Here is a 222429-nt window from a genome sequence, read left to right as displayed (position 1 = left end):
GAGACCGCCAACACCACTGCTGCAGGGCTGGAGCTTTTATCTTACCCTGGAGACCCTCACTTGTTAGTCCAAAAATCAAACACATCACCTTGATGATATTAAGAGGGAGGGAATTCAGAGATTTGAACAATCTTGTGCTTAAATGCAGTGACACAGCAATAAGACAAGGTGCATACTTCAGGGAAAACTACATTTTAGTTTGGGCTTCCCCATTAGGATTCTGTGGAAAGAAACAGTGCAGAAGATGTAGCAGAATTTCTACGCTGTATAGGATCTCCTTCCCTCTTTAGAGAGTATCCACTGACTGTGAATTTTTATGGAATGATTTGCTAGGCACAATACATTAGAAATTTTGAAAAACTCTGCTTTCTCCACCTCAAAAAATACATGTATTTGGGGCTCTTCAGATTTCAGAAATTCCTGCAATATAGATTTAAAGACAAGTTAAAAATAACACTGCATTTCCAGCAGCAAGATTTTAAGAATCAGATGTCACCCTACCTGACCTCAATTAAGTCTGGCTGAATCAGCTGGATGGGATCAAGCAGGGTGTGAAAATCTGTATTCTACCAGTGGGGAGAGAAAAGAAGACCAGTTGGAAATTTCAGTGTGAAGCTGGTTCAGTATGAAGAGGAGAATTTCAAGTGTGAATGCGTGTATGTGTTCGTGCATGTGCTGGGGAAAGTAGGGTTGGCAAGGGAGACAGAGGAGAGCTTTGTGTTCAGTGCTTCCTCTGACACAGCTCAGCTTGTTCCCTATCTCCCAGTTTCACTTCTGAATGTGCAGGAACATGCGGTGGCTCCTTGTTCCCACCATCTTCATCATCCCTTACACTCAACAGGTAAGTTCATTAAAAAGAAAAAAAAGATTTTCCCCTTCCTCACCTTGTTCCAGTTAAAAGTTTTTATTTCCTTTATGACGAATTAACTTTCAGAGAAGTAAATTCTTCATAAAGAATAAAGAGCCATTCCCTACTCCTGAGTAAATTTCATTTGCAGCTTATTTACTGCATCAGTCATGTTTTGGTAATTTTTTTTCTCTTCGTACATTAATATGACTTAGTGGGAAGAAAAAAGTGTTAGGGAAGCTTAAATTGTCACTGACTTCGCTTATTTATTTTTTTAATTTTTAATATAAGCACAAATGACTATCCTATGCAGTAAGGAAGTAAACATCTTATCTATGCTCATATTCCATAATATATATGTATACATGTGTTTGCAAATATATATATATATATATATATATACAGCAGTCTGACTTCAGGCTAGTTTTACAAATGAGAAAGGTACCTGGGCTGTGTTATATTTTGTCTCTTATGAGAAAATTTTAAGTGATAGTTTTTTCTAAAGGTATTTGTGTCAAGGGCCAATTTCATTATTTATTTACCTGATTTTGAAAATCCACTCTATGTGTACACAGTGTATTTTTCCTTTACAATCAAGATGAATGTCAACAGAATTTTTAAATGGCTGTCTCCCTCTGCTTTCTGCATATTTAAAGCCAGACTAAGATAACCAAACATTAGTCATAATACATTGCCTATTTTGCTATTTGCTTATTTATGCCATACTAACCTTGTTCAATCTTTAAAACACAGGAAAACAAACAACACATGAAGGGCTCTTACACAATGGTCTCATTTTCTGATCTGCCCATAGGATCAGGAAAAGTATGCAATGGATTTGTGTGATGTGAATAGCTTTGGTATAGAAACTTGGGGAAGCACAAATTAGGAAAACATTTGACCTGTAAACTGTAAAAGCAAACTTTACATTTTCATTGTAACTTAACAGATATGTGAAGATTTTTCATGTAAACCTAAGTTCTCAGTAATTCCATGGGTAAAACTGTCAGATATTCGCCTCATGGTGTTTTTCTTTGTAAGAACTTTTTAGTCTCACACCTTTTAGCTGGCACCTTTTCCGGAAAAAAGGAAACTCACTGAAGTAGAAGGCTGTAGGTTTAAAGCATGTTTCAATTTGTAATACAAATGAAACATATTGGTTGAAGCACATAAGGTTACTTCCCACAACACATACCTGTGTTGAAACATGGTATCTGATTCAAACCACAAAAAAAACCCCAAAACAACAAAAACCCACAAACAACAAAAAACCACAAACAACAAATTCCTGATGACGATGATAATAATAATAATTAATAATACTCTGCTTCTAAAGAAAGAAGCAGCAAGGAACTGTGTCCTAAAGCAACCATGTTGTCTTAAACACTGCTAAATGTATAGAACACTTGCTTGTCTTTTTTCCAGAACAGTCCTTTAAGAACATTTATATGCCAATGCACACATCCATCAAATTAACATTATGGTTTATAGGAAAAGGCTTAGCTGCCTTAAAAAGTATACTTGAGTTAGTTGTTTCTGTATTATTGTTGCATTTAGATAAAAAGGATTAGAAGAAATCCTTTAATAAATGAAACATTTATGCAACTATCCTCTTCATACTGCATGGAATACCATATGACATTGTTTAACATACATTTACTGTATGAATTGCTTATGTAAATTAATATCTAGCTTAAAAATCATTCAGCTTGACAGCTACTTCTTTGTAGCTTCATTAGTAGCTGCAGATTAAGATATCGTAAGTATAGTTGTAAATGACCATGAAAAATGGAAATTAGGGGTAGAAAAAAGGCTTTTAAAAGGTCATTTAGTATTGCACTCAATTAAGCCAGCTCAATTATGCTGCAAGAGCTTTCCTGGGCTATGACATATGAAATGCTGAATTCTGCAGATACTTCCAGTTAGAAATTGAGCAGCAAGGAACCCCAGCTGAATGACCCCTTTCCCTCAGCATCTCTGCTGGTGGTGATGTCTACACCAGCAGAGCCTTGCAGTTTGGAGGAACAGAGAAATTGATAGGCTGGGCTTCACATGCCCAGAAAAAAAATAAATATATAGGATACATGTTTTGGCTTTTTTTATTGCAAGCCTGATGGTGATTCTGGCATCTGATGAGGGGCTGGGTCTTCTTTCCCTTTTGCTCTTTGGGCAGTCAAAGCTGTGTGATGAGAGTGGCTCCCAGGCGCTACATTGTAGAGTAGCCAAGTGCTGTGCATGCCCCTCCCTTAACTACAGAACCACTCATCCATGGAGAATAACCATACCATGATCTGCATTTCTGCTGAAATCAGCAGCATGAAAAGATTTAATGCTAAGATCTAAACCACTATGTTTTAGTTGTAGTTTTTAAAAAATGGAGATAGACTATAGCTATCTCAAATAGATCCTTTCACACTGTGCTAACTTAATCTGCCCCCATGTTTCAGAAAAATAAGCTCATTAAGAATTAGTTCGGTCTTCCTTTACTTAAAAAAAAAAAAAAAAAAAAAAAAAAAGAAGAAAAAAACACATTAATTCTGAGACAGAATGTGTAAACCAGTAAATTCTGGCTAGATCTTGACTTCCTACTGCTGATACAAATCTCATTAATGAGATGTGTCTTTGCTCCATAAGCCCGGATTCAATGAAGGTTTAGTCATGCAAATAAATGCACTCTTAGAAAGTGACCTATTAAACTCAGTGCAGCTTATAGCCTCCCTTATTAGGATTAATTTTTTGCATCTAGCACAAGAGCATTTGTAAATATTATAATGCTCCTTCGTAAGCATCTACTCAAATTTTGGAGCAAAAGCAACACTCAAAAGAGGTTCCCTATTTTAAAAGGGTCTTGCCATCAGAACTGGCACACAGGACTATGGCTGGCTATAAAACAGTGTGAGGAATCAAAAGCTAATTAATTTGATAGAAGGTTTCTAGGAAGGAATATTTACAATAAAACCACCATTAACTTTAAAACACTTTTTTAAAAACTTCTGTTCAGTTTTGTTCTAAAGAAGGCAAAGGAAAGACCAGTCAATTGTGTTTTGTACAAGCAGTAGGCCAGGCTCACTGGTGGAACATCTCAGTGTATGACACTGACTGATGAAAATGGTCCTCTGTCTTCTACCTAATCCTCACCTCCTCCCTCATGTTTTGATCTTGTGAAATTAGAAATGTTGGTTATCTTCATGCAACTTCTCAGTTTTTTCCATGTTGACTTCATTTTATGTTATTACAGCTATACATATGCATTCAGTGCTCAAAATAGCCCACTGTGTGTAAGTTTTTCCACAGCCCACCAGAGCAGCCTGGAGATAAACCTTCAGAAACTGGCGAAGTCCAGCGCAAAGAGGTTTGCCACTGGCCATGCCGATGCCCGCCGGTGCCAGCCTGCACCCCTGGGGTCAGCCTGGTGAAGGACGGCTGTGGCTGCTGTAAGGTCTGTGCCAAGCAGGCAGGAGAGCCCTGCAATGAAGCAGATGTCTGTGATCCCCACAAAGGGCTCTACTGCGACTACTCGGAAGACAAGCCTAGGTATGAAACAGGCGTGTGTGCATGTAAGTTGTTCTTTCACGTTCCCTTATTGAAATCCAAGTGGGTGGGGACCACCGGGTGAATGGTTTTGGAGGAACACTCTGCTTGCAGGTGCTGCACAGCTCTGTGCTAAAGAATTTATCCTAATTTAGTCCTCCAACTGCTCAGTCAAGAATCTGAGAGTAGGGCTGTGACTGTATTTAAACTAAGCTGCGTTAGTGAAACCAGTTGTGCACATTGTGCACAAGCCTATTACAGGCAGACATGTTGATGTCTAATTTATAAAGCTGTATAATTTACAAAGATGTCACAAAGACTGACCACATTTTAGCACTCTGGTTAGCAAGAACCACGTGCTCCTCCCGTGTTAGTAACTGTTGTTCACCATTTTCAGATGTGGTAGCTGTAGGATGTGAGCTCAATGGAGTTTATTATGCCAACGGGCAGACCTTTCAGCCTAACAGACTTTATAAGTGCCTGTGTGTCAGTGGTACAATTGGATGTACCCCTGTATTCACACCGAGATTAGCAGGAAGTCCCTGCGCCAGGGTCCCAGGCAGAAAGAAGCCAGGACAATCCATCTGTGGCCTGGGACAGCACAAACAACTTCAATCAACCAACTACAGACTGATGTCAGGTGAGCCTGGCTATGCTGGTAAACTTTTCTGTACGTGAGTCTTTCTGCATTTAGCATCCCTGGCTCCAGCAGCCAGGCAGGCAGCGCACTGGCACTTGCCCAATTCTTGCTGAAGGCCTTTGCCAGAGTGACTGTTGTGTCCCATTTACCCCTGTTACTCTCAGGTCACAGACTCATTTCTCTAAACCTAATGAATGTGAAAAGCAAAAAGGCTTTTGGCTTCTGTCACCAGGGAACTGGCCAAAGCATCTTTCTGCAGAAGTTTGCTACCCATCAGATCAGCCCAATTAGGGATACTGCTGGGCAGCCATTTTACAGCCTGGGAACTGCCCCACTTTTTCCTGCTTTGTGGTGTTAGGCAGTCTTCGTTTTCACATACTTATATTAACATTATGCAGGTCTCCTCTTTCAATAGAAAGCAGAAAACTACAAAAATTGCCTTAGTGGCTTTTCCGCATTCACAAATTTTAGGTCACTGCAAGAACAATAGTTGCCTCAAGTTTCTTTATTCAGTCTGATGAAAAGCATTCATAAGCTTGTCCATGCAACTCTGCCAGGGTCCATGGATGTTCCCTTTAACTCCATTCTTGCTCTGCTGCTAACACGAGTTCTCTTTTTCACTCTAAGGAAGCACCATTGACAGAAGCAGCTATGCCAGCCCTTCCTTGGCCATAGCTGCTACGCTTGTGCAATCTCCTTCCCTGTGCATGTGCAACTTTCTGTGGTGAAAATCATCTTCGTTACAGCCAATGCAGGTACCAGAAAGCAGAGTCATTTATTTGGTGGCAGATGGAATCACCATCATGGATCAATAAAATAAAACTATTTATTTTATTGATTGCGATGCTTATCAGAAAAAACTTAATCAAAGGCTGCTGAGTAGACACACATTGATCAGTCTGCAAGCAAACAGACCTGCTTACAAAATCTGAAGTCCAGTTAGGACAAGTTCTCACATGTAAGCAGTGGTCACGCAAGTAAGCCAAAATAAAAAAAAAAAAAATTCTTTACTTCAGAATTATGATACAATATCTATATCTAACATCAAAGCCTTTTACCAGAAGTACACTTAATGTCTTGTATAAACACATACTTGGTAAAGCAACTGACTTCGACTGAAGAGAGATTTAACTTCTAGAGAACAGTGCTAATCTAATTGAAGAGAGACCATAATGCATTGAAAACATTGTCAACCAAACCATATGAACCTCTGAAATACATCTCACCGCAAACCAAATTAATGTATTTCAGTATCTGAAGAACATCATTAAGCCATTTACCTTGTAGTCCTTCAGCAGATCCAAAAGCTGAAGTCCAACCTTCAGTAACTCCTTCACTGACTGCAACACGACATCATTTATTCCGGAATTTGGATCAGCTGCACAGCATAGCCTTGAGAGCAGACACACAGCTGAGAAAGCACACTTTCTATTGGGCTCAGTTCAAGGACCCAACACCTGTCCCTGTGGTGGCTGTACATGCTGTAGGATGCTGCTCTTTGGGAATCTTCTGAAGAAAAACACCTTGAATTCTCTTTTTTTCCAAGTAAAATCTTCCTCCTCCCATTTCCCAGTCCAGCAGAAGTATCTTGTCAACTTGTCCATGAATTCCACAGATGGCTCAATGGGCTAATATGTGTTTTGAAAAGTCCCTTTGATGTTAGAGTGGATAGTAAGTTTCATTTTACTCCTCTTACCTTGTTTTCTGGCTTTCCATTTCAATTTGATTTACCTAATTCAGATACACAGAGATGTAACTAGGTCATACTTTAATGTACCAAGTATAATCAACCATTTAACTTTTATTTATAGCAGATTTGTGTCAGGCTTTTAAACTGCTGGCTTCAATGAGATCTTTAAGTTGCTGTCTACTTTCCAAGTAGATAGCAGTTCTGGTAATTCCAGGTAATTCTGCCCATGCTTTTACATAAATGCACAGATTCTACATAGTTTTTTTGTAGAACCCTTTGACTGCAATGTTGTTTTTTTAAAGTATACTCCACCTAATCCAGTCCTCGGGCTTTTTAGTGATATCTGAAAGTGATTGGGTAATTTTATTCCTCAATACAAAATCTAAACTCTTATCAATCTACAAAGACACAAATATTAATGTTCTCAGCAGCCTTTACAAACTATGCTTGGCCTAAAATAAAAGAAAAATCTGAACATTTCATAAAAATTCCACAATTAACTCTTTTCACACAGTATTTCCATCTCATTAAACTGGAAGGTCATATAATACATGCAATTTCATTGTCCTGGCTAGGATCTGAGTATCCAGTATCAGCAAAATTTACCTGCAGCTCAGCTGAATTTTGTATAAATTTTATTTCTCATTTTTAGGTTTGCCAACAGAAATACCTTCATAAACAGAAAGCAAATTCTTATCCTTGTATTTTCAATTCAACCTTTTGGGGCTGCATAAATAAAATATTGCTGTCTTAGCTTACAGAAGCTTACCACTAGTTTTGAAGAAAAATTGCCTCATACAGGCAACTCCCTGGACACCCTGTTCCAGGACCTGTGGCATGGGCATATCCAGCAGAGTGACCAATGACAACAGAAAATGTGAAATGAAAAAAGAAAAGAGATTATGCTTCATTCAGCCTTGTCTGACCAATATGCTGAAGAAAATAAAGGTATTTTCTTGCATAAAATATGTTCCTATTAAAAAATTAAAATATTGGAAATAATGGAAAAATGGATGTATTAGCAAGTACTAATAAAATAGTTATTTCTTTTTTATGGGTTTTAAAGTTAGTCTTCTATGTCTTCTACTATCAGTGTTCATGTTTCAATAGCAGACCACAGATGTGGGATTTCAAACAAAAGAATATAGTGCCCTGAAATATAAGTGCTGCTAATGCTGTCCTGATGCACAGTCACTCCCAAAATATTTTCTGTTTGTTGACTGACAAAGGAAAAATCAGGCAGCTTTCAGATTGAGTAACTTTCAAGATATTTCTACGTAAATGTTGCAAGTTTTTTTTTACATGATCGCTTTTAATGTTCAGAGTTTTCTTTGTTTTAATATTACAGATTCCAAAGGGAAAAACATGTCAACCAACATTCCAGCTTCCAACAGCAGAGAAGCTAGTTTTTTCTGGATGCTCAACTACTCAAAGATACAAACTAACTTTCTGTGGAGTGTGCTTGGACAAGCGGTGCTGCATTCCTAATAAGTCCAAAATGATCACTGTGCAGTTTGAGTGTCCCAACGAAGGCTTCTTCAGGTGGAAGATGATGTGGATAACATCCTGTGTGTGTCAGAGGATTTGCAGTGCTCCGGGAGATATGTTTTCCCAACTCAAACTCCTATGACAAAATACACCATTGACTATAACACATGGAGTGCAACAGCACAGTTACACCTTGAAGAGTCAGCATAACCCCCTGCCACTGCAGTGTTTATAATGAAACTACACACATGACTATTCATTCACTAATTAACTAGCACCTGTAAAACGCCAGATGGCATCTTTTTAAATGTAACTGTTTTTACATGAGGAGATACATCCTCCTCAAGAATGTATCTAACACCAGCAGTACTCCAACAAGAACTTTTGGTAACTAAGAAAGGCACAGCAAGAGAGCTTCATATCCCTCTGTAACAAGTTTTTGCCCACAAAGACAAATAGATGCTCTAACCTATTACGAAAAAAGTTGCCCTGTAATACTTCATCTATCATTCTTCATTCTTAAATTAACCTTTTCTGCTATACATCTTCAATAGTAAAACACATCAATGCTGTTTGGAAACAGAAGTCATCAGCTTTAAACTAAGACTGCTTTTTGCAACAGATAGTCTTTCTCTAGTGTTATGGATATAAACACTGGATGTGCAAAGGAACAAATAAGTGGGCAACTGCAGATAATAGAAGCAAGACTTAAGAAAATCGCTATTTTTAGAACATTTTCTTCAAAAATGCTCTCAACAAATGTTATCACAATACTTTATTGAATACTTACAGGCTTATACATTCAAAACTGTGCTTACTTACATATCCACTCCAACTGTGTTAGGACTTCAAATTTCAAGAAATCATTATATCAATCCATTCTGATCTGTAACAGTTCACTGGAAAGCAACTGGAAATAGCTGTACATTCTATTTTGTAAAAGTTCTTACTGTAATATAAAAAGCTGCTTACCCTGATAACTATAAATATTAAAACATTTATTTTACTTGCATTCTTTCAAGGCTATAAGCATTTTTCTCCAAATGGTCATTTCAACAATAAGTGCGTGTTTCGCTCAGAGGTATTCTGTATCATCCCATTATCAAGTGCAACTCATCATTCATGAATATGAATCATGAAACAATTAATATTCCAAGTATAATACTTGAAACAAAATTTATTTTTTTGAATTTTCTGTTATTTCCAATTTTGGTATCAACTGAGAATGCTCTAATATAGCTAAGTACAACATAGAAGCAGAAATACTAGAACGTGGAACATAGCTTAGAGCATTCTGAAATGTCTACTGCAAAAGTATAAGCAAGCAGTTTCATTAAAGACTTGCTTTCATCTTTGAGAAGACTACATGGGCTTTTCTTCTCTTTGTAGTCACTTGTTAAAAACTAAATCTAGCAATGGTGATCCTTCTTTGAAGCAAGACCTACCTTTAGTTTACTCTAAGTTGAAAAATCTGAGAGAAGAATTGTTTTTGGCTGCTACATACAATCTCTCCTCCTTTTCTTCACAGCATATTGTGTGTCAATTTATTCCACAGTTAGGATTACTGCCCTTACTGATACCAGCCACAATTAGGTGCCTTCAAATCTTTCTTACAGGCATGGCCCACCACTTAATGACAACTCTTGAGGTAAGGAAGCTGTTGTGCTGGTCCCACTTTGAAATTACAATAGCATGCTGCAAGTCACTCTGGTTAACTGATGCAGCTGGATGCTTAGGGAAAGTGTTTTCTGTTTTTGTTGTTTTTAAAATCAGTTCTTCCTTCTTTAAACAGCAATCTTCAGTCTTGAAGGATCTATTCTAGGCCCATCTTTTGTAGCATCCAGTTCACTGTACTCTTCTATTAGGTCAGACAAAGAGGATATAGCTTCCGAAAAACAGCTTTGCTCCATCCCATCTATTTGCAGATAATGGTGAAGGTGAGCCTAAGAGAATAAAAAAAAATAAAAATCAGTGTTATCCTTTTCTTGGTATTTGATTTCTTTGGCTCCGTAAATACCATTTAAACTATACTGAATGGGGGAGTGCAAGCACTTTTGAAACAGCTCTTAGAGGCTTATACCACGACATCCCTTGTTTACACACTTGGTAACTTTGGTAACAATTCCCTAGTCAATCACAGTCGATATTACTGACTTCTCAAACACCCATCTTTTCATACCCAGGCATTCTTGGGTATGCCTGACCAGCTGTGGATTGCGTTTACATGGCAGGGTTTTGGTAGCAAGGGGAGCACAGGGCTGCAGGGGGGGCTTTTGTGAGGAGCTGCCCCCATGTTGAACAGAACCATCCCAGCCAGCTCCAGTATGGACCTACCACTGGCCACAGCTGAGCCCATTAGTGATGCTGGTAATGCCTCTGTGACAATGTATTTATCAAGGGGTAAAAATGCTGCATAATAGCTTTGAGTGAGAAGACTCAAGAAAATGTGAGAGGAACAGCCCTGCAGACACTAAGATCAGCTAAGAAGGAACAGAAGCAGAATTCTGAGGCTGAGAAGAAGGCAGCAGGAATGGAGGTGAAGGTGTTTTCAGTTTCATTTTTATTTCTTGACATCTACTCTGCTATTATTGGCAATAAATTAAATTAATTTCCCAAATGCCAGGTCTGTTTAGCCCATGACAATAACTGGGTGCTCTCCCTGTCTTTATCTTGACCCACAAGTTTTTCACTGTACTTTTCTCCTGTCCTGCTGAGGAAGCAAAGTGAGAGAAAGCTTGGTGGACTCCAAGGTTTAGACTAGATATTAGGAAGAAATTCTTTACTGGAACAAGTTTCCCAGAGAACCTGTGGATGCTTCATCCCTGGAAGTGCTCTTGGTCAGGTTGGATGGGGCTTTGAACTACTTGGTCAGACAAATATAGCCCTTGGGCTGTTAATTATAGACAGTCCCTTCATGACACTAAGGTCTGTGTTTTAATAATGCAATATGCTAATGTTTTGTGACTATGGATGTTAATAATGATAACAGTTGCACCTTTTTCTTGTAGAGCTTCATAAATCTGTCTTTGAGTTCAATGAAAGTTGGTTTTATGCATGTGTTGTTTGCTAAAGCCAGAAGGGAATGGGAATGGCCCACAGGAGGTACTGAACACAAACCAGTTTTCCAGCCCTCTTGATTCCAGGAGACAAAGTGAAGAGAAGGCTTCAACCTGTGATACAAAAATTTAGTTATCTAAGGAATATAAAGAACACAAAGGCTAACTACTAACGGTTTCAACTAACAGTCTGAAAAAGTTAACATTTAAGCACTCAAGATTAAGGAGGACAGTTATAACTATCACTGTGAATAAGATATTTTAGACTTCAGACTAAACCACTGTATCTCTGTGTTAAATTTAAATTGCAAACATCAATTGTGTTTTGTTAATTCAATGCATTGGGATTTGAAAAGTGAAGTTATGAGTACCTGTTTCTATAAAAGGGACTGCAAGCACTCTGAGATTTAGTAAAGGGGCAGATTAATACTGTGTGGGGGCAATCAGTACACCTGTAGTTTTGAAATAAGTAAAATACTTTAGATTCCCAGAGATTTTCCCCATGCACCTGTCTGCCTATAAATTCCATTCTGCCTGCCTTTCCTGTTATATCTATGCAGCTCAGTAGTGTTCAAGGTAGAAAATGGGTGCTAGCAGCACAGAGCTGTTAAAATAAAGATGATGTCCTACCTACATGAAAGTAACCATTGAAAGAGAAGGGCCTTCTGTCCAGCAAAAACAAACTACTACTACAGAACTCATTACTCCAAGATCCTTTGCTGTTGGGAGACCCCCTGGAAGGCTGGGCTTTGATTTTTTTTTGCAATTTGGAGAAAGAGAGGAGTAGCACCTCCCTTTACTTGGAAATCCAGGAATAATATGACTTATTTTCACTCATTACATAAGTTAATTATGTTTTCTTCTCCTCAAAATTTAGAAAAGGGTGTTGAAGTAAACCGATTTGGTATTCAAACTGTTCAAATTAAAAGCTGGAATGCTCTGAACAACTGCCGGTTTCTGTACAAATGCCATGACTACTCTGTGTGGTATTACAAACCTTTCAATATTTCTGCGAAGGTCTGAAACCTGCACGTTTCCTCGAACAAGAAGTGCACAGGCAAGGTAGAGGCTGTGCTTTGGATCTGCTTGAATTAGTTGATGATCTCTGCTAAATGCATCTGAGAACATCTGATCCAGCCTGGGAGAAAAGAAAAGTTATCTACTCTTAGTAAAGTAGGATACGAAAGTTCTACAGAATGCCACCTTCAGGATTTAAAAGTTCATAAAATTCTGGATAAAGGTACATTTAACCCAGGACCATAAATTATAGGAAAGATTCAAACCTTTATATGTACATAGGTTGGCATTAGAAGTTTTTATAAACATACTGGATGCATTTTTTCCTCACCCTCAAGTTACAAGCCACTGTTTAGTCAGAGAAGTTGTCTTTATAAAGGCAATTTGAGGCCAAGGGTTACAAAGTCTTAAAAATCTGTAAAAGGATTTAACTACTTGGGGTTCTGGTTATGTGGCAATTTGAGTGGACAATCTAACTGGGAAGGATCTGACAAGAAATATCAAAGTGCTGAAGATCTTTACAGAACTGATTATCTGCCTGTTACACTTCATTATTTAAAAGGATCAATGAGTCATAGAACTGTGTTAATTCTGATTAATGATTTGGGAAAAGACAGGCTATACATACTTGCCTAGTCTACTTATTCTAATTTTATCACACATGACTGCTTTAAAAGATGACACTGCAGATCATATTCTTTCTCTCTTCACTTCCTTAATCAAGTTTCCCTGTACTATGGATACTAAAGATGGTGTTCCATGCACCCACAACATCTCAGCTATTCTTTCCATGTTTCAAATGCTGTAGATTTATAATCTCTATTTCTTTTTTCTTGTATCACCTCTGCCACATGCCTATTACAAAAAAATAAAGGAGACAAATATATTAGAGTTCCCACTTCGTTCTGAAACATCTTTGAGACCATCTCCTCATAGTCTGCTACCTTCCCTCCAACCCTGCACTGTCTCCTCAAGGTATGTTTTCAACAGATCTGTCACAACTTGCTACTGGAAAATAAGTGTGGTCCTGTCCTCTTCTCTACTTTGCATCACTTGCCCTTAGCTGTCTCTAACACTGTTTGGGCCTCTTGCTGACAGAACACACTCCATTAAACCCAGTAATCTATTTTAACTGGTATTTTTTCCGCTATGTCAGAGGGATAAATATTTCACAAAATTTGACACATCAGCTTATTAAAATAAGATGTTAAATAGGCTCACTGCACTCACTGCATCTCCAGACTGAAGAAAGATGCTGTTATTTCCCCAAAGAGCCTAGTTAATCCCTTGTTAGTCTTTAGAGTATTTTGTCAGTCAAGTGCAAACTGTTACTCAAAAGAACTTTTGGTGTGGGTTCTAAGTAACACATTTTCCCAATAGAAACACTTCCAGCAGAGATTAAAAGGATGTCAAGTTTACTGGATCAACCATTACAGAGAAAAGGGACAACAGATATTCCATAAATCAGCAGGATGAATTTGAAAATATGGCAGACATACAAGTTTTAAAACTTCCATCCTTAGTTTTGCTACAGAATGCAATTTTTAAATGAAAACTATGGAAAAATCAGAAATTAAGCTTTAAATGTGAAACACTAATAATATTTTTTTTTTTTTACCTTCTAGAAGGAACATTAACATCTGCCAGTGTATACAGAGGAGTCAAACTTGAAACCAAATAATGAAGTCGAGGAAATGGAACCAAATTCATGCTGATTTCATTGAGATCCATGTTTAGGGAACCTTCAAATCTAGCAGAGCTGAAAAATTAACAACTTTTATGATACTACTACAAACTAAGTAAATCACTTCTATATGGTAAACTTCTATGAAATCTATTTTTCAGCTGTTCTGCACAATAAAATTATAAAACAACACAGCATTTAAGCAAGTGTTCAAGTATAATTAGAAAACTTTCACATCTGGCAGTAACAGTGCTATGTCTTATTTACTTGCATGCCCCATTAAAGAACAATAAATTACCAAGAAAAATTCCTTGTTTCCCAGTTGTAGTCCTTAGCACTGATTCAGTACTATTAATATTGTTTAATACAATTTAATACTGGTTAATTAATACCAGCTGGTTATTACCAGTTAATTGGGTTCATAAATCTGTCTTTGAGTTCTCTATCACTTTTACTAAACAGGCTATAATAAAACACATGTGACTCAGCATTCCTGACAAGCTGCTTAAAAGAAAAACAGGCCAATAGTCCAGAAGTATATTTCTTGCAGCAATAGACAGTTTACATGCAGAAATGATCTGACAACATTTATAAAATAGTGCAACTGGCCTAGAAAGGCAAACCTCCATGGGCTCCATTAGGCACTAGTGGAAGGCAATATCCTTCTGCCTATAAAATTACTTCAGTTTTAAGACTATCATGGCTAAAGCAACACCATTACAATCTGAGTACTTCCAAATTTAGCATTTAGTAACAAATTCTTAAAAAGAGAAGACATATTGAATGAAAACAAGTTAATATTACTCAAGTTGATGCAGGCCTGTATATTTACTGCACACACCACCTCCAACAATCCCACTTTGTTACAGAGGAATAACCAGTAGCTTTACCTTGTCAGGTTCAGCAGCAAGTTGGCAATGATGTTATTCATTGCATCAAATGGCTTCTCTTGTAGCGTTTTTGCACTCCCTGCACTTGATGTTACCAAGCTGTTTTGCTTCACAGTTGATCCTAACTTCCCAGAATTGATCATTTGATGAATTTTATTAACTATCTCAAACAGGGACTTGGAGAGAGAGAGGGGAAAAAAAAGCACAGAAGTAGTCTTGAGTATAGAACTTCGAAATTCAGTACTGCACTTTTTAATTTCTAATAATCTTTAAAGCTCAGACATTGTACTATTAGTTTAAAGATTGTACCTTTGATACGTCTAACTTTCGAGCAATTCCAGTTGACCGAAATGCTTCTAAAAGCCTGTGCCTTACATATCACAAATATATACACAGCTTGACTCAGAAGTTTGAATTTTATTCAACTATTCAAAATCCTTATGAAAATTTAAAATGCAGTTTTAGAAGATAACACCTGAAGCAAAAAAATATGGTCTCTCACTAAATTTCACTTTCTCTTGCTTTTTTTCATAAGTAAACAGCAAGACAGTCACCGAAGCTCGATTCAAATGAGTCTAGCACTTTGCAAGGTCAGGTATATCTATGATTCCTATATCACTAATCAGCACAGTTAAGTTTGCTGGAATCTGGAGAAGTCAGAGGTCCTTGCAGGACCCTACTAATACTATGCAAAAATTGATTGCTAAAAGAATAGAAGACACTCTACCTCAGTAAATAAGAAGCTTTTCACTGTTTACCTTGAAATACCCATGAAAAATTTCACTCTACCTTACTCTGAAGGAGCAGAGCAACTTTTTAGCAATACCCATGTTCATTTCAAAAGCTTGCAAGTGACTTAGAAGTTCAATTATAGTGAAATGATGCTTTTGGAGATTTGGTACGTAAATCAGTACTGAAAAGGAAGAGACACTTCCACTGTCTAATAAAAAAATTACAGAAATAGAATATTATTTCCTACCTCATTCTCTATTGGTAGTACACAGTCTGCATGTTCATTAAGCTCCTTCATAGCCAGAACACTGTTATATGGAGAAGTAATAACATCATCTTCACCAGATGGATAAACTGAAGTAACAAATCTGTATACTTCTGGGAATTCCTCCTCAAGCAAATTTAGTACAAAAGTTCCAAGACCAGATCCTGTCCCTTATTATGAATGAAGACAGAATGAGAGAAGACAGGTTCCCCACATTATCTTAGGTTCTAACACTCACGTAGGAGACATACAACTTTTCAATTATGTATGTTAACGAATATTTTCTGAAGCATTTGGCTGACAGTAGAGGCTACTCAAAGGTAATTAAGGCAGGAAGGTTTTTCCCAGACAGGAAAATAATTAAATAATAAAATTATTTCCCACAGTATGACAATCATGATGAAGTATACACTCTCAAAAATTTCTGTAAACCATGAAGTCCCATTACATAACAAACATTTTCTGACCTAATATTTCTGCTTCTTGTTTTCAATTCTTTAATTTGAATTATGAAACACAACATTTGCTTAAAAGCATTGAACTTTCCCAAACAACACTATTTTCCTTTTAGGGTTTCTTTATGAAATTTTCTCATACTTCAGTAAAAAAAATTAACTGCCCCTGCCCCCCAGCACACAGGCTTTTTTCCTCATTAACACTAAGCATGCAGCCCTGAGTTCAAAACAGAGAATTGAACTGTGGTCTTTTTCTGAATATCCAGCTACATTCTCAGTGGCAGACAATTTAGTCTATGAACAAGACAGCAGTTTTCACAATAACAGAAACAGTACCTGCAGGGTCTCTGAAATTAAGCAAATGGCCACAAAAAAGGCCCTTGACAAAATCCTTGCTTCATAGTTAAGAGCTATTTTCTGTGTCTTTTTCCACATCATAACCAGTTATAATGCATTCTATTCTCAGATTTCTGCAGTAGGAAGGCTTGATGGCAATGTAAAAATGACAAAATTGTCACTGCAAAGGATTCTCCTTTTTGGCTTATTAACAAAGTAACTAGATCAGATTCAAGTGAATTATGTGGAAGGAAAACAGAAAAACAAAGTTTTTCTGAAGTTAAACGACATTAGAAGTCTCCTTCAAAGCTTTTTAGAAAACTCCCCACAATTAAAACCAACTTGATTATGACAATGCTGTCAGTGTTCAGAGGTCACTGATACTTCTTCTGATCGGTAATACCTCAGTGTATGTCTTTGGTATCTGTCTTGATCTCATTGCCTCATCTTTAGAATTTTAGATTCATTTTGGTTCTGGGTAGCACATTAGAGCTCCTCGGTGCTCTAACAAAACAAGTGATAAATAACTACAGGTCCACTCAATTATACTATATTAATTTTATAAAAATCTGCATTCTGAATGATATAGATTATTATATTGTTTTTCTTTTCAAGATCCATGTGTTTTCTTTTTTTCATCTGTGGCTACTTCAATCACACTCCCCATAAAAAGATTACTTACCACCTCCCATGGAATGAATTATAAAGAAACACTGTAGACAGTCACAATGTTCAGCAGTTTTTCTCAGCTTTTCCACTATGTTTTCTCGGTATTGACAGCCATATATCTTATGACCTACAGCCCTGAAGATAAGAAAAGTACTTTAAAACACACCCCCAAAAATCAAACTTTAAAGTTTTAATTTTAACTCCTTCTATGTGACATGTTAGAGTTCAGAGTCCAAAGCTGGGTGCAACACCTCATCTGTGAGTTTTTAAGTTGTGACTACATAAGAGCATATGGAAGTCAGGACATGGTTTTAACTTGGAGGATGCAAACAGCTCTAAGTTCACAACTTTAGAGTATGCACTTATTATTCTGTACTGAAAAGGAAATAAACTTCCACATTGCATGATCCAATTGTAGTAATGAAATGAAATCTACATAGTCCTTAACAATAAAGATATCCCTACGTAATAAGTGTATAGATCATCTTTTGAGTACTCTACAAGTCAGTTGCTACTAGTAACAAAAACCCCCCTAACAGCTAATTTTCTACACACTTGTCTAGTAATAGATAGTAAAGACTCTTTTACTCCCCATATTGCACTCTCTTTTGGTACATTGGCTGGGTGATTTGCTTTCCAGTCTGTAGTGCACTGAATTAGAGTACCTTAAGGTCTCTGTGAAAATTTGGAATTCATTATGTTAATCAATCTTCTTCTGAATATCTCTTTTGGTAATTTGTAGTTTATATGCACAAAGCCAGACTCTGCAGTGCTTAAAAACCAGAAGCACATTTGTTCATATATCTCATTTCCACAGTAGCTGCAGTCTCAAACTAGATTATGGTTTCGACTAAGCAATGAAAGCAGCTGAATGCCAAAGAAACAAAAATAAAAAGCATGTTCTTTTGTAAAGAAAATCAAAAACTAAGGAGAAAAAAAAGAGATAAAATGATATATCAGCAGAATTATTCTTCTGTAAGAGCCTTTTCAAAGCCCTCCTCCAGGCAACAGTGACTCCAAGTTTGCTAGCAGCTCTCCAGGTGCAGAAGACTCAAAGCTATGTTATCATTTCCCCTTTCAAATACCATCTAATTAGCTGCTAAGAAATGTGTTCTAAAGAGGTTCTCACCAGTTGTTTCCTGAACCAGAAACATCTGTGATAAGTTGCTTGCTATCAAACACATCCCTCAATGGTCCCTGTAGAATTTCATTTACCACACCCTCCTCCATGTCAATCAACAGAGCCTTTGAGAATGGAAAGAATTTAAATCAGTCAGTAAGCAAACCACCCTTGAAATAATCACACAAAGAAATATGAAATTATTTACAATACAAAAGGAATTCTGTTTCTGCTCTGCTCCAGAGAAACTTTTTCCCTCCCCAGTTTTTAACCAGGAGACCAACTAGATTCACCTTAGCTGATTTGCTAGAAGTTGTTTGATAGGACTGCATTTCAGATGATGAAATTTTGTTAAAATTTTATGCTTTGCCCTACTACTTAGGAATAAAAAAATTAAAACATTTTTATGTTTCTTTGCTTCTTAATCATTTAAAGTGGCTCAAAGAAACCAAATCCTCAGTTGATAGTAGCTACAATAATTTTAATAGAATTCCAATAAAATTACTCAACAAGACTGTCAGCAAACTGTATTACTGCATTAATAAAAGTTAATATTAGAAATTTTACTGTTCAAAGCAGTATTTAAACCTGTGTGCAATTTTAAGAACTTCATGACAATTCCCACACAGCTGGACATAAATATTTAATGTAAAAAGAGTGACCTTTATAGATAGCCTTACTCGTGCTTTTAAAGAGCAGATTTTTCCTTTGTAAATATCAGGACCATTATCACCACTTCTGAAAAAAAAAAATAGTAACAGAAAAATCTAAGATCAGATTCGTAGCATAAAATTTATACTACAATAAAATTTTATCTATTTTGTGTTTGGAGGACTATGACAATGCAAACAAACAGAAACACCCTGAACATGATGCTAAGACCTCATAATTCCTGAAAATAATACAATTACAGGACATGATCTCAATCAGAATTATCCTAAACATTACCTCAAGAAGATGAAAGATAAGCATGAGAGTTTACTCCCAGATACAGCCTCTGCTTTGAAGCAATTCTACAAGCATTGCCAAAATTGGGAAGGATTATCTTTTATCAGCACATGATATGTGTATCCACATCAAACAATGGAAAAAAGCTCCCCAGGAGCATTTCAGTGGGGGTAGTACAACACTGTGCTTGTGCTCGAGGTGTGAAAGCTCTGTAACTGCACCAGCACAGTGCTGTGCTTGATTTATTCTGCTTATTATGATTTACCAGTTCAAAAATCCTGCTGGGCTGACATAGCTAAATCCTCTTTCTTTCCCAGGACTGGTTGCACTGAGCCAACAGACTATAAGTTATGTTAGAATCACATTTTTTCCCACTCAAAGGATGAGATACTATGGTCTAGCCAAACTATATTTAGCACAAGGGGAAAAAAAAGGCAGGGAAGATTGATCTTATTTTCTTTTCCATTATTTACCTAATCTGGGAGATGGCCAAACCAAAATTTAAAGTATGTCTTAGACCATTCTACATTTAACTGCCACTATATTCACAAAACATCAGCTAAAATGCACTACCGAATCCCATCAAGAATAAGGGGCAAAGAGTCCAGGGCTGCACTGGATTACTCAAGAATTTTCCAGCTTCTCAAGCAAAGATGGTCTCTGGACACTTCTCATTAGGTGAGCAGCTCACAGCAGCCTCCAATGCTCTTGTGACTCCTCTAGCCTACACAATACCTGCAGGAGTACGCTACAGCACCAGTAAATCCACCTAGAGAATTTCTCTTCAGGGCCTAATAAAATTCAAAGAGGAAATAGAACCAACACCAGAACATTTATTTTTCTTACTGTTGGCTTTGTTGTCTTTCATGCCAGATCATACTTTCAATCACTTGGATTCAATTGCTGAAAAAAAATCCCAACATTCCTATATCCATGGGATGGCTTGGGTTGGAAGGGACGTTAAAGATCATCCAGTTCCAACCCCCCTGCCATGGGCAGGGACACCTTCCACTCGACCAGGTTGCTGAGACAGAAAACAGATGCTTCTATTGCAGCCAACCTGTCAATTACAAAATAGGAGGCTTTGTCTAGCACATACAGAAGCAGACATATTTTATGATCGAATTTTCTTGCTTTAAAAAATGAAAAGGTGTCAGAAATATTGATATGAAATGATGATAATGAACTTCAATACATTTGCAATGTTCTTTCTAAGAGGTAAAATTTCAGACAAAGTAATTTGGATTTCAGTGCTGTTCTAGTTAAAATCACACTGCTGTACAACAACCTTTTCATATAATGGAAGGAAACAGAGGTTGATCAAACTTTTTTTATTGATTAAAATGCAACAGGCCAAGAACACATTTCTTTCTTGCAAACTGCAAGGATTTTTGTAACTGGATAGATAAGAGATGACTGAATAGTTTTAAGGTATGAATTCGTTAACTTATAAAAAAACAACTATAGACACCACTCTGGATAACAAAATAGTCAGATAAATAAGACAAATTTTTTTTTCTAAAAATTTCTAAACGAGAAAAAGTTTTTTCTGACTATCTTGTATACAATTCCTCTTACAACTCTTAAAGAAATGCTGCTGAGTTGGTATTCAGAGGGCACACAATCTGAATTTTATCTGCAGTGGCTAAAGCTATCAGATCTCGACTGTCGAGGACTTGGTACACGAGGAGAAGAAAACAAACCGACACACTTTCAACACATTTAACTACTGAAGTATATAATGGAAATGCAAAGATAAGGAAAATGATTTTTTTGTTTTTGTTTTGAGGAGAACATAAGAGAGCAAAATCTTTTTCTTGCACAAGCTGAATATGACTTAAAGAAAACTATAACTTAGGTTAAAAGAAGATACCATAAGCGCTGATCTACCATGTAAACTCATGAACTACTGGATCAAAACTTACCTTGTATCTACATTCCTGAAGAAACTGCTTAAGGCTTCATCATAAATTCCTTTCTAAAAGGGAACAACACAAAATGATGTGTAACGTCAAAAATTCTCAATGCTTTTTCATGGAATAAATTAAGTTGGAAGGGACCTCTGAAGGACACCTGCCAAACCTCATCATTTGAAACTGAGTGAACATCTCCATTGAATCCAGCTAGTTCTAGTCAGCTCTAAAAAGAACATTTCACTGAAACATCAGCTTGTTATTAAAAACTGAGAAGAGAATGTAACTAGGAAATTAATTTTTCAGCACAGGATTAAGCAACTGTAGCAGTTTACTGAAGATCCCAATGCAATTATTAAAAATTGAAGAGCTGCTCTTCCGCTGACTCAGTTCATCACTGATACAACTCTCAGCTCATCATGGGTTCCATGCTTGTGATACCAATGGCAATGGAGTTCTGCAAAAACTGATCACACTGATTCTTGAACTCCCTGCCAAGGGATAGCAAGGGAAATTACTTACCCCAACATAAATCTAAAGAGATCTGACAATTTTAAATACCTTAAGTGCTTTATAGTCACAGCAAGAAAAGTGTGTTTTTGTTCAATCCTATGCCCTCATGTTGCTATTTTGGTCAGTAAAACTGTACAGGAAGTCATGGCATGAGCTAACATAGAAAACAATGGTGGGCCTTGGGGGTATCCTCTTTCGCTTTACTGCCAGTGGCAAAGTATGAGCACTGAACAGCCCTTACCATATTGTTAACTGCCTCAGACCTGCTAATGCCTGGCCATAGGGAGACACACTGAGCTTTTCAGTGTGGAAATGCTGGAGGAAGCTGACCAGAATTAGTGATCACAGAATATTCTGAGTTGGAAGTGACACAGAAGAAACACAGAGTCCAGCCTTTCAAAGGACATCCCAAAAGTCACACCAGGAGCCCGAGAGTGCTGTCCAAATGCTTCTTGAACTCTGACGGGCTTGGTGCTGGGGAGTCTGCTCCAGTGCCCAACCACCCTCTGGGTGAACAACCTTTTTCTAATATGTAACTCAAATGTTCCCTGACACAGCTTCAGGCCATTCCTTTGGATCCTGTCACTGGTCACGACAGAGAAGAGATCAGTGTCTGTATCTCCTCTTCCCCTCATGAGAATGCTGCAGACTGCAATGAGACCCTAAGTTTCCTCTCCCTCCAGGCTGAACAGACCAAGTGACCTCAGCTGCTCCTCGTATGGTTTTACCCCAAGACTCTTCACTTTCCTCGTGGCCTTTCTTTGGATGTTCTCTAACAGCTTAATGTGGGTTTTTTTATATTGTGGCGCCCAAAATTGCCCCCAGCACTGGAGGTGAGGCTGCCCCAGCTCAGAGCAGAGCGGAACAATCCCCTCCCTTGCCCAGCTGGCCATGCTGTCCTCCATGCAGCCCGATGTCCTCCAGGGCAGGGTTGGCTCTCCTGGCCGCCAGGGCACTGCTGGCTCATGTCCCACTTACCATTGACCAGGACCCCCAGGTCTCTTTCCATGGCGCCGCTTTCCAGCCTCTCATTTATGTCCCCAGCCTGTCCGTACATCCAGCGTTGTCCCATCCCAGGTGCAGGACGCGCCGATCCCCGTTAAACTTCACACGGCTGGTGGCTGCCCACCCTCTAACTTAACAAGGACTCTTAATAGTTCACCCTAGCCTTTTTTTTTCACTATTAGACGTACGGCACGAGAAGCTGGGGTTGGTTGTGCTCACAGTGAAGCGCCCTCAGTTTAACCAAACAAACGCAGCGCTCCGCAGTCACAGCGACGAACGCGGAAGGCAGCGAGGGCGGCTCACCCCGGGCCAGCGGCGCCCCTACCTTGTTGACAGCGGCGTGTTCCCGCAGCGCCAGGTCCCAGAAACGGCATCCCACCTGGTTCCCGCACTGTCCCACTGCAAAGGGGAGAGACACGGCTCAGGCACGGGGAGGGCACGGCGGGAGGTCTGGGCGCCACGACCCCCTTACCCTGCACCACCACCGACTGGGTCATGGCAGAACCGGAGGCGCAGCACTGTTTCGAAGCCGGCGCCCGGAAGCCGCGCCCCCTGAGTTCCTGCGGTGGAACGTCCCAACCGTTGCCTCAGCTGCGGGCGCTCGCCGCCTGCCCGCCGCGAGTGGAACGTGCCATTAGGGAGCGGGGGGGGGTGTTAGGGGGGACAGCGCGGGGGAGTAGTGAGGTTTCCAGAAATTCGGTGAGTGTGAGGGAGACCTGAGAGGGGTTGCAGGGTCTCGGCTGAGGCCCAGATGCAGGGGGCCTGACAAAGACTTAAAATAAAGTCTCTCTACGGGAGAACAGAAGGATTTCCATCCACTACAGTTCATTATCCTTTATGGCTAAAAATGCTGCGATAAGGAAGCGCTTTATTTTCCCCAAATACAAAATTCAGGGAGGTGGTGTGAAATGTGCGAAACGGTATGAAAATACAAATTAAAAATTAAATGTAAAAACGGCCATTTGGTAATGCTGTAAATGTACCCTCCCAGCAGGCTTGCACATTAAGCTCAGTTTCATATTGTGCTTATTATAATTGTCCACAGTGGAAAAACGAGGAGTGTAGGGATGCTGTTGTCTCAGCACGGCACGACTGGTCCACAACACAGCTCAGCTGCAAAATCATAGAATCGTTTAAATTGGAAAAGGCCTTTAAGACAAACAAGTCCAACTGTTAATCCAGCACTGTGAAGTCCAGGACTAAAACAGTAAAGAATGTGGGACATACAAAGCTTGCAGAAGGCTGTCTTGTGCCACAGATGACATTTCTGCTTCCTGTGGGAGGAAAAAAGCACTTCCAAGCAACCCAGTCCATTAGGTTTTATGGCTAAAATCTTCCAACAAAACACTCTTTTTCCAATTTGATTATTTTTAATGGTGGTGTACAAAAAAAAAATTTGTTAAATAACATTTTTAATCCTTTATTTGCTCCTAGACATGACCTGTAGAGATTAATTGTAGGTCTACAGGAAAATAAAGTTACAGTAAATGGCTATTTAAAAAGAACTTTCCTGGAAAGATTATGTATGTATTGCAGCAAATATTTTACAGTACAATATAAGAATGCATTATATAGAAGAAATAGATACACAGGCAAATTTTGTAAAACTTAATTGGAATCATATTATTCTTAAGAAAAAGTACTGAGTGGCCCAAGCTTACTCAAGTGTCATGTATGAAATGTGTGAAAAGGACCAATGGCTTTAGTGTTATAGGCATGTTTAGCATGAATAAAGTAATTCTGCCTCAAACATATCTTTTCTATAAACTAATCATTAGTGTAAAACTACATGAATGTTAATCAGGAAAGTAGGTAGCCATTTCTCTCTGGACAGACTAGATGTAATCTATAACTTAGTTTTGTTCCCTATGTTTTTTTGAAGTGGTCCAAACTTGTAGGCTGTGCTCTGTTCTTGCTATTAGATGTCAAACTGCATCTATACTTCCTGCCTACTGTCATGTCCTTAAAGTCTTCTCTTCATGTCTTCTCAGCCTTAATTAAGGTTAAAAGCTGTACAACATTGCTTATAAGCATTCTAATGCTTAATTTAAATTCTACAGAATCTCTTAATATTACTGTATCTGACTTTCTTCTTGTGTGATTAGGTCCACTTTCTACTTGTTTTTAAGGTTAGTTGTCATTTTTATGTTCCATGTCCCATGAAGATTCAGCTTAGTGAGATTCACTCTACTGAACATGATGTTGCAACAAGACACTCTGAGCTTTGGCTTCCACTGTTCTTGAAGTGGTCTGTGAAGGCAAAGGTGAAGTGATTAGTCTCTCTGAGCTTGGAAACACTGTGAACTGGAGATGCAATGGAGATTCATGCTCATGTGGGGATGTTTTTTAGCTGCCAAAGGAGGTCCAAGGGCAGGAAGTTGATGTGCAGTAGCCAGTTTGGCTTGATGCATATGCTCAGATGTTTAACGAAACACCTCAACTCTGTCGAAGAAATAATCACACACTTGACTTCCTATTTTGTTGTAGCTGAAGTTCCACTTCATCAACATAGTATAAAATGCATGAATCGATACAGGTCCCCTTGGAAATAATTTTGTCTATGTTAATCATTTAACCAACAGACTTATGGTAATACATGTTTCTTACCCTTAATTTCTCCATAACATTCTGCTGATGTGTTATACAGGAATGGTGTTCCACAGCTTTGGAACACAAATAGAATAATTGTATAAATAACTTACTATGTTATTTAGTGGAAATTAATTGCCATGGACCACAGTGAATCTGTGAATAACCCTTAAATCTCATGCTGTAACAAGAGCCAAAAGTACATCACAAGTTAAATATGTGTGCTATGCTTTCCGCATCTTTTTAATAACAGTCATTTGACTATTTAGGCCACGTGCTGCTGTAGGGAGAATACACTGGAATTTGAACTGATGTTATCCTTTGATTTATATCAGGTCTTAGTTCACATATGAAGGTTTGTTGGCTTGTAATTTTAATTTATTTTATTACATTTTTTTGTTTCTTAGAGTTTTTTTTTAAATTAAGAATTGTATTTTGAGAAATTACTGTTAAGCTTGTAACACTTCCATCTTTCATTTTTCTACTCAGGCTGTTGTCCATACTCTGGATTCTTGAGGAGAAGGGTGTTCTCTACACATCTTGAGATGCAAGAGATAGAGGGGTCCATGATCCCATTTAAATCCTCTATTTTGAAGCAGTTTCCTGAGCATTTGATCTTGAAAACGGTTTCTTTCTTATATAGTCATGCAAATGTCCAATTTCAGAATATTTTGGGATACAGTAACAGTGTAGTTGTGGCCCTGATTTAGGTAATGGCTATAACAACACTTATTAAAACCTTGACGGTGGCAGGGAAAAGTTATAATCTTGGGTCAGTGCTCATTTTTTGTAGGCTTTCTGCAGAATTTAGATACTTATATTCATGTTAGAAATGGAAATGGAAATGGAAATGGTGAATCTGACAATGTAGTTCAGAACTTTAAGGTTTTTCCCAAATCTTTGTAGATGAAGGGTTTTGTACTTTGAAGCTATAATTTTAAAGATAGATACAGGAGACGAATTCTGGGAAGATTTCTGCTTAGGCAGTTCCCTTCTCTTAGACACCAGCAGCCTTGAAATGAATGCAGAGGTATGTGCAATGTAATGCATCACATACTGGCTTTCTTTGGCGCATATGAAATGGTAATTTTAAGGTCTATGTGGATGTTGGGGGCAGGGAAATTTGCATTATTTTCTGCTCTCTCCTGAGTCTGCAATATCCTCTGGTTTATAGTGTTTTTCTTTGGAATCCCTATTCTGCAGAGGGAAAACCCACACCTCTGGAGCCTAGAAGGGAAAATTGAGGAAGACACTCTCCAGAATAGTGGTGTGTTTGATTAGCTGGTGATAAAGAGAAGTAAATTGAATAGTAGCAGTTTATGATTTTTAATTGGTTTTTATTCACATACTGTTTTAATGTATTTTTAGTTTTCCATATATAAAGTATGCAAAGGACTGATTAAATCAAAAAAAGTCATTCTTAAATGTAAATCCACAGAACGAAACCAAATCATATTGCAGCAAATATGGCTAAGAGAAATACTGTTTATTCACAGAACTTGGATGTGGATGTGAGAAAATACGCTTTGGTTTGAAGTAGGTGTGAGACAGAAAAACATTCCGAGCGTGTATGTACCAGTTAACATACAATGCCCCACTTAATACCAGCATTCACTAAACTCTGATGCTCTTAGAGGGCACAAGCATTTGCTATTCCTGGCTATCTCTGCTGAGCAGCTGCAGGCAACTCAAAAGGAATTTCAGTAATCCTTGTAACCAACCTATCTAAGCAGGGAATCTGCTGTTCTTTTCTCTCCAGCAACAGGGTCCTGGAGACCAGGGCCTGAGGAAGCTTAGCTCAGGTTGTGGTGTCATAAGCTTTTTTGAGCCAATCACTCACTGGCACTAGGATGAAAGAGACTTCCTTTTTTACCCCTGCTCTCAGCTGCACTACCCTGACACCATCCATGGCCTCTGTAACTACTGGGAACCCAGCTCACTGATCTGAGGATATTTGTCCTCAACACCACTAGTAAAAAAAATTCCAGAAGCAAAAGCCCTACATTTTCTGTTCCATTTCTGCGTAGTAGCTAGGAGCAGGAAAAAGCTGAGCCAGCATACTGGTTTTGGTGACTGAGACAAAGATGGCATTTGAAGGCAACTGGATTTAGGGATCCACGCCTGATCCAGAGAGACTGCAGAGGGATACTTTTACTGCTTGCTTCTCAAGTATGAACAGTGGGCTTTGGAGTGATGAAAAGAAGGGTCTATATATCACTCCCGTGTGAAGGGGGCATCTGTAAGCTTAGAGTTGGAAAGGGAATCAGTCTTTGGAGCATATTGCCTGAGAGCTGCAGGGAGGAGAAAAGGGGATGTGTTCAGGAGAAGGCAAACAGAACAGGAATGGGGCTGAAAGTATAAGCAGAGCTGACAAGGCTGGTGAAAGGAGAGGCAGTGGCTACTGGAGCCACACAGTGTTCACTTACCATCCATCACTGGACTCCAGAGACAAGTGGAGAGTCTGTGATGGGGTCCCAGCTGCTGGAGAGTTCCTGTGCCTGTGTACCCAGAGGTTGCAGTTCTTTATCTGGAGAAAGCTAAGTCTGCTGCAGTGTGTCAAACCCCCTTTTTCACCCTACTGAGAGTAGTAGGGAAGCTGCTGATTAGCGCTTACATATGCGTCTTATTCTGGTGGTTCTTCCATCTGTCCATGTTTTCAAGATCTTTGGATTCCAGTTTTCATTTGTGTGTTTTCCAGATGAATTCTCATTCATTTTGAGTCTCTAGAGTGTTGTCCTTTATTTTTGCATTTCATAGTTTCCTGCTTTGCAGCTGGTCATGGTTTGAGTTGGTTCCAACAATAATTTGCTCAGCAACCATAAAACTTTCTATAACATTATTTTATTCTTTTAAGAAAAGAAAGCTAAATGGATTTTATTCCTTGTAGGTGATGACTGAAGGGACTAAGTTTTGCAAGTGACTTGTGTCTATTTGGTGTGCAAGCCTACTGTGAGTTGAACCCTACTATTGACTTCTATGATTGTAACAGAGCTTGGATTTGCAGCCCTTTGCTTTCTTTTTACATCTTCCCGTTTCACTCTTGGTTCCTCTGCAGCAGCATATCTTCCAAAGGAACATGTTCCTTGTTTGAGGATTACTGCTGTAAACTGAAGTCCTACAGGAGTTGCGCAGGGAAGTGATATTTTTGTATGGTAAGGGAGTCACCTGAAACTGTGACTGATTCTGCTTTCTACACTTCATGTTTACTTGTGTAACATTAGTGCAAATGAGATCACAATGAAATTGTGAATTTGGTGCTGTGTTTGTATGTAAGTGCATTAAAAATTCAGAAAAAAACTTGAAATTTGGAATTGTCTCTAAGGCAAGCATTACTCTAAAATTACCTAGTTTAGGTAAATGAGCATATATATAAAGCATCTGTCTTAAAAGATATACATCCTTTCTTCATATTGTGGTAGAACATATCCATGAAGTCTAGAAGTGAAATAAAAATTTTAATTTTTCATTGCTTGTAAGCTAACATAATTAGTATACTCTCTTCCCCCCATTTTATTTGAGGACAATATAAATGAGTTGAATGGAAAATTAAAAATATACTGTATTTGCAATGTAAATCTATTATCTAGCTTTATTCTTTAATGTGCATTATCAGATCTTTTCCTGTGGAACAAAGGGTGACTAAGATATGAAATGAAATTATGTAGAGGATCTATTTTGAAAGTAACATATTTAATATAATTTTAATTATTTTTATAATCTTATATTTTCATGTAACAGACTGGCCACACATACACTATAAGAAATGGTAAAGCTCACTCTTGTGGTATATTAAGAGAAGTGCAGGAGCAACAGCTTTTATTCTTCAGTGATTTTTGTTTTCATGTAAGTATGTGACCCCTCCCCTTCCAGCTTTCTGTAGGCGTAGCTGTGATATTTTCATTCTTCTTGTCTTGCTGAACACGGTTTCTTTAGTTCTATTTTTCTTTCTGTGGTCTAAGGAGCTTTTCAGAATAGATGCAGTGCACTCTCAGGCTGCTGGACAGGTGTTAATGCTTACAGCACCACTAACCAAAGCTGCCTTACTAAAACTCACTGGCTTTTCATCAATCATGAAGTTACGAATGCAGCCAATGAAGGAATTGCGTGTAGTCAGGCTTGATGTTAGCAGAGACTCTGGAAGAAGGAGATTAAAATAAATAAATAAATAAAAAATTTAGAGCTCATTATGGGCAAAATAATCAGTTTGGTGGCAGGATCTTTTAACTTTGCTACTAAGTGCAGGTCTTCTGAATCTTCTTTTAAAACTATTGGCCAACTGCCAGTGTCCTAGAGGCCATTAAAGTATGGTTAGTTGTCTACAGTTATGTAAAACTCTCGATACTGTATTATCAATAGAGACACAATTTTGCATGTTTTGACAACTACATTTTCTTTTAAGTAACAGAGTAGATGAGTCCCAGTGTCTGTTTTTGTAATTTAACATCACATGTATTGTCATCTGTGTGTGATTTGTTAGTTTGCATTCAGTTGGCTGTATCTACATAGCATTATTTAGTATTGTATCTTATTTGTTGTTGTGAAGTTCTGTGTAAGAGTTTCCTGTGCCAGGCTGATAATAGCATTATAGAGCCAATGTATGGCATTGGTTTATTATTCTATAATTAATGTAGAAATAGAAAGCTCTATTATGAAGCAGAACAGCATTTGCAATTACCCCTTTATATTGCCTCTCTGGGAAGAGTTCTGTCCTAATAAAATTCCAGTTTGGATTTAAAGAGTGAGCAGGCATCTGTGCACAGATTTTATTATTCCCTTTTGGCTGATTTTACCTCCTGGTACTGTGGGATGGATGTGAACACCACACACTCAAGCCTCTAATCCAAGACAAGCATTATAATGAATTTTGTAGTTAGAGCTGTTAATGATTGACATGCAAGGCTCAGAGAAATAATGCTACATGTTCTCAATGAGAAATGTACTGGAATTGACTTAAAAATTGAATCACGTAGTGTTGATTACAGTTTGCATATGAACCCCAACGGAGTACCTCTGTCTGTTGAATAAGGGAAGGAAATGTAGTAATCTTGGCCCATGCTACACAGATGGTCTGTGAGTCACAAATACACAGGAGAAGAATTCTGTCTAACAGTAACCCCTAGTAAGAAAAATAATCTCCATGTTCTGTCTTGTGTTCAAAGATGCTGTTGCTTGAAGAAGAGGAAAGAAGCCTACAGCAACTAAGCCTTGGGACTCCAGTTACAGTGACAGTGAGTTTCCAATCCCATAAATAAATAAATCACTTCTTAAAAAACCAGTAAGCCCATATGGGAAAGAAAGATAGAAAAAAGAAATCTTTTTTGTAGTTGGATAACTTTTCTACAGAATCCATACCTTACCCTCCAGCAGCTGTGAATGTTTTAATTTCAATGAAACAGCACATCTTGTTCTTTGAGAACTTGAGGCAGAATATTTCTGTTCAGCTCTTGAGCCTTTGAATTTTACCAGGTTGTTTACATATTTTGTTCTTTTTTGAGATGAAAACTTAGTCTTTATACTTTCTCTGGAAACTGGGTTGAAATCTGAGAACAATGTACCACAAAGATATCAAAAGCATACCTGGTACACCTCCAATAAACACTGGCTCCCTGTGGTCAGTTGCCTTTGGATTTAGTGGCCCTACCACATGGTTGACTTCAGAGTCTACGTCCAGCTGCACCACATTTGCGTCTCTAATAACTGAAAGGAGAAGGAACAGGGATCAGCAAGAAGTAGCACATGAGTTTTTTATGACAGACAGGAATTATCAGTTTGGTGTGAGTAGCTGTTTTAGTGTTTGCTAGATTGGGTGTGAGCCATTAGTAACAGTTTGTGAGCAGATTCTGCTATAGAGCAGGGCCAACGGAATATACAGTGGTAGCAAGGATGCTTTTGAGTGGGGCTCTTGATCACTGCTGGCAGTGTTCAGGCTCCAGGTTATGAGCATACAGTAGCTTGTGGCTTAGAAAAACTGACCAATCACTCCCAATCAGGGATGTATTAGAATACAGTGAGGCTTCTTCCTTTCTTGTTCCTGGATTTCCTTCAGATGGAAACCAGAATGCTTGTGGAAAGGGTGCAGATGTCTTCTGCAATGATAGTGGAAGACATCCTTAGTCAGCATTTAGACAGGAAGATGAGGGAGTTTAAAATCCAGGGTTTAGAAGTTCTTTCTGACTTTCAAAACCAGGAAAGAAGGATGTCTGGCACAGAGGCAAAGTCCAGCTGTAGATATCTCTCTATTGTGAGCAAAAGGTTCCCCACATCTGTCTTTTTATTTGACTTTTAAGAGTAGCATTATACTTGTGCTTACTGCATTCTATCAACTTAGTTCATCTCTCATTGGGAAGGGAAGAATATAATCTGCTATGTGAATTAGGAAAGGTAGCCAGCATTTCAGCTAGGCTGCTTTCTGTTCTTTGAACAAGGAGCTTCTGTCTTTGTTTGTTTTTCCTGTCTTTGTAGGAACTTGTGCTTGCACTCCCAGGAAGCTCTACAGTTTTGTGTCTGAGGGATAAGTAAGACTGTGTCTTTCACACAAACTTGGATCTTGGAAGGTGAAAAGAAGTAAAAATACTTCTGCATTGCCAGTGTTCTAGCCCATGGAGATGGATATCTGGGGAGCAAGAAATGGGCTCTGTTACTTAGGGGATGATCACCTTTTACTGACCTGCAATTCGATGCCACCTGCCATCGCAGAGACTCTGTTTCAGCGTCACTGAAGTTGAAAAATCCCTGATTCCATTATTCAGTTTCACAGTAACCTGAGGAAAAATAAGGTATTTATCACTGTAATCCCCCTAATTTTATCTTTTTATCTGTCTTCAACCTATCTGTTGTAATAATGTTGTATTCCCCACTCAAAACATGTGAACTATCCAAGAGAAAGGAAAACATAACTTTATTAAATTCTTCAAAATAAAGTACCTTTTAAATCCAAATTTGGGTTTTTGTTTTCTTTTTTTTTAATTGTTTAGATTCAATAGTTCTGAGACATTCCTAATTATTTCAAAGAAGAGTTAAAAAAAAAAAAAAAAAAGAGATAATTTTAGTCATTTACTAGTACCTCTACTCTGTAATTTCCTGTGTGGTAAATTAGTGTTTAGAGGCATCAGATGATGTTTTTGGCATCTTGCTAGCCACTTAATAAGGAAAACAGTCATGAAAAATCCAAGTAAATCCAAGTATAAACAAGCAGAAAAGATATGAGAAAGGAATATATGGCAAATTCAAGAATGACTTTTAAGTTACTTATTCAGAAGTAAGTCTCTGGCAGAGCTAGAAAGTGAACCTAATTCTGAATTTTGCACCTCTGCTTTAGTTAATGGATTAATAATCTCTTTGCATGGAAATGTTCCAGCAACAGCAAAACAGTGTTGTGCCCCTGCTGTGGGACATGAGATTCCTGGTAGTGATTGGCAGAGAACTCCACACTCAGAGTCCAACCATTCAGGCTTTTTAAATGTTGAAGTAGTCCCTGATTATGCTGACACTGTGTTGACCGAAAATCATAGAATCATAGAACGGTTTGGATTGGAAGGGACAGTAAAAATTGTCTTGTTCCAACCCCTCTGCCATGGATGGGAACACCTTTCATGAGATCAGGTTGCTCAGAGTCACATCCAACCCAGTCTTCAACATTTAATGGGATGGAGCATCCACAGCTTTCCTGGGTAACTTGTTCCAGTGCCTCACCACCCTCACAGTAAAGAATTTCCTCCTAATATCTAATCTAAATCTACTATCAGTTTGAAGCCAATCCTCCTTATTCTTTCACTACATGCCCTTGTAAATAGTCTCTCACAGTGAAAAAACTTATATTTAAATCTAGAGGGTCTCTGTTTGGATACAGTTATAACAAAGATATATTAAATCTTTTTTTCCAGAAGGGCATCAACCAACACAATTAAAATGATCCTCATGTTCTCTTTTATTCATGTTTGGACAAAATGTATAGATTTAAGCAAATAAAGAATCATGGGAGAAAGTGACTCCTTAATAAATCACCCAGACAATCTGTACTGATAGAGATGTGTACATTTAAAAAATAAATTAAAGTTGCTGATCTTACTTGTCCAGCAAAACGGTTTTCACAAAACAGGTCTTTTGTAATGCATTCAAAGAGAGCAGATAGTTAATGCTAAAGAAACACAGATCTTTACTAAGAAGGTTCTGAACTACTGCAGTGACCAGCAGGGATGAGCTGCTTTTCCAGGGTGAATTTTGTTTATGAATTGCATATACAGGAAGTGAGATGTGAAGCAGTACCTTTTGTTAGACTAGTAGGTACAGTTGGGGAAACCAGACAGATTATTGGACATCCAGACCTTTGGTTAGAACTTTACATAAGAAGTGCTATACTGGATCAGTTCTGCACAAACACAAATTTTAAGTGTGGCATGATACAAATAAGTGCAATGTACTTAAGAAATTCTCTGTTAGTTCACCAAGGACTAGATACAGGGGTAAGAATGGGCTTCATCTTACCTAATCTGTCAAAAGTTAGGTGCCTAACTGAAGCACCTGTTCTCTCTAGCCAATATAAAAAAAAAAAAAAAATTATCTGAAAAACATCTCATTTAGTCACCTAATTAGAGATACAGTTTAGGACAGGACGAATCATGATGTTAAACTGTTTACTCAGTCACTCTGCTGTAGGTGCCTGCTCTTGCAGAAGAGGTGAGAGTGTTTCCTCAGGTGTTGCATTTCTAACTGAGGTACAGCCAGCCTCACTTAAATACCCTTCCACTTTGATTGACAGGAGCATTGCAGTGATTGAAGGATATTCACACTGCTTAGTCTCTTGACTGTGCCCTGAGTTTCTCCTCTGCAGGAAAGACCAAAAAAACTGCCAAGATTTCCTTTGCTCTAAAGATTTGCTTGTGTTGTTCACTTAAGACTGAGATTTATTACTGTATGTGTGCAATGAGTAGCATGAAGAGATCCAGATTTTATCAATGAACACAATAAAAGAATAGCAATAGCAGCAACTATCTGGTGAGTTGATTTCAAACCTCTCTCCTTCATTTGAAATCCAGAGCCTGTAGAAATCAGGCCAACAATGAGAACTTTTCCTTTCCCTCACTCTTTCAATGATATATATATGTGATAAAGAAAGAAGAGACTGAGTGTAACTCAGACTTACCTCTTAAGAAATAAGAAATAATAATTTATTGATAGTTACCTTACTTGTAACTGTGATACATTTTTAATGTGTGGGTGAAAGAACAGTGCCAAAGAATCACTGCTTTTGCTTCTTTTCAGCTGATAACAAAATACATGAGGCTTGTATTAGTAAAGATCTGATCTTGTTTCAAGTATTATTTTTAGTATTTTAAAATAAATATTTGGTTTGCCTAATCTGAGCAGTTATTGTATTTAAGAGAGAAATGAGAATCAGTTAATAGCAGATTTGTAAGACAAAATCTGCCAGTAGAAAAGCCCAAGTAGGTGGAAGAGAAACGAGTCAAGGCAGTGGAGGAGATGTGACCTTCTTCATACCTGTCCATTTCTCATGTGCATATTCAGGTACTCTCCATTCACACTATGACCATGCAGTAGGATTCCTGAGCTGCTTCGGGGACGTATTTCAAAAACAACTTCAAATTTCAGGCCTAAACTGAAGGACTCATCTGTGAAGTAAAAAGAAAAACATTCTTTTTGTAGTGATTTAGTGATGATACTGGACATTTATTCAAAGTCAAAGTAGAACACCAAAATCAGGGTGGATTTTATTTGTCTTTAAAACTATTGAAATGTGAGATATGGAAATGTGAGATACACATAGCATGGTGTACTGTCAATGACCTGTTTCAACTTTTGTTTTGATTGTGTTTGTTTGGAGTACTAATAAAGGTTTATTTACTTTTCTCATTATTTAAAAAATATATTTTGCTTAAAAATATTTCTTAGCAATGAAATGGACAGCAGAAAGTAAATGATCTGTATTTTTGGCAGTTTCTTATTGTGCAATTTCCTAGACGCTCAGCAGTCATTATTGAGTGAGTCAGAGTTCACTTGAGCTTTGATGATTCAATAGGAGAAACTCCCTTTTTCAAACTGGTGACAGGCTAGGGATCAAATTAGAAACACTTGTCTGATTCTTCTTGGTGCTGCCAGTGAACAGGGTTGTGCAGTTTCCTTTCTTGTTCAAATCAGAGCCTATGTGACCAAAACAACCTCATAAAACTCTTCCTGGAACACAACAGGCCTAAATGACAGAAAAGATGTATTCTGTCATGCTGTTCTGCATCAAGACATGCAGAAAGCCTTTCTGCAGGATTTTTTAATCACATGTTGTTTATTAATTAAAAAAATAAGGGATGGCCATTTGATGATGTATTTGGTTTTGGACATGTTGACTTCCATAATAATTTTTAGCATATTGGTCTGTTCCCTTATTAAAATTATTCCCTTATTAAAATTATTCTTATTATTTGAAATACACACATACAGATGTGTTTATGTAACAACTTGATAAGTTTAACGGTGACATTGTGACCTGTCAATATCATCTGCTTACCACAAGAGTGATCTGTTTCTGATAATCCTTACAGCTCACAGCCTCAGAAATTACCACACCCTTTAATGAAAAATGCCATTCTGAAGCACAGTGAATACTACAGTCCTATTTTGGGATACATTTGTATAGGAGTAAATTACCAAGGACAACATATCCTCCTTGTGATGAAAAGTATGTTCCTGCTTCTGATGGGCCTTCATAGCAAGGTGTTACACTAAATGTCTGTGAAGCTGAAGTAAGTGATCTTCCATTGAGCTGTAAGTTGCTGAGACAACCACTAAAGCTGTAGACAGAGTTAATCTGAGGGGTAAAAAAAAAAAGCCTTGATTAGTAAATAAACTGCTTGTCAAGGAAATAGATTCTTCTGTCCTTATTTTTACTTGTTTATAAGCTATAAGGCTGTGATTGTCTGGGGCATCAGTTTTGAACTAAAAAACAATTTCCAGACAAGGGAAGAAGCAAAATGATTCTCATAGCCTCTCATGTCTTTTTGATGACTTCAGGGTCTCAAACAGTCCTTACTGAACTGTGAGAAACAAAGCACAACTAGGACAAAGCAGTGCTATACTTATGCCTCATAGCCTCAAGGCAAGACAGGGGTCTACTTTTTCAGAATAGTTTATCAATCTTGTTAGGCACATAACACTAAAGATTACCTTGAAAGAGACTGTTATATTCATTTTTGGCTTAACACTCCTTTCTGTATACTTCTGTACCTAGCTGTAGAACAGAATCCTGACCTCTAGGTATTGTCTTAAAACAGAGGTAGGTACTAGAAGAACATAAAAATATCTCCAAAACTCATTCTCAGACCTCAGGGTGAAATTGATCTTGCCTAACGTTCCTTATCTCATCTAATTTTGGATGTCACTAGGATTTTTTCGTTCCTTATAGACCATTGTTTCCCCAGCTGCTGCTGCAAGGCTATGGAAACCTAACCCATACCACCAGCCCAGCCCTGTGGGAGATTTGCTCTATACACAAACTGAGCTGCCTGCTCCTCAGCAGGATGAGGGTCAAGATCTTAATAAGCTTTTGTCTGCTCTCATCCCTACAGCCAGCTTTTGTATTCTTTACAGAGAGGTGTGGGGTCTGTACATAGAGGTCTGCTTTACCTGGATGTTTTTTACAGCTTTTCCGGGAGCTACACCTCCAATATAGAGTGGTTCAGTGACTTGCCAAGTATTCGCATTCCCATCAAAAGATTCTTCTAGTACTCGGAGACCATCAATTATCAAGCGACCAATATTTTTGCCTCTAATAAATATCACCTAGGAAGGGAAGAAAAAAATGTGGAAGATTACTTTCCTCTGTTAAGGTATCACTGCTGTGCAGTGGAAGATGAGATATTTGGGAAGAGAATGTGTGAGTGATACTGTACAAGCCTGTTTTGCTAACTGCCCGTATTCTTTGCTGGACAACTCTCTTTTTTCATATTCATATAAAGGTTAGATAGTAAAACTGCTGCCTTCCTTAAATTTTAGTGTACAAGACAGAGGTAATTAAGGTGTCATAAAGTCTTCTGAGATCTACTTATCACTGTTAGCATTTTCACAGTCCTCATTAGTTTTATGGTATGGATTCATCCAACCTGCTTTCAACACTTAAATACCCAAGTCAGTAGTTTAGTAACTGCAGACTTCCTCTGTAGTTAATGAGGAGAGAGACATAACTAAAGAGGGAAATTCACCTTGACTCCTAAAATTGTCTTTTCATTTTCATTTAACTCTTAATTGCCTTACTGTTCTGCTTATTTCCTTTATTTCTGTTCAGCTGTTAATGTTGGGGATTGCTGAATTTTTATAACTGACTCACTTTCCTGTCCCTAGTTAATGACTTAATAAAATGCTTCATGGAAGATCTAAAAATACTGATGGAAGTTTCTCAACACATAGGTGTGTTTATGAATACATGAATGAAAAATCCCTGAGCTGTCACATGAGCAGTGTCTTTACTTGACAGCATGTGCCACCATAATGATTGCTTTCTTTTACTTACGTTGTGCCACAGACCATCATTGTATTTCTCTTGGCTCTTAATCCTTATCTTCTGGTGACCAGCATTAAACATAAAAATGAGTCGTCCATGAGCAACGAAAAGGGCCATGAAGTTGGTCTCTTTTTCATCCGAAATGTAGAAAATCATTCCATGAGATGAGTGAGTTTTCAGACTGATAGAGAACTGAGCTCTGGCACATAAAAACACAATATTAACATCAAACCAGATACGTTTGATTTAAATCAAGCATCAGGCAGAGGAAGATGAGATTTTCTTTTCATCGAAAGAAATATTCATCTCCTTTATGGAAGAGGTGCTTCTGAGAAGCATTCTGTGATGGTTTTTTGAGCAGAAGTCAAAGTTGGAGAAGAAGCTGCCTGGCAAGGAATTTGGTTTCAAAAATTAAAATCTCTGGAGTGAGTAAGTTCAATGCAGACCACCAAAATCTGACTCTACATTTCCTTTCATGTTAAACAGCAGTGTTGGGGGAATTTTTAAGTGTGATGTCACGGAGGTGTAATGTTTAATGTTATTCCAGACTTGATTGAAGCTTCCCCTTCCTTGTAGTTCCTTGTGAAGTCCAAGACAACATGGAAATTATACCATTGTTGGTTTGACATTGCCACAGTGAAAATTTCTTGAGTGATTTCTATTACTACTTACAGTTTAAAACACGGCAAAGCTGTATTGCTGTAGGACAGTGCCAGAACTGATTCCTGCTTCTTCTGATGTCAGGTCTAACCTAGTTTCTGTTCTTCATGTTTTCTCAAGAATCTACATATTCCTGATGATATGTGTGTGTGCGTTCCACAGACACTCAGCCCCTTGCCAATATCAGTTGTTTTTAAAAGACACAACTCATTGGTTTTTAAAAATGAACATTACAATAACAAAGCTTTAATAACATTTGGCAAATAAATATGTATTGTAGGAATGAAGGTGGGATGAAGATATTAGAATCTGTGTTTTCCCTTCATATGGGTACCATCAGAATTGCACTAAGTAAAACACTGTTGAATTAAAATGAACATAATGATTTTTTAATTTAAATCAGAAAAGAACATTCTTTTTTCTGAGTTAGTGGTCTGGTATGCTTCCAGGAAGTGCTGTGTTGCTGAATTTATAGTCTGTAATGGAAAGTATTAAATCAAAATCCTTGTTGGATTTTGAACATTGTATGACATATTCTGTGGGAGCATGAATATCAAATGCCAACAGTATCTGGACTCATTATTACTTAGATTTTCATTATGGCTTGAATTGGACAAGGTTTTCATAGCTTTATATCCTACTGCACTGTGAAGACTCCTAAACATTAAACTACTGACAAGGTCCACTCAGCATGTTACTGCTTCCTTTCTGCTTTAATGCCTTTACCTCTTGTGTAAAGAGATTGATTATTGTGCATTGCTTGTATAGAACTAACATCCTCAAAAACTTCACACAAATAGGCAAGGAGACACATTTTGTTAATATGAAATGCAGATGAAGATTCCACAAGAGGGATGAAACTGGGAACAGTCTATGTTTTGTTCTTACTCAACTGAAGCACCTTTTAATATAACCTAACAACATGCTCTACACAAAATTTAGCCTAAGATATAAAGGAAAAAAACCAGATAATAGCAGAAATGTGTTCCTTTAAAAAAAAAAAAAAATTAAAATACATCTTTCTCCTACCCAGCACATTTAATTTTTATTTCTAAAGTAACTTTACCTTTGACTGAAATCCTTTGGTATGTGATCAAATTCTTGCCGGCTGTTTGCTGTTCCTCCAAATTGATAGGCATGTTCAGTTGCCTTGGGATTCATTGGCAAGTGGCACTGCGGCTCTCTTTGAAAATTCACTTGATACAGTTTTTTCAGGCCAGATGAAGGCTGTGAAATCTTGTCTTTATCTCTTCCCACCTTCACAGAAAAAGAACTATTAACCAGAATTTTTAGCTAAGATTGGACATAATAAAACAGTATCATTTATATATGAACTAATAATATATTGTTTCCCTACATAAATACAATAGGATTGTTTCTAAGTCAAATTTTCCTTGAACAGATCTACTATAAATGCTGATATAGGACAGAAGAAGGGATCAACAAAATGCCTGTGTAGCTAACATAATTACAATTAAATTTTTTTTGCAGTTTTCCTAATTAAATCTTTTTCTCTTTGCTTTTGGTGATATCAGCTATATTATAAGCTTGAGAGGATATGCTTGGACTAAAAATTCTGCATGCTGGAGGAAGGTTTTTTCCCCATTTATATTAATGTGTGCTAATTGTACCCAGTAAAGAGCCATACAGAAGTAGAAGAGAGCAGAAGCAAGCCTGTTGCCTTTAGAATACAGAAGAAATCAAAAAGGCTTGTTTCTGAAGTACTGCTTTGAAGAAGTCAGGTATTTTATTTCAGAGTTTTAGCAAAAGAGAATGATCTAAGTGTAGGCCAGATAGATAGTGTCAGTACTATAATTTCCAGTGATGGAATATATAAAGGAACAAGATCCTGTTCATATATGTGACATTGTCTTTATGCATTTTAGATCCATAATTCGGAGAATTTTGAAAAATTCTAGGGTGGTACTTGAGCAATTTGTAGCAGACCTTTTTGTTACGGTTTCCTTTGGCTTTTGATGAGTTTTTTCCTTTCTTATGGAGAAGAGCAACTGGAGGAGATTCAACAGGGCATCCATACAAAGATGCCTGAACCTTCTCAGAGTACTTCTGGAAATCTTCCACTTCAACCTCTTGATCCAGCCTGTGTTTCAAAGAGGAGATGACAAGAACAGGTTTTTTTCCCAAGTATTAGAATTGTCTGCATAAAAATCTCAGAATTGTAAATTTATAGTTTATATTATATTTGAATAGGCTGTTTTTCATTCTTGGATCATGGATAAAGTACAGATTGATCAGCCAATGTATGGGTAATGAGGACAGCCTATACTACATCTGCCTGTTTTATATATGCTGGCATAAACAGAGAGAGTCAATCTGCAGCATCAAATTCAACTTTAAAATCTATGTAAGAACATTTCATAAAGCAATTAAAATAAACACATTATGGCCATTTTTGCATGGAAGTCCTAACTTCCCTAGCTTCCATGAAATGCCTTTATATAATTTAGTTTCAAAAGGCAGACCTGAAAGCTATATAATATAAACGTAAATTACAGCTATGCAAATTATTCATTGCACCAGCAGCATTAGCAGGTGCAGTGCTGAGAGCTTGTTTCATCAAGTTATTCCCACCTTAACAACATCTTAACCTAGCAGATCTGTGCCAACAGATTCCACGGCAAATAAGGTAAGAATCTTATTCACACATGCTGTCTAGCCTCACGAAATGAGACAGGAATTTTTATTGTGACAATAAATCACTTCTCATGAGCTACTATCCAAGCTGTCAGGCAGAGCAGTGACTGCCTGTTAATGTGTTTGGGAGGATGTTACTCACCTAGTGAAGTAGGCGTTGCTTATGCAGCCAGTGAAGTTGGCTTGCTGTGTTCTGAGGGGAGAGCCACCAAAATAAAACTTTTTGATGCTGTCTGGGCTTTTCCCTGCTCTGTCCTTTGCTGGGTTCTTCTTGCTCTGTTTCTTGTCATCAACAGTCAGCTCATACCTGCAAAGGCAAAGCATCCATTTTGCAGGCTAGCTTTGGAAATGTTAGTGCCCATGGTCAGACAGCACATTACATGCACCCAAAATGTTCCACTCAGTGCATACATCACTCAATGGTAGTGCTCAAAGGCATGAGAGGACCTTTTTCTTTCAACTGTGCAATAAGTAGCAGTGCATTGGCAAAGTTGTGAACAGAGGCCTATGGATTTAATATTACCCTGCAGTTAATCGTGATGTCCAAAATAGTACAGTGAAGAAAGATAAACTAGGGGATTGCTGATGAAGGGATGGAGCCAACATTTGGGTAAAATAAGATCCAAGCACATTTAATCCAAGCTAATTATTTATGCCTCTATCCCTTTTTCCTTCTCTTTCCTTGCAGTGCATTGGTTTTTGAGTTTATACAATGCTTTTTACCTAATCTGATTTTGCAACCTACTAATTGTTGCAGAAGTCAGGAATGATTCTCTGGCTTTAATAAGAAACTGAGTATCAGACATTGATTTGTTTTGCAAACGCAGGGAAACATGACAATCCCCAAGGTTGTTCCAAGGCACCTTTTCACGTCTTCAGCTTTTCAAACTATGATTCTTGGATGTCAGAAGTCACAAGTACAAACCTTTATTTCCATTAGGAAAGTAAGAATTCTTGTTTCTCATAGGCAAGATTCTTAAAGAAAGTTGCTTTGATTATGTGACCTTCTAAAAAAAATTTAAACATAGAAACAATAGAAAAACATATCAATAAACTGAAGCTTTCAAGTCTTTCAAGGAGCACAGAGAAAGGCTTATTCTCTACTGCTGTATTTAGTGACATTTGTGGCTGCCAGTGCTAAAAATATTTTTAACATGTTTCACTGTGTATATCCCACATGAATGCTTTATGTGAAGATGCCTCAATTACTTTAGGGTAAGCTGGGAATTGTTTTAACAAATTAGAATAATCAAACCTGTTAAAAAATTAAACTCATGCTAGCTTTAAATGTTATTAAACTGTTTTCTTACCTGAGAACAAAAAAAGTCTAAGCTTTCAGAAAAACTGTTATTTTCATTTTAATAAAAGTTCCCATCATCTTGAGCTCAGGCCCAAGCTGGCCAGTTTTCAATCACATTTAAAAATCAGTCACTTAAAAAAAGCCCCACTCAAGTGTCACTTTAAAAGGGGGTGTTAAAAGATAATGTGCTTTACAAGAAATATTTATGTTCTCAAGGTAGGGAATAAAGGATTCTATACAGCTTTACCTTTCTGGGGTGACAGAAGTAATGATGAAATGCGTTTTTCCATCATTGTAATTTCGTTCTGGCGACTGAATTTTGGTTCCACTCGCATTTAAAACCACAGCACCTCTCTCCATAGAGATGGATAATACATCTGACTGAAATACAGACAAAAGCACCTTCATAAGCAAGTATTACACAGAAAAAATAATAGTTCTGTGAATTTGCCTGTTGTATTTATTTTTCTTCTGGCTGATTTCCTCATTTGCGCTTTATTTGCGAAATTATATACTCTGAGAAGCAAAATAAGAGATTATATCATTAGAATTTATATTGACAGTTTTAAAGCCTGGATTCTGGGAATTCTGCTGCCGATTACGTCTCATGTACCTGTCCCATGAGCTCCTTCCATGTAGCACAAATGTATGATGTTTACATTTTATTTGTGTTTCTGGTACCCTGGTACTGTACTGAGCAGCTGTTACTGCGAGATTCCTGCTCTAAAAAAAAAAGACTTTTATTTTTCTAATTCCTTCTGATTGGGCCCGTTCAATCACACAAAATTATCTCAGAGATAAGATGCGCTATGTGGGTCAGGCATACGGGATCACTGTGCCACTAGCAGGAATATCCTCAGCTCCATCAGAGCAAGCACTGCCACTGTGCGCTGGTAGGAATCGCTCTGTCTCATTGTGCCAAGCGCTAAATAGCTGAACTTCTGTTTGCTAAGTAGGGCACTTGGAACCTCACAGGATTAGAGCTGTTTAGTTGAAAACCTGAAGTGGCGTGTGCGAGGCCTCATTCATGCAGACGATGTGGGGAACTGACACGGTTACTGATTTCAATTTAAGGTAATACTCTAGGCTGCAACACGTGAAAGTTCAGAAGTGGTTATCGGTGTCGCACAGCCCTCCCTGCTGCACTGCTGATGATATTCTGCAGGCATAGCAGAACAGACATTTGGGGGTGGTTGCAAATGTTCTGTCATCTGAGATCATGCTCGCTGCAGATGTCAGTCTGAGCCTGAAGGATCTTGGGATGGCTTTGTCTCACACAACATTTTGTGAGTGCAAGTCCATATTTGTGCCCATGTCACACTTCTGAGGGGGTATTTTGAGCAGCCTGGCTTCCCATAGCTGCAAAGAGCCATTCTCAAGTGCAGCTTTCCCAGTCACACATGGAGGTCTGTCTGAGTGCCATCTGGGAATATAGGCAGCTTTCTGACTGATTTCTGTCAGCTCAGCAGTGCTCAAAATGCCGTGCTACTAATTCAAACAAACTTTGCTTCTAGGGGATTGGATGGCAAATGTCAGGTCCTTAATATTATCTGTACTTTGGTAGCACCTGCAGGTCCAAGTGGGGATTGCAGTGCTGCTGAGCACAGCGAGCTGCTCTGTGCATTTCTGCCCTGAGGGCTTTATCGAGCACAGATGTTAATGCATGTTAATTCTAGGCATATAAGCCTGTTCTCTTCTCAGCATCAAAATGACGTCGAAGCATTACTGGTTTTCATCTGTAGATCAAATGCAAACTGCAAAAATGAGGTCACCAGTGAATGCTTCTGTATTGCAGACTACTTTCTCTATCATGAAGCCATAATATATTATATTATACACAAATATATAAAATACACATATATATAAGTATACACAGTATATGTAATAATACAAGGAATTGTGCTATTCCCCTAGTATTCTCCTGGGAAAAAAATTGAGAAGGTAAAATAAACAGTAAAAAAATAGATACTTACTCCTTCAGAATAGTAAAACAACAGCCCGCTGGGCTGCAATGTCCGGAAATTAAAGCCTCCTTCGAACTCAGTAAAGAGGGACACTTTTTGGCTTGATGCAATGAAGCTCTCACCATTGAAATATGCATTGCGGGACATCTGTGTATTAAATAAAACAAAATTACAAGTAGTGCTCAGAAAACATTCCATTAATACAAAGAATGAGTCTATTTATTTATTTATTTTAACAGTTGCAGCCAGTTCAGTTATAGAAAACAATTTTTTCCTGCATATCTTAAAGCCTAATTTATACAGGCTTTCCTTCACATCATGGGAAAATATTGAGAAAGAGTAGCAATTTTAGACTAAGTCAAATTATTCCCAGCTTCTCAGGATCTTGGGCCCATCTTAAGTCTGCTGATGTTAAGAGCATGAAAAGTAGAAGCAGAGGGGCTCATGCCCCTGTCTGAGCTGTGTGGCACTGAGCCACAGTTCCAACATGTGATATATTACTTTGTGTGCTGTTCTGGGTACTGGGGTAGGGTGGAGGGTGTTGGGTATGGTGGTCTATAACCCTCTGAGTTCCATGAGCAAAGCTAGGTCCAAGGTAGGACAAATTGCAGATAACTTCTGTGTTGACAGAGGGTGAAGCTGTGTGATGAGTTCTACAAGCGATCCTTCCTCTTCACAGGTTTGCAGCGTGGCTTTTGATAGACACAGCCATAGGATGAAGACCCCAAACACTGTCTGGATTTGCCAGCCCTGTGTTGTAATGGACAAATGATGATTGACAGAAGGGACCAGAAGCCAAATGGCAATTTTCTCAGAGCTAATGCTGGTGCAGTTGGTGTGTGTGTCACAGGGGAAGAGCTGATCTGACTTTCAACAGAGAACTCATTTGAAGGGTGAATATTTTGCTGTCTTTTCCATTTCACACATCTGTATTAGGATGCATGTAAGGATGATTCTTCTTGTATCTCTAAGAAAAAATTAACTACATTGGAATATTCCCATTCAGAATACAGTACATAATTTATTTCAGATTGAGTTTTCACACTGCAATTTCACATATGAGAAAAATTTTAAGTGAAACGCCTTGTGCTATAGCTCAGAGTGAAAATTGGGTATTATGTCAGCAGACTTAAGAGACACACACAAAACCCCCACGTCTGCCAGTCAATGAGTGCACGGTCATTTCCTTGGTGGAAGACTGTCTTTTCATTGTTTGGAGTAAAACCTCAAGCTCCCAGCTATATTCATTGTCAAAATTTGTTGTTATGTCTCAAATGGTGTTACGCTTACCAGTGAATCCTCTGGGCACCCATAGCTGATTCCCAGGGTTCCTGGTTCTTCCAACAAGTTGAAATCCTTCTTTTGGAACTGGAAACCCTTCATGCAGCCTTTAAAGCCGATACTTCCTGCCAGGTGTGAACTAATGCTGCTGGACAACAATGCCAAACAAGCTGCAGTTAGACAGCCCTTGCATATCTGAACAGGATTTTATTGCCAAGATGTTCTAAAAGGCCTGGAAGAATGTTAGTCATGTGCCTCACTAGTGCCCAATTCTTGCATCTTTATGTAAAACAACTAATGAGCCACACTTGATGTTTTGAAAAGTCAAAATGCACCTTGTAGTAGTTGTAGTAAATATTATGTATTTATAACTGCTTACAGTAAAAGTAAGTGGATTTTTATCTCAACATTTTGGCTTTGAAGAGAAGTTCTGATTTAGGTTTCCTGTCTTGCTTTTGCTATCAAGCTTCATTCTTGCCTTTGCAAGCAATTGGGTTCTACTTCTTAAGAAAAATACTAACAGAGGTCAGGGAAATAAGAGTAAATTCTACTTGCTGATGTGTGGGTTCACATACTTTTAAATGAGAGCAGCAGGTGGGCTTCCAGGATTCTTTTTATGTCAGATTTGAAGTAGACAGCACAGCAGTGTATCCCAACTGCTCCTACTCATTACTCTCAGTTTTTCAACTCCACATCTTACCAAGAAACTACAACATCACAGCACAGGGTGAGTATAATTGAATTTATCCCCACAATTCTCAAGGTGCATGAAGAAGTAATTTGCCTAAAATCACAGTGAGTCTGTGACAGGGTCCAGGAAGGAAATTACGTGGGAGCTACTACGTACCAGTCCAGGAGATAACTAGGGAACATATACACAGGAGGAGTGAAAGTGAAATCCTGAGTTTGATCTGGCTGCCTGTAAACAATCTTTGTCCTTTAAGCAAGATGTACCTCAGCAGTGGGACTCTCTTCACCTCCTGAGACATGATACTGTTGCCATCTGCTACTTGGAATTGTTGTCTATGAGTTATCTCATTGTAAGGCAGATATTTGGAACATGGCAGAAGAATCAAGATCTGGAAATGCCTATTTTTTTGCATTGGCAAAAACCAGACCATCAGGTGAAGTACAGATCTACATGTACATGTCTGAAATATGGTGAGAGGAGGAGTGATGTAGGGGCTTAATTTACTCCTCAGTGAAACCAGCAGGAAGGCAATATCAACAGGAAGGCTCCTGTCATTCTTACTGGGCTTTGGACCAAAGTGTGGAGTATCAATTGACCATTATAATCTTTACTCTGATTGACCATGAGGCTAGCTGGATGTGACAAATATGCCTTTCTGTTAAATGCCACAACATTTTCTGGAAACAGGCTTAAAGAAAGGCTTCTGAGTTAATTTATTAACTCAGTTAAGAATTATGTTCCCAGTGCTCCTACCTACCCTTAGCTTTCTGCTGTATGCAGTGACTGAGGTGGGAGCAAAATAACGTATAGGGGTACTTACAGATTCATTTATTTGGGGAAAAAAGGCAGTTGACAGAGAAAAGTGCATTTGAAGTGAGTGAAAATTACGCTGCCTTAGAAGAATATTAGACTAAGACTAGAGCTAGTTTCCCCAAGCTGTTGCTGCCCTGCAAAGTATTTAAATGTGTGTCTGTCTGCATAGAGGAAGCATAAATATCAGTAGCAGATAGTAGTAGCAGTAGAGAGAGTACATCATCAGTAGGATACTAATTTTGGCTCCTGATGAAAATAGAATGGTGCCACCACATTTGGCCCATACTTTTTGATATCTACCCTTGTCAAGAGAATGAAGGCTGAGTACAATATCAGAGACAAAGTTGCAGCTCTGCTTAAATAATTTCTGTATATATTCTTTAACATTATAATTGATAATATTTTTACAATGCCTATGGTCTTTTTTTCTTTTTTTCTGATACAGCTTGTTAATTGAGATGTTATTTTTCCTGCTTTGACAGTACCTTCCAGGTGTTTTTCAGAATAACCACAATCTGCTCAGAAAACTGCAGGCATAATTCATGTGATCTATCTTTTATCCTATATTTCTGAACAAGTCTCATCTGCCATTGAGCTGCTCAGTTGCCTAGATTTCTAGGTCCTTCTGGGCTTTTTCAGTGTTCTTTAGGCTTGATTAATGAAAGTAATTTTCACCATCCTTCTGTATCTTTCTAGATCATTAATGTATTTAATATCAACCCCGAGAGAGATCCTTTAAGCATATGCTGTAGACTTTTTATAGTGTGAAAATTTAGAAGTTACTACTATGTCCTATTTTCTTTTTCCCAGCTGCTTTCTAATTCACTGCAGCCTTTTCTCTCTCCACTCCACTAGTTTTCTTAATAGCCCCTTATGAAAGACATTTGTAAAGAACTGTTTGAATGGACAGGTAAGTTATACTCTGTCCCTTGCCCACCACTTTGCTTGCATGTTCAAATAATTACATGGGATTGAAAGGCATAATTTTTCTTTACATGAAGTTTTTCACTATCTTAAGAGTTTAAAGATTAAGTATTTTATATCTCAGATGTAATTTTTCAAGTCAACAGAATAAAGAATGAAATTTTACCACTAAGTCCTAGAAACTGTTGTTCAACATTGCGCTTTTCTTTTTTTTAACACGGAGGGTATCCCTGCTAGCAGTTGTGACACTTGAAACAGCAGCTGGATCCTTCTGAAAATTTTGGCCTTGCTGTCTGAGCCTGGGAATGAATATTGGCTATCAGAAGAGAATACTCTTCTTCAAGTAGCCAGTCTGGTCTCAGAGCATGACCCTGGGGTCCGGCAGATTCCTATGGCAGGGAATGAGAGTTACACAGTCTCCTGAGGTTAAACTGCATTTCTGTCAAATGGTACAATGGGAAAATGAGACCTCTTCTTTTCTTCCCACACTACACTACTAAGTCAGAGCCAGCTGACTTAGATCCAAAGAGAACCTGAGATGAATCAGAACTGAAATGCTGAGTGGGAAAAATATCATCTTTGGATTTGAAAGTGCAATTGGTAGAGGTAGAGGTAGAGGGTCTTGGTTAATTTTTTCAGAGCAAGGAGCAATAGCAATTTTATATGCTGGTCTTTGAAAATGCCTTTTGTTTAAAGAACACAACTGTTTCTGTAACTCTTACTAAAACTGGCCCAGTTTCAGTAGAATTTAACTGTGCTGGATCAAGCCTAATCTTCAGTACTTAAGAGCTCTGAGACACTTAGAAGAGTGTCTGAAGGGTTGTTTTATATAAGGTTGATGCCAAAGAAATTGTTTTATTATTACCCCTTAAGGACAGGCCATACAACTTAATTTACATGTGGTGATTAATTGAAAATATTCACTGTATCCCATTTGTAAACCAACCTGGAATGCAAGATCTCATTAGGTGCTCCTCCAATGTAAATATCTGTGAATGGCATTGCTGTTCTTTCATTGTCCACACTTTTTATATGTCTTCTGTCTACTACCAAGATCATCTTCTTGGAATTGTGATATATAATGGAAATCTGAAAAGAAAAGCATGTGCTTAAAAATGTGATCTATTGTAAGCTGTTATGGTGATATTGCAAAATTGATTGCATCTTTATACCTTTTGTTTGAAAAGTTCCTACCATTTTACAGAGAAATTGTTTGTAAATTAGGAGAGGCTGACAGTGATTACTAGTAGGAAGTTTGTTTTGATGTCACTATTTTTCTGATGACTGAATCCTCAGGATATTTTAATTTTGAATAAAGCAAATGAAAGCACTCAGATTCTTCATTGTGTCAAACAGATAAGCTCTGGGAACTTCAGAATGCTTTCTTGATTTATCAAAGAAGTTAGGGCATACTTCTTAAAAAACTTCTTTCATTTTCAAAGCATAAAAAGCTTAATTGTTCTCTGCTTAAATGGGAATAGAATTATAGCTGTAGTTTTGGTCACTAATCAGACTTCAAATTTACATCAAATAAAAGGCAGGAGAAACAACTCACTAAGGGGAATTTACTACTGTCACAATTACACTGGCTTAAAGCAAATTCCCTGAAACCAAATACAAGTAGATATTTTACATCTCCCAAATTCCATAAAATGCTGTGCATATATAGAAGGTTGCTACCATATCAACTCTCTTTTCAAATGAAATGGGAAATGCCATAATTCTTGTAATACAACTAAGGTGGTCAAGTTAACATAATGACGTGGTTTTACTTGAGGAAAGTTTTATATTTGATATAGAGAATTGTCCTTGATACAATTTCATATAGAATTAATAAAACTTTCTCCCATATGAATGGTCCTGTCCTTGGCTAGTAATACACACAATCTGTCTACAAGCACTGATTTATGAGGAGGCAGGGACAGACTTCCCTTTCCTCTGCTGGGTACTAGTGGGACTTGCATGCAGTCTGCTCTTCTGCCTGTTCTACCATATCACCACCTACACCCTCATCCTTTTATGCCTTTTATGGGCTTTGAAGCAGTTATTTCTGCTTGGAGCTTCTGGGATAGTTGGTCAAATGGCTGTGATAGCAACCACATTGGTACCTCATGAAATTTAGCGTCGTTAATCCTAGCCTTCTTCATGGAGTCCTCGAGAAGCATAGGGCCGTTGCTGAAACCAAAGTCATAGCGGAGGTACAAGAAACCATTGTGCATCTCTAGGCTGAAGAACATGCTCTGTGTAAAACAAAAGAGCAGTCAGAAAAGGACTATGTGGCAGTAATTAAAAAAAGTTAATGAACAGCGTTATGAGACTGACATTGGGAAAAGGATGCCGGGAAAGAAATTTTTATTTGCAAAATTGTAACACAGTTTCTATATTTTTATACTTATAATATATGTGTATGTATGCACATGCACACAATTTTTTTAAAAGTGGCACTTTTTGGAAGACTTGGTGAACTGTTTCCTCATAGAAATAGTATTTGGTAACTCAGTGATGTCACTATTCTTTACCATGGAAGTATTCCTAATGCAAGCACATCTATTCATGGTTAAAATACCACATGCCCTAAATGAAAGATATTACATTGGTAAAAGCAATGTTGTGCTAAAATGGCTGTATCTGCATTAGCAGCTTTTATCACAATGTCTGCAATCACTCAGGGTTTTGTCTTTTCACAGCCCTGATCAGCAGTGATGTATTTACTGAAAGGTGAGCAATAGCTAGAGTGTATTTACTATGTATTTGGTTTCTAGAATTCCTGATTGTACTTAACGATTCCATTTCTGTTCTGTGGCTGGGTAACCTAAACTTCATAAGCAGGAGTTGCACTTTAGAAAATCTTTAGGGAGTGCTTGAAATGAAGATCTGCACCCTAGAATTAGCCTTGTTCCAAAACTGAACATAAAGAAATAGAAAGAATAGTTTACAGTAAATGTGCATCTGGGTTAATGCTTTCAATGCTAATGTTTTTCTTCTCTCCTAGTGTTCATGCCTAATGGAAACATGGGAACAATAATTCTCAAAATACTACTGCAGGCCAAGAACAGCTGTCTTTGACATAAATGAGCCCACCATTTATGTGGTCACATACATTTATATAGAAGTCACTACTTAAAGAAGTAAGAGTAGGTTTTAATCTAGCGCTTTTAAATGAAACTGCAGCTTGGGCTTGTTCTGAAGAGAATAAACTTGAAAATGAAACAAGGATTACATTCCATATTTATGAGCTGTCTTTGCAGAATTGAATAATGGACCAGCTTACACAGACTTTCTAAAAGTGCTTGTGAGTAGGTGTGATCTCCCACAGCTGATATCCAACTTGAATGCAGTTTCCACTGACAAACACAAAGTGCATACATCTCCAAGAAACCTCTAGGTGCTTTTGCTTGGAAGAAAAATAAGTGCTCTACAATAAAGGCTCTTAAACTTTTAACAGCAGCTGCTTAGTCAAAAACTCCAAAGAATGAAGGTGATTGGTAGCATGCTATTCTGCAGAGCAAATTGCTTCCCATGACCCTCTTCTGGAAGTAACTCTAAAGGCAAACACTAGAGAGTAGCTCTTCTAATAAGAGTGGATTTTTTTTCCTTCTAAATGCTTAAAGCAGTCCTACAGGTAGGTGTCTACACAAGTGTCTGTTTGTGGACTGGATAGAAAAATATTTGGTTTTGGTTTTTCTAGGTCGTAATTCACACAGAACTCATGAGCTTGATGTGGAAATACCCAAAGATCTAAAAAAATAAAAGGTCCACATTTGTCTTCAAACACTTAAAGAGATTGCATCACTCTCACACTTGAGGAAAGCTCCTGATATTTAGATCAAGCCTTTTTATTTGGACTGCTTTCTATTTTCAGAAACTTAAATGTTTAACTCTAGTACACCCTGAAACATAAAGTGGCAGCTACCACAAAGTGGCTGCTTCTTGGGAGTTACTTCACAGAAGTTTTCTGTAGCTTTGATTGTGCATTCACATTTAAATAAAGGTACAACAGCTCAACTGGAGTCTATCTTGAAGTATCATCACAGGGATATGACCAGTTTGAAGTCCTGACTGTCTCTGGATAAAAGCAGAGTCCAGCTCAGGGGTTTGGCTTCCCAAGGACTTTGCAGAGCAAGTTCCAGTTCCCACCTAATATATGCATGCACCAGACAAACACAAAGTATTTCCTCTTCCCAGAAGAGGAAATAAAAACATTTTGGATTTTCCAAGATATTCTAGGTACTGGGGAACTTGTGGTTCTAATGGATAAAGAGAACCAGCAGGACTTGGTACTCACCCCATTAATCATCAGCAGGATCAATCCACTGTCTGTAGGCGTTCGAACTTCGATGTCAAATCGAGTCACCTGGCTGAATTTTCCCCTTCTCTCAATGTTTCTGGCCAAGGCATAGCCAGAGCCATCAAAGAAATAGCTCACAGCCCGGCTCTGAGTGAAAGCCAACTTATCTCTATGGAAAAACAAGCAGAGAAGGGTGAATTGGCATATACCCATTTTACTTTAGGGGAACTTAAGTGCTTTTACATACTTTATTGAAATAATTGTTCTGAACTTCTGCTTCTGCCTAGCAATGCTGAGACTGATGACTTCCTTTCAATTTTTTTCAGAGAATTTTTTTTCCTGGGAAATAATGTGTAGCTTTGAAGGTGCATTTAACTCTTTCATAATAACATTGTGCTTTTATCCTGTGCTATATGTAGAGGAAAAATCTTTGCTTGTCCTTGTAAAGTGATAGGCCCAGAGAACTTCCACATTATAATGATACACAGCTATTTCTATTAAGAGCTTTCCTAGTTTGTACAGAAATCCACTTGAATTCTCCAAGAACTTTAGCTGAGCATGGACTCTGGTATGCTCTGTTCTGGAGAGCAGCAGCTTGCACTCCCTGTGGGAATGGTGTGAGAAACTAATTTTCTCTATCCCAACAGTTCCTGCATTTCTTCCCAGTGCAGGATGCAAATTACTCTCCTTTTCTTTCCAGAGAGAGGTTCCACTGTTGCTGCCTGTTGTGTGAGCAAAATGCCTGCTGTGTCTGTGCTAAACGAATGCTGCAGTTAATGTTCACTTCTACTTTAGGAACTGCATTTCCCAGTTTGTGAATGGCTTATCTAAGGAATATCTGTTGTGGCTTCAAGTGTATGGCAGGAATAAAGTTCTGTGTAAACTCTTCTAGCTGGGGGTGGGACTACACTCAAGGTTATCAGGCCCACTAGACCTGACTGGCTGTGGCTGTATCACTTGGAGCAAAGTGATTTGAGTCAGGAGCTCTGCCCAGGCAAACAGTGGGGTAAGAAGGGAGCCTGGAGCAAGCCCCAGATAATATATATATATATATATATATATATATGTAAATGAAACTCGTTGACACAATTAGTAGCTAAGAGCGACCAAGTTCCTTCCGGGACAACTCAATGCTACTTTCACTTTTTTAATCTAAAGCAGGAATGAGCCACCAGGACTGGCACCTGTAACAAACAGCAGTGGCAGGGTGAGGATGGGATTGTCCCCTACCTGGCACAAGGTGGCGATGTGGTGGTGTCGATGTTATAGATGTGCTTGAAGTTGTACAGGCTGATCACATCATCGTTCAGGGTAGCCAGCTCCAGGCAGCCGATGAAGCCAGGTAGGTTCAGGCTAGGAGGGAGCTGTGCAGAGGACAAGGAAGAGTTAAAAGGGGAAAGGTGGCACTCTTTAGTTGGGTGTTGTGAGAGCATTTGTGCCTGGGATCAGTTCTGTCCCCGTGCAATTCACATTTTCAAAACAAAAGGTTAATACTGCTGTGAATAGTCTTCATAGCCCTTACCATGACATGGCCTTTGGGCTGTAAATGAAAAAGGAGCACATAAATGGTCTCACAGTGACACAATTAGGCCAGGTAAGGCAACTGCAAACAAAAACTTATTTTGTAGTTTTGGTGTGAGTATGCTCAGAAACAGGGAAAAAGGCTAAGGCTTTATTAATAACAGAGCTTACTCAATGTGAGTAACTCAGTAGATATTTCATATCTAATGCATATATATCCTTCACAGCCAGAAAAAATAACTCCATACCATAATTAGAGAGAGAGAAATGAGAGAGCTCTTTAAACCCAGGAGGCTGGGATTCAAAATGTGTGCCAGTGGGTAATCCTCAGTAGGTATTATTTTGAACAGCTAGCAGGATGTAGAAACTTCTTCTTTTGACAAAGGCCGCTGCAAATGGAATTTAAACAGCCACACTTGTGAGGGGCAAAATGCAAAAGAATAAAGCTACCAGACCTAGGCCATTCTTCTTTATAATAAAATATTTTGCCTGTGGAACAGGTGTGATAATAATAATAGCTCTTGTACTTCAGTTTGATCACTGTTGGTAGCTTTTCTTAATATTTTCAGTATTTCCATTTTCTTATGATACAATAGTAATGATAATACAGCAATACAGAATATAAGTATCTGTAAAAGAAAATTATATTCTTATCTGCAGCACAGATACATTTGGTAAATGATCATGTTTTCTTTATTCTTTTGTTTCTTCTATTTTTTGAAATTATGTTAAACTTGGGAGTTCTATTGGTTAAGTGGTGCATTCCATATTTGCATAGTATGTAACAGGGAAGCAAAAAGCTTTTAACAAATCTATGTTAATAAATAAAAAAAAATGTGAGGTGTCCTTTTCTAAGGGGGAGGGGACCTATCAAATAATACCATGAATCCTTTCCTTCCTATTTCCCTTTCCTCTTTCCTTCACTCTTCTCTTTTCTTTTTCCTCTGCTCTGCTCTGGAGCAGACCTGGAGAGTTCATTTGCTGGGTTGCTTTTTGTATGTGCATGTGTGCATGAAACTGTTATTCAATCTTCAGTCCTATTTCCAGGCAGTTTGCACCCAGGGATCAATAATCCAAAATTCCTGCCATGGCATATATATAGTAGTCATAAAAATGCCAATCTCAGGAATGCATAAGTGTATTGAGCTACTCTTTCTTTGTTTTTATGTTTTCAGGAGAGCTGCTTGTGGATCAGTATTTGGATCTTTTTAACACCTGCTACAGTTAGCTTAAAGAATTTAGGATTCTCTAGGTGTGTTTTTATTCAGCCATGCAATTTTCACAGCCAAGATCATTCATAGGAAGTTTTAAATCCCAAAGTAGGAACTGGCATATTCACAGAAGCAGGTAAGTGAGGTGCTAATTGCTGCTGACTATTAGGAACTAGACTGAAGCTACTGTCTCACATGGGTCTTCAGACATATTCTCCACAGGCAACTTTCATGCTGTTTTAAGTCTGGATTTAAACCAGTGATAATTCAAATTCAAACAAATAGCTATATTGTTAGTTTACCACAAGATCTTAATATTAACAACACTTTTCATTTTTGTGACAGCTGTAAAAAACAAATTCTAAGTACAAATAATTCATTATCATTGAAAAATACTGGTAGCCTGCAAGTTAAGTTGAACTAATAGGCCTTTGTCTATGCATGCTATTTAACAGCTAGCAAGCCTTCCTTTTAGTACTTTTCAGGAAACACCTGATCATCTTACTTGTATGACAAAATATGTTAGGGAAAACTTCTTCACCATGGCTAAAAGTTTGAGTCCTAAGATGATAAATGACTAAATAAGGACTTTTTATTTATCAACCATTTCTGTGTTTAAATGGAAGTCCAGCAAGATTAGTTTGCACTATTTAATTTTGAATAGAGAATATTTATCTGACCAACCTTGAAGCCTGGAGGCACTCCACCAACATAGAAAACAGCATTTTCAGGTTCCAGGTTAAGAAGGGAGCCAGGACCAAGGACCTCTCCCTTTTTGATGAATTTTTCTTCAGCTGTGCTGCTAAGACTGGGCACAGTTAAAAACATTTTGCCATGTCTTCCGATCCTGCAGAAAAGAATTGTAAGAGAAGAGAATTTCAAGTTGTCCAGACTTACAGAAATAAAAACAAGCTCCAACTCCAGGAAGAGTTTTATTTCCTTAGAGAAGACTAGCAATTAGGAGGTAAAAAAATGGGAGGGACCACAGACACTATCTCTTCCTCTCTGTGGCCCCTTGGGTCTTGGCTTTTCAAAAGCAGGAAAAATTTCGATTTATTTCAGCAGGAGTAGAACCAAGCACAGAAATTCCTGATGGGCAGTTGTGACACAGCCTTTTCTGCTTGATTTTTCCTATTAATTATTTGATTTTGGGGAAATACACATTATCACTTTACCTCTCAATTTTGATGATACTGAAGTAAGAGGGCCAGGTGCTGACTGGCTTGGCATCCAGAGGTATTTCCACGTCTTGGCCCCCCAGATTATAAATGTACACAAGGTTGTCATTTTTAATTGCGAGGCCAATGTAATGTTTTGCCTAGAACACCAACAGAGAGGGATGTTAAAGATACAACATGGAAAGAGATTTAATGCAGGACCTAAGCAAGGGGTAAGCTTTGATAAACTGAATGACACCTTTAAATACTACCAAAAGCTATTTAAATAGAAACAAAACCTTTGTTCTCTAATTGGTTGCTTTCACCACATAAAACTGTACGGAAAAAAAAGTCTCTGATATTTTAATTTATATGCATTTTGACTGAGGTAAATTCAAAGTCATGAGATCTCTGCTGACCATGAATTAGTCATGTTCAATGGGAAGCTGTTCAGTATTATTTAATGTGCAGTGCCATGTGCAGGAAATAGTCTAAAGCCTAGATATTATGCTGCAATTAAATATTCTGCCAAGAGGTGTTTCAATTGATTTATATTCAGCAGACATTCTTTTTAGGAAAGCTTAAAAATGAAAACCTGCCTCTTTACCTTCCCAAGTAACAGATTGCCAGAATGATACCTGGCTAGTGAGTTGTGACTGTTTTTTTTCTCAGAACCACAGTTTAAAGAACAGCTATTTCAAAGTAGTGATGAGGAATGAACAGAGTGTACAACAGCAGCACAAGACACAGATAAAGAAGCCTACTTATCTTGTGGGCCTGTGACCTCAGAGATTTGGAACTGACACTGTCAGCAGCATGAACTGATTAAGGCATATCTCACAGAAGCCAGGCAGGTGACATTAACTGCTTCAGAGCACCTTGGTATTGGCAGAGGAGATAGCAAGTGTGGCTCACAGCAGTGAAAATCAAAGCAGTACACTGCCAGGCAGTCTAATTTGCTTTTTAGAGAGAATCCTTCATTATTTGGGGTGACAAGTCTCAAGGACAGGGGTCTCAGGAACCCTTGCTCTTTGCTTGTCACAAAATCAATTATGGTCATAGAGCAGACACCTCTAATTTTGAAACGTGAAGAAACAGTGAGAGGGAAAACTGAGGGCAAATAAATTTCGAACCGACTTATTTTTTTAAAAAAATTATATGCATAAAAATTAACCGGGTTATTCTCTTACATTTTTGTTTCCGAGGTACAAAATGAATCTGTCTGGAGAGGCTGCCAGCTGTGGGTTGTCTTTGTGAAGCTTTATGTACAAGCTCATGGAAGTGAAAGATTTCAGTTCTTCCACGTTGATCTTTGGATTGACTTCAACAGCTGATTGGCCTTCAAACATCATGGAAACTTGGACCTGCAGTTGCAAATGTGCAAAGTGAGACACATGTTGCTGCCTGGGGTCATTACCTAAGGTAAGTGTGTCACAATACTGAGCCAGCAGCCTTGCTTACTGCAAGAGTTGAGTTGGCATCTGTGTACTGGGCATGTAAAATTGTATGTTTGAAACAATGTTTTCTGGAAGACACTGTAAAGAATATGGAGGAAGTTATTTTAAAATTAATTAAATGTCCTAATGAACTCTGCTTAAGTATATTCATAAAGTAAATTACATTTCAGTGGGAGATAGATGTGTGCTTAGTTGGATCAGGGCTACATTACTGTGTATGGAACATAATGAAATTCTTACACGGCTATAAAACTTCTGCCCATAATTTGTTTCTTTGCTTTGGGAATTGTATGACCATTTTCTGTTCATGAGTAATCCTGTTATATTATTGAATCTACAGTGATATTTATGAGATGCTAATAGAATTGTAAAACTGTTCATTTTAGTTCAAAATGCTTTCAACATAACTAATGTTTTCAAGTTTAAACACAGTATACCAGAATCACAAAATACATTTTAAAGAACAGTCAAGCACTACACAAAAACTGATTTTTCCAAGTTATATTCTAGCACTGTGAACATACAATAGTGCACTGAATTTTTTATTTCTCTGAATGAATTCAAATATACTTGACCTTGGTTTTCTTGTACCCTCATTATTTATGTATGGTAATGTAAGTGTTTTTTTTTCTATCTATTAAATATGTGTGAGCCAAGGATTCTCTTACGCTGCAGAAAATGAATTCAAAAGAAAGAAAGAAAAAAAAAAGAAATGCTGTCATCTCAGCGAAGCTTACATTAATTGCTGTAATTATTACTCATAGTAATTAGCTTTGTAGGTAATTTGCCTGCAAATTGTAGGTAATTAGATTTTGTTGTTCTGGCCATCTTGTACAATCTTTATTGTCAAGTTGCTACTGCAGTAACAATAGTCTACCATGAATACTATGATAATGTCAAATGCTTGCAAATAGTTGCTGTAAAGATTTAATGACCTCCAATGTGCTTTGTTCATCCAGTTTTGGGGAGGTGACAATGTCCAGGTTTGGGCTTCTAGCATAGCCTGAGAAAATAGAGATTATAGTAAGATTTGATTATTAGCACTAGTAACCAAATGTCCCAAAAGTCCAAAAGTTTTACCTTGCTTGCTACACTCCTGGTCTGAGCAATTAACTCTCTGATCCGCTGAATGCTGGAAGAAATATTGTTTGCTGGTGCCTTCTGTTCTACTTTTCGCAGTTTGTCCAGGAGTTGAGGGAAAACTTCTGTAAGTTTCTGCACTGCAGTTAGAAAAGAAGAGAGAGCTTAGAGGTTTGTTTTTTTGTTTTTTTTTTTTCCTCTTTGAAAGGCTGGTTTTGCATCAGGAATATTCCACCCTATCCTCTTAGGTTAGCTCACCTGTCTCCTTCTGCTTTCTGACCAAGTCATAACTATGATGTGTGAGTCATGGTGATTTCAGAAAGGATAGTGACTTCTAAGAATCCAGTATTGCTAAAGTTTTTGGAAATAAGTTTGCACAAGGGACACTGTGTTTTCTTAAGACTCATAGGTAATACTGTGGTGTGTTACCTCTGTTATTTTTTCCTCATGGAACTGTGCAAACATTAATAGTTTTAACCTTTTAATCTTCCTTCAAGACAAATGAATGTTAAGCCTAATTTTACAGCTACAGCAATTGGAGTAGAAGGATTGCTTCTTCTGCATCTCACTGGATATCTGTGGCTGACCTGGGAACTACATCTAAGAGTTATGGTTCATGAGCTCTTCAAATTCACTGTAGGGGAGATGTATGAGCTGTTTTCCTCAACTTTCAGCTGAAAAAGATTTTCTCAGCATTTTTTTTTTTTTTTTAGCCAGCGGTCACCACCCAGATAGCAGCAGTGACTGCACAGGAGATGTGTTTGCTTGTGGCTCAGAGTCCACTCTCATGACAAAAACACTGCCAATTTCAAGCTGTGGTAACTGGCCTGTGGTGGACAATAGAAGGCCTTAGATGATGATGATGGTGTATGTGCACCTGAACTGTGCTTAGTGCCTGCCCCAGCCCTTGTGATTGGTAACCTTGTTAATTTTCCTGCCTGCATCTGCCAGGGGTTGTGAATTAGAGTCCTGGACCTTTGATCTTTTGCTGCTGTGTCTTCTGGTGGTACCTGTGCAAGTGTCATTGTTATCGAAGGGAAATGCAGGGGCTCTGTCGTGTTCAAAGTGAGAAAAGTCCTTTCCCAGGAAGATAAGCAGAAAAATTTTCAAGAAGAAAAAATAACTACCCCTAATTATAATCCAATTTCATCACATCAGATTCCAATGACATGCTGCCCTTTGAAGGATATTTACACATCACATCATTTTTCATCTTTAATTAAATGTAGGTACAAGTAGCTGAGTATAATGAAATTTTAGATTTCAGCTGCAAGGCTACATGCATATAAGAAAGATCCAGCATTCAGAGTTAATTTTAATGGCATGGATTCACTGTAAAGGTTAAGACCAGATTTTTAGGGTTTGAAGTAATATTTTAGGGGTTGTCAACTTACATCCATGTGCTCTTGTGTTCTTCCTGACATGTTTTTACCTTTGTCTGAGACTCACAGAAGGGCTTGTGCTGGAAGGGACCTTAAAGATCACCTAGTTCCAAGCCCCCTGCTGTGGGCAGGGACACCTTGCACTGGTCCCCATTTTGAGAGCCCTCCCCAACCTGGCCTTGAGTATTTCTGCATGAAGACTGCAGAGAGGCAGGTAAAGGAGGTAATCATCAGATATAGGAGACTGTATAAAAAATGGGATGAGGAGTAGACTCCAATCACTTTTCTGTGCTTCCAGTCTGGATTGAGTAAGCCTCAGCCTCATTCATATCAACCCAGAATATAAGAAGGCTCCATGGATTCCTACAAGTCTGCTTGGTTTTGGATAGACTGAAAAATCTGTATTTGCCAGTCCTGTCCTGTCTCTGCATGGCTGTTTTCATCTGTGTTTTACTTTCCAAGTTCAGTTGAGGAGTGGGCCATATAGAACTTTAGACCTTCCAGTTTTTCCCATTTAGTCCTGAAAGGCCTTGTGTAGTGGGAGTTACTAATCAGCTATTCTGCATGAAAACTTCACTTTACAGAAAGTAAAGTTTACTGTACATTAAAATATCATAATTTTAATGAATCCTCAAAGAATTACAGTAAATTTTGGATATAATGGTGAATTCCAAAATGTGTTAAATTTTCTACTTAAAAAAACCCAAGTCAGTTTATAGGAAGTTTTCTTTACCTTTCTCCATTTTTAAGGCAAAAATACTTCAATCTCAGAAAATGATTTAGCAAATTGCAGCCACTTTTTTTCTTTTTTTTTTTTTTTTTAATAATCTGCAACTGAATTGGAATTGTGTTTGATTCAATATTTTAAAACCTGGATTTTCTGTTTGAAATTTGATGTATTAAACTTGAAATGCTACTATAGCAAGAAAACACAAAACTAACATCTGTAACTACTAGAACTATTGTGAAATCTCAATATAAATCTCTTCGTCTTGGCCTTTATAATGGCATTCTTAAACAGAAGAACACTGATTTTGATTTATGTCTTTGAGATGAAAGTGAGAGTGGAAAAGAAAATTAGTCCTACCCAGTGATAAAATATGAAAAAGAGTAGAAGGGAAATTGTAAAGGAGGAAACACCCTGACTGTAACCTTCCAGACACTTTCCCCTTTCATGTTTTCCTTCCCAAACTGTCTGCCAGCCTCTCTGCTGAAGCTCACCAGTTCCCTGCACAATGGCAACATGGACTATTCCCAGACAAACTACACAGCCAAGACATGCTCTCACCCCCACAAGCACCAAGTTCAAGCTTTATTCAAGGGCAGTGCAGACATGCCAGCTTAGAGGTTTCAGCTGCTCTGGTAGTGTTATTGGCATGGAGATAAGGTGTTTTGGTGTTCCAGGCACCTGTCTGAACATTTGTTGTGACGTTCCTTTGGACTTTGATGGACATTCCTCCTGTCAGATCAACCTCTCCTGGCAGAATACACAGCTTATCTGGGAATGCTCCACCATGCCTGGCATGTCTACATCTGTCTTCCTGGGCTGTGAATCACAGTCACATCTGTCTGGAGCACTAACTGTGCCAGCCTCCTGTGTAGCACTGATGTCCCTTCTCAGCTATTTCCACCCGATCTTTCTGGCAAAAAACACCTCGTCATACCTTTAAGCAAACAAATCAAATGCCTTCAGAACAAAAATGCCATGGAAAAGCTTCCTCCACAAATGTACTAGGGCACACTTTGCTGTAGGCTGCATATTAGCATCTTTCCAGCAGTTAGTTTGTGCTCAGAAGGCCCTCCAGGAGCTCAAATATGTATTTGAACAAGTATTTTCAAGGTGACTCCCTACCTGCAAGCCCACCATCACAGGGAAGGCATTTTTTCCAGGCACATCACATAGAAGCTGTTCTTGTTCCTTTTTGGGAACATACCAAGGGAAAGCTGGGCCATTTTAACTCTTTTCACAGTGCACCTCAAATGCTGCTGGAAATATTTCCTCCAGTACAAGAGCTAATATGAGCAGATTTTTTTGAATCCTGAATGTCTGCTGGCATTTTGAGCATGAAGAGCCAAATGCAGTCTGTGTTGCTGCTCTACCTATTAAGCTGGCAAAGGTAAATGTTAAATGTAAATCAAGTGTAAAGGTGAATAAAAACAGAAAGCTTCATGTGTAAGCTACAGCACACTGTTTCTCTTGGATGTTTCTCATCATACCATTCTCATCATTCCCTCCTGGGAGGCCAAGCAAGCATATCCATGTTTGCATTATTTTACATGGTAATTAGAACCCATAGCCTAAACTGTGCTTTGTGGTGATCAAAAACATTTTATAGCAATGCAATCCAATCCAAGTGCTGCTATATTAACTACACTCTTATGGAGCTCTGTGCAGTGACTAGCAGTGAGCTTACCCATTCCCAGAGGGAGAGGTTCACTGCTCCCTTTTGATGAAAAGTTCAGAGAAATCTGAGTTTCCTCCAGTTCTGGAGCCAGAAATTGGGACATTGAATAGCACTGAGTTTATTCTTGTGAAGAGTATCACTTCTATGGCAGTTCTTGGGAGCACTCATTTAACCAAAAATACTAGGGGTAAGGGTCTTATGGATCTTGGAATTCTGAAAATAACATGACTCTTGGGATTCCCCGGCTAAGAGGGAAGACTGTGACTTTGGAACACTAGAAGCAATGATTGGGTTGGGCTCATAACTCCGCTTACAGTAAAATGACACTTGAGTTGCAAACTTCCTGACAGAAGGAGAAGGGATTTAGGGCAGTAGATCTGAGATTCAGACTTTCTGGAGACAGAGACAATGAAATTATGGACTTTCTCTGGGACACTTTTAGGAGGCAAGACATCACTGAACAGGTCTGCAGGTGATAGTATCATCAAATGTGTGAAGGAAATTACTTGTTCTGCATTTCCAACCTCCCTTGCAATAAATATCTTAGGATTAGTGAGCCTTCTGGGCAGAGTCAAGAATACATGGAGCAATAAATAGTGCTGCTGTAATCAATTTTTTATTCCAACTATTTTAATTTCTAGATTGATTATTTTCTACCCCAATTGTTCTTTTTCTTCCTTCTACAGTGACTTCATTTCAGCTTTATCTTCACAACTCTTTTTCTACTCTTGCCTATCATTTCCATTTCAATTTTGTAGTCTGCCTTAGCTTTTCTTTTATCTTTATATTTGCCTTAAAATTTTCATAATAACTTTTCCAACGTTTCCTGTGTTTCCAATAATAAAAGTGGAATTAATGTGATGTTTACAAGCTTCTCCAGAAATCACCCTACTTAAATATTTTATTTCCTCCTTTATCCTCTTTGACCCCTTTGTTTAGACTACGAGCTAAGTGAGGGACTATTTCTTCATGTTTGTACTCCTGAGGACAAAAGGGCTCTGTTTTCAAATGCTTCTCAATGTTAAAAAACAGACAAACATAAAACCCTAAATCACCAACCATAATAGCAAGAAGTGTTTAAACAAGCTGTTTACCATGTGATCTTGGTACCCTGAAAAAATGAATTAGAAGTCAGTAAGTCCTCAGCACTTAAGTGTTTAAACAGTTTTTGGAAGTCCACTGAATATCCAGTGTTTTTAAAATATAGTCAAGACCTAGACAACTGCTAATTTTTGAAAATTTTCATGGAGGTAAAATGCTACAAGATTATATGCAATGAATATGCAATGTAAACAATTCATACAGTGTGTTATTGCTATGATTCCCCGATTTTTTGACACTGAGGAACGGCAAACTTCAGGCCACCATACCTGCATCCCCAGCTGAATGCACAGCACTGTCATATGCCTCTGAATTGTGCTGGAAGTCTTGCAGGTTTTGGGACCACAACTTCACATTCTCATCCATGGGGGTTGTAGCCTGTGTTACTGTTGTGGTAGCACTTACAGCCTCTGCAGTCTTCAGCTGAGCTTGCTCCAAACGCTCTCTGGCCTCCTCTACAGAACAAATAGGGAATGATAGGAAATTAACTCTTTCAAATATTCAGGTGTGTTTTGTGTCCGACCCTTCTCCACTCTCTGTCTTCCCCCTCCCTTTTCTCTTCTTCTCTCCAGTTTATATACACTGAGCATGATGTCAAATGGAATGGAATATTCTTTTGGTCACTTGGGGTCAGCTGTCCTGGCTCTGCTCCTTCTTAGCTTCCCATGCATCCCCAGTCTCCTCATCAGCGTGGCAGTATGAAAAGCAGAAAAGGCCTTGCCTCTGTGTAAACCCTGCTCAATAGCAACAAAAACATCTCTTTTATTATCAAAATTATCAAATCTGTGTTCAACACAAATCCAAAATACAGCCCCACGCTAGCAACTGTGAAAAAAATAACTCTACTGCAGCCAAGACCTGCACAAGGCTCAAGAAGAATGTTGATCATTTCAGTGACAAAACATTTAATTTCATTATGAAAGTGTTAGAGCTGGATATTTGATATCTAGGTTTGGTAGTGTCCACAGTGCTGAACTCCTAGTAGCTACTTCATATCCATATTCAAAGAAAAAAATGTGCTCTTGAATGTATGAATATAAAGCATCATAAAGATGAAGTTCCCCTTCTAACCTGTCTCTGCTGATTGCATTTTTGCGATGGCTCTCATCAGTTGGCTCCGCAGGGAACTCATTCTGGCAAAAGTGCCATTGACTTGCCAGCTGGTGTCTGCAATGGTGTAACTGCTGCCTGTGGGGAGAAAAGGGGAGGTACAGCTGAGGGGCATCAGAGTGGCATCTAAAAGGGTAAATTCGGTCCTGGGGAGGTATGTAGTTAGGCATTTAATACACTATATACAGTATGACATGGCCTCTTTTAATTTAGGACATACTTGCACTCCTGACTTTACATAATCTAAAGGAAAAACCAGCCCTGCAGCACCCCTGCTTGCCACAGGGTGTCTTCCAAAAATCTGGAGAGCTGTGTTTCAGTCAGTACTCTTTCTCCTTGCTTTACCCGAAGTGCTGAGAATAGCTGGAACTGGTACACAGGAATAGTTTTAAGGCACTCAAAAGGCCCTGAAAAATTTAAAAGATAAATCTGTAATTCTAAATCTTTCTTTCATTTGCAGTGAAGAAAGGCCGAACTACTTTAACATTTATTATTACCCTCCCTGGCTGAAATCCGGCTTTCTGAACATTTAAGCTGCTGTGATTTGGTTTTAATCAAACTCTTTAATTGAGTATATTTACCAGTGAACAACAGCTTGCAGGGTTCATATATTAAAACAGTAGTTGTAACTGAAATGGACTTTCCATGAATGAAATAAATTATCAGTATCTAGTGGGATGACAAAATATGAGCTATTCAAACTGTGCCCATGGGCCATTTCAAGTACTTTGTGTGGTAAATTAAATCAATAAGCTATTATACTTATTGATTGTAAGCTATTATAATCAATAAGTAGTTCTGCTTAGTGGTGTGCCTCTGAAATTTATTTTAATGTGCATAGCTATAAGCTGATTGGGAAAACAGAAAGGATGTATATTTACTGTCATGTGCTGTCCGTTGTAGCTGCATGGCTCGGATGAGAAGTTCTTCACTTTTACCTTTATGGTAAATGACCTGAGTATCAATTCCAACTGCAGCCTACAAGCATGTTCCAAAAAAGAAAGTCAGAATAATCCTCATCAAATATTCCACTTTATGGTGTTTAGTTGTGGACAATATTTTACCTGCATATAAATTCAACTGCAAAGTCACTGCAGTTTCATTTGCTGTGTTAACATTTAAGATTGGCAGTTGGATTGGAAAAAGGTCTGAAAAGCATAATTTTCTGTTTTAAGAAAGATTAGAGAAATGTATGGTTTTCCAAAAACACTACTGAGCAACAAAGATGGAGAAAATCCTCTTAATTTATCAGCCCCAGTTTAGTCAATGTGACTGAGTGCTGCATGTTATTTAGGCACTGTGACTGTTCATTTCTACTGTCATCTCAGATGATAAATGCTTTCACTTGATGGAGAGCTGCCTTGCAGTCTGCAGCAAGTATGGTGGGTACAGAGGGCTGGACTTGGAACCCCTTAGCTCTCTGGGGTTCAGACTCCTTTAATCTACCCAAATTCTCTTGTTATCCCACTAATAAATTGCTGGTAAATAGCATGTGTACAGATTGGTAACTATAGGCTTACCAAAACTTCATGTAAAGTATTTTTGAACAGTAAGACCAGAGACAAAATTAGCATCCTACTCCTTACACTGAGTATATGAGTGGGCTTTGTCCCATTTCAGCCTGATCTTCTGTGAGATGCAGTGATGTCTTGACCACATCTCAAGCCACTTGCTACATTCCTACTTTACTACCGAGTGAAGTAGGAGGACTCAAGCACTAAATGCCAGCTCAGGCTCCTACAGGAGCAGGGAGTTGTCTGTAATTTTACAGAAATGTCACAATGTGAGTGACAACACAGAGCAGCATCACCCTATGGGATAGGGACAGAAGAACCTCTCGTGTCTTTTCAAATACCAGGAGACCAGACTGGAAGAATAATTAGCTACACGGGATTTAATTCAGGAAATAATGAAAAAAAAGTGCAGTGAGAAGTTCAATGCTGCCAGTTAAGCTAAATTTGTTTTTTCTTTACACTTAGGTGCCTGAAGTCCCTGAGCATTGTAAAATAAAAGCTGGTGTTACGAAAATTACTTACATCCTTGACCCGGTTTGTTGTATTCAGTGCCAATGATGCAACTTTATTGGCTTCTTCAATATAACCAGCAATGTTCTCATACACATTTGAAGCATTGATTGCCCTTTGCACCAAACCATTTGAATCAACACCATACAAATTCCTGTTCAAAAGAGAGTAAAAGGTGAAAGAAACCAAACTGAATCAAAGTAGTTTCTGACTACATAATCACACACATAACTACTAAATTGAGTATATTTACCAGTGAACAACAGCGTGCAGGGTCATATATTAAAACAGTAGTTGTATCTGAAATGGACTTTCCATGAATGAAATAAACTACCAAGTACACATAAATGTACTTGGCCTAACTGGAATCCTCTTCATTGTGTTTGACCAATCTGAAGCAGGTGAAAACTGTGTATAGAAGACTCTTCCCTGCCAATTAGCTCTGAGAATTTTGCCTTTAACATTTATGTGAGCAGCAACAAATGACTGCTCAGCTTTTACCTTTTTTAAAAATCTAGATTAGATATTCCATAAATTAACAGGTCTATCAGTAATCCTTCTTTAGGAATAATTCCTACCCATGAATGGAAAGACTATGTGTGCCAGTGACCAGGATAGCTGTGTCACTGTCCTGTCCATGTTTTCCAAAGGTGAGTGGGAAAAGGGGGAGAATCAAATGAACAACTACCCCTAGTCATGAAAATTTGCAGGCAGATTTAAAAACTGAAAAAACCCTTTGATGGCATGGTTTTGATCTGTGTGTTAGGTGATAACTGATGATAACTGGTCATCATCAGGGGAGATTCCAGACTGAAGATAGTTCAGGACTCTACGTTCATCTGTTAAAATTTTTGAATAAATACTGTTTTTTAATGTTCTGGTGATATTCAGATTTCAAAGTATGTGTCAGAAATAGATTCTAAAAATAGATGTATTTGCACATGTCTGCATTCACTTCAAAGTGTTTGCACTCTGAGGAATTATTAAATTTCCAGATTCAGCGTTATTGCAAGACTTTTCTGCTAAATTCCCTTAAGGCAAAAAAAAAAAAAAAAAAAAAAAATTCCATCAAATAAAAGCTTAACAAGCTAATAAAGCAAACCTATAAAACCAAGATGTTTTGAAGACAGGCTAAATGTTTTAAAGGATTAAAGTTTCACTGCAGAACGATCTTCTCAACAAATAATAGAGTTAGCATTGTTTGATCTGGGTATTTTGTAATTACTTTTTTTTGCTTTTTGTGAAATTCCTAGTGTGTTTGACTTGATAATAATTTCAAAATTATTTTGGTAAGGGAGGAAGGCTAGCCATATGGGGTATTTTCTTTCTAGTCTGCTGTCCCCAGTTAGCTGATCTCAGACTGAACATATTGTTTGGTTTTTATGTTTCTGTAGTTTGTGTGTCATTATAGAACAGTTTCAGATGTCAGCTTTATACAATTGCATAAAAGAAAACCATCTGTTTTGGTTTTTTTTTCCTCTATTTTAATCTCCTATCTAGGGCATATGGATATTAAGAAACAACTGGTATTTAGATAATACACTTGAAGAGTAGTTGTAAGCTTATATTCCAAAAAGCATATGCCCATGATATGACTTAAGGTAGAATTTGGTGACATATTTTATTTAAGGATTCATTTACAGCAGTGATTTTTCCATGGATAGTCCCAACTGCAAATAAAACAATTATATCTAAAAGTGATTTTTTAGTAAATTGGTGCAATATTGATGCATTTAGTATCTTCCTGCAAAACAGAAAGACTCATTTTAAGTTTTTTATGTTACTGTGAGCCAGTTTCATTGGGACACAACCTACTAAGCATCAGAACTACTCCATCTGTAAAACTGTTCTTGGAATAAAATTATCTCAAAGCTCATTTTGTGCCCTGTAATGTTAAACATTTTTTAATGTAAATGAACTTACTGACATGAACAGTTTCTGCAGACCCCATTTAATCTTGCCTGTATTATTTCACTTTTCACTAATCCACCTTTCCTATTCTTTTGCTATAGGAAGACGAGAACATGCCCAATTAGACTAGAGAGAATGTCATGCAAGATACATATTTATTCTTTAAAAATTTTCATAGATTTTCCCTAGCTAAACTTCAGCTGTTCTCTGTGCAGCATGACAAGTCCTTCTACACGACTTAACACTGATTTGTTTAGTGCCTATTTATTGTTGTTGTGTTTCTGCTTGTCTTTTCAGCTGTTCAGTAAGTGGCACTTATATGACTCAGATTCTGCTGAAGTTAAATTTTACCCATCCAGCTCATCAGCAAGTCTTCTTAGGTTGTGTGCATGATGCATAGCCTTTTCTACCAAATCATCATCAAACAGGGACAGGTTGGCTATTTTTTCTTGCAGTTCCTTTTTTGCTCCATCTATTTCTGCATAGAACCCTGATGCATTCTGAAAAAAACAGGGAAGGAAGGAAAGAAGATGAAAATTACAAAAAATCAAGTCCGTATTTTGATTGTTTTATTTTACCCTTTATGTTATTACAATGTTCCTTTATTTCTGTTATAGTTGTTTTATTTTACATTTTTAAGAGAAAAAGAGGAAAGATCTAATGGTGAATGCTAGTATGGAGACAAATGCAGGAAGATGAAAATCAATGAAAATTTTAAAAATCACTTAAGAAAGCATTGGAGAGAGATGCATAAAATATTAAAAAAAGATGGCAAAAGTCTCACTATATGTCTTGTATGTTTGCTCCAGAATTGTGTCAATGACAAGTTTTTCAGAGTGAAGTCTCCTTTCTGCCTCCTTGCTCAGAGAGATTACTCATGCTAAGAACTCTTGGATTAGTCTAATTTGTAAATCAGCCCACCTAAATGCTACCTATATATGTACAGGCAAGGAGAATACATTGCCTTAGCCATGTTTCTTTCTTTTACTAAATACTTGTGGCCTGCATTCACCTTCTCCCCAGTACACAAGCTTGCCAAAGTGTTTGAGGATTATAAATGTGGCAAAATGTGAATATAAATGTGTTTCAAAACACATGAAAAAGCATGAAATACAGAGAGGGAAAAGGGATGAATAAGTGAAAGGTGAAAATACTTGTTGGTGATGTACAATGTTCGCCTGGTACTTCCTTGCCTGAAGTGTGAACATCTTCTGTGTGTGAACTTATTCACAGCAGTGAGGAAGCCAAAATGATAAACTGCAACAATTAGTTTTGCACAAAGCACCAGAGAAAAACCCCAACATAATGCTTGATCACAGGGATGGTTACAAAGTAAACTGTCTTTCTGTTTTCTCAAATTATTTTTTCCAAGAAAAATTAATGACTTTTGATACATGCTTTCATGTCAAGAAGTCGAATGAATGCTTGTGGGAAATTTTATTTTTTCTTCAATTATTTCAAAATTTAAAAATAAGTCATGAAGAAAGAAACCAGCTTTGGTAAATATTTTAGTTAGCATATTCCCAGTTTTATTTTCTTCATCTTTTCATAGAAAAGCCAAACCCCTAAAATTTATAAAAATTTCCTTCAGCACCAAGTCTGATTCAAAACAGTAGATAGTAGTCTATGGTTCCAGATAAGGATTTCTGTATGACAATCTGTTTATATATGTTTGGCACGACGCCTGGTTTTAATGCTGATATTTGGGATTTTTAGTGTTCTTCCATGTTCACTCATAGGTACTCGGGAAGGAATTTAGCATAAAATGCCGTCTTTTACCAGAACATCTTTTTGGCAGCTGCTTGTAATAAAATAATTGAGAACTCTACAGCAAAATGTTTCATTAAGATTTGCCTACTGTAATGTGTCCTTTTTTCTAGAATTAATTTTTTTTTTAGGCAGTAAATTCTAATAACAGAGCTTTTTATCCAAGAAAACTATCAAATTTTTCAGGGAATATTAACCAGTATTTCACTAAAGCAATATGAATGAGTTTTTCCATTAGTGATCTAAACATATGACTTCCAAAAATTAGGATGCATCATTTAAACAAGCCACCAAGGCACCTACCTTTATTACTTCGCCTAACTCAGAGTTGACCTTTTGTGGTCCTTCCAAAATAGTTGTGGCACTAAGCAGAGTGCTGTTCACTTCATTTATTTGCTCTTTTATCTTCTTATGTTGTTTCTAAAAAGAAAGCTCAAAACATAAATCACCTCCAATGCCATTTGTGCTCTGATAAAATACAGTGTTAACCATTTTTGTTAAATGTGCTAGAGTTAATTAAAAGATAGTGGTGAACTAAATAGATTTTAGATATATCTGAAGTCTGATTTTCCAAGACATGTCTAATTGCTACATATTATGATGTGATTTTTTTTTTTGTGAAAGAAATGTTGGTTTATTAAAAATATTAATTTTATTTTATATTACAGCCTAAGAAGATATTGGAATAAAGCACTATTCAGTGCACAGCAGAGACAAATTAAACATGGATTTTTCATAGTCATCTGGATACTATATTTTTCTGGAGTTTTTTTAAATCTCCAGTACAGACATCTCTTTTCCTTGCCACTAGTAAAGCCAATGTGAACAGTCTCTTTTGTACAGCATCTGCCTCCATTGTGCGGAATAATGGAGATCCAAATGGTTAAAAACAATGAACAAATGCCTGAACACACTTCAGGCTTTGCTTCATAACTGTGAGACAAGCTGCAGCTTGGCACTGTAATTATGAAACAATGGAATAACAGAAGGGGCTTTGTACTTAAGGATCTCAAGCTCTTGTGAAATGACTCCCTAGAGGAGCATGCCTGATTTCTCTATTGAATTCTTAGACCTTCCATATCAACATGAACTTCTGGCACAATTCAAGAACTCAAAACTCAGCCACTGATGTTATGAAACCCAGAGGTTGGCCTGAATTTGTGGGGTCATTCTTCAAATCACAAAATTGCTTGCTAACGCCCTCTCCTCCAGAATATAAAAAATTTCATCCATTGAAATGAAAACAGTTTGCTTTGAATGGTCCCTAATTGTTCTCTTTGTAGTTTTTTTTCCTTGCTGAAATAAAAAAATAGAAGTTTTGGGAGGGATATTCTGGTTTTGTGTTCCTTAAAAGAAATTTACAAAAATAGGGAAAAAGTCACAGAACTGCTGTGAAGAGAAAATATAGTTTCTTTTGTTTTGCTGATGGGTTGGGTACTTTTCTGGGATACGAAACCTGAAAATTCAGTTTTCTCATCAGCCACATGGGATTTGAACCTATGCCACCCTTACAGGCAAAGGTGCACCACTTCCAGGCTACAGGGGACAGGTCACCTCTGAGCTCTCATCCAGAGTGGCTACTTCGTTCAAAATCCTGAACTGCTCATTTGGGCAGGACACAGGGGAAAACTGTTGCAGCCTTATGGCTAGGCTAGCAGGTTCACCTAGCAAGTAGGAAACCTGATTTCAAGGTATCTGCTGTGGAGCAATTAGACAATGGATTTGTGCTTGAAGATTCAAGGAAAACTGTCTACTCCCCCTGAAAAAGTGGGGATGCATTCTGTTCAGAGAAAGTTTGGATCAGACAGTATGAATGTACTCAGCCCAGGGCACAGATGCAGTGCAGAATCTTTATATGTAATTGTTTTTTTAGAATATAATTAGTTTTATGAACATGAGGCCCCTCCAGATTATAAATCAGTACATAATCAGATGAAAAAATCCCACCACAATATTTATAGTAGCCATGCTACATGAAATCTCAAACTTCTTGGATTTTACTGTAACATGTCTTTCTAGTCTAGACATAAGTATCCATCCTTTCCTTGGTCTGATGAGGCATGACATGCCAAAGCTTCTCATTTACTGTCACTCCACAAATGGATAATAGTACCTTGTACTTCCACAAGTTGTTTCTTAGAACTGAAGAGTCAAACTCATCCTGCTGAGTGGTCCAAGAAATTCTTTTTTTGGTGTGGTGATTCCTGAATCTAAATTGTGTACAATCTAATGTTTTAAGCAATGGCAGAGATGGAGTGCTCACAGCCAACACTTATGACATACGTAGTATACAGTACCTCCTGCCTTTGGAGCCTGGCTGTGTTTTCCCTATTTATATCCTCTGTTTGTATGACATAGTCAAGTGCCTGGTGTAATGCCTCCTCCAGGTCTGACAGCTTCACATCCTGTTCGCTGAGCTGCTCCAGCACATCAGTTACCAGGGATCTGGTGTCATTGTACTTCTCATGAAATGCTTCAATTTGCTGTAGCACTGGGAGAAAAATAAGAGGCAAATAAATCCAAAGCTTGGATTTCTGATAAAACTTACCTATACAGCAATTTCTTTGCTGTTACTCAGGCAACAGTAAAACACATTTTGTAAACCTCACTTGAGGGATCATATACCTAGGTTTTAATTGTCCCTCCTCTTTTTAGAAGGAAAGATGCCTCTCATTTTACTATTTCAATTTAATCCTATTAATTCCCCCTCTGAAATACATTTTATTAAAAGAAACTAGGTCTGCTTTTCATTTGTTTTTCATTGTTAAACCTAGGCAGCCTGGAGAAGACAGTCTTTGTGCCTCATGTTCTGATTCATGTTCACTAAGCTGTGAGAATTAGGCTGCCACTCTTTGTCGTGCCAGAAGATCTTCTCTCTCTGCTGGTGTTTGCTGTCCTCATAGCAGAGTTGGCAGGGGAAAGACATTCACATGAGCAATTCCAGCCCTGCCATCAACCTACCTAAGCAGCTATTGTTGAGGTGCTGCAGTGCACAGGCACACACAGGCACACAAACACATTGACATTTTTCTCCCCATTCTGCCATGAGGAGCACCAAGCACCAGCAGGGATTTGTGGGAGGAATTTGGGAGCAGCAGCATCTCCAGCACACCAGCTGCTGCCTACCAAATGCCTGCTGGTCCTCCCCAGGCGCTCAGCAGTACACCCAGAGCTGCCCAGCACCTGCCAGCTGAGCAGCAGCATGTGGATGAAAGGAAAACTGACTTAAAACTCACACTCCTTTGCTGCATTTTCCTCCTCATCTGCAAGTTGCCTTTGATTAGTGAAAGGCTTTCGACGTTTGATCTCTTTTAACATCTCCTCAGCCACACTCCGCTTCTGGGCAATTTCTTCAGGGCTCAGTTCTTGTTGAATTGCATAGTATTTTGACTTGCTGTTGATTTCTGGGGGGAAAGGGGAACAGATGGTCGATTCAGTATGACTACAGAGAAATAAATACCATGGACTGCTTTTCCTTTTGTGAATTGTGATGATACTGATGGTAAAAGAAAGTTTTAATTATCTTCAACTCCATAGTAGATAATTATTATGTTTAATCCAGTCTTAAAATTAAACCTGTAAATAAATCACACTTTCTGTCATGTGTGGAGGTCTCATCAGAAGAGGATGGGATTAGGCAGATGTGGGTTGTGTGCATTATTTGGCTTGACATTTCTTATAGGCTGGGATAATAATTTTATTTCGGGTTCTGTGGCATGCATCAGGCTGGGGCTTTTATCTAGGATCATGGTTTTTAAGTGCTGCTGTTTATAAAATAATAACAATGCAAGGAGACTGAAGTAACCTCATTTTCCATCTGCATAAGTTTGAGGCACCCTAAGGAGGTAACATATGGCTTCTGGCCTGATGCTGCCTAGCTGGTTTGGAGATAGATACTATTTCAAGGTTTTGGTCTCAGTTCAAAAAACATTGTTGTTTCCCTGCAGCTGAAATTGGGTTTACCCATTCCCAGTGAAATCATTACAAAGTTTACTCACTTCTCATTCCCTGGCCTTGAATACCAATCACCTCCTCCTTTATGCCCTGTGATGTGCATGCCTTTGGCTAGCACTTGTTACTAGCTTTGTGGATAACCAAAGTTGGAAAAACCAGCACTATTCTTCTGGAAGGTTTCTTTAAAAAATAGGTGTGTAGTTGTGGCACCACTGATTCTTTGGCAGAGTGTCTGTATGCCTGCTCTTGCTAGGCCCTGAGTTCATTAGTGATGCTTTAAAGGCTCATAATGAGCAGTATCTGATGACCAGGGCTACATGGATGTCTTTTTCCTTATGCTGGCACACGTGTGTATGCACACAGGGTGGTGCCTCTGTAGAGGAACAGTTTTGAGCGTGGTGGAAATAATTTTCACTTACTTGTTTCCAACTGTTTTAGTTCTATTCACAGCCACGGACATTGTTTCTTCTAGAACAGCTTAATGTGGTTGTGCTATTTGTGTGCCAGATCAGATGCATTTCTGCCTTATGTGGTTCCTGTCCTGCTCCAAACCAGTTAATGATACTAAAGGGTGATTCTTTTGACACAGATGTCAGCCGTGATTTTTAGTGGGGCTCATGATGACACTTTTACTCAATAATTGTAGAAATAAAATAATGGTGGATGGCCAGGCAGTCAATGGTTTTTTAGCACCAGAGGTGTAAAAAGACAGTACAAATATAACATACTACATGGTCTTAGCCTGCCTCTTTTGTGTGATGGGACATATTAACCGTGTTTCCTGAGAGAAAGTAATGGAGCACCCGTGGAATTAAGGATAGGAAGGATAAAAGTTGATACGTAACCACTCTTACTTACACAAGTTACCAGCTATTGGCTTGCAATAACTGCTGAGAAAGAACTGTTCAGGTCTATTAATCAAATATTTCCATTGGAAAAGGGCTGTTTAACCTCAACTACCAGTCAGCATTTCTATTCTGGTGCCATAGACAATTTTTGCATACTGTTGGCTTTGCTGAAGACTAGGGGAAACCAGTGTGTTCTGCAGTAGGGTGGAGGCTTTCACGTTGCAGGTGTACAGGGGACAGGGGTGTTTTTGGGTGCATTGATTTGGGGTTTCATTGTTTTCTGCAGGTACTGAAGAAGAGGCTGCAATTGGTTTAATCTCATTTTTATATTTCAGGATGATAATGGTATGTCATAGATATTACAGATGAAGATGATTATCTCTGACTAGGAAATAATTTTAAAGTGCAGTTGTGCTTGACACTGTTGCCACAAATTACATATTGTCCTATATATCAAAAGATTTTCCTTTGATATATAGGACAGCAAAAATTCTTGATGATCCATTAATACATGAAGGTTTCGTTAATACATTCTTGACACTGAGATGAACCAGAAATTAATCTATTTACCTTCAGTGTTATCTCTTATATTATTGAGCTGCTGCACAAGCTGAGAAGCACGGTTGTTGATCTCCGTGGTTTCCTTCTGTACCAGTCGGCCTTTGCTGGATGCTTCATTTCCCTATGAATAAACCATGAGAGGTAAACATTAGATTTCTTTTCAGATGTGAGGATGAGCAGTATAAACACACATTTTTGCTTTCTCCTGGTGAGCACATGGAAGTCCTTTTTATCATATAAAGTAGTATTTAAAGGTGTTCAAAGTGAAGATCTGTCTTGTCAGTGTTTTCAGAATTGCAGAGTGAGAGATTAAAACCTGCCCCATATTTATCCGTCATTTGCTGCAATGTGACTTTCATAAATTATGTACAGATGTAAAACTCTATCTGCTGAGTCTCCTAGGCATTCAGTGGGGCTGGCTCATTTTGCTGGGTAAGGCATTTCCTGAGTAAACAAATAGAATGAAGAAAAAGGTGTCAAGCTACCAAATGTTTTTAGAACTGTGTCTCCCTGCAGCTTGTTAAAAATAAGAAAAAGCCTGAGGATTGAAAATACTCTGAGAAGCACAGACATGGCCCTGTACTACATTGTGCTGGGGGCTGCACTCTGCATTGTTTTCCCTTACTTAGGGTTTGTGGAGGCCCCAGGTGGCATTTGAAAGCAGGGCCAGGGTAGTCAGCACCTCTGAAAGGGATAGGCATAATGATAAAACAAATTGTAAGGGTTACAAGACTGATAAAACAAGTGTAAGGGTTAGTAGAAATGTTTCTGGTTCCCATCTTCCAAATATTCAGAATCAAGCTATGTGTTGTTTTACTCAAAACTCATCTCATGCACAATTTAGGAGTTACAGGAGTTATATTTAATGGAAAGATTTGCCTACAGTTCGTCCATTCACACAGCCTTTGTGGTTTAGATCAGAATTTGCAGCAACCCCTGAGATGTGGAGACATGCTCCAAATAAATTTGGGGCATAAAATAATAAAATCCTCTGAATAGAAAATGCTCTGTGTCTCTGCAAAACCCACTCAAGGTCCTAGCACCCACTTTCCATAAATATACCCTGAAATAGCAAAGACCTCAATATATTCAGAGTTACTATTGTGGTCTTCCACTGTCAGAGTCTGGGGTCATTATTTCTCTTGCCTTTCAAGTAACCACAAGTATTGATGTGGAACCAACATTAGAAGTAACCAGGGAGAAAAGACTAGAGAAAACACGGAATTTATTTGTTCAGGGATGGTAAAATTGAGGAATGAGGAAAGAAATCCCCAGATAGTACTGCAAATGAAATGTTATTATTCAAACTCACAAAATATTCATAGAAAACCTAATGCCTTAATCAGTCTGCCCACCAGCTACAGAGAAGGACACTGAGGCGAGTGAGCTCTGACAGATATTCACAGGTACAGAGCTGTGAGTGTGAGTTGATTTAATCAAAGTTCTCTTGAACACAGGCATAGTCTGTATAAATCTTATGTGCCCTTTCTTCTAAGTAAGTGTTGATTAAAAACACACAAAACTAAATTTTCTCTTCCACTTTCCTTTGTGTTGCTTTTTTTGCCCCCTACTTGCTCCTATATTTAAGTTTTAGTTTAAGATATAAGTTTAATTTGTCTTGTGAAGGAATTGGTAAAATGAATGTAAGGTCTGGCACTTTAAAATAAGCATGAAATATAATCTAGTTCTATGGCAGCTGTGGCTATCTTTGATAATAACATAGAGTGATGAATTTTACTAACATATGTATATTGTAGCAACAGGAAGATGTTTAATATTATCTTTTTAAAACAGAGGATAAACAATTTTGAACTCTATGTCTTCTCTTAACATATATCATAGCAGTGTTCTTCTAGGATGTAATGAAAGTGTTGTGGGAGATGAGAGCAGATAATTTTATAGCCTGGCAGCTGGATGTGGATGCAACATTTATGCTTTTAATTGTATTAAAAATATCTTGAGGGCTGATCAAGCTCCCATTTCAGTGGGTACATGAAAAACCTTTTAAACTGGAAGTTTTGAAATGCATTTTGAAATGTCTAATCAGGATTGATTTACTTTTAAGAGAGCATACATGTAAAATAGATATAGTACTAATGCTCCCAAAGTCAATCTGCATTTGTTTCGTGCTGGTTACTTCACTTAATTACTAATCAAAATGTGAATGAGAAAGGCAGTGTGTCTAAACCAGATCAAACATGTTGTGTAGGGGGTAGGTGGGAACTCAGCTCTTGAGGTGAAGATTTTGTGACTGGTGACAAACCTCCAACCACACTCAACACACTTCTTACCTCCTTCCTTTTCTGTGAAGAAGACTTGAAAATTCATTTATGCTTTTAAGTCAGATTTAAAAGTAGAAAGTTATAAAACAGAAATAGAAAGAGAAGGTTCTTCCAGCTGTCAGGGCACACCCACTCTTGTTTGGTGAACCTAAAGTGTCAGACTAGATGTTAAATGTTTTCTTTATGAAGAGGGGTCAAACACTGGAGTGGGTTTCCCAGAGAAATGGTTGATGCCCCATGTCTGTCAGGATTTGAGAGGCATCTGAACAATGCCCTAATAACATGCTTTAACTTTTGTTTGGCCCTGTATTGCTCAGGCAGTTGGACCAGATGATTATTTTAGGTCCCTTCCAGCTGGGACTATTCTGTGCTCACCAGTTGCCAACAGTTGAATATGACAAAGTGCCAACCCTCAGAGCTTTGGCAGAAGGCTGCAAACAAACCTGTTCATCAAGTGTTTCTGCTTCTCTGAGGAGATCATTCATCTCATCTGCAGCATCATCAACCTGGATGGTCCAAAGCATAGCATGATTCTTTTTTTTGGACATTGCCTCCTGTGTGTGGGAAAAAAAAGTCAGTGCATCTGAAAACAAACTCCTTCTCTAGTGAGGGCAGGGATTGACATTTACAGGAACGGAGTGGAAATTCAAAGATTCAAACTACATGAAAAAAACGAAATATAATCAATTATATTAGATATCGTACCTGGAGATGAATAGTAGTGAGGTTCAGGTCATTCAAACGCCTTTGAGCTGCAACACCTGTAGAAATGCTCAGTAAAGTGGATTTGCTTTCATCGATAGTCAGAACTGACAACTGAATGTCATCTGTCAAATCCCAAATACATTTGTCGCAGCCTGATAAGAAAATAAGACAGTGTAATTTTTCCTTAGTCCTTGTGTTAGTTAACAGAAAATATCTTAAATTCATGTAATAGTGCTCTTGACCCAGGGTGTTCATTATCTTTGTCACTGATGCTTCCTGGTGGATACCCGTTTTTCTTTTGCTTTCATCCTCCCACTTCCAAGGTCCCACAGTACAGTTATGACATTTCCAGCTGAGCAGCACCAGATGGGACTGCTCAAAGAGGCTGCCACAAGGATTCTGTAATCAGTTGGTAGAGAGGGAGAGGTATTTCCTGGATATTCCCTGGGCTCTACATGTTTTATGGACTGAAGGACAGCAGATAAGGGTAAAAAAAACCAAAACAAAACCAACTGCACTTTGTCAGAACCTTGAACTCTCTATTTAAAATTTAGTGGTATGAGAAATAAAGATGTCCAGCACATGAACTCTTGGCCACCTACTTGATTACAATGGCAACTTCTAAAAATATGGTTAAAATGTGCTTGGAAAGTGCTTGTGTAGAAATATATCCTTGTTCCTTCAGAATGATTGCAATGCCACCTTGTTTATAGTGATACTGGCACAAACACTAAATGCAAGAGACTTAGATGAATGTGAAACACAGATTCCTACAGACACTTTTGCTTGATATTTTAGCAGGTCCCAAATTTTTCCTTCGGTTGCTCTTCAGGCCCATGACCCCTTCTCTTGCGAGGTGGTTCAGGAACCCATGTGTGCTACATGCTCTGCATTATATACAGGTATAAATACACTAACATTTAAAAAATACCTGTGCTACAACATACTACTCCTGGAAAATCCCCAGGCTTCCTATCCTTAGAGTATGGGAGATAGTGAGAAAAGAACTGACTGATGGATATATGCCAAGTTGTCAGCAGCAGCAATCTATATTAGATGTTGTACTGGCTTTGACTGGGGTAATTTTCAGCACAGTTAATTTCAGTGGCTAGTATGGGGCCATGTTTTGGATTTGTGCTGAACACAGGGTTGATAATATAGCAATGTTTTTGCAGTTGCTGAGCAGGGCTAACACAGAGCCAATACCCTTCCTGCTTTTTGTACTGCCATGCTGGTGCTGACACTAGGGGTGTGCTGGAAGCTGGGAGGAGACACAGCCAGGACAGGTGACCCCAGCTGACCAAAGGGATATTCCAGAGCATGTGACACCATGCTCAGCAAATACAGTGGGGGGAAGAAGGAGGAAGGGGAGGACATTTGGATTGATGGCATTTGTATTCCCAAGTAAATATTATGTGTGGTGGGGTCCTGCTCTCCTGGAGATGGGTGAATGCCTGCCTGCCCATGGGAAGCAGTGAGCCTTTTGCTTTGTTTGCAAAAGTGTGTGTGTGGCTTGTGTGCGCACAAGTTTTCTGGCTTTTACCCTTCTGATTCTCCCCCTGTTCCTGCTGGAGTGAGTGGCTGTGTTGTTGATGGGGTTAAACTACAAATAGAGAACCATAAATTATATGCAAGATGTCACAGGTAAAGTTGTGAGGACAGTTTTTAGGGCCAGAATAGTATTTTTCAGGCAGTGTGTCTCAAGGTCTACGGAAGTGGATTAGGCGATACTTCTCTACTACTCTCCAATTTAGACCTGAATGTGCAGTCTGTATCACATAGCTGGATATATGCCTGCACTCAGACAAGAGTGTAAGAACATGATGAAGTACTCAATCAACAGGACATTGTGTATATTGTCAAAATCCTGGGCCCACTGGAGTAGTAGGTTCTTAAGTTAGTATTTGTAAGCTTCTAAATATAAGAACAATATTAATTATTGGCGTTTTCATGATAATGTTCTTACTGATGGTTGGGCAGTCTGTGTCAGTAGAAACTTCAGGACTGTCTGCGAGGCATTCTCCAGTCTGGCTGTCACACATCCTCCCTCCACAGTTACATGCTGGAGGAAAAAGAAAGGACATTTGAAAGGAGAATCTTCAAAATGTACAGTTCCCACTCCCAAAACTAGTGAAATTACTATACTTAGGATTGTGTGTGGATATTCAAACCAATATCAAGAACTTCTTGGACTGATTTTCCTTTCAGTACTTGGAAAAGATGTTGCTTGCACTGGTCAAATTTGAATAAATGAAATATGAAGGGGAAAACACCTCTGCTGAAATTACTTGTTCAAAGCTTGATCACAAGTACAGCTCGAGTTGCCCAGAAGGGCCACTGTACATCAATGTCTAGAGAGGGTGACATTTAGGAGATGTATTAAGAAGAGCAGGGCAAGTAAAGTTAATTATTAGTTACAAATCTCTCCACAGCCCCGTGGAATTTATCAGCACTTTGTCAGGCCATCACTAAAAAGGCTTTGCAGCTATCAGGGATTGATAGTGGACTCCAGTTACATTGTTAGCTTGAACATATCAAAAAGTAAGTATCTCCTACCACTTACAATCAAGAATAAACGATGTTTTATATTTTTTCAAACTTGAGAAAGCAACATTTTTATTTCCAGCATGAGTGGCTTTTTAAAAAGTCCAATTTTTAATCTAAGATCTCTAAACCTCTTTCAAGGTTTAATTGGCCTTTTAAAAATATTATTTTAAAGATTAAAATATTCTTGGAACACTTTGATACATAACAAAAACTCAAGCAGAACATAAAAACAGCAGCAATCTATCTGGAATTTATTTTGGTCTTGTGATTCATGGTTTCACCAGAACCTCATATAAAAAAATATTTTACTGCCTTTTTATTGCAGCCCATTAATTGTTATCTATGAATTGCCCTTGTATTTACATTTCCCATTGCACATTCAAGGATTTGTCAAGTGAAAATTTGTAATACAACTTCAAAGACAACACCATGCACTAATGTGAGAATAATTTTGTGTAAGTGGACCAGTGTTAATAGAACTAATCAGTTTTTGGACTCATGTAAGAACAGAAATTGGTTATGATTTCTCTGATGTAGTCAGCATTTTGACCTTATCACAATCTGTGCCTCCCAGATTTTGGATCTGTGATTACTTTTAATTTGTTATTTCTTTTTTTAAGAAGTGAAAGTAAATTATTGGTTGAAAGTAGAGATTTTACCTATATTATGGGGATTAGGCTATCACCAGGTAGCAAGATTAAAGTTAAAAGGTTAAGATTTTGATGAGATTGGTGCACAAGAAAATAAAATTGTATCTTATTTAAATGAATACCTGTGAGTCTGCTACACAAAATCTTATAGCAAATTAATTCCCAAAGCAGTCTGGACCATTTTTCAACTACTGGTTCAAGACGTACCACATTTTTAGTAGGGAATTAAGACTTTCACTCTGATTGCTGGTGGGGAAAGCTTCTAAGATTTACCATTTGTGGAGAGCTTTGAAATATGGCTAAAGGATATGTGGTTAAAAAAAAATAAAATTTAAAGCAGCTGAAAACTACTGTTCACAGCTACCCAGGTTTTGTCTTCCACTCGAAAGAAAAATAAAAAAGATGATTTTAGATTGATAGAGTTGTTTGTTCATTTAGTTCTCTTGCCTTTTTTTGTTTTGTATACCCTTTGAGATGCTCTATGGAAACCATGTATATAGACTATTTTGATTTTTACAATGGTTTTGTTTCTCTATTTTTAGTTTAAAGAAGATATTTGACTTCTTTCAGAATCAATTCTAAGCAATAGTTCCTAATTGTCCCACAAAGACAAACAAAGGATAAGCTTTCCCTGTGAACTACACAAATAGTTTGAATATCTTGGATGTATGGATGTACTGCAATCTGCACAGTACTGTCAAGTACAGCACATTGTGGTGCTCAGCAGAAATGAAGATGAAACGAGAAGTGTGTAATTCTCTGAAACATAATACTGTGAAATCAGGATTTGCTAGAGTGAACGTCAAGATTAAATTCACTTCTGAAAGGAGAAAAGCTGTACCTCTCACAAGGTATTCAAGTGCCCAAGCACTTTCTATTTTTAGCAAAGATGGAAGAAAATCTACTAACGAAGAGAATTACCACACTGATTTGAAGTCTGTGTGAGCAGCCTGTACAGAGAACTCCTGTGCACCTCCTTAAGGGTGCAAACAAAGAAATTCTACTGAGGTGATGAAAAGTTTGATTTGAGTTTCGAAACTGTACGTTCAGAGGTGTCTTCCAAAATCCCTTCTTGCGTAGCCCACTCAGGCACTTGGAATGCCCTGTAACTCTCAGACTTCTGGCAAAGATACTCCTGGGTGCTTGAAGCTTTTGGCCATGGGCAGGACAAGATTGCTGCGGTTTGCAGGGTTGAAGTGCTGAGTGTGTTCCTCCTGCCTCATGGAGTTCAAGACCCACTGGGTCCTATCATTCCTTCCTGGACAGCTGCAGTTAAGTCATCTCAGGTGAAGTGAATTAGGCAGTGAAGTTTATAAACAATATTTTCGTTTGCCACCTCAAAATCACAGATATATTGCATTTCACTAACATTTTGGCTACCTAAATCCAGGCAGGAGGTGAGTTTTGGGCCATGCTGTTCCCCACAGCTGATGTCTTTTTAGCTGGTTGGAATACATGGCTTTGGCTTTTGGGATCACTGTGCATGAGCACCATCTCTTCCCGCTCAGCATAAATGGAATTCAACCACGTGACTTTGCAATGTGAGCTACATCCTGGAGATGGACACTCAAATTCTAGCTGTCACTGGAATATAAAACCAGAAAGGACCAGTAGTGGCATCATGGCATCATATGTGGTCCCCTGCAAGTGAAGATAGCAGCACAAAGGGCATTTGATTACACAGCATCCTCACAGCCTCCATCCTGTGTCCCAAAACACACATAATCGTTACAAAACAAACTTTATAATAAGGAAGTAAAAATAAAGTCCAAATACACAGCAAGTTGCAAGAAGGATCAAGACACTGCTAAGTCCCTGAGGCCTGTAACTCTGTACCTGGAGGCGCTGGAGCACTTCTGAGGTTCTAGCTGAGTGTGTGCTTCAACTGCCTTACCTTTGAGTCACACTGAGGTAGGAATAATCTGTCTTCCTCCTTTGTGTTCTGGTCCTTGAGGGACCCCTGTCAAAGAGTTTGGGAGGGAGCCCCAAGGTCTTTGCTCTGAAAACCTGCATTTTGCCTTTAGCAGTGGCTGTTCCTAAGTTTTTTGAAAGAGGATGTAAACTTCTCTTCCAGAGCCAGAGTGAGGATAAAAGGTATGAGATCAAAGCCCTGTTTCGATTGAACTCCATGTAAATTAGGACAATATTAGAGGAGACAAAATCTTGCAACCCCTCTGTGCAGGTATGTTTTGCTGAGGTACTCTGGGTAGCCATTTACCAGACTCTGAAAGTACAATCACCTCTTGTGTGAAAATATAGTAACCAGCAAGATTATACAGACTTGTAGGAAATGCAGAATATATTCCCAATGTGGAAAATAGCAGAAAGTGAGTGGGTGTTGGGTCAGGACAGGAAGGATGATCCTGTTCCCATAAAAAATACTTTCAAGTCTTTAAGCACCATCAGACTGAGTGGTCATGGTGTGGACAAGCACAAAGGTGAGGACTTTGCCCAAAGAACTCTTAGAGAACCTTATTTAAAACAAGATTCAGGAGAACACAACCCTGCCTCCATTAAACCTGCCCAGGCACTAGAGATGTTGGAGTCTGGGGTCTGAGACTTGCTCATGGGAAGATGGAAAAAGATATTTCTCTGGCACCTGGGATGATGCAACTGAACAGGCATCCAAATTATCCCATCACCTGCCTCCCAGAGACACAGGTATCTGGCAACTGGTTCAGGCATCTGTGATTTCTGTGAGATCATGCCCAGACCATGCTGTGCTGCCTGTTGCTCAGCTCTGCTGTACCAAACTACAGACAATACCTGTGCAGTTTTTAGCGAATCTGGCGTCCCCATAGTAGCCCGGAGCGCATCGTTCGCAGTTGAACCCGGTGGTGTGGTGCAGGCAATTGCGGCACTGGCCGGTCACTTCATCACAGTCTTCAAAAATCAGATTTGGGTCTGAGTTGCCGTTGCAGTCACATTTTTTACAAGTGCTTCCAATTAGCAAAGGGTTTCCATAGTAACCAGGGGCGCACCTGAAAGGAAGAGCAGCACTGGCAATGATGAAGAGTGACATTCCTTTCTGCGACACCTTTTTATCTCTGACCTTCTTTATGTTACCAGGAATTGATCACTGTCTGCAGCTTCTAATGGACAGAGAGCTAATTAGGAGCATTACTCCTACAGAGGCTATTTTGTACTCCAATCTCAATCTCTACTGTTATATATTTTCCCCTTGAATTCCCCTGGTATCTCAAATGTACCAGTCTGCATTAATTTATTTTTTGTGCATGTCTGTAGCAGTGAAATGATTTGCTCCCTATTGTTTTAAAATCTGTGACATAATAACTTTGGCAGCAAGGCAGCTCTACAGTGTTTGTTTTGGTCTCTTTCAGCTCTGTATCTCACCAACTATATTGTGTTATATAGGAAACTGAGGTAAGAGACTGCATTTCAGGATGCTGAAATTCTGAGGAAGTTCAGGCCTTATTTCTATTATAAATGTACATAAAAAGTACAGACCAGGAAAGGTTTATAGAAATGCTTCTATGGTGAGGTATTGGGGTGGTTTCTGGTTTTTGCAAAACAGAGTAAGTCCTGAACCAGAATCCATTTTTCAGATCTGTTTGATGTTATCCTGTTGAATGAGAGTAAAAGGCTGAAAGCAGTCACCAGGAAGGGAGGATTCCTCTCTTGGTTTGCAGAGGGAGAGAGGGAAGTGGGTAGCAGGCACCCCAGCAAAGGCCTGAAATAAGTCCAAATTTCTCATCATGTCTTGTCATGTTTGGGAAGCATTTCAGTTGAGAAATTTCTACATCTTAAAATGGGAGGCAAGTTGATATTGTGGTGGTTTTTCAGAGTAGAGACCCACGGGTGATGTATAACATTCCTGGATGATCAGTGGCCCTAAGCAAAGAGTAGTAATAGAGTTGCTACCTGGAAAGAAAGTGTTTCAGGTAAAGGTGTTTCTGCTGATATCAGGGAATGTGCTTAATCCTACAAGTAAGGGGAGCTTTTGCAAAGCAGCCATTGACACAAGATCTAGTACTGGGGTGGGAATGCAGCACTAATGAGAGTGAATCCTTGAGCAAGGGATTCTCTGGGGGAGCTGGCATGTGGAGAAGGATGGAGCAGTGTCTGGAAGGATGGGGCAACCCACACTGTTAATGGTGTCACCACGTGGTGGCAGGATGGCCCGTGATGCAGAAGTCTGGAGCTCAGAGATCAGGGACTTATACCCCAGACTGGAAATGAGGAATTCCTGCCAGGAGGGGAATAACTGGCTGGTGTAACAATTGCTGGCTGAAGGAACTGGAGGATTGAATAGTTGCTGCAATGATTTTGGTAAGGAGTATTTATCGTAGTTGATTCTGTTTTATCACCATGTTGTCCTTGTCTCCCATCCAAAGTCCTGTTTAAGATGCTATTTTTTCTGTCTGCTGTTGGTGGGCAGGGAGGGTGAACACTTCGGGCAGCTCAGATTAATTTTCCCAGATTCTGGCTGGGTACCTAAACCATTGTCTTCTAAAGTCATGAACACAGTCAAATTCAGGTTCTGCCATGTCTGATTTATGAAAATGTGGGAGATCTGATAAAAGCTTTGAGTTTTGATCTGTTCCTATATTTTCTTTTTCTTTTTCTTTTGATAGAGTAATTTCCTCAACACTGCTTTGTTCATGTTCCAGTCCTGAATCCTCACAGTAGAAACACATAAAATTTTAAGCATCTTAATATAAACCACTTGGCTGCCTCAAATACTGTTTTTGTCAATGACAAAGGCTCTTTCTGTCTCTTTGCAGCACTGCCAGAATCTTTGGTGCAGATTTTATCGTTTGGGTGACCCAGATGTAAAGAATTAAAGTGTGGCCGGGAGTTCTGTGCTTCCCCTGAAGAACTCACTCAACACTGAGTGCATCAGTTGGTTTGGTTGAATCATTCCCCACTCCCATGGGAGTTAGAGCAGACAGTGATGGGTAGAGCTACTAGACAATCATGCCAGAAGTCTTGCTATGATTTCCTAAGATTTCCAGTTTCTTTTTGTTTTTCTGTAGTCTGGGATTTTCCAGATGATCATCTGTCTAATGTGGTTGCCAGGTTCACAGAGGCCACTGAGTAGGGCTGGGGTCAGACCAGACTTTTTCTCAGTGCTGCCCACATCTACCAACAACAGCATGCTATCCCCACCAGGCCTGCAATGTCTGCCCTCTCATCAGGACAAGGCCATTTCCCCCCACTTCTTTTCTGAAATAAACTGTTCATTTCCCTTGCCAGGAATGTAGAGGACATTTCTTCACATCACCAGAGATATATTTTACACGTGCTGCTTTTTATGACCACCTGAGGCACCAGAACAGGTTGCCCAGAGAAGCTGTGGATGCTCCATCTCTGGCAGTGATCAAGGCCAGGCTGGATGGATTTCTGAGCAACCTTATCTAGTGGAAGGTGTCCCCACCCCTGGCAGGGGGTTGGAGCCAGGTAACCTTTAGGGTCCCTCCCAACCTGAACTCTTCTATGATTCTATGACTCACTTTTATTAGCCATAACTTCTCATCTGGAGCAGCTGCTTAAAGCAAAAAGAAAAACCTTCAGAGCTGAAAATAAATGTGTTACCTTGACTGTCCCCTTCCCTTTGCCACTCAGTACATCTCACAGTGCTAAGGCATTTAGCCTCTTTTGAATTGTGGGTAGAATCTGAGAAGAGCAGAGGCCACTGACTGGAAACATACTGCTCCAACTCTGCACTTTATGGCCTGAAAAAGTAAAGATCCCTGCAGTAAATGTCTTTTCCTAGATTGTATCAATAAATGACCCTTTTTTTGCTAAAAGAGAATATTTCCTCTTCCGTAATAAAACTGCAAAGTTGTCTTTGTTACATTTTGCAGCCATAGTTGCTTCCTGTAATTATCAGTGAGTAAGAAATTAACTTCCTCCTCTCTGGCAATGCTGAAAGAACATTTTTCATCTGTTTGCTTTTGACAGTAAAATGTAATTTGTTCAGTTGTTCTTTTTAACATTTGTGCATTAACAAAACCAGTTACCACCCTGATGCCTTACTGCTGAAGTCCAGGGGAAAAATGATTAATTCCTAAATTTGGAAAGCTGGTTTTTTCAGTTCCTATCAAGGGCCTCTGTGAATTCACACCTCCTTTTTCTGGCAGTGCCAAGCAGCAGTGTGTGCCAAGTAGGACTTGCTCTTTAGCAAGTGGGCAGAGGCAAACAATGCATCATACAGCTTTGAAACACATTTTGATGTTTCCGATACAAATGGGAGTAGAACCAGGGGCCTACCAGAAGGCAAGTCCTGTTTGTTACTGCTTGCACCTTACCCCAGCAATCAGCCAAGGTCTTCACGTGGTGACCAAGACAGGCTGATTTCTTTCTGTGGCTTTTTCTACACAGCTCTGCCTTCCTTGAGACAGATGCACTGTGTCAGGCTTGGTAGTGGCCATTAGGAAACAAAGCTGATGCTATTTTCTGCTCTTTCTATGCTACTGTTACCCATTTCATAGGATTTGTATTGCTTGTAGTCTGGGTTGACATTTTAATAACCATTAAGAAACCTCAATGACCTTTTAATTGTCTGCATTATCCTTTGTGTACAAACCTGATATTTTGAAAGAACAAAAGAATACAGCCATGGGCCTGTAAACAAGGAGGGGTTTTTTATTTTTGTGCCATCTGCTTTCATTGTTGCTGTCATAATTTTAGTGATGTGGAAGTAATAGACTGATGTTTTTGCATCATCTGTAAGGAGAAAAGCCTTTACTCATTGTTCATCTTACCTTTTTAATTTTGATTTGTCTTTGCATCTTAAGCATCCCTTTTCTCCCTTCTCTGATGGCTAAATTAAGTATCATTTGAATTCCAGGCTTGCCCATTATTGACAGTTGACTAAAGACTTAAATACTTCAGGGGCTTAAAGGGAAAACAAAAGGAGATGTGCAGGAAGCCATTGTCTGAGCCATCCTATATCCCTTAGTCTTTGTGTTAGAGCTGTTTTAATTTATTGGCTGCTCAAGGACAATTTCTGAATTATAATCAGGCCCCTGACATTCATTGAAACATCATCCACGTGTGTTCATAACAAGTAAGAGCGGCCTCTTACAGCACATGAAGTTATATTTCTGCTGTATAGTTCAATTTATTTGTGTCCTTTTTTATTTAGGGGATATTTACTGGAAATTGTTTATGGACATAAGGGAAAGTTGAAAAGCAACACTGGCCTATAATTGCTTGCTTGACTTTATTGAATTATGCCTGTGAAGTGCATTTAAAATGTAACTGAATAAAGCTGCATCTGCTTTAAGAATTTGACTCCATATGGGGTTTTCTCCTTTGCTTTTCTAAAAGTTATTTGGTAGAAATGTGATGCATATTTTAGAGGGATGAATTGCAAGAGGCATCAATGTGGTGGATATTTTTCATGTCAGCTTCTGTTTCTGATTTGTATTTTGTATTTTTAAATTGCATTCCTTTTAGGAGGATCACCACATGAAGGTGCACGAAGTGTAAGAACTTGATCAAAATACATGATATGTAAATGTCTGTCTTGCACTGACACTTCCCCTCAGCAAATTTTAGTGCTTTTCAGCTGGAACTGAATGAGATCATTTAACAGACACAACCCTACCTGATGAAAACAAGTGCATTAGATTTCAGGGAAGATCTCCTGAAAAAATTCTGGACTTCTGTATTGCTGACCAGCAAGTCATCCTATGAGTTTCTTACCTTTCACAGTTGGGTCCTGCATAGTTTTCCTTGCAGACACAGCGTACACTTCCACTTTTTCTGTAACAGGAGACTGCAAAGCTGGAATTTCATTAGGATGAATAGTTAGAATACCAGGCAATTACAGACACTTGGAACTGTTCTTTTGGGTAAAATATGGACATATGTCAATGAGAACTCTGGCTCTTGGTTGTTAATTTCTGAATAGGTATTTAGCTCTTTACATAATTTATATTATACCCCTTGTTTAGACTTTAAATTAGTTTATGAAGCACTAATTATTGTATAGAACTACAGAGCTATATAAATACAGATGTACATGTATGAAAGCTGTTGTCTTCTAGTGCAGATCAGACACATTTGCAGGTTTTGATAAACACACTTCAGATAAGGGACTTAAGATAAATGTGTATGTCATGTGAACCTAATTGTTTCCTGTCTGTTATCCTAAGGGGTAAAATAATGTTTGTGGAAGACACTGCAGTGGGCACTTCAGGAACTGAGATTCTGGAATGGGTGCAGCAGTTTCCTATGCAAATCCTACAGTTTTTCCTCAAATTCCAACCTGGAAGTTCCTAGTGGTGAAAAATAACCTCAGTAATGCTGTCCTCATTCAGAGTAACTGAGTTTACGGTAACCAAGGCTGCTCTGCCATCTTCCCAAGCAAGCTGGAAAGAGTCTGTGGCTCTTCTGAGACCAACACGCCAAGTAGTGATGCCGACTGCTGTAATGGCTTGAGCTGTAATTTCTACTGCTGTGATTCTAAATCATGGATTCCTTTGTTTTCATATGTTTTCAAGATTTGACAAATGTCTAAGTAAATATGAGACCCAAGAAACAGCAGTAGCCAGATGTGGGAAGTGAAAATTTTATATGCATTTCAAACACAGCGATGGGCATGGCTTAAAAGGAAAAAAAGAGATACGGTCCTAAGATGTTTCTAGTTAGTTTTCAACATGTGTGAATAAATTTCTGCCAGCACTAGATGCAACCAGAGTAGTGAGTGGCAGCATTTTTCAGCTTCTGGCCCATGATTGCTAAAACACAGCTCCTCAGTCATACAGGGCTGGGCAGCTGTGGCTGGGTTGCATCCACTTCACACAGGACAGAAGACTCAGAGCAATGGGAAAGTGCATGATCCATATACTGCTTGTTCCAGGAACAAACAGCATTGCAAGGTGACAAGAATTCCCGTATAATTTCAGTTCCTGCCAGCATTTCTCAACTGGTTGGACAACCAGAGATGAAAAATCTGTCTGGATCTCTGCTGTCTCAAAATATTTGATATAACCAGAGAGAACATAAAATGAGATTCTTCTCACAGAATTTACAAATTAACTGCTGTGTGGCTTTTACAAGAACATGTTGAGAAAGTCATAATAGTTTGGCAGCCTTCCTCTTTTAGAAAGTCTAATTCTTTCACGTAGTTGCAAAAACCACATTGTGGATCTAAGTTATGAAGTAAGACTGAAATCTTCCTCAAGTTTTATACTTTTTGTGAACTTTTACGGGGAAAAAAGGGCTTTATAATTCCCTTGGGTTTGAAAAGAAATAACATCTGCTGGACTGTGAAACAACTTCCATCCTCCTTTTTTTGTTCCAAAAAGATGACATTACGCTTCATGTGTAATGTCCAAAAGTTACTCCAAAAAAGTTCCCAGGATAGAAGATATGAAGATAGTCTGGTCAGAAAATCTAGAGACACTGCTGAATTCCTGGAAAAAATATCTATCTGGTGAGTCTGTCAGTTTACAGATTTGGTATTCTATTTCCAAAGGAAATAAGGGTACAAAACAACATCCTTTGAATGTTCTTTTTTTAAGCCATTTTATGCTTCTCTGTTTCTGGTAGAATTAAAATTTTGCCTTACTCTTTATATGTAGTAGGATTAATGAAGGAAAATTAAAAAAAAAAAATAACTAATAAAGAACATTTTTTCTTTGAATTTAGTTAAGCTTTTGTAAAGCTTAATGTTGCCCAATTATTTTTTGCCTGTTCCAGCCCCAGCTGAAGACTATTTCTGTGGTCAGGTCTCTCATGCAAGAAGCTGAACAGGCAATTTCTGCACATTATTTAAATAGGGGTATGAAGCAACTTGGGATGGGATGTTTCTTTAATTATTACCTTCAGGACTTTTCTGAGGGAAAACCAAGGAAGAGAATTTTTACTGATGTAGTTTCAAAAGGGAGACAATCTCATAGAACATAGAATATTCTGAGATGATGGGACCCCTGAGGCTCATGAAGTCCAAGCCATGTATTGCTGCTAATATTGAGGTATCTGCTTTCAGGTTTCTTGCAACCTTTGTTCTCCCTTCCCAATCCCACGTTGCTGAGTTTTGGATTTGGGGTTTCCTTCTCTTTAGTGGTTTGGAATAGGAAAGGCATAATGTCCCTAGCTAAGGAGCATGTTGAAACAGGGAATTGGCTTCTGTCTCCCTCTCCCATAGCACTGGCAGAGAGCAGCTGCAGCCCAAATCCCTGCTGGTCCCACTGCAGTGAGCCCTGCTCAGTGCCTGGTGGGCCATCCAGCTCCCTGCTCTCAGGGAGCACCTCTGCAGAGCCTGGTGGGCTGCAGGGTGAGGCAGGTCTGGGTGAATGCACACCCAGTCATGTTGTGTCAAATCCAACTCTAGGGAGCACAGACCAGACCTTGCCTGACTGACCTTGCTTGGTAGAGCCTGAGACTCATGTAGTAGTGCCTCAGGCATGTGCAGCCCAGGTTGTGGCTTAGAGAACAGCTTTTTTACCAAAGTGGTTGCTTTGTGCCTGACAGATTACAAGAAACCCTTTGCCAAGGAAAAAGCACTGCTCCTGACTGCTGTATTTCTAATTTTTCAGGCATTACAGCTGCTACTGAAACTGGAAGAAATAGTCTGCTTCATCTGTAAGCTTGCTCACTCCTAAGCCTTTCTACATGTGAGCAAAGCCAGGTTCTTCCACTGTGTCTGAAGGATTTTTTCTGTAATCCAGGCAAAGCTGAAGCTTTTCAACAATAGCTGTTCTTCACCCCAGGGCCCTTCTCACATGTCTGCTGCTCACTGCAAAAGTCAAGAAGGGATCTGTGGAAATTTGGCCAGAGTGATTTTGTTCCTTTTCCAGTTTGAGCCCCAAGAAGCTGAGCAAAACGCAGCTCATCCCACCTTAAGGTTGTGTGAGTAATCCTATAGCAACAGCAAACAAGTACAGGAAGGACAAAATCCCCTTTTGAAGTCCTGTTGAAAGCAGAATGGGAAACAACAGAAGAGGAATACCTAGCTCCCTGAAAAACAGCATCAGCCTGCTGGCAACTCTTTACTAGCATCTCCCTATGGTGGGAGTTGCATAGATACCTCTCTCCCAGAGCATGAATCTGAGCAAAAGGAAGTTGGTAATTTCTTTCAGCTGCATTACTGGCATGCCACTAATTGTTTCTAATGGCTGGTTGTGGCTTGTAGTTTTGTGTTTTCTTTATTTTTCTTTTCTTTCCTTTTTTTTTTTTTTTTTAAATCTGAAGGCACAAAGCCCACAACATCTGGAGTTCTTTGATGTGGTCTTGGTTTTCTATCAGGCTTCAGAGTTTCTTACCCAAAAGTAGCTGGGTATCAGCTGAAGGGGGACTGTACCTGTCAAAGGGTGCTCCAGCACTTTCCTTTGAACTGTTACCGTGCTAACCAGATCCAGCTGCTGTAGATTCAGGGGACTGAAAATCATGCTTTTTTTTTTTTGTGTTTGGTCTTGCCCTTCAGGTGATGTGTCTGTTTTGTTTTTTTTCTGTCTCAGCCACATTAATCTATGATGCCACCTTTCTTGAGAATTGCTCTTTAAAGGATTTTTAAAAGCAATCAGACAACTGAATAATCTCTTCTACATAAAAGGGTGAACTTGAACTTGCTCATTCTCCTCTCTCTTGGTAAGAATTGGTATGAGCATCTAAAGATATTTTGCACCTTCTAAACTAAACACTACTTGCTGTGGCTATAAACGTGAGCAGCTGGTAGCCCTCTTCTTTTCCCCTGTGTTTGTCCAGGGCAACAGCTTTTGTCTCCTGTATTCAGGAAGGGATGCTGACCCCACCTTGGAAAGAGCCAAAGCCAACCTAAATCCAAGAGAAGCAAAGACTCTTTACGCACTTGGCAAGAGCTGGCAGGGGGCAGGGGCAGGGCTGGCAGAACGTGGGCACTCCCCTGACGGCATCACCAATGAAGCCATCCGGACACTGCTCGCAGTGCTGTCCTGTTGTGTTTCTCTGGCAGTCCTGCAGTGGAAAGAGACAGAACGGTGAAAGTTAAATGGAGGTGCTGCCTGATTCAGAAAGAGATCTTTTGGCTGAAGACCTGGCCAATCGGAAGAGTGGCTGATACCAGGTCTTGACCTTTCAAGGTGTTGACAGATTCAGGCAAACAAAGTAACACAGCTGCAAATAAAACTACTATAATTGATTACAATGACCAGCAGCAAGGGTTGACAAGCTGCGGTACAGGTCAAAACAGACATATGAGGCCAGCAGGTGCTGGAGCAGAGGTGTCAGATCTACTCAGCTGTAGCTGCCAGCCCTGTTTTGAACTGCATGTGTCAGAAGGGAAAAATCCCTTTCGAAGACTCCAAAACTGAAAAAAAAAAGGTATCTGCTGGTAAATCCCATCAACAGACTTGAGCCAAGACACAGGTTCCAGCAAGACTGCTTCTGGGACTTGATGACTAGAAAAGAGAGTTGGGAGCTGTCTCACCAAGCTACTTTAGAAGAGTAGGAAGGATGCAGAAAGGGTTTCCACTCTGGCAATTGTGCAAGGGGTTTTGCAGTGTCCCTGAATTAGAGCTCTCCAGTTACAGTGCTTTGTAAAGACACAGTACAGATGTGAGCAGCTTTGCCAACCTTGAGACAGCAAGGAAGCAGATCCATGGCAGACATATGTGGAGAGCTACTCTATCAGTGTATATTTGCTATAGGTTTGGGCTTCCTTGATTCTTCCCTCTTCTGAGCTAATACCATGGCTCATGGAAACTGCAGGCTGACAGATGTAATTGCCATCCCTGGGAAGATGACAGTGTCTATAATAAAAAAGACTTCTGAGTACACGAATAAGCATCAACTGATTCAGGAACTCCTGCTTCACTATGTGGTGCAAAATGGTGCAAATAAGCAAGGGTATGAAGGGGAACCAGAGGATGTCACCTATCTAGACTTCCACAAAACAAGCTGACAGGATACTTGAAAAAGCTTTCTTTTGCAAACTGAAAGCTGATAAAGAGTAGGAAGTCAAGGGTAGGATATGGCAGTAACTTTTCAGAGTGCGAAGAATATTCAGATCACCTAAACCTTGGTACTGATAGGAGTTTTGTTCTCTATTCACCAGTGTCTCACAGAGACAGACAATGTAGGACTGCTCAGCTGGGATGGAAAGGCAGGAGGGTGTGGCTGGGTTATGTATAACTCAGAAGTTTGTAAACAAGCTAAATGCAATACAAGAGTTCACCCAAATTCTCCAATACAAGAACTGAGGAGCACTGACTTGAAAAGGTACTTCCCTACACAAAACATAGACTTCTGCTACTTGTTGACAGGAGGCAAGAGAACCTGCAGGGACAAAAAGGGATTCCTTAGAAGAATTAATGGGCAAAAGATTTATAAATGGATATTCCAAGGACCCAAAAGGTATGTACCCTGTGACATACTCTACTACAACAGCTGCGGGTGATGGTGGAGTACAAAACAGAGACTTCAGAAATGGGCCAGTCTAGGTTCTCTCTAGCCTAGACCTCTCACTGCCACTGATGGAGAACATCCATGGGCTGCAGAGACATTCAGTCAGGCCCTGCATGGGACCTCTTGTGCTACTTGGCCCAGGAGCTAGGAATTGACAGGGAAGCTGTGTGTGGGATTTCAGGAGTGCTCCAAATGGGAGGGAGCTCCCTATCCTGGGGCAAGGGACACCTTGCGCTGGAGTGGGGTGGGTGAGCTCAGCTAACCAACTGCTCACCTGCAGCATCCCCTGCAGATTTGAAACTCACTTTCTTCTCCAAACATGGTGTGTTCTCTGAAGAAATGAGTATGAGACGAGAGGAATGCGATTAGGGAAGACATTTAATGAAAACAGTCAAGCTTCACTTGCACAGGCATTCCTAAATTAGTTTTGTATCCACATGCTATGACTTGGATTTAGTGGCAGAATTTTGTTCTGGCAACACTGATGTTTTTGGTTTTGCTTGTGAAAACACAACTGATTTTTTTACCCAGTATTTCTTATTTGAATTTCATAAAGGCTCCCCAGTTAGGACTCATTTTAGCTCAGATCCTTTTTGATTCTAGAAGACTTTGATTGTATTGCTTGCTGCACACTTTATAGTCATAGAGAACCTGTTTCACAGAAATATTTTTTTTTTGTACAAGGCTGTCATTTGGACAGAGAACTCTATAGCATGTGGAATGTGATGAGAAAAAGGAAAAAAAATTGATTTTTATTCCATAGATCTTTAAACAGATTAGCCATCAATAGTTTTAAAGATGGTTTTACTTAGTCACATTTGCTGCAAGGAATAAAATATTTTATATGTAGTAAACCAGAAAGTTATTTTAACAAAGAGCCTCTAATATGAAAGAATATTAGGAGGAAGTTTGAACAGGAGGAAGGCAAGGAGGAGGAAAGAGGTGGACTAAGAAGGGCATGTGGTGAGAACCAGAAGGCTAATGGAAGGCTTATACAGTTTAAAAAATATTTTGCATTTGTCATTAACCAATGAAAAAGTGATGTTAATGTATCACCAGAGAGACAGGAGAGCGTGGGCACTGAGCACCTGAAGTGCTTGAGCCACCCTGCATCTGAAGCACTGGCAGAGGCCTCGGGTGTGTTGGTTGCAGACTTCACCGTGTTTGATCAATTCACTTCACCCTGTTTGTCCTCAGCTCTCCAAACAACACACAGGTATTAACAGAGTAAATCTGCTACTGGTTTCCAAAGCTCAAATATGACTGCAATGAACAGAAAAGGACAGCAAGTGCTGCTTTTCAAATCTGCAGTTTTTCATCTTCTAAACTGAAGGGAAGTGAAAAAGGGCTCTCTTACCCCAGATACCCCATTATCTGAGTGCACCTTTGTAGTTTTTCTCTGGTTAGTGATTATGTAAAAGTGAATTTAACCTATTTAGCCAGACAGAACTTTTGTGGGTATTTAGAACCATATTTTTACAGGGCTAGAAAAAGTGGCCTGATATTTTATGTTCATTATTTTGCAACTCCAACTAAACTGCTGAGTGCATTAAGCCCCAGAGACAACTCTGAAGGTTGAGAGAACACCCCTGAAGCTCACGGGTGATTCTCAGCATTCAGTGACACTGGTGTGGTAATTTGAGAAAAGTGTTTTGCTTCTCTGAGGATTGTATTGAGTGGATTATCAATAGCAGCCTGGCTTCTAAAGGCTTCTGTGTGAGTCTAGAGCATGTAGTCATTCATCCATCAGTACACCAGCAGCTTGTCTGATGACAGAGTGGCTGGATTGTATCTGCCTATGTAAGAAAATATCTTAGCTGGTCATACTAGTCTGCTCTGACACACTCCCTGAGTGCCAGCAATCAGTGTGAGCATTTTTACCTGTCTCTTACTCTAACTGTTTGTGCACACATGAAAAGAACGTGAAATAGTGCTGTGAGTGGTGTGGGGGGCGTGCGGTGTTACTGGGAAATGGTTGTCAGCACTGAGCTCCTAGACCCATTTGATTGGAAAGTAAAACTGGAACTACTGTTCTGAGAACACACAACACTTCATGTGATGCAGTTCTTCTCAGAAGATACATTTGAGTGCAAATAATAGTGAAAAGTTTGTTGATCCTCTCCAGGCAGTAGTGCTAGGACAAGTTTCCCCAGCACAAGACAAGCATGCCTGTGTAAATTGATATAACTGGAAAGCTGAGGTGGAAATCTGCTCCAGCCTCATTTAGGTGCATGAACTTGCAAGAGAAGAGCTCATTCTGATGGTCTTTGAAGGTGCCAGCTTCATTAAATCTGCCATTTATGCAGTTTTAGGGAAATGATTTGATCTGAGGGATAACAAAGTGCAATTTAGGCAGTCTGGATCTTCTCCATAGGAAACAGGTAGCACACTGTTTTTCTGTGTACCCTCTAAAATTAAAGAAAGACAGAACCTGCCACAGTGATGCAGAGCACCTGTTAGACACCTAATGCTGGATGGCATGGAGACACTCTGGGGGCAGTCAAAATTTAATACTCAGCCCTACCTCTGGTGAAGTTAGTACAACAACAAACACCCACTAAAAACACAAATGCTCCCCCCCCCAAAAAAAAACCCAAAAAACAAACAGGGTCTTAAATATTGTCTGTGAAATCTGAAAGGGTCCTCAAACCCTGACAATCTTGCCACTCTGGAGAGGAAAATAATTATTGTTACAATGTACCAGGAATTGTTGGTTTGTTTACCTTTTTTCTCCCTTGTTACTTGTCCTTCTGAGAGATAGTCTTTTAACAACTCTTAATGCAGAAGATTGCACAAGGATAAATAAGTTATGTAGCTAAAGAGATGCAGGTGGCTGTGCAGTCTGTATTTAGAGGTACATTTAGACTTCCCCTCATATATGCTCTTGTATCTGAGGTTACAGAACTGCATAGCATTGCCCATGCCAGCACAGCAGAATTTGTTGCTATCCCAAAATAATAATCCTAAAAAAAAGGAGTGCAGCATAATGACTTGAAAGCCAAGAGTTGTACATGTTTTATCTTTTCCATCTATGAGGTTTAGGGTTTCAAGCTTTCTCTCTACAGCCACTGGGGGTGAGATGCAGTGTTAGTTTTCAGAATTTCATATGGAAGAAGGAGATGAGGCATTTAAAGTAAACATAAAATCTTGTGTAATTTTTACTAAAGTAAAGACACCTGTCTAGACAAAAAAAAAAAAAAAAAAAAGGAAAAAAAAGAAAGAAAGAAAAGAATAGCTACAAAACTCATTTCTTGATGTGGTTTGGGTCAAAATACCCCCTCTATGTCAAAGTTTTGATTTGTAGACCTTGTCCTGTATTAGTGAAGTGGGAGATGATGCCTTGCCAAACACACCAGGCCTGCTACTTTCTCAACCCATCACTTGTGGCAGCCAACTGTGACAAATGTGGCTGAGCAGGTGGGAGAGCAGCAGCAGCCCCTCCTCGCAGTCCTGGCCTGAGCTCCTTTGTGCCTCTTACACCAGCTGTGCAGGAGTGGAAACAAAGTGGTTTCATACTGGGGGCCACTATGTTGCATGTTTTCAACAGTAAACTGGGTAGGACAACAAATACAATACTAAGTTAAAACATAGCTAAGGGGGAGGGAAATATCTATACCTGAGAAAATGTCCTGACTAACACTAATGTTTTTGACAATTACTGCATTCTAATACTGCGTTCTTGTTAGATTTTCAAACATATATCACCAATGCTGAATAGGTATCTGCAGCCCATCTTTACAGAAAGAAGCAGTGAGCGATAAGCAGCAAGGCTCTTTGTGAAGGCAGAAGTACCTAACGAGCTGGGGAGTTTTGCTAGCTCCCTACTGCTTTTTGCTCATGCTTGATGGATGGTTGTAGATCCACTGGCAATTCTCCAGAACAGCCTTGGCAACCATGTGGAACATATTATCCTCTTGGGCAGAGCTGCCAAATCTGTTCCAACCTTTCCACCCAGCTGTAAACCCAAACGCTTAAACACAAATCACTTACATGACAATATGCTCTATTGTAAAAAATTCCATAAAAGGCTGGAAAGGATACCAGTGGATTTATCCTCTCCACTGCTAGGATCATTTGGTCTTTCTTGTTCCAGAATGGTCACATTTATTTATTTCCTTACGAGTATTTAGGTGCCTTACATAAAGACTGATCAAATATGTGGACCTGAAATGATAACGAGCCACTTAGAGATTTTAGGGAGACAACAAGAAATTTACCTTCACCCTCTGCTATAATGCTTTCTCCAGACTTCTGTTCTGTGTTTTCATGCATCAAGGAAGATCTCATCTCCATTAGCAGTAGACATCTCACATAAGACACTGATAACTCAGTCTAACAAAAATTTTGCCTGGATAAACATCTTGGTATTTTTAAAGAGCTTTCAACCTTTCAATCCATTTTGTTGTGTTCATTTGGAGTCACCTCAAACAACTTGTTTCCCTAGACTGTGCAATCAAATTTTAAGGCATGGTAAAGCCCTGTGAATTGTACTACTTGCACAATCCTATGCAATGGTGACAGTTCATTGCTTTGGAAAGCTGTTTCACTTAAATATGACACTCTTCTCAGAGGTGACCATCACATCCCCTCTGATGATCAGCCATTTGAACACCACTCCCATGTCTGAATTTTCAAGTGTCAAACCTTCAGCAGAGGTGCTCTAAAGAAATTTGTCAGCTGTGGGGTGCAGTCTGGGGGATGGTGAAGGAGGTAAAACATTCCCTTCATATCTTCCTATCTTACTAGCAGAAAAACATGATGGGCTTTACGCAGGGGAAGTGCACATCCCTGGGTCTGCAGACAGTCACTTGAAGCTCTTCCAGTTTCACCCAGTTAGCATCACATATATGCATGTTTCCAAAATCAAAAGCTAGAGCCTGAAAAGAGATTTAATTTTTTTCCTTGTAGCCAGGATTGAGAAAATAATGTTAAAAATCCAAAGTCCAAGATCAGCACAATGAATTGGTGTTTCTTCCCCTACTGGCCTTACATGCATCACCAGATGGTGTCTTTGAAATTAAACATTCTTTGACATCTCTCTTTTAATATATCATTAGTAGAGCTTTGGCTGTGCTGGCTCTTCTTCTTCTAAGCACTTCATTGGTTTTCTATCCTAACAAAATGGACTGTGTGTCTCTTCAGTTTTAGTCACAGGACCACGTGACTGATTTCTCTACTGTTTTTATGTAGACATCTATGCAAGAAAGGCTCTGTCTGCAATAATTCCTTCTGTCTGGTTACCTAAGAAGATTGTTGATTCATTGATTGTGTCATTCAATAAGCTTTTAATGACGTGTGGATTTGATTTGCATTCTATGAATAAACTGAGAGAAGTTTTGAAACAGAACCTCAAGATATATATGTCTGCAGAAATTAAACATATGAGCACTCTACCTTAAGACATCATTAAAAAGGGTTTAATCTTATTTGATTTTGAATTCAGGGCACAGGCCAATGAAAATTTCATTAATTTGTATGCTGTGGGAACTACATTTGCCAAATTGATTTGAGGGATTTGCATAATGTGATGGCCTCAGAGCATCATATGGGGCCCGACCCTTTCTTTTCATCCCTTCTGAAGCAGAGTACTTTTCCCTTTTCATACTGTCTTTTCCATTTATTCAGGTCTAAACAGATTAGTTATTACTTAGACTATAAAAAAATATCTACTAACCAAATGCAGTGTTATTATTACTTTCATGTTATTATTGCTTCCAGCATTGTTAGCAGAGTTAACTTTTAAAAGTGATGGCTTTTTTTAATGTTTAAAACATTCCATTATGATGATAGATATATAGATATATATATATATATAGATATAGCATGAAGATATAGAAAACTTTAACTTAGGGGAAGATCAGTTCTCCTAAAGATCCACTTCTAAAGATGTTTTGTATCTATGGCTCAAAGTTAAGATAAGATATGGTTACCATGGAGAGTCCATAGGTGATAAAACTTTAGAACACTGTTGCATCTTGGAAGCAGCTAGATAGCAAGTTCATAATCATGGAAATAGAGGATGACAACTATAGTAATGTGTGATAAATAAAGATTTAATTTTTAACAGCTCATTAAAAAATAACTGAATGCAGAAAATCCTGTCTATCAGGTGTGGTGGTTTCCACTGCAAGAATTATTGGAGTAGGTTACCTAAAAATTTGAGAATAGAGAGAATGGTGAGCTCTCCATACCGTATGGTCCTATCTCTTCACAGGAACTCCCAGCTATAGAGGTATTGACTCATTTCTGCCCCAGCAGGCTTTGGCCAGATCCCTACATGTCCTTCTCCAGCTCTTGCTGCTTTGTCCACTGGTTCTAAGTCACCTTTTCCTAAACTGAATTAATTAATTTGTCTCACATGCTTCTTCCTGCTGTAATTCAAGTTACATCTTACTTCTCTGGAAATTTCCGAATCTTCAGTAAGGTCCAGTTACTGCAGTCCCCATGGGCATCTCTGGTTCTGTTTTATGATATCAAACATTTAAACCTCCTTTTCATTCTGCAATTTTCCTCTGCCTTTCACTTTTACTTCACTTAAGCCTTTTCACTGTTCCTTTTTATTCAGAAGTAAATGATAGTAAATCAGATAAGCTGTCAAAGGGCAATTTGAACTCAATCAGTAAACTAGGGTTTAACTTTTAGTTTTATTCCTTACTACCTAGCTGGTTCCAAGAGAAGAAACACCAATCAGGAATGCACATTTGCTTTCAGATTATTTCTTCCTGATACTGTAAATTTTCTGTTTTTGTTTGTTTGTTTGCCTTGAACCTTTGACTTCAGCCTTATTTTTGTAGAAGATAGGAAACAGGTTTTCTGATGTGTTTGTAGCCTGAGGGTATAATCACTTCCTAACTCATATATTCTGATCCAGAAACTCTGTGGTGACCAGAGTCATCAGAAGCAGATGTTTGACAAGCTCTCTATCTTGTTCCCAAGTCTTCTATCAGAAGTTTCCCCTTGGTATCATTGTCACTTGACACTAAGGGGACAATAATCCCATGAGCCAAAACCCCTTGTGCATGTGAAAGAGAATAGCTGAGACTGCCTGGTGGTCTAAAACCACTTTTGAAAATTTGCTGAACAGCTGCACTGTCTTCTTCCCACAGAAATAAAAATTGTAGGAAATATGCCGTGGAACTTGCTGTATTTGTATAACTGAAAACTTGATAGTGGTTGCAACGATGCGGAGTATGTGAATATTATGAGTCCATTTTATGAAGAGATAAACTGAGGGCAAAGGTTTATGACTTGTCAAAAGTAACACATGGCAGAGCAAGGGGCTCTGGGCTCGACTCCTGCTTTACAAGATTGCAAAGAGCATACTAGTGCCTAGCTCTTGCTATGTGGTTGAAATACAGTATTAACTTGCATCATTTTTTTAGTGTATTAGTGCCCTGATTGCCTGCTAGTAGTTGGGATTAGTTTTACAGGGCTGATTTTTGCTCTGGAGCTACAAATGTTTGACTACCATTGCTAACACACAGCTTTCTGTATGAGGTGATTCTGAGTCAGATTGAACATATGGGAAATTGTAACAGTACCTTGGAATTCAACACACTCTTCCCCTGGTGTATTGTTTCAACCTTCTCATGTTATTCCTTCACAGCAGGAGACTGCCATGCAGCTGAACTGCTATGGGTAACACATGCATATACACTCTCAGGGGTCACTCACCATTGTAAATTGTTTATATTATACACAGCATTGTATTCATAAAGGGGAGAAAGAAATGTGTTTGAATTTATACTTTTTTTTTTCTCCAGAGGTATACAAAACTCTTCCCATATTTCTGATGGACTAAAAATTTTCCACATGCTAACTCTCACAAATACTGCATGAGGGAAATGTTTAGAATCTGCAGAGATAATTTACTTGAGAATTAATTTTGACCAGGATAATTCATTCATGTATTGATCTTGGCCCTACTTAGGATCCTTCTTCAGCAGAAAGCTCCTGTGGTACAGACACTGCTTTTGCAGTATATTGAAACTGAGCACTGGTGTTAAAAGTCAGACAATCAGGGAACAGAGGAATTCCTTACCACACAGATTCCTGATCCATCAAGGCATCTGTTTGCATTACCATTACAGTTGCAAGGAGAGCATTTTCCTGAGCTGGTACGATAAAATCCCTCTTGGCATCCCTGCAATGAGAAGAAAAGTATTTCTTATACATATGTAGCTGGAGAGTTGGGTTGGGTGAGAGGAGAGGAAAGCAAGACTACAGCCATCAGGTCTCCCCAGAGCCCACTGTACAACCCCATCATAGCAGACCACACACACACTGCTGAACTTGAGTCTGTTCTTTCACTCTCTGTCCTGGTGCTTGGTTTTTTGCCTTAGAGTGTTAAAGCTGTCAGCATTCCTGCCTGCATCCTGTCCCTGACAAGCTATGGGTGAGGAGCTGGCAGATTCTTGCTGCATGTTGTACTAGAGGATGAGTTAACCAGAAATTGTAATCCTTATTCGGTAAAGAAGGTGTATTTATAGGAAAGGAATAGCTTTTACTAAGAAAAAGAAAAAAGAGAAGAGAAGAGAAGAGAAGAGAAGAGAAGAGAAAAGAAAAGAAAAGAAAAGAAAAGAAAAGAAAAGAAAAGAAAAGAAAAGAAAAGAAAAGAAAAGAAAAGAAAAGAAAAGAAAAGAAAAGAAAAGAAAAGAAAAGAAAAGAAAAGAGTTTTAGAAAATTTACTTTACATCAAAGCTTTGATGAGATTTGGATGAATAACCTATGGGAAACAGAAACATACCTACAAAGATCAATGACCTTTTGAATAAATATGTGGCTTTGCCTGTGGTATATAATTTGGAATTTTGATAACTTACCAAAACTTACCAAAATGAAAGAGAAATGATAAATATCTGGATCACCTTCTTTTAAACAATAATTAAATCAATAATATAAGGAATCAAAACCACAAGGGGAGAGTTCTTGTTGTGTTATGTATAAATTGTTGTTCTTCACTGAGAAACTTTTCCCTCATTATGCAAAGCTGGTGAGGCACACAGGCTGACCTCAGGAGCAACCTCTGTTAACTCAGGTACCTTGTGTCACCCTGCTCACCCTGGCCAGTCTCCCTGTGTCACATGTATTATGCTAGATCCATGAATTTTTGGATCTTAAATATCTCATTCTTGTCTAAGTTTTGCAGAGCTGATATGAAGACACTGGCATGACATTTAGCGCTCCAAAAATTATTTTCCACACCAGTGATTTGCCAACAGTGGTGTTTCTGCTGTCACATACAAACAGTATCCCTGAGATGGCTGTCAGAGCTTAAGGTATGCCAGATTTTCCTGGAATATTTCTTGTGGCTCTCTCTACAGAACTTTTTGTATACTGTGGCTCTTGAGGTCACCTACCCTTTAAAAAAGCAGGAAGTGTAAAGTAACTCAGAAAGGTGTGTGTCTTCTTGCATTTGTATAAGCTAACAGGCTTCTTATGGTATTGCACTGATCAAATTAGGATTAGCTCTCCTTTGTACCTTCATATTCCTTATTTTCCTGGGTTGCCCTGAAATCAAGGATGAGGTATCTTTCCACACTGCTCAGAAAAACAGCTTAGCACCCATAGCTTCTCATGCCCAGTGTAAGTTATGGCAGAACAGCAGGTATGCAGCACCACATGCAGAGCCACCCTGGTGGCTGGGGCTAGCCAGCCCTGGCACTGTGCCATGGACAAGTCACTCCCAGGACCTGCACTCGCACATCTGCATCGGGCTGTAGTTACAGCTGTGGAGTGCTGGGTAGCGAGAGCCAGCAACCCAGAGCATCATCTGAGAGTTAACTTCCACTCCCAAGTGTGGGCAGGTCCTTCCATCCAGCCAGACGAGCTGCTCACTTAAAAACAATGTATCTTAGGAGATGGCTAACAACATGCTTTAAAAATGAGGTGTAGAAATGAATCATTAGTCCAGTCTTATCCCAAACGGCTCTGAGAAGTTGAGATGAACATATATGGAAAGCTTAGCTTCCTTTACCATTCTTGCACACAGAATTTTATCTGGTTTTTTTGGAAACGTTTTCTTTGATAATAGCTCTTTGGAGGCAAAGCCTTCAGACCACAGGCTCTTTGGGACAGCAGAAATACTGTCTATTTGTACTGCTTGTTTCTTTCAGTTGTTTAGTCTTTACACAGTGTTAGGACTGGCTCCTGCCAGACTAAGGATTGCAGCTGAATGATTACACCACACACTGTAGAAAGGAGACAGTTATTTTCTAAATTGAAAACAGGTTCTTGTCCCAATGTCTGCCTTTGCAATATTTCTTTCCACCCATACAGATCTAAAGCTTGTTATATTCTCTGATGCCTTTGAGCTGGTGGGTGGTCCTAGCTGTGTTCCTCTAGTGTCTGACCAAAAGCTTTCTTGGTTTGCAGGTCTAAGCAGAGTAATTTTTTACTTATGATAGTGAATATGGACAATGGAAATGTAGGAATGCTTGTAGACATAAATGTCTACGAAAATCCTTTAGTCAGCCATGATAATAATCTCATTCATACTTCAACTGGTGGTGTGCCTGCGCTGCAGCCATGAGTGACCTTCCATCTAGTCCACACACCCAGAAGTAAAAAGTTAGTGCAGGTCAGTGCTACATCATTGGTTTGAGTGTAAGGGCAAGGGCTGCACAGACTTTGCCAAGGTCCCCTGGGAACCAATTTACCTCCTATTATTAGCAGACACACTTCTCAGTTCCTCAAGACATCTGCCTCAAGTCTGGTCCCTCTATTTTCATTGTCAGAGCCCCTCCTCAAAATGAGATGTGGGGAAGTCACATGGGTATTTTTTTCATAGCCTTTTCCCCCATGTTACTCAATTAATCACAAAAATCTTGGAAGGTGCTGATGCTCACTATTTTAAAACAGTACTGTAAACCATGGGTTGCATCAATGTAAACCAGAAATGAAGTATTGATAATCAATGTTATGAGGGACAAGGGAATGAAGGGAAAATGGGATCCAGATTGTTTCCTTTGGGCTCTGAAGTTTTCTCAGGCATTCTCAATTATTCTGATATATTTTTTGTCGCTCCTTGCCCTACTAGTGATAATGGAGTGAGTGGTTGGTTGTTCCAGAGCTTGAGCCAACATAATATTTATAAAAAGGAGTGTCAGATTGTTGAGCTAATTGAGAGATTTAAATCGCTGAATGTTCTGGGAGCACAAAATTATTGCACACAAAGCAGAAACAGGACTGGAACAAAATGGAAATACCCTCCCTGCAAAATTGTTATGAAGGCAATTGAGTGAGGAACATTTCCATCCACTGTCTGTTTCTGAACGGTGAAGACAATTAGAAGGCCAAAATGTTAGGTCTGCATTAGCAATTACATTTTCACAATTATTAGATGTTTTTTTCCCTGAGGGACAAAGTTTGTTCCAGTTCAAGTTGAAAAGTCCAATCAAATGTTGGCCTTACTGATCTGAAAATCTCTGCACCCGTGGGGCATTTATTCCCCTCCTCCCGCCCTGCATCTGGATTTAATGATTACATTACTTAAAAACAAGAACCAGCTGCATGCTGAAAGTGCTGGGAAGCCTGTAGTAATTTTCTGCTTCTGCAGACCTTTCTTCTGGTCTGGGTGCAAGATGAGACTGAAGATGGAAGACAATTCATATACACAATATGAATTTACTCCCATATTATAGTCAAGCAGTTCCACCAATTTCATTGTAGCTGCTCCTGCAAACTGAGGGCAGAGCCAGGTCCCCCATTCCTTCCCTGCTGCCAGCTGACAGGAGTGGTGCAGCTGTGCCAGGGGGAGTGTTTGCTGTCAACCTGCCTCTTCTGGTTTGCTTTCCCCGGAAGAAGAGTACTGTGCTGGTAGCACACAGAGTGCTCTCTGTGGTCACATCTACATTGGCCAGCTGAAGAAAGGCAAGGTGTGGTTTCAGGCCTTGATCTTGCTCCTTGACAGACTGTGATTTTCCTCCAAATGACCAGGCCCAGCTCAGGGCATGTCATCTGCTAGAATGTGTTCCCAAGAGGCAGTTTTTATAGGACTACCCTTCTCTGGGCAAGCATGGGGGGTGTTTCAGGACATGCATACAGGCTGTGTTATCCTGCTTGACTAGGAGGTCCCAACACTGCTTCATTCGGTACTTCAGATGTAGCCATTGACTCTCTCATCTAATGGTAAGAAAACATGGCATGTATCTTTAGTTAGTACTGGAACTTGTGAATATATAAACACACAAAAGCTCCTTTCCATGACAAAAGGCTCCCTTGGATCCGCACCAGTGTTTGTTATTTCCAGTGTTTCCTCCCACGTGCTGAGGTACACAAAAACGTGTATTCAGTGTCTGCTTTAGGACATTTCAGCCTTTGTTACATCCATTATACTATTTTCAGTCTTGGACCAGGAATCCCATCACATCTGGTCCAAAACAAACCCAGAAGAAAAAGATGGTGCTGTCCTCCAGGACCATTGTAAAAGAGGAAACAGCTGGTGCACGTGGGGAACAGAATCTGAGGATCAGCACTCAAAGTAGTTGTCATGGCACATGGGCTGCCAAAGTCACTGCTAAGTTTAGTGCCAATAGAGCCTTGTTTGCAGCTCCCAGCAGTGTTAGTCTTTGCTGCTAGAGAGTCCAAAGGTGTGCTTCCCTCCAGGTCTGAGCAGGACCCTCAGGAATGAAATGTTCAGGCATGAGGGAAATGTCAAACTTTATGGTATTACTTAGTAGATTCTCACTACTAGAGAGAAAGGCCTGTTCAGGATAGTAAAAGTGAACACAACCAGGGCAGCGCTGAGCCTGATGAACTCATGGGCTCGTGATGAAATTAGAATTAACTTAATTAACATAATAGCCCAGATCTATCTGCAAAAATACTAAGTTCTGTCCTGTATTGCAAACACTGTATTTTGAGTAGAATGATTTTTGATGGCAAGAGCAAAAAATGCACATTTCCTTAGTTTCTGGCAGCCTCCATGCATTATTTCTTATGACAGATAGGCCAAGAGGTTAGATAAATGACTCTAGCATCATTTATGATATGCTATTCAATTCTAATAAACTGTTCCTGATCATGTTCTTTTAGCCTTCAGTGGAAGAGAATATATTTAATTCTCATTACCCATCATCTGGTTTTGGCCAAGTATATACATAGCTAAGCTGACAGTTTGTTCACTTGCTTTATCCTGATGCAATTTAATTTTCTGTATGGTTTAATTCTGAAAAAATATTTTTGCATTCCGGTTTTTATTTTTCTGCACTCTGATCTTTTCTGTAAAGGTGGTAAAAATATTGTCAAAATACATAAACCTAAGGAAGTAATAGTTTGAGGAGAGTAAAATCTGGCCTAAGAGTCTATCTTTCAATCAAAACATTTATAGAGAACTGTGACAGATATTGTGAATTATTTGCATAATAATATTTATCACTTGACATAGATTAACAATTTTGGAACAGTAGGACCCTAAGAAGTCTCCATTGTCTCTTACAGAAGGAAAGAAAAAGAAGAAGAAAAGAAAACAAACTCTACTTGAATGTTATGAAGCTTTGCTGCAGAACACAGGGAAAAGAAAATAGAAAAATGTTGCTCCTCTGATATAACAGGCATCATATCAGCCACAGATACCTGTAAAAGTGGGACACATGAATAATTTAAGTCCACATTCAATACATTGATGAAAACAATCAGACAAATTGAGTGAAACAATGTCCCTGCTTGACAGCTTCACATCAATGTATAATGTTTATCCATCTGGAAGGAACAGTTTAGACTAACAGGGACTCAAAGTTATACCAAGTCTCTGAAGCTCTACATCTTTTACCATACAGAGATGAGTGAATACTCTGAACCACCTCCATCAATTTTAAAGTCTTTGTCTCTAAAGTAGAGACCAGTCTGCTGGAAGTGCATGGCATTACCATGGAAACATCAGCCTTCTGTTTCTTGAGGACATTTTCAAGTCCAAACCAAGTGTGCTTGCTTTTGTATATTTGTCTTTATAAACAGTATTTGAAATTGGCAGCTACAGTTCTAAGGCCTTTTTGAAGATTATTTGCTTAGGCCGACTTGAGATAAATAGCCTATTGCCCTTCCTAAAAATAAAAATGTTTTCCTGCTTGAATATCTCCCAGTACTTTCATTTACGTAATTTTTTATTAGGAATAAGAACATTAGAGAAAAAAGCCTGAGAAAGCAGTCCTCTCCTGTCCATTTGATGTTATTTCAGTTTCTCTGGACTCTTTTCCAAAGAGATTGCTGGTTTTGATCACCTATAATAGGGACTTCACTTTCAATCCCCAGCCAAGATCTGACAGAAATCTTGCCAAAGTTCAGCATTCAGCAGGTCTCACCCAGCAGGTCTGTGTGAGCCCTGAAGGCAGTCCCAGGCCGGAGCCCAGAGGAGCTCTGTGCCCCAGGTGCAGCTGTGAGTGAACACAGCTGTGGCCATGCTGGTGTGAGGGCAAGCTGGCCTCGGCAGCCGCGTGCCTGTGAAGGAAAACCAAACCGCAGCAAGCTGGGACTCATCCGCATGGAGACTTCCACATGGGATGCCATGTGGCCAGGAGCCAGCTGGACACCCGCTGTATGGTTTGATTTCTTGCACACAGAAATGCATCTAAATTAGCTCAGCTGTGCCTGCTGCTCTCTCCGGACTGCGTAGAGGGGCGTGGAGGGGTAGCTCGTGTGTAGGTGCCAGCTCTGTACACAAAGTGCATGAGATGAGACCTTTTGCACATGACAGATGTGCTGTGCCTTGTAGAAGAGTCCAGGCTGCAACAGCAATGCCTCCGATCTGGCCAAACTGCTGGGCCCTGTGTTCTTGGAGAAGTGGAAAGTCTCCCTACAGTCTGTTCCACAAGTCCATATGCTCAGGTAGAGAAAGTGGATGGACATAAAGGAAATCTTGATGTCTGACTGGCCCAACCAGTTCTCTCCTTATGTGCAGGAAAGATCTAGCCTAGAGAAGAATGACCCCATTATAAGGACACCTTCTGGCTCCTTCCAAAAGGCACACTAAAAATACTGCTTCGCCAAATTGGGATGTAAATAAACAAAGTGCTTCAATCCATGGACATCCTGTCTTAAAACCACTCTGGGCAGGCACAAAATCTATGACTTATCCTGCTTGGAAATCATTAACTATGAAACTGTCTTCTTTACCTTGGACAGATATACAAATATACTTCTGGTATTTCATTAATGAAAAGGTCCTGAAGACAGAAATGTGATTTTTACATCTGCTTTTCAGCTTGGGACATCATTGACTTCCAGTGCATTTAAACATGGATTTTTAAAATCCAGTCTTCCAGTTGTAGACTGATGGCCATTTGACCAGTTCTTGCTCCCTGGGAGCAAACTAATAGATGTTTCAAATTTCTCAGGTCAAAGATGTGTTATTCATAAGCATAGATACAAAGACAGTTCTTCTTCAGCCTGCTGGGAAACTTTATGCAAACAAAAAGAGCTGTGATAAAGCTGCATCCCACTCTCCCGACCCTCCTGCCTTTGGTGACCTGCAGGAGAAACCTCTCTCCATTTGTTGCCAAAATACAAAATCCAGCAGATGGACAGAAAGCACTGTGTGCAACTCCAGCTCGATGCCAGCCCCTCTTCTGGTGTGCAGCACACTCAGGAGCCCTGGGGTCTCCTGGGGTCTTTGCCATTTTACACAGCCAACATGAATTTTATTGATCACAGGGAAGGTGCTTAACTCATGGAGGTTAAATTTTGGGTTGAGAATTCAATATGTGTAGTTTTTAGGAGTATCTTTTCACTGCATGGGGTTTTAGAAGTGTGTGGGTACAAGAGGACGGACAGTTAAGTGGGGGAAAAGGATGTATACCTATATTTGCTCTCCAGGGCCCAGCTGCTGGCTGAGACATGTTGGTTTTTGCCCTGGTCCCAGAGGATTGGATAGACTTGCATGTTCACTAGAAAACAAATGAACTGCACTTGCTGCATAGGGTCAGCAGACAGGAAAACCTGCACGTATTTCTCCCATTTCTGAATGTGTAGGCAGCTGCTCTGAGCCCATCAGGGATTGAGTTTACGAGACTGATAAGGTGTTTATTAATTAATGCACTCTGGTGCTCTTCATACCTAGACTTGTCCACATTTTTGGATGAGGGTCTCAGTGATGCCAGCTCACCAGTTTTTGCTGAAAGTGCTCTGGGACAAAATATTCACTATAGCTGAGAAACACTGCTAAGAAAATTTTGAGATGCATTTAAAGTTAGAACTATGCTGTTTATATGTGTGCCCAGGAGACAAGTTCATATTTTACAGGTACATGTACGATAGCAGTATGCATCAGCAGGTAATCCATCTTTCTAATTTGGCCTAGCCAACCATGAAAGACTGACTCACCACATTTCTTAACTAGGAGATATCAAATCACTTCACCCAGCACCAGATGCTTCCAGATACCTCTGCATGGTTCTTGATTCCTATTTTCCAAAAGAATAGGCCCACCAGAGATAATTGCATGAAAACAGTACTCATAATATTATTTTCTATTTTGAATATTTTTTAGCATTGATCCTCTTCTTCACTGTTTTTGTTCTCATCTGTTTGACACGTGAACACCAGACTATTCACAAGATCATTAGCAGAACAAAATCAAAAAAGGAAAAGCAAAGCTCTGCATTTTTTCACATAACACCTTGTAAGAAAGAAGCTTGAATTGGTGGTCTTTGCTTCTCAACAGCTGAAATGGTTGAGATAACAGATGGGTGTATTGAAGCACTTGGATTTTTATTGCTTCTCCAACAATGCCAATCATGGCAGGGGGGGATTGGAATTACATGGTCTTTAATGTCCCTTCTGATTCTTAACACTTTGTGACTCTGTGATCTGATGGATCCTGACTTGGGGTAGAAATTCTGTAATTAAATTTTCTTTGCTTTGTTTTCTCCTGTTTTTTTGAGACACAAGGGAGAAAAAATTTCTAGATTGTGTCCCTGGCCTCTTTATACACAAGTACTTGATGACAGCTCTGATATTCTGTCATACATATTTTTACAATAGTAACTGTTGTTGAGAATAATTTATTTATTAACTTCTTCTAGACCTTGAGCTCCCAAAATTTGTATGGATTTGAGTTTGCTGAAGGAGAAAGAATACTCTAATGGATAGAGATTTGTGCAGTCACAATTTCTTCAAAAGCACAGTGAGTACTTGTAGCATTGAGGGGTTTTCTGCAGAGAGGATGTTCCAATAAGTCTGTTTGTATGTCATGAGGCATTGATCAAATCCATGGTTTCTCAGTTTGTATTTATAGCTCACCCTAGCTCTTATTTATAGGTTACCTTTTAGTCTTGTCTATATTATATGTCTCTCTAGTTGGCAACAAGGCTTGAATGCAATTTAAACAGTCTTACAGTGAATGCCAACCGGATGAGATGATTGTTCATTGGCCCTTCGTGGGGGAGGCCTCATTGCCTCTCCTGGGCTGTATCTATTAATGGAGCAACTGAACACTACACTGAGGGGTTTGGATCTCCACCTGCCCCCACTGGCTCCCACAGACGTTCTGTTGTTGTCTTGTTCTCTACTCATGCTTCTGATTTCCATTTGGCCTCCTACTCCTGTTCTCCTATCTTTGCTATCCCTGCCTGTACCTGCACCTGGTCCCAGCCACTCACCCACTTTATTACATATGCTTCACCTTTAACCTATAAACACCTCCACAATAGTTTCATTATAACATTTGAAATTAACATAACAAAAAATGCTCCTTCTTGCCAAACATCAAAGAAACTCGTCACCTTGTCTCCGTGCACGAGCTGCTCTCTCTCTAATTATGTAAACAAGGATGAAAATACATTCTGCTCATGTCTTGTGTGGTGATGAACATTACTCCTTCATTCAGTTCCTCAATCAGTAAAATGGAATAATGACCACAGCCATGCAGAATCACAGAGCAGCTGAGGCTGGAAGGGACCTCTGGAGGTGGACTGGTCCAAGCAGGGCTGCCCAGAGCCAATTATCTGTGTCTGTATCCAGATGTAACCAATGTAATCCATGGCAGAGTGCACAATGTAATCCCAGTTTATCCAATGTACCCAGCAGAGACATTCCTCAACAACTTCATGTCTTTTAAGAGACTAGTCAGAACCACCAGGAACCCTGAACATCTCCACATGGGCAGGCATTTCTAGTAGTTGTGTTTTGCTTGTTCCTGATGCCTGCAGTTTCTGGACTTTTCTTAATGCACTGCTGAAAGAATGTTCTTGGTTTTCAGCTGAACAGCCATACTTTGAAGACATTTTGGTATGTTCACAGCACTGCTTGGCATTGTGCTGCCTTCTCCATTTTTCCCACAATTTTTTTAGGCTTAGACCTCACTCTTGTATTTGAGGGTGACTTTTATGAATGACCTTCAATGATTTACTGCCAAAGCATACCAGATATATGAAAAGGATTAGTCAAAGAGTATAGAGTGAAAGAATTACAGTTCAGTGATAAAATTTCCCATGAAAGCTTCAAAGTAACTATGTAAGGGAACTTTTAAGATACTTAAGGAAAATCTGTCTTCTTCATACAAGGAAGGAAATATGAATGTGGAAAAATCAATTTGATATAGAAGTTGGTTTTTTAAACTATCATCTGTGGCATTTGTTTTTGTTAGATACAATGATGAAAGCATTTTTCTCTTCCTGAAAAAAACAAATTAAGAGCAAGAGCTCTTACTCAAGTTACAAAGAATATTAATTCTGCTGGTAACTTCCCCTTTATCTGTCCTGTTATTTTCTATTAATTTACTACATGCATCTTCCTACACCAAGTCTTGGCTAAGGAGGAGATTTCTGTGAATTCTTCAAACCACTGAGGTAAACTGTAACTAATTTTAAAAATGAAATGCCTTGGTGGTGGCCTTTCACAGAGCTGTCATACTTCACTCTAAGATACCATTTGAAGAAACAAATGGATTTTAAATTCCTAGACCGTGAGTAATAAATTCAAAATTGTCTTTGTACTTGAACATATAAATCCCTATGGAGTGACATTTCAGAAGGATCTTTGTCTTCCTCTGGAGAATGAGGCCCTCAGAAGTTAATAACTGACCTGCTGGTCAGACATATTCTACCATCAAAGTAATCGTAGAGAGAGACTGACAGAAGTTCTGCTCTCCGCCACAAGGTACTCCAAAACGTGCAGGCAAAAGAGGACATCTGCTCTGCAATTTTATTTATTCTCCACTGATTTTTGCTAAATTTATCTGGGCTTTGAAGCCTTACAAACTAGAGAATTAAAAACAAACAAGCTTGTTCAGCAGCTTCCCCTAGGCCTCCAAGCCCTGTTTATAATTTCTATAAGCCTTCATTACCTTTGGTCTACAGTATCAAATTCTGAGCAAGAAAGGTCACATTCTAACTATTATTACTGAAGAAATGAATTCAGTGTGTGACATCATAGCTAGAGTTAATTATCCCATTTAATAGGACACTACAGCTGTTAGGGAACTGTCTGCATGCAAAAAGCCACTCTATAGTGTTTACCATTTCAAAGGCAGAAACCTCATGCAAATTAGACATTTGCAATTTCAAATTTATTTTTAAAACTGTAAACATTCCTGAGAGGAACATGATATTTAGCTTTGTCTCCAAATCAGTGTTCATGATAGTTCTATAATAAGCACCCTGATGTGGTACGTTAAATCCCTACATCGTTCTTTTAAATTTCTGACATTGTTAACTGTGAAATATTTATTATTTCCAGTGTTCCAACTGATGTTGTAAATTAGAAATTAAGCATAAATTGGTGAAGAGATTTGGGCACAATTCTGGTAATTTTTTATCCACTTATCTTGACAGGTATCTCAGTTCTAATTGCATTTAATGAGACTGCAAACGAAAGTAATTATTGCATACTAACAAGGTTTCTGTTTTGTTAATTAAATTGAAAATGTAAAACCAAATTCTTTCCTGCTTAAATTGTCATTCAGTAGAGCCCTCCAATATTTTTGCATATTCTTATTTTTTAAATGAAATTCTAACATGAGATAGGTTCGACAAGAAAACCTCAGTGAGTGCATTTGCCATAGATCTGGGCAAATTAACGTAATAATGGAGTCCTCTGGATAAGCGATATGAAATGCTCATTAAATATGTAGCAGTGTATTTTTGTGAATCTGAGTCATTTGAATCTTCCAACACCAAGACAACGATAAAAAAAGCAGTGACACTTTTTGTGACCCTATAATCTTTTCCAGTAAATGAACTGCTTAATAAGAGACAAAACAATTGAAGCATTATTTTCTGTTACCAGTGTCCTTTCTGTCATCTCATGTGCATGGATCTCAATATTGTTCCTTTTTGCCTACATCCCCAGTGAGAGTCCCACCTGAGAACACAGGGCTGATGTGGAGCCAGGCACACCATGTCTGGCCAGTCTGCAGCTGCTAAATCTGATGATTTAATTTAGTCTGGTTTTCCAACTGTTGTTGTGTTAAGCAGCAACTGAACACTAGAAGTTCTCCATCGTTTATGTATACAGAGGGGTTGACGTCTCCTCAGAATTTACTGGAGAAATTGTGTTTGCCTTAAGGGACACAGGACTCTAACTTCATAACTTTTTAACTTGAAAACTTCACTTTCTGATTTATCCATGACAATTTGGATTATTTATGTATTACCTGATGAGTTATCAACTCATCAGCCTCCAAAAGAGAAGTTTATTTTTGGTGAAGCTGGTGGAAACCTTCTTCTTAAAGTTTCAGAAGCCAAGATCAGAGATCGCTAAAACTAAAACTACCAAGACTGAAACTAGTTGCTACAACTCTAGAGAAAATCCAGCTGGCAGGAAGACAGAAAAAAATGTTACTTGCATTTCTCCCTGTGGTATGGTAGAGCTAGCAGTTGGAGAGGCAGTGAATATGGCTAGTTGCACATGGGTAACCTCCAAACCGATAAGCAGAGCATGGCATGCAGGAAAGTGGCAAGGAACCCTCTCTCCAGCCCAGTGTCACTCTGTGTCCTGATTCCTTGGGTCGGCTTGCGCGTGCCTCCACTGCAGCAATGACAGACGCACACAAAAATGAGAAATAGCTGCAAGCCAGATGGCTTTATGCAGAACAACATTATCTTTTACCTTGATTAAGTAATTGTATCAATTTTTTAAAAAATTTCCTGTGTTGAAAAAAGTTTCCAGACTGTTATCCCTTCCCCAATTCAAGTGGAAAACAAACTGCCATTCAGCGACAGAGATGGGGCTGGATCCAACATAAACATATCTCAGCTAGGCATTCTCCATAGAACTGCACAGTCATTTTTTCCATATACAGTGGGAAAGACAAAGCCTCTGCTTAAAAGGCATTCTTCTCTGAAAAGGGGGAGGGCTAAAGTGTTGTAGCTGTCTGGAAGCTGGCTAAGAATCAGAGATTAATGCCAGTCTCTAATTTACTTATTAGTGCTGCCACTGAGTGAAAAACTTACTTTCACAGATGCGCTGGAAATAGAAAATCTGCAGCTGAAAGGGTAGCTGGTTGATTTTCCTCTTCAAAAAATTCCAAGTTATTCAATTTACAGGAAAAGGGATACATTGTTTCCTCCTTAACCCGCCTCCACCCAGTCTCCACTTACATGAAATGTACATTCTGAGTCACTGAGGTGCTCGGATAAGTGGGGCATAATCAGTTGATAAACCACAGTATTCCCTGAAAGATTTACAGATAGAGACAAAAAATTTCAAGGGATGAATAAGAAAAGTGGGCTTGAAAGCAAGTACTAAAGTGCTTGTGGTACACTGTTAATACTGAGAGGGTAAATATCAAGCTTCAATTTCAATCTTCAATTTCCCCCCATTTCAGATTTCCCGTATTTCCTGATACTGATTTTGCAGCTCTTTGAATTGTTGGAATCACAGCAGAGAAAAACAGTGATCTGCTTGACCAATAGCCATAACATCAATTAAAAGCCTCTTAGAAAGAAACCAATATGAAAACCTTGAAAGATGAAGAGGAGCTTTCATTCATCTCTGCCTGCCAAGGGCAGCCCAGTTATGGACACGACAGACAGCTGCTGGGATGGCTGATGGGAAGATCCCGTGTTTCTGTGCAGTTCTCAGAAACAGGGCTTTCCCCTGGGATCATCCTAGCACTTTACAAACATGCAGGAAGGGAGCAAGACAGCACAGCATGGTTAACTTTGTACTGCATGCCTTTCACTCAGGATGAAGCTGGGCAGAGGCTGTGCTCTGAAAGGAGAGAGGAAAAGCCAGGGCTGGGGAGAAGGGGTAACCTGCCTCCATCTCTCAGTGGCTCTGGGCTTGTTTCATCATAGGCATAGTCTGATCATGAAGAAATAAATCTTCTGTTGGATCAAGGAGAGGGAAGAATTGATGTATCAAGAGAAAAACAATTTCTTTTCTCATCCTCCACAGAATTCCATCAGCAAACACCCTGAATTAGGTGGTGCCTTAGAGACCTCTGCAGACTATCCCTGCCATTGACTGGAAGTAAAGAGCCACAGAAAATCACAAACTTGCAAAGGCTGAGAAAGAAATGCAAATTCCCCCTGACTTTACACCCTGTCTAGATCTCCAAAACCTGTCCACCTCCCCCTGAATGGATCTGCACCAGGTACTGGTGCTCTGGAGACCTTGCCTGCCCTCAGTGGGCCTGTTAGCCCTGTGTTAGCCTTTCTGGAGCATGAAGGACTCTAATAGCCAGGGTAGGGAGGGTTATGTTATATTTTGTCCTGCCAGCTTTTTATTCATTATTTCCTTTTTTGGATACTGGATCTGGACAAATGTTTGCTTCCACAAAATGCTTTTGAGGAAGGGTTCCTGGAGCCAGGAGTGGGGAGCACAGTGTAAGGGAGTCAGTCATTAATGGTAGTCTCTCTGTGGCTCTCCATGGCTCCCATCCAGGCTCAGCAGTGGAAAAACACAGTAGGAAACCCTAGGACACATTGGTCTTGCCTTACCCTTGGCAGAAAATCTGCTAACCTCTTGCCACTTAGAAGATCTTTCATAAAAGAGTAAAAAGATGCATTGTAGGGTGGTAACAGGGCACTACACAGCTCAGAAAGTATCTGGCTTAGGTGCTGGTTCTATATAGCTACTTTTCTACTGGCAAAAATAGTCAAAGACTGAATGAGCTATTTTTTATTCATTTTGTTGGGTAGGCAGAGTCAAGCAATTGTTCTGAGTCTTACAGTTATAGTTAAAAAGTCTATTTTTACAGAAAAAATTAAAAGTTGTTCATCCAGGTAGAGTATTTTTTTTTTTTGGTAATTATTAAATTATGTTTCAAATTAATGATGTGTGCCAAAAATTAACTAATTTCAAATGAATTAAAGTGTGCCAGTTCCTCTCATACTCTCTGGCTTCCATATGTCATGACCTAAACAATAACATTTTAGTTGTTGTTACAGTCTTGTAAAGTTGGAATAGTAATTTCTAAAATATTTTTCACAGCCCTCTCTCATTCTTTGACTCTTGAATGCTGTGAGTTTAGTACTGTTTCTTGCTGGTTTGTCACAAGAGCAAAAAAAAAGGAGTTCTAGTATTTATGAAGTATTTATTTCAAGAGAATAACTATATAAAGAATTGTAAAATACAGCTAAACAGGAACAACAAAGCCAGATCATATTTGCTGTATTTCAGTCAGTCTGTTTTCATTGCCAAATACACACTTTTTGTATCCTGACTGACAGTTAGGAAAATCTTTTTGAGTTTTTAATGGCAAAGAATTAGGTTTCAAAAACTTTGGAGCTCTTACAGCTTTGTGTATAATGCTATTCAGCAATTGTTGAATCTTACATTAGGATGCATAACCCAAACATCCCCACCTCATGGTGGTGTGTGAAAATGGACTGGGATCAGATCCAAACATTCAAGAGGACCAATTAAAATATAAGACCCGAAGGGTCTATATTTTGGTGTTTGAAATCTAGGTCCAGAAGAAAGTTGTAAATTATCAGAGGCTGCTTATATGTTACTCAGAAACTAGATCTCTTTTACACAGCTCTTGAACACTAGAAGCTCTAATTTTTATCAGTTTAAATCAAGCCAAGTTTTCCTTCAGAAAGCAATTCTTTTATTTCTTCTCATGCCCCCTGGAAAAACTGGACTTTTAATTCCTTCCTTGCTTCCCATGTTGTGAATAAGAGTGGGCATAAAATGTTTTTTATTGGTTTTCACAGCCCAGAATAAGCTTTGGTGCACTTTTCTGGTACTTGCCCAAAACTTTGTGGGAATACACTGCAGTGGAGTTTAAATTTTGTTTTCTGCTGGGTGTTTTATACACCTTTTTGAAATAGAGAAAATTTCCAACTATGTGTCTGCTCTGTCCCGTGCTTCCATTTGCTTCAGCTTCCTATGATTCAAAAGGTTTGGGGACTGGTGGCGCTACTCCAAGCAGCTGATTTTCATTAAAGTTTTGATGAGAAACTTAAGTTGGAATCACAAACATCTGCAATAAAACTTCCTCCCCACTAATAGATGTTTCTCAGAACATAACCTTGTTGTATCAGGAAAAAACAGCAGCTAGAAATCCAAATTGCCCATTATAGGAGTTAACCTAACATAACCTCAAGGGTCTGAAGTGAATTAATTTAAAGATCTGCTTTTTAAAAGTAGATACAGTTCACATTAGATTAAAAGAATATAAAGGTTCCTGTCAAGCTAAAACCCTTTTTGGCTCACACCTCAGGATTAGGTCTTCTGCTGCTTCTTGTAGCACTAGTTTGTTTAGAACAGATTAATGCTGCAAGTAAGGATCAAATTGTGGTTTCTCTCAACATTGCAAAATTTTCTGTTCCAGCCTTTTTGGAGAAAAGGACTGAAGATGATTTGGTGATAGTCTTGAGTCTTTGTTAACAAGTGGCTGGCACTTATGATTGCTGTCATTATATATATATTTAATGTGAGCCATTTTAGAGAGATTTATCACAAGTCCCATGCTAATCATTGCTTATCGCTCTAGAGAACCAGAAAGCAAGCATCTCAAATACTGCTTCTTGCATTTTATCAGCAGCTGCTGGTAAAAATCAGGTGGGAAAAACTGATCGTCAAACATGTCACTTTAACACACAAGCCCCATCTGATAACTTCTACCTCTAACTTTCTCTTACAATAAATGGCTAATGTTGACTTGTCTATTACAATTGCTTCCTTTAAAGGACTTTTGCCTCTCTGTCTTTCTCCTGAGCCAAAACCACTGATGCTGGAAGCAGTTTTCCTCTTCCCTCTGTCCAACAATATCATGCCTTCCTTCACTCTGGGAATTGGCTTCCTGCCCTGTCCCAACTCCATATTTTTCCTTTACTCTTAAGACTCTTGATTATCTCATTCTTGCTCTAATTTTTTCCTCTCCTTTGTCTTCCTGCTTCAGTTTACTTCCTTTCCCACTACTTACTTCACTTCTTTCCATGGAGGACATTTGAGATTATCTTTTTTTTTGCTTGGCTGATGTCTCCACAGAATGTCTGTCTTCCCTTTCTCCCCCTAATCCTTCCCACACTCATCTCCTCTACTGGTCTCTGGCCTCTTGTAGTCATTTATGTTAGAATGAAATTAATATTTTACTGGGTGTCACCTTACATTCATTTTACATTAAGAAGAGTGACAACAAAGTGTGGATCAGAGAGAATCATTTGTGATACTCTCTAGTATTTGAAGTCTTGTACCATTTTTTATTCTCACCTTAGACTCTGTAAGGAACTTCCTTCCTTGGGGAAGAAATGGGGAACAAAATCCACACCTATATGATTAAAACCATTGTATCAGTGGAATTTACAAACACAAATGTTGACAGTGGCAGGCCTTCAGACCTAAATGATAATGTATGATCTGCCTCTTAGTTTAGAGCCATGTGTTTGACAGTGGGCTATAACTGTTCTCAGAACTTCTGGTTTCAACAGAGTTTCAACTCTGTGCCTCATCAAACCTGGAAGTGTCTTGCCATTCCCTTTCTTTCTGCTGTGTCCAAGCTTGTGAGTGGAACACTAAAACAAAAATTTCTGATGTTTGCCACTTGCTTGTCTGCTTTCATTTGATATCTGCCTGTTTTAAGTCCTTTGCTTCCATCTATTATAAATCTTCCTTATAAAATATTTTAATCTATCCTTGTTTGGAAAAAACAATCTCTGACTTCATGCCACCAGCTGCTGTTGGGTTGAACTGATGAGCTGGATCCAATGCTCTGCACTCCCTCCTTTTCACTCTGTCTCCCCATAGACATCAGGGTTCGTCACTGTAACATCTCCACACTTCCCCTTATTATCTTTGTGAGCCAAGAAACTTAGTTTTCCTAAATAGCACACAAGTACTCTGAGTATTTAAGAATGCTTTTCATATTGATCTGCCTCTTCATGGACAAACCAACACAATCAAATAAAATCTCCAGTGCTTAATCACTTTTGAAAATAAATTTTTTGACTAACTTGTTGTTTCAACATAGTCACCTTCAGTTTTCAATTGTTGCATATGCCAAGACCTTATTTTATTAACCTAACAAGACTATTGTTAATTTTTTTTTGCCTGTGTATGTACTTACACAATAAGTTCAAATTTTTTCTTAACCTCCCTCTGAGTTGGCAAATTGTATGGCAGACTCTCTCAGCTATCTTCAAATTCCTAACACTGTAATCCTTCTCATGATACTTTTCTGAATAATTTTAATGAATTTATAAGCAATTTTTTTTTGAAACAAGAGGCAGATATCTTATTCCATGGTGGTCACTAACAATGCTCCTTATATAGGAAACACAACATTTCATTGTGTGGAATCTAGTCCAGTTAATTTAAACATCTACTTTGGCTGATTTATAAAGCTGTCCTGAAGCAGGCATCCAACAAGGTCTTTACGAGGAAGAGACTCCTTTGAGTGTTTCCAGGGAACACCACTAGGAATCAGAGGCTTAAAAAATCTACTGTTTTCACTACTGTATGGGGAATTTGTACCTGAAGACAGTCCATGATTCTGATTGAAACATCTAGGAAAAATTTGTGTGCCTAATTTAGGTGTTCTGGATCACATAATGATTAAGAATGAGGGCACCAGGGTAGTTGAATTGCTTGAATTCCTAATCAGACCCATGGTACTCTCTGTGCATGGATGCAGCATATCAGCATAGCATTAACAGTGTAGTTAGTTCTCTTAAGAGGTTTTCATCCAAATCCCCCCCCAAAAAAACCCACAACAAAAACTAAAACCAAAAAAACTAAAAAGAAAAGAAGGCAAAGCTCCACAGCTCCACATTAACTCTAATTCTGATTTTTTTAAACCACTTCTCCCCATTCTTCCCAATTACTATAGGGTTGCCTCACATGGTAAAGGAAGAGGATTGTAAAGCTGTGCAATATTCGCTAATATGTATTTACCTTAATTGAGATCTCCTGTTATATTCTGTTATATCAAACCCTTACTGGGATTTAAGAGCATCCCACTAGTTACATCTCAGAAACTCCCACTAGCATGGGCATTCCACTTCATCCTGCAGCTGACTCACCACAGACCACAATGAAGGCCCATCTGTGGCTTTGTAACTCTGCCATATGAAACTGCCCCCTTTGTATAATTTGGCACTATTTGACATGACTAACAGCCTCTGTCTGCTCGGGAGAGCTGTAGGCCTGAGTCAATATTTAGACGAAGGAGCAGAATCAAACCGCGCTGTGTAAGGGAGTTTACTCTGCGGTTCACTGGGAGCTGTGGGTTAAGCACTCATGCTTCAAAAGAGGCTAATTCAAACCTGCTTGGAGAGCCCTGTTCTTGAGGCTGAGGAAGGGGAGGTGAGCTGTGGGAGGGAGAAGTTCTCTGAGGACCAAAAGTAATGCTCCTTCCTTGGATGAGAGACGACCAAACCGTCAGTCTCCGGCCCCTACATCAACCTCCAGGCTTAAAGCCTGTTCCTCCACTCCTATTACCAACCACACACATGGATCAATGAGTAAGCAGGTTCTCGCTTTTACAGAGTCACGTGTCCTATCCCAGAAAAAGCATCCTACTGGGCCTCCTTGAAAACTGCCATGGAGGTGAGGCCTGAAAAATGCAGCTAGCAAGAGGTCCTGAAGCCCCTGCTTCTTCCTCATGCAGCCATAGCATTCTGCAGCCAAGGGCTTTGGCATGAGGATACCAGGCACTGTCATCCAGCTGTAACATGGGATCCAGTGTCCAAGTGCTGCCACTGCATGGGCTGAAGTAAACTACCAGAGGAAACACCAGTTATTGAGTCTATTATGTTGTCAAACATTTAGGAAGGATTTAAATGGTTGAAGAAACACAAAATGTTATTCCCCTGCAGTGTCCAGTGTATCTCACAGCACTTTCCCAAAGTAAAATCTAATATATTTATGTCAAGAAATGTGAATGGTGTCTTTGGGAAAACAATACATTGCTATTGTATCGAGAAAGACTAATAATCACTTCTGCTCATTTTCCCTGTTACAAAACCCATCCAGCTCTTAAGTAAGGCATTTCATTCAGGGGCTTTCCATGTTGTAAGCAACAGGTGGTAATGCAGCTTCCCAGGGCTGATCCAAGGCCAGAGGAGAAAATCTGTACATCCCACATCATGAAGCCTGTCCAAAAACTGGGATGGCTCTTGAGAGTCCTTATGCTGAGCAAAGCAGGGTTTAATCTTCAGTTTTCTCACACAGGTCATGTTTCATGTGGACTCTCTGGCAGGGTGGGCAGGCGTTTCCTGAGGCTGTCCAGCTGCTTGGAGCAGGGGAGTGAGCTCTGCCTAGCCCTGCAGCAACCCTGGCTGTCTGCAGGCTTTATGCACTTATTTCCATGGCTGTTAATTCTGGCAAGTGGAGTAAACGTGGAAAATCAGCGATGTGATATTGGAGATTGCGATCTTGATATTGTCACAGTGACACAGCTGTTCTAATCTCACCTCATTTTTGAATGTTATGCTAGAAGAACTACTCTTTCCCTTCCCATGACCTTATGGAACTCAATTAGCCTCCTACTTTGCATCTACCATGCGTGAGATATTACTGTGCTGTGTCCACCGTTCCACTTCCAACCTTACCCCAACCCCGTGTATGCAGGGGTAATTTATTATTTCCTAAAGCTATATTTTTGAGTAGCCCATTCCCAATGCAGTGTCGCTAAAATGAAGAGTAGTAAATCAATCCCAAAATAACAGGGGTTGCGGAAAAATTTTTCATTTTCAAATTGCTTCTCAGATCTCTCTAATTTCATTTGTCACTAATCCCAAGCACAAAATTTTTGGAACTTAAAATCGCTGCAGGTGTGTTCTCTGCAGGCGGTTTCCTAGATGCATTTGATTTGTCATCCCCGGCTTTCACTGTGAAAACAAACTTCAGATTTTGGAGGCGGATGGCATTCAGAGGCAAAAGCACAAACTTCTACAGGACAGAATTTGCCATCAAAAGACAGACTCTTTCGGGAAATTTCAGTAAATTACAATTGCAGGAATTACAAGGCAAGCAGAAAAGTGTTGTGACAATTAACTCTTGTAAAATAGCTCTGTTTGGACAGGCCTGTTTAGTTATGTTGGCAGGAAAGTCAGAGACATGCTAAGCCAGCTTCACTGCAAAGTACAGCAGCTGTCTGCTCACAGCAGGCAGGGCATGTGTACATTTTGAAGTCTGTGCTGTACCTCTCCAGTCCCAAAATGCAACATCTCAGACCACCTCCCCCCACCCCCAAATCCTCCTGTATCGCTTTAAGGCTCGAATGAGTAAGCTAACATTAACCAGATGGGAGCTTTGACACAGACAGGTGAAAAGAGAAAATTGCAGACACCGGAGAGAGAAGGGAATTACTGTACCTCAGCAAAAGGCACCCAACTTCCAGGAGCTACTGCCTGCTGCTGCCCTCTGATAACAGTGGCTTCTTGCGTGCTGACCGCTGAGCTACCTTCAATGTCAAACTGAAAAACGCTTCCCTCACTCGAGGCTGTGCTGGAGGAGAAGCATCTCAAAAAGAATAATACAGGAGAAACGAGGGGCCAGGCGGAGATCAAAGCCATTTCCTCCCCTTACATCCAGCAGTGGTCTTCTAGCGTCTCAGTAATTGTTTACCCTCTTCTGCAATCAGCCCCCCTTGGCTTAGTGGTGCCTCAGTTATTTTAACTTTCCTTCAGCATTCAGTTTCCAGATGTGGCACTTCAAGACAGTCTAACCGGATCCCGACTTAAAAGAGGGGAAAAAAAAAAAAGAAAAAAAAAAAAAAAAAAGGAAAAGAAGGGAAGAAAAGCGCTTTTGCTGCCTCCCTCGTTCTCTCTCCGTGCCTATGGCTCCTCTTTTTCCCCAGAGGCTCCAGCACAATAACATACAGATGGGCAGTGCTTAGGCAGAGAGTGTCAAACAGAGATTGTATTCCAGGAAAGCACCGCTAGCTCTCCAGCCACCTTATCTCCCCCTGTCAGGATACAGACTGACGCTCCGTTCAGTGCTCTGGCTTCCTTCACATGTTCACATCATTCCCTTTTCTACCTTTCGTGTGGAGACCCTCCCACTCAAACTTTACTGTTCAGAAAGTGAGGTCACCCTTTCCTCCCTCTCCATGCCAACCCCCCACAACTCCATCCGACTGCTCCGAACAAATCATTGACTCTCCTGACTGTTTATTTTTTAACATCTCCAGTTTATTCAGCGGAAGGCAGAAAGGTGCCAAATTTATTAAAGCTCCCCCTCGCTAGAGTAGCCATTCCTTATGTCATGGGGGAGGGGAGAGTGTGTGCGGGAGGAGGAGGAAGAGGAGGAGGGAGACAGCCTGTCTGTGCCATAGGCTAATAGGGCTAAAGTGGTTTCTCTAACATGCTTCATTCAGTTCCTTTCCCTCAAGCCCACCTCTCAGCTTCTCTTTGGCTCGTGAAAATATCGTTCACTGCGATTTTGGAAAATGACTTCATTCCTCGGACTCATGAACTTCTATTTACAAAGAGCATCTTGTATTCCCTTTTCAAGAGATGCTTTGTGAGGCCCTGGTAACAAGGCTTGCAGTGTGTATATGAAAGCGAGCTGGATATGTTGCCCACAGCTCACTTCATTTTGTAACTACGATCTCCAAAAGACAAGACAGTAATCCTTGCTAGGTTTTTGGATGAAGTCAGGATATAATTATACTAATGTGCAGTGCTCCAGCCGAGGGGTCAGCACCCTGTCCCTCAATGGTCCTGTGTTCTGGGAGTGGTAGCTCCACTGGCCTGTCAGACTTCATTCTTAAATCTTCACAGAAATTGTCTTACCAGGCTTCATTCTGGGAGTGGATTCCTTCTTTTTCCCTCCCTTTACCCTTTCTGGTAAAGGTATTTCTTGGTATTATGAACCAAGGAAGCAGCCAGTAGACATTTGAGGGTGAGATTAAGAGTTTTGGGGATCTGTTAACTTCCACACACCTGTAGGGACAGCTTTGGGCACATAAGTGCTGTACAGAGGGACATAAGGAAGTTCACTGTGAAGAAACTCTGTCTGATTCAGAAATGGTGTAGCTGAGCAGGCAAGGTCACTCAAGCTTGTGGGACAAAATATTCCACCAGCAGAGAGGAAAATGTTGTGTGACACAAGTCTATGAGGTTCAGGACCAAGGTTAGTAAGGGGAAAAAAAAAGATAAAAATGGCAGTTGAGGGTTATTCTATCCTGGGAGGAATAGATGCTTCTCCCTGTTAGCTGAACCTGATATGGTGGCAAGCACACAGTCATCCCTGAGCCTGAGGTTGAGATGTCACAACTGCCAGGACTTTTCTAATTTTTTCTAGTAATGGCAGTCCTGGAAATGGCCTGTAATAGGTCTGAAGGCTCAGGAGGTAGAAGACCAGGGAGGCCCCAGGCAGGGTCTCCATGAGCATCCCATTAGGCCTCCTGCTACAGGGAGAGCCTTGAGGTGTACAGAGAATATTAAAGTGGGGCCAAGAAAGAGAATAAAACATCTTGACAGTAAGTGATAGAATCACAATTCCCATGGTGGCAGTAGAGATTCTTAAATACCCAGTAAATTGTGCAGCAAATTGCCATAACATGTGTGAGAAAATGTTTTTGATAATTTTTGTTTTTTGAAAAAGCAGTCACCAACCAATCTTCTACATCTGCTCCCAGGCATTTGGCAGGAGGCTGGCCAGCTTGGGAAGGCAGGCTTTAAAACTGAAAGACCTGGGGGATGATGTCCAAAGTGGCAGTGCTCACAGCATGGTATCCAGGTGATAATAAGCAGGCCAGCCACAGCAGCAGCAGCAGCAAATGCTCCTTAGCAGCTTCTCAAGCTGAGAACAGAAGGCCAACCACCTGAAGGGTGTGTATACCTCTTGTACCTCTCCTGGGAAACTGGCATGCTCCATTACCCCTCTGAAATGCCTGTGCACCAAGGCACTCAGCATGGGGTATAAACAGGAGGAGGAGTTATGGATCTGTGAGCATTTGCAGGGACATGACCTCATTGCAGCTGGAGACATGGTGGGAAAGCTCGCATGACTGGAGTGCTGTCATGGCTGTCCCTGTACTTCAAATGAAGACAGGCCACCAAGGTGAGGTGGAGGAGTTGCTGTTTATGTGAGAGAGCAAATTGAATGGATGGAGCTCTGCCTAGGGGTGGAGGAAGGAAGAATCAAGAGCTTATGAGTAAGAATTTAGTTGGATGGCACTGTTATGGGGGTTTACTTGGAGGAAGTACAGGTACTTCACCTGTCAGGAAGAAGAAGCATCATGGGAGCTCAGTGTAGACGACTGACCATCTGCACCCTGCACACGCCATTGAGGGACTTCCTTCAAGGGTTCATCTGCTTCACCAGAGCAAGAAACACCATTAGAAATGTCATTAAGGATGCTAAGATTACAAGTTCTTCAAGTAAAGCCTGATATTTTTTGCATATATGTAGCAAGTAACCAAATGGACTTTGAAGGTATCTCACCTATTAAGTTATTAATTACACAAAATGCCTCAAAAACATTTACAGAAAACAGAAAATATTATTCTTGAAATGCGGGAAAGTTACCAAGTGAAAAAGACATTGCTACCCATCATATTTCTTTATGTAAAATCAGAACAAAGATAGTTGTATCCCTCTAAAAAAGTTCACCATGCTAATTTACAGCAGTTTGAGAGAGGAAATATTGTAATTATTCTCAGGATCAAAGTCCTAAAAGGAGGAACATGTTGGCTTAGCCTCTTTGTAAAATTCCAGACTGGCCTCAGACATTAAAAATCTGAAAAATTTCATGTTATGATTCTATATAACAAAGCAAACACAGATAACTCCAAATGGTAGAATTATTAAGTCATGAATAATTTATTCTAAAGAAATACAAAAATATAAAAAATAGAACACAGCTTACAAGATCTGTCTCCCCAAATATATTAGCCCCACACAAGAAAAAATATGACCAAAGTCTTTTGAGCAGAAAATATATTTCCCTAAATATCACTATACAGGGGAATAGCTTGCTAAAAACCAACTGCTTACAAAAGCAGTTTTCCAGATTTAATTTCAAATACTTTAAAAGACTTTATTCCTTTTCAAAAAGTGCAGATTTGTGTAAAAATTGAAAAACATTAATAAGTATGCATAGAGTACTCATGAAATATAAACCTTTAAATATAAATTTATGCTGTGACAGACTTCCAGTTTCTTTATCTTTGGCAGTGATGATGCAGCTGTGTTATGTAAGCAGACTGAGATTTGGAACAGGACTTCTCCAATATGGCAGGGTGCAGAAACAGGAGCTTCTCCCCCTGTTTTCACTGTATCATCCTCTGCTTTTTTTTGTGAGTTCTTTCCACAATCTTTAACATTTGGTTTTGATTCACTGTGGTAGACAGTGGGACTGGTGAAAGACAAAGGGAAGAATCCAGCAGAAAGCTTATTACAAATAACATATTCCAAATTAACCAATCTCAAGCTTTTGTGTGTGGGCCACTGGTGGTTTGTCAGTTCCCAGTGGGACATCTGCAAACAGCCTGTTGAGCTCTAGTGCCAAATGTTACCAGCTGAACATCTGATGATGTTGCATGGTGGTCCAATGGAAATGTTGACAGTTGACTGATGTTTGGCATCCAAAATATTTTGGAACCAGCATTCAAAGTACCTTTGTAAAGGTTAGAAGATGTTAGCAACGTATCTATGTATTGTCAAATTAATTAATTATCTACAGTCAGAAACCTGTGGCAACTGAGGGGCATCAAGCAAGAATTTGTCCGTCTCAATTTGTGCCAGAGAGAAGTGCTAATAGAATTGTAGCTATGAAAACAAAACATCACTTTTTAAAACTTATTTTGTGTGTTTTGGGTTATGTCATACTAGAGGTCTCGGCTTGCAGGTAGAAGATAAAATTTATGCTGTAGGGTTCAAGGATGTCATACTGTCAGACTTCAAGTTGTATACCTGGTGCAGGGAGACATAATCATGCTCTTTGTTTCTTTGCCATACTATTTAAGGGCATCAATTAATTATTTTCCCACATGAGGAGACTTAAAAGCCAATAGCTCTCATCCCTCATGTTATTAGTTACCGGCAACACTGGCATCTGGCTCATTCCAGGTTGCTTACAACCAGCCTCATAGTGTTTCTGGGCCATGACACTTGTCACTGCCCAATTTTTTCACTGTAAAACTCTTCAATTAAGAATGCCAAAATCTTGCAAATCTGATGGAAATGTAACACTAATTTCCTTACTGCTACAGTATTAAAGGCAACCTTGTTTACCAGGAAAGATGTCTGAAGATTTCCACCTCCAGAGTGTAACAGGGAAAGAGCAGCCTCTCTCTCTTGTTAAAAGCCTTGTCCTTGGGAACTCTATAGACTTTGAAAGATTAGAAATGAGCCACAAATTAATACTGGATAACTTGAAAAATCCAACCTACACTGGTTGCTAGAAATCAGTCAGATTAAGGATAGTGTTTTCCCAATCCAGTGTCCTCTCCACAGAGGAAACCAATAAGTAATAATAATATTTTCGCAGTTATTCAATACAAAAGTCTTTTGGTACTTCTGGTCATTTTTAACAGTCTTATCTGAACCTCCTGGTACTCTTGCTATATCGTTATTCCTGTTGAATGGCCTGAACTATAAATGTGCTATGCTACCATTAATGGTAATATCTACTTAATTCCTTGTGGAATCTGATATTCTGTATGCTTCTGAGACAGCTTTTCTACCAAATTGCTTAGAGGTGAGTAAGAGGTGTTAGCCTGTAGTGTTGCATAAATAGCAAAGACTTTCAGATGTTAAAAACTGAACTAGAAGAGGTGGGGCTGGTGAGATGAAGGTGGTATTTGCAGGGATGGAAGCTGTGCTTTTTGTGTTTTGAGAATAAACAGTTGAATCTTTTAATTTCCTGTTAAAATTCTCATGCCATCTTGCAGTGGCAAGAGAACAATTGTAATATTCCAATCATTCAGTTTCTTGTGACCCAGCGTTTTGCTCTAACACTTTGGCTTGCACATCCTGAACCTAATATTGCCAGATGGTCTCTCTTATAAGTTCTGGACATGTCTGCTTATCTGTTAAGGTAAAGTTAGCCAAGAAAAATGAAATCAGTCTGTTATAGCCAGTAAAGTGGTACCTTTGGTAGAACAAACCAAAATGTTATGTGAGAGATTTTTTTTAAAAAGCTATTTTTACAATAGAATTGTCCCTAATTTTATCAAATATGCTTGTAGGTTTGTATGAGTCTAGAGGGAATCTGATTAGGAGGAATAGAACAGGTATGTTTTTAATGTCAATGCTCAGTATCAGTATCAGCATGCACATTGATGAAGAAAGAGATGGCATTTTAGCATAGCTTGTAGTTTATTTGAGTTGTTGACAGATTTTATAGATAAAAACAACAGGCCCTGACTAACAATGATCCCACTAAGACAAATCCTTCTCTTAAAGTGAAGATCTCTCCCAAACTCAGATTTCCTTACATTTTTTCCTTTTGCTCTTATAAACCTTCAAATCTCCAGAAAGGTACTTCTTAACTTGTTAATTCTTCATGATGCCACTTGTGTTCTTACTGCCTCTGAAAATTCATTGGAGAGTCCCCAAATCTACAGCAGTTCCTTTGGGAGGCTGCTCTTAGTTGAATGGTTCCTCCTGTTGACTGTATCTTGTCTCCTTCACTGGAACCTTGGACACAAGGGGCTAGCTGCTTTTCTTGGCCAAGACAGGAAGGGTTTACTCTAACAACAACAAGACCAAAGAAGATTAAAGCAAAAAAAACCCTATTTAATTTATTTTTAAGCAGATATTCTCAACTTATTTGTGGTACTCATACTCTGATTAACTGACATAGTGTACTCCTCCACAGTGCAACGTTTCCCCATGCATTACGCTTTGACCTAAACTGACCTCTTTCCTCTCTGTTTGGAGTCTTTAGACATTTCCCTTTCTCTCTCAAACTGTTTGTCTAACTCAAGCTGCATATCACTACTTGTTTTTTTTTTTATTTAAAAATTCATTCTTCCTCCTGGGAAGCTTCCCCACCCTTCCTCATCAGTTGTTTGATCACAGTAATGGAACATTGGCAAAAGAAAATGAGTTGCATAAAAATCCACACTGAACTTTATAACCTCTGTAGAAGTGCCCATAAAACAGCTTTCCAAAACTGAAAAAAAAGAGCCCCCACCCAAAAGCCCAGATCCTGGAAAACTGGCTAACAGCTATCCCAAATCCAACACAGAAGTACGTATTCCGGCTTACTGCCAAAATACTTCCCATGGATCCTCCTGGGTCAGCACAAAGAAAAAATTGTCTCAGATCCCTTCAAGTTTATCCTCTTCACTCCAAGGATATGCTGGTGTCCAAAAAGGAGTATGTCACCTGTAGCTGACAGCAAAAATGTGATCTAACAAAACTGGAGCAATACTGAGATCACCAACAGTTTAACTAGGGCAGAAAAGCTCTTGGTGTAACTTGTTTTCTGGCAAGTTTGGTGGGTTTTAAAGCCCCCTCAAAACTCTGAACTTCCCCTGACATGTCCCTTTGTGCTACAAGTAGCAGAGAGATAGTGGACTTGCAAGAACATTCTTTTCCAACCAACCACGTCCCCTAGGAGGGCATCCCAGCACCAGCCAGCTCTGTGCGCTCAGTCATTCCCTTTTTAAGCATTACACCACTTTTAAAATTGCTCTGTGCCAGCAGTGCTTGAAAACCATCCTTAGCTGCCTTGCATAGCAAGCCTAAAATGCAGTCAAAAATTTTTCTGCTGTGATGTGAAAAGGAAACGTTTCCCTATAACACAAACAGTTCAGCAAGGCAGATCCAGACTTATATGTCCTGATTGTTGTATCACACCTATTACCTGTCAGTATGATCTGATGTCGATATTTTCAAATCCTTGGTTTCTCTAGTTCTGAATTTATTTTTTTTTGTTTAAGTGGAGGGACCTGTGAACCTTCTTTGTCTCAGATTATTGGTTTGGGATGCTAAAATTAATTCCCTTGTATGGCCCAGTAAGAAAGGAGGAGGAATACATTTTGATTGCACTCTGCACCTGTACTCATGACAGCTTAATTTGTTAATGTCAAGTCTGCAGGCACTAAATGAATGCTCATGAAAGTCTTGACTATCTGATGAAGGGCACTGGCTAGTATGATGCAATTATCTGAGCTCATCGATTATGATGGACAGCTGGAGCTCTCTGAGTTTTTCTGAAAGAGCTTAATCAAAGGCATCAGAATAATAGAAGCTCTCTACATGAGAAAGGCAGTGAACTAAGGCAGTTAATTAGATTTTTTTAAAATTGTGTTTATTATACTTCCCATTTGGCCTTGACATTTAAGTCTAAACCACAAGTGAACATAACTGTACTGCTGATTTCACTGCAATCAAAACAGTTTTAATTTGCATAATAAACTGAAAGTATTTGTTTGAAACTAAGGCCAAAAACAAAACCCAAAAAATTTCTCACGCAATTTTGCAGGAATTTCATATTTTCTCTTAAAAGCAAGGGTGATAAAAGGTTTTTTTCCATGTACAGTAAGCACCGTTTTTCTGATTTTTAATAAAACCTTTTTTGTATTTTATTGTTATTTTCAGCTTGGCCAACTGACAGGCTCAATAGAATAACAAAACAATTCCCTTTGACAGGAGGCACAATACCGGCTCACCCAACTTGTCTGTTAGCAGCAGAGCAGGCTGAGCAGCTGTCCCTTGTCCCACTGCCAGGAAATGCTGACAGCAACAGCTACACCATTTCAGCTGCAAACTGGCTCCATAGCAAGTTTTGATGGCTAATGAATTGCGTAAGTGCTACCCAGATCCGTCCAGATCTGAGGAAAAAGAACCTTGGGATGTTGGCTGTTTTGAGAGAGACCCAGCACCACAGAAAGTTTCTTTCAGTTGTGGGGGTCATGCTCTGTCCACAGTGACTTTACTTGGTGCTGTAACACAAACCAACCATGCTGTGTTTTCTGGTAAAGCAGAATGAAAAAGGGTTTGGGAGACACTGGCACCTTTCAGCTGGCACAGAGTGTTTTGCTATGACAGCAGCCAGCCACGATGGAGCCAACAGACAGAGCAGTGTGCATGCATGTTGAAAATCAGCTGATTTAGTTGCTTACCCACACGTACAAATGAACCCTAGTAGCTCCCTAATTGCCAAGCTATTAGCTATGCAGTCAGGCAGCTCCAAGATTAAGCAAGTCCCTTCAGTTTTAGACACTTGCTTTCATAGCTGTGAGAACATCCATGTTGCTTTGTCCACTTTTATTAAGCTATGGGAGACCTGAATGTGTACGCATGTGTACAGGCATTGTGTAAATCTCCGAGCTGCGCTGCGAGGGAGCTGCCCTTAGGTACACAGGCTGTGTGCATGACAGCAGTGGGGCAGCTGATTCTCCTCTGGTGTCTTAGGCAGACTTTGTCTGGACCAGGAAAAGTAATTTGCCTTTCAGAGGAATCAGATGCTTTACTTGGTGGCTTTTTCTAAGTAGTAGAAAGTTATTAACTTAAACCAAGATGATCACAAGTGTGATGTGGTGAGTTTTAAAGACAAGTTTGCTACACAGTGATGAAGGTGCAGGCTATTATTTTGGGGGAAAACTGCCCTTTTGATGTCTCCTTAATTGCACATTGAAAGTTTAGGCCTGCTGGGAAGTTCTCACAGCTAGATACCTGATATTTTGAGAAACACTGGGCTGTTTAGATACCTTTGAAAATATTTGAATTTCTCTAAGCTTTGCACTGAGGTCAGGTGATTCCCCTGGGTTGGGCTGACAGCACCTTTTTGAGAAACTGCTCTTCATAATTGAGGTGAAGGATGTGACAAGACCTGATTTCTGAACTGCAAGTGTTTAACAACCCTAATAAATGGGTCATCTTTGTCTGTACTGTGTCTGTACTGTAAACCAGTCTGTAACTGCAGGCTGTCAGGCCAGCTGGAATAACAGCCTTCAACCTATGATGAGTGTGGATGGATGCCACTTGCATTCCAGTTTCAGTGCTCCCTTTCTGCTCCCCACAGAGCTCTTTGCTGTGTGCTATGCGAACGGAGCAATCCAGTCAAGCTACCGTCCATAGTGTGGAAGCAGTCAGGAGCAGAAGACTCACCCACACAGAACCAAATGACTTCACCAGGGATTCAATCCTACCCTGTGAGGTACAGCCAAACTTTTCAGGTTCTATATTGATTTTAAAAGCAACACCAGTAATGTGTCCTAGTTCTTCTGATTCAGGGTCCACTGAATTATTCCATCACACATTCTGTGTCTCCACAACATCGGCCATTATCCTCATAATTGATGGGAAGGTCAAATGAGGCTTGTGTAGCTGGTATAATTCTGATTACTCCTGACAAAGCTACAGAATACAAAACAATATACATTTTTGCTTATGACTAATCTAATATAGTTGCCAAAATTCCTGGTATAGAGACAAGAGTAAACCCACTAGCACTTTGACGCCATTCCCATTGTGGTTTTCATGGAAACCAACACTTTCTTTAGTGCCTATCACTAGTTTCCATAGCTGAAAAATTACTTCTAGCTGCCAAAAAAAGTTTTCTTCATTATCATTTAGGTTTTATTCTTACTTGCAGTGCAAAAGGCTGTCTTTAAAATTCTATTTCCTATTCTGTCTTTTTTTTACTTGATAACTACAGGTAGAACTTTAGATTGCTTTCTGTTTCTGTAACAATCTCTCACGACCTTTCTCCAGCTCCAGATCTTTTCGGGCTTTGCAAGTGCTTGAACCAGACAATACAGTGGTTTCTTAAATTTTACTGGTGTGACAGGAATATTCATGGCTGCTGCAGTGGCTGCACTTATTGTGTCCACAGCAGCCAACATCACACTTGGCTACTTTGGAAATGGACTCTGTGTTTTCTTGCAAATAGTATGATTTGCATGAAAGACTGGATTGTTTTTGCAGGCCATCAAATTTAACTAAGGAAACTTCCCTTTATGATTGCATCATCAGAAGGGCAAAAATAATTGCTGTGGGCCTCATACTGTGATTTCTTGATGGGACAGAATAGGTTTTCCTGTGGATCAAATCAAGATATTGAAAAGTATTTTGTTTGCCAGTTTCCATGAGACATTCCAGCCTGAGTCCTCTCTTAGAGCCATTGATTTTGGCATTGTCCATCATACAAGATATCCTTTGCTTTTTGATTATTTTACCTTCTTATTATGTCAGTGGTTCACACCCTCTCCTGGATCACCCTGTGACTGCTTTGATCTGAGGATGTTATTCTGTGCTAAGATGCTCCCTTAGCTTTCTTTGATGCAGCAAACCCAGAAAGTTTAAATATAGATATTAAGAGCAGGAAGTTTTGACTGCCATTATCTGGCACGAGATGTCCAGTTTTTGGGGTTACATTTTGAGCCTACATGCTTTAGGCTAGATTTCACAGTTTTTGGATTTGTGCATTAGCACTGAAAGTTCAGCTCTGGAACCTCTGTTGTTCTGCCCACCTGTTGTTGGTTAATGGTGAATTTAGGCTGGCCTGGGTTTGCTTGTGGTAACCTAAAGTTTTTGCTCTAGACTGCAGAGAAAAAAGCAACCAACATACAAGCAACTGGGTTTTAAACTTTCATTACAAATTTGCCATGCAGTTTTGATAGTGCTATCAGAAATAGAAAATTGTGTCATGAAAAAAAAGAAGAATTTTTCCATAGGTTTCCTAAGAATCTCAAAAAATGATTTATAGAACTGTTCCTCTTTTATAGAATTATTTGGGAAAATAAAAGCCCTAAAACTGTTGAAAACTAAATGAACTAGCTTGTGCAGATCTTTTTGTGGGTAGTTTCTGAACAAACTTGCTTCATATTTACATAGATCTTCTGACAATTTCATGGTATTTTACAGTCCAATAGAACTGTTCAATATGATGATGATGATAAGCAGAATGCACTGAAACTGAAGGCAGTCATCAAATGTCAGTTTAGTCAGATTCTTACTGTGCTGCTCTCACTCTTCTACCTAACTGCCTTTAAGTCTTATTTTCAAACTCCCTGAGAATTTATGTTGATCTAAGTCCATGTGCTAGCACTGGCCTTTTTCTGATGCTATAGTGAGCCAGTTCAGAGAGATGCAGAGGAAAGAAGACTAACCCTGCAAAGCACAGCAAATTGTTTTCAGTCCATGTGGCTCCCTGAACTTGGTTGCTAAGAGATCAGCAAGCACTACTGCTAGTGCAAGTTTAATGAACAGTCTAGGAAAAAAACCTGTATTTCAGGAGCAGGATATCCTAAATCTTACCTGATCCCTGGCTTCTAAATGAAGGGATCATTCAGAAACATTGGTCAGGATTCATCAATTTTTTTACTCGAAAAACTTGCTTTTCTTTTTCTCAAATGCAGAGGTTGTTTGGCCTCATTAAGACACACTTTGATGAAATGAAATGCAAACCAAATAGCTGAATTGACTTAATGGATAACCACATGTCAGTAAGAAAATGTAAGTAAAAGGTTTGAACATATAACAAGACTGCAACCTTTTAACCAGGTCATGTGGGTCATTTAATAGTTCTGCCAAATGAACAGAGAAGGTGATGTCTTGACCCTTTAGGAATCCATAGGAATTTTTTTATTTACTTGAACTAAGATTTGACTGCAAAGATTTTTTCTTACAACATAAAGCAGAAGATCAGAATTTACTCTTTCTGCATTTACAGTGGCCTCATGGTTGAATATAAAAATATATCTGTGTAAAAGAGGCTTACAAATGCAGAAATAAAATGTGGATTAAAAAAAAAAAAGAAAAGGGGATAAACTTCTAGAATCAAATCAGAAGACATTAAACATATACTTATTGATCATTGCTACATTGCTACAAGAAAAAAACCTGATGCTTAGGAGGAAAGGAATGCTTTGGGAAACACTCATATAAACTTAATATATTTTAATAAATTTATTTTAATTAATATTGCTCCTTACTTGCTTAAAAAATTGTCTGTATGAGTGAAAGACTTTACCAGATTATTTGCTGGGATACAATACAATACAGATGATTAAGCCTGGAATTTGCATTCCTGTATTCTTACATCTATTTGAAAAAATCACTGGAAGATTCAAAAAGTGTGTAAAACAGCAGACAATATCTAGTGTCTGACAGAGACAGCTCAGATATTGCAGCTGATCCCTTTCTCTGATAGAACATTGTCAAGGTCAGGCTATTAGTCTGACACAGCATCGATTGTTTGGGCAGAGGAAAAACAACCTTTTCAACACAACTATGTCAATTTGAATATGAGTAATGTTTCTCAGCACTTAATCTGGGAAAAATTCTCAAAGGTCAAAGCTTCAACATGGAATAAAAGAGGAAGGCTCAGAGCAGTTTGGCAGTCAAGACTGAAAGCCAGAGCACAACTGAGCCTCAGCAAATGTGATTGATTCTATTAAAAAGAAAAACAACAGGAAGAAAAGAAAAAGATGGTGTTAAACACTGGCTGTATTTAGCAGAGTGTATTGTTGGTGTTCACCCTATATTAATCCACTCCAGAGACTGTGCCAATACACAACACTGCTGTTTTAAAAAGCCTAGTGTTTGGCAGCTGGTTTTCTTGTACAGAATCATGGAGAACTGGGATTACATCTTTTGCACATCCCCCCGCCAATGCATTAATTTCCTTTCAGCAGTATTGCAAATTAATTCTCTTACAAAAGGAAGAAGTAGAAATGAGGAGGACAAGGAAGAAGAAGAAAAAGAAGAAGAAGGAGAAGAAGAAGAAGAAGAGGAAGAGGAAAATGTTAACATGTAAAAATGCTGTGAGTTTAATTTGTTCTAGAAAGAGACTTCACATGTCTGGGAGCACAATAGCTCTTTCAAGGCCAAAATTACCCTTGTATGATGACCTTTGAAACAATTGCCAAAGTTTTTTAAGAGGGATCATGTCGTGGCCTGGAATTGGAATGCATTTCCAAGTGCAGTGACTGCTTCATTGTTAGCTTTTTCCTGCTACTTCTCCCTGGTTCTTGATGAATTCAGAGAAAGTAGGTATGACAAGAAACTAGAATTTTCCACCATTTAGTGAAGGTCTCCTCCTCAATGGCCATCACCAAATGTACTGGGATATGGGACTGACTGCAGTCACTGGAGTTGAAGTACTTTTCATCAGTAAAGAGCAGCAGTAACTGACTAGAAACATATTTCCTACATCTCTCAAGCAAAAATAATTCCATCACACACCTCGAATCATGGGAAAGACATAGATTCACAGACATACTAGCACATCAAAATAATATGTAAGTAATTGCACTGTAGGTAATGTAAAGAAGATGTCTTCTCACTAAATGTTTGCTAGAGTACTTTGTTTCATCCTAAGGTAAACAGGCAGGGAAGGAAAGAAGCTCACACACATACCAAGGTAGTAGCATGGACTCACAAGTTTATTTCCTTGTGTAATGCAAATGTCATTGCTTTGTCTAACAATCAAAAAGTGCTAGCAGCATCAGGAGTTTGGGACAGCATATTTTATGTTTACCCTAAAAATGGAAACCACATCCATTTTAGACTTTATCCAGAATGGCACCATGGCAACTGATTACCTTCAATAGGAAAGTTTCCCTGATTTTGTGCACTGAGTCTGCCTAAAACACAAAACCGGGCTGTATATAAAACAAAAGAGTTTTATTTGGAGACAGAAGCAGCACAGTATCACCTTTGGAAAAAACTCCTGTCACAAATGAAGTCTGTATAAAGTGCTCTCCCTTCAGTTTCTTTGCCTAAAAACTGCTTCCTGCTTGACCATGAAATATTTGGAGGCTGAATCACTTTCTTAACCAGCACACTGCTGTAGCACTCTCAACTGGAAAAACGCGTGAGGGTGAACTCTGAGAATTTTCCCTTGTTCTCTCGGAGGTAGTGACAAAGGTATTCTCTCACTGAATGTATGTCTCCCTTTTTCAGGTGAGCAGACTTTATGTAGGCTCTTCCCTTCTTTTCTGTGTTAGTAGTAAGCTCCTGGCTTTGGCAGGTATTCAAACCCCAGAGATTAAATGCACAGAGACTTCATTAGCATCACACAACAAGGAGTTCAGCACTGAGATGCCTTTCTGCTCCCAGAGAAAGGGCTGCCTGCCTCTGCAGGGCATGGGGAAGAGCCATGAAGGGGATGGGCAGAGGTCAGACTTGGATAGGCAAAGGCTACATTCCTTTTGTGCATGTGATGTGCTCCTAGTCAAAGGGCAAATACTTTTCAATTTGAAGGCTTCCACTTCGTGGTTTTGTTTGTGGTTTGACTACCAATAAATATATTATAGTATTCAACGACTGCACTGGTTTTGCAGGTGTGCTTGCAGGTAGCTGCTGGGAGGTGCCCAGGGTGCCTGTGCTCTTGTGAGCTGTTTGTGCTGCAAAGGTCATTTGGTACTGCAACAGCCAGGGTGACTGGCTGCCCAAGGATGCTGCTGCTGCTGCTTGGGTCACAGCACTGTGCAGCAGCCTCTGAAACACCCTGCTCTGTCCCTGTGACAGACATACCTCTGTGAATGATCACCAGGACACCTTCCCTTCATTGCTGCCGAGTGCGTACAGACAAGCTGACCCCGCCACCACCCCAGACAGCCCGAGAGGACTGCAGCCACAGCATCCAGGGCTTTGTCCTGGCTGTGTGGCAGCCAGATGTTAGACATCCTGGTCTCTGACACCGAGGGGTGTGTATGCACAGATGTGGAACCAAACAGGTGCTGTTCTTGAATGCCTCAGAAACTCTCTATTTAGTGTTTGAAAAGAAACATAGTGCATTGTTTTTTAGCAATTTATTTGTTACTTGGAAAAATCTGGAAAGTACAAACTAAGCTTAAGTACAATGATACTACTGAGGAATAGCCCTTACTCTGGATATGAGCATTCTGAAGCAGTTGATTCTGAACTGGTGGTGTTATTGTCATAATTGCCAGCATTTCTGGTCTACTGATCTGCAAGGGGAATTCAAGACTTAGAGAGAAAAGCTCTAAGAAATACTGTAGCTGACTTGTTTGTTCTTCAGACTTCCCCTCTTCATTATTTTGTTATAAAGTCTAGAAGGGAGCTTTGGGGACTTTAGGTATTAACATTCTGTTGACGACAGCAAGTGCTCAATGGATCAGACAATATCAAAGCTGCAATTAAATTAATATTGTGAAGCATTTCATGTGCCTTTCAACTACAAAATTTGCAGTAATTGGTTAGTGATTATAATTCAATTTGTACAGAAGTCAAAAGCCAGAAAGAGATTGATTTTAGACAGGAGAAGAGGAATGGAAATAGGATCTGAATGAAACTGTAAACATAACAACTTGCAGTTTGAGTTCACCTTGACCACGTTTGGAGGCAGATACAAGAGGAGATTTTTAGTTTTTTTATTTCTGGAGAAAAAGATCAAAGAATATTAGTGAGAAAGAAACCAAACAACCAGAAAAGCATCATCTCTTTGATTTTTCTATCAGCATCTACAACCATTTTGCCTGAGAAACAAAAGTGATGAATCAGAGAAGAGGAAACTTGGTGGACGAGAAGTGAAAGGATTTGAGAGGAAAGATGGTGATGTTGTTAGTGAATGAGGTTATACTGGTTCTGTTTTTCTCTTTTCTGGTTTTGTGTAGCTTCAGATGAATTCTATCAGTGGTGTCTTTTGTTATTTTTGGTGCAGTAACATTTCTTTGATTATTGCAGGTATAAGCAGATAGAAATGAATTATGCCTTAGGCTGGGAAACCTGTATGGCTCTTACCTTGGGGATAGCAGGGTCCTTCCCTGGTAGAACTGATAACTCAGTAAAATCTTTCTCAGTTATATTTCCCTCTTGTTTTTAGCAGGTCATACAAGCAGCAAGTCCACAGGCCCCCACACTGGATTTTTCCTGTCTGTTCCCAAGCTTGCACAGACATCCAGGTGACAACTTGAGCCCCCCAGGGGAAGTATCAGGGTAAGTTATAAGTCCTCTACAACGTGGCAACTTTTTTTCTATATTCTGAAGTACTGCAAACAAGTATGGTTATCTTGCTAGTAGTATATTGTTAAAAACTTAGGCTGATCTTGTTTTGTTTGATATTGTTCCCTTAACCAGGCTGACACATGCAGAGATGTGCTACAAAATAGTCTACAGCATCCCCAGCTTCTAAAAAGTATTGGAGGTATTAGGGCTGAAAAATGTCAGCTTTTTCATATGGACTTGGTCAGATCCCACTGCCAGCACCTCTGAATTCTGTCCCTCCTACATGGGTCTGATGATCTCTAAGCTTTTTCTTCAGCTGGGAAATGTTTTTTACCAATCTTCCCATGGACTTCCACCTTTCCCTGTAAACTGGTGTGATCTACAGACTAAGACATTTTCCTGGTTTCTCCTGTGATATTGTTTATGGTGCAGGGAGAAAGGAAGCACACCTTTCAGCTTGACCCTGCTGCTGAAGTCTTTTCACTCAAACCTCTATCAGCATCAAGCAATGCTGAGCTCCTGAGGGAGCTGCAAGGAAACGGGATTGGAGTTTATTGTCTGGAAAGCAGCTTAGCAGTGAAAGACCTTGGGGTTCTGGTATACAAAAAGTTGAGCGTGAGTCAGTCTTTGCAGCAATGAAGGCTGTCTAAATTTTGGGCTATGTTACCACAGATTTTAGATTTACTTGAATAACTGCTATCCTTTCTCCACTGTTTGACCTGGTCTTTTTTCTAAAAAAATTTAAATATGATTATAAGTGTAGTCCTAGCAGGGTAGTGGCTGTAACAGGGGCAGATCAGCAAGAAAGAATTACATTTAAGCCAGTATTTCCTTCCACTGTTCCTCTTGGCAGGAGGTATCTGGGTGCCAGCTAGTCCTCCTCTCTCCCGAGCAGCAGCGTCCTCTTCATTCAGAGCATCACCCACTCACAGGTGAGGTCTTGTCCTCTGCTGCATTTATTTTGTAAAAAGCAGAAGTCTCTGCCACTGGTGGGGTACAATTTTAAGAAGAGGGACAGAGATCACCTTTGAAATTTATGCTTGTGTGCCATTAAGTGGTGTTTTCCCTGCCAGGCCAAGTGTCTGTAGCTGCATGGCCCAGAGAACCTGAAACTGAGGTTGCTGGACAAAGAAAGAGAAATGTATAAATGGGGAAACAGATGGCAGAAGGAAAATCAGTGAACAATAAATTAAATGTGTTTTTACACAATTGTCAACACTAGGTCACCTCAGATACTTATATCCACACCTTTGTACTGCAGAATTAACTTGCTTTATTTTTTAAATGCAGTGAGTAACATGTAAAAATAGGATTATGTGAACCTTTCAAAGGAAGACAAAATTTCATAAAGTGATGGCATTATGGTGTATTTTCACAAGCTTGACATAACTCAGAATTTAAGGAAAAGATTGTCAAAATAACTTCCAAAAATGCAAGGGAGACAATTTGCTGAAGCTTTATAAAAAATGATGACATTTCTTCTTTCAGAATCAGACTGGTACTGCTAGCTTCCTTAAATTGTACATTTTCTCAGTCCTGAAAAAGCTTTTGCCTGGACTCAGCTTAATGACTATTGATTTCAGTAGCACTGTTGAAAATGATGAAGTAAGATAAGGATATGTTTTTAAGCTCTGCAGGATCAAGGTCTCATTTTGCTGAATTTTTATTGCTCCAAGTGAAATATATGAGAGATAGGGACACCATGAGACACGATTTGATTATATTTTCTTAGAGAGTCATCATTTCAGCAAATTGTTAATTTGTAAAAGAAACAAGCATCATCTGCTCTTTGTTTCTTTATGCTGATGCTTTAGTGCAACTACAATTACTCAAAATGTTGCCCCTAAAAAAAAAATCAAAATGACTATTTTCTCTACACAGTTCTGTTTACAGAATATTTTACAGCAGGAAACTATTTCACTGACATTATCTCTTCAGTTAGGCAAACCTGCTGTGCTGTTGGTAATTGCAAAGTGGATTATTGTACCAACACAAAAGAAAGCTTTTCTCCAACGTGTATGAAAGCATTGAAGGTGGAGGAATTAAGCCCTCAGTTTGGCTCTTCAGAGTTTATTAATGCTATATTTCAGAAAGTAATGGGATATTCAGTCTATGTTCAAGTGCCAGGATAAGCTGAGGAAGAATGACTACAGGACTCATAAGCAGAGCTGCAACATATTCCATTATTGGAATCTGTTCTGGCTTCTAATGTGGGCAGAAAATTAAATGGTTGCCTGATGGTGTCTGGTCATAATGTACAGCACTGGGCTTTAGGAGCAATAAATATTCACTGTCCTAGACAGTAGAAGTGTGGCATTAACATATTTATATTTGATCAGTAGCCATTATAGTAATATAATTACATTAATAATGAGAATGAATGATCCAACTCCAGAGGCTGGGTCCTTTCCGTGTTTGCTTTACTGGTACAGAGGTGTCCCTGGGGATTTGTGTGCTTGGACTTAGACTTGTCTTTGTGCCAGCTCTATGTGCACTAATCCCATGCTGCCTGCTCTGGGAAGGAGCACTTGTCAAATCCCTTTGCATTCAGGCTCAACATGGTACAATCAAATGCAAATGCTGTGCCTGCGGGACATTTGAAATGAAGCCACTGTCTGTATGTGCCCAGGCTCCCTGCTAAGAGAATTTATCTTTACAACAGATCCAAGCTTAAATCTTTCCAGGGTCTGATGGGATTCATATCTGAAAGTCTGGTTTTGCAGGAGAATACCTTAATTATCAGATGGTGCAGAGAGTTTAGTGTGTTGTGTGTCAAATATTGTCCCCACTCCAAATCACACAGGTCAAATCTATATCCAGAAAAAAAAAAAAGAAAAAGAAAAAGAAAAAGAGTCTGGGACTTAGTCATGCCCCTTAAGAAAAGTTGCACAATAAAGAATTTGTGTTCATGGACTTTTCTCTTTAAATAAGAAGATTCCATAAAACCAAATGAAATATGTTGTGCTATCCTCCAAACCACGTCAAGAAGAGCCAAAATTGGGCAATGAACCATGATAATAATTTAAGAAAATAAATGATCATGCTACAGAGGCTAGGTCCATGCCCTATGTGCTTTACCTACAGATGAGTCCTTAGGGGATAGTGTTCCCAGCTGAAGAGACTTGGATTCTTGGCTTTGTCCCAAAGCCCCTTACATGAAACAGTTGCTGGCTGTAACGTGAGAAGATGAGACTTCCTACTGGTAGAGACAGGCATGTCTCATTCAGTCCTTTCAGGTGGAAACCATGTGGAAGATACTGGGCTGGGTTATGTGTTATTTCAAAATCTGGCCTGGAAGGAGTGTATTAGCACTCCATGCATTAGCACCCCAGGCAAGAAGATGTTTCAGTAGGGATAAACCTGCCATGTCTTCCTGGACCCCAGGAGAGAAGGGGAAATTTGGCAGAAGGGGGGTACTTCTCTCATCTTGCAGGACTTACTGTGGTTTCTGAACTTTCGCCTTTCAGAGGAAAATTGAAACAGATACAGTTCAGAGATTTTCGAAAGTTAGAAGAAACCAACTCTTCTCAAGCCGCTTTCCACAAAACCTCTCTGCCTTACCCAGATCAGCCCAAGGAAACAATGATGTGTTGGTCAGGACACTCATCTGGAACATCTAAATGCCAGGTTTAGAACCTTGTTCTAGCTTTCCCTTTGTGATATAGAACTAGGACTTGCTATGGATTCTCCAAGTTGGGACCAGCAAGCTGTAAAGTCTGTTTGCCTCCTCAGCCTCATGTTTATTTAATGATTTCTTCAATATTGAGCTGCTGTATGGAGAGAAGGGTTCACAGGCAGTAGTCATATCCAAGATCTTACCCAGGCTATGGGACCCTTCATGTTACTCCTTATTGTCCTTTTCTGACTCCCAGGAGAGCATTATTCTGGAATGGAGACTTCTCAGACCTAAAATCCCTTTCTAAGTCTTAACAACCTTTTCTTACTAACGTTTATTCAAATAAAATACTTACATCAACTTGTTTTTGACGGTGATGTTTCTCAGCAATGAAAGAAACAGCATTGACTCATTAGAAAATCCCTTCAGGTCAGACTTTTATTGCATTGTACTTACAGATCTGCAGGGAATGGAGAACTATGTGTAGAAAATTTTGCTGATGTTCTTGTTTTTCAAAGGTTCTAAGAATGTATGAAAGGTAAAAATACTTTTTCTAAGTAAATATGCTTTAGAGCAGAGCAAGAGACATAGCATCAAAATCATCTTTCCCTAAACACAAGGTGACACACTGATATTCCAAGAAAATGGCAACAGATCCTTCTGCCAGTGTGTGGTGATGGATTCTCAGTTCTTTGTGTGATTCATGATGACAGTTAGATGTCAAATATCTGTTGCATACCAGGGAAGAAATAAAATACAACAACAACAAAATCTAGTGACTTCTGACAGGAAAAATCTGAGATAAACATGGCCTACCTAAAAGAAACTATGTATGTTAACTCCATTAATTTTATGTTATTAGGAGTACTGAAAAGATGTGTCAGGTTGCATGAAAAGTGCAACAATTTAATGTATATCTTTTCTTGTTTCACTGTCCAGGTTTGTGATCAAAAGCTAGTGCATTTTTATGCTACTTTGTAGGGAGCCAAAGGCCAATGTTTTCAAGAGCAGAGGTGTGATTGAGGAAACTGAGCTCTGAAAGCCAAAGTCTGGGCTGCATCATTTGGGCCAAGACTTTATCAACCAGAAATAAGTGACATCTTAAAACACACCATCCACCTTCTGCCAAATATATTGCTGCTGGGTGAAGTGGTGTTTAGCCAGGTTTTGTTTCACAGCAGAGATAGAAGTGGCTGTGCCAGACCCGGACCAATAATCCATCTCCATCCTGTCTCTGGCAGTGGCTGAGAGCAGGCTTGCTGGAAAGCACACAGGAACAAGAGTGTCACATAGCAATACTTCTCTGTGGTGTTTTTCATTACTCCAAAAATTAGCGCTGAACAGTCTTGTGAGCCAGTGTTGTCATCTTTGTGTCATATAATCCTCAATGGATCTTTTTTCCTTGTGTTTTTCTGGTCAAAGTTTGAACTTGTCTTAATTATTTGCTTCCCCAGTGCCCTGTTCCGAAGGACTGCTGCCATCAGCCAGGGACATTTGATGCCTCCTGATTCTTAGAGTATTTCTTCTATGAGAATATTTTTATGCAACTACTTTCCAATCACAAGTGTCGCAAAATCAGTGGGCACTTTTCCTGTGGATATCTCTCTGTTTCAGATTCCTGTTTGTAAAATACAGCCACGTTCTCACAACATGTAAGGATGCCGCTTATGAATCACTCAGATGCTGTGCCAAGCCTGTGGAAAAACCCATTGGGAAAATGAACAACTGAACAGCATGCTGTACATGAGTCTGAGGCCCAGATAGTGAATAATGAGAAGAAAACAAATTACCAGTGGGATGCTCATTAAATGAACACCATCCTCTAGTGTACTGGACGAGCACAGATAAGCTTGTTATCCATTTCTGTAATTAGAAGCAGTGTCCTAATTGATGTGCAGAAACGTGCCAAATTCAGGTGACTCACGTTTGACTTTGCTGTCTTAAAAGGTTGTTTCAGAGTAGCTTGTGCATCTTCATGTCCCGTATCTAAGATAACACCTTTCACTTAAAATGAGACAGCTATTCATTACAAATGAGTATTATATTTTTCCTTTTCTTAAGTTCTAAAACACACAAGAAATTCAGTTTTGAGAGCAACAGTTCAGTTGTTTTTTTGTGAGGATTTAATTTCCCAGACTATCCATTGCATTATGGGTAGACTATTGCAAATATTATTTCTGTAAATGAAAAAGACCAGTGATAACAACTGTAACCTGTAGAGATCTTATGTGCTAGGGTTAACTGGAGTGTTTGCCAGACTTACCTTGACAATGAAAACCAGCTGCTTTTCAGTCATACTGGGTTGTTCATAACTAGCACTTCCCATATAGAACTAAATTGTGTTTTGTACAATTAAACATGTTTGCAAGATGTCCCAGGCTGGCAAACACAGAAGGAATGGATTTAGAAACATCTCTGAAAGTATCATCCTCTGACTTTTATGTGTATACTTGTAAATATTGAGAAAAGAGTAAAATACTGATGCCACCTGTCCAGCAAAGAACTAGAAGGGAACAGGCCCAGGAGAGATTTAAGTAGATTTCTAAAGTAAACACTCCTTGTTCTGTCAGCTGTTTTACTCCTGGTTTAGAGCTGACATAAGCCTCCTGGTGATGTTTGAGTGACTGCCTTTTTCTTCCCTAAACCTTGCTTTCCTGTAGTTAAAGTAAGGTATTACTGTTCCACCAGTGTCTAGATGACCTGGCAAAAGAGTAGTAGTGGGAGTTAATACTAGTGAAGGTGGAATCTAAATGCATAGGCAGGTGAAAATTTAATAATTGTGTGCCTTATAATTCATATTCTGTGGCAACTAGGAAATATTCCATCATGGTCTGCTGTGATGCTGAAAAAGTTATGTGAAACAACAATTTTTGAATTTAAAATAAAAAAAAAACCCAAGGAAATATAAAGTAAAAAAGTAAATGGTTGAAGCAAGCCAAAGTAAATATAAACTGTGATAAAATAAAAGTTTCAAGTTTTCTGGATATAAAACTATTTGTGGACATTATTTCCCTGCACAGGCAAAGAAAGATGTGCCAGCCATATGTCTAGAACAGCAGAACTGAAGAATAGGAGATATCACAGCCAAAGTAATTACAGTGGTTACTCTTAGGCCACAACCTGGAGCTGAAAATGTGGTATATCTAATTTCTTAATGGCAGCAGCTGACCTTCTCTGCAACAAGGGAATACATTGAGGAAAACCTGATATGAGCCAAAGCAAAGTCTCACAAGTTTGCTTTTTTAGATGTTAATACAAATAGCCATTACCCCATAGCCTCTTTCTTTCGGGAGGTAGAATCTTCTGCTCATGCTGAGGGAGGAAGTGAAGTGCAGCACAGGTGGCAAGGCCCTATATCCATGCTGTGGCACTCCTGATATGTGGCATTTATAGTGTGTCGCTTTCCGGAGCTGAGCTGTACATCCGATGCTTATATGGGAGGCAAGGGAGGATGGATAAAGCCAAAAGAAGAAGTCCCTGGCAGAGTATAACTTTGGGGCCCAGTTGGAAAGGAAATCTGCTGTCTGGTTTTTATGTGGTCATATCTTCTCCTTCCCCTCGTCTCTGTTCACCTACAATGAAGCAGTAGAATGCAAACTACAGTCCTTGGGTAGGCATCCTCTCCAGGCAGGCGTGTGTAGGTGCTCGGGGTTGCCCTTCTGAGATGCCCAGTTCTGGGAGGTGGCAGAAAAAGGAGACTACATTCCCCATCCTAGTTATTGAACACTTGAATTTTGGCACAAAAGCATGTAGAGTGCTGCCTCCCTCAGCAGTTTCCAGTGCTTGGCTTTGATGGCAGCAGTCTGTGAGGATTTGGTTTTGGCAGGGTTTTAGCACTAATTTTTCTGTGGGTATTTGGAGGTGTAGGAAGGCTGAGGTCTGATGGCAGCTGCAGAACTTGGAATCACCAGTTACTGGTGGCTTCTTCAAATGAGACTATAAACCCTCTTAGGCCTGCCTGGAGGTTCACAGCTGTAACTTGTACCCATGGTCTGTCTTTCTGCAGCGTGTGAGAGCGAAGCCATGGAGCCAACACAGGCTGCTGAACCACAAATCCAACCTGCAGGAACAGTCCATTCTCCTGCTCCTGCCCTGGGCAGGAAATGCCTCTTTTTCCACCTGTAGCCTGCTTCTGATGGCAGTGGTGACTGCTCTTGTAATGAGAGATCGTGCTTGACACTGAGACAGAAAATGTCAAAGATGGGTGATAAGAATAATATGAAAAGAAATTATGAAGAACTCTGTTGCTGTCCCAGCATGATACTGTAGGACAAGCTTTTGGCAGCTGAGCTTTGGGCATATTTGGGTTGCTAAAAATTGCACAGAAGGGGCATTCTTAGGCACAAGGTCTGCATGTTGCACTGTGGGAGACCCTGGCAGCATGGTCACAGACCTGACTGAGGAGGGAATCAAACCTGTAGCAAACAGGTGCTAACTCACAAGAGAGATTTGTTGTTGTTACCAAAGGTTTCATCTATTCTTCAATCATCATGGTAATCCCATTTTACCACACACTAAGCAGAAAGCTTTTTGATACCTAGCAGTTCTTTTCATTCATTTTTGGCTACTCATCTACATTTAATGTTAGATTGTTGAGAAAATAACAGGAAGTTAAAAAAAGCTCTAGAGGTGTTTTACCACTGTATTATCTGGTTTTACAACCCATCTGGGTATATGTGATTAACTTCTAGGTTTAAACAGCTTGAAAATAATCTTGCATTTCCCCAGTCTTTCAATTGTTTCTCCTCCTCTCCCTTCCTAAAATAGAGTACTTCAAAGAGTGATCTGCTTGAAAATGATAGCATATTTACCTGCTTTAAAAGGCCTGTGTCACTTCTTAACATCAAGGGAGAAGCTGCTGTATGATAAATTTTTTAATTTCAGCATTCTTTTTATTCACATAGGGAAGAGAAAGGAAGAAATGTTATCTTCTTTATTTCCAGGAAACATTAAAAATTCCATATCCTACCCTGCAGTGTATTTTGTTTTGTTTTATTTTGTTAATAGTCTGTATTCTGATTGCTGCTTGGTAAAGAATAAAAGAGGATTCTTTAGTCATGGGAATGCAGAGATGTTTATTTCCACTTTGGGAGTATAACATAGTTTAAAAAAAAAAATCATCTGTTTTCAGACTTAGCTGCTGGAGCACCTGGTATCCCACGCTCCACCCGAGATTATGAAAATATTTGAAACGGCAAGAAGGCAATACAGCTGTGCAAGCTTATATGGGATCTTGTTGATTTAATTGAGTTCCAAAAAAGCAGCCATACCAATAAATGCATAATTGCTTGAAAGAGAGAGGTGCCATTTGACAAAATAAAGTCTCCCCCCTTAATTATCTGGGGTTTTACAGTCTCCCATCATTCCTCTGGTGCAATCAAATTATGTTCTTGTTGAACTCATGCATCAGCTGATTATTTTTTAAGGGTGAAAAACGACACGGTGGGGTGAAATTCAGATCCAGCTCCTGCTGTTGATATCTGTGGCAGTACAACCTGGTTAAAAAGAAAAAAACAAAACCAAAACAAGCCAAGTTAAATTGTCTGCCTTTGTGTGGCATCCTCCTTGACGACAAATATAGTCTCTTGAATGAAGAAAACCTTCATGCCTTGATTTATGAGGCAGTTATATAGTTACAGGAGAGAGCCCTGGCTGGAGAATGACAAAGATATGGAACAAAGAGCAGTGAATGTTTCTGAGGATGGAATTCAATTCCCGGAAGGGTGCATGCATCACCTCCGCTTGGTCCAGCTGCGGGAAAACTCCAGCAGCCACCCTGGAAACAGGAAAAGTGACACCACATTAAGAGAGGGAGGTGCTAGAGTGATGTTTAACATTCAGGAGTAAATAAGGATACAGGAAATTGTATGGTGTAGAAATGTGTCTACCTCTGCTAGATAATATTGAAACCCAAAAGAAAATCTATTTCCTGCAAATGGAATTTTTCTGCAAAACCATAGTGTATGGAAAAAATATTGGGAGCTTTTCAGCTTCCTCCAAACTCAAAAATCCCAAACTACTTGGGAGAATAGACACTAAAGTATATGGGAAGCTGTTTGTAATTTCCTTTGTAATTTCCTAACATATGTGGCAAGTTTCCAAGATTTAAGTGTAGCAGCCATAAATGTTGTGTGATTAGTTGGCAGAGCATGCACTGGTATAGGGGTGGTAAGTCATTGCTAAAGGCATGGCATGTGGAGCAAAAGTCATCACTTCACTCACTGGTCTTTAGCTTCTTGCTGGAAAATCAGTGGATCATTTGGTTATATAAAACACTGATAGACAGGAGATTGTTTTCAGGTATTTCCTCTGCATCCTGTCTGAAGTGTTCCTGGCTAAACTCACTGGCAGTGCTCTCATGTGGTAATTCTGTGTTTGCATATTGTCAGGGGAAAACTCTGAAACTTGAGAAATCTTCTAAGTGAGGTTTTAATATAAAAGCAGAGTGACAGAATTTTGGGAAACAGAAAATAAAAGTGACTGAAAAAATAAATGGCAGCACTTAGCATATGCAAACTGAGTGGAAAGAGAGTATCATTGCACATTTTTGTTTACTAGAGATGCAGTTATACTGGAGATGTGCTGAATCAAACCTCATTTGACTGGGTAATCAGTCAATGCTTCAGAGAGACAGTTCATTTAAAATCCTATGCTGGAAATTCACACTGTGGGTGAATGTAAACCACTCTGCAGACTTAGGCAGGGTAAAGGGGGTTGTTGAGAATGTCGCTGACACTTTTTCTACAAGCTGTGTAATGTCACTCCAGCTCTTAACATGCCTCTTTGCTCTCTGTCTACAGTGATATGAAACAAAAAGAGAGTGAAATGTATTTGTAACTATTTCATATTCTGGTACACAAAAGCATCTTTGCTAATGGTGGTTTCCTGAGCTTTATTTGACTATTAAAAGCTGCTACAAAGTTGATATAATCATTGCCTGTGATTTAGAAGTGCCTCAGCATAGAACCTCTGTCTGAAAATAGGGGTGGTCAATTTCCTATGCGAAAATGTACTTTTCAGGACTGGGTCTGCATAATTCCCTAAGCAGGCATAAATTTGTCTGAACCGACTGGGACAGCATTTTCCTAGGGAATCAGGATGATGAGCAGTTTATGAATTGATATACAGATACCTCTAGCTGGGAGGGGGAACCTCACCCACAGAACTCAGCACAATGCAGCTCTGCATCTACTTAGCCCTTCAAGAGCACCACCATAATAGAAGTCACTGCACACAATCCCTACACCATTGAAATGCATGCTGTGGATTTTTAAAGCATTTTATTTCCCCAGGGTTTTCTGTAACACTCATTACTCAAGAATCTGGGTTTTTCAGAGTTAGTAAATGTGGTTTTGTATCTGCTTGGCTAAAGGAACCAGCTCTGTAAATGCAAAATAGCTACAGAAGTTGAGATGGAAATGTCTGTGATGCTGAGTGGCTGGCTGGATATGGGTAGTACCAATCTCTCTTTGCATCAGTATTTTCTTCTGCTCTACATAGACCCAGCGGGAGGACCAATGAAAACATAGAAATCTGCCTCTCAAGCTGAGGCTCCTGGACCAACCCTAGAGCAGCTCAATAATGCAGTTTTATGCCTCACTGTGTGGTCTTCAGATTCTTCAGCTGCAAAGGTAAACCTGGCTTCTATTGAACATGCACAAACTGTACTTTTGAAGGGTCTGCAACTTGAATGAATTTGGTCAGATTTTCACTGGGTAGGAAAAACAATTACTAACAGACAAGCTGCACTGTCATTGCCATCTATGACATGTGTGCTCTTAACTTCTAGATTTTGAAGAAAATGTTGCCAGAATTTACCAGAACTGAGTATTACTCTTTTCTCCTCCTGGGTTGGTAAAGGCTGGGAGGGATAAATCCTAAAGTGTGTAAAATTTGAACCCCAAAGGGAGATGGTTTGGGAATGCCATATAGTGAAATACAGGCTGCAGAACTTGAAGCTTAGGTTGGTAGCAGCCTGGGCTTCCAGCCTGCTGACATAGTTTGGTTAACACAGTTCTACTAAGTTATTTTCTTGTATTTGCTGTACTTTGCTGCTCTTAGATGCTTTTATGCCATGGATGTATTTATCTATATCTAATTTTCCATGAAGAAGTGATCTATCTGCATATACATGCAATACAGACAGATGGAATTCAATCTAGTTTATGTAGTATCAACAAGACCAACAAACAAATGGTCTTATTTTTTGCCTTTACATGTAACTTAAATTACGTTTTGAATGCCACCATCTGCACAGTAGTATGCCTCAGCAAGGCCTGCTGTTCCTAAAAGTTATTAATTGAAAAACTCTGCCTACTCTGAAACAAAACCAATCTACATATCCCTTTTCTAAAGTCCTCAAGGAAAAAAAAAAGAAACTAATAGGTGTCATGAAGCGTTTTGGTGTTATTTTAGATAAACATAGTTGTGAAATCTAAATATGTGACTTCTTTATATCCATCCTGTTAATTAATAAAATTGCTTAAATATAAGTCAATCACTCATGTAAATGTTTTCTTAATAGGTTTCAGGATGGGCTCACAAGCATGTCTGGAGAGCAGTCCTTCCCCAGTGTTGCCAAGTTCCAGCTCAGACTCACTGCAGGACCTCTGCTGTGGAGATGTGTGAGCTGAGGACATATCTACAGGGCCCATTTTCTATTCAGTTCAAAGGAGATGGATTTAATTACAAGTGGCATAATTTGAAAAGATTTTGTAGTTCACAAAAGCTCTTAAAAATCCTTGCTGGCAAACTAAATAAATAATCCTTTATTGCATCTCTTAATCTTTGTATGGCTGCAGGCTGTTTAACAAGGACCTCTGCTGTTCGTTTAATTTATTACACTCCCTTACACTTCACATTCTTCCAATTTTTTTAATGAGTTCTCATTTTGTTGGTCTTTCACAACAGTTTTTCATGTCCCTTGTGTGCTTACATGCACCAGCTCTCTGTCACATAAAAAATTGCGAATCCTTCAATACCAGCTGCTGTAGTTAATAAACTTGTAACTTTACCCTCATTGAACTATGTCAAATCCATGTAACATCTGGCATGTTTTAATTTCTATGCTATTGAGAGTTGAATTTTATTTAAAACTCCCAGATATGGACCCGTCAATAATTTCTTTGAACTGTAGCTTCTTTAAACCCCTCAAACTGCTTCTGTAACAGTGAAGAATTTGAATTGACAACTACCAAGTATTTATCAATTTTTAATTTGTTTTATTTGTGATATGGATTTTAAAAAAAATATTTTCTCTCTTGTTTTCTGATCTGGTGAGTAACCCAACCAAGTGAATAATGGAATACCAGTTTCTTCCTGATGAGCTGATCTTTCTGTTTGTGTTACTGAATCTGTACCTACAGATTCTCTTTGAAAGACAAGACCTTTGGACAAGGGGAACATTCAGGTGATGATGGTTAAGTTAGAAAACCAGTTTTGTTTCTCTTTCTGTGTCATGTGAGATTTTTGTAGCATGACTATTCCTAATATTTTTATTAACTCTCAATTTGTGCCTTTTTTTACTTAGTGGTGCTATCCTTATTACAACTGGATTTCAGTAGTTTTTTTCCCAGGTCATAATTAATCCTCCAGAGTTTTTTTGCTTGTATCCCATTTAGTCCCAAACTCCTGCCCTACCACCTGCTCCCTCACCCTTACATCTGCTTCCCTGTTTTAAAACAAAAATCTTGTCAAGGAAGGTCTACTGGAGTGTGTCAAAGGGTTAATACATTTCTCTCTCACACTGCAATTTAATGAATCATCTTGGATATTAGCTCATCTGAGACTACCCCAAATGATATATCATCTGTTCAGGCACTTGCAGGCAAACCATATCATTAGCACTGCTTCCACAGCATCCTCTCAGCTGCGTGAAAAAGCAATTTGAAAGACAGGTTAAAGCATTTTATTGGTTTCACAAAAGGGATGAATGAGGGGAGAGACAAAACAGAGCAATGCTCAGCTGAGGCCTCACTGTCACCACATCTTCTCCTTGGTTCAAGGTTATGGGGCTGCACATCAGCTCATGTATTGGGTCTGACACATATCCTTCTCTTTTGGCTAGATAGATATAACAGTATTAATGTGAAAATCACTTTACATGGGAGACTTGGGGGAAACCCTTTTCTAGGAATGGGTATGACTCTTAACAGCTTTATAAAGAGATAAAGCAAAGGGTCCAACAACATGCTGGAAAGGCCCATTAGAGAAGAACCACTGGAGAAGTTGTTAGTCTGTGCAGACTGGGAAACCCACTGATAATAAGCTTTCTTATTTGTGTGCTTCTCCCATTCTAGTTCAGAGCAAAGGCTCTGTCTGCATTGCCCTGTATGCTGGATTATGTCTCCCTCCTCAAACTCTGAAGAAAGAACACAGTGGTCTACAAATATAGTTGCTTACTAAAACACCTATAAACTAAAAATTAACAGCATGTTTCATTTATTTTCTATGGTGCAATGAAACACGGTCTTTTCCTTGACTCTCATGTCTATTGTCAGAGGTACCAGGATGCTTTGGGAAGGCAGTGAGCTTGGAGAGGATAATTCATAAAGCCAAATTCTCTCTGCTGACATACAGATGTGTTCCAGCTGTAGGAAGGACCAAGAAATAAGATTGCAGTGAAAAGTGACGGAAAGGGAATAAAACCACTCACAGCTTCTAATTGGAATTTGAATTTAGCAAAATAATCCCTTTCACCATGCTCAAGTGCTAGCACTCCAGGGTAAACGATCACGTAGCTAATAGAGATAACCAGGAACAACAGTGAAAAACAATTGCCCTTCCACATGGAAAACTTTGAGCTAGTAAATAACTAGCTGTGTGAAAAACACCATGAAGAGACAGACTGTTTTACAAAAGTAACATCACATCATTCCTAATGCAAATAGCATAATTTCACTCTAATGCATTTGTAGTTAGCCTATTGACACTAACTAAAACTGTGGAAATCACTAATATGCTACTTTTTTCTCCATGTTTTGTTTCTTGTCAGTAAACAATGAAGTCTGAACTAGGAATAAAAGATGGACCTCCCAAACCTACAAGCTCCATGCACTGTGTTTTGTGTCTTTATGACTCTCAGATCATGCGTCTTTCTTAGGGAAAATGAAGACTGGTGATTAGCTTTGACTCTCTGTACATTCAGTTTATCAATACAAAGCCAGCTAAGGCTGACAAAGGCTGAGCAGTCTGTATGTGACTTGAAGAGTGCATCCCTCTTCAATATTTCATTGACTAATTTTCACTCCAATTCAGAATTTTCTTTTATATTTGGTTGTATTCCATTTTAATTCGTCTTCCCTGTGCTTGTTTCACTTCATTATCTGATTTTGAGGTTTCTTCTCCTTTAATGTATATTCATTTCATGAAAGGAAATGAAATCTTGTGATTTCTATGAATATCTTTTCAGCAAGTTTCAATCCATTTCACTGCAATTTATGTCATCCCATTCCATTTAATGCTATTCACTTTTGTAATTTTGATTTTTTTTTCCAGTTGCATTTCTTGCATCATGTCTTCTTCTGCCTGTTTGTTTCAATTTGTTTAAATTCTTTTCCAGATTTTGAGATTTCAGCGAGTCTTGTTTTGGCATGCTTTGGTTCTTTTCACCTCATGTCATCCCATTGCAATTAATTGTATGCACTCCATTTTCCAATTTTCTTTATTTGTTGCAATTGCATTCCATTTCAGCATGTGTCATGTCCAGTCTATTATTTCACTTCATTCCCTGATTTTGAGAATTAATTTCATGATTTCATGATGGGAAATGAAATCTTGTGGTTTCAATGTGTAGCATTACTACATTATTCACTGCTCTCTTTACACAAAGAGATCACAAGAATCAGATCCATTCTTTTTGCCAGTTTTATATTGAGAATTCATATTCTGTTATTTTTCACAGTTTGGTCTTGAAAGCATTTATATCAGCCTGATGATTATCTCATTGTCTCAAAAATCTTGTTTATATTTTCCAGTATTCTTGCATGACACTTAGGTCAGTCATTCTACAACATCTTTTTTTTTGTCCTTTCTCCATTTTCAAATGTGGGTACTATAATGGGCTTCTGCATTGTTCTGGTATTTCTCTTTTTCACCATGTCTTTGGTGAAAAGGTCCCTGAGTTTGTTAGAGATGGTGGAAGTGGGACTAAGTGTTTGTGTATCACAGGTGAGTAATCTCTGCCTTGTCTTTGTTCTAGCTTGAACAGTTACCACTTTATCACTGATGTTAATCGTGTCAGCCACCTGAGCCCAGTTTACTTTCTTAATGAAGATAGAAGCAGAAAGATCGAAGAAAAAAATAAGATACTAAATGAATTGCCCTTGCAAAAGCCATCTGCTACCAGATTTTTTTCATTTAGTGAAGGACCAGGTCATTCAGTTTGTTCTGATTTATCATATGTAATCCATTGTAACCCTTCCCTTCTCTGCCTCAAATATTTTCTGAATGCATTATAAAAATGCCATTTTTATAATGTCATTTTTATAATATTGTTTGCTCCTTGTTGGGCTATCTTTTCCTCACTGAGATGTTTCATTATTTTCATTTCCTCATGTAATTCTTGTTTCTGGGTGAAATTCCTTTCTTTTCTTTTACCAGTGTAGAGTTTTTTTTCAGTGAATTATGGTTTATGGACACTCTTCCCAGGTGAACTGCCCACAATAGTGCTTTAAGAGTGCTGTCAAATGTCACACATGCTGTGCAAAATGATCTCATATTATTTTAATCTGATATTAAATATTCCTTTTTTATTTGGCTCTGATGAAATGCTCTCAAACTTTTATAATCAAATTACTTCCTCATTAATGGAAATTCCTAATGACCTTTTATAAATGTCTGGATATACCAGCATCTCAATTTTCCTGCAAGTCTTACACAAATGCACAAGTGGTATTGCTGCCCTTCAGAGAGATTTTCTTAGAGTCTTAATAAATTCTGTTAGAAAGTGACCTCTTAGAGTCAGCTCTGCCGACTCAGTACATATCTCAGAGCTGCAGCTATCAGAAAATCTGGACAATCAATGTCAGTGTTAACCTATTCTGCAGGTGGCTGGCTGGCTATCAGACACCTGGTAAATAACTAGCTGTGTGAAAAACACCATGAAGAGACAGAGTTGTTAATCAAAATCCCTTCTGCAAAAGAGTCATTAGAGCTTTGCTTGACATGTGTCAGCCCTGTCTCAACAGGGCTGCTCAGGGGAAATAATGCTCACAGCACCTGCTGTGTGATGTGGGCACGCCTGAAGTGGCTGCTCACACTCTGGAGGTGCCCTGCAGGTTGGACCCCGGGAAGCAGAAGAGGGGTCACCAACATTGAAAACCATTCTGGGGCTCAGGTACAAAACACAGCAGCACCAGTGAGAGCCAAGCATGTACCCTCTGTGAAAAAAACTCAAGGGAAAGTGTCGAGTAGGGATTGTTTTGGGAAGGCAGTTCCAGTGTCTTGATGGTTATGCAGTACCTGAGTGTAGCTATCGATTGTTGGATATGGACAATTAAAACATCATTAGGATTTCAATCTGCCTTGTGCATCCTGCATCCTAAGCTCAGGGGAAATAATGTGCACAGTTTGCACAGAACACGTGAATACAGATCGTCAAACATGGCAAATGATCTTTTATTTCCACTAGTTCAAATATATCTATTAGAAAGTTTGGTCTGTTTTTTTTTTTTTTTCACACAGCTCAGAATGACTTTAGTAAGGGTTTAGTCCCTTTAAAAGTTTCTACAAGGACTTACCCTTTTTTCCTTAGGAAAGAGAAAGATAAGTAAATCAATAAAATAAATTTTACAAAATTTTGTTGATTCATTAACTTCAGCAGGGTGCCAGATCAAGCATCTACATGGAAACAGCCTTCCATGGCTCTGACCTGCATTGTAAATTGTCTGTAATTTAACAGTGAGTGAAGCTTAGGGGGAGCAATTGCTTCAAATGTTTGCTGCCATTAGCTTAAGGGAGAGGAAATGAGATGAATTCAGAAGTTTTCATTTCCAAGTGAAGCATGTCAGACAGCACAGCGCAAGACCTTTTTAAATTACAATATGGCATCATATTAAACAGAGCCTGTCTGTGTTTCCTTTGGCTTTCCATCAGTTTACATTTTTTCTTAGATGTAGTAGTAGCAAATCTCAGAGCTTTTTCCCCATTTTCCATAATGCAAAATTAATATGTGACTATCTGTGGGTCTATAGCTCTCAGCTGACCCACTGCTGCCAACTCTGAGCTGTTCATCTCAGAAGTACCAGTGGTGAACTTAAATGGAGACATGGTGTGAAGTGTCTTCTATCAGAGTGTTTTACTGCTGTTAATGAAATAAGAGAATAGTAATTAATGTGAAATGATGCCTGAAATTGAGTGGCAAGCTCTAGCAGGTACTGATGGGCTAGATAGTTATACAGGCCAGCAGCAGAGCATCTGGATGGACCTGGGTTCCAGCGGGGTGTTTGGGCTGTGCCTCTGCAGTATCACCAACATGAGGGAGGTGGCTGGGGCTAGGCTGCCTGAGCAGGGATAGGGAATGCCAGGGCTGGGCTTGGGAGGGGAGGCTGGGGCAGCAGGGCCTTGAGGTCTGATCCTTCCTATCTGGGGGATAAGGAGGGGCAAGTGGTACCTACTGAGCTGGTGGCTGGATAGGAGGCTTGAGGAAAAGAGGGGATCTTGCTGGAGACAGCATTAACCATCAGATAAGAAATGGCCTGTGATTTTAATTGCTGATTCCCAGGCATAAGTGGCTTCTTACTCTGGGAAGTGAGGATGTGAACATTTAGATTAAAAGAGCAGGGGGTTTGTGACACTGGGGATGAGAGATTGATATGCTGCTGCTAGGGCATCCAGGCATGAGGCCATGCATGCCTGGAAGTGAGCTCCACCTGTGTAGCCTGAGGCTGCCAATGCTGCCATCCCTCACCTTCTTGAGAGGTGACAGCTTTTGGGGCTGGCAGGGAAACTGCACTGGGATGGGCTGTCAAAGCTGCCTGCAAGGAAATCACCAGAATGGTGACTGTCCCTTGGAGCTGGATCCTGTGGGCAGTTAGCACAGAGAGCTGGCCTCTGGAAATATGAGATTTTGATGATTCCTGCAACTTAAAAGACTTCCTATTGAGATGGTTGTGATGAGCCTTTGTCTTGAAGGGCTTCACTGCTAGGGAGAGGAGGGAGGTGGGTGCTTTTGATGGCCAGGGATGGTATGGTTAGAGATGATTCCACTTCTGACGTTCCTTTTGTCAAGCTTAGATTCCGTCTGGCAGCGAGAGAAACGGGGGAGGTGTTTGTGATGTGTCAAGTGCTATTTGCATGTCAAACAGTGGTGTTCTGGCTGGGGTGGTTCAAGGGTTCTTGGGATCCTCCACCAGCTCACAGGGTACCTACCGCAAGGGAATGAGAGCAAGTTTTCAGGTGTACAAAGTGGGATTCATCTTGTTGAACTTCAGTGAGTCATCTCATCCTAAGGCCAGCATGTAAATTGGTTCAGGTGAGTTCCTCTCAGCAGGCACCCAGGTATTTTTCAGGGTGTGAGTCTTATTGTCCATCTCTGTCATCGATGATGGTATGCTCTCTGCTCGGAGGGAGGGGAGCTGCCTCCCACCAGCCTGTGGAAGTGACCTGTTGAGTCTGACTTCATCCTGCTGCTGTAGATATATCAGATATGCCAACGAAATACATCACTCTATTTCATGAGATTTCTTCCCTCTGTTTATTCCAAGTCTATAGTTAATTAGGTGCAGGCACCAAAGTGGTAGCTCTCAGCAGCTTAAAAATCAGCGTGGAGATTGTTGCAGTTTACCCAGCCTACCACTGCTCTATGTAGGCAAAGACAGAGACAGACAGGGTTACAGGCACTTGCTTCAAGAGCAAAACAAAAGTGGCAATTCAGGAAAGACTCATCAGTGACTCTGACAAAACCAAGTTAAAAGCATAAGGAGCACGTAAAATATTTGCAAAATTCAAAAGTCACCTAGAACAGTACTTACATGTAAGTTTTCTTTTTGCTCTCATGGAAGCTATGAAACATCAAAAGATGGAAGAGAAGCACAGAATTTATTGTTTTTTAATAAACTTTTAGCAGATTTACTTTTCTTAATTAATCTTCTGTGTCACTTTCTATCCTTCTATCCTGTCGTTTATTACACATACTTGTGACAATCATGAGGCCTTCACACTGATTACAATAAGTGTGTTCAATTAGATCGGGCTTTTTTAGGTAAGAATGTACAAAAACTGAGATGGATCAGAAACTAGTAGAAAAAATTCACCTAGTCTTTTGAATAAGAGCTTTAACTCAGCTATCTAATATAATGTCTGTCTTTTGAAGCAACTAAAATTGTTTGTGGGGACTCCTTTTTCCCAAAATGTTAAGGCCCCCAAAAGCAAAGTAGAAGCATGAACTGGACACTCATGAGAATAGGCAATGTATCTGTTTTCTAAAACTTGTTTTTGAAAGTTTTTCTATTATATTGTTCTGTTTCTGTGTCTTGAGGTATTCTAATAGTGTAAAGTCCAGTGCAGCCTGAAAAGATGTAATGCAGGGTTGAGAAAAAATGGCTGTGGTGCTTACTAATATCTGCTCAGTGATGTAATGCAATGCAGATTAATGCCTCTCCTCCAGCTGGCAATCTCCTGTGGAACTCACTGACACATATTCATACACCTACTCATGCTTTTTCCTTTTTTGTGGCCTTAAAAAAATACCCCAAACCAAAAAAGTCTGTTTCTGCTCACAGAACTGGCAGATCCTGGCCTGCTCTGCTGAAACATGATTAATGAAGTATAGATGGGTAGTTTTCTTATCGAAGGGCTACTGACAGATTAAAGGCTGATTAAAGCTGACTGTTGTTTATATATGGAAGGAGGCAACTACTTGATTCCTGGTGGGCAGCAGTCACTATGAAAGTTTGTTTGCTTTTGATGGAGATGAAGGATAGACAGAAGGATTCCTCTAAGGGTACAAATGCTTCTCTAGGATGGAGCAGCCAAATGCTCTGTATGTGGTATGTAAATATACAGCTTTTGTATATTAAAAGGTATATGAATGCATTGAGAGTAAGGAGTTCCACTCTTGTGGAAGCACTTGATAAATCCTGCATCAGTAATAAACTCACTGATATCAAAGGCCTCATCTGCTCCTTAGAGATAAGCTCTTCTGTAATTTGATACTTATCAAAGACCCTTGAGTTTGCAAAATTTACTTGGGGAAATCTTCTGAGCAAAGGCTGTGACAAGCCGTTTGTGAAACCAGCATGATATATTTCACAGCTGTCAAAGCACTAGAGCATTCTTCCATGCAGTATCTTAGAACACTTGAATTTCTTGCTGAAGCATGAGAAACTAGGGAAAAGTGCTAATGTTGGCTCAGACACATGCAAAATGTCTTCAAGTTAAGAAGGTTTGGCCACCAGGAAGCCTGTGAGCTGTGTTTCACGGTGCCTCATCAATGCTAACAGTACACAATGCTCCACCCTAAAATCTACCCCGTGTGCCATGACAGCAGAGGTTTCAGCAGCTGAATCAGGTTTTCATGGTGTGTATCCTGCCTGGCAGCTGCAGGGAGCATGGTCCAGCTTCATTCAACACGAGTCTTGTTTGCAGCATCCCCGACCTTGACTTGGAAGCTGTGTTTAAGCTGGTCCTTGCCTAAATTGGGTTAAGCTTATGCCTGTACCTGGTCTTGCACCTTGCTGACCCACACCCACAGGCTAATGCCATGACTTGAGCAAGGCTGGTGCCTGTGCAGCTGTGCCCTTCATCAGTGGCTTGCCTTTTTGCCTATTGCAGACCAACCATCAGAAAACTGCTTCCCTCTGGTGATGAGCATCTACAAGGAAAATCAGTTGCAAGTTATTGTCCTTACTCTTAGAAACTACTCCCTGAAAAGTGGATCTGCCTCTCTTGGTGTATTTTGAGGTCACATTTTTTTTTTTTTCTAGGAACTGCCTTATTTTGTTCTGATCTTATTGCTCATGATAAACATGTGCTGGCTGATAATATTCAACAACTGTAATTTCAGCAACAAAAAGTTTGAAAAGTTTTGAAAGTCTGTTTGCCAACATGTCAAGTGGATTTTTTTAATGCATACTTTGATATTTTCCTTTCATTTTCTCAGATGGAGTCTCCATAATTTCAACTTCCCTGCAGTGAACATCACAGCATTTACAGCATACAGAGACAAGAACAGTGTTGAAAAATAGGCTATTCAGGGTTTATTTTATTAGTTCAACATCACCAAATAAGTTTAGGTAAGTTGGAGGCAACTTTTTTACCTCAGAGAGGTAAACATCCAGGCTACTGTGTCCATGCTGAGGATGTTTGAAATTGGGCCAGTGGCAAAACTGCAAGCTGTAGTTGCTGCCTATAGTCAGAGTCCAGCACCACATCCTCATGCAACAGCCTGCCCTGACACAGCGGGATGCAGGAGAGCAGCTGGCTCTGCTCTGTGAGGAAAAGACCAGCCCTGCTGGGAACCACCCTGTGGGGTATCATTCCTCACTAATGAGCTTAAGTGGAACCAGGTGGAGTGCAGAGGCAACACGGGGAGAGATTTTGTAGAAAGCCCTGGTGTCAGTGTGACTACATAAATAAATGGATGTTTTCTTATTCAGATATGTAACAATAGGAGAGCTGAAGAAGGCTGCTGACAACCCAGAGGGAAACACTTTGCTTTGCACTTTGTTTTGAATCTCTAGCAATGTCTGGCAGTATTTTTTGAGGGTATATGGAAGGCTGGTTTTTTTATGTTAACCAAAATATGTGGTTCTCATTTTCTCTGTCACGAATTTACACAGTCTTAAAGACTTAATCTGCTTCCTTCAGGTTCCATTAAAACCTAGGTGAGAGCTTGGCTTTTGCAAGAGGCTGCCTTAACTGAGGCATGAACCTCCACCCTCCTTAAAGGCTGCTCCATATGTTGTAGATAGACCTGCTGGCTGCATTTACTCCCATCAGTTCCAGGCACTGAATTCAACAGTTAGAGCAGGAGCTTAGTGTCTTTCTTAGATCTTTCTATACTTGACCTAGGAAAATGTGCATCTTCATCCAGTCTGGAAAAAAATTTTGTGTTTTGCTGCCTTTCTCCTTCCATCCCCATTAAACAACTCTGTGGTGACTGTGTACTATACTTGTCTGTGGCAAGAGAAATGAATCTAGGCACAATTAAGTGCCAGGATGGTATTTGATGTTGGCTTGCTGAAGGCAGGAGGGATCTTTATAGGGAGGAATTTTTCCCCTATGTTTGGGTATTTTCTTACTTAACCAAATTCTGTTATATTATTTGGTATGCTTATTGGGATTCCAGATGGCTTTTTTTTAACATACACAATACATGAAACCACTGAAAGGCAATCTCTGTGGAATCCCTTTGGATTTCCTATAAATATTTAGCTTCCACACCAGCTTTCTATCTTGTTGTTTCTATCCTATAATAAGATCCTTTAATATAGCTCCCAGAGCTGCAGTATAGAACCTTACACCTTATAAAAAGGAAATTTGCAATGGATGTAAGGAAATTATATCAGAAATATCCCTGCAAACAGCTTGCCAGTGAGTTAGAGATTGTGTCAAGGCTGGCATTATGCCAGCACTGGGTGACCACTGCTCTTGAAGTTAAGTTTTTTCTAAAGTTTAATTTTTTACATATGTTCATTCTCCAGCCCTCAAAGAAATATTTTTGCAATGATCTTAAAAAACTGAAAAAAAATCAGTGACAGCCACTGGGTCCTTAGAATAAATTTTTAACAACAAGGAATGTAGCACACACACAATAGAACTAAGTACCCTGACTGCAAGAAACAGATTTCTTTAAAGATAAAGACTATGATCAGCAGTAAACAAGACAAAATAGATCTTTTACCTTGGGGGCAAACATGTGAAAGGAATGAAAAACCCTGTGTGGTGAATTCTTTCTAGCACTATGTCCTACAGATGAGGGCAGAAGTTCCATTACTGCTAAGTTTGGTTAGGAACTGAGGTAGGAACAAGGGAGTGTTTAATGTGCATTGCAGTCAGCACTTTCAGTAAAATTCCTCTCTGGGGGGTGTCTGCTGATAGTGTTTGCATAGATTTCACTCTGTGCAATTTGGTATAAATCTCTATTGCAAATACCTCTGCTTGGCAAGGGAGTTGTTCTTGCCACCAGAGTCTTCTTTTAGCAATCAAAATCCAAGCAGACCTCTACCCTGCAAAACCAAACAAAACCTAGCATTCCTAACTCCAAAACTCTAAGACATGGAGCCTTACCTCCCAATGCCATCGTACCATAGAATGGTTTGGGTTGGAAGGGACAGAAGAGATGATCTAGTTCCAACCCCCCTGCTATGAGATGGGACACACTTCACTGGCCTTGGCTGCTCAGAGCCCCATCCAACCTGGTCTTGAACATTTCCAGGGATGGGGCATCCATAGCTTCTCTGGGCAACGTGTTCCCAGGTTGTTCAGCAAGCTTTCTCAAGTGTTCAGCGTCCTCACGGTAAAGAATTTCTTCTGCATACCTAACCTGAATTTCCCCTGTTGCAGTTTGAACTCATTGCTCTTTGCCTTATCACTACAGCTGCTGATAAAGTTTGCCTTACTGGTTCTCTTGTAGGCCCCCTTAAGGTATTGGAAGGTTGCTATGAGGTCTTACAATCTTCTCCAGGCTGAATATCCCTTACTTTCTCAGCATGCCTTCACAGGAGAAGTGCTCCAGTCCTATAGTACTTTCAAGTTTCTGGGACTGCAGGCTGAGTCGCACCTCATTCAATCAAGTGTTGCAAATCCTCAAAGATGGCAATTTCATAGTTTGTTGTGTTCTCATGTTCCTTTTGGCTCTTTTCTGCTATGGATGAACAGATCAAATATCCTCTTTTCTTCTTCACAGATTATATTCCAGACCTCATTTAGTCTCCTGGGTGCTCTTGCCCAGAAGTTGGAAGTTTTCTTTATGAGCAGCATGCAGTGCAATACCCCAGTTAAAATTTGGCCAGAGCTGTGTAGGATGAAGATATAATTTCTATTTTTTCACCTCAGTGTGATATTTCTTTTTTTTTTTTTTTTTTTTGCAGTAGCATGATGTCGTTGACTCATGTTCAGCTTGTGATCCATAGTAACTGCCAGCTCCTTTTTTTTCAGAATTGATTAGTCATCTGCCATCCAGCACCTGAGCAGCTGACAGTCTAACAACAGTAAATTCTGCATGTCTCCTTTGAATATGCTATTTCTGGTGGACTGCGCCTCTGATTTATCATGATCATTTTGAGTTCTATATGAACCTTTCAGTATGTTTCCATATCTACAAATGTGATAATCCCAGAGCAATCATGACAATGCTGTGTTGCAATGGACTCCGGGTATGCCTTTTGGGACTATACAGGATACATAGCTCCATCCTGATAAAAGCTGCATGTAATTCCCCTGGTATGGTTTGCCAGGCCATTCTACACCCTAGGATAACAGTTTCTTGTAATTCATATGAATTAGGTTAAGTGTGATAATGCCATATCCCACAGACTGAAAAAGTACCAACTTCATAGGAGCTGCTATTGCCCACACAGAGTCATTGGTGTTTGACTGAGGAAACAAACCCGCCTGTATAAAGTTATACCCTGGTAAGAATGGCAAATAATTTTAGACTATAGAAGATTTCAGGCACTGAGTTACCAAGATATAATGAAGAAATATTAGAAAGAATAATGAAAATAAGATAGCTTAAAAATTACCACTCATTCCTAAAGCATGCTGAATCAACTTTCATCACTTAACCTTCACTGCCCTGATGCAAAAATAAGATTGAAGTCTGGTAAAACCAAGCAGAGTGAGTGGTGTCAGTAAGGAGGTTTTGCTTTTTAATAGGAATTCTTCCACGTTTTTCTTTCCGTATCATTACAATGTTCAGTTAGAGAAAAATACCACAAAGAAGATAAAAACAGGCGGAACTACAAAACATGTTATGGGCTAGAATGGTAGTATGTATGGAGAGGTTAAAAGTAGGAATAGGTTTTAAATGAACAGATGTTGTCCCCTTTTTGGAGAAAGGAGAGCTAGAATGCAATGCAGCAAGGTGCCACTGGATTATACCCATTTTACGGAGAGAAGAATGTGATACCATGACTTGTTCTACCAAAGTTGGCAGGAGTGTGGTAGGGGTGCAAATATTCCCAAGGTTTCCATGACAAACTCCTGTTTCCTTCACAAAGTCCTGGACTGTGCTGAGTCTATGCCTTTTCTCACTCTGCAATTCCCATGTAACCCTCTGTGGTCTGCTCTTAGCACTTCAAAAGGCCAGCTGCTCCCTCAGATTATCAAATAGCCTTTTATCTATAAATAGAGTGTAGCTCCTGTCCTGGGGAGATTCTGAGCTGGAATATATGCAAATATATTTGACAGGTTTTCTGAGGCTCACTCTTGGAGGTTAACATAAATTTTCAGATAGGATAAAAGTCAGCAGCACATCCAAATATTCTTAAAACATCTTATGGCACTGAAGATTGTTCTAGTTTATATATGCTTTCATTCATTAATGTGCTAGTACACATCAAATCCTTATTTTCACAAAGAAAGGATAGGACAATCTCCTTTTCTGTGCAAAACTTGGGACCTTTAGAGGACATATAGGCCTTTTGTATCCATTTCTGCATTGCATCAGTTCTCCATACCCTTACGCAACCCCTTCCTGAAACTCAATGAGAATGACACGCGGTGACAGTTCTGTTTCAAGCTCCATATCTTCCAGGCTTGAGTTCCGTGTGGCAGTGCGAGAAGAGACACAGCAGATGGCAGTGCATGACATCAATTATCTCTGCTGCACACTCCTGCTCCCAGCGCTAATTGTCCCTCGCCGGTGAGATTACACCGGAGGGCACCTCCACTCCCTGGCTCCACGTGGAGAGGAGACTTCTGTGATCCAGGGCACTCTCAGGCATCACTTCTGCTGGGCGGATCAAGAGTGCTGAATCAGCAAAAAAACTGTCCCCAGATTTAAGCAGCTTTATCACTGGCAGGAGACTCTGAGGGCCTCCTACACACAGACAGATTGCAGCTTTCAGCAGAGGCCAGTCCCAGGGTACTTCTGTTTTCACCCATGTTTTTATCTTCCACAACATGATTCATGTTCTTAATTGCTTTTCTGCTTCAAAACCTAGGCAATTTGCATGTCAAAATAATTTTTTTCCCATTTGTCCTCATAGCTCTGTTTTTGGGTGAATGTTAGAGGGTTTGTTCTTGGTGCTTTGTGACATTTGAAGTAATATCTGGCACAGAACTAATGATGGCATTAAATGAAAATTTCCTTACCAAGTCGTGATGTGTTTTATCAATTTGATCTGGTACAAGGGACCATTTGAAATAGGAGAAAAAGGAAGATGGAGAGGGAAGGAAGGAAACAGGATTTTCTTGAATGCCAACGCAGGACTGCTTTGGTAACAATGACTGGGAAAACAAGGAAGAAAGTCCACAAATTAGAGGGTTTTAAGTGGAAACCATTGTTTTTAACCAAAGCATTTAATTATAGAGCTTTTAAGGAGAACCCAGTGGAGTGTCACTAAGATGACAAAACTGTTGGATCACCTCTCCTTTGAGAAGAGACTCAGAGAGCTGGGACTGTTCATCCTGGAGAGGACTTGGGGGAACATTTCCAACGTATATAAATACCTAAAGGAAAGGTACAAAGAGGATGGAGCCAGCCCTTTTTCAGTGGTGGCCAGAGGCAAATTGAAACATGGGAGATTCCCTCAGACCATCAAGAAACAATTTTTCAGTGGAAGGGTGACTGAGCAGTGGTACAAGTTGAGCACTTTGGAGATCCCTGGAGATCTTCAAGGATTGTCTGGACACAGTCCTTGGTAACCAGCTTTGGGTGGTCCTGCTTGAGCAGGGTGGTTGGACCAGATGACTTCCAGAGGTCCCTTCTAACTCAACCATTTTGTGATGCTGTGAGCCCAAAGAGATGCCAGCTCCTGAACTGTACCCCTGTACAGTTATGGTATTTTCCAATGTCTCATTGAAAACTGCTTAGAACATGATTAGATAAAAACAATACCTGAAGTTGCAATTGGAAAGATAGTGATAGTGCTAGGCAATGCCCAAACATGGCCTCAATATTCAAATTTCAGGGGATTTTCTGAATCTACTTCTACTGATCTACTAATCTAAAGTTACTGCCCTAGTGCTACTGTCAAAAGTACCTCAGCAAACATGCCATGTACTATATTTTTCAGAATGACATATTTGAAATGGATCATGAAGTGACAGAAGTGCTGGGATAGTACAAGAGGGTATCTCATTGTTTATTATTAATTTTGTACCTGGGCAAGAAGCAGGTAACATCATCCTTGCATCATCTGGAATTCAAATGAAGGAATGATCTTGTTATCTTTGTTTTGATTGAATATTCTCTCTCTTGAAATAAAAGACAGACAATTTGTTAATATGGCAGTTCTAATTAGCAAAAGGGAAAATTTTAAAATATGGGAAAAATCAAATTACCAAATCTGAGAAAAAAATATCTTTCTTTTCAATAAACTGAGATGCTGACAGAATCTGTGTAAGAAAATAAAAAAATCTGAAAGTGTCTTATTAATCTTCTTGAAAGAATAATTTTTTTTGAAGTGAAGACATGATCAATATGCAAAAACTTGTGTGTGGAACCATCCAGTAATTGATTTTTTTTTGTTGATTCTCTTATTCATCATGGATTGTTTGTCCTCTATCCTGAATAATTTTACACAAGAAGGTGTAAAAAATATTTTTGTTCTTTCTGTCACAAGACAAGAAGATTGCTTTAGGATCTTTCAATTAAAGACAAGATTCAATAGGATCTACTTCTAAAAGCATATTGTCTCTTTCAGGAATGACTAAATAGGAGAAAAGTCTGTTTTCAAATAGATCTCTGCAGAGAGCAATGATTGGGAATTTAGTGAGGAATTGCTCCAAAAAGAGATGCATGAAGCAAAGGCTAACCCTGTGCTCCTCCAGGTGCTGTTGATGTCCATGTCATGACCATCCACTCAGAGAGAGGCTCTGACTTTCATCTCTGAAAGGCCAAATGATTAATGAGCAAAAAGACCACATTTTTTTTTCCTTCCTGCCTAGATGCCTTTCCTCCAGAAGGGGCTTGAATGCTTGGAAGTGTCAAAAGCACTGTGGGGACACTCGCACATCTGTGAACTGGTGAAGCAGCTCATCAGTCAGAGCAGCTGATTTGGGAAACAAGGATGCAGCTAATGCCTGTTCCAAATTCTCTTTATACAGTTAACTTAGGATTTTATAATGTATAGCATTAGCACTTCAGAGACCTTCATCTTTTTTTAAGGAACTAAGGGCAAATTTTGACAGTAATCTTTCTACAGCCTGTCTCAGAAGAAAAGCAGCTATTAATGAAAACATCTAACTTTCAGTAGTCCTCATATCACCAATATTCGCCACCCTTGTGAATTTTCCAGAACAGATGATCACTAGTTCTCATGCTGAAGAAACAAAACAGTATCAGTGACAGAACTCTGCAGAGTCACAAAATTATCCCACTTAGAATTTCAACAAGGTTGGACTTTGCCTGATACAGTTTAATAACCCTGACACTACATCTGTGAGCTTTGAAATGAGGTGTACTTCCTCTGTCAGTAAAATAAGCTGCCTTCTTAGGCTACTTTGGAAACAGGGTAACCAGAAGAAAAGACCTGGACTGATAGTGCCGCAAAACAGGATATCTTATAGTGAGAGAAACTGAACTCCTGAGAGCGTGAATGCTTGCAATACAGCTAAGGAATAGTAGAAAATGCAAATTTTTCTCCCACTTAGCTGAGCTTCTACATTTTCTTTCCTGACATTTCTCTTCTGATTCAGTTTGCTTTGAGTGTGTTGCTCGGTGACCTCCAGGCCAGATAAATTCTTTCAGAGTCTCATTTTTCCATTGCAACCCTCACAGAAAGTTGTGATTTTTCCTTTTAAACTGAGCCAAAGAGTATGTGAAATTTCCCTGGTTTTCCTGGAATGTGTTGCTTTGGTTGCTATTTGTATAGTAATGGTCGAGACTAATGCTCCTAGACTCTGGTTAATTATTATAACAAATAGTTCTGGAGACAAGCAAATAAACAGGGAAAATAAAGCTCCCACCTCTGTTGATCTACTGCTAATCCAGAACAGCAGATGTGATAGCCTGACCATGTTACCTCTCCAAGAAAGTCTTGCCTGGTCCTACTGCATAGAAAATGAATAGATTTAAAAAAAATAAAGGTGGGGGAGGGATAATTTTGCACCAAAAGGGACCTGAATTGGCAGATTTGAGCCCCCCATTCATTACAATTCCTTCTTACACTGACTTATTTTCAAGCACTGTTTCTTTTTTATTTCATGCTTTTACCCTGCTTTTGCCTTTGGCAGAGTTTTGAGGGTCCACTCGGAGGAGAAGAGGGGTGTCAATTATTCACCTGTTAATAGATCAGATTTGACTTTTTTTTTTCTTCAGACTAAGTAATTGCAACTTAAATCACTGTTAAAGCAGTGTGTGTTTGGAGTTTTTCAATCTTGACTATATCTTTCTTGAGCAAAGGCATCCAAAACTGAACAGATGTTTCTCCCACAATCAAATTTGTTCATAACAGGCATTCAGAGAGTATTGCTGAAATATTCATGAGCCTTAAGAGATAATAGTGCATGAATACTAATGAATAGTAAGTTGCATGGTGCTTTAAACAATGACACAATACAGCAAGTCCAAACTAAACCATCACACAATTAAACATTTCCTTAGCTGCAAAGCCTTAGGTGAAGATTTCAAATGTAATTTTCCTCTAATATTCACAATAAACAAAGAAAAAGGCACTGCAGAAAAGAGCATTTCAGTTTACAAAAACACTTTGCAAATGTATTTAATCTGTCTTGACTCAAGGAGTCCAGGAGAGAATGTTTACTAGCCTCATCACTACAGCTATTCCTAAGTGGACATCTGCGGAATATATTTAAGGCTAATTAGAAATTTTTCAGTTTATTTTTTTAAATTGTAATTGAAGATGATACAATAACTTATCCTGCATGCATACAATCACCACCAGCTAGGACTGGAGACTGTGATTTTAACTAGGAAATTTCTAATATTAATTGTTGCTTTTCAGTCTTGACATTTTTATCAGAATTTTTGATGACATTTCCCCCCTTACTAATTTGGTGTCAAACAAACAATGACTGTGTTGACCATCTCAGCAGGCAACTGTTGTCTGCTGAACATGAAAACTGAAATGCTGTTGGACATGAAAACAGGCAACAAATACTTTCACAATTTGGAAACAGTAGGTTTGTGATGGGCTCAGGTTTCACTGTTGTTGAAACTGGCCACTGTGATGTAACTAAAAGCCCTTCAGATTTATAGTCCATCCTCACTGAACACCTCCAGAAGTGGATGCAGTGAACTGAGTGTGGAGGTGAGGGATTTGACAGCCCAACCCCCTGGCCACCACCATGTGCTCTTTGGGGTCTTTGTAGACTTGTGGCTTTGCCCTGATGACAGGACAATCGGGCACCACTGCAACACAGAGTAGTGCCACCACTGAGGATGTTGCTGTTTGCTACTTTCAAGTCCTTCTGGTGCCATTTTGCTTTCAATTGAGAATGGCTGCATTATGCAAATGCTGCATTTTCAGCCTCCAGTGTTCTGCATTCCCCTGTGTTTTAGCCCCCTGCACTGAGACGAGAATATCCCCTCAAATACTCTACACTTGTCCCATTTTACACAGCTTTTAAATTACAAATTACGTTATTCCACCTCCCTGCAGCCAGTGTTTAAAGCCTCACTGCCAGGGTATTTCAGATGAAGTAGAAGTAACGATACCCAGAACTGTTTACCGACAGCCTCGGTGGCTGATGTGTTCCAGAGCTTATCAAGACAACCCCTCTCACGAATGTGACCAAATGCTGAAAACACTGGCATTTCACAAGCATGTGCCACCAGAAGATGAGAAATCTTAAATGTTTTTTCAGAGAGGACTCAGGTAGTCAAAATATCATAAATGATAAAATCTGTGATTTATAGCACAACGGCTAATTCAGAACAAATGACTTGTTTTTATCAGGGAAATCACGTAAGATTATGTAAGGAAAGATGTAGTGCAAAAAGAAAATGGAAGGTGATTATAAAAGGAGAGGTTTGCTGTCATTTTGGTAATAATGCCTGTTATCAATCTGTTTAATTGTCACATGAGATTGCTGGTGGGAGAGCACCTGATGCACCTGACAAGAAGAGGGGTAGAGCTCCCACAGGCTCTTTTAGCATCTGGAGTTTCTCTGTGCTTTACAGTCAGTCAGGGACAAGTCTTGCAGGGGCAGTACCCATGCAACCAGCCTTAGTGGCAACCTGGAGAGAAGAAATTGTGATGATGGAATTGTGAACAGAAGCTCTACAAATATGATCTGTTTGGGTTTATTTTTTTGTCCTTTGTGGTAATGTCTTAAAATTTGGAAAAAATAACATTTCCATCGATACCTATGTCTTCTGAAACATTGACTTATGTCGTAGGGTATTTATCATTTACTGGAGTACTAAAAAGAAAGACTTATTCTGAATGAATCAAAATAATAACAATTACTTTCAAATATTTGTTTGTTGCCATATATTTAACCAAAGGAATTCATAATATGTTGTTTATTATCTTTACATCTATACCAGGATTTCACTAAACACTTGTAAGATTGTATTTGTTATTATACAAATAATTTGGTATATAGCTTAGAGAATTTTATAGCTATAGAGAATCTTATTAACCAGGACAGCCTTCAAATGCTTCACAGAAAATGCTTTGGAGTTGTATATTTTAGAGATTAGACTGCAGTACACCATAATATAAGCATTAATAAGGTTTGAACTTTGTTCTTACCATGTATTTCCAAGATTTTTATGTCTTTTGATTTATGACAACTTCCACATTTCATTGCCTTTTCCTCAATATTTCATTGCTTCACTTCTACATTTTAATAGAGGTGTCTTCTAGAAGTGAAATTTATTGAAAGATCTTGATTTCATTTTTCCTGCGGCTCTGAAGTGTCTAGGTATGTTTTTCATTTCTGTCACCTGTCTTGATGAAATGTATAATCTGCTTGAACCATATGTAGCTGTCTGGGATACCTCAGAAGGTGGAGAGGACATGAAAAAGCAGATAAAAAAATCAAAACCTTTAAAAGGTTATTTTATCTTTAAAGATCTGCAGTCTCTTTCTCTTCAGGATGAACATTAGCCCCTAGAATATATTTTCATTTATAAATGTAAAACTAGTCAGGACATGATTTTTTGCAGAGTATGGATTCATAGATTTTCACTCAAAATGTTACTTGGAAACATTTTCAAGAGCTGCCTGTTCAGAAAAACATGTGTTCCTGAGTTAAGCAGTTGAAGGGCTGGAAAATTTATCACATTCTCTTCAAGGTAGTTAAAACAGTTGCTTTGCTTTGCTGTTAGTGCTCCCAAAAATACAAGCTACTGCCCTCACTGACTTTCATTTTGAGGACAGGACTGGTGGCTCCTTTATTTGAGATATTAGTAATAATTTTCTGGTGGCTGAGAGGTGGCCAGGAGATTGCATCTAGACTGCAATCTAGGTTACAGACTCCTCAGCTCACCCTGCTGTCCTGGTGCTCTGGACTGGGAGTACGGCTGGGATATGCCATAGCTTCTTTCTAATCCAGGTGTCCAAGTTCCTGCTATGGTAGCAGTTTAAGGAGATAGCAAATGAGAGAAAAAAGGTGGATCTCTGCCTGGATCATTCCTGTTCCAATGGTCATTACGTGGTTAAGGTGTACATCTCAGTCCAGATCCTTCTCCAGCCCACAGGTTTTGATACAACATCAGAGGGAATGTCTTCCTAGACGACTGGCTGGGCTGCACTCCCCCTTCTTGGATATATACCAGTTAACATCTGGTGTAGAATTGTTCACTTATGGAACCCTGTTTATTGATCTGCCTTTGAATATTGGCCTGTCTACACATATATGTATTTTGAAGTCTGCAGGTGGGATGGGAGTTGGTTAACTCTGAGACATCAGTGGAATAGGAGGGGCTCCACAGCAGATTCTCTGCCCCAGCAGCCTGGTTTTGGCAGAGTGAGAAGCTTTGGTTAGATGAGAGAACTGCAGGGTGGCCACACATGGTGATCTAATAGTTTTGACTAGAATTGTCAGAATATTATTTTTTTTTGCAAGAGGTATAATGATGTGTTTCAAGATTATAAAATACCAAGACATTCCCTTATTTCCTTTCAGTTGCACTCGTTTGGAGAGTAGCATGTTAGAGACAGGCAGCAAGTTAGAGAAATGCATAAATGCTGTGCTGCTTTACACAGAATTAGGTTAACACTGTTTACATGTACATGACCTGGATGCTCCACTGGCCCTATTAGGTGGGAGCTGGCAGCTGGGAGGGAGTGAAGAGCAGCCTGATTAAATGCTGCTTGAAGCTTTAGCAGCCCAAAACAAGCGTCTCCACCCTGTGCAGGTTGTCAGGGTCCTTTACAGGTAGCTCAAGAGTGTTGCTCAACCCCCTAGTGAAGCTGTTTGACATCCAGAGCTTGGATTTGTCCCGTCGTGTCCTTACCCTTGCTTTTGCCAACAGACAGAGCCCAGGCTGTGCATTTGGGCCATACAACTACTGAGAACACCAAAATTATGGAGGATTAAGCAAGCTCAGGTAATGCTGCAGCTGAGTGCTGTGGTGATTTCAGAGCAGAGCTGAGCTGGGGGGTTAGCCCAACTTTGCTATGACCCATGGAGAGGATCCTACATCCAGACACAGCAAAAATCCTCTACAAATACATGGGGAAGAGGGGGAGGAAGAACTTGATGCTAAGAGGTTTTATGAAAACAGTGAAAAAAGCTAATGATGCTGGCAACTAATATGTGTGCTTTCCCAGGCAATAGATACACCTCAGGTAAAACCAGAAATGTTTCAAAGTGATCCTAATGTCCATTTTTGGGAATAATGAGCCATCTGTCCTCTTATATGGGCAAAAATGTTTATTTGATATTGTTTCACTGAATAATTCTGAATTTTATTACTTTATTTTCTAGCTGAAAAGAGCAGTTTTGCTCAGATAATGTGAACTATGTATTTATGGCCTCTTAAATCCATAATCAAATTAAATATATCAGAAATAATTAGATCGTTCACTCTGTTGGCCTCATGTCAGCCTTGAAATACACTCCAGATGCTGAGCACACTGACTTAAAAATTTTATACTTTTTATACTTTTGTTGAGTATCTTCTTAGTGAGTAAACTAAAATGAGATATTTTCCTTTCCATCAAGCCAGCAGTTCAATTATTTCTTTCAAATAAGATACAAATGTTTCTTATGAGATTTTATAAATCATTACTTTTAACTTTCAATAAAATTTTACAATGTTTTTTTTTATTACAGACAGTGCAAAACTGCCTTTTGGATTAATGTCCCAGTGTGAGCTGCATCAGGTTGCTTATAGGGGAAGCAGGATCCTTATGGCAGGATGCAGAAAGAAGGCAACTAGTAGTAGTTAGCAAGTAATAATATTTGTACATAGCCTCAAGCCAAAGCAACTTACCTACAAGTTACAGTTTCAGAAAAAAAATCATAAAAAGACACAAATTCTCCATCACACTTTTAGAGTCTGAGTAGGGGTTCCTATGCCATTACATCGTCTAAAATTTTAATATTATATAAAAAACCTAAAACGTCTTTAGGTATTACCGATCTAAGTAAATGGAATATGTTTTTCCTGCTATTTTCAAAGAAGAAGTATGCATGGAATTCAGCTCCCAGACGAGTTCTCTCTTGTTCATACTATTTCAGTCTTAAAAGAATTCATTAAACATTCACAAGTTTTTATATTGTTGACCAAATGTATTTGCTAATATCCATCTGAAAAGGAATAAAGTTTTGCAAGGATGGCAAAAATTATTTTTTGCCCCATGATTGTAATGCTCAAGATCCCACCACGGGGTTGCTCAAAATATTTCTAAAGTTTTGAGGACTAAAATGTTTGATTTTTTCTTTTTGAAAGATGTCTGGAATGTGGTTTAGCTGAATTAGAAATTCAGTGTAGATAATCTCTGCCTTCCCATAGTAAACATTTATATTAGCATTAATTAGATAGATTTATGCATATATTGATAGGAAAAAAGCAAACACACCATAGAGAAGTTAACAATTACATGAATGATTAATAACATTCAAGTAGAAATTTTATGCAAAGATGTGGGTGGAGAGATAATTTAGCTGTTGTGCTTGTCCTTGATTTCTGGCAAACTTAGTGTCTTTCCTTTCAAGGATTGTTACCAGAAAGTTTATCTGATTAGTTGTTAGCAAGAGAAGTGTTTATGTCTCTCTCCTCTTTGTTGAAGATAAACTGCTTTCACTCTACCAGGCCCTCTCCTTATGTTGCATGTGAGCTGTAAATCTTCCTTTATTTTAGTGATCTTATTTCTAAAGGACTGGCTGTTGAAAAAGCATGGCTTAAGAACAGTCATTTGATTAGGCTGTAAATGCAGTATATGTGGAAAAGAAGAAATGTCACCAGCATTTGGGTGTGAATTTCCTTTATCCATTTATAAAGTGTTTTTGTGCATGGGATGGAATATTCAAAGCATAAGCATCTGCTATTTTACTATTCAATGAAAATATAACCAGCTGCATCTTGAAGTCAAATTGCTATGTATATGTTGTAGAAATTTGAACCTCTAGGCCAACAGGCCTTGGTTATCAGCAGATCAAAAAAATCTCTGAGAAGTGCCTTAGAAACAGGAAAAGTTTGGGCTAAATTAGAAGTTTATTGTTCTGCTAGGTTGTCTTAGATGGACACCAGATGCCCACCAAGCTGGCCTATCACTCTCCTTCCTGAGCTGGCAAGGGGAGAGAAAAATACAGCAAAAGGCTCGTGGGTTGAGTTGAGGACAGGGAGAGATCACTCACCAGTTACTGTCATGGGCAAAGCAGACTTAGAGACCAGCAGGTTGAGGGAATTGATTCTTCATCTCTACTCCACTCTTGTGAGATCCTACCTTCAGTTCTGTATCCAGCCCTGGGGTCCTCAACGTAGAAAAGATTTTCACCTGTTAGAGAAGGTTCAGGCAAGTGCAACAAAAATTATCAGTGGGCTGGGGCACCCCTCCTGGGAAGACAGCCTGAGAGGATTTGGGTTATTCAGCCTCAGAAGAGAAGGCAACAGGGAGACCAGATAGCAGACCTCCAGTACATACAGGGAGCCTACAAGAGAGGGATGTTCTACAGAGGCATGTAGTGATAGGACAAGGAGGTGATTTTAAACTGAAAGAGGATAGGTTTAGAACAGATATTAGAAAGAAATTCCTTATTGTGAGGTTGGTGAGACACTGGACCAGGTTGCCCAGAGGAGTCTTGGGTGCCCCACCACTGGCAGTGTCCAATGCCATGTTGAGTGGGGCTTTGAGCAAACTGGTCTAGTGGCTGCCATCTCTGCCCATGGCATGGAGTTGGAAATAGATGACCTTTAAGGTCCCTTCCAACTGAAATAATTTTATGATTCAGCGAAATTAGTTGAATTTATTGCCAATCCGATCAAGAATAGGGTAATAAGGAATAAACCCATACCTTAAAAGCACTTTCTCCCACCTCTCCCTTCTTCATGGGCCTAATTTTAATTCTAATTTCTTTACGTCCTTCTCCCCAGTAGTGCAGGGGTATGGGAATGGAGACTGTGGTCCTTTTATCACACACTGTCTCTGCTGCTCCTTCCTCTTCAGGGGGAGGACTACCCACACTTTTCTACTCCACTGTGAGGTCCCTCCCATGGGAGACAGTCCTTCATGAACTTCTCCAACTTGTGTCCTTCCCACAGGCTGCAGATCTAAACAAACTGCCCCAGTGTGGGTCCCTTCCCTGGGGTGCAGTCCTATAGAAACAGGCTGCTCCAGCATGGGTCCCCTGCTGAGGCACAAGCCGTGCCAGCAAACCTGCTCCAGCACGGGCTCCTCTCTCCAGGTGGTCACAACACCCTTTGGGTGCATCCACCTGCTCTGGCATGGGCTCCTCCAGAGGCTTCAGGGGAATGTGTGCTCTGGCACCTGGCTCACCTCCTTCCTTTCCTTCTTCACTCATCTTGGTGTTCGCAGTGTTTATTCTCTCACATATTCTCACTCCTCTCTTCTGACAGCTGCTGGTGTTGTGTAGGGTTTGATTTCCCCCTTCTTAAATCTTCTATCCCAGAAGCACTGCCGCAGTCACTGACGGGCTCTGCCTTGGCCATCAGCAGGTCAGTCTCGGCGTTGACTCACATTGACTCTGCTGGACACAGGGGGAGCTTCCAGCAGCTTCTCAGGATTCCACTCCTGTACCCTCCTCCTCCTAAACCTTGACATGGAAACCCAATACAAATGTTATCAAAGAGAAAAATTATTTTCTCTTAATTAGCAAATAGTGAAGCTCGTGGGTCCACAGCAAAGTCTGGAGCCACTGGCATTGCTAAGAGATGCGGGATGCTTTCCCTGGCATGCAGCAGTCATTTGTACATGCTCCCACCGTGCCTCCTGTTTTCACTTCAGAGCAGTAGTTAAGGATGGATGACAGCAATAATAAGGAAGGTTTCACAGAGTTATATTCAGTGTTACCATGCCAAAAAAGAAAAAAGCTGAGCCAGATTAGTGACTGTTGTTCATATTGAATTTGCCCTAATTTTTGCTGTTTAACCAGAGCAATTATAGAATATTATGGGACCAGCTAAAAGCTCTGGTTGTTTTTCTGGGTACACTAGTGCAAAGAAAGAGATGTTATAGGTAGAAATGTAGGAATGTTCACTTAGTCAAATACCATGGAGGTTTTGCTCCAATTTATTGTGATTCCTGTCTGACCCACCTCAGCTGTGTGGGTTTTCTTTCATCATTCAAAAATGTCAAGTGTATGTTGAGCTGTATGCCTTTATCAGTATATCCATGTCCAAGCAACAACCAGAGCAAACTTTTTATGTGTACATTAACTATGAAAGTTTAAAAGCAGTTTTAAATAACAGAACCTTGATTTTTTTTTTTTTTTTTTTGAGGGAGGAAGGTTGAAGTAAAATATAAATCACTCTTCAAGGTAATTTCAGTGCACAGTGGAAATAACCATTTTAACAATATTTTCATCTTCTGACTGGTGTTCCACTGTGTGTGCCCAGGAGTGCCAGCAGAATCTACACATTTTAATCTCACTCAAGAAAAAGAGTTGCACATTATAATTTTGTAACTTCCATCTTAAAATACCAAATCACTCATTTTCACTTGCATGTTGTAAACTACAGCTTCTCCTCAGAGACAAGGGCTGCAGTCAGGCTAGGATCTTGGTTGGGTGTGCCTTCAGCATGTCTCACCCACCCAAGCTTTGGACCTGTGGCTCTGCTCAGTCTCCATCCTAAAAATCCCTTACAGAGGTTTTGTTTGTTGTGCTGTGATAAAGCATGAGCCTTTGTGGGAGGACTGAAGATACTTGTCAAGCTTGAACAGGATGACTGGCAAGAGAGGAGTACCCACAACTCTTTTGCTCCTCTGTTCCACCTCCACCTACTGGAAGTTCCCCTTCTTTAAATTTGGAGCAGCTTGGGACTAGTCAGTTTATGTGTGAATATGGCCCTAAGAGAAAAGAAAGGGCTGCCTGTACACCTGCCTGCTCACTTGGGTTATGGTGGGATGGGTGCCCTCCTCTTAGTTCTTGAAGTCTGGGCTATGGTTACCCAGAGGTGGAACATTCTTTTTTTACCCAAATGAAAGAGCTGCCAGTGGCTTCAAGAGCAGATCTCAGCAGCAGCCTGGTGTTGGTTCAGGGGGCGTGATTTCCTCAACGCTTTTGGGCAGTGCTGTTATTTCACTAGAATAATCTCTCTGTAATAACTAAATTCTTGGTACAAGGGTTTTTAATTTTTAGAAAATGTGAAAATGTTTTCCTTTTGGCCTGGAGTTACTACTTTTGTCATCCTGTATGTCCTGTAATGTGATTAAATGCTTGCCTGGTTGTGCTGTCATAACTCTGAGCTACTGTCACAACTTATTGTTATGCTGTCATAGATACTACAAAAGTGCCATCTGTATTTAACAGCTGTGAGCAGTGTGCCTTAGTGATTCTTATGTAGCAAACTGCTGTTGTTTTGACCAGATGTTCATTTTCTTCAATTAAATCAAGTGCAATATTTTATAAAAAAAGACTTGAGGACATTGTGAGTTTAGTAGAACAGATGATAACACCTTATTTCTCAAGCATGTCTTGCAAAATCCTTTCATTTACATTATGATACTCCTCTGTAGCCAGTGCTATCCTACATGTGCAGAATGAGACAGGTGCTTCAACTTCTTAATTAAAAACAAACTGGTCTCTTCAACCTTTCTGTCTCCCTGACTCTTCCCCTTAGGGGCCCACTAGACACCCCAGTTCACAGTGGCAGGAGTGTTAAAACAAACTTGGACAAGTCAGCATTTTCATTTTCTTAGGCATTGAAAATTCAGAAACTTATATGAAAATTCAGAAATTTATACAGGGTCCAGTTTACAGTGGTAGTTAGGTACCTAGAAATGCAAAAAGGTCTGGGTAGGATTTGCTAAATCCTAAACGGATTATGTACTTAACTCCTATTGACCTCCTTTCAAATGGTTTTGATTCTTTTGTCTGCAAAATACAAAACAAACTGAAAAACCTGAAACAATCTACTTCTGAAAACTGAAAAGTTGCTGATTTTGGTCAGTGCAGAACTAACACATGAAAAACCCACCCATGAAATGCAAACACTTCCGTATGTGATGTTGCAGCAGCCAGGAGTTGCAAAAGGAAGTGAAGAGTGAAGAGACCCTTCATTCCAGCTCTCCCTCCTGCTTTCCCCTCTTTCATCCATGTCACTACCAGTTACAAAGACAAGACATTAGCTGAGAAATGTTGAGTTTCTTTCTAGAGACCTATTCCTTCTCTACTCCTTCTCTGGGTGGGAAAACCAGACATGATCTTCTTCATAATCCTTCTCAGCCACTGGCATGGAACTTGGTCTCAGACAGGCTGGGTCATAGAAAAATTGCTATTCAAAAATATCAGTATAGAAAAGAAGGTATTGCACTTGACACTTCTCGTGTTTGCATTTATTTACTTTAAATTTGAGGTAGCCAAGGCAAGATGACCTAAGTTCAACTTGTGGGATGCCTTCCCACTCCATCCTATTGACAGACAGTAGTGTCTACATTAAAAAACTCCAGAAAAAGAATATCTAGCTATTAAGCAGATGAAAGTGTGAATCATAAAAAATGGCAGGGAATGGTGAAAAGTACTTGCTGTGTTTCTGTTCTCGAGACCTTCCTTGAGATGAAGGTGGTGTGTTAGGAAGAAAACAAATCTCCTGGGACAGCTGGAGCCTTTATCCAGTACCTTGCCTTAGCCTTTATCTGCTTACCTCCTGTGGTGCAGAGCTTGTTCTGGGTAGGAGAACAACACAGCACACAGGAAAACAGGCACGAAAGAAAGCATTTTGAAAATGGTCTAGTGCACTCAGTTCTTTCAGGCTGAGGGCAGCACATGCTGTTGAGAAATGCGAATCACACTGAGAAAGTGCCAGAAGCCTGAGGTTTGCTCCTACCTAATTGGCTTGTTAAGCTGTTAAAACTGAAAGCACCAAATCCTTGGATATTTCTTTGTATTTCTTTTTCTTTTTATTTTGCATTTGCAGATGTGAAAAGAAACATGCACACCTAAGATCAGATACAAAACTGGCTTTGCTGTGTTTCACCTCCTGTGTGATAATGTCTTAATTCACCATATTCTGTGCCTGTGCAGCACTCAGTGCAGTGGGTTCTTGGGTTGTGCCTGGGCTTTCTGGTAATGAGCATCACCACACATTAAACAACTAAAGCACTATGATGTGTGTCTGCTTAGCTTTTGTCTTTGGCAAGTAATATTTTTGTCATTGCCACATAATTTCTGTGTCCTGTCTGCCAGCTATTACTTTTTTAGATTTTGATAGTACTAACAATGATCTGTGCCCAATAGATCTAAGCCATTTAAAGAGATAATCCATTATCAGTAAGTACACACACCTTATCACAAGTACCCACATGTTGACATCATGCCTTTTCTCATTCTTTCTTTGCCTGCCACCTAAAAGTGTGTAAAATCTTGGAATCATAGAACACCTTCCACCTGCAAAAATTCCAGATGAGTTCAGCAGTAAGTCTTTATCAGAGTTATAACCATCCCACAACTCCAAAACACTCTCCTCAGGTCTCTGCAGTATTTGCAGAAATGCCTATTTCTAAATTATGAACAAAAGTTGTATAATTTTTGTCTGTTAGTTTAGTTGACATTCATGACTGTTTGGCTGCTATAGACCATGTGCTATGGACACCATAAATGACCCAGCTCAGAGGATGAAACCAGTTAAGAGCAGCAGGATTTTATGTGAAAGCTAAAATCCAGTTGCTCATATTAAAGTGACTTTGTTTCTCAGTTTTCCAGGGATTTTGATAGGAGATTCTTAATTCCATACTTGAGTGCCTCATTGACTGAAATCTGCCTTTTGAACCTCTTATGGTGTCTTGAATCAAAACAACTGTGTGTTTTCTATGTACTTCCACAATCTTGATTTTTTTCATGCGTTTTGTGCTTTAACAACCACCATTCCTTGCTGTGTTAAGGAAAGAAGAATGTCTAATTCTGTAATAAAAATGGGTGCATTCAATGTGTTTTTGTGTACAGGATGGGGTCTCTGAGATTGTTCAAAGAGACAAAAAATGAGAGAAAATATAGAGCTGGAAAATATTTTTGAGGTGTTACCTTTGTTTTTAAGTTCAAGGTTTTTTTCTATTTTTTTTTTTTTTAAAGTTTTATTACTATTATTATTTCAGAAGCACTTACATCTTACGGAATTGTCAAATGATTTATCATCCTATTTCTGAAGCTCTCCCTGATGCTGTTCTTCAGCATCTGGTTTTTATGAGTCTTATTGCTGGTTTCTAGGTCACTGAGCCCAGAGGCTGCTCACAATTGGTTGTTGCCTCAGATGCACACAGAGTGGGGGATATTCTCCTCTTAATCTATTTATGTGCAGTTAATGCAAACAAGTGATAAAGAAAATCTGTAGCCTTCTTTTTTTATAAGTATATTTAATGTGTGAAGCCAGTTAGGCGTGAATACAGAACAGGAAATAAGATCAAGCCAAGTCAGAGAGGAATCAATAAGTGATACTGTTTTATAAGCAAAGTATTTGATTATTCCTCGCAGCGATTTGCCAGAGAAGCAGAGTTCTTGTTTCCTCAGTAGGAACTGAATTAACAAGTACAGCAGTAAATTTCTGACACACACATTTTAGAATTAGCAGTGTATCTCACAGTCAAATATTGTATAGTTCAATCCCCAAAGCAAGGTTCAGAAGCCTAAAGATTTCCACTTTAATGAGTGAGAATTTTACTACAACCTAATGTCTTGGGGAGGCTGCTACCTCTATGAGGACTAAGTAGTTAAAAACTGCTGAAAATTTTTATTTAAGTTCATCAAGTTTGAGGTGACGCTGCAATGTGCACTTGCAGCCCAGAAAGCCAACTGTATCCTGAGCTGCATCATGAGAAGCGTGGCCAGCAGGGTGAGGGACGTGATGCTGCCCCTCTGCTCTGCCCTCATGACACCCCATCTGGAGTGCTGTGTCCAGCCCTGGGGTCCCCAACGTAGCAAGGACATGGACCTGCTGGAGTGAGTCCAGAGGAGGCCATGAAGATGCTCAGAGCACCTCTCCTGTGAGGACAGGCTGGGAGAACAGGAGCTGTTAACCTGGACGAGAGAAGACTCTGGGAAAAGCTTGCAGCACCTTTTGGTACCTACAAGAAGCCTACAAGAGAGCTGGAGAGAAAGTTTTTGCAAGGGCATGTGGTGATAGAACAAGGGGTGATGTCTTTAAACTTAAACAGGGTGGATTTATGCAGAATATTAGGAAGAAATTCTTTATTATGAGACACTGGGACAAGTTTCCCAGAGAAGCTGTGGATGCCCCACCCCTGCCAGCGTTCAAGGCCAGGTTAGATGGGGCTCTGAGCAACCTGGTCTAGTGGAAGGCGTTCCTGCCCATGGCAAGGGGCGTTGGAGCTAGGTGATCTTTAAGATCCCTTCCAACCCAATCCATTCTATGATTAACATGCACATTAATGTCTTCTTTCAGATTTGCAAGACATGCGGAAGAATTTTGTGCTCACACAAACTCTCATTTTACAGGTTTATGAAAGTATAATATACAAAGCATGTTTATGGTCAAAAGGAAATTCAATTAAAATGTGTTCAATTCTAGTAATTTATATTCATACTCTCATGGAAGTTGTAACACAAAGCGTATCTGCCAATATTTGTCTGCAAGTAAATGAGAGTTTGTAGGGCCCTTTTCTCTGCTCATTTAGTATTTGCTGCTTTCAAGCATTTTGTGACTGAATTTTATGAGCATGAATGATGATAGGAACCAAGTTTTATGCTCCTATGATCATGGGGAAAATGTGACTTATGTGATTTGGGGAAAATGAGCTTAGTTATTAAATGCAACATTTCAAAAAACCTAGAGATAAATGCATTATCCTTTGAACTAGAGAGAATAGCAAGACAATGAAGCAGAGATTTCTCCTCTATAGTGTCAGGTATTGGGCACGAAATAAACCATTCAAAGTAACAAATATGGTGGAGAAAATAGAGATCTGTATGGAAAAGCTATATGAAAAGAGAAATGAAATTTTTCAGACATGATTCACGGAGGACCTTGCTTAGCTGTGATGCTGGGCTTCTAAATGCTTTACCATTCTAGAATTTAAAGTGAATGATGATGCCTCATTAAGAGATTTTCCTTAATGCTTGTTTGTCTAAGCCAATTGTCCTCACTCCTAGGGCATTTGCCCAACAATCCATCTGAAGGTCTGAAATATGCCATTTTCTTAGGTGACTAGTGGCTCAGGGTGTTCTGGCCTGAAAAATACCAAGGTAGATGCTTTTCAGGTAACTCAAGTGCCTCTTGTGTATGCTCACATCTGGAAACTGAGGGTATGGAGCCTCATGTTTAAGCCCATATTGGAAATGTGGATCCCTGCATACAATCCCAAGAACTCTGTCAGGGGCAGCCAGGACTACGTCTGTTCTCCATTGTTCCTAACTCATGAAGTTTAATTAATGTAAGAAAATGCAAAACCAACTCCTAAATCTTATACCATTGCTTATGACTACAGTCAGCCTATTTAGCTGCAGACAGGGCTTTACTTTCTGAATTTACAGAACTGTGCTCAAAATAACCTCTTTCACCCTTGCAGAAGAAAACCCAGCTCTGTTGAAAGTTAGCCGCTGGGTAGTCTTTCTGCAAATCCCCTTAATTAAGCAAGCTATGCTGACTGTTGTCACCCTGCTGCTACAAAATGTAACCAACCTTAGTGCCTGACAGGATACAAAACCTCAAAGACATTGGACTTTTCCTGAGACGGAGGTTGGCTGCCTGCCGATGAGAACTGCTACAGAGTATTTATTCCCAGAGGAAAGCTGGGCTGACCTGAGATGGAAGTCAGGAGTGACTACAGAGCTATATTATTTGGGGCATTAGGGCTTCCTCAGAGCCAAAGGGATCCAAATGCCCAGCTGCTGTCATGGCCATTGTCACATCACAAACGTGGCTCCAGGTTTCTCCAAAGCATAGGGAGAGGCAGTGGGGAGGAGGCAGGGACACTGTCCTGCTGAGGCTCAGGGGTTTTCAGCTTGTTTCACACTGCTTTACTTCTTGTGGAGGGGCGCTGGCCGGGGACAAACCAAGCCAGCTCCCTGGGGCTCAGGCACTGGCAGGAATGAGCAGCTCTTATTCTGCTCTTTCACTGCTCCCAGCACTCTGTTCCATGCCCAAACTCCCCCCAGCCCTTAGTGGAGCGTTTCCTCTGCTTGCAGGACTAAATCAAATCACTCCCAGCTTTAGTTTTAGCAAAATCACACCCTTACCAGGAAATCTGCCCTTGGGATCCAGTTGCAGTGATAGTCTGCTAAGCAGCATTTCTCTCAACATGCATGATCCTAGAGGCAGTGGTAGCTGTAATTTATTAATGAGAATTAAGTAAATAGGAAGAAACAAAAACCATATTCTGGTCAAACTCAAAATGTGCTATGCAGAAACTTTTGACCTTAGTGAGAGTTTACATACCAGGCTAAACACCTTGACTGCACATGACTTTACATGGCAATGGAGCAGAAGTCCACATCTTGAAATCTCCATCAATTCTTTTTATTCCAGACCTCCCATTCTGTCTGGATTGGACTGGGGAACAATGGTGTCACACGTAAAGAAAACTTTCCAGGTTTTTGTTCTCTGTAGGCATCTCCACATATTCGCTCACTACTCATGAATGTGTGGGATGTACCCACTTGTTTCAGTACAGCAAGGCACAGGTCAAAGCCTTTATCCCCTCAGCAAATTCATCCTTAGAATACATGTTCAGCTAGCTGAAGTTGGTACTTTTTCTTTTTTTTAAATTTTTTTTTTTAAGGCAGCTAGACTGTGGAGACAGACAGAATATAAATTTATTCATGGAAGCATTTCAATTCTTAGCAGATGCATTTGTGAGTTTGATTTACTAGCATACATCACGACAGTTCTGAGTATATTTTAAATAGAGATACAGTCTGTCTCTGAAAGATATGCCTTGTCAATTGTGGCTGCAAACTCTACGTAATTTTAGGGTGCTTTCTTTTTTTATATATTGATATTGCAGTGATATCAGTGCTAACAAATTAGATAGATGCAGAATTCTCTGAAATATTAGCTAAAACCAAATATACAGTATTTTTCTTTTGATACTTGTGAAAATCCTTGAATGTAATTTTAACTTTATATTCCATTCAGGTACAGGCACAATGATCAGTTGAAATATGTCAGAGAAAATGCAATCAAAGTGAAGTACACAGACAGAAAGAAGGTGGCTAAAAGGGTTTGGCATTTTTGAAAAAGACTTAAACTTTGTTATATGCATATCAGTATTTTGTGCAGCTATGTGCTTGTAAAGAGCATGTGCTTGTTTATTTAATTAACAGTGCTTATAACACAGTATCTTAAATATGAGCAGGTTGGTCATTTTGCAGTATCTCTGCTAACAGTGAGTGCATTAAGCAAATTCCAGATGTTTTCATTCTGTACAATGTGATCCTCAGTAGGCACAGAATAGCACAGAAGAGCAAACCACTGCTGATCCCTGACCCCACTGCAGCTGTGTGTAGCTGTGGTCATATAAAAATGTTCCTGCTGTTCAGCATGTGTCAATCTCAAATGCTAACTCAGCTTATTAAAACTTGTTCAGGTGAAAATAATGCTACAGACTTGTAAGGGTATGGTTTCTCCTGGACTAGGCTTCAGTTTTGAGCTGAAGACAATCAGAAGTATGTTGTCTATTTCTGGCCCCATCTATTGATAGGAATTCCTTGCAAGTAATTTTTGTCCTTTTTCAGAGAGACTATGTTTAAATAATCAATGGGAATTTTGCCACTTTCTCTTAAGGCTCTGAACCTTGTAAATTAGGCAATGATTCTGTAGCTCAGTGTTGGCTAGCACAGAGCATAACAATGAGACAGAACAACCCGTAAATCACATTGCCGGAGCTTAGATGTGATTCAGATTTTCTGAACGAGATAGCAGCCTTTTATTTTTATTTTTTCACCGTTTTCCTCACAGAAGATGGGGAAATTGACCTGTGAGTTTTGGGTAGTGGGGAAAAGGAGCTGTGAGGCTGATAGAGCACCCAAACTTCCAAAAACCATCTTCTCAGTTTCAAGTGGTTGGTGAGCTCTGTATTGAAGCTGAGACGTAAGTTCATGACCCTGAGCTGGTCCACAGACATCTGTACTCATTGTGAGAGTACACAGCATTTCCTGAACCCCACCAGTGTAATTTCTGACTCTGTAAAGCTTGAGAAGGTTTTTTATGTGAACCTTTGCCCTATGTTTGTAAGAAAGGTACAAGTTTGAAAGGCTGCCCAGCAGGGAAAATTGCATCATTATTTCAATGCGATAAGAATAGGAGAAAGAAGGGGTGAAATGCAAGGCAAGGCTTCTTGTTTGTCTGTGCCTGCCTCAAGGGGCACAGGATTTGGACAAAATCAATCTTTGCAAAGATGGAAATATTTGTTTGGTTAGAGTCAAATATATTTTGAGTCAAAAACCTTCATGTTAACATGAAAGTAATCATCTGATGAAATGTAAGATAAAAATGTATTTTATTGGAGGCATTAAACATTGTTCAAATGCATAGGAAACGGACACCATCTTCTGAAAAAGTGTCTTTGTACTCTATGGGATGGAAAAGCAAAATACACGGGTAAGTAGAAGGGTCCGTGCAGTTGTGTGATGTGTCCCACTGATGGCTGTGAGAAGATAAACAGAACTTGCAGAATACAGGGACTGTCACCCATTGCTCACCACAGCAATTATAAATGGAGAGTTGGGGATGGCTGTAGCTTGGAAATACAAGATTCTTCTGCTTTTATTAACAAGATAAGGACTATTATCAAGTCTTTAAATCCACACAATGGAAGAGTTAATTTCTTAGAGTATCCAAGTTAGTTTCAGAAAATTTACTTCCCTTTTCTGAGGAAATTTTAAAATTCTTTTTCCATGACCAAAAGAAAAAAAAAAAGAAAGAAAAGAAAAAAGCAGCGCTTGCCTCATTTGATCTCTCTTTTTTAACACTTTTCCCACAGGGAATATGAGATGCATTTTTTCTACTGTCTTGCAACAGTTTTTAAACAGTTCATTTTTAATTTCAAGATTTTTCTTTGACTGATGAAAAAAAACTGCTAAAATGAGAAAGCAATTCCTGTTTTAGACTGGAAGGACTGAAAAAGGTTTTGTAGTAACAGAAGTGTCATTGTAGGTACAAGCAAAATATTTCACACAGTCATGTCAGGAAGCAAAAAGAATCATATGGAGGCAAATTACATGGTTGAAACTGGTTTCATAGTGGAAAGGAAATGGTAGCTGATGGGAAAATGAGCAGGCATAGAAAGAGCTTTCTTTGTGAGGTATTGAAAGTAAACTGTTGTGGTGAACTTGATATTTTTTAAGGACTATAAAGACAAAGGGTGTTTTCAGCGTTATGACTGATATGCCATGGAAGACCTAAAGAAAATTGTTCCAGCTGAATATGAAGAGCAGCTTTACTGTGCAGGTGACTTATGGAACAGGTTGCCCAGAGATGTTATAGAGTCTCCCTCATCAGAGATATTCAAGACTTGACTGGACACAATCCTGTGCTTTGTGCTCTGGGATGACCCTGCTGGAGCAGGGAGGTTGGACCAGATCCTCTTCTGTGGTCCCTTCCAACCTGACCCATTTCTGTGACCCAAACATAAAGCTGAAGGAAATTCATACTCAAAGGTAGATGTCAGAAGCAATTAAAGAAATTTCCATAACCCAAGGTGGGTCACTCTCTTTATAGAAAATATTTGTCTTTTGAGATAGTGAGAACTTATAAGAACCTGCATGGGCATGGACTGATGGAGGAAAAATGAGACTATAGTGGAAAGAGGCATTGAGGCATTGGTTAACCTCCAAACTAGCATGCTGCACCAATTTTGGCTTCAAATCTAGTTAGAAGATCTTTTAGATCTTTTTTTTTCTGCTGATTCACAGATTTTATCTTTTCGATTCCCTTGTGCGAGTGAGAAAGTGAACCCTGGAAGCACATCAGGGAAGGGGTTTGCTTTCACAACACATTTAAGGCTGGTATGTGAAACTGAGATGGAAAACCCTCTTTTCCATGCCAGTATTTGAGGAACAGCACATAGCAATGGCAAACTCAGTAAGAAATAGTTAATTTGCAGTAGCACAGCTTTTTACACTGCATTATCAATATGCTGAAGCAGATGGCTTCTAAAAACATTGTTTCTGACAGAGATCTTCAGGTACATTACCTGTTAGGTGACACTCCAAGTGAGATTCTTAGCAAAATGCCCTATGTCAGTGCATGAGTAGTGAATCCAGCTGCTTTTTATGTTCTGTGTGCCACTCCAAGTTTTCACAATCTTCCCTGGCTTCAGTCAGGCCTCTACTTTCTTCATTTTTCACTAAAAATGCCTGACCTTCCCATGTAATAGCCTAGGTTTGCCTATTGCATTATACTCTGGCTCCAGAAAATAACCATTTAGATTAAATTACTACACTAGTCCTTTTATAACGACGCGGGCATAGGATGGATAGCTGTTGGCCAAATTAATGTGTTTTCCTTCCTGGATTTTGAAAATTGAGAATGTCTTGTATGGAAATGCATGTGGAGCAAACAGTCACTGTTTGCACAATGTGTGGTGGTTATTTAGATACCTGAAGGCAAGTAACCTTATGAATAAGGTCTGCTGACTGTCTACATGCCAGTCTCCCCGGACCTGCTGTGTCGTGATCTCATTAAAGTATCATTTAACTTTCATTAAGGCAGAAAGAAAGTACAGGAGTGGCTGTCAATCTAAGTCTATTTTGCAATTCTGGGGCCAAATCCTTTTCACCTCACTGGAACAAGTTATTCCACTGAAACCAGCAAAGTATTTCTGTTGAGGTTTGCTCTTGATCAAAGTAGAATGACCTGATACTGCTACTCACCGAACTGAACCTAAGGAAAATTCAGATGTGAAGCTGCCTTCTTGTGGAGAGGTAAGTACACCCTCCTCACTGCAGAACTCCTCAGGCCTCAGGTGGGTGAATCTGAAATGGTCACTGATCCTATTGATCTAGTTTGCTTCAAAAGGAACAAGGCATGATTTCTGAAATCATAATTTGTGATCTCTTGCTCTCCCATCTGTCCCCACAGGAATCCACACTGGTACACAGCCTGTCACCCAAGCGTTGCAGGCAGCCAGCTGAGGCGTCAAGTGGAAATCATATGTAATTTTACACTGAGGCTTAATATTGTAGAGGAAAACAAATCTATCAAGTAGTTTTCTAGTGAAAAACGAGAGCTGACAGTTGCAAAGTATTGCAAAAAGGAGCAAATAAAGCATTAAGCATTATCTGATTTAGACCTGTTACTCCATTTGCTTGTGGTTTCTTACAATAAAAGTGGTTAATTGTATCAAAGAACAATTTTAATGGATGAAAATTCTAGTGACATCAGACACATAACTGAAAAACATTCAGGCCATTTGTGTAACAGGTTGGACACTGTGCTGCAAAGAGTGTAATTTGTAGGACATTTGGATAAAATGAAACGCAATGCATCATGCATTGTACATCCACGCACACTTGTGATTTGGACTGGGGAATTGCAATTCTTCCCCAAGAATGAGGAATTCCCAGCAAACATGAGGCATAAACTTGCTTTGATGAAGTTCCTGCTCTTTGAACACTGCCCATCACTACTGCCTATAGGATAGTGAGGTGCATAGTGAGGTGCGTTGTGTGTTGCACTACTCATCTATTCAAACCAGCTTTTCTAAATTATTTCTTACCTGGTAACCAAGCCCTGATGAGGTCTGACAACTTTAATGCTGAGTGCAGTTCAGGAACAAATAAAGATTTCCTATTCTGGGCTGCTTTCAAGACAAAGTCTCATCCTGTAAGTTCATCTGTTCTGGCGTCTCCAGCATTCAAACAAGACTGTAAAGGCACTGCTGGCCCACAGCCCATGTCAAGGTAAAAAGCAGAAAAACAATGCAGTGAGTGGCATGAGAAGGGAGTCAATTATAAAAGCATGGACTGATGCATTGGAAATGAGAGAAATGTCATGGATGAAATTCTAATTCTGTTGAAGCTAATGAAAGCATTGACACTGATTTAATTAGGTCAGAATTTCATCAGTCTACACACTTACTGAAGAATATTGTTATTCCTGACTGTCAATTTCTTATAAGCATTAGTATAAAAGAGGACATTTATGGGGCCAGAGTAGAAATCTTTTTGAAAAATGTGCTTCGACTATCAAGACTAATCCAGAAAAAGTGTAAGATATTTGTAAATATAAATGGAAAAAATGTGGAATTCAAACTTCCCAAAATGTATCTCTTTGGCTTGAATTTGGTGATTAATTTGGAAAAAAAAGTACTTAAAAGATTGATTTTGAAACTTTTCAAACAAAACACTTTAAACTAATAATCCCATACTGAATTTTTCCTCTCATTTATTGTTTTTAAATATGAATTAATATGAGAACAAAATGGTATATTTAGTTTTACCAGCAACAAAATATATGTGTATGTACATATATATATGTTTTTATATATTTATGTGCATACACACACTCACACACACACACACACATATATATATATATATATATATATGTATACTTACAAACATAATCTTTTAAAATATATACTTTCTTTTATTACTATTATAATCACGTCCTTATAGGTTTGAAGCGGCTTAGGGCATTGCAAGAGCTGTTCACATAACACCTTTTCTGGACATTTGGAGGAGATAAGAGAATACAGAGCCTGGCTCTGCCCTAGCTTTCCCTCTGACCTTAAAAGTTGTATTGGGTAGGATGGGTTTGCCTGCCCCCTGGGCAGTGTGTCAAGAACTAAACATTTAAAGGGTTTGGATGTCACTGTAAAAACCTCTTCTGATATAGAACAGGGGTTTTTGATAGAGTGAGCAAGTTGTGACTGCTCTCATGGCAAGAGAGGGTCACTTTTAGATCTCTTGACTCCCTCACAAGCTCTTTTCTACAGCAGTGTCTGACATTACTTGCAAGGCTCCTTGTGGACATAAAGACCAGCTCACAGTTCCCATGGATTAATTCACTGACATTAGCCCTAGTGCAGGAGACTACACCTTTGGGACAGCAATAGAAATTTGGACATGTAAGGAACCTCCTTCCTGTTCTGTTTTTGTCAGCACAATGCTGCTTTGGGACACTGTAAATTTCTTCAGAAAGGTTTGGCAATTATGCCTAATACCTTAAAGTGCAACTTCTTGACCACCCACTCCTATTAGTGTGTTGATGCAGTGCAACCTTTTAAATTAAATTTATTCAGAAGAGATTAATCTGCTTTTGAACTATACAGCACACACATATGATAATAATAAAAGCTGCAGGATAATTTATTCTCTAGTGATGCAAATGGGAAATGAACTTTGCCTGTTTTACCCTTCCCTCCACTCTTCTGCCAAACAGGAAATACTGGTGGGTGGACAGAGCTGAAAGTTGTCACTAGTTTGAGTAACAGGAATTTGGAGAGCTTGTGAAAAATTCTTCAGAACTGGGTTTGCTTTTTTTTTTTTCTCTGATCCCTGGGAGGACAAATTTCTCAGCAGTATTTTCATGTGATTTCTCACAGAAATCCTCTGAAATGGGATTTGCTTGAAGGGCACTGTTCTCTTCAAACCTCAAAAGCCAACTCCTGCCTGGGCAGTGCGGCTGTGTCCCATGGAGCCAGATGTTTGAGGTCCATTTTGAGATGTACCAGCAATTTGTGAAAACTCATGCTGTTGCTATGCAAGTTACATCCCTCTGCCCAGACTGCTTATGAGCTCAGTGTTGGTTTCCAAGGCTGTCCATCAAGCAGCTTTCACCACAACTAAAATGACTTGAAAGAATCAAAAGAAAAACACCTTAATTTTTCAAAAGAGATTATTTGCAGTGTGAAAGCTAATCATTTCAAATTCAGACATTAAACCAAACCAGTAACCTTTAGCAAGAGCACAATTTACTTGTTCTTTATCGCCTAAATGAATGCACATATCTTTTTTTTCCTGTTCAAACACAGATGAAGTTCAGATGCTTAGTTGGAGCTAGTAATTTCAAATTTAACCATGAAAAGCAGAAATATAATCTTCTAGTTCAGAGAGACTGACCTTTTTTTCCCTTTAGTACTTGGAAAAGCACTCAATAGCAAGCTGTTTTTAAAGTCTGGGTGTTAGTTTTACAGGCTTCATCCCTCCCTTTAAGAACTGCTTGACTGCTCAAACATTTATGGAGTTCAGTGAATAGCTGATGAAAATTGAGCATGCTCTGAATGGATGCTGTGTAGTGGGTGAGTTTCACAATAATGTGGTGTGATTCAATAATAGGCAGGTAATTCCTCCTTTAGCTTCCTCGCTCCTGGGTGAAAGCCCTACACATGTACACATGCCCCTACACATCCTACATTAGGCATCGAGCAGGCTAAGCATGTCTCACAAAGCAAAATGGGCCTGTCATGCAAAGATAGTATGGAAAATCTCATGAAGGATTTATGGACACATAATATGGATATATGGATAATATGGACACCAGTCTGCAGTTTGGGGCAGGTGTAGGGAGGGGTATGTATCCATAAAGGCAAATCAGCTGCTGTCTGCTGAGTGAGAGGTAGAGGCGTTCCTTCCCAACTGAAAACCAAACAAAAATAAAACAAATGAGCAAAAGAGAGTAGACAGTGTTTATCTGTGCTGACCTCGAGTGCCCTGCTGCACAAGGCCCTGGGGAGGAAAGCACAGTGAGCCTTTTGGAGGATCACATCCAGAGCAGCAGCAGCTGCCCACACCACGGCGGCTGTGTAGAGTCAAATGCCTGACTGACACATGCCTGTCAGGATGATAAACCCAAGAGGTTAAATGTCTCCCCCACTGCAGGCTTTGCAGAAGATAAAAATATGCCCAGAGGCACTGACTAGTTTTAGAAATTCTTGGAAGCGAACACTGAAGCAGATAAGGGGTTTAAAAGCAGAGATTTGCTATCTGTGGGTTAATCTGGCAGGTGTGACAGGGCACATCCACTGCTGCTCGTGCTATTGTTACTGTACACCCGAGATAAGGCTGTGTGACACATGAGCAGCGCTGCTTGCAGCCCCACTGCCTTTCATGTAGCCCCTTAAGCCAGAAAAATCCCTGACTCCTTTTGACGCTTCTCCTGCTTTCTACATTCTCCACTCTCTCCTCATCCTGCAGGAAGGCCCCTTCCTCCAGATTTGTCACTGCTGGCAAACACTGTGGGAAAAGCCCAAAGCAGTACTTTTCCCAGGAAAAAGTGCTTTAGGCCCTCCCCCAGTTCTTCCTTTTTATATTACTCCATTCTGGAGGTTTAAAACATTATATAACCATGAATATTGTTTATTTTCTGGATGAAGCTGTAATTTTTCTCCAGTCAAGGATGTGTAAATGTTAAAAAAATAAATGTTAAACCAAGCTGTATTTTTTACCCCTGCTTTGTAGAAACTGCTGAATTTAAAAGTGAAAAATTTGTGATTTCTTTTTTGTTTCTTGAAAAAAATTATTAATGATTATATGCCATGTGAGAAATCCTGTAGAAGAGAAAAAAACCCCAAACCATCCATTTGCTGACCAGCCTGAAAAGTGAAAAGCAAGCATAAGCATATCCTGTACCAGTTTTCCTCAGGGAAAACCAAATTCAGGAGAGGAAGTTAGAAACAAAAATATGGACAGATTTACTAAACATCTCTAAACTGCTTTATCTCTTTGGCAGACAAAGAACAAAAACAGTTTTGCATTAATAGAGGCAGATATGAGCTGGAAATATGAGCTGGAGATCTGAGAATAAGCCTTTGAGCCTTCTCTCCAAGGACTGATGGCTTTGCAAGCTATGAGAGTTGGATCAGTCCCAATTGTCATGTGCAGAAACTACAAGTCACACAAAGTCCCATAAATAGTGCTGAGTATTGCATAATCTAATACAGATTATAGATTTAAGAAAGAAAATGTTAAGTGAAGCAATAGTACTTGTCTTAAAAGATTGTGTTTGACTTTGCTATCCAAAACATGGCAAGTGTCCATTAGGGTCAGTGAATTTTTCAGTGATCTTTGCTGAGGTAAAAACAAACCCTCAACAAATAAATAAAATAGAAAAATCTTATGTAAAGCTAATCTAGCAATGTTTTAAAGAAAAGAAATTAGGAGTTCTCCAAGTTGACTACTTTTCAGGGATTCAGAAAAATCCAGAGATGGGAGGAGTTTGTAGAGGTTTTTTTTCTCCATCACTAGTCCAGGCGTTATCATTCCCACAGATATCTCTCTAGCTCATTTTGTGGTCTTCATGGAGTCCCTCAGCCACTTCAGACACCAGTGTTTCATTTGCCTTGCAGCCTACAAGCTTTTCCTATAGTGTCCCTGGGCTTCTTCTTGTTCTTAGGGAACTACCTCTTGTCCTGCCTGCCACAAAAATAGACACAGGAATACTTCTTTACTCTGTCCCCTATTTGAAGGGAGGATTTTTTGTGTGGCTAACCTGGATTGTGCATATTAGTATTACCAACTTCAGTTTCCCCAGTTTTGCCCCCCAGGCTGTTTACTTGTGCAGTCCCTAATCATTCTCAGTGAGTTCTTCTCAATCTTGTCCAAAGGGTTCACATTTTTGTCCTGTTTTTCTCCATTGCTAATATCATCAGTAAGTGGATAGGCCACTTCAATGATTTTCAGGCAACGTCTCTCTTTATACAATATTGGTATGGGTTTGGTTTTTTTTTTCCTGCACTTACAAGCCCTTTTTGGCTTATGCTCAGATTCTAAATAACAACAACACCTTTCTTAGAACTGTACACATTTTAATAGTACTTCTATGCTTAGTACTGATAGTACTGAGAGTACTATCAGTACTCTCATAATAGTACTGAGAGCAGTCTAATCACTCATCAAAATGAAGGTACAGCTATAAAAGTTTGAGGAAAAATGATCTAAAGCAGCTTCTATGGGAAAATCTATTAGGAAACATGATAGGATGAGAATATCTAAGAAGGGCATACAGTTGAGGTCTGTCATATTACAAGTACCATAAGAAAGTGGAACACAGACTCTTGTTCTCTTTTTCTCTTTTCCAGAGTAAAAACTAGTAAAAATGAAATTAAATAGCAAGAATCTGATTCAAAATCACCAGACATTGTTTGTAATGTACTGTGAAGTAGAGCTCCTAGTATTTCTTGCCAGAGTATGCTTTGGATGGCAGGAAAAAAATATGCTGGCTCAGAAAGGCAACCAAACAATTCACAAAGAAAAGTATAAGGAGATCACCCTCTGCTTAGACACTCATAGAAATAAAATATGGTTGTTTTTGGCTTTTTTAACCGTTCTTTCCTAGGGATCTGTCTTTGACCACTTTTATAGATAAAATGTGGCTGACTGCATTGTTTTGTTTTCAGATCATGGATGTACTGTCAGAATGTAGCTTTTCAGGTATACTTCCCTAGTCTGATTAGGGAAATATTGTATAAAATAGTCAAAATCATATCTAATGTCAAGATAAATCACATCTCTTGTTTCTCCTTTATTTGCCAGATCTGATTCCCTGTCAGAGAAAATAGTGATATTGGCTTGACAGAATTTGCTCCTGAAAAATACATATGTATTCATATTCATCACTTTGATTCCATTTATATGCTTGTAATCATTTATTCATTTAGCTGTTTCAATACTTTTATTGAAAATTAAATGAAGTAGGTATGTCTGTGGTTCCCTTTTCCTTTTTTTTTTTTTCTCTTCCTTGAGAGTAGATGACACATCTTCCCTCTTCAGATTTTTTACCTTTTTCCATATCTTTTAAAATGTAACTGTTAATGACTTGGTGATTCAACAAAGCTGCTCTTCAAAATTATTTATGATGACAGTGTGTCAAGACTTGTCACTTTGAAAAAAATCTTTCTGATTTTAGATATGACTTTCATACTTTCTTTGAGCAATAGCTCAATACTTCTCATCTCAGTTGCCTCGTGGATCAATTTTATAATTTCCTCTTTTCTATAAACATATTTATAAATTTGGCCATTAGTGAAACATTATCTATGCCCTTACCTGCTACTCTTGGCACAACACATTGCACTTTTAAGCTTGTCCTTAGTAATCTGATTATATTTCACCCACCTGTATACTTTGTTGTGCTGTTTAAGGTACATGGACACCTCATTTAGCAAAGGTAACTCCTTGCAATGCTTCATAGCTTTCTTTCACAGTGGTGTAATTTATGCTGGTGCCCTTTTCCAGGTGACCCCTGCTTTTCAATCCCTTTTCTTCATTGCCTATTCTTTCATAAGACTTCACAAGACAGTTTTGTGATTTTTTTGTTGACTTTGAGGTTTGTTTGTATTGTCATTCCACTGCACCACAAATGCTTCTGCATGATCAGTTGCTACAATGATTGGTCCTTTCTATTAATGGGAACTGTGTCAGAATGATGGTAGAAAACCTTGATTTTTTTTCTGGGTAACAACCAGAAAAACAATTTTTAATTCAAGGAAATATGAGTGCTCTCTTTCAGTCAGGCCAAGCTACCTATGCACAGGGCTGGAAGGGGTAGCTGTAGTAGAGCTGAGTGGCTCTCATCCTGAGAATCACTTGTGAGAGAAAAACTTAAAGCTGGAAAAAACAGATTCTCTTTACCTTTGATTTTCCACTTCTCTCTATTTTTACAATTCTTTCTTTGCTCCAGTGTGCATTCCTTCACAACTTTTCTGCTGGGGTTGTAATTTTATGCCCATGATATATTCACTGTCTCTGTTACATCAGTGTGTGCCAGGGCAACATACCCAGAGAAGCCTGTGACAACAGCTATAGGATCTCAGATAGTCTTTGGTGAGCTTTTGTAAAATATTTTTTTCACTCTATTGAAATATTTAAAACTATGTTACGTTTCTTCAAAGCTGTCTACTTCAGATGATGCACCAGCCTTTTCAGAGCTCCAAGCATTCTGTAGCCAGATGTCTCACAGCAAAATGTTTTCTCAGCTGGGTGGGAAATCAGTGGAACTGCAGAAAGCAGTGGTGGGAAAAATCAGCCTCACTCATATTCTAATTTCACATGGGAGAATGGCACAAAATTCTGAAGTATAAATTCCCATCTTGCTGCTAATTTACCTTAATGAAATCCAGTTCCAGCAGAGCAAATGTGAGTTGACAAACATGGACTACACAAAGTATTACAATATTCTATTCAGAAGTTATTACAGCTCATCCTGCTTCCAATCATACTTTTGTACTACTTCAGGATAATAAATTAATTTTCACTCTATATTTGCAATGATGCTTATAAATGTCAAATTGTTGTTTCTACTGCAAGGAATTTATGAAACTGAGTTGCATGAGGCATGAATAATGACAAAGAGATTTAAACTAACTGTGATTGGTTATGAAAAGGTATTGAAAAAAGAAAAAAGTCCTTATTTACTTGAGGAGGCTTCTGAACTTCTAATGCTGAATTCCCTGCCTCAAAAAATCATATGAATTAATATATCAATTATCAGTATATTTACAGAAAATTGTGAGCTGGAGACTGGAATTCTCTAAAAAGAACCCAAAAATCCAAATGTTACACAGAAACTTTGGTCAATTAGCACAGGTTTCTTCTAAAACTGATCCCCCAGTCTCTTTTAGAAGAGATGCCTCAGGACTGCAATTCGGGCAGTGGCAAGAGGGACAAAAGAAGCAGGACTTCCTACCAAGAAACACCTTGCATTTCTGGCTTTTTTGTCACTGTGTGTCATGCCTCCTGCAGCAGCATGACCTCAAATAACAGCCAGGTGTTAAAGTGTATGGATGGGAGTGGGGCCAAGATAAAGAAGCTGAACAGACTTAAAAGGACAAGGACTGTTTTTGGGGTAGTGAGAGAGTGTGGTCTGGCTTCTGTACTGGACTTGACTAACCATTTTATACTGATCTTAAATGTACCATGAAAGCATCCCATACAGAGAGGAAAATTCAACCTTCTTCCCAACTTTGAAAAGAGAAAAATTACAAATATTAATGGACTTGTAGACTTGACTCAGCTTTTCCCATTCAAAATCTTCCACACTGAGGCTGACTTCATTTGTCTCAGTAAGACCTCAGAGATTAGTCTTGTCATGTGTCTTAAATACATGTTTAGGACTAGAAATCAACATTTTCAGTTTCTCTGCCTCCAGAAAACAAACAAAAAGCAAAGCTAGTCATAGAATGAGTCATAGAATCACAGAAACATTTAGGTTGGAAAGGACCTTTAAGCTCATCAACTCCAATTGCAAATTTATTTTCATTATTTTTTCAAAGTATTACTTCTAATGTTTCTGTTCAATGTTGGAAGCAGAAGCCTTGGCTATGAAACACAGATAATCTGTCACAGAAAACTGTGACGTTTTACAGAAATAACTCCATGCCTTAGCCTTTCTTGTAACAGAAATTTTTTTCTGCTATATATTACCACTTTTGTCATGGCTACAACCTTTACATGCCGCATTTATAGTTATGACCTCTCAGTAGCTGGCTGATATTAAAATTTTGTTAGGGGGAATTACCTGATTTTACAAATACTTGTAGTTACTGACCAAAGTCATACCGGCATTGAAGAGAAGTCTTTTGCTAAAGATCATTTGAGAAAATATGTGCCCATGACTTCTGCTGGCTACAGAGACTGGAGAAAAGCACTTACCAAAATATTTTTTCCTGTGGATCAACACATTCTCTGCGCACTGTTGGAATGGCACCCTAAAGGAAAGTCATATAAAAATAAAACCTAGGCCTAGCTTACTTCACCTGAGTGTCTTTCTGTGACCAAGTCCAGACTCACTTAACTTTTTAGTTATTACTGACCAGTACAAGGTACTACTATCTGGTACTGAGTCCTGGGTACTGTCTTTTTCTGTATGCACCTTCTTCTGCTAACTGTAGCAATATTTACATAGCTATTCCTAACCTGACATTTTTTACTAATCTGAATTCAAGCTGTATGCTTGTCTCTGCATGGAGCCAATTGTGCTCTATTCATTTAGGTTCATACAGGTCTTGTGTAAGCTACTAATGTCTCCTGTTTTTGTAAGTAAGATTACAAAAGTGTCTGGGAGTACTGAGGATTTAGACACGATAGATCCATTCAGCTTTCCCAGTTTGGCTTCCTGGCCTTTGGGCTCTCAACATATATTTTTGTTCTTTTCATTAAATCCTTTCCTTGAGGTTGGACTCAGAATATCATTTTGTCATCTCCTTCCTCTTTGTGTCTGTACAAATCTCTTTCATTACTTCTTCCTTTGGCACCAGTAAAGGTTGCTCTTGGGCTGGAAAGTCAGTTCCTGTGCGTGCTGTAATCTTTTCCAAAGCCCTTGCCATCACTCTCCTACCTCCTGTCGTTTGAGCACTAGTTCCTGAGCAAGGCTCCTGGGAGCGCCTGGGAGCACTGGCTGCTGGTTCACAGACAGCTGGCAGTAAACTTCAACCAGGCTTGCTTCATCATTTCCAGCTCCAAATTAACTTATAGGAATTTAGCTCCATGTACCTTGTTCCTAATATTACTTTCCTTCACACTCATCAGTGCCATTGCCAAAGGGATGTTGTGTGATCCTCTTTGGAAAAGACAGTGACCAGCACTTTTCCAGTTGGAAATTCAACGGGAGGGATGTGGGAGCAACTGAGTAGATGGGGAAGGTGTGGGGAGGAGATGGAGGAGAGGTGGGCCATTTCCTGATATAGATGGGAAAAGCACTTTTGGTCTTTCTTCTGTTAAGAGGTCTGCTTGGGATACCTGTCCTGGAGTAGTCATGATAGGGGATAGAAACAAATGTGATGTGAGCCTTCAGTCCAAGTATTGATGAGTTCCTCATCAACAGAGCTTGGATGTAGCTATGTGACTGTGAAGGCACAACTGCTTTTACTGCCCTGCACAGCTGGGCCTGGACTGAAGCCAGGAGCAGCCAGGCTGGGTAAACCTCTGTGGAGTGGGCAGTGCTTGCCCTTGTGCCTTCCAAGCTCTGGTACCAATTATTTAACCCCTGTTTAGATTTTAGTAGTGTAAGATAGGAATACAAGGAAATGCTTTTGAAAGAAAGTTGAAACAGATGAAAGTTCTCTTTTAGGTTCTGTTTACTTTCTATAAAAATATTGCTTCTTTCCAGGTTTACATTATTTTTAATAAGATGGTATGTATATAAAAGGTGTTTGACATGTGTTTTTGGATTGAACCAATTCAAAATACATACCTTAACCACCTCTTATTTTTCATGTTTTGAAATGGATAAACTCTGTCCCTATTTTCCTCAGCTCTTGACAAGGCCCAGCCCAAACACAGTTCAACTGGAGTGGAGAGATGAGGAAAATGACACTGGCTAAGCTTGGACACAAGCCATGGCCACCCATTTCCTACACTGGTGCAGTAACTCTTTCCTTCCTGCAGGCCAAAGTCTTGCTGTTGTTTTTTACTTATGTGGATATCTGCCACATGTAAGTATTTTACCTTTTACCACTGAAGCTGTAAAATATGTTTTGTATCTGTGATCTATTCTTTAGGCCAGCATAGGTTGCTGCAGAGACTGGCAGCAAAGCAGAAACTGCATTAACAAAGTTTACAATCTATATAAGTGTAGATGTACAGTGCCCAGCCTTTGCCCTTTTCCCTAGGGAAAACAGACTGTACTTCATCCACCCAGATCAGGAAGGAATCTCTGCTGGACAAGGGGAAGGATTTCTTCTTTGTAGGCCATGGAAGAGCAGCTGAACTATTTCTGCCTCATTTGGCAGCTCCTTCCCTCTCCAAACTGATGCCCAGGGTGCTTTCTCTGCAGGGAAGGAAAAAGCTTTTGAGCACATCTTCCAACTGACTAGCAATGAAAGCTTTCCATGGGGCCTCTGGCTGGGAGAGCAATGAAGAGGGTTTGGTGGGAAAGAATAATGCACCTGGAGAAAGGGCTATAAAGATATTGTCATGTAATGTGTTGCCTTGGTGCCTTCTTGCTCTGTCTCTCAAATGCCAACTGCTGGCTCTTGCAGATTTGTGAAATCAGAAATTATGAGTATTTCCAATCTCTTCCAGTCCTCCTCACCAAAAAGCCTATTTAAAAATAAAGCAAGCAGGAAAAAAAAAATGGTCTCATCAAAGGACATGTTTGAACACCATGTCACATTCCTGTCTCTGAGCAGATGGTGGTGATGTGCTCAGTGAGTGCCTGTGCTCTGGTAGGGAGAAGTCAGCAGGAACAGGAGCTGGATGCCAGTGTCCCTGTCACCCTATGTGGGAGTGGCTGGGAATAGAAGGGGTGTATTTCTGACCCCTTTCTGCCACTGTGTGTAGACATGGTAAAGGTTGCAGATGGCTTCAGAGCTCATCTCACCATTCTGTAGTCCATCATGTGCATCCCTATCCCAGAGAAAAAAGATCTCCTGCTGCCCCCTGTCACCCCTCTCCTCCCACAGGTCATAGCACCAGCAGGAGATGCCCCATTTGAGAAAGTGGGCTCCTGTTGGGTGGTTGGTCTGTAGCCCAAATCTTTTAAGGAAATGCAGGGAGGCAGAGCTGAAGTTACCTGTGTGGTGGTGTGTCTTTAGATAGCTCTGGAATAAAAATATGATACTAATGACATGAGCAAACCTATTAAAACAAACAAACAAACAGAAAATTGTGAATTCAATTTTTTTCTTTTATTTACATTTATTTTAAAGTACTTTTTACCAGAGATGCTGACCAAATGAATTCCATTCAAAGCAAGCTTGGTTTTTTATTTGTTTTTCATGGGCCTGTAATCTAACTGTTCAGAAGGGCATAAAAACAGCACTTTGAAGCCACAGATGTCAAACTATGCCAATTCCTTAGACAATAAAATGGCCAGGCTTAGCTAATTTTCACCCTACATTCAACCAGTGAAATCTCCATGGAGCAAACAGAAAACTGTTGTTAGTTACCCTTGAAGGAGGAAATGCTTCCACAGAAGAATGGGTTAGTTGAGCAAAGTATTTCATTTTAAGAAGCCAGTGAATAGTGGTGACTATAGCTCTGGTTTTTATCTCAGCTGGCTCCTATTTTGAGTGTCACTGTGCAAAGCCTTTTTGCTCCATTGAAGAGTCAAGACTTGCTCTTAGAAGCTGAGTAATATGTCCTGAGAATGTGCTCTGAAGCACTTAACTCTTCTGCATTAACCAACAGTTTCTGTATCTCCTTCAAAGCTGCAGACTGTTATCTCTGCTGTTACCTGGGCACCAGATGGAAAGGAATCATGGAGCTTAGTATTCACTGAAGGTAATTTTAGTCACGTCCATATAAGACTTCTAGGAAATACTGATATTTTATAACAAAATTACCATCACAGACCTATGCAATTTACAGTCCCAATAGCTGGAGTATAGTATGATACCATTAATTTTGTTGGCCGAAATTTGACTTACTCCATCTCCCCTTTGAAAAGTCTCTTTGCTGTTAAGTTATATCATAATGGGACTCTTACAAGACCTTTAAAGAAAATATCAATCAATACCTCTTCACTGTTGTGTGTTTTAATAAACCAGCTTTTCAGAAGCCAATAAACTATGGCAGGGTAGATAATTCCTTTCACTAACAAAGCTAAATGTAGAAGTGTCTCATCATGCTGATTTCTGTGTTTTAATTTTTTGATCATCCAGCTGGTCTGAACTATATCTTTCAATCCGGTGCTGTATTTGTCTTTGGCTCTTATGCTGACCTGCAAGAAATTGATACTGATTTAATTCTGTTGCTTTGACATGCAGCTCAAATGATGATGCTCACTGCTGTGTCTATCCCTCTTTATCTGAAAGTGCTTATGAGCTTTAAGTGAAACAGAAACATTTCAAGAGCACTCTCCAAATGCAGCATCAGTGACCTACTCGTTTTTTCAGCAACATGAACAAGGAAATCTAGTATCACTACACAGTAAAACACAGAGAGCTCCAGTTGCAATGAGAGAGCTATGAAGAGATATTTTATTTCTGTAGCTGTTCCAATTGCAAATCTCATCATATCCTCATCTGATTGCTGAAAAATGCTTAGGGATGTGGTTTGTGTGCCCTAATCTACCACTACATCACCTCAGGCTCTCATTTTGCAGCAAAGCTAATTATGTTACCAGCAACACAGCATGATCTCATATTTGTTTATTGGAGGAAGTATAAATATGGCTTTTCAAACAAAAGCCTTACATATATATTATGTCATGGAAAGCCAGGGATTTGGGGGAAGGAGTAAGGAACAAAATGAGAAGTATTTCCTCTTTACAAGTTTTATAGTTCCTTCAATTTTGTTAGAAACATTCAGATAATTTTATCCTGTGCTTTGTGTGATATTTTACACCTAGTGAGAATGTGGCACTGCATGTGAAAAGCCAAAATGAATCTTCTGCTGTAAGAAAATTACTGCAAAGGGATCTTTTTATGCTTGGTAGCTCTATGTGTTATGTGAGTCTGACCAAATTAAATTTGTATAGGGCAAGTGCTGCTGCCCTGACTTGATTTTCATACTGCAAACACTCATGTTCATGTTCAGGCATACTGGTCCTCTCTCAATCCATGGCATCCAGAAATCTTTATTTAATGTTCTCATTTTTGTTTGTTTAATTTGTTAGCAGGAAGAGATCCAGTCAAGGTGGCAGCTTGGTTGTTTCATCCAGTGTGTTCCTGAGCAGACAGAACCTCTCAAACACAGCTTGTCACGTACCTTCCCTGTCATTCACATGAAACTTGTGTTTAAATATCCCACTTAGAATTGTATCAAACATGCTGTTTTCTGGGAGATAACACACTTATTAAAAAGCATGCCAGATTATAAATATCTACTGGCACACAGAGGCTTTTTAGACAATGACAGAACAATAGCGATTCGGTCCCTGCAGCTCCCCTGCATACAAAGCTGGATTTTTCTGTCAGCTCTCTTCAAGGAAGCCTTTTTAATGGCAAATCACAAATGGTAGGATTTAAAGGATCAAGGTACTAGCTGGATCCAGCCCCTTGCATTGAGCAGGGGAGGACCCTGTGGTGCTTGATTCATTGTGTGCATCTGACCTCTCCTTTAAGCTACCGTGAGCCTGTGCCATAACTCTCATTAGTCAAAATGTTCCACCAACTTTACTGACAGTGTTTCCCTAGGATGTGAATGATATTTATATCTATTTTTCATTACCAGGGTGCAGTGTGTTACATTTGTGGAAGCCAGCATGAGAAATTATTTTTCTCCCTGTACACATTTTCCTACCTCAGATAATTTGGTGAGGTCAGAACAGGGTGAATGACGGATGCTCAAGACCAGCAGCACTGAACCCTATAGGTGATCCCCATTTGATCCACTGAAGTGCAGTGGCTAAATTTATGACTTTCTTTGCCATTCCTGTCTCCCATTACTACATCAGTTTTCCAGCTGAGGAACACAGAGCATTCCCCATGACCAAGTATGCACCACCACTCCTGCTGTGCTGCTGTCCGACAAACAATCACTCAAGCTGTTCACTCAGTGAACAGCTCCAGTGTATGGCTCCATGAGCCTCAGTTAGAAATAATCTCTGAATGATTCATGAACTGGGAAGAATCTCAACTCAGTGGCTTTTCAGTCCTCCCAGTGTGGGTATCACCCTTCTGTTTATTAATATTTTTAAGATTTGCAATTTTAGCCTATTCTATTACTAATTTATATTTCCTACACGCTTTTTATATTTCAGTAATTAATCTGTCTACAACCTGGAGTGATTCATCTATCCAGTAGAAACACATACGACAATACTTAAAAAATCAGTGCACCCTTTATAATCCTTATTCCCTTCCAACCACTCTTAAAATTACTAAGAAACATGTGACATCTTTAAGTTTGGAAAGCAGGTTCAGAAATAGGAATTCAGAAGACAAAATGAAGAGAGGACAGCGTCTTGTAACAGTATTGTACCTGCTTCTACAAAAGCTGGGATTTAATGTTTTCGGAAAAAGAAGCATTTTCTGTACTGCTTATTTTCACTGAAGATTTTTTTGGGAGTTGAAAAAAGAGAAATATTTTAGATAAAATCTTAGTTCTCTATGCTACATTAAAATCAGAGCATGAAAATCAGTTGTGTTTGAAAAATTACACTGACATTTAAGTGTTTTTTGTAAATGGATTGTAGCAACTGTTCAGTTGTGAAGCAACCTTTACTCTCCCCCATCATTTAGGGTACTGAATTTCATGTGCCATGGAAACCTGCAAAAATAATGCAGGAGGGCTCTAATCTTTGGCACTAGTTTAGTTATACTGGCAGTCTGTTTGGTTAAACTTTGGTGAAAAGATCTGATTTTGAACATTCAGCCTTGCTGCTTACCATATGATATAAACATCCAACTTTGCAGCCATGGACCTGGGTCTAAAGAGAGAATTTATCCAATTACCTAACGTGTTTACTGGCTCTGTTAGATCAGGGTCTGTGAATCAGGTTGTGAATTCCTATTTTCCATCAATGGCAATAAAGATTCATGGGGATAGAATCATAGAGAAAAACTCACAAGATCTTTAGACTGGTGCATTCAGCTCTATTGATGAAAAATGTCTCTCACTGATAATGACTGATATTTCATTTGCCACTATTCACTCCCTTTTTCCTTGACAACAATAGATATGAATAGTACTGAGCTTTGGTTTTCATCATTGAGCTTTAATCATTAGAGGGAAGGTAATTCAAGCATAATAAGAGGTCACATAATTAAACTTCTTTTGAGTATTACTCAAACCACTAAAGGAAACAAATGTGCCAAAAATATTTCTTTCTAATTCTACAAATACATATAGATATAAAAATATTGTATTATATATATACAAATATTATATATTATATACATACAGATATAAAAAATTATATGTTTCCAGTCCATCTTAGTCATTAACACTAAACTTAAAAAAATAACCAATCTGTACTCTGTCAAACATAAAAAAAAATTATAGCTAGGGAAACTAGAAGCCTGACACATTTGGCAATTAATACACAGAGACATTAATTCAATACTCATTCAATCTTTCTCCCATTACCACTATCAAAAGGTAATTTATGTAAGTTTGGACAATGCACTCTAAACATAATATGAACTTGAGAAATATCACTAACATTCAGACTCAGTAATGCTTGAAAATTTATTTTCCTTTTTTTAAAAGTGCTTAATTTCTTCTTGACTTAGCTGCCCATCAACTCTCTGTAACTCACAAAGTGTTGTCAGACAAAGTAAACATGCATAAGTATCACCATCCTACTCACAATCATGCAGGTCTAGGGCAATTTAAATTTTCTTTCAAGCAAGACACTCATGACTTCCCTCTTCTCTTGTGCAAGCCTCTTTTACTTTTTTCAAAGCAAAATTGCAGTTTGATGTGCACAGATGAGTGAGAGAGAGCTGCTGCATGTACATGGAGTCATTTCTGCTTGTGGGTTGCTGGCACCCACAGAAATCCCCTGCAATCCCTCTGAATCCTCTCATCTTGCAGCTTAACCCAATGCTCCATCACAAATATCCACTAGAAGTACCTGATTCTACCTGTTGTCACCTTAAGACAACTGAGAACTCTCTACATCCTGAAAAGCAGAAATAAGGCACTTTTGAGAAGCTAAGATGGCTTCATGCAATAACAATCCATGTTCTATAACCATCTGTATTCTACCGTGCAAGCAATGACATTACTCTGCCCCAAACTGTGTAGTCGTGTGTGCTTTCACCAGGAAGTTCAGAGAAAGCTGTTCAGGAGCTAAGAGCCACAGCTTCTACTAAGATGGGGTTAAAAATTGAGGTAAAAACGACTGTGGGTTCTGGGATGAACTTGGTAAGAAACCTGGGAGCTGCTGAACTCTGGACAAAGGCCCAAGATGAACTTCTGCCAGCTTTCTAAAAATGTCACTGCAGTTCAAGGTGAGAAATTACTTTTAAACTGTGCAGTGTATAAGCTCTTTTTCAGAGCAGGTGTGAAAGACACATGTTCACAGCAAAATCAAGATATATTCCTTCAAGGAAAAAAGTAAAAATTAAATTTGGCATGCTGCAGGCTATGTAAAAGACCTTCATTATTTCTTCAGCATGGATATCTAGACAAGGAACATACATTTTGCTAGATTTCATGGATATAAATATAGTGTGCATTTGGACTTAATATAAAAAGTAACTAATGCATTATTACTAGTTTATAATTATGGGATGTCCATATATGCACTTTTAGTTGTTTTAGGAAAGCAGTCTAAGTGCTTCTGGAATTATATCTTTTCCAAGGACATCTTTTCACTCTGGTCCTACAGTGACAAGAAGAGCAAATTTTCATCTGTCATATTTAGACAATGATCAAAATACTGTGAAGGCTGTAAGCATGAATTTGTGAAGTAAGTAATTTAGCTGCAAATCTACTATGTAAAATAAACTTTGATCTTTCAGAAGGCATGAGACTGCTGCAGCTGCACTAGAGAAACAGTTTTTTGTATTTTTCAAAGCATTTCAAATTGATGGCTGAGGAAATTTGAAGACAGAGAAGAATCCACAGCTAAACCATGTACTAAGAAAAATCTTACAAGGAATAGTAGTTCAGAAACATTTTCTAGACATCTGGATACCCACACACACTCTCCTGCACCAAAGGAAAAAAACACAGTAAATACAGACATGATATCCTCAATCAAAATGTACAAAGGAAAAGGAAAGTTAGAGAACAAGATCAAAAGTTGAATCTGCAAAGCTATTTAGGTCTCTAATCTTGGACCTGCAACATGTTCTTGTAGGCTTTAGATAGTCAAACAATGTGTGGATCTGAATTTGGGTTTTGCTCACAGTCTTTGTGAAATAATGAGATAATGGTTTTATACATATTCTTGGTGTGAGGAATGACTGCATCACTGTCACATGTTGATTCATTTATGATTCTAATCTGTCTTTTGCAAGCTTAATTCTCTCAATATTTCCCAAGATGCACTGGAACAAGTGTTCTTTGTCCTTGGAATATTGGTGGCTAAGTGTTTTTGTTTTATTTTAGCCTATAGGTTTAGAGACCAAATTGGTGCCTTTTTAACACCTATGTAACTGTGACTGTGTAATTCCTGCCAGAGCCCATGCCAGAACCATGTGTGATGGTCCACAGGCTGGCACAGCCCATTCCCACCAGGAAAGCATCTCTCCTATCTACTACTGTGTTTCTCCCTGTTGTCATCTCCCAGGCAATTGTAGCTCAGACATATTGTTATTCAGTAACAGATGGAAACAAAGGTGAAGAGGAGGGTAAAGGATCAAAAGAAGTTAAAAATATTTTAATCTGACACAGAAGGATTGTGGTGCTAAGATCAAGAGACAACACAATCTGAATAACAGAACCTGAGCAACATCCCTGCCTGAAGGGGAGTTCACTCTATCTCCTTCCCAGACACACATAACGCACGTCTGGTGATATTTGAGTTTGAATTTGTAATTTCCTCCCCCTTGTATTTCACTGACAGAGCAAACAATAATTATGAGTGTTGTGCCATGTAACTAACCATGTCAAATCTTTAATAGCTTAACATCTGCTGGATGCACTAACATCATGTAGGATGTTCTGTGGGATGTGGAGCTGAATTTAAAATTTACATGCTAAGGGCTTGGGCAGTCCTGTAAGGTTTGATTATGCCCTAATATCATGGCTTACAATCTCTATATTTCTATCTTACCTATACCAAGTAGGAATATTAATAGGTCTTCCACAATTTCATGCTGCCATTTGTGTGGCAATCTTTTGCTGATGAAAATGCAACATATGCTATCTCCAACCTAAGTCTCAAACAGAAAGACCTGCTTCAGTAGATCAGTATGCAGATACCATTCCTGGAATAACCATGATTATTTCAGTGAAACAGATTTAGCAAGAGCAGATAAGTTCACTTAAAAAATGTTCTTTTGACTACATGATGCTTAACTTTTTGAAAAGCTGTTCTGGTATTTGTGCAAGTGCCAGAAGCAGCTTACAAAATCAATGGCTGTGTTTTCAAATCTTGTGGACAGAATGACAAGTTTGTGAAACATATAGTCCAAAAGCCAAACAGATTTGCTCTGTGAGCAAAATAACCTCTTGAAGCCTTTCTCTTGTATTTTTTTAAATCCTGTGTTCTCATGAACTGTTTCATGTTAAGCAAAGGGAGTCTGAGCATTTGCTCTCTCACAATATGTCCATATAGAATGGTGCTGGGTTTGCTACAGCAGATAAGTAGAGTTGAATCTAGAATTTTGAATGATAGGAGGACTTAGATGCTTAAATGCCTTGGGAGGTCTATGCTGAGTCCTCTGCGTTAAACTGTAGACATTACTGTCACAAGGCTGTCACATATAAACACAGAATCTAACTCCAAATGTCAGCTTCTGATGTTGATTTTTCAAGACTTCACCCATCGATTATATTTATTTGCCCCTGGCCCTGCATTTGCTCAGTCACAGCAACAAATCCAGTGCAGCCTGGAAAAGGGGTGAATGAGGAGAGAGAGTTTTGTAGTTGTCACTATCTGTCTTAACAGGACACAAAATAGAGTTTTCATTCCCCTTTTCAGATTATCTGGATTTAACAGTTGCCGTGATAGTTAATAACACTTTAACAACGTCCCTATAGCATCAGATTTTTTTGCATTCATGTTACACAGGCATGCTTTTTCTTGATGGTTTGATGGGCCAGAAGCAGCATGTCCCCACTTTCCTTTACCCCTTTTGGCAGCTGGCTAACATAGCAGTGCCTTCAACCTGACATCATGCACTGCTTCCCTGTCCTCTCCTTAGCCTCTCTGCCCTCTTATAGTAACATTAACCTGGGTCTCCTAACATTAATTTGCATTTAGTTTTGTGTAACTTGCATAACTGTTAAAAATTAAAGCACATGTTTACATACAGTGGGATGACTGAACCCTGAAATTGTTTCCTATGAGGTGCAAAAATTCTTCTGTTCTGTCTTCACAATTTTATTATTTTCATGTCTGTGTTCCTAGAGAAGAATGTACATACAGAATGCAGAACTTTAAATAAATGACAATGCTTGGCCCTAAATCCTGATTTATTTTTTTTCTAAAAAAACATCATCTTTCAGTGGACAAATCTACATATTATAAAAAAACAAAACATACTCATACCAGACCTAACATGAGTTGTGTGTGCAACCATCTTCTGCAAGACAAAGACATATTATCTTAATCCAAAATAAAATGTCATTGTTTCTGACTACCACTATGACTCAACTAGCAAACCCTGGTTTTCTGTGGAGAAAGTCAATTTGGTGTAGAACCTCATAGGTGTGGCTACAATATTTTGGGAACCAATCACAGCTATTGGGATGTTTTGTAGGATTGGAATTGGGGGGTTTTTATTTCCTTCCACTGTATAGGGTTTTACAGCACGTAAATAAATGAACAATTCTAAAGAGAACCAAAAGACAGATTGACAGATAAATAGTGTAATAATATTTAAGCAGTCATGTGATGTAGTGCCACACCTCAGTCAGGCACATACCACCAAGCTTAGCTAGAGGAAATCAGTAAAACCTTACTGATGGAAGCTATGTGACTGTAGTTCTTGCAGATTTGTAATTATTTTTAGTTTACTTTGTAGATAATTTTGCTTTGTAGATAATTTTCTGTTCATGACAGGCAGGTTCTGGGGGTCAGTTAAGAAGGGAATAGAAAATTTTTCTTATCCCCTCATTTCTTAGGAGTTAGAGGCAATGACTTCATCTTCTCCTGTAGTCAGATTTAGTAACTTCTGAAGAGCTTTTGATGACACCTACGGCAGGCCTCCACTTTAGGGTGGGGTGGGGCATCCTTTGATGGTGCCTGCTCTCCACTGGTTGTAAGAGAAATCTGAGAAAGTAACTTTGATCTGAATGACTCCGTTTAGAACAACATACATCGGGCAAAGCAAGGGAACTCGGGGTGTCCTCCAGCCCTGGCTGCACAGGCACAGAGCTCCAGTTGCTCCTGCTGGGAGCTCTGGGCTATGGACCCTCATTCAGGCCCCTTTCTCCAGGGACAGGCTTCAGACACAGCCTGCTGGCTTGCTGATTATAGCACAGGTGCAGCAGTGGGTTCACAAGCACACACCACCCCCCTGATATAGCTGCAGCAATTGTTTGTGTTAATAGGGTTTTAAATTGCATCAGGAGACACAAAAGGTGTCTGAAAACTGGAGACAGATAGATGAAACAATAATGCAAATACAGTATGATAATGATTGAATTTTACATCTTCTCTCAGAGACCTTAACTCTTCAGATGAAACAGCACAGTATGGGAGCGATCCTATATATAATATTCAGTCTGCATGGGCATTGTGGCACTCTAAGCCATGCCCTAAACATGTGTTTGATTTACATTATGGAGATCTGTAGAGAATGCTTTTCTCATTTTGATCATGATGGTTCAATCAGATTTAGTTGCTACACAGTGGATGCTCATAGTGTTTGTATTTCCCTGCACTGGCACATTCAATTTAAGCAAAAGTAACTCCACATGGTGTAAGGGTATTTCTAAAGGGAGACTGTAATGGAGAATAAAATATTTCTGCAGTTTCCACAGAATTAGGTGTTTGTGCTAGAGACATCTGGAAATGTGTCTCACTCTACATCCAATTTATAGGATCAGAAAGAGATATGGCCTAGTGATTAATGGGAAAATGAGACACTAATTCTATTTTTAATGAATAGATGTTCAGAGATCTTTAGATTGCATTACTATTTTCATCAGTTATATTTTGTATCCTACAATAAAAATCTTGCCAGATACTTTAGTGTGATGTATTTTGTCTGGTATGTTATCTCATCTGATGTCTTGAAGCTGAAGTCATTTATTTAGACACTGGGATTTAGAATCAAGCTAATCTCATTTCCTTAAACCACTGCACACGGATGCAGCCATGTTATACAGATCCAAAAGCTCTGCAGGTAATGTATATGCAGGACTCATTAGTGATGCTGAACAAATTGATGTGAACTATAATTCTACATGTCAAATAGCACTCAACAAATAAGCATTTGCAATAAATATGTCGATTTCCATAATTCTCTAATTTCAAAGAGTCATTCAAACATGTATCCCAGGACAGCACTTTGATATTTTGTCAAGTACACTTGTTTGTGTTTGGAGTGTGATTTTTCATATTTTCCAGAAGAGTTTTTTTCTTTTATTCTCAAATAGAAATTACAGGGATATAGATATAGTAGAAAAACATAATTAAGGACTGTGATAAAAACCATATGAAATTTAACAAATATCTCTGTTTTTCTGTCTATCCAAGATTCTATTTTCCATAAATTATCTGATAAAATGTTTCTCTTGCTTTCCACAGAAAAGTATACTAAAACAAAATATTTGAAAAAGCCTGCTTTAAGGCTTTCCAGGCAGTTAGTCTTGTCCCCATGTGCTGCACTGACAAACACAATGTGACAGCTTTGCTTAAATTAAATTCTTCACTGTGATATAGAAACATGAATCAATCAAAACTGAAGTGATGGGGATCGTTATTATGCTGGATGTAGAAAAAAAAAAAGAAAAGGCCACATGTGAAAGAGAAAGGAACTTGTTCCACAATGACAAGATGAAAAGCAGGTTTGAAAGCTGAGCCTGTGATAAGAGAGAGCTTCCCTGAGCTTTTTTGTAGTTATCCAAGGACATGCAGAATAGTGACTGTTGAGTGTCTGACCATTGTGTATGACTGCAGGTGTCATGGGTCTCACTCTTTCTTTCTGTGTTGTCATTCTTTTAGCCAGCAGGAGAATTGCACTACATGTTTAGCTGCAGTGAAAGTCAATTTCTGCCCAAACTCTGTCACTCTGCTTTGACTGGTGGATGGAAAGGTGGACAAGGGTTGTTATCTGCACAGAATTTTCCTGTGAGGAAGGACAATGAGATGGTTACAGGCACAATTCTTATAAGGTTTTGGGAAACCTGACAGAAACCACACTTTGTGAAATTGTGGTAAAGTGTTCATTAAAAAAAAACAAACAAACAAAAAAAAATCAATCACAATTTCTATTCAAATGTAGTATTTGTCACCATAATGAAAAAAACAGTCCTTCTAATACTATGGTTATACTTATTTTTATGGGAAAGGTTATCCCATGAACAAACCATGTCTCTGTTACATCAAATAGTCAAATGGAATTTAAATTAATAATAATTTTTTTTGAGGACTGACTAGCTTCATTCTGCTTTCCAGTTTCTGCTAGGATTTCTGGGAGTTCTCTGTAAGGCACCAGTACAATTCTGGAGTCAGGGTGTCTGATTGGGTGACATGGAGAATGTGGAATAACTTTCTTTGCTGAGTTAGATCTGTCCTGCTTGTTTTGTGTGTCTCTGGTCACTTCTGGGGATTTCTCTTGTCATATTTGTCCAGTCTGCCCTTGAGCTCCTGTAAACTTTGAACATCCTCTGGCAGCTATTCTTTGCTCTCCTATTTCTTGATTACTCTTTTCACCAATCCTACTAACATGGTCTGATATTCCCTAGTTCTTGAACTGGTTATTCTTGCTTTATTTTTGGTGTGATACGTCCAGACAGAGGACTGCATTCCAGAGAGCTCCACACTGGCAGCAGGCCTTGCTTCAGTGAGCTCATGGTCATCCCCACCCTGGGTGTATGTGGGGTGGGTGAAGAGGGCAGGGAGAGGGGGAACATTCCAGACTTTTACACTGATGTGGGGTGTGTGTCCTCGGTCACACACTGACACAGCCCTCTCGTCTTCCCTTGGCAGCGCTCAGCCCTACAAACAACTCTGCAGGCATTACATCTGGGAGCTCAACAGTCTGTCTCACCGTCTCTGCTTTTGGAGATGATGCAACAAAAATTTAGGGTGTTACTTGAGTTCAGAAATAAATGCCTAGATTGACTGCCAAAGCTGACAAAAAGTAACCTAAAGCAATTTTCAAGCTTTTTTCCATTTCTCTTTTCTGTCATATTTTGTTTGTTTTTAACTTGCCAATCTTTCTTTTACATTTGTCTGGTGATCTTGCCTGTTGCCTTAGCTTTTGACTCGTTTTTGCCTTGGTCATTCTCCTCAGGTGGAATGAATCATTCCATAAAGCACACTTTCTTCCCCACTTTTTCGCAGTGTTTCCTTTTATTTCTTCACTTCCAATAAGGAGTTATGATTAACCATTCAAGTTACACTACGTGATATGGAAGTCCACTTATGAATCAGATCCAAGAGTGATTTTTGTTGCTGCAGAGGTTGACTTTGATGGATGGGATCTGGAAGAGGAACAGGGTAATAATATCCTTCTGTATCCTTCTGTATCGTGAGCAGCCATTTGAAGGACCTGCTTCATTTATAACTTTTATGTCACTCATTCAGTGCTACTAAAATGTAAAGCTCCTGTAGAAAAAACAACTGCAGTGGTCAGAGCCTACACGAGGTGGCAGTACTGGTATCACATTGGTTTTCTTTTTTGGGGGCTTGCTGGTTTCCAGAAAATCTCCTTGCAAATGAATTGATTCATGTCAGGAGTGGGCAAGCTTGCAAACAAGTCCATCTGGTAAGCAGCTTACTACATTTCTATATAAATAAAGAAGATCATCCAACTGTTTCAGGGTCACTCCACCCCCCAGATCATGAGAAAGTCTGTTTTCAATGCAGAAAAATTCAGATACAATGCTCCAAATGCATAACTGAGCACATGCTGCCTGGTTAGACGATGATAGGCAACTGCAGTGCCTGACAGCTTGGGGCAGAGTGAATCAAGCCTTGTAGAAAACCCAGCACAGATTTGCTAGGCAATCTTTCCAGCTTCATGGACACGAGGGTGAAATGTACTTCTATTAGAATGAGTCCCAGAGAACAGGGCCTTAGGACAGGAATTAACTGTTTTAAGCCATCTACCACCAAAAGAAAAAGCACTTTCATCTCATGTAGGGCTCTATTCTCATGAAATGCTTTAACTTCATGGATAAAAATCTCTGCATTAGAATCAGATACTCTTATTGCAATCAATAAAGTCAATGGACAAAAATGAAACAAGTGTTCTGAAGCATTTTCTTCTTCTGTTTTCTGAGATTTTTATTCCAAATTGCTTTTCTCAGATGAGTTTTTTTATTTCTACTTTTTAAACAAATGAACCAACCAGGGAGACTGAGGCCTGTGTAGACCTAAAAATATCTTAAATGTGTTGCAACAAGCAACAAGAAGTCCTGTGCATTTTCTATCCTTGTTTTACTCGATTTCTGTGGAAAAAAAAGATAAAAAAAAAAATCTGATTCCCAGGCAGTTCCCTCAAAGACATTTTTCTCTATGCCTCTCACTCTGCTGGCAGGATATGGTTTGGAAGACACAGAAGGAGGTCTGGGTATATGAGAGTAGAAGTGGGTGGAAGTGGAAAGTGTCACCTGATGTGGAGACATGTGAGGTAGGTCATCCTTAGCAGCTCTGAAAATCAGTGACCCCCTGGCTCTGTGAGCCCCAGCTTCAAAGTGCAGCGGGCCAGGGATCATATCCACTGCACTGATCAAGAGGGAAGCCCCAGGATTGTGCTGTGTGTGAGGCACAGACCTACAGGCATGGCATGTGGAATGGAACTTGACTATCTAAGTTTTCCAAAGTACCCTGGGACTGAGCCTATCTCATCTGCTTAGTCTCCTTGAGCAGCCCTCCTATTCCTCCATCCAATCTGTTCTTCCCTGGGTGTTCCAGGTTGGAGAAGGACATTGCTGTGGAGGACAGATGATGTTTATGGACTGTTCAACTCAGGTCATTGCTGACACTCTTGGCTACCCTGAGAATTAACAACAGGAAAGCCCAGCAGCTGGTAACTCACCAAAACCCCTTCCCAGGGCTGAGGTTCTACAGCTGCAAACTAAGTCAGCCAGCAGGAGTATGGCTCCCAGAGGAGATGCTTGGGAACAAGATTACAAAGAGGGACATGCAGATGGGTCAGGGACAGTGCTGAGACTCTGTGATTTGAGGATATGGTGCGTTCTCTTGGATCCCTGTGCTTTCCACCTCTTGAAAGTGCTCCAAGGTCTTGTGTTGCTTTTCCTGTTTCCAGAGCAGTTTTAGGGCAGATGCAGACAAATATAAAGGGAGTGCAGAGAAAAAGCCCCAAACCTTTGGAGCTGTTTGTTATCTGAACTTCCACTGAAGTCAGTGAGATATGATTCTTTGCAACCTGTTCATAGTTTGGGCATGAGAATCTTTACACAGAGTTATTATATTGCTAGAAGTAGAATCCAAACCTAAAAATAAATTGCTTTCATAACTTTTTTTTTGAAAGATAGAAAAAAAATTAGAAATAATTAGGTGCTATCTTTATATTTTAAGGCTTTTCAGTGCTTGCAGAGAAAAGAAATGAACAGTGAAAGAGTTAATGTTCTGCATCTCACCAGAGGAGAGGGAGAGCACCAGGTTTGGCAAGGGCAGGTATTCATGCTTTCACTTCAACACCTGCCACCTTACTAAAGAGGTTCTTAGAAGTCCTGTCAGACTAAAAGGCAAGGACTAAATAAAGAGTGAGACCCTTTCCTGTCCCTTTCCTATATTTTCCTTCTAAAACAAGGCCTGAATTTTAATTTGAGCACAGTAACCTGAATGCTTTAAAATCTGTGCTCTGAATAATGACCTGAATTCACTGGCTCATAAAGCCATCCTTCATTATAAATGAAAAATGACCAGATAGCTGGACTGGCAGGCAGGGAGCAGACAGTATTTTCATACATGAAGCGTTTTCACAGGATCTGTGAGTACAGCATATGTTGTGTTAGATGGTTTGCAGTCCCAAAGCCTTTTGCTAACCTCGGTTTCAATCAGTCCTTGGCTGAAGCACTTGCACTGAGGCCCTGGCTAAGTGATAAAACAAGATTATGTCACCCTCCTTCACATCTGCTGCTCTTCTTGGAGAATCTCTAAATTCAGCATGATTCATTTGAAAAATCATGATTTTCTGAGGAACTGTGCACTTAGAAAAAAATGCTGAAAGAACTGATTAAGTGTTTTTTAGTCACTTTTCCCTTGTGCTTTGGTGGTCACTTGCAAGGGGGAATGGCTTCAATTTGAAAGTGAGTAAGTTTAGTTTAGATAATAGAAAAAAAATTCTTTGCGCTGAGGGTTGCAAGGCACTGGGAAAGGTTGCCCAGAGAAGCTGTGGCTGCCCTGTCCTTGAAGGTGTTCAAGGCCAGGTTGGATGTGGCTCTGAGCAACCTGGTCTAGCAGAAGATGTCCCTGCCCATGGCAAGGTGGTTGGAAACAGATGATGTGCAAGGTCCCCTTCCAACCCTAACCCTTCTATCATTCTCTTATTCTCTTATTCTCTTATTCTCTTATTCTCTTGTTCTCTTATCCAAAGAAAGAAGGGCAGTAACTTATTTTGGTTTTTATTTTATATAACAATTATAAAAAAAGCTAAAATAGCAGCCAAGAAAGGGATAATGCATTATTCATGGGCTTATTTAATCTTTTCTTTGTTGCTCAGCCGTTGAGGTGATCCGGTATTTCAAGCAAGCTGTATGTTTCCGGTCTGCTTTTACAGTGGAAGATTTCCTTGGGTTTGCAGTTACCAGAACATGAAGGAATTCAGCCTTCAGCTGAGTGGCTGGGAAACAAGAGCTACTAATCTGTTATCATTCCCTCTGAAAGGTCTCTCTCACTTTAGAGTAGTCCCTTTATACAGCTGGTGTGGGTAGATACTCTCCTCACAGGTCCTCTCACCCCCAGTTCTCATCTCTGAGATGCCAAACTACAGAGCTGACAAACAGTAAATGAAAACATCCTGGTTTGCTAAATGAATGGCTCATGTGCTGCTGTACGTGTTGTTTATCCACAGGTGCCACCGACACCATGACTTGTCTCCTGGTGGAAAACTTGGGCAGGCTTCCAGGTGTGACTCTGATGCTGACATTAGCCTTGCAAAGCTGTCAGCAAGCACACAGCATTTCTTCTCAGCGTGTTACCTCAAAAAAATATAGCATGTTAGAGCTCCTTTTATTTCCCCTGAAAAATGATCAATTCTTAATTGTGTCTATGTCCTTAAAAATACATTTTCAAAACATCAGCAGATACAAGTCAGGATCAATATGGGAGTTGACAAACCACTTTGTTCTTAGGGCAGTGCAGAAGGAAACATCTAACAGGTAAACTTGAGCCAGTGAAAATGTTTGGCAAAGTCTACTAGCAAGTGCAAAATGTACATTACTGAATCATGAAATCAGATTCATCTTAGTTGCATAGAGAATTTGAGATTTTTGAAGTTTGTTCTTTTGGATAAAGTAGTGATGGCAGCTCTTTTTACATGAAAGTGGGAAAATGCACAGAAAGGAAAAATCTTATTCCCTGAGCCTGCCAGTGTGAGCTATTGCAGAGATACAACAGAGAGATTGTAGCAGTAGGAATTCCTGCCTCCCAAAAGAGGTGTGTTATGCAGCCACTGTGGTCAGTCCAGCCTCTGATGCATTGGAGATTCCTTCCTCCTGGAACACCTGCAAAAGTGGGCCCTGAATTTCTAGGTTATGTAGGGACAGCACATCTCTGAACTATGTTAAAGCATTCAGCACAAAAAATCCTAAGTGGTAAATTTGATAAATAGTCTGAATGGACCAATTTCAGCTGACTTTTCCTTGTTTTTAAAGAGAGGTTTCTGAGATTGAGAAGGAATTTAAATACTGTAAAATACTCAATAAGAAAATGTCAACAATGTTATAGACTGCCATAAACAAAGTATTGAGAAAACACTTCATTTTCTCTCAGAAATGAAAACGGTTCTTTTCTCTGAGGCATAGTAGAAGTACTCAGGTGTGAAAGAAATAGTAATCCAGAGCAGGGCAATAGTGGGATAAATTTAGCTGTGACAAGATGATTGCCTTTTGCCTGCATGTTGCAATGGGTAAAAATAAATCAGTCAAGGTACACAAGTGGTCAATCACTGAAAAACATGTAAAAATACCTAAAATTGTTTTTCCATTTACAGCTGCAGCAGGCACAGTTTTTGCAGAGCTGAAGTACTCTGCACTCCACTATGTGCTTTCAATGCCATAAGCTAGGAAAACAACTACAACTTTTTCCAAGTTAAATTTATGAGAGAATTCATACATCTGCATTAATAGCTGTGATTCTCTTTGAGGTTTGCTAAACATTGCTGCTTTCATATAGGTGCCAATATTTGTGCTGGCTGCCTAAGCTTCCTTACCAGTCACAGGGAATTTGGTCAGGACAGTCAATGGAGGTTCAAGAGCTTTTCAGGTGAACAAATGATGCTTGCTTTGAGTCAGCTGAGCAGCTTTGGAGAAGGCATTGGCTGGGAGCTGGTTTTAGCTGTCAAAACATATGCACACAATACAATTTGGAGCTTGTCAAAATCATTGTCCATGACCTCTGGAAGAATCCATTCACAAAGCCACGAATCTACCAGACCTGTGTCACATCTGCCAGACCTGTGTGGCTCCCTTGGAGAGCAGAGGATATCTCAGATCATTGTGGACAGCTGTGCTCAGACACCTGTCCTAACCCCAGGAACTTACAAGTGTACCTCACATTTTATGCATGACTACACAATCCCTTCACACACAGGCATCTGTGCATGTAACATAAAGTGTGGCTGTATATATAGGCAT

General features: G+C 39.3%; 3 protein-coding genes across 8 annotated transcripts; 1 reads left to right on the top strand and 2 right to left on the bottom strand.

The window, feature by feature from the left end:
• The first annotated feature begins 778 nt into the window (after positions 1 to 778).
• Positions 779 to 8843, top strand: CCN6 (cellular communication network factor 6). The gene is made up of 5 exons (XM_005518613.2): positions 779 to 841; positions 4131 to 4404; positions 4776 to 5018; positions 7463 to 7656; positions 8057 to 8843. Exons 1-5 carry the CDS (start codon positions 779 to 781, stop codon positions 8336 to 8338), a joined length of 1056 nt encoding a protein of 351 aa, XP_005518670.2. The 3' UTR covers positions 8339 to 8843.
• A 113-nt stretch (positions 8844 to 8956) lies between these two features.
• Positions 8957 to 23400, bottom strand: TUBE1 (tubulin epsilon 1). Of its 4 annotated transcripts, none has more exons than XM_014248340.2 (12): positions 23272 to 23400; positions 23125 to 23198; positions 21294 to 21346; positions 19101 to 19158; positions 18430 to 18545; positions 17314 to 17435; positions 15823 to 16010; positions 14844 to 15019; positions 13888 to 14028; positions 12250 to 12390; positions 11192 to 11366; positions 8957 to 10139 (listed from the first exon to the last, which is right to left on the bottom strand). In XM_014248340.2, exons 1-12 carry the CDS (start codon positions 23294 to 23296, stop codon positions 9981 to 9983), a joined length of 1428 nt encoding a protein of 475 aa, XP_014103815.1. In that variant the 5' UTR covers positions 23297 to 23400; the 3' UTR covers positions 8957 to 9980. The 4 variants fall into 4 exon arrangements, with proteins under 4 accessions (XP_014103815.1, XP_087909411.1, XP_087909408.1 ...); XM_088053285.1 differs by having other exon boundaries at positions 11314 to 11366; XM_088053282.1 differs by having other exon boundaries at positions 19101 to 19155.
• An 889-nt stretch (positions 23401 to 24289) lies between these two features.
• LAMA4 (laminin subunit alpha 4) lies at positions 24290 to 125819 on the bottom strand. Of its 3 annotated transcripts, XR_015772159.1 has the most exons (39): positions 125207 to 125819; positions 103546 to 103647; positions 93931 to 94055; positions 89820 to 89900; positions 84912 to 85126; positions 80915 to 81010; positions 78949 to 79100; positions 78687 to 78797; positions 75971 to 76082; positions 73835 to 74002; positions 72896 to 73089; positions 70902 to 71018; positions 69183 to 69331; positions 66933 to 67074; positions 65778 to 65874; positions 64858 to 64974; positions 64056 to 64241; positions 58899 to 59038; positions 57552 to 57725; positions 56380 to 56522; positions 55889 to 56051; positions 53703 to 53836; positions 52470 to 52641; positions 50293 to 50424; positions 49131 to 49273; positions 45766 to 45904; positions 44485 to 44622; positions 42759 to 42892; positions 41354 to 41518; positions 40504 to 40657; positions 39623 to 39813; positions 37906 to 38095; positions 37023 to 37178; positions 36048 to 36207; positions 34887 to 35017; positions 32056 to 32149; positions 30966 to 31085; positions 27815 to 29522; positions 24290 to 25049 (listed from the first exon to the last, which is right to left on the bottom strand). XR_015772159.1 is itself a non-coding variant. In XM_005518284.3 (38 exons), exons 1-38 carry the CDS (start codon positions 125405 to 125407, stop codon positions 29377 to 29379), a joined length of 5484 nt encoding a protein of 1827 aa, XP_005518341.2. In that variant the 5' UTR covers positions 125408 to 125819; the 3' UTR covers positions 26352 to 29376. The 3 variants fall into 3 exon arrangements, 2 of the variants coding, with proteins under 2 accessions (XP_005518341.2, XP_014119069.2); XM_005518284.3 differs by lacking the exon at positions 24290 to 25049 and having other exon boundaries at positions 26352 to 29522; XM_014263594.2 differs by lacking the exon at positions 24290 to 25049 and having other exon boundaries at positions 26352 to 29522; positions 45766 to 45901.
• Between the last annotated feature and the right edge of the window lie 96610 nt (positions 125820 to 222429).

This window comes from Pseudopodoces humilis, chromosome 3 (genome assembly GCF_049639895.1).
Source record: "Pseudopodoces humilis isolate 2021_Gansu_Grassland_sample_001 chromosome 3, ASM4963989v1, whole genome shotgun sequence".
NCBI lineage: Eukaryota > Metazoa > Chordata > Aves > Passeriformes > Paridae > Pseudopodoces > Pseudopodoces humilis.
Note: the sequence above shows the minus strand (reverse complement) of the source record. Positions and strands in the feature narration are given on the sequence as shown.

Coding starts and splice junctions, on each gene's coding strand:
- CCN6 (XM_005518613.2), top strand. CDS start 779: ATGTGCAGGAACATGCGGTGGCTCCTTGTTCCCACCATCTTCATCATC. Junction 5,019..7,462: donor CAACTACAGACTGATGTCAG/GTGAGCCTGGCT, acceptor TTGCTGTCTTAG/CTTACAGAAGCTTACCACTA. Junction 7,657..8,056: donor ATATGCTGAAGAAAATAAAG/GTATTTTCTTGC, acceptor TTAATATTACAG/ATTCCAAAGGGAAAAACATG.
- LAMA4 (XM_005518284.3), bottom strand. CDS start 125,407: ATGGCTTTGATCTCCGCCTGGCCCCTCGTTTCTCCTGTATTATTCTTT. Junction 71,019..72,895: donor CCAGGCTCCAAAGGCAGGAG/GTACTGTATACT, acceptor CTTTCTTTTTAG/AAACAACATAAGAAGATAAA. Junction 69,332..70,901: donor AGTTAGGCGAAGTAATAAAG/GTAGGTGCCTTG, acceptor TGTTTTTTTCAG/AATGCATCAGGGTTCTATGC.
- TUBE1 (XM_014248340.2), bottom strand. CDS start 23,296: ATGACCCAGTCGGTGGTGGTGCAGG. Junction 19,159..21,293: donor TTCAGGAATGTAGATACAAG/GTAAGTTTTGAT, acceptor TTTTTTTTTCAG/AAGTGGTGATAATGGTCCTG. Junction 10,140..11,191: donor TGAAGCTCTACAAGAAAAAG/GTGCAACTGTTA, acceptor TTATTCTCTTAG/GCTCACCTTCACCATTATCT.